The 274,615-nt window shown below is 46.7% G+C and overlaps 5 protein-coding genes and 3 long non-coding RNA genes across 10 annotated transcripts in view; 2 read left to right on the forward strand and 6 right to left on the reverse strand.

The window, feature by feature from the left end:
• Positions 1 to 21,950: 21,950 nt before the first annotated feature.
• On the reverse strand, positions 21,951 to 24,410 carry LOC134759436 (uncharacterized). The gene is made up of 2 exons (XR_010135615.1): positions 23,397 to 24,410; positions 21,951 to 22,856 (listed from the first exon to the last, which is right to left on the reverse strand). It is a non-coding gene; the product is annotated as an uncharacterized LOC134759436 (long non-coding RNA).
• Positions 24,411 to 24,451: 41 nt separating this feature from the next.
• On the forward strand, positions 24,452 to 143,002 carry FLI1 (Fli-1 proto-oncogene, ETS transcription factor). 2 transcript variants are annotated; one of them, XM_009247248.4, is made up of 9 exons: positions 24,452 to 24,989; positions 88,814 to 89,025; positions 98,793 to 98,947; positions 103,427 to 103,630; positions 112,598 to 112,663; positions 135,958 to 136,023; positions 137,771 to 137,830; positions 139,743 to 139,790; positions 141,041 to 143,002. In XM_009247248.4, the coding sequence occupies exons 1-9, from the start codon at positions 24,972 to 24,974 to the stop codon at positions 141,568 to 141,570; spliced, it is 1,359 nt and encodes a 452-aa protein (XP_009245523.2). In that variant the 5' UTR covers positions 24,452 to 24,971; the 3' UTR covers positions 141,571 to 143,002. The 2 variants fall into 2 exon arrangements, with proteins under 2 accessions (XP_009245523.2, XP_024111378.1); XM_024255610.3 differs by lacking the exon at positions 88,814 to 89,025 and having other exon boundaries at positions 24,531 to 24,989.
• Positions 48,119 to 52,926, reverse strand: LOC129048833 (uncharacterized). Its single transcript, XR_008511517.2, has 3 exons — positions 51,945 to 52,926; positions 50,399 to 50,560; positions 48,119 to 49,785 (listed from the first exon to the last, which is right to left on the reverse strand). It is a non-coding gene; the product is annotated as an uncharacterized LOC129048833 (long non-coding RNA).
• On the reverse strand, positions 66,259 to 73,610 carry LOC129048832 (uncharacterized). Its single transcript, XR_008511516.2, has 2 exons — positions 72,203 to 73,610; positions 66,259 to 68,286 (listed from the first exon to the last, which is right to left on the reverse strand). It is a non-coding gene; the product is annotated as an uncharacterized LOC129048832 (long non-coding RNA).
• A 24,297-nt stretch (positions 143,003 to 167,299) lies between the features above and the next one.
• KCNJ1 (potassium inwardly rectifying channel subfamily J member 1) lies at positions 167,300 to 198,270 on the reverse strand. Its single transcript, NM_001132706.1, is given in 2 exon segments — positions 167,300 to 171,237; positions 198,147 to 198,270. A coding segment is annotated over 1 exon segment (1,119 nt). The 5' UTR covers positions 171,217 to 171,237; positions 198,147 to 198,270; the 3' UTR covers positions 167,300 to 170,097.
• Positions 198,271 to 223,013: 24,743 nt separating this feature from the next.
• On the forward strand, positions 223,014 to 250,809 carry KCNJ5 (potassium inwardly rectifying channel subfamily J member 5). Its single transcript, XM_024255270.3, has 3 exons — positions 223,014 to 223,359; positions 244,128 to 245,074; positions 249,249 to 250,809. The coding sequence occupies exons 2-3, from the start codon at positions 244,138 to 244,140 to the stop codon at positions 249,569 to 249,571; spliced, it is 1,260 nt and encodes a 419-aa protein (XP_024111038.1). The 5' UTR covers positions 223,014 to 223,359; positions 244,128 to 244,137; the 3' UTR covers positions 249,572 to 250,809.
• On the reverse strand, positions 235,352 to 237,415 carry LOC129047177 (uncharacterized protein KCNJ5-AS1). Its single transcript, XM_003777923.4, has 3 exons — positions 237,280 to 237,415; positions 236,162 to 236,306; positions 235,352 to 235,508 (listed from the first exon to the last, which is right to left on the reverse strand). Exons 1-3 carry the CDS (start codon positions 237,413 to 237,415, stop codon positions 235,352 to 235,354), a joined length of 438 nt encoding a protein of 145 aa, XP_003777971.3.
• Positions 250,810 to 267,381: 16,572 nt separating the features above from the next.
• TP53AIP1 (tumor protein p53 regulated apoptosis inducing protein 1) overlaps positions 267,382 to 274,615 on the reverse strand; it is a 13,302-nt gene continuing 6,068 nt past the window's right edge. The window contains exons 3-4 of one of the 2 annotated variants that reach the window (XM_009247251.3): positions 274,346 to 274,457; positions 267,382 to 267,695 (exon numbers count right to left, since the gene is read on the reverse strand). In XM_009247251.3, the coding sequence (XP_009245526.1) occupies positions 267,688 to 267,695; positions 274,346 to 274,457 (120 nt within the window). In that variant the 3' untranslated portion in view covers positions 267,382 to 267,687. Of the gene's footprint in view, positions 267,696 to 273,161; positions 273,517 to 274,345; positions 274,458 to 274,615 lie in introns of those variants that run through there. The other variant, XM_054525418.1, reaches the window with a different exon arrangement.

The raw sequence follows: 274,615 nt of genomic DNA on the forward strand, positions 1-274,615 counted from the left end.
TGAGTACACTCAACTGCCTGCCCAGACCCAACACCAAAAGGTAGGAGGGGACAGCTTCAAGAGCCGTGTGAATCTTCCAGGTCCCCATGGGACACCAGGACAGCAGTCCTGCGTGCACCCAGCTTCTGGGCTCCATCCGTCCTCCCTGCGTTCCAGCGCAAGGCCCCAGGTTCTCACCCCACTGGTAGGTCAGTGCTAAAAAAGATTATCACCAAGAGGAAGGGACAGAAGCCTGAGAAGCTGACCACATAGTTCAAATGCGTCAGCTCCATGAAGTTCTACCCAAAGTCTCCCAGATGACTCACTGCCACTACCCCCTTGGACACACCCTCTCTTTCCATCACTGAGTGCAGAACAGTTCAACCAGCTTGTCTATAGCCACAGCCCCTAGAAACTTGGGCACTGATTCAAATCCCCATGAACAAATTCCAAAGTTGGGAAATGGGGCAAAAAACAAACCAAACAAAAAGAAGAGGCCACTTGTTTGTGAGATTTTTCCCAGGCTCACTGTTTCGTGCATGTGAGGACCTGTGCTGGGGGTCTGGGGTCTTCGCCTAGTGAGAGGCCTTAGGTAGGTTGGCCAACAGGAGATGTTGTTGGACAGTCCGAGCAGAGGTTCCTCCTCTGTCCACACATGTGCTCACTGTTAATGCAAGCCCCAGCTTTCTGTTTCTGTTTATTTGTCTGGAGTTGTGTTGTTTTATTAACCAGAAACTTGAAAAGGAGGCTGTCTTTGTTGTGTTGCCATTTGGCAGAAGACTAGAGGTTACAGTAGCAAGTGGAGCCTAAACATTTTTTTTTAATCTCGATGAAAGTTGCTTCCAGATAGAAAAACTATATCCGATTCCCTGTCTGCCATTGAACCTCTGAAGGACTTCCCACACCTTACCTTCAAATAACAGAACCTCTGCCAACAAAAATGGAAAAACATAAATTTTTGCACGTAAAATGAAAAATCAGAGAGTGCAGACAGGCCTGTGTCAACAGGATATTTTTAGACATCAGTGAATTTTTTAAATGAAGTTTTAAGACATTTAAAAGTGTCCTCTGCACATGGGGCTGGGATGTGCTTTTTAGGATCTTTGCGACCCTTAGCTATCTGACCTCATTTTCAGCAGTGCATCAGATCCCCATTTAAAAGACTAGGACCTAGTGTGGTGGCCCACGCCTGTAATCCCAGCAATTCGAGAGGCTGAGGAGGGAGGATTGCTTGAGCCCAAGAGTTCAAGACCAGCCTGGGCAGCATAGCAAGACCCATTCACTTAAAAAAAATTATAAATCAAAAAGACTAGGAAAATAGAGACCAAGATGGGGGAGAATGATGTACATAATCTCTCAGTAATTGGAAAGCAGAGGTGAATATCTAGATGCAACAACTCCCTGATAACCACACCTCTTAGGGCAAAGTCTCTATCATCATTCCTGATTTTATCTCTCAATATTCATTCATTGGCTTTCTTCCTAGAACTTAACCATCACCCCTTTATTGTGCATTTCTTTTGTCTTTCTCGCCACAGCCTGAGTTTCTTATCTCTACACTTAAAGAAAAAAAGAAATTAAGTGCAGAAAGAGCCCTCCTGCAAGGTTCTCAGAAACTCTGTCCTTGGATCTCAGCAGAATGGCTTTAAGATAGAGGGTGACCATGATTGACGGGCTCTGGTGCGGCTCACTTGTCTCCAGCCCTGGCCCTTGTGCCAGGAGAGGAGATGAGTGCAGCAGCTCAATCTTCCCTCTATTTCCCCCAACAGTCACGGGTGGCTAAGTCCCAACAATCAAGTTGTGGCAGTTAGAGGCAGGAAACGGAATCAGAGAAGAGAGACTCAAACTTACCCACCATGGAGAACCCAGTGTGCCTCCAGCTCTTCCAGGTCCCAAAGTCCCTGGCCAGATTTGCACCTGAACAAATCCTCTAGGGCTCAGATGGCCTATTGCTTTTCCCGAACTCCTTTAAGCCTGTGTCTGGATCCCCACTAGCTGGAGCTGCTTAGATACTTTCCAAGGAGCTGTCCTGAGGTTCCTGCATACAGAACTGACACCATAGGATCAAGTTGCGCACAAAATTCTGGCCTGAGAGTCAGGCCATGTGATCCCAGCCTTTCTCCTGACCACATGAAAAACTCAGAAGACAAATTGCTTCACTTTGGTTCTCAGTTTTCACCAACTCTGACATATGCTGGGTCTGAAAGTAGAAGGACAGAGTCCTATGGACCCAGTAAGAGATGCCTTTTGCCAGCACCTAATATTCAACAGTTATTTTCTGTGGCTAGTGCTGCCTTTGATCAAATAGAACATGTTTATGGAAGCTGTAGAGATGACACTAATACTAATACCTACATGGTGAAGATTGGGGGCTCAAGAGAGGCAACTTTTCCTACACTAATACAGGAGTAAGGAGGGAGTGAGAGACTTTTTTAAGTAGCTAAAGAGGATTGTTTATAAACTGGACTAGATGAACTCCTAAGGCCAAACACAATTCACTTTTCAACACGCCACAATGTGTGTGTGCATGCATACCTGTAAGCTGAAAGCTTTCTTGCATTAATAAATAGTTCAAGAATACTATTGGATTATCGTGTAGCCTAGCTTGGTTTAAAAGTGAGTCAGCAATCAATCACTTATACTTTCTGTTTTTCTGATAAATGGTAATTTATGAATACTTCCCTATATGGAGACTAATTTCAATGCAAATAGTTTAGCAGTTTTTTTATTAGACATTTTCCTGGTGATGTTACTACTTTTCAGAATAAGTAGACTTTGGCAACTATAGCTACTAAAAGCTGTAGAATTTAGTATAATCATATTTCACCAATTAAGTAAAAGAGGACATTTAAGGCAAAAATATACTTATTAATAGAGCTAATATTAAGAATTAAGTTCCAGATATGTGCTAAGTGCTTTAATACAGAACATAATTTAATCTTTATTAGAAACCTTCAAGATGGTTGCTATTACCTATTCTTATTTCAATGGTGAGAAAAATACAGCTTGCAAATGTTAAGTAACTGTCCAGGGTCGCAGAGCTCATAAGGAGCAGAACCCTGACAGAAGCTTAGGTCTGTTTGGCCCAAAGCTGGAATCTTCACCACCACACCATATTGCCTCACAAAACAGTTGGTAATGTTAGTTCAATGGAAATTACTGAATCATTCTTTACAGCACTATTAGCCAATCAAGTTTTTGACTCCTTAAGATATGTTCAACTTCCTATAGATCTTTCTTTTTCAAGGAGTCTTCTAGTGAGAAAAAAGGAATGACTAACTTTTTAATAGCAAATGTAATCAAAATATGGGCACAAATAAGTCTCTGTATGTACAGCATTACATGATTTTTCACATCTCACTTTGGAGACATAGTACCCTTAATTTCTTAATAATCCAGAGGAAATTTATGTTACTTTGTACCTCAATACTGAACCATTTATGTTACATTAAATATTGATATTTGCAGCTCATCTTAGCCATTTGTGACAAAGTTAAGCAAAATATCATGACATGATGCATTAATAAATAGCAATGTTGTGCATATAACTTCCTTAAAAGATGCACTCGAGTGTTAATGTTTTTAAATATTATTGAGGTGTCAACTTTTCTCAGTTTTATCTACAGATTCAACACAATCCCAATCACAAGTCCAGCAGGTTTTTTGAGATATTGACAAGGCAATTCTAAAATTTATATGGAAAGACAAAAGTCCTAGAGTAGCTAAAACAATTTTGCAAAAGAACAAAATCAGAGAGCTCGTGCTATCCATTCACACTATGGCTTTGAGATACACTATGAAGTTACCATAATCAAGCACTGTGTTGCTTTTTGAAAAAGGATAAGCATATAGATCAATGGAACAGAGCAGACAATCTATAAGCGGACCCACACAAATGTGGTCAACTGGTTTTTGACAAAGTACAAATGCCACTCAATGGAAAAAAATAGACTTTTTAACAAATCATACTAGAACACTTAGATGTCTGTATGCAAAATAAGCTAAGTAATTAACTAATAAACCACTACATATGCCTCACACCTTATACAAAATCTAATTTAAAACAGATCATAGGCTTAAATATAAAACTTAAAACTAGGCTGGGTGCAGTGGCTCACACCTGTAGTCCCAACACTGAGGCAGGAGGATTTCTTGAGCCCAGGAGTTTAAGACCAGCCTGGGTATCAGGGTGAAACCCTTTCTCTTAGAAAAAAAAAATTAAAACTACCAAATTTCTAGAAGAAAACATAAGAGTATATTTGCATGGCCTTGAGTATGGCAAGGCATTTTTAGATATGAGAGCAAAAGCAAGATTCATAAAATAAAGAAATAAAAATTGTACTTTATCAAAATTCAAAACCTTTATTCTGAGAAAGACACTGTTAAGAAAAGCAGAAGACAAGCCATACATGATGAAAATGTTAGCGAACATAAATCTGATAAAGGATTTGTTTTCAGAGCATATATTTTTATAAAACCCTCAAAACTCAACAATATGAAAAATAAAATACTGGACAAAAGATCTAAACAAGAGACGATACATGAATGACAAGTATACCTGTTAAAAAATGTTCAGCATCATTAGTCATTTAAGGAAATTCTAATTAACACCAAGGGTTGGTAAATATTAAGATTAAGAGCAACTCTGAAATCTGCAGGTGGGAATGCCAAACAGTACAGCCACTTTAGAAAACAATATGGCATTTTTTTGTAGAGTTAAACATTCACTTGCCATAAAACTCAAAAATTCTACTCCTAGGTATTTACCTAAACAAATTCAAAACTTATATATTATCAAAAACCTGTACCTCCAATAGCTTTGTTCATGTTCACCAATTTGGTGAGAAATTGAACAAACAAAATTTGGATAAAATATGATACATCTATGCAGTGGAATACTACTCAGCAATGAAAAGAAACAAGTTATTAATTCACTCACACAACACTAATGAATAATAAATGCATTTTGCTAAGTGAAAGATCAAATCCAGATCCCAAAGGCTACGTATTGTGTGATTCCATTTACATGACTTTATGAAATATATAAAACTATGGGGAAGGAAAACAAAACAGTAGTTACCAGGGGTTGTGGGTGGAGAAAGGGGCAGCACAAAAGAATCTGAGGGATGATGGAGCTGTTGTACAAGATGGTGATGCTACACATTTTTCAAAACCTGTAGAACTGTACACCACGAAAAGTAAATTTTATGATATATAAATATTAAATATATGTAGATATGTGTAAATATTAAAAATAACCTCAATTTCAAGAGAATACAAGATGAAATAAAGACTACAGCAACTGAATCTAACTGTATTGTAGATAGCAAACACTTTGAAGGGTTGATAAAGAAAAGAGATGATCTAAATAACTTTGGAAAACATGTTTTGATCAGATGCTGTAAGGCTGAAAACAAAAAGAACTATGCACAAACATTTGCATTTCTTTCTCCCAGGAGTATAAATTAGCAATTTTGAAACTACAGGTATGAAATGGTTGAACAAATAAGTAAATATATTGTTGATAGTAAGTGCCAGATTTCTCACTCTTGGGGAAATAGATTACAAATAATCAAAGAGGAAATTCTAGAATGAACACTGTGTTATTGGGTTGGTGTTGGAGGTGTCAGCATTAATCCATTTTTAACATATATACAAATTGGTATGTTCTCAATTGTGTCCTCCCAAAATTTATAGGTTGAAGGCCTAATCCCCAGTGTGACTGTGTATTTGGAGTTAGGGCCTTTAAGGAGGTAATTAAGGTTAAATGAGATCTTCAGGGTGGACCTTAATCCAATATGACTGGTCTCCTTATAAGGAGAGGAAGTAATCAAGAAGGCAAGTGCACAGAACAAAGGCCAAGTGAGGACACAAGGGGAAGGCAGCCATTTGAAAGCCAAGGAGAAGGCTTGAAGAGAAACCAAACCAACCGATGCCTTGATCTCGGACATCCGGCCTCCAGAACTGTGAGAAATAAATTTCTCTTGTTTAAGATGCCCAATCTGACATTTTGTTATGGCAATCATAGCCAAGCAAGATACAAACAAACACAAAGATACAGAAAAATCTATGTATATATTTAGGTTAGTATACACACATACATTTCCTTGTGGGTCTGCTGAGGGACCTTAGAAGCAGTGGCACCAATTTAGCAGTGAGGACACCTAACTCCCAAATCTTGGTTCCTAAGTACCATTCTCCATTGAAAGAAACCAGAGATTTTGGGAAAAGCAATTGATTCCATGGCTGGGGCAGGGAAAATACAAGAGGATCCTAGAGTATCTTAAGGCACCAGAAGGTAAGGAAGTGCTAAAGAAAAAAATTGAAAAACATAGTACACATCAAATGGAAGCAGAAGTCAACCTGGAAGAGCTCTCAAAGAGCAAAGTCAGAACATATGAGCAACAAAATATATTATGAGAGGAATGGATTTCAATCCAGAGAATAAAACAAATATCCATGAATGAGTCCATACTGATGTTGATAGATTATTAAATAAATACATAAATAGAGAGAAGGAACAACTCTTCCTTACAAATGAATTCCATTACTGAATGTAAAAGGAATTAGTGCAAGCACTCCTAGCCCACCACAGTAATTATTGCTTAAGGTAAAATCCACCAATGAGTGTTAAAACCAATGAGCAAAAGAGTAAGAAGAAACAGGATATTTGTGTAGCTTCCAAGTATCTCCCCTCAAAATGCTTTTTATTTGCAAGATATCTTCTCCCAACTGCAAAGGAAAAAATAGCAACTTTACAGTGGCCCCTGGCCAGCAGCAGTTTGATGAAGTGATCAAGGTTAACATCATAATACTAAGATCAATGTCATGTACCCTGATATGGTTTGGCTGTGTCCCCACCCAAATCTCCTCTTGAATTGTAGCTCCCACAATTCCCATGTGTCATGAGAGAGACCTGGTGGGAGATAATTGAATTTTAGGGGCAGGTCTTTCTTATGCTGTTCTTATGGTACTGAATAAGTCTCATAAGATGTGATGGTTTTATAGAGGGATTTCCTTGCACAAATTCTCTTGTCTGCCACCATGTAGGATGTGTCTTTTGCCTTCCACCATGGTTGTGAGGCCTCCCCAGCCATGTGGAACTGTGAAGCCATTAAACCTCTTTTTCTTTATAAATTCCCCAGTCTTGGGTATGCCTTTAGCAGCAACATGAAAATGGGCTAATACATACCCCCCATCATGAGTGCTGCACATCACCTCTGCGCTGTTCTGCAAAATATGTAACTTTAATCATGAGAAAACACCAAACAAACCCAAATACCCTATAAGGTATTATCTGGCCAATGCTCTTCAAAAACATCAAGGTCTTGAAAGAGAAGAAATGACTGAGGAACTATCACAGACTGAGGAGACTAAGGACACCTGACAATTAAATGCAGGGATTGGACCTTGGACCAGAATGAAAACCAATGTAGAAAAACTAATGAAATCTGAGTACTATCCAGTTAAATGCATGGTATGAATACTAAATTTCGATCATGGTACCATGGTTATAAAATATGGTAACATTAGGGGAAGCTGGGTGAAGTGTATGCCTGAACTATCTGTCCCGTCTTTGCAACTCTTCCTCCTGAGATGAAAGGAAGAGAAATAACAGGCAAAACTGAATCTTTTAAACTTCGAAAGAAGGAAGAGAGTTATGGAAATCAGTGAATTGGTATTATTAGTGAACAACCCTCACTACCACCTAAAGTGAATGGAAAATGAATCTATTTCATAGGACATGTTGATAGAAACTCAACTAGCAAACATGAGATTAGAAGTTAAACAATGCAAGTGAGCTCTAGCCCGGCCCTGTGGCTCTCCCTGCAAAGTCTGATCAATTACTTAATGTTGCTGGGACTCAGCTTTTTCACATGAGGCTCAGTTTTCACCAAATTAAAGATGGTGATAACACTAATGATGTCCTTTAAGGAAACAACGTATTTAAGCTGCGCCATGGAAAAAGAGGTAATTTCTGTTTGGGATTCTGTTTCTTCGTCTGGAAATTGAGCACAGGTTTCTCTCAGGTCCTGTCTAGTTACATGTGCCTCTAAGTGCTCCATAAAACATATTATATAAATGTTGTAAACCTAGATGACAGGTTGATAGGTGCAGCAAACCACCACAGCACATGTACACCTAGGTAAAAAACCTGTGCATTCTGCACACGTATCCCAGAACTTAAAGTAAAATGATAAATAAATAAATGTTGTAATAGAAGAACAAGATCAGATTTTCTATATTCACTCATATCTTTCTTTGACAAAAGTAAAATGTGAGCTTTTTTATGTCCGTGAGTGGCTTTTCAATAGCACATGTATTAAAACTTAAGTAAAATTTTCTCTAAAGATAAATGTGAGAGGTGGAAGGGGACAATTCCCTTTACAAAAGCAATCTTGATTTATAAAGTTTTTAAAATGCTGAACCATGGTATTTATATAACTGTTTTCCAAATGCAAAAAATGTAACTTGTGATATAACCAATTATTAATTGATGCCACTGATACACTTGATATCAGCTGCATCACTAATGTCAGCTGTGTACCCATGGAACACACATATGGTAAATCTGTATATCTGCATCTGTGTGTGTATACTCAAACAAGTAACTGTGGGCTGGAGGTTATTTTATATGTTAGAATACCATATTAAAAATGTGCCTGGAAAATAACCCACTCTTTAGCTCTGACTCACATCATTGTTGATCTTGGTAGGTGCCACTGTCCTACCCAGCAGTTGCAAGGGAGCTGAAGTGAGAGGGCCTAAACACCAGCAATGTGTTCCCTTCATTCCTGTCCCCACTGGGGCAGGCAGGAAATGCCAGCCTCCTCACAGGAAAGCCTGTTGTGGTGAGATTTCCCGATTTACTTTATAAATGCAAGAAAGACAGATACAGGAGGAGATAAGTGCTCAAGGTTGTGAGTGCTTATCATCTCATGGAGTTCTGGGCCCCACAGTCATGGCCAGTTTCTCTTGTAGGGATGCAGGCCAAAATTCAGTTTGGTTCCAAGTGGAAAGAACTGTGCAACTGAAATATGCCAGTCATCAGACGAAAACCATTCCAAACAACTTGCTGGCTATTCACCCTGAGTGATGTTCTTTCTTTAGCAAATTAAGAGAACTTCACTTTTCACCTTGACTGCACATTGGGCTTACCTGGTGCTGGGGTTGTAAAAAAGATTGGGGTGTCTTGTTCCCTAAGCTAATAGCTGAAGTCATGATACCCACTTGACTCTTGCCTCTGTTGACTTGTGACATTTTCAGTGGGAACACTCTTCCCTGGCTCTGATGTTTTACTACTGATGACACTGAAGTAAAACATTTAGTGGAATGAAAAGGATAAGGAACCCAAAAGTACAAGACAATCAAGCGAGTGGCAAGCTGAGAGAAAAAAGGACATGTTGAATTAGCTCAATTTTTAATCAAGCACGCTCTAGGAGCTACCCAGGCCAACTCATTCTCTGGTCAGAGCTTGGGGAGGGGAGTGGTAAGGGTTGGTGAAGGAGAACACTATTTCTTCAGGGTCCACTTCACTCTACCCCTCCTCTTCTAGTCAATTTCTGTAAAATAGAACCCGTGATAATTATCACCTAAAGAAGCAGCATCAGGATGTATATAGACAGGGAAATATAATTTCCTACTCTTTCTATCTCCACATTACCAATCACTTTGAAGCAATGAAAATTTCAGAGTCAAATACTCAGCTCGTCTGTGTGTCCAATCTTTTAAAAAGAGAAAATAGGATTTGGATAAATATTTATGCCCCTCTTTCCCTCCACCAAAAATCTAGGAGAAACTTTAGTTCACAAAATCTGATTTTAAAACACACTAAGAAAATAAAAACATGCACTTTATGTTTGATCTCTTATCTAGGGAAGCCAGGTTCCCTCAGAGGGACTCTCAAGGCTGTGAGTCCCCAGTGTTTATTGTGTTTAGTGGGCCACATTGTTTTGTGTTCAGCTGTGAAATGCATTGAAGTACTACTGAGTGGTCATGCTGTCTCTCTGGGACCCCACTGTCCCCTGTCTGTCAAAGTTGAGGGTAACAATAACAATAATCAAACATCAGACATCAGACCAATATTTAATCAGGCAAGTATTTATGTAGCATCTTTTCTCTAGAATTTAGAAGCACTTGACCAAACACATCTCAGTTCTCCAAAGACTGTCCTTAAGCACTAGTGCACTAGCATTAGGGATATCATGTATACCTTCTCATTCAACTATCTCCTCACACTTCACCCCACACCTACCAGCCCCTTTAAGAAATATACCTAAAACCTTTATGTCAAATGTAATTGGCATTGGTGCAGCTTGACTTTTACAAGTTCCCTTTCTTTCTTTCTTTTTCTTTCTTTCTTTCCTTCTTCTTTCTTTCTTTCTTTCCTTCTTTCTTTCTTTCCTACTTTCTTTTCTTCTTTCTTTCTTTCTTCTTTCTCTCTCTCTCTCTTTCTTTTTTAAATTAAGGTCAGAAAGAAAGGAAGAGGAAAAAGATAATGGCGTCTATGCTCTGGTTAACACTGTTCTCTATTAACCTCAGTGGCTACAGTATGTTTTGTATTTCTGTGGCACTTTTCTCAATGGTGTCCCAAAGGATTTGGGGTTTTTTCCAACTAACACAATCATCTTCCACCTCAAAGTCTCAATAGATAGACCAGTTGTCCCACTTATGCAATAATGTTTTGGATCCTTTAAAGTTGCTGATTTATTTCCCGTCAAACTGTAATGTCATGCTTTTTCTACAAGGAGTCCCAAACTTTATGCTTTCTTTTAATTGCGCTCTCTTTCCTCCTTTTCAGGGTTGAGTAAGGCCAGATTGATAAAGAAAAGATAGCAATCTTTGCAAATCTTTGCCTTCTCATCAATAGCAAAGTGATATTACTCAGGTCCTTTTCACTCCCCTTTCCCCAGGACACATGAATGAATGACTGATTCCATCAGAAAAAGCATTCCACTCTTTAGAATCATACTGAAATTATTGCAAAGGATGAATTCCATAGTTTTTAAACAGGAGCAGCAATGGAGAATATTTTCCAATAACCTGAAAAAATATATAACCATAGATGAAACTAGTAACGTGCTCCTTAGAATTATGTAATTTTAAGCTAGAATAGGCCTCAGAGATTATGTAATAAAATATAATAAATTAATTGATGTTTATGAAGAGATGAACTTGAGAAGAAAAATTTGCTAAGGGAGTTGGAGGGATGAATATACAGTACATAAAAGCTTTGGTCTTAGAACTCCTCTTTGCTTTAATGCATAATCTTACTTGTCCTCCAATAACCTGAGCTCTGCATCCTCAATCCTAGGGCACATTACATATACTTGATTTATGAATGGGAGGAGGGTAAATCTGTTTGTTTGGGGGAGAACCTTTCTGCTATACCGGTATGAATGGCAGATCCCTCGCCCCAGCAGCCCCTCTTTTGCCCCTCCTGCTACCCATCCAAGGATTTTCTTCTACACCTGGGATATGTATGAGTGTGCCTCTTTCTCTCTCTCTCTCTCTCCCTCTGTGTGTGTGTGTGTGTGTGTGTGTGTGTGTGTGTGTGTGTTGGTACATGATGGGAATCGAAGGTCACACACATCCTGGAATCCAAAGCGACCCCTGTCTGATCATTCTTTCTATGGTCCTTGCTCTGGGTTACTGCCTCTATTTCCTGAACTTATCTCGCTCACTAGATTTCCCACCCCTTCTCTCTCTCTGAAATGCCTGGGAGCTCAATCTAGGTTTGCAGCCTGTCAAGGGCTACAAGAGGATGCAGATAATGAGAGATAAGGAGGGTGAGTCCCTGTTGGCTACCCTTTAAAATCTGAAATTGCTTGTTTGAAGCACAGGAAGTGGCTTTCTGCCTTCACCATCATTAAAAGCAAAAAGAATAGAAAATCCACAAAGGAGGCAGAAACTCAGGGTGGTTTTGAACTTTATGCGGAGTGGAAAGAACCATAAAGACAGGAGCACTGCTTTGCTTTATACACAAAGCCACACATGGCAAAGCAAAACAAACAAAACAAAACACATCGTGGGTTCATAATAGATACTGATCATCAGAGTAGGTTCTAGAAGGGTTGAGTGAAAAGAGTCACCATTGTTTATTCCCTTTTACTTACTTGGAGAAACCAAATCATGGCAAAATATTATTCCTCAGTTGTATTGGTTTACTAGAGCTGCCATACAGAGTACCACAGATTTCGTGGCTGGAGCCTCAGAAATTGATCTCCTCGCCGTTCTGGAGGCTGAAAGTCCATGACGAAGTTATCAGCAAGTTGAGGTCTTCTGAGGTCTCCCTTCTTGACTAGTCTGTGGCTGCTTTTGCACTGCGTGCTCACATGGGCTTTCCTCTGTAATCGCATATGTCTGTGACCTAATCTCCTCTTCTTATAAGGACACCAGTCATACTGGATAACGGCCCACCCTATGATCTCATTTTACCTTGTTCACCCCTTCTAAGGCCCTGTCTCCCATCACCATCACATTCTGAAGTATTGGAGCTTAGGGCTTCAACTTGTGAATTTGGAGAAGATAAAATTCAGCTCATAGTGCCAGTCATCAGGAGCAGAACCAAGACTGGAACCCAATGTTCCTAATCCTAGAATATTAATTTGCCTTATGTTCATATCATTTCCCTGGGCTAAATAATCTTACAGAAGTATATCATGTTCAAATTTGAAAGTATCTCATGATGATATAATATAGCCCTCTCATTTGCCAAATAAGGAAGCTAAGTCCTAATTGCCTTGCTCAGAATGATGGAGTGCATGGATGATTCAGAGGGTCACTGTCCAGATATCTTCTCCTGCTCTCCTACTGGAGTGCCCGTCTTGGATTCCAATCTCTTGCTACTGTAACCTCCACACCAGAGTCTCTTGCTACCCAGGCTCTGCATTGCAAATCTATGGCCCAGGGAAGCAGCTTGGTATAAGCTGGCAAGAGAGCATAACTGTGGGGCAAGAAACCCCTCCCCACCCCATTCTCCCTTTGGAGGGGTAAGTTGGCTTTAATGAGTCCTCCCTGCCCCCAGCTGCCTCTCTCTTGCTCCTGCTTCATGGCAGCTGTTGCCAATTTCAGCAATTTTCTTCTGGTGAATTTAAGTCTCCAGGTGACAAGGGAGTTGGCCATATCCTCCTGGAAAATAAGATAGCCTGGGTTCTACTCCCACCCCACCCCTGAGCCTGGACTGGGTGGCTAGGGCTCACTTTCCCAGTGGGCATGTCACAACCCTTCCCATCACCACCCCCTGCCACATACACACAGCAGGCTTCCAGGTGTATGCTCATTTCTTAAACCCTATTTGAAAGGGACTTCAGATTCTTCCTTAGTTCATTCTCAGCTCATCTGTTTTCCTAAGACCACCAAGATTTTGATCATTTGCCTAACCCTTGGAATGAGTACCCATTCTGGCTTCTGAAATCACAGGAAGAATGGGAAATAGGACACACACACACACACATGAGTTTCGTACAAAGCCTAGGACACTGGACCCTTCATCTGCGACCATCCCCCAGGGTGCTTGGAAGGGGCATGATCTCTCTGGTTAAACCATTTATGCACAAACGAAGCAGACCCACGAGCACTGATTTTGTGTAACCCTCCCTGCAAAGCAGAAAATGAATCAGTATCACTCAGGTAAAACTTCCCTGTCAGTTTTTCCTTAATAACAATGTGACAGTTTTGTTTTGTTTGTTTTATACTTCTCTTATGAGTTATTGGTTAGACAGAAGGGAGGTAGCTTAATAGTTGTTCCACTTCTCTGCCTAAGGATATCAGTGTGGACATTGGATGTCTAGCTGTGAACCAAACAAGCTCAACTTTTGCTTTCAGGGAGCTTACAAGATATTGGAAGGAGACAAACATTAAACAGATACATCTACAAATAAGGATGCAATAACAACTGTGAAAATGTGAAGAAGGAAGAGCTTCAAATCTAGAAGTGATCTCTTAGAAATCTCTCTCAGGAAAAGAAGGAAGGAAGGAGGGAAGGAAGGAAGGGGGGAAGGAGGGAAGGAAAGGAGGGAAGGAGGGAAGGAGAAAGGGAGGGAGGGAGGGAAGAAGAGGAAAAACTGAGGATGGTGAGATATTCGACAATTTGTTTAGTTCTCACTTTCTCTAATACAGCTGAAGCCTTCATTTTCAAATCTCCAGGTTTCCTAAAGAGAATCTATCTTTAGAGTGCATGACATCAGGGTAGGATGCATTATCTGATATGGGAGCATCTACTGTTTTATTTGCAATTGTTTGGAATAGTATGCTTGTTCCTTTGGGAGGGAAGATGATCTCCCCAAGAATCCCAAGAATAAAAATCTGGGGCAGTGGATCTAGTCCTTCAGGCCCCCTCCCCTCCCCAGGCCCCCTGTCTTGTTTTCCTAAGCAATGGTCAGGAATGTGCGGGGAGGGGGATGGCGGGTAACCCAGCCCTCTGCGCCCAGCCCAGGCAGCCCCAGTCACAGTCCCAGGCTGGCCTTTCACCTCATTGCTCTCCCGGCTGCTCTTATTAAGCAGCAAAATGTTTCAATATGTGGAACTCGGGGGGAGGGATGGGAGAGAAAAATCGGGATATTGTTGAGAAGGAAATAACGAATAACCCTGCAGCCAGTCCTCATACCCCCCACGTGGGGAGATCTGGGTGATAAGTGTGTTTTCTCCTGAAATGGAATCCTAGCAATTGCCTTTTGGTCAGAAATGTCCAGAGCCAATTGGGGAAGGGGGTAGGGGGGGCAGGTACTAAATAAATTTTCTCGAAGGTTCCAGAGCAAAGCAGTCAGGGATCTGGGTACCCAAAAAGGAAGGAAGAGAACGCTTGAGAAACAGAAGCCAACTCAGAGAGGTGCAGGAAGCTGTGGGGTTTGTTTTTGCAAACTGACATACTCCCATCTCCATCCTTACCTGTCACCTCTCCCCTGCCACCATGCCCCCCCCCCCCCCAGGTTAAAAACAACTGTGAACAACTCCCTGTTGCCAGAGATCCACAGAGGAGAGTGAAGGGCGGGGTGCCGCCCACCCCAAAGCACAAGCGACTCAGCAATGCAGGTTCTATTTTGTGGGTAATGGCCCTGGGATTGGGCAGTGGAAAGGGCCCATATGAGCATTGACTCAGAAATCTGAGTCCCATTCAAGTGAAAGATTGAGCAACGTTCCAAATTTTAAGAAAACACAAATTTGACAACCCAGAAACAACTCCTTAACAAGAATGCTTTTAAATGTTTGAGGTTTTTTAAATTAAAACCTCATAATAGGGCTGTTTCTATGGCATTTGCAATCCACTTTGCTCTTATAGATACTGCCCAGAAAAAGTGGATCAAAAAGAGGTGTATTCTTGGTGGTGGTTGGGAGGGTGGGCGCAATAGGACTCAATAAGGGGAAGGAGTAACCCTTACGAAGGAAAAACATAAGGGCTCAAAAAGTAAAAGAGAACTTTACCGATATCAAGTTTGAGGAATGATTACTTGCATATCGATAATTTGGAACTTTCAAAGAATAAATAATCAGCTCAAAGAAGCCTGGGTCTGCATGTCTTCTTTTGGCTTAGCTTAGTTGTATGTCTATATTTATGATATGCGTGCATGATTTCTAGCGTGCTTTAAAGTTTCCTAGTAACAGAGAGTGGTTTCTAGAAAAGCAGCTGGGGGCAAACGGGTGGCTGTCCTATTAAGAACAATTCATCAGACAGCAGTTGGAATATTGATAAGAAAGCGGAAATCAAATTACAAGAAGGGGAAAGAGAAAGGAAGAGGGAGTGGGACCCAGAGAGCTGGCGGGAGGCAGCGAAGGGGAAAGCTGCAGTGCACGCATAGCTCCTGCATAGCGGCTCCTGCAGCCCCCCAGGATGCGCCCGAGCTGAGGCTGCTTGTCTGCAGGCCCTGGAGAGAGAGGCAAACTTTGACTCCAGGCACGCAGCGGGTTTAACTCCTCACTGGCAAGATTCTGGGAGCTCTGGGCACACAGGATAGGCACCAAGAACTAACACATCCTGGAGCTGCCCAGAGTTCCGCTCCTGCGGGCTTAGCAGGAAAGGGTGCGTAAGGTGAGTGCCCACTTGCGTCCGATCCTCTTGGGGCGATGCAGGGTCCGGGCGCCTCAGTGTGTCTCGCTGCTTGTTCTGGTTGCAGTCGGGAAATGCGGGACTTTGGGGTCTCCTCCTTTCTCCCATTTTCTCTGACTTTCTTTTTTTCTCCTTCTTTCCTCTCTGTTTTCTTGTAAATTACACTTCGACTTTCAAAAAACAAATGTAGGGGACCGGTGGGGTCGCTGGGGTGGGGGGAGAGACTGAAGAAAGTGCGCCTGGGCGGAGGCGGCGAAGGGAATCTCTGGGCCCGAGGAATATACCTTGTCCCTGCACTAGTGTTCTCTTGTGGCTTCAGGAGCCAAAAAAAAAAAAAAAAAAAAGCTGGGATTTGTTAGTGGGGAGAAAAGTGCTTTATCAGAAACACATTGGCTGCCAGAGAAGCTGTGAGCTGCCACGTTAAAGATGGTTAGGAGAAGGAAGGAAAGGAAGAGGAGAGATACGGCCGCCAGACTGGGCTAAGTCAGGGAGAGACCCACTCACAGAGGCACCTGGCAACCTAGGGTGGCTTTTGCGCCTTCCAGCCCAAATCATCAGACCTAAGTAAGACGCCACCTCTCCTGCCACTAAAAATGAGGACCTGACAGTCATTGTAACAGTCTGTTCCCAAAAACCTATTTTCTTTTAAAAGAGAGGGGCTCTGGGAAAGGGGCCTTCACAGACCTCCCTAACCTTGCGTTAGTCTTCCTCCGTCGCCGGGGCCCCAGCAGGGAAGAGCAGCGCGGCTGGATGTTGGCAGAGAAAGGGTGGTGAGGGAGTCAAGCAGGTCTGTGTCCTGAGGGGCGAGCGTTGGCAGCTCTGTAAGCTTCTGCTCCTCGGTCTGCAAGAAAGGGGAGTCCTGCCTCCATCCTGGTCGCGTTCTCTCCTCAACACGCGCCAATAACTAGAACATCATGGAGTTCCCAGAACAAACTGCGGGCATCCCCAGTTCGAAACTGCCCAGGCCCTGGGGGAGGCGGCTGTCTGATTTCGGGCAGGGGAGAGTAAAAGGACTGTAGGGAGGAGACCCAATGGTGTGACGTGGCTCTCAATCCTCACCGTCCCCTGGCTGGAAGCCCGGGGACGGGACTGAGGCGTAGGGAGAGTGCTCAATACCCAACCACTCGGACCCTCCCTCGCTGGACTAAGCGGATCTGAGCCTCCCAAACCCCTGCAGTCTCTCCATCTGCATCCCCACTTCATCACCACCATCCCACCATCCCACCATCTCTCCCTCGCTCCACTCGCGGGTAACAGAGGCTTCTCCCTCCCAGGCTGGTTCTTGGGCGTTCCCGACCCTTCCTCAGCAACCCACGATGTTTCAGACAGTCCCCGACACGTCGTCTTACGTCAAGGTAAGACATGGCAGCGTCTTTAAACAGGTGATGACCCCCAGCTTCTACCCCACCCGGGCCTATGGTCCCTTTTCCCTTTCCCGGGAAAAAGGGGTAGGGGTGGAAGTGGGCCCTACTCTCGGCTCGTGGATCTCAAGCTAGGGCGCTCCTGGCCAGATGAGAGTGGCACAGACCCTCGGGAATCCTAGGTTGAGAAGCAACGCTCCTGACGGCTAGTGTTTGGGAAACTGGGAGCAGGAGAGTCTGGCGAAGCCTGTGCGGGAAGACCCAGCAGCTCGCCGCGTCAGGTCCCAATGGGTGGTGTGCTCTGAGCCTCTGGCGCACAGCGTGTTCCCTGCATTAAGCGCGTGAGCGCGCTTGTGTGTGAGCGCGTCTGTGCATGTGTGCATGCGTGCGCCTGTCTGCATGTGGGCGTGTGTATGTGGGGTTGTGTGCAGGTATGCGGGCGCCACGCGCTTCTCCTACAGGTTAGACACGCGCTCAGCCCTCAAGCCCACCTTCTTTGGCCCCGCCCGCCCTTCGGAAGCGCAGATTGCTATATTTGACAGCACATCGAAGGGTTTTTTGTTTTTTTGTTTTCTTTTCCACAACAGTTTCCAAGAATGTAAACAAACTGAAGCTGGGACACCTGGGTTACAAGTTAAATGAAAATCCGCTGGCTGGGTGGGGCGGGGAGTGCGCACCGGGAGGCCCTGCCCATGGGAGGGGCGGCGACTAGGCCCCCTCACGCCGCGCAGCCGCGACCTGACGCCCTCCGAGTAGGGACCCAAAGCTTAGGACCATCTGAGCTAGTCCTAGAGCGGAGGAGGAAGGACTCTCCGCGGTGCTGCAAACACCCGAGTACTTTTCCCAGATTTCTGCCCCGCCCTCCCCATCCTGAAGCCCCGCCTCCAAGTGCTCCCCAGACCCGTCAGTGAGGCCCAGCTGAGCTCCCTCGAGTGTCGGGCAAATGCCAGGGCAGTGCCTGGGCCTGTGTGATAGGGTGCAGACTCTCCGGTCTTGTCCAAGGATTGCCAATTATGCGTCCAACCCTCCTCAGATCTCTCTAAAGGAAAATTTGTCACACGGACGCATCTTCCCACTCATACACCTGAGGTCTGAAGGAGTCACTCGTCATTTCAGGAAGGGAAGGCCTAATCCTAGAGGTTTGGCCCAAAAAGGGGTGTTTCATTGACAATGCCTGAGTGAGTGAGTGAAGGAATGAATGAAATACAGTGTAATTCATGTAGCAATAACCAGTGAATGGATGGATAGCAAATGACTCCCAGGAAGTTACAGAGCATACTTTTAGGTTAGACTAAGGCGCGCACGGATTGGCTGTTCCCAGTTTTCCTGAGAAGTTTAGGAAGACGTAACCCATCGCACTCCCACCACTCGGGGTACCCGAGCCCGGCAAGAGGAGCTCTCACTTCTAGCTCTGCACTGAGGATTGTAAATGGCCTCGGGGCGGGGAGCTGCAGTCTCTCTCCCACTCATAGGAACCCTCGAGTCCATACACACCCCGGGACCCAGGACCTCAGGGATGAGGAGCCCTAGAGGGGCACGTGGGAGCCCCGGAGCCCGACCCAGGCCACCGGTCAGGGACAAAGCAAATCGGTCCAGGATTGCGCAGCGGACCCCCCTGGGGGGCGAGGAGACGGCAGTCTGGGAGCTGTGGGCCGCCAGAGAAGCTGCTCGCTGCAGGAGCTCTTTTCAAGAGGGAAAAATGGATTTTTCAGCAGCCACAAAGTTTGTATTGTTGCACAAAGGGGTGCATTGATGGCGGCGAAAGGTCTGCGTGGCAGGGACAATCTTGGGTCTGTTCCACCGGCTTCCTCCACCGAACATTTGCCAGAGGGGCACAAACAGTCGCAGGCTGCCAAGCCCCTGCCGTTGCCCGGCAGGCACCCGGCTCAGGAGTTGTTGACAAACACCGCGGGCCCAGGCGCCCAGGCCCCATGAGGGAGGAGCCCAGCCTGGCCCCGAGGGGCCAAGGGTGCCCGCTCCACTGGGATCACGATCAGGACAGTGGTCTGGGCTCTGAGGGGTCCCACAGAGAGGTAAAGGAGGTAATTGCCCACACAAGAGCGCTTTAGGTAGGAAAGGGGCAGGGAAGAACAAGGGAAAGGGAGAGAGGGAAGAGGGTGACACTTGGAGACACTGACATGCAGTAGTTGTTGGATAACCGCAACGACGTTAATAGCTACCTCTCAGCTCTTACCTTCGCCAGCCGCTGCTCTAAGCGTTGTGTCTGTATTAGCTCATTTAATATTAACGGCAGTCTAAGGTGGTAGTCCATTCTGCAGGCGAGAAACTGAGGCATTGTGAGGTTAATGTGATGTGAGGGGCAGAGCCAAGATGCATATAGTAATGGCAAAGTTGTGCTGGCTGCCAGGCAAGTTCTAAAGGCTTATTTCGTCTTTACAACAGCCCTTTGAGATAAGTCCTATTATAACCCCATTGTACAGATGAGGACAGTGAGGCACAGGGAGGTTAAGGAACTTGTTCAAGTCCTCAGAGCTAGTAAGTGTAGAGCTAGAATTCAAACCTAGGTGCGCGAGTCCTCAAACTGGAACTTCCGCTCCTGACATTTTAAGGATGGAGGCGTGGAGGGACCAGGAGACCCAGTGCAGTAAACCTGACCCGCACCTGCACGATGCCAGCGCAATGCAAAGCACTTTCTCCTAGCGCGCAGAGCACATCTCTGAAAGCTTCTCGCCCGTCCTTCGCCCAACACCCCCGCAGGACTGGCAGGGTCCTCCTCTTTTTCTCTTTGTGTACCCCCCAGGTTCCTTGCTCTGACTCCTTCACTTATCAGCCTGAGGATTGGGCCCAGGCTGCATTCTGAGGCAGATGCCGTCTTCCGCCTGTCCCCCGGACGAAAGGAGGTTGCTAGCCCCAGAATGTTCACAGCCACGCACCCCTAAGGTGGTCTTGCCGGCGGGTCTCGAAGCTGAGTTTCAAGGCCACGGATCTGTTCTTAGAGTGAATGCTGTTTGGAGCGGCTGGGAGGAGGGGGTCTGATGGAGATTGGAGAAGCTGAACCCACCTTGGCCCCATCCCAACGGCCCCATCTTGGAGCCGCCACTGGGCGAGGGTCCGGACACCTGGCTGGTCTCCACCTCTTGTCAGCCTGCTCTCTCTGGTCAGTATTGGACTCCCTCGCGGTTTCCTCAGCGACGCCGCGTGGTCTGGGGGCTCGGAGACCCTCCTCCTCCCCAGGCCGCCCGCCCCCGGCCCTCCCGCCGCCGCGGCCTCCCACGTAGCCTTCTGAACCCGCTCAGCGCTAAGGCAAGAACCAGCGTGGGGAGCGGGCCGGGCGAGCAGAGGCTCTAAATCTTCCTTCACTCTGTGAGTAGATGAAGTCTGAGAAACAAATTCAAAGCAGGCGCGCCTGCAGAGCCTTCCTGCAGAAATATTCCCCGGCATTCAAGCGCATCCAGGGGCGGCTTGAGCTGCCTTGTTTGGCTAAGGTCAGACGAGACTCGAGTTCTCCAATAAAAATAAATCTCAAATTAATTATGGCCTCGAGCGAGAGGCCAGACACTTGAAGCTGCATTTGTGCAGTCTGGAGTTCTGGCGCTTGCCCGCCCACCCCTCCGGTTTTCTCCCGCCCTCTCCTCCTCGCCCTTTGCCAGCTCGGATACCCGCTGCGGCCGCGCTGGACCAGAGGCGGGTGGGAGGGGAGGACGAAGGACGGAGGGAGACGAGCCGCCCGAGACATTCTGCCAGGCCTGGCATCCTGCGGAGTTTCAAGTGACGGAGCCACCCCTGGGTCTGGTACCCCAGGGACCAGGCTCAGATCGTCAGGTCCGCCCACCCCAAACCCAGTCTGGGGCCGAAGAAGCCCGGGAAGCCCGTGTCTGGAAAGTCTTGACCGGGTCAAAAGGGCTGACATTGAGCGAGCCAAGACACGTTTCGACCCGCCGCTCCCCTCCCGGGGGAAGCAGGACTTCCGCATCTTTGAAAATACTGTCAAGTGCGAATGGTGCGAGGCAAGTCGTCTCACCAGCGTTCCAAATGAAAATGCTCCAAATCCAAATATTTCCTGAGTATTCACGCCCATGTGCACGCTTTCTGTAAGTGACCCCAGACTTGGAAATGTGTGGTGGGCTGTTTTGTTGTTGGGACATTTTTTTTTCTCCAGTTGGTAGCTTTTGTTTTAAATACTGGGAAGAGCTTCCTTGGCTGTGAGCTGCCTCTGACTTGAAAGCCAGCCCCGAGCTGCTGGAAAGTGAGCTGTCGCCGATGGCACTCACACCAGCTCCTGTTCAGCAGCTCTGCCCAGTCTGGGAAAGGGTGAGGCCATTGGAGCCATGGCGAGCCAGGAAAGAGGGTGTGCACAAGTGTGTGGGCAGGGGCAGCCTTCCCCAAGCTAGGCCCAGAGACTGAGGAAAGAGGAAGGAGAGAGGAGAGGAGGGAGAGGAGAGGGAAGGGAAGGTCGGCCCCACTAACACAAGACAGTTTTCATTTGTAGCGGCCCTCACCGCAGGCTCTCTATCAATTTGTCTCAATGCAAACATTCAAAATATTCCCTTTGGCTGCTCGTGAAAACAATGTGAGCTGCCAGGATCAAACCATCTTTCCAGATGTCTGGTGGTAACCACATTAAACAGGGTAGACTTGTTTACTATTGTGCTTGGTTAGGGCGCTTCCCCCATCCCCTTTCAGGATTTAAAAAAGCAGCAGCAGCAGTGGAGTTGAGCATCAAACCCCGAGTTACATAAAAGTGGGGCAAACTGACCCACTGGCATGCCAACACTGGATGGAGGAAATCCAAGATTCCCGCAGAGATCTAGTCAGAGTTAGGTGGGGTCTTCTTTCTGGGTGGAAACCTCTGTGAATGGACAGCAGCTTCTCCCGGGGCGCTGAAAATTGCCAACAACAGTGACACCAGTGCCAGTCTGTAAGTCACAAAGGGGCAGTCGTGCCTGTGTCTATGCATCTAGTGGTGCCTATGCCAGCCTGTCCACTACCCCCCACCCATCTCCAAAACTATGAAATTGCCGTAGCTTTGGAGAAAGAGAAAGTGCTATGGAGTTCCACAGTTAAAAACTAAAGGGCAAGTCTTCAATTTAATCTAGTTCCATATTGAACAATTCCAATCGGGGAGGCAGCTGGTGCTGAAAGGAATTGGGGGACAGTATAGGGATGTTCGGGTGACTACTGATTAATGTAGTGAAGATGATCTGTCACTTGCCAGACCAACAGGAGTTGGAAAGAGAAACCTAGCCATGGTGTCTGCCACAGAGGTACCCTCTAAAGTGCTAGAAGGAGGGTGGGGGGCAGTCGCCACCTGTGGGATGCCATGAACAGCCTCTGCAACTGCCCAGCACCAGGAAGGGGGGCCTCCCAGTGGTGGAGTTGGAGTCCTTTCTGGCTGAAAGAGGAGCAATGTGGCTGGGGTGTGCGGGTTTCTGGTGAGGTCCGGGTGGGAAGCCGTCTCTCCGCATTCTCCTGAAAGCTCTGTTGTAGTTTGAAGGTCGGTAGACACTGGGCTGAAAAGGAAACAATTTGGGGTTTGAAAGGATGTAATTCATTCTTCCTTTCCCGTTAACCTCTTTCCTCTCTGGAAAGCATGTGGAAACGCTGAAGGGAGGAGTGAGAGGGCAGGCAGCCTGCCGCGGGGAGGAAAGGGTTAAGCCTGATTTCTTTTAATTGAACTCCAGAACTGGTGGCCCCAGGCAAAGGGGGGGACTGACCCCGCTAGCGGTAACCAGATGTGGCGGTCCCAGGGGAGCCCCGGAGCAGACCCCTGGATTGAGAAGCAGACAGGAGCAGGGGGGAGTCAGCCCGGCCCCCATTCCACCATCCACCCTACCCCCACCCCCCCCAACACGCACACTGAGTCTCAATTGCTGGCAGGCTGCACCCGCCGCCACTCCAGGTCTGGTCACGTTCAGACCCGTGTCTGTATTCGAACCCAAAATTGGAGCCGAATTGATGAGACTAATTTCTAGAGAGGGAGGGGGAGGGAGGGAGGCGAGTGAGCTCTCGGGCTCAATTGCTCCTGAAGAAATAAAGAATTAATAAGTCACCTTTTTTCGCCTCTGTGGACACCCTTCTGAAATTTTTTCTTCCAATTGACTTGGATCTCCTCTGGATTTTTTTTTCCCTCTTTCCCCCGTCGGACTCTTAAATAAAAGTGAGCAAGTCCAAAGCGTGGTCTGGAGAGCGTGGACAAGGTAACCTGTTTTGGATGTCCGGGAGAAAGGAGTCCGGCCGAAAGGGCCCAGCCCCCCGAGGCTGCTCCAACTGCGGCGCGCGGCGGCCCAGGAGGGAGGCGGGGAGGTCTCCGGTTTGGGCCGGGGAACGCCGGCCTCCAGGCTGGGTAGGGAGGACGGCAAAGAGCGCGGGCCTCCGGGTCTCACCCCGGGAAAAGTCTGGGTCTGCGCTGCGCTGTTGCGTGCTGCGCTCCTGGGACCTGCTGACTGTCCTAAAGGGAATGTCCCGCCGTAGTGTCAGTTCCCTGGGGACCAGGAAGGGCGACTCTTGCCTGGGAGTCAGTGCTTGGGCCGTCGGGTCCGGGTAAGCGCTGGGGGTTTGGCTCGAGAAGATGTGGATAGGTGGCCTAGGACGCCGCGGATCTCCGCCCTCTGCGGGCACCGGGAGCACAGGGTCCAGGCGCGCCGCCCCGAGGGGCCCCTTCTCCTAACAATGCGCCCGGAATGGAGTCCGCGCCCTGACAGCGCGGGTCAGCCCGAAACCGCCCAGAATCCGCTTCGATGAGTGGGTGAGCCGCTCCGGGAGTCTGCCGCGTCTCGGCAGCGGAGGGACTGAGTGGAAAAATTCTTACTGGATGCACTTTTTAATGGTTGGTTTGCCTCGGTTTGCGTCCGAATCTTCCCCGGCAGTAGGCGCTGGGTTACCCGCAGCCCTAGTGAACTCTCCCTCCATACCCCCCCCCACCCCCAAAAAGTTTGTCTCCGGCTGGAAAAAGCATTAATGAACGTATCTGTGGGAAGAAACGGAAAGTGAATGAGTCAGGATGGCCACCTTCGGCCAACCGCCTCAGGAAAAGCAAAGAAGCCAAAGGTCTTTGGCTTTGGATTTTGGGGGAAGGTGATGGGGGGAGGTGCAGACTTCGGGAATCAGGGCGCGGACGCTGGGCGTGGACCCCGTCATTGTTCCCGGCTAGCTCTTATCTCCCAGGAGCAAGTATCCTGTGTGCGCAGCGCATGAATGTGTCTGGGCATCTCCGCGTATATTTATATAGTGTGTGATGCGAAAAGCAGGACCAGCCGAGGGGAGGAAGAGGGGGTGTGGGGGGAGGGAAGACGAGGGAGAGCAGAGGGGAGAGAAGAGAGAGGAGAGCTCGAGGCGAGAGAGAGAGAGAGAGAGAGAGAGATAGGACTTCCTCCCCGATTCGCAAAGTGAAGTCACTTCCCAAAATTAGCTGAAAAAAAAGTTTCATCCGGTTAACTGTCTCTTTCGCTCCGCTACAACAACAAACGTGCACAGGGGAGTGAGGGCAGGGCGCTCGCAGGGGGCACGCAGGGAGGGCCCAGGGCGCCAGGGAGGCCGCGCCGGGCTAATCCGAAGGGGCTGCGAGGTCAGGCTGTAACCGGGTCAATGTGTGGAATATTGGGGGGCTCGGCTGCAGACTTGGCCAAATGGACGGGACTATTAAGGTAAGCGGCGGGGCAATGGGCGCGGGCGGCGGGGACCGGCCGGGGAGGCGAAGCGGCGGGCGGGTAGGTGCGGGGCCCGCGTCCCGGAAGACGTGGCCGCTCTCTTTTCCTTCCGCGCCCCTGCTTCGCGCCGGCTCCTCCGGCGCTCGGGTGGCGAGTCCTACTCGCGGGCCAGTCGACCAGGCGCCGCACTGAGGGCGACCTCTCCCGAAATCCCTGCCCCAAAGTGGAGCCCGGCCCCCTCCCACCTCGCTGCCCGCCGGGCTGCAGGAGGGGACGGCGGGAAACCTGGGGACCCCGGGTGCCGACTGGAGTTAAGGGCGAGAGACCTCGGGGTCCACCACTCCCACCGGCACCCGGGGCTCCCTGGCCCCAGCGCTGGGCACTGGGCTTCCTCTCGGCAGAGGCCGAACACGGCGGGGGCGGGGGCTGCAGTCGCCCCGGCTAGGGTCCCTGCCTGGTGGGCCCTGGGGTGGGTAAGTGGCCTCGTCGCAGGAGGGTAGGGGTGCAAGTGAGTGTGTCGGGGGATCTATCTGAGCGGGCTCCTCCAGATGGAAGCCCCTGTTTACATGTCAGCGCTTTCCCTTCCTCTCGGCACTGAGTCGCCCGGCTCTCGGCGCTGGAGAGCCGCCGGCTCCGCGGGACTCCTGGGCCGGCCTCGCCGCCTCTCCGGCGGGGAACCTTCCCCAGCCCCCGTCCGCGCAGATCCCTAGGGCCCCGCGCCCCCGCCCTTCGCGCCTAGGCGTGCGCCAGCTCCAGGACCAGGGCTCCTGGAGCTGTCGCCTCCGAGAGGGTCCTGCGTCCTTCGGAGCCGCCCCCGTGGCAGGGGCAGGCTGTGAGCCCGCGCCCAGCGCCCGCCTGGCCATTCCCACCCCAGCCGCCGCCGCCACGCCTGGGTCTAGGTTGCAAAGTGCAACCCAGGCGGAAAGGTGAGGGTTTGGGTTCGCGTCTCACTTCAGAAAAGTTGACTGCTGTCTCTGAAAGGGTTCGCCAACTGGGGCCAGGAGCAGAGAGGAGGGACACCCCCTAACGTGACGGGCCTTAGAGGACCTAGGGGAATGAATGGGACCAGGGGTTAGCTTCGAGGCTGCCGCGCAACACCAAGCGGGAGTTTGTCTGGAAAAACTATTAGGCTGGCGAGGTGGGGACTGGCAGAGCCCGCCATTCCCCAGAACCCGAAGGAATCGACTCCCTGCTCAGGGCTCAGCAAGAGAAGGCTAAGATGTTGGGCTCAGAGAATTCAAGAGATTTTTATCTTCTGGGTGGGGTCGTGGTTTTTATTTTCTAAGTTTTTTTTTAAATGAAAGTTTGAAATATGCTGACTTAGGTAAAAGACACCAACCGAAGGAACTTGCAAATCTGGAGATGAGATAACTGATTGTAATGGGTTAAAGGGAGCCTATAAGAGCCTATAAGAGCCTGGGTTCCTCAAACCCAAAGTGAGTAGGTGAGAAGTAGGTGACAGGGGATTCCTGCAAAGACCCGAGAGTGGGGGTCATTGGGCCATTTTATGCCTGTTTCTCTGCTTCCTGTTGATGTATTCATGCAAGTGTCTCTGTCTTTCTGGGTTTAGTAATGAGATGCTCCCCTCTAGAAAACTCCCTCCCCCCAATCAGAACAGTTACCACTTACTCTGAAGGCCTCTTCTGATCCAGAAGGGTGGTAAGATGGCCTCAGGGTCCTGATGTGGACACCCTAAGGAAAAGTGAAGAAATATCTCCACACTGCTTAAACTCTGCACACAGGCCCTGAGCAAAAGGAGGAAGCTGTGGTCTGTGTACCCAGGATGTGCTAACCTCTTTAGATACACACAGGGATTGGCATGGCAGGCCTCGAGAACAGGCTTAGAGCAGGAACCTGACACTTCAGGCCAAGGATGGGAGTGAAAGTCCTTCCTTTTTATGTGGGTGGTGGGAGCCATGAGCTCCTCCAAACCCTCCCTGTGAGCAACCTGTCATTCACCTAAGTTACCTGGCTAGGCTGAGTCCCCACAGGGCTACCTTCAGTCTCCAAGCATTCTGCAAGATTGAGCCTTTAGTGTATATTTTGGTGTTTAAGTTGTGTGAAAGCCACAGTTTTCTGTTGGCATGTGACCTCTGGATCTTGGGATTTCCAGAGCCTGTTCCCACAATAGTTCAAATACTGTGCTTGGAGAGGGCAGCGGACCAGGAGAGAGGCCAGCATTCTTCTGCTCTCTTGGTGAGAATGAACCATCCATTAAGCCTGTTTGAGATTCATAGTCATCACAAAAATGAAACAGTGGAACTAGGTTACCTCTACAGTAGTATCTTCCCAATCTTCTCAGTGCCTAAAATATGCTCATATGCGTTTACAAGAACACTTGCCTGTATGTGTGCTAAATCCAGCCCTACACTGATCGAGGTTGAAGACACTACAGAGAGAATCTAATTTGTGTACACAAATCCAGGGTGTCCATTTCCAGTTTGAACTGCCTGGAAAAATCAGGTTTGAGTGATTCTAGGATGTGATTTTATGCACCTGTATAGTTCTTCCTCAAATATAAGGCATGTCTATATTTCAAAATACCTGTGGGTCTTGGCACTTAGGTGGTATTTGGTGCAGGAAGCCAAGGAAGTCTGGATTTCTTCACAGAAGCCCTTTATTTTGTGCATAATTTGCACAACTCTATGTGATTACAAAATCCCAATCTTGTTGCCCTCCTTATAAGTCCCTCCGTATTATATTCTCTTCTCTTTTCCAAGAACAGCTCCTGGAAATGCTCTGACCATCACACTGGGAGAAGCAATATTTGCTGGAGCCATGCTACTCTTTTGTCACGGACAGGTTAACTTGCAGTATTAAACAACACCCTACCCACGCCCCTGCTTCCCACACTGATATTATCAGTGTTAAAAAGCACATGATACTGTTTGCTGCTTTAAGAAATGACCTGGTTTCAAAAACTGCATCTTAGTTTTAGGCTGGCTTCAGTTGAATCCAGTTAATTTCATCTATGAATGCCTGACTCAGTGCACATGGTGTGATTACAGATGGGGAGACAGAGAAGACAGACATGGTGAATGAAGGTGGGAAATAGAGAATGAATGGTGGATTTGGAGTCAGAAAGCCTGGGTTCATTCTCAGCTCTGCTACCTAGTAGCTGTGTGCCTTATAGCAAGGCACTTCTTGTATCTGCTTCCTTATCTAGAAAATGGGGCCAAAGCACCTCCTTGCCACAAGGCATAGGAAGAATTTTTAAAGTCTGCTACCTTGGCTGGATACACATTAAATGAACTTCATGTGCCTTACAGCAAGGCACCTCTTGAAGCTATTTCCTTATCTAGAAAATGGGGCCAAAGCACCTCCTTGCCACAAGTCACAGGAATAATGTTTTAAAGTCTGCCACCTTAGCTGGATACACATTAATTGAACTTTACTTTTGGGAATGGGCATACTAGGACAGATTGGTCAGAAAATTAGAACACAGGTCCAAATTTACCATCATGCATATTTCATTAATTCAACAAATATTTATGATGCATCTATTATGTTGCAAGGCTCTGCACTGTGTATTGAGGATAAAACAGGGGTCAAAAACCTCCAGGAATGTAGACTCTAGTGGAGGCAGCTGACACATACAGAGAACAATCTCAATCGAGTGGTGATATATCTTCTGAAGAACAATAACGCAGGTTAGGGAATGCAAAGTAATGAAGCTATGTGGCCAGGATGGTGAGGAAAAGCGTGTCTAACAAAGTCACAGTTGGGCAGAGACACTCTCTCGTCATTAACTCAGAAGAGTGCAGCACCAACCACACAGCCAGTCAACAATGGACAAGCACAGCAGGAAAGAAGGGCCAGGGTTACTGCTGGCTCTGCAAGGCCCTGGAGGGCAGGTTGTCACTGGCAGGGCAGGGAAACATCTGGACAAGGTTTGGAAGAAGTAGCAGAGTGAGGAATACTTGGGAACAGAGGCTTGACTTCTGTCCTCAAGAAGGTGTTGCTGCCTCCCTCTACCACACACACCTTGTAATCTCCATGTCACCTGGATTCACAAGAACTCCAGACAAGATGGTCTCTGTCTATTGATCTGTCCCCGTGACCACACAGAATTGCTCCCCTCAGGTAGTTACCAAGTGGAATCCTGTTTTGTGTGTGAATATTTTCCACCAAAAGGCTTCCTTCCAGTTCCACTGCCATCCAAATTTAAGTTTATAGGTTGGCAACTCTAAAGCTTTAGAGAGTGTTTAGCTTGACTTTCTCACTTTATGGGTGGGGAAACTGAGGTCTAGGTTGTTAAATGAATTGTCCGAGATCATACAGCTAACTACCAACAGAGTCATGGTGAAAGTTCAGGGCTCTGAACCCTTAGGCCAGTGTTCTTTCCACTATACCATGAAAATATCATTTGCTTTTGTTACATTTTTATGAATTATAGAATCATGGAGGCAGTGTGTGTGTGCTTGTGTGTGCATGTGTGTGTGTGTGTGAGAGAGAGAGAGAGACAGAGAGAGAAGTCTTTAAAAGAAAAATCATAAGGAATTTGGCACTTTACACTAAAGACACCTCTGGTATTTAATGAAAAATAAATAAAATTGTATCACCACCATCTTGAATTATTTTTATCCTTAAAGAAAAGAACAAATTCCAAACTTTTGGATAGAATTTTTATACAACTGTTTTCCAAAATAAATCCTTCTTTTCTAGCAGACAAAGTAAACAGTCTCCATTACAAGGAGACAACCAAAAATATAGTAGTTTACTGAAATACCCAAGCCCTTCTACATATCATGGGCAGGTAGACTGAATTCTTATTTCCGCTCCTTTAATAATGGAATATTGGACTATTTAAATAAAATCTATTAGAAGGCATCCTATGGATCCATCAAACTGTGATGTAAGTAGGTCTTGAATAACAATTGCATTAAAAAAGATTTGGGATTTTGATGTCTCTTTCTGTTTGGGGTTAAACAGTTAACTTGGCATTTGTTTAAAAAACAGTTGATTTAAACCAAGCCTCTTTCTAGGTATATAGCATTAGTCTAATGCCAGTACTAAGTTACCCCCAGCCAAAAAAAAGAAAGAAAGAAAAGAGTTGAGAAAATTTTTGTATTGATAGTTTTTTTGTTCTGTACTTAAAACATTCCTTTTAAGTCTATATTTTGCTTGTTGTTTTGTAACGAATTAAGTAGGCTAAAGGACATTGTCTGTTATATACACACAAACACACACCTACACACACAATCTCATAAAACCTTCAACCAGCCACAATAGCTTTTTTCGTAATCTCAGAGTTATGCAGGTGTCTTTTCCTCTGCAGAAGACTACACCCTGTTTCAATTTCTGTTGCTTTAATGATTTCATATCTATAGCGTTCTTCCCATTATGTATTAATTGATCCATGGGATGGTATCATTAAGTGATGTCACTCTTTGTGTATTATAGTTCTGCCACTGACCTGATAGACCCACCATCAGTTGCCTGTGCACTGAGATGTTTCCCCAGAGGCTATGGATAGGGTTATACGTCCCCACACTATCTGCAGGGCCAGTATAGTGCAAATCTGACAAAATTTAGGTAATCTATGGAATAACCCTTTCCTGTGCAAAGCTAGCTGGCCTTATGGGGATTGGTGGTACCTCAGTCTCAGGGGCATCATAAACTGACCAACCATATGAAAGTGATTGCATGTCTGTTAGGCAGGGACTAAACTATGTTCTGTGAAGATAGAACCCCAATGGCAAAAGGGCTCTGCCAGGAGATCTAGCGAGAAGATAAGCCACGTGTGTGTGCCCCGCAGAACGCAGCAAGTGTTACCATAGCCCTGAGAAAAGAAAGGATGATTTGAACTGGAGAGACAGAGAAAGACCTCATGATAATAGTTGTTTATGTAGGCCCTTTCATAAACCTCTTCACAGATCATACAGTCCCTTCACAGATCACTGACCCACACACTCTTGCATCCCATTCTCACAGTAGCCCTATGGGAGATAATACCATGATGTCTCTACTTCATATGGAAGAAGTTAAAGTTCAGAGGAGTGAGGCAACTTGCCCAAGAGTATAACTAACAGGGGACAGAGCTGGGTTTCAAGCCCAGTGTTTCTCATTCTCGATTCCTGCTTTTACTACACACACTGGCCACACTGCCTCTTGGCACTGGTGGATCTAAGCCTGGCCTTGAAAGATAGGTAGGTCTTGCACAGGAAACTATGGTAAAGGGCTTTCTGGGAGAGTGGAAGGGTACTTTGGGGAGGAAAGTATACAGGTGATGAAGAGGATGGGACTGGAAAGACTGAATGGAACTAGACTACAGAGGACCTTACATACTATAACAAAGAATTTGGGGGTGAGTATGGTGGCTCATGCCTGTAATCTGAGTTCTTTGGGAGATGGAGATGGGTGGATCACTTCAGCCCAGGAGTTCAAGACCAGACTGGGCAACATGGAGAAACCCTGTCTCTACAAAAAATACAAAAATTAGCTGGGCATGGTGGCACTCACCTGTAGTCCCAGCTACTCAGGAGGCTGAGGTGCGAGGATCACCTGAGCCCGGGGAGGTCAAGGCTGCAATCAGCCATGAGCGCCACTGTATTCCACCCTAGATGACAAAGTGAATACCTGCCTCAAAATAATAATAATAATAATAATAGCCTGGGTCTTGTAACATGTATAGAAAGGAGGAATGAAAACTTGTGACTAGAGGGATGATCTACATAGCTGTACAAGTCTCTTAGAAAAAATCCTTCCCACCCTCTGCTCCTTAGGAAATGAAGATGGGAGTGGCTCCATCACTTATCAGAGGCCACACAAGAAATGAGCAGCAGTCAGGATTAGACAACCAGAGATAGATTCAGGCAACCAGCAGTGCTGTCTTCTGTCTTCAAAGACACCTGTTGATTAAATATGGCATAGGGGGAGGGAGGAGAAACTCTATTTCACCAGATGACATAAAACTGTGATTATCCTTCTCATCCCTTCCTTCCCAGGGGATTTCACCATGAGCAATCTTTTCAATTGGGCCTTCTATCCTGGGCTACAATTTTAGTTCCTTTTGAGAATGAGTCAGCAGATAGTGCTTGAGAGGAGACAAAAGAAAAAAAAAATGTCTCTCTAAAACTCAAATCAAATTTCTGTGGGCCTTCAGACAAGTCTGACATTTTTCCATGAGTTGGCTGGGCCCCTGGTCTCAGTTAGGAATACTGACACTTCACCCCAGCAAACCAAAAACGCAGAGACTCATCACCGTCATTCCAAGTAGGATCAGAGATAGAGTGTTCAGATGCATTTTCAGATAATTCAGATCAACTTTACAGTAACTTCAAAATTGCTCATCCCTACAAAAATGAACCAAATGCTAACATATTTAAGAGATTTGCCATCTTTGGGAAACAATGTGTCTGCCATTTAGTTTAAGATCAAAATCTCAGAGTATGAGAATTTTTCAAATCACCTCAAAGGGAAAGCAGACTTGAACACTGAAATGCTTTCCCAAGAGCAAGCCCCATTTACCCAGCCAGTGCTATGTGTCCAAGGCAATGAAAGATCTTATGTCACATCTCAGTGCACACATGCAAGAGGCCGGAATTACAGGTGCCATGGGAGCTTTAACCTTGAATTTCTAGACATTGTGTGGGTTTCACATGTCTACTGGAATCTAACACTCCAGTAGCAGAGTTGTTAGGTCTGAAAATATGGGTATTCATTGATGTTATGGGAAAGGAATCGGAGAGTGAGCAATTCTGCAGTACCATTCATGTAGCAAAAGTGTGAAAACAAACAGGTTAATATTAGAAAATTACTCTGCTCGTGAGTTGTTTTAAGTTACTGCTGTTACAGTCTATGGAAAAGCATATGTTTCCATTGAAATTCTCATGTCTACAGAGTCATTTTGTCTTTAGACATTTATGACTGGATTCATACTCATTCATGTATTCAATATTCATTCATGTATTCATTCACCCAAATGTTGAATAATATTACCAGGCACCAATCTCAACAGAGCATTCATGTAAATGAACAAGAATAAGATTTCTATGCTATTTCTTCCAGACTTTGAGAGAGTAGAGATTTCTCTTCTTTCTGATTTTCAGCTCTGAGTATTGGAAATTCCAACAGAAGCAATACTCATTGGAGAAATCTTTATTTGTGGCTTATGATCATAAGGATGGTTAGACACATTTTCTTAAAGGTAACAACCAGTTTATATTCTCCATTGCCCCTTCACCCTTGGTGATATAATCTACTGTAAGGATATTTTTGGAAGGCCAAGGCTTCAGCCAAGGATATTTCTTCTTCTGATTCTCTCTTTCTCAGCTTTAGTTCCTCTATTTATATATTAACATGGGGCCAGGCACGGTGGCTCACACCTGTAATCCCAGCATTTTGGGAGGCCAAGGCGGGTGGATCACCTGAGGTCAGGAGTTCAAGACCAGCCTGGCCAATATGGTGAAACCCTGTCTTTACTAAAAGTACAAAAATTAGCTGGTCATGCTGGCACATGCTTGTAGTCCCAGCTACTTGGGAGGCTGAGGCAGAAGAATTGCTGGAACATAGGAGGTGGAGGTTGCAGTAAGCCAAGATCGTGCCTCTGCACTTCAGCCTGGGCAACAGGGTGAGATTCTGTCTCAAAGAGAAAAAAAAAAAAAACATGGAGAAAAATACTCTAGGTAAGGTGAAAACTGAATGAGAAACTGAGAAAGAATATTTATCATACATAAAGCATAAATGTCCTATTATACAAAGACTACTTACAAATCAATAAGACACACCACTTAACAGAAAATAGGCAAAAATGCTATGAATAGACAACATTAGAAAGAAAATACAAATGGGCAATAAATATATGAAAAGAATTTCAAGCACATGCATAAAGACATTCAAATAAAAATCATAAAATTCCAATGTTTATGACCTAGGAGGACAGCAGAGACTAAAACAGCTTAATGTCTCATGTTGGAAAGAGTAAAGGAAATGTCACTGTCTTATCCTCTTGGTAGGAGTATGACTTGGTATAATCTTTCCACAGAGCAACATCTATTTGAGAAGTTAAATATTTATACAAACTTGATAATGCCAATTCTACAGCTATGTTCACTCAGATATATGTACAATATGTTTATTGTAGCATTGTTTGTTACAGCAAAAGTTGGAAATAATCTAAATGTCCATCAGTAGGGGACTAGATAAACAAAGGAGGAAAGATTCATATAAGAAAATGCCATGCAACTACAAAATGGGATAAAATCAATTGTCGTATACACTAATTTAGAAAATTCTCCAATGTATATTATTACATGGAAAAAAGCAAAAAGTTCCAAAATATTGGGCCGGGCACGGTGGCTTACTCCTGTAATCCTAGCACTTTGGGAGGCCAAGGCTAGCAGATTATGAGGTCAAGAGATCGAGACCATCCTGGCCAACATGGCGAAACTCTGCCTCTACTAAAAATACAAAAATTAGCTGGGCGTGGTGGCGCATGCCTGTAGTTCCAGTACTGGGGAGGCTGAGGCAGGAGAATCGCTTGAACCCAGGAGGCAGAAGTTGTGGTGAGCCAAGGTCGCAACACTACACTCCAGCCTGGGTGACAGAGCGAGACTCCGTCTCAAAAAAAAAAAAAGCAAAGAGAGACACAAAAACAGACTTGTAAAAAGGTGAATGGGCACCAAGATTTTATCCTGAATGTGCTGGTCCCGGTGACTTTAAGATTCTAAATTGAGGTAAATACAGGGAGAAATTGGCTGGCCTAGGATCCAGAGACCTGAGTTCCAGCCCCAGCTCTATCCCAAACTAGCTATGGGATGTTAGGCAAGTCACTTCACTTCCTCATCATTCATGTTAAAGGTCTTCTCATATATAAAATGAAGGTATGATTTCAAAATTTCCTTTCAGCTCTCATGTTCATTTGACTCTGATCCTAGACAGGCTTTAAAACATTTCTTATTTGGGGGTGTGGATGATAGAACCTCACGTGGATGTTCTATCTGATCCTGTGTGGCTCTTCTCCCATAATCTCAGGGCTACATTTCATACTGTGGAGTGACCCTCAAGGCCAGGTGAAGGCAGGGGCTCTCAGCAGGTGCTTGGTGAGTTTCTCTGAGCTGGTTGTTTTTATTGCCAAGTGACACTGGAACTGTGCTAATCCCTTTTTGTTAATGCAAACTAAGAATAGGGCCTGACGCCACTCTGGGGTCTTAGATTCTTTTCCAAAATTTGGTCTCATTTAAAATCCAAAACACTCTTTGGCTCCAAGCGTCTTTCCCTGGCCTTTAAAAAAATCCTGTTTAATTGAAAGGAAATTGAATTTGTCTGGTTTTGATTCATTTACACTTAGCTCTTCTAAAAACAATAATTTGATGTCCAAGAAGAATTTTGAGTCTCTTAATGGGTTTTCTGGAAGGCTTTTTTTCTTCTTGTTAAAACAGGAAGTGGTGTTCTATGGGCAAACACAGTCAACCCCAGAAGGCCCCAATTCAGTTTGAAACTGTATCACCCACCATTTTGCATGGGTCCTCATGACCCCAAGCTAAGGCCTTTCTTTCCCTAATACTCACCTAAGAGAAAGAGATGCTCATCTTTTATCAGAAGGGGAATAAAAATGAGGAAGAACAATCATAGTTATAAAGAGAATAAGTTATCTATCCAGCTCAAGGTGCCAATATCTATTCAAACCTTTAAGACATGTACTTGATCCCTGTAACAACCCTGTGATGCATGTAATATTTCCATTTTGAAGAGGTTGGGTAAGTTACTCATGGTCATACAGGTAGAAAATAGAAAAGCAATGATTTGAACCTAATCCTGTTTACTTCCAAATTCCATAAAGCTTAGCCACTCTGATACATCACCAGATTGATACATACATCTCCATATAGTTTAGGCTACAAGCCCATCTATGGGGACCATGTAGGTTTTGTTACTATTTGTTTTATCTCTTTGTCTAAGTGACCACTATCCACAGTCTGCACTGGTCAGATTCATGAAACTGCTCAATTTTTCACCACTCTTTATTCAAGAAGGCCTATTTCCCAGGTAAGAAAGCCTGCCTGGCTTTGTTAGCAGGTGCACTGGTGTGAAACTGACAGGTTCTGTTTTTACATAATGATCCAATGAGTTGATTTTTAAATGTTTTATAGCTCAATAGAGAATGGCATATTCTTTGACCTGCCAAGGCTTCCTCATCTACCCTTGTACCTTTGTTCTTTCTTCCTTTCTTGCTCGAAATCTTGCTCTCTTCTTCATTCTATTCCACTCATATACACACAAAACTATACACAATTTTTTAAAAAAAATAACAGATTCAGGAGGTTATATAAAACACAAAGAAGGGAATGTTTTGCAAGGTTAAAAGGAAATCATTGAGTAGGGCTGACTTCAGGCTCCAGTTTCTCTTGAATAGCCTTTCTTGTTATTTCAAGGCTGATTGACTTATAACTGCATCCAAAGCTGCCTCACACCAGTTCCTTTTATCAGACCAAGTGAGACTTCCTGTGGACTGGCCCAGCTTCCTGATATATTTCCTTTTTCCTTTGGCAGAACAAAGAAAACCATAGCTCCAAGGATCCTTGGGAGCAAACACAATTTAGCCCTGAAGAACCTATTATTTTAAAATTTTCATTCTCAATGCGTAGGGCCAAGCGCCTGCCTTTGCTTTTTTTTTCCCACAGCATTCTGTGTAATGTCCCGATGAATCCTATGTGCAATTACCAGGGGTCGATGAACTACTTGAATTCATCCTAGTTGTAGTTTGATTTTATTCAAAGTAGGAAAATTAAGCCATTTTCAGTGCACAAGCACCCCCACCTCATACATGCATACACCTTCAAGAGGGATGTGGAACACCTCTCTACATAGGGTTTAACCTTTTGTTACCTGAGCTCAACACAACAGGCGTGCAAGAAATCCCCCTTGTCTAGAGATTTCAACCTATCTGTTTTTGCAGTTCTGACTCTAGAAACATGCATATAGGAAAAGAAGCTTCAAGGTGTATCCAAAGGATCATCAAAGTCAGTTGAAGAAGAAATTCCAGAAATTGAGTTGAGATCGCTGCTTTTCTCTTTTGCCTGGAGTGTCTCCCACATCACTCCTTACAATGTGGCCTCACTATCCACTCTACACATTACTACTGAAAGACCTTTAGGCATGACCCAGGGTAACAAGGGAGCACTGTTAAGAAAGCTGCTTGTTTCTCTGTCATATCTCCCAAAGCACCTATCACACATTGCCAACTTAGGACAGCCACCTCCCCAGTAGTCTCGGAAAGAAAGAGGCCATTGACGGAGAGATAACTGAGGCTTCAAGATGTAGTGTGTCAAAAGATGGGAACTAGGCAAGAGCCCCTGGAAACAGAACTCAAGTATTCATGCCCCCAAACACCATGCTCTACAGTGAGGGTGTTTTCTGGAGCAAAGACATCAAGGCTCATTTAACCCACAGGGACTCATGCTTCTTTGTTCACTGGTCCTATTTTCTGACCATTGTCATAATATTCCTGGGTGATTGAAGAGGGCACTTTCCATGGGAACCACATGGGTAAGTGAGTAATCATGTAGCCACCCAAATTTTACTAAAGTATATTTTTCTCTTTAAAAGGATTGCTGATTTGGAAGAGGGTAAACAACAAAACAAATGTAGCTCTTCTGGCAAGAGGCATTTCTTAGGGCTAATTCAACATGGTTAATTCATAATGATTTTTCCTAACCCAATCCTCATTGTTATCATGTCTAGTTGAAAATGGATTTAAAGAATACTCACAAAGAAGAAAATAACTCAGAAACTATGTGACATGAGGAGACTGTGAGGGGGTTATGGGCACGGTTGGTGTGCTCTGCTTCGTATAACCTGCTTGGGCGATAGCAAAGGCAAGGGGTTAAAATGACTGCCCCACACTATGAGCTTGGGATCTTTCTTTTCCCAGCACAGTACTCTGTCAATAGCCTTGTACCCAGGTTCATGCCCAGTCAGGAATCCTGAAGAAAAGATTCATACATTATCTCAAGCAACTTCCCCTGCCCTGATAACACTGCCTGTAGAGAACCATGCTAACCTGCCCTTCGACTTCTCCATAATGAGAACACATTGGTCAAAGGCCACAAGTCTTCTTTCTCAAATACAGTCTTTGGTGCAACATAGGACTTCCCTAGAGGTGAGGGACTTGAAAGCCACCTGTACTTTTTGCACTTTTCTGGAAAGGAGAGGGAGAAAGAGCAGGTGACTTTTCTAGAAATGTCATTTCAGGAAACCAGCATGTGGAGACTTCCCAGGGTGCCTTGGGGAAGGCATCCAGCCCTGTGGCTGTGCTGCTCTGGGCTTCTAAGCCATTCCTTCTGGAGACTGTGGGTCTCTATAAACGTACTGAGTCTGAAGTGTGCTAAAGGAATTACCATGGCTCCCCCTCCCTGCCTTCTTGGAGTTTGCCCCCTGAGTTTTGTAGACAAGCCATGATGGGGCAGTAGGACTGGGTTTAGAGCTCATCAGAATTATTTATTTCTTCCTATCAGTTTGGACAGGGTATGACCCAGACTCTTCTCTGCCCAGAGCACCTTTTTAAAAAATTTAAAACCCTGTGTGTATTTCATGGGAAATTTCACACGCCTGTTTCTGATTCACTTCCAATTAAAGGCTCAAAACACTGGTTTTGTAAGAGCTCTTTGATGATTCAGATTCTTGTTGGTTCATCTTTTCTTTCTCTCCTAAATGTCCATAGAAGCTTAATAAATGTTGTTCAGACATTTGCATGCTTAACTGTTGAAAATAATTGGAAACAGGAAAGAATGTTTTGTTAGTGTGCACAGTACAAGCACACTTACAAGGGAAGGAGAGACACAGCCTCAGTGAAGGGAAACTCCTGGGAAAATAGGGGTATCCTTGAAGGTGGGTGCCTTGGTCTCCCCATCACTAGGCATGGGGGAGGAGGCTTTCAGCTCAGAGCTACTGAAAAGGGAGAGGAGCGTTACATGAGACACAAGAATCCTTTTTACTGTGGTCAGTTACCATCAACAAGCAGTCAGTTGCGTGGTCAGTCTCATCCAAGATGGAACAGGTGGACTGGCATTTTCCATATGCTAACACTACTTTTAACTCCCTTCTGATTGGAAGGAGTTCGTTGTCTGCTATTAGAGCAAGCCTCATTCTCCACCTCCTTTAAAAACTTTGATGGCGAAGTTGTCTGGGTGCACCTGTGCATAGCTCCCCTGAGAGAGTTTTATATATCGGTCCCTCTAAAGTGCTAATGTGGGCACCAGCTTGGGTGGTCCGAGTTCTGTACCTGGTTTTGCCTTAGGCTGGCTTGGTGACATTGGGCAAGTTACTCTCCCTTTCTCAGGGGGTCCATTTACCCAAAAGGATTAAGGCTTCTTAATGATCCTCTTCTTCCATGGATTTGGTAAAAATCTGGAGTAGTGAGTTGCTTTGAGTTTCTTCAAGAAAAGCGTGAATTAATTACTACACTTTGACTAACTCCTGGGTGGCTCATTAGATGGCTTTCTTGTTGCCAATGTAACAAGACTGCTGTAAACCATGCAGCATTTCAGATTCCGAGCCTTATTTGGACTTTTTACTAAAGAAAGAGCATTCGCCCTGTCTCTTTATTTGTCAGGCAAAGTTCAGTCAGCCAATATTCAGTTAGCCAAAGTTACCAAATGTGACTTCATGCCCACGCGATGTAAATATAATGTGTGAATGCTGTGTGCTGTAAGGTGCTTCTTGCCTAAGAAAGGTGAGACAAAACCTTAGGAAGGCTGGCAGTAAACCTCTGGAGTATTTTGCCAGATTACTGTGACAATGGCAGAATGATTTTGTGAAAGCTACATGCAGTCTGAAGTTTGAAAATCTAGGTTCAGACCCACTTATTAATTGTGTGGTCTTGGGTCAGATAATAACTTCTCTAATCTCCTTTCCTACCTGTAAAATAATAGTAGTACTGGTAGTAATAATACGTAACATTAATTTTTCTACCAACCTTACTAATAATAAGAATCAAAAGTAGTATGGAAGTAAAAGCACTTTGTAATTGTAAAGTGCTGTGCAAATGCTAGTTGTTATTATCTTAGTTATTATTCTCATTCAAGTCGATGCATGAATATAACAGATAATAAACGTAACTTAAATCTGTTGGGTTGCTTTTTTCTGGCCTTAGTGATTTCAAAGACTTGCTTGCATGTGGTTAAATTCATCAGTTAGTGACTTATTCATATCTCTTTGCCCATGTAGACACCATCCCCTACAAATGCACAAGTACAGATCAAACATCCCATATTCCTCCTTTCCCTCCCACGTATCCGGCCATTGTTCTACTTGTGAAACTCCCATCCCAATCAATGGGGGGTTTACGTAAAAACCGATGGCAGGATATGAGTGTGGCTTCAGGAATTCCAGGCTTATGCTGCTGATAAAGAGAGTTGTGTCAAACAGAAAACACCAGAGAATCAAATTCTCCTGTCCAACCTATGCTACAGCACTCCCTTGTGAATAGTTTTAAAACATCCATCTGGCTGACCAAATACCTATGGCTGCCTCCACCCATACATCTACCTCTTCTATTATCTTCCACCAAATACCTATGGCTGCCTCCACCCATACATCTACCTCTTCTATTATCTTCCCCATGTCCTTGTGGTAATACAGTAGAGAACCAGGCTAGAAGTAGGTTAATTCAGAGGGAGATACCAGTAGAACTGAGCTCCCCTGATTAAGGGATGTGAATTTAATTGGGTCGTGACAGTCTGTATTAAGTGTAAATGCTACTAATAGGTTTAACTGACTTTGGTGTGAGTGAAGGGACAACAGAACAAAAGAAGTAATTTGCCTTGAAGATGATCCTCTTTTAGTGTTGAAGTCACAAGTGATGGAGGCCCTTCTTTCGCTTAACGAGGCCAAGAAAGCTGGGTTGGTCTTTATTCTCATCAGGCATCATCAATATTTTAGGAAAGCTCGTATTGCTGTCTTTCACAGTACACTGCACAACCAAGTATGATTATGTGACCAGAAGTGAAGGGAAGGAGAACATTTGCCCACATTATACCCACACTGAAGTAGCTCAAAAATGAAGAGATGAAGAAAGGAAAATGGGGTTGACCATTTCCATTTAAGTGCTCATTCAGACATTTAGTATTAAAATGATGAACTTCTTTTACAATCTTTTTATTGAATGCGTTGAACCAGGTATTAGGGTTTTATTCTTGGCCAACAGAATTGGGATTTCAAAGTTCATGAGGCCGAACACTGAATGCTCAGACACTAGTCTGTAGTTCCTAGGGACCACAATCCAGCTAAGATCAGCCCTACTGCTTTTTCTCCATGACAACAAATCACCACCAAGACCAAGATGCTGTATTGAAAGAGCATGCTGTGTTTTTCCACACTAACACCACAGAGTGAAGGTAAAGAGATTAGAGAGCATCTCAAATTTACATTTCAAATTATGAAGAACATCTGACACAATGAAAGCAAATGCAGCCTAGCAGAAAATTTATTTGTCTATCTTTATGATGTTGGATTGTATAAAGGGTTTGGACAAACTCATTGTCCTACCACCTTAACCATGTAAAAAAATATAATCTCTTCAGCTACTAAGTTTCTGATTTTGCATTTGATTTGGGAGCAATAGTATTTTATTGGGCAATACAAGGCTCCAAAATCTCTCTTTTGAAGATATTCATGTGTAGGAAACTCTGTAACAGATATAGCTCTTGCACAATTTTTAGGAGAAGAGATTTGGGAAACTTTATCAGTTTTTCTCAACCTTTTTAACTCTATCTTAAAGTCCAAGGAAAGTGAAAGATTAAGAAAAATTTCTTTATCAGGGCTGTCCAACAGAACTTTCTGCAAACATGGAAATGTCCTGCACTGTTCACTATGGTAGCCACTGTACTCTCTATTTGAGTGGCTATTGAATATTTGAAATATGGCTAGAGGAAGGAAATGTAAAATTGTGTTCTTTTTTCATTAAGTCAATTAAATTTAATTAGTTGATTAATCTAATTAATTAAATATGGTTAGAAGCTACCATAGTGGGCAGTGCAAGTCTGTATCATTCAAGTTGAAAACATCATCTTGAAATCTGAATTCAGTCAGAGGGGCATATTTACATGGATTATTTTGATCTGAGTCAGCAATGTGTTGTCCACATGGAGACTAACACTTCCATTTATTCTTATGACTAACATTAAAGCAAAATAAAATGAAAAGTGAATGTTCAGCATTATCATGTTGGCCTGGGGCTGGAGCTAAGTTTTCTATCCCATCTCCTGGCTTCATCATCAATTCTCTGCTGACCTTTAAGAATGTAATACTTTATTTCCCTTTTATCAAATGAGGGCATTTGGAATTTATCAAAAGGATATTCACGAATCATGATTGAATGTTTATTGGGCTTATCAAAGAAAGTTATGGGCTTTGCCCTATACCTTTTCATTGAAAAATAATCTTGGCCAAAAAGAATCCCTATTATACATAATGGCGATTTCAATTTCTCCATTTGCAAAATACTGGCATTGTACTTGCTTATTTTTAAGGTCATTTTTAGCTCTAATGCTTTATGCCACCACGAAAATATGATTTCCTATTACGTAGTGCTCCATACTATTAACAGATGGTTTGCTTTTCTAGTTCCCAGATCCCTATAACCATTTGTAATATTTCTTCTTAAGTATAAATGTGAACAAAGCAACTTTAATTTAGCAAATAACCAGCTAAAGTGGTAGTCTTTGTCTTTTTTTAAAAAAATTTTATTTTAAAACTTACTAGTTAGACTGGTAGTCTTTGAAACCCAATTTCTCTCCAATGAGTATTCCCTAGGTTTGTATTCAACACAGTTTGGTGGTTTGTCCTCTCCAAATCTCACGTTGAAGTATGATTTGCAGTGTTGGAGGTGGGGTCTGGGGGGAGGTGATTAGATCATGGGGACAGATCCCTGGTGAAGGAATTAGTGTCATCTCTGGGTGAGAAGTGAGTTCTGGCTCAGTTAGCTCGCCTGAGATCTGGTTGTTAAAAGAGTCTGGGACCTCCTCCTTCTCTCTCTAGCTCCTGCTCTTGCTATGCGACACGCTGGCTCCCCATTCACTTTCCACCACAATTGTATGCTTTCTGAGGCCTCATCAGAAGGAGATGCTGGCACCATGCTTTCTGTACAGCCTGCAGAACCATGAGCAACATGAGCCAAATAAACCTCTTTTCTTTATAAATTACCTAGCCTCAGATATTCTGTTATAGCTACACAAAATGGATTAAGCTAGTGCTGTTCTGTGGTACACTGTATTAGTCTGTTTCCACATTGCTGGTAAAGATATACCCGAGATGGGGCAATTTATAAAAGAAAGAAAGAGGTTTATTGGACTTACAGTTCCACATGGCTAGGGAGGCCTCACAATCATGGCGGAAGGCAAGGAGGAGCAAGTCACACCTTACATGGATGGCAGCAGGCAAAAAGAGAGCTTGTTTAAAAACCATCAGATCTCATGAAACCCATTCACTGTCATGAGAACAGCACAGGAAAGACCCACCCCCATAATTCAATCATCTCCCACCAGGTCCCTCCTGCAACACGTGGGAGTTATGGGAGCTACAAGATGAGATTTGGGTGGGGACATAGAGCCAAAACATATCATACACTTTCCAAAGATCTATATCCTTGATATCCCTGAGACATGAACCAATTTCTCTCTACCCTTCATACTTCTCACCCATGGATAATAGAAATATATGGCATGCTACACCTCCTGTGGTTTTAGAATTACTGTGAGGAATAAATACCCCAGTCTTTCTCATGGGGAGATCTGACCTCATTACTGAGGTCTCGCTAATGAGCAGACCTATAGCAGCTTTTTCTTTGGAAGTCTTCAGGTACACATCCTTGTGAAGGTCCATCCTGTGTCCGTCACTGAATGGCATAAATTTGTGAAGTGAACTGTTTAAAACAAAGATGGGCTGACTCCTCTCAGAAAATGAGGCCATGTTCCTAGAGGTCCAACTCTATGTAATGGTCTTAGGGGTGATGAAGCACTGTAGTCCTGCTTCTCACTCATACCTGCCCTCCAGAAAGGATAAAATTGTAAATGTCCAATTAGAGTCTTTATTAGTCTCTTCCTAACTATGCAGAATTTATCAATAGTTTGACAGTTCTGCAGCTCATGCATTTTCAGAAAAATCCCTCTTCAGTTTAAAACATTCCACCATTGTTTTTTGTTGTTGTTTTTTCAGATTGCATTGGGAAGAAGGTAAGGAGTATGTATAGAATACAATTCTGTGAACAAAGTGAGTTACTTGCTCCTTGAGGGCAGAAACTCTGGCCATTTGTCCTCAAGTCCTCAGTGCCTGACACGTATCCATGTATTAATTGAGCAGCTTCTATGTGCCAGTTGCTGGAGTACAGCAGTAAAGCAGAAAAGTATGGTTCCTCCTTGGACAGAGGTAATAGTCAAGGCAAAAAAAAACAGGTATTGAGCTTGTTGTTATAAGTGCAAAGGGTTCTACGAAAGGGGAAGTATGGGGTGCCTTGGGAGGGCATAACATGGGGACCTAACCTAGTCTCGGAGGTCAAAGTCTTCCTTAAGGAAGTGACATTTAGGCCGAACCCTGAAAGATAAGCCTCGGAGTCAGTATGAAAGAGAACAGGCCTTTCAATAAGTCTTTGCTGGATGAGTGAATGGGAAATGGCCACCCGGGGCATTGCTAAATTAAGTACCTTGAGCTTAGTCATCCTAACCATAGTCCCCCCAGGCATTATCTGTGTGGCCATAAGCCATTTTCTTAGCCACTCTCTTCTTCAGTAAAGGCAAGTAGAGTGTAATGAAGAATATTGTAAGAGGACAATTACCTTAGAAGGCATTATCAGACTAATGTTTTACTGAGTGCATAGAGTACATATGTATAGGTTAATATGCCTTTACTATGCAATGCATCCAGAAATTTCAAAGTCAAGAAGATTCTAGGAGGCTGAATTCCACCTTTAGAAATCTCAGCCTATGAAAGCTCTGGGTTTCAACTTGATATAACTCTTCACTGGCCAGGAAAAAAAAAAAAATAAAGGCAACTCTTTGGCAAATAGAGCTCTGGAAGATGCGCTGGCTGGCGCTGACATAAACTGCTGTCCTGATCTCCATCAAAGACGTGGGCCTTCTCATGCTGCAGTTTCCTCAACTGCAGAACAGGGAGATTCTTCCAATTATAATTTTACCTCGAAGTGATGTTGTAATAAAGATGGCGGTAAAAGCATTTTGCAAGATCAAAAAAAGAAACACCTACTAAACAGGCATGCTATCTATATCTGGTGTTTGTTAGAATTTCTGAGGAAACCCTCTGATCTAAGATTCTAGAGAGTCTACAGAGTTTGATAACTGGGATTGGCTTTTAAGATCTTTTCTGGAATGGCTGTTCCCTTTACCTCATTATTACTTTAAACAACTTTGGCAGGAGATATCAGTAATGCCAATAACAATAATGACGATGATGATGATGATGATGATGGTTACTGAGTAGTTACTGATCAGCCCAGCACTGTGCTAAACACTTGAAGGATTTTTTTTTTTTTTTTTTTTTTTTTTTTGTGTGTGTGTGTGTGACAGAGTCTCGCTCTGTTGCCAGGCTGGAGTGCAGTGGTGTAATCTCAGCTCACAGCAACCTCCGCCTCCCAGGTTCAAGCAATTCTCCTGCCTCAGCCTTCCGTGTAGCTGGGACTACAGGCACGCACCACCACGCCCAGCTAATTTTTGTATTTTTAGTAGAGACGGGGTTTCACCATGTTGGCCAGAATGGTCTCGATCTCTTGACCTCGTCATCCGCCAGCCTCAGCCTCCCAAAGTGCTAGGATGACAGGGGTGAGCTACCGCACCCGGCCCTTGAAGGCATTTTAGCACTTGACTTCCACCACAGCCCCAAGGAATCCATCTATCATGACTCGCACGCACCCAGTGAGAAGAACCAAGACATATGAAACTCAAGTGACTTGCCAAAAGTTGTGCAGCTAGCAGGTTCTGTCTGATACCAAAGACTTTACTCACTGCATATGTGAAATATTTTGAGATTTTCAGAATAAGAGCTCAGGGTTGCTAAGTGATTAAACATATACAATTAATTATTCCTGCCCTGGAAGACAAGAGTGTTACCATTAGCAGAAGTTTATTTTTGCAATTCCTCTGGCCTTCTGGTGTTCCCACATGCCTCCAACCCTCTTCCTAACTGTATTGCTTGCCTGTTGTTTAAAGAAAACAAAAATTTATTTTCAAACTTGTCCAAATAGAAATGAATTGCATTAAAAATAGTGAAAGCCACAGTGAAGGACTGAAAAAGTTGAGGAGTCAATGACATTTGCAGAGCCCCTGCTGTGCAAGTTCTATGGGACTACCAGGACCGAGGCTATGTTTTATTAATAAGATCTCAATGTGTAAGGGTCATTTTATTATCTCCGTATCCCCCGTCCCACCTCGTTTAGTTGGATGATCTAGAGAGAAAACAGCATTTCTACCTTCTTGCAATGGAAACAATAGACTTTGCTTGTGCCACTTTTATTTTCCCACTGGGGAATCTGAGAGATGACCTGATTGAATTCCACCCATAAAGGTCATGCTTTGAATTCAAGGCAGAGGAAAAAAAATGAAGAAAACATTTTGCAATGATACCCCACGAGTCCTGAGCATGCTGGGGCCTCTCCTGGTTGCATTGTGGTCTGCTGATAAGGATAACATTGATGACAAGCGGAACATTTCCAGGACAAAGGAAATTCCCTGTTGTGTTGTTTAAAGGAAGCCACCATCCACTAAGGAGAGCAAGGTTTGTGATGTAGGCACAGATTTCCTTGCAGGAGAGGCAGGGAGAGCTGCCAAGCTGCTTGTGAGTATGCCTGTCCCTAATTTCATCTGGGGAAGCATTTGCGTGGTTAGAAGTCAATAAGGGGTCATGGCAGTTTATGGCATTGGTAGGGTTAGGAGCCAGACTGTTAGAAATGGAGGCACATTGGCTGGGGGAGTAAAGAGGCTGATTCATACAATGCAGCCCATTTAGGAATCATAGCAAAAGCACCAGGAGATTTAGAGAAGTTGATCTGGTTTTGAGTTTAAATTCTGGACCTCCTTCTCTCCCCACCCCCTCCAAGCCAAAATGTCAGAAAAGGGCCTGGTTTCCCTTTATGGAGTGCAAAATAAACAGATCCTCAGCAGCAGGAGAGGGGCCCAGTTCCCCAGCCCATAATGCCAGAGCTGGGGGTGGGGGTGCTGTGGGGAAAAGCAGTTATTCTTCTGTCTGGTTAGTATTTGGCATTGACTTTCATTTTCTCCAACCTCTGTTTTCTAGAAGCCTGCCTGTACGGGAAGTACAGGAATAAAGAGAAGCTGATCGTGGGGGTTTTCTTGCCAGACTTCAAAGGAGGTGGATTTTGGATTTTTGATAGTTTGGAGAGTTAGTTCCAAAAGTAAAAGCTGCTTTGGGGACTTGAACCTAGACACTGGGATCTTAGCCGTGTGCCCATCAGAGCCGCTGCTCTGCTCCTGATGGAATGGAGTGCTCTGGGCTTCCCACTCTCCTCTCCCAGTCCAGGAGGGCTGGAGCTCTGGGCATCTCAGGGTCAGCTGCGGTGAGCCTGGCCACAGGGCTCTGAATTCCTTCTGGGCTTTGCTTGGTTTGAGTGGGTGTGACCGCGAGTTTACTCTGGAGAAAACTGAGACAAAGAGTCTAAATTGGGCAGGATCTTGAATCTAATGACTTGTTTACAGACCCTGTACTTTTTCCAGTGCAGGAAGGAGGAAGAAGGCAGGGCACGCTCGTCACTGTGGGCATGGGCACATCGCTGTTTTCATCCTAAGGAGGTAGGACAGCTTCAGAAAGCAGCAGGGCATCTGCCTGGCAGCCAGCAGGCAAAGTGGCATGCTGTGTAATTTTCCAAGGTAGGGAGGAAGCAGTGGCGGCTTCTGCTTAGTCCTACCGGCTTGGCTTCCGGGGCACACGCTGCTCTGGGGAGAGTGCCTGACCCTGCCACATGAAAGGTCTTGCTTCCTCCCACTTCAGCTTCGAGCGATGGGGAGATTACCCTCCTCACGCCTGCTCCAAGTGCATCACAACCCAGAGCACCCAGCCAAGAATGCACACCTGTGACGGGGCTAAGGAGGCCTCACTGGACCTGTGTAAGGAGAGAGGAGATTCCCGGGAGGACCTCACTGATAGAAAAGCACACGCATGATGGTTTTGCTATTGTGTGACATTTATTTCATAATTGCTACCTGTAAGAAATTCCTTGAAAACGAAATAGTATATGGCAAGATTTAAGGACTTGCTCTTCCAGATTCTGGAGGTCCTTCTGGAGCCCAGGGATGCTGTTCCTAAGGCATGTACATGCTGACGGTCTACCCGCAAGGGCAGTTTGGGACTGCAGGGCAGGCAGGAAGTGTCTTTCTTTGTGTGCATGACAGGCGGTTTATAAACATCTCCTTTACTTCCCTTGCCAACCCACGAGTATATATTGCAATTACCACATTCTGAGGAGGAAACTGAGGCTCAGAGAAGTTAAATCATTCACTCAAGGCCACACATCTGCTGAATGTGTCATGCTACATCCACTTTGCACCTAGTTTGAACAGGTTTACAAAGCAAGAGAGTAACCCCTGCATGCCTGGGTGCCTGAAATGGAAAAGGGGTGGCTCTAAGATGTGGTCTACTACCTCTCCTGGACTGTTGCAGTTGGGTGTGGCTGATTTGAAATTGTGCTTCAAAAGAATGAGTTCTAGTCCCTGAATAGAGGAGCTCACACCACAATGCACTGTAGATCTTTGTGATCCAGAATTCCTCCAGATGTTCCCATAAGGATCTCTAAGGTGTTGCTGGGGATGGTACATGTATAGGGAGTGTTCCCTGGGAGCCTCTGAGCCCTCCTGGCAGAGAAGCCTCATAGATAATGGCATCCCCAGAAAACTCTACACTTGGAATGGGACCCAAATTAAATATAGCACCAGCAACACTAACTGAGCCACTACCTGGAATATGCCAAGATACAGCAACTAACACTTTATGTTTGTCATTTGCAAACCCTATCATGTCCGTTACTCCATTCAAATGCTGAGAAGTAAGCAGGGCAGCTATTATGATTCAAAAAAGAGGCCACATCTTTGTGGATTTGGGTTCTAATCCCAGCTCCTGCCATCATTAGATGTGTGTGGTCTGAGCAAATCCTTCCACTTCTCCTAACCTTAGTTTCCTCATCTGCAACATGAGAAACTTGCTTTCCAAAGTGCCTCAAGCTATAGGAGTGGGGATACGGGAATGAGTCTCCCCAGCATTCAGAGGCTCCCCCAAAGCTGGCAGCCCAAGGCAGACCACTGAGTGCCACTGCCTTCCCCTCCCCTCTGCTGGCTGGATACTGACCAATGGAGAAACCAGGACTGGGGTGGGAAGGAGTAGGTGGTAAGATTCTTTTTCACTTGTTTCCTGCACCTGGAGACAACAGCAAGACCATTATTTGGATGAGTTATTGTTTAGAGTTTTGTTTGTTTTGGTTTGGGTTTTTTTAACTTTATGAAAAGAAACGCCTATTTTTCAAATTTCAATTGTTCTTTTCTACTGCCTGTCCAAGCTCACTACTTTTCAAGTGGCCAATCCTTGGGTAAATCTTAGTGAATAGCAGTCGACAGTTATTTATCTGTGCCCCATGCTGGAGGTGCAGACTCGGTGAGACCAGCAGAGCAGCTGAGGTTAGACTCAGTGGAAAATCCAGAAGTGCAGATGTGGATCCAAATTGGGCTGAAAAAATCTCATGAGATCAGGCTTTCTTGGACTTCCTGCTTTTAGCCTAAGCACTATGTTCAACATAAACGAACTTTCGGTATTTTGAAACTTCCGTTTCTGATCTCAGAACCTGGAAGTAAAGAGCTGTTGTGAACATTTCCACAAATTTTTTCATGGTTATTCTGGAGGCAGAGTTGAACCCTGTAATTACGGAGCTTTGGGACTCACTACACCCACAGTGGCCTGCCTGGATTGCAGTATGGGAGAGGGGAAGGCATTTTGGTGAAGAGTCCAGGCTTTGGAGACAGGCAGGACCCTGTTCAAATTCTAGCTCTGCCATTTCCGGCCATGTGACTGGACCTGTCAGAGTCTCAGTTTCCTCATCAGTTAGATAAAAAACAAAAAAACCAAACAAACAAACAAAAAAAAAACAGTTCGTAACATTGTGAGGACAAAATGGTCTGCATGTGTGTGTACTCTTTCTCCCCTTTCCCCGTGTGTGTGTGTGTGTGTGTGTGTGTGTGTAAAATCTGTAATATTTATTTACTTATAGCTTGAATAAGTTCCCCTGGGAGTCTCAGGCTGCCTGCCTCTGATAGATGTGACATTGTGAAGTTGCTGAAATCCACCTAATTAGCTGTCAAACAGTGCATTACACAAAGACAGCGAGGGCTCTGCATTCAGTCTAAGCTCTATAGGACTGGCACGATCTCTGGTGGACTTGAAGGACAACGGAGACTTACAGCAAATTTTGGGAGCTGAATTACATTCATCCCCTCTGCTCATGTTTCTGGAGCCTCACTTGCTTTCCTGGGACAAGCAAGGGCAAGGCGCTGGGCAGGTCAGTGCTGTGAGAAAGCAAGGTGCTCCAGTGGCATGGGGTCACCGACTGAAATGGACAAGAGCTATGCAGGGCAAGGAAAAAGGGAGGAGAGGGAGTCAGTGCCAGGGGAGACAAGGGACATGGAAATCCCACCCAAGACTGCTGAGAAACAGCACTAAGTTAGTAAGCCCATCCTGCAGGTGCTACTACTTCTTCTCTGTTTCTTGGCTTACTTTTTTTAAAAAACTCATTACATGCATCAAGTTTTTTAAAATAATGATTTCAAAAGTGTCACTTCATCCTTGTATAAAATTTAAAACGTATAGAAAATTTCAAAATAAGAATGTAAAAGCACCCATAGTCTCACAATACAGAAAGCAGCCGATTCATACTTTGGTGCCCTTCCTTCCGGTCTTTATAATGCAAATATATAGACATATATGTATTATTTTATCTAGCCAGAATCATATTGCTTTGTAACCTCCTTTTATTCTCTTTATATTAAATTACGGCCATGTTCCTGTATCATTAAATATTACACTATATCACTACTTCTGATGGAAATACAGCAAACCACTAAACACAGAAGTCAAGTCCTGGGCTCTGGAATAGTATATATTATTTTAGTTATGCCCAGCTTCTGGACCTGGGATGGCATTTTGTAACAGAGGCAGCCTTATCTCTTTTGTATTTTCATAAAATCTTCAGTATAGGCTCTAAAAAGGAGCCCACGTGAAATGCTGAAAAGACGATGTTTAAAAAGTCACAAAGTCCCCCTAGAGTCATAAAACCAGAAACACTGGGGGGTGGGGAGGCCAAGCCGGGCCTTTGCTCACCTCCTTGTGCCTCTTAATGCAGCCCAGATGGAAGCCCGTCCAAGAGCGCATTGCAGGCAAGCCCAGAGCCTGATCTGATAGCACAAAGACACCCACAACTCTGAATTTCCTGCTACTAGGAGGCCTCTTTTTGCATAGGCTGTTTGATTTACACATATGTGGAAAGCAGCCACTAATAATAGAAGGGTTGCCTCTTTTCTTCCGTTGTCAGACTCCGCGGGCCCTGCTCAGCGACTCCCGCGTCGCCAAGCAGCTGCCTGCCACTCTTTCTGCCCCTCACAGCAACAGGGTCAGCCGGGCTCCTTGTAAGAAAGAGGCCAGGCCCTCTGCGCCTTCTCTGTGTGTGGCGGAGGTGGGGAAGGTGCTTTCTGAGGGCTCTTTGTCTGGCGAGCAAGCTGGACCTCTGTGCAACAGAAGCCGCCTCTGGCCACCCCCGGCCCTTCCCCCTCCACCAAGTCAAGTTCTGCACAGCCAGTGTTTTCTCCTCCAGCCCCAGCTAACCTGAGCTCACTCAACTAACCCAGAGAAGCTTCTGGAGAATCTGTCCTTGCCAACTAGGGGCTGGCAAGTTTGTGAGAGAGAATTAATTCTCTGTGAGCCCCTTAAGACTAGTAACTATGTGCAGCTCACCCCTGTAGGATGCACCACAGAGAGCAGGAATGGTCAAGCCCTTCAGGGATGCCTTCTTCTGCTGCCTTGATTCACGTGGTGCCATCCATTCAATCATTCATTCATTCCGCCAGCCTGTACTTGGCACCTCCTATTCTCGGCATGGTGTAGAATATAGGGATGGAATGGAGGCGAAGACAGACGAGGTCCCTGCTGTCATAGAAGAAACAAAGAATAAAAAGAGAAGAAACTAGAATTGAAGAGTCTGTGGTGGGGATTGCAAGGGAGATGCCTGTCAAGTTATAAAAGAGCCCTAATACTTTTTTGCTTTATGTTTGAAATTGTGACCCTGTCCTTAGCCTATTCCCAACCAGCCTCAAGCATGGTTCAGTCTCACAGTCCAGCTGCTGAGCTGTAGAGAGACCATCTCTTTATACAAGATCAATTATGGGCGCAAGAGCATGCCTGGCTCAAGCACACAGACCCACAGACCCTTGTGGTCAGGGAGTTCCTACATGAACCCAAACCTTTGGGGGCTGGGATGTTTACTCTTGGCACGCTGGGATTTCCTGTTTCTAAGAAAATGGGCCTAGATGCTCAGCTACATTAACCAAACAACATGTTGACACAAATGAATCTGAAGCTTGCCAGCTCCAGGATCTCTAGAAGGTCAGGTTTGGGAATGAAGGCATTTGGGTGACTTTCCAAACTCTGAATCCCAAGCTCAATGACTCAGTCCAGGTATTAATTTGAGGGATCTGCTTCCCTCCTCTTCCTGCCTAAGAAGGCCCCACTAAGTGGCTAGAGTCAGAGGCTCCCTGGTCATCCTGAGTAGTGGGAATGTTTCTCCTCTCTGTCTGCAGCTGGTCAGAGATGGAGGCAGCCCAGGTAGTATGGTAGGATGCTCCAAAAGACCCACCCCGCAGAAGCCTCCATCACGTTTCCGTCTGCCTGAAATCCTCGACATGAGTTCACTCCTTTGAACGTCCAGGAGGTTCACGTAAAAATGTAAAAGTTACCCCTGACATGACTTAACCATATGACATTTGACACATGACTATATGACATTTACTATATGGGCTGAGCCTAGCAAAGTCCTGGGAATATGGAAAACCTGAAACATTTTGACAGGGTATGGAGGAGAGGAGGGGGAGAAACCAGAGGAAAAGCTGACAAGGTCAAGGGATGCTTCTCAGAGAAGGGTGAAGGGCAGGAGGGGGATGTTCAGGCGAGGAGCAGAGCAGCCTGGAGATGCCAGTTTGGTGATGATGGACACCTTGGCTGCTTAGCCAGAGATGGCCCTCACAATGCCATTCCTGCTGTGCCCACCGCCCACAGTGCCAGCAAACACTGCAGGATTTGCTTGCTCAGACTTCAGGCAATGCAGCTTTGTCGGCTGGGGAGGATCTTACCATTTTTAACCTGTGTTTGAACCAAGAGATTTGCGTGACCTCCACAGGAAAGTTCAACTATCTTCCAAAAACGTATAAATTATCAAAGATGTATTCTATAACAAAAATGACAGTCCTTGAGATGTGGTGGATTAATATCGCTAGATCAGGAGCTACTCAGATGAGGTAAAGTCCCTTTGGGAAAGCGCAGAGCCTGGGGAATGAAGGATGGAGGCCAGTGTGCAGAAAGGCCATGCGGAAACACCTCGTGCAGTCATTCTCCTATCGAGCGCTGGGAACCGCGGGGTGGGGGAGAATCCAAACAATCGGGAGGAAAAATATCCCTGTCCTAGCTGTTCAGGCTGCTGTAATGGAGTCCCATAACTGGGTGGCTTATCAACAGTGAATGCTTATCTCTCAGGATTCTGGAGGCCAGGAGTCTGAGATCAGAGTGCCAGCATGATCGGGTTCTAGTGAGGGCTGTCTTCCTCACTGTGTATCTGCGTGGTAGAAAGAGGGCAAGCTAGCTCTCTCAGGTCCCTTTTATTAAGGGTACTAATCCCACTCTGAAGGCTCCACCTCCATGATCAAATCACCCCCTGAAGATCCCACCTCCTATACCATCACATTGTCCATTAGGATTTAATGTATGAGTCTGGGGAGGGATACAAACACTCACTCCATAACAACATGACAGCTGGCACCATGGCACAATTAAAGAGAAGAGAGGAGCAAGTGGGAGCTCAGGCAGTGTAGGTGGGATGGAAGCTCCCTGTGGGCTTGGACTCATGTAGGAGGGCTTCATGGAGGAGGTACACTGTGGTGCAGGAAGGCCCATCTCCATGGGTGTCTATGTCTCCAGGTGATGAGTCAATGTCTTTGCAAACATCAGAAACCCAAGAAGCATGGTGAGCAGGAACACTATGGGTAATCTTAGGAAATTTGTGCACAAGGACGGAGACATTCCAGAAAAAGAAATAAAAGAGATGCATTCCTATTGCCATATACGTGCTGAGCCCCATGAAGCAGTGATGCATGGGAAAGAAAGGGGAAGAAGGAGGATAAGTATAGGAAAACCCTGCTTGAGATTCCAAAAGTAGATCAATGGAACCCATTTGTTCTTTCATTGATGTAATCATCCTTTATTGAGTACCTACTATCCTGGGCAGTGTGCAAAATTGAGAATGCAATTATGCATAAGACATGGTCCCTGTCTTTGATGAATTTAAGATCCTTTGAAGGAAAGAGGTGTAAATGAACACTCACACTAAAAACAAGTGTTTTCATGGTGCTAGGTGCAAAACATCTCAAAAACCCAACCGCGGGAGCAACCAGCTCTACTGGAAAGACCCAACAGAGTCAGGAACAGATTTATAGAGGAGGAGGAACAATGGAGTTGATTTTTTCTTTTTTTTGAGATGGAGTTTCGCTCTTGTTGCTCAGGCTGGAATGTAGTGGTGCCATCTTGGCTCACTGTAACCTCCGCCTCCCAGGTTCAAGCAATTCTCCTGCCTCAGCCTCCTGAGTAGCTGGGATTACAGGTGCCCGCCACCACGCCAGGCTAAGTTGTTTGTATTTTTAGTAGAGACGGGGTTTCACCATGTTGGGCAGGCTGGTCTTGAACTCCTTACCTCAGGTGATCCACCCGCCTTCGCCTCCCAAAGTGCTGGGATTACAGGCATGAGCCACCGTGCCCGGCCTGGAGTTGATTTTGAACATGACTCAGAATTTACCAGACAGGATATTCCAGGGAGAGGGACCAGCACGGAAAGGGTGTGAGCACGGGATGGTGTCAGGCCAGTGAGAGTGCCACTGATATGGGGCAGCAGGTGAGGAGGCAGGACACAGGTGAGGCCTGACCCCGGAAAGCCTATTGTGCCAGGCTATAGGGAATTTGGGTTTTCTGTTGTCAATGACGGGAAAATCAGTGCAGGTTTCCAGAAGAGGATGTGACAACTAACATTGTGTTCAATTGAGTTAAATAAGCACTTATAGAGTGCCTACCACATGCAGAACACTCGCTGAGTCGAGTATGGATGATACAAAGAAAAATCTATCCCAGGCCCTCCTGCTTACACTGCCTGAGCCTCATGGGACCCCAAATAAGTTTGGTAAGGAATGAGTGGGGAGAAAGGGTAAGGAGAAACAAGAGCACACATCGTCTTGATATAGGATCGAAATGGGTGCATGGTTCGAGGAGAGGCACAAAGGTTTATGGAGGTAGAGATTCCCAATGTCCCAGATTTGTTTCTGCACTCTCAGGTCAAAGCAGGCCTTATTTAGGAGGCCCAGTCATTCCTCATTTCCCTTCCTTGGTAATATCACTACGATTCTCTCTCCGCCCACCCGCCAAAGTGTTTGATGAAGCCTGCAGAGAATGATGGGGTTCAGTAAGAATGCCAGCAAAGACACAGCATAAAAGCCACCCAGAATGGGGCTGACAGCGTGGCCTCTTGATAGTCCCCCATGCTCTGTCCAGGGGGAGGATGCTAGGCTGAGACTCTAGGTGTTCTCTTGGTTTAGATAAAAACTATAATTGACCACCACAAGTGCCAGTGGATGTGTGAGGGTGAGGGGAGAGCTGAAGATGAGTAGTTTGTTCTGATTTCAGTTTATTTTGGGCTCTTCTAACCTCAAGTCTGTGTTCAGCTAAAGATATATGGCTGCATAGGCAAAGGGACCCGTTAGGTGAGCCTGAAGGTAATTCTTGCATAATTCTCAGAAACTCAATCAGGGTCTTCCTGTATCTCCTGCTTCCTCCCCTTTCCCCTGCCTCCAACCTACACATGTTAGTGCATCCACATGCACACACATTCAAGCAGGACATAAGGCAGCTGGCCAGTCCGCTTCAGATCATAACCAAAAGTCTTGGCCCCTCACCACTCACCTGTCAGCCTCAGGCAGCCAGGGACCCAGCATGGGAGGCACACTTCTTGAGAACTACCCTGATGCCCAAATGCCCACAAATGCCCACAAACCCTTAAATGTGTCTAGGAACCTTTCACCAACTGAAGCCTGACTGCAAGATAAAGCAAGGACCTTTGGAATGTAATAAATGATTTCTAAAAAGACATCTCATCATCCTTTCTTTCATTCTCTCTCTCTCTCTCTCTCTCTCTCTGTGTGTGTGTGTGTGTGTGTGTGTGTGTGTGAGTTGCCTCAGGGCTGGTGGTTTCAAAACTAGCAGCTGCAAACTTATGAAGGGAAAAAAAAACCCAAACCACAAAACCCCGTCTTGTGAAAACTGTGTGCCAGTCTAAAAGTGGCAGTCCGTGCAGGAGAAAAAGCCTGTTAACGTTCAGGGCAGAAGCAGGCAGTGTGAGATCACAGCTGGCTCTTGACAGTGAGGAGGAATTCGAATGTGTCCTAGGCATGGGGAGAGTAGGGGACAAGGACAAGGCAGAATAGAAGCAGGAGGGGACTGAGGAGTCCAAATCCTGGCTGGCCAGGGGAGGTCTCTCTGGAATGGCTCCCTGCTTCAGCTGAGCTCTCTGAAAAATTCAGCTTCCCAGATGCAAATCAGACCAGCTGCTACTATCACATCACTGAGTCTTCTTCCAGAACCCCCAAGGTCCGGTCTCCCCTCTCCATCCACTCAGAAGCTTCTGAAGCATGACTGGCAGACATAAATCTCCCCCAACCACTGGCTCAGCCCCCCTGCCCTCCCCTGAAGCTGACACCCACCCATGCTCCCCTGTGTAGGCTCACCTTTCAGAACACTCCCGATTACACATTAAGACGCTGCCCCAACCCAGCCCCAGACTCCTACTCCATGGCTAGTTTCAACCTACAACTCAATCCAGGGGTGCAGGGGGCTGGGGGTGCAACCGGGAAGCCCAAGGGAAGACCCACTTGGAAAGAATAAGGGTGCTGCCTGGCCCCAACACTGGACAGAGGAAATCCTCAGGTGTCATCAAAGGTGAAGACTGGAGAAGGAGGGACACTAACCAGCCTGGCTATTTCTCCTGCCACCCTCCCACCCCCCTACCCCCACCCCCGCCTAAGCTCCACACCAATGGCCTCTGGCCAGAACAAAGTGGATACTTGAGTCACTTGGCTAGATAGTTGGGCGGCGCCCTCTTTTATATAGGAAGGGCAGGCCATCCATAGGCCCACAGACAGAGACAGGGAGGCCAAGCCCCAGAGACCACAGTGGAACAAGTGTCTTGGGGTGCTTTGCCCATAGGTGCAGCTTAATGAAGGACAGCCAGACGACACGGATGTAAAAACGGGGCAGCAGAAATCTAGTGTGAATATTATAAGTATTTGAGGAGAAGCAAAGTTAGTGAAGTGATCAAAACGGAATGGGGTTAATGACAGAACACTTCAAGGAGGAAGTTAAGTTCTGAGTAGAGTTTGAAGGAGGGGAGGGACAACGGCTGGGGCAGAGGGGGGAAGAGGAAGTGTGTTCTGCAGGGGAGGGTGCTGTGTCTTTGGGAAGGGCAATACTGATTGCATGGTGGCCCTGGGAGCTGTGCCACTCTTGAAGGTCCTGCCTGGAGTTAATATTTGGATATATTTTCAAAGAGGGAGAATCCTCTTCTGTATTAGTAATAGGCATGTCTGTAGTTGATAGAATGTAGATTTTGGAAGGAGCACACTTCGGAATCAGATCTGAGTTGAGATCTTAGCTCTGCCACTTATAAGCTGGGTAATCTCCCAAGCCTCACCTTCCTGAACTATAAAATGAGGAAATTATTTCATAAGGCTATGGTGAGAATGAAACGAGATAACTTACGCAAAGTCCTTAGTTCCGTACCTGGCAAACAGTAGCTCCTAAATCAATAATGGCTAGTATTATGTATATACTTTATAGCTTATGGGTTAGAAAAGCAGCCACAGCAAGCCCCTTTAAGTCCTCTAGAGGAAGAGTGTAAGGAGTTGGGTGGTCTAGAGGCTGATCTCAGCAAGTCAGGCCCTGTTTCAACCTTTCTGTGAGATGCAGGCAGCCAGGACCTGGATAGAGCCCAAGGGCCAGGTCTAGAGTAGTGGTTGCGGAAAGTGCTGATGTATCAGCTTCAAAGGCTGACTTGCTGCAGCCCAAGGCCTTGGTACACAGATTTGAGTGCCATCTGATTGAGAAGCAGGTACATTCAGCCACATGTGTTCATAAACGCGTAACAACTGGCTCTCCAGGTTTGTGTAATTTGCACTTATTTCATGATGCCCAGCTTCAAGCTCCCACTGGGCACACAGTTGAGAAGAGATGCATGCAACTGGCTCTCAGGAACCTCATGAGCCAGTTCCAGCACACCACTGCATCCAGCCACCCTGTCCCACAGCCACGGCCCATCTCAGAGCAAAAGAGGCACCTGTCCTCTACGTCTGGCCTAGCTTTGTCTAAGTGGAGAGGTAAGGAGTTAAACCGGAGAGAACACCAGGCATTCCTGCTCTCTTCTCTGTCCCACACCGGCCAGAAGTAAAGCTTCCCTCCCTGACCCACTTCCCCTCAGGCCAGTTCCATACTGACTAGCAAGTTCATTTTCCTCACAAGCTGAAACAAAACAAAACACAAAACATGGCCCTCTCCCTTGGGCCTTCAGCAGAGTAGCTCTGCTTTAAGAGGAATCACAGGGTGCAGCCCCAAATGCCATGGAGTCTCATAGTGCAACAGGCCGGGGGCTGACGCTGTCTCCACCAAGCTCACCATGCAGGTGGAGCGGCCAGGACATGGGCATGCCTTGGCCTAGGCAGTGCACTTCTGGATTCCCTTTGGGAGGCAGCAGGGAGGCTATGGCTTCATCCCTAATGAACTATCTGGCAGAGGCTATCACAGAATCATGGGACACTAGAGCCAAAAAGAGCTTAGTAATCACCTGTGTGTCCCTTTGCTGCACAATGAGGGTGCTGCGGCAGAGGCCGCACCTCTTAGCTGTGTCGCCTCTGGAGCTGGACCGCCCTCTCTGGCCTGCTGCTGGTGGTGCTCCTGTGTGTTGACGCTTGGACACTTTTTGAACAACATTTCTTCCATAATTGCAGTGGCCCCTGTGAGTAAAAGCTCCCTCAGGCAGGTTCTGTGCCTTCTCTTGTCCATTTTCCTTGGGCACCCCGTATGCCCTGAGCGTCCTTGTGACCAGAGCCACTCCTGTTTTGCAGTAAGGGAAGCCATCCAAGGAGCAGAGTCAAGGCAAACGTTCCAGTGCGTTCTGTATTGGGATTCTTCCCTTCAGGCACAGAAATTCTCATTTGCACTCCCCATTTGCCCTGGTGGGCATCCCAGCTGTACCTGAGTATCAGGTAAACCTGCCTTGGCTACATCAAGTCCAGGGATATGATGAACCATCTAGAACTAACCACATTCAATTAGTCCCCTAGCCAAGGGTGGGGTGAAGGAAATGAGAGGAACCTACAACTTTTTGCAACCTCTACTCCAACCACCAGAGACACACCCTTCTGCCTGATGTTCTTTGATTCAAGGAGTTGACAACCACTTTGGGTCTACACAGATATGACACAGCCACCCGTGTCTGCCTCGGTTTAGAAAGAGCTGGCTGAGCTCCTGCGTGAATCCTAAAGACAGGATGGTCACTTGAGTTTCAGCTGCAGGGAGTCTTCTGCTAGGCACCTCTGCTTTGTAACCGGGTGTGTATGAGGGCAACACAAAGGACTCCCAGCCCGGCTCCGCCAAGAGACTTTGTTGTGCTCCATGGTTCAAAGAAAAAAGGTAGGGGGAGAGATTAATGGAGCAAGAGGAGGCAAGCTTATTATATTTATCAACCATGTTCGCATTTCAGGTGCCCTGATTTATCTCACAGGTGGGAGGGAAGAACTGCTGGCAACCCTTCTCTCAGGGCTGTGAGTTTTGGAACAGGATTTCCTCTGCAAGTTGTCAAAGATCAGATAAAAGTCTTAATCTCAGGCACACACAGCCACAGGCTTTGGCCTCTGCCACTGTGTGTTCAGCTTTCAGTGATGAGACTGAACAATGGTTGGCGATGCTCTGCATTTAAAGAGGTGGGAAAGGGAAAAGAAAAGGATCAGAGTGGAGGTATGTGAGGCATATGGCGCTGCCCGTGGGAAACATGAGTGCACCAAGCAGGCTCCAGAATGAACTCAGGACTTAGGACAACTGAGGTCTCCTTTTGCTCCCTTTGGTGTCCTCGTACCAGGCGTCATGTACACTAAATGAATGCACATACCTGTCACCTTTTTTAAAAGGATGGCAACCAGATCATTCACCTCTCCTTCCCCATACCAAGAGCCCGGTTCTTGGGAACCAGGCTGGAAGAGCGTGTCCCGGGTACTGGCTGGTGGGACTGTGGCGATGGGAAGCATCTTGACCTTGTTCTCCAGAATGTTTTTTGCTAAAGAGATGCTTATTTTTTCAAAATGCATTCTATAACTTTAATGCCTTTTCAGAATAGAAGAACTGCAAATTTTAGGCACCACGTTGATTATGTGGCACTGTGTTAGGGAGTGCTCTGAAGAAACTATGTTGATCTGGCACTTGACCTTGAAACATTTCTAATATCAGAACACAAAGTTCATTCATGTTGCCAGAGCTAGTCAACTGAGTTAGCACTGCAAGTTTCAGGAAACAGAAAAGTCGAAAATCTTGAAATCTGGATTCTTTCCATTCTCAAGTCCCACTCTGATTTGTATATTATTAGCACCTTGACTATGCCTACCTCGTATTGTGCATTTGTTAAGTGTGTACTGTGTTAAAAACTTTACTTATATTCTCTCATTCCATCCTCACAACCCTATTTTACAGATGAAAACTGGAATCTCAAAGAGGTTTCCTAATTGGCCGAGGTCACCCAGCCTGCGTGTGTAGACCACACATTTACGGTCACCTTTGTGGATCAGCATCTCAGTAGCTGCGCTGCTCATCCTATTCATTTCTGTGCTTACTCAATAGGGAGAAGAGCTGGGTATGGAGCAAATCGGTGCTACTCAAGTCAGGCCCAGTATCAAGAACATGCATTCTATTCTAGAATGCTGATAAATACACTGGCAGTCCCAGAAAGTTGCTTCCAAAACAGTAAAGAAGGGCTCTGGAACAGAGACATATTTTCATTTCTTTTTGAAGGTTTCCCTTTGAGAACAAAGGTGGTCTGTGGTGCTGGGCCCTTCAAGCCCTGACACCCACTCCTTTTGTCTCTGCCTCTTGGGATCTTGGGGGAGCTACACCAAGGGCTGCATGATGGATACACCTGAAGGGATGTATTTATTTGCCAGGGAAATGTATTAGGGAGAAACAAAGACTAATTAATGATTTTCAGGAGAAACTCAATCTATGGAATGAATGGTTTTCCCAATGGGCTGGATTTAGAGGCTCACAGAAATCCTGCATGCTTCCATTGCCATTTCCCATCCTTTCTTAGCCTTTGCTGAATGTGTCCAGAAATCTTTTGCAAAAGAAAAGGCACCAGTCTGTTTGCCTTGAAAATGAAGAAACCAAAAAGTGTAACATCCTTCTTCCTTCTCAGGTGGAGTAGTTAACTTTACAAGTGCTTTGAGAGGTCCTGAGGAAAAGGCACATGCCATCACGTCCTCTCCCAGTGAAAAAGTTCATAATAATCTGTGCAAAACAGCACCTTTGGATAAGTTCAATGTGGCTATATATAGACGCTTGGCCGTTTCCTGTTGCTCTTGCAGCTTGCACAGGTTTGAAGGTAGGGTGAGGCTGTGACCATAAGCCACATGGTGACATGTACATTAGCCATGCCCTCTGCTTCCTGTGCTGCTTATGACCTGGGCTGGACTAACCCCAGCACTGCTAAGAGGCAGGGAGCCCTTAGGACCTAAATGTGGGGGGGTTGGTGAGTTTGCTCTCATCTTCTCTGAGCACAGGTTGCCTGGCTACAGATAGATGGTGCAAAACACACCAGCGAGCCAGTGTGCTTGTCTAACGGTCTGCTTGTGTAACTTTTGCACCACAAAACAAGAGGTCAAGTATGAAAGGGTGGTTAACAAATTGAGCAGCCCTTTTTTTTTTCTGTTAAAGGGGCCGTGTCAGAAAAAAACAAAAAACAAAACAAAACAAAAAAACAAAAAACAAATAAACAAAAAACTTTCCTGAGTGAACTTGCATGAAAAATCATTTGGCAAAACCCAAAGTTCATAGCCATGTGCTGAAAAGCCATCATGCTAGAAATAGTCATCATGATTTGACCTCAGAACTCTCTCTTATTTTAAGATTTCAAAATGCGTAAGTAGATTGGGCGCAGTGGCTCACGCCTGTAATCCCAGCACTTTGGGAGGCGGAGGCGGGCAAATCACTTGAAGTCAGGAGTTCGAGCTCACCCTGGCCAACGTGGCAAAACCTTGTCTCTAATAAAAATACAAAAATTAGCTGAGTGTGGTGGCAAACGCCTGTAATTCCAGCTACTTGGGAGGCTGAGGCAGGAGAATCGCTTCAAACTGGGAGGCAGAGGTTGCAGTGAGCTGAGATCGTGCCACTGCCACTGTGCTCCAGCCTGGTGGATAGAGCAAGACTCCATCTCAAAAAAAAAAAAAAAAAGAAAAAGAAAAGAAAAGAAACAAAAATTGCTTAACTAGACATGTCATGCAATTTTGGAGAAGAGATGTGTGGCAAATGTGACTCCAGCTTTACTAAACAGTGAAATAAATTAAGGCACCAAAATGTGCTGAGCCTTGTCTAAAAACCTATAGCAGAAGAGACCAGAAAAAAATTCACTGGTTCCCTTCTTTCTCCATCCATTCAGCCAATCAGGACCAGATTATTCTCCAGCTCTCTTCCTCCCTTCTCATCTAGGACATCTAAGGTACAACCGTGCATCTTAAAAAAGCTTTTCAGGAAATTCTGATGGGCAGACAGAACCAACGTGAGTCTCTGTCATTTTGACTCTCATGTTCTATATGGGCTGCTAAATAAAAACTTTGAAAGTCTTTCATGTGACAAATAGTTTTGGAGTGTATACTCTCTGCCAGGCATTGTGCTAAGTCCTTGGGGACACAGGTGAACAAAACAGATGAAGACCCTGCCTCCATTGAGTGTAGTCCAATGGAAGAGTGACACGAATCACACTTTTGCATAGGTGTATATCTAATTATAAATGTGGTAGGTGTTATGAAGAAAAACTAGAGTGCTCTGAGAAAGACGTTAAGGCCAGATAGATACAAGCCTGGGATTGGAGAAGTCAAGGAAAGCCCCACTTTTTTACATGACATTGACACAAAAATAATTAAGATGAGAGGAACATGCTTCGTTGCTTCCAACACATAACCAAAGCAAGTTATGATTCTAAAAAAACAACTAGTTACCAAAAAAAAGAAAAAAGTAAATGATCTCTTGGGCTTGACATGCCCTTGTTTTGCCCAGAGATGCACACTTCCTTTTACAATTGTTTGGGAGGTTTGTGGCAGAGAAAGAGAGGAAAAATCAGATCTCGAGAAGTAGAGTCCTTCAGTGACTTGCAATAGTGGCTGTTACTAAAGCATCTCATTGCTTCTCAAATGTGTCCAAGGGATGCTCAAAGTTGCTTTCTCAAAACAGGATTCTGTGTTCAACTGAGTGTGGGAAATTAAAAGGAACTTAAACAAGTTTCTTTGCATCAGGACTTATCAGAGCCTTGAATATGCTAATGGAGATCCTGAAGCTCCAAGGGAAAGGGCGGCACAATGCAGTCTGCAGCATTTTCCAATCAAATTTGATTGCAAGAGGTTTTTTTTCACTGAGTACCTAACTCAGTGGCTCTGAAACTTACATCTGCACAAAATTCCCTTGGGGAGTGTAAAGAATGCTGATTCCTCGGCTCTGGCTCCAGAGATTCTAATTCACTGGATCTGGAATGGTCCCGGGAATCTTCATTTTTAACAACACTTCAAGTGATTTTGAGGCAGCAAGTCCAGGATCCACACTATAAGAAAAACTAGTAGGATTAGTGTCCTGCTGGTGTCCCGGAAGTATCTCAGTAGCTCTACACACTTCCGCCATTCAAGCTTTCTCGGCTTCCCCTCACTCTTTAGAACCTGGCTAATGCTGAGTGAACACAGTCAAGTTAGTGGGCCAGAGTAGATAAAAATAATGGAAATATGCAAAGTGAGTCACAGACAGCAAATCCAACCATTGCCTAGAATTTGTTGGGTGTCACAGGTCAAGTTACAAAGACCACATTCGCCATTTGGACTCAGTTGGCAGGAATATCATGCATGTGTGATATAAGATGCTGTGCACTGAAAGTCCCTGAAGCTGTGCAAATACTGGATCCAGCAGAAGTTTTCTCTGTTGTGCCCATCTGCCTTTGTCTAATTAGCCAAGGGTCACTTTGGCTGCCTCCCTTCCTTTCACATGGAACAAAGGTACCCAGAGAGGCACATGTTGATGCATTCATATGCAAAGAATTTCTTGTCTTTCTCTCTCTCTCTCTCTCTCAAGTCATTGCTCAGTGAGGAGTCAGCTCCCACATGCTCCTCCTATCTGGGCTGCAATCAGCACAGTGAGGAGAGAGCGACAGAGCACATGATTATGACCGGGGCTTGCTGCTGAGCTGCAGGGGTTCAGATTACTGCTACCTGTGCAATGGCAGCTTCCCCAGAGCGCCCAGGGGCTCCGAGGCCACAGACAGAAAATACCTTTGCTACCACGTGCTGAAAAATATCCCCAAAACCATTTGCCAAAGATTTGACTTGGTTAAAAGCGAGGTAGAGAGGGGTGGTTAAAGAGGGGAAGCTATAGAAAGGAAAATGCGAGAAAAAGATGTTTTGCATATTAAACAGCCCTGCTTTGTCCTCCAATTCAGCCAAAACGTTTAGAGGAGGCTGCGCTGTCCATGTCCACACGGCTCTGAACGTGCCTCATCTGGTCTTGGAAGCTAAGCAGGATCAGGCTTAGTACTCAGACGGAAGAAGGCTATTCTCGTGCATGTGCAGAGACCAAGATCATAGGGAAAAGCATGTCTAAGGTTGGGTTTTGTGTACAAATACTGTATAGGAACATAATTCAACCTGTTTAAAAGGGGAGGATGATTGTGGCTGAAACTACGGTGGGAGGAAGGAACATGTTACATTTCTTCAAAGATAACTGCAGATCGAATGCCTTCATCCTTGTGACCCGCGCTGCCTGCACTGTGGTGTGTTTTGCTTGGTTTGCACCAATGCCCTGGCTGGCGGTCACTTGCTCTTGGTGGCCAGTTTCATTTCCTGGTTTTGAGAAAATGTCAGGGAGGCCTGTTGCTTGGGCATACTGTCACTGAGGGAAGTGTGCAGTTTTAAAATGTCAAAGCCAGCAGGCTCATGTCCAGTGCATGCCATCAATCAGCAAATGTCCCTGGACCCCTAATGAGCCCACTGCAAGTTCAAACGGTAAATAACGAACAGATAAAGATCTTGCCCTAAAATCGCCTACCATCTAACCAAAGGGGCAAGATCAAAAGGGAAAGAAAAATAGTATCAATATGGAAAAATAAATGTACTCATTGCTGTAGTGTTTGTGGGCAAAGAATGCAGCTGAGAAAGTGCAGCCTCGTGGAAAGGGCCCCACGGAAGGGAGTCCAGAGGGTTGGGCTCACACTCTTCCCCTTCTCGCTTTGTGACCACGAATGTAGTGCTTCAGAACCTTTGTTTCTTCATCAGCAAAGTGGGGGAGGGGAATAATCCTGCCTTCTTCTCCAGTTTATTAGAGTAATTAAATAAGATTATAGATGTGGGAAGGCTCCTATTAAGATCAGTGTCTTAAACTATAAAATAATCCACAATTTTCCTTGTCGTTATTATTACTGATAACAACAATATGAGGGGAAATAAGTCTAGAAAATGCATCATCTGCCAGTTCCTTTAAAAAGAGAGAGAGGCAGAGACGGAGCTGGGTACAAGAATTCAACCAGCCTAGGTTGGTTGGTCTGGCACCTCAGTATATATTTAAAGTCCTGTATAATAACATAGAAGTAATCATGGTTATCATTTATTTGTATTGATGGATTTAAGGTGGACTTTATATTTCTAAGGTTTGGATACATCTAAGAAAATAGTATACTTCCTTAGATACCATTTGATTTTAATTTTCAGAGAGCTGATCGCCAATTTGGGAGAACTTTGTGACTGTATGTTTGGTATAATTCCTTGAGAGATCAATTTGATGATGGAGAAATAATCCTCACATTATCAGATGTCTAGATAAGATAGGAAAGGTAACTTTATCACAGCTGTGTGACCCATGACGGCCTAGGTAGCTGAGTGAACCAGGAGTCTGAATTTGGAAACTAAGTTGTAAAGTTCTTATGAACTTCCTAGGGCTTCCTGAGCCTCCCCTCACCTTTAGATGCCAAGTCCCTTTGCAAATTCATATCATTCCTGCAAACAGAAAACAGTATTTAGAATAATAAGATGTTTTTCAAATTTTCCTTCAAGGGTCCTATGAGCTGGCCTGATAAATTGTTTAACTTTGAAGGGAACTTTGAACAAATAGGACAAGACAATTGAAACACCTATCTAGAATTAGGACATGGTTGATCCCAAAGTTCTTAAATACTGAAATCTCCTTGTGGTATGCAGAGGCCAAATTGATCATCTTTAGGCAGAGATTCCTTAGGCATAATCGATGAGGCTATCCATCTAGCGTAACACTGAGACTTTCTTGTGTAAACCCCTCACGCCCACTAAACAGGAAATGCAAGCTACTAGAGCTGAACATTCAACCACCCCCTAAGTCCCCACCCTCCACCCCCGCCCAGCATAAGAACATTATTCTTTGCTTTCCTTTCTGAAGAGCTGTAGACATTCATTCATATATGCAGAGCAATCAGACATCACTAGACAAAGAACACCTGGTAATAATTCTCACATTTTGGAATCTTAAGAAACTTCCAATGAAAGGGGTGATATGAGTAGGTAAGCCACAGCTTTTGGCGGTAGCATGAGCCCTCTGGCTTCTGAAACCCTAGAAGCCATAGATAAGATACACTCTTGTAGCAGGCTTGTCACACTTGAAATTCTAACTGGTAGCTTGATATCCTGAGTTGGTTTCTCACTTGAGCAACTTTGGTTGAGAATGTAGGAACCTGGAAAGATTTCTTGAGACATGCTCATTTTAGACACACCCAGAAACATGCCAGGTACAGATGACAATTTCCACTATAGGTAAAACATCTCAAAACAGAAGCCTAGGCTGACAGGGGACCAATAAATGCATTGTTTATTGGTTTCCCAAGGCAAATGCTCAGCAAATTCTGTATATATAGTCAACAGAAAATTTTGTTCAGATTCTAGAAAAGATAGCTGCTGTTTTGTCTATGTGTGTACTTTCTGCTATAGTAGTATTTGCATAAGTTAAATATTTTCAGTGCAATTTTTATTAGTTTTCAAAATGCACTTTTGTGGGTATCTGTGTGTATGCAGGTGTGTGGGGAGAACCATGAACATGACAAAGACCCCTTGTCACTGAGGGCAGAGCCTGACTCAGCATCCCAATACAGCCCCTGGTTTGCGTTCATCCCAAAGGAAGCACATTCTAACAACCAAACAACCATGCCAAGCCTCCGACCACAAACCCAACCAAACATTTTCAAAAAGATGTATATATTTCTGTGAAAGAATATGGATATCTTTCAGTGCTCAAGAGGCAGTTTTCTGCAGTAGATCTAACTCAAGTGGATAGGGACTTCTGAAAGCCCTTTTTCAAACTGAGTTTGTTGAATCCAGCTAGCTACATGGAAGGGATGGCAGGGCTCAGTGGGAGCAGGACACAGTAGGGGAGGCCAGGGTGCAAGCTCATCCACTCCCTCATCTGTAAAATGGGCTAATTCTCTGACCACCTCACCGCACTATTGTCAGGCCTCCTTCACTGGGAGCTGAAAAAGACAAACGCTGAAGCAGAAAGTAGGGTTTTTACAAACAAGGCTTGAATGATAGACACATATGGGGCATGCCTCTCCCACCACAGCCCCCACCATACCAGAACACGAGCTCTGTGCAACATGGTCCTCCTCTCTAATGTCTATGAGTTCTAGAACTTGAACGAATCTTTGTCAAGAATGTAGTCCAGCTCTGTCTCCAAACCATGAACTCATCTGTGAACAAGACATTTATATTTTCCTTTATCTTTAAAAATTGATTTCAAATAAAATAAATAATCCAGGAATGTATTCTGTAGAAAATTTAAATAGAGATCGAGTAAAAGCCCTCTTGCCTCAGGGTACCCCACAGTCTCACTTCCCATCCTAGAAATGGCCATCCAGGGCTTATTGAGGTGCCTAAGATAGCTCATGTGAATGATGTCACCGTTAGTCTTAGGAAATGTTCTTTTGGGCTCAGTTCCAGTTACTTTTGTTGTGAGGTTCTTGTGGAAGATTCACTTTCTATCTACCTGCAGATGAATGCTTGGAGCTTATGATATATAACATCGAGGGCTTGCTTGGCAGTCAGAAGTAGGATTGCTTAATCAAAACCTGTGTGGAAATAGCCTGTTATCTCTACGGACTTAAATGGTCATCAGCAGTTCCCCAAATTCAAGACTCCCACATCAACATCATTGAGTTCTGAAGCTGGAAGGGATCAACATCACCAGGTTCTACCATTGTTTGAGCCTTAACAAGTCATGGCAAGGTTTTACCTTAATATTGTCATTATTACAGTACAGTTTTAGAAGAATGAGTTTATAGGGGAGCAAACATTCTCCATGCTCCCCTTAACATCACCCTGCTCTCCTGACTTAAGTGCCATCCACCTTATTTTATAGAAGAAAATACTGAAACTCAAGACCCGCTACCTGGGCAGGGGTGGAGCAGAGACCAGAACCCTGGACCTCTGGCTCCGTGCTCTTTCTACTCTATACTCCATCTTCCACATCTGCTTTTTGCTAATATCCCATAGCTAAGAAATAAGATACAAACAATGCCTTGAAATACGAGACAACCAAGGCCTCACCTTTCTCTCATTACTCAAATGATGCAAAGCCCAAAGCCCTCTCCACCTGACTTCATCCACTACCGCCCGAGCTCTCCAAATGCTTTCAGGTGGGACACCCAAGTTCAAGGCCACTTTGATTCCTGGTTATCTTCTAGCTGCTAAGCCTCTGCATTGTATAGAGTGAACAGAGCCCAGCTTTACAGCCAGAAAGATTTGGCTTTTACTCCTGGCACCCCACTTCAAGCTGTGTGACACTGGACAAATCACATATCCTAGCTCAGGTGCAGTTTCTTTACCTGTGAACCGTCTGTCCCACCTACCTTAAAGAGTTGCCACGAGGGCCAGACAATGCAATGACTAAGAGCACTTGGAAAGGAGAATGCTGGATGCAGATGTTGTCGTTATTAGTGTCCAGCCCATCCTTTTTATGTGCAGCTCTGTGAAGACATCTTCCTTTGATGTTAGACCCAAAAAAGCCAAGCAAAGCAAAGACCCAGGGCTACATTTCTGCTCTGGAGTCTCTTGTATGACAGTATCTATGTTGGGCTTTTCAGTGTGTAAACCAAAACAAAACAAAAAAGAAGAAAAATCAGCAGCAAATAGTGCTTGATTTTGCATTTTCCCTTCTGTTTTCTGATTGGAGTCTGTATGGCTTATGAGTGCAGAGAGAACCTCAAAAGATCGTGTTTGCTGCAGATAAGCACTGAACTCGATGTTTATCAGCACTTATCTCCTGCAAACTCATTCTCTGGAGGCTTCAAAGGCTGAAGGAGATCTCTTAGCCTTGCTCTGAGGAGACAGGCAGGCACTCCTCACTGGGGCTTCAGCTGCAGGTGTGGCCCAAGAACACTTGCTCCATCCTTAGGAACATGGTTCTCTTGCTCTTCCCCATGCAAAAAAAGGAAGCAGCAGGTTTACCGAAGGTTTGGGGATGAGCTGCGGGGTAGAGTGAGCAGGAGAAGAAAACAAGTATTTTAAAACAAGCCCAGAAAGGCTGAGAAAGTAGGTAGAGAGGGAAAGGGAAAGGCACACTGCTTATGCTCCTGCTGCCCCCACCCCTCAACCCCCCTGCCCCACCCATCTCAGTCTTTAATCTGCCAAACAAGCCCATGAGCCTTCAAAAGGCGTTTTAATTCCCTTCATCTGCTCCCAGCTCACCTTCCCTACCTCCTTTGGGTCTGCCCACTACTCTCCATTCCCAAGGATTGTTGGCTGAGGGTGGGAGAGTGGGACAGTGGGAGGGAGGGAGGCAGTGGTGGGGGTAGGGGGAGCCAGCATTTTATTAGGCTGTTGAATTTGATTTATGAGGGGGGAAAAATCCTTCTTGCTTGCCACACAGGTTATTCTCAAAGTGAAAACTCTATGTTACTTCGAAAAAAAAATGGTGAAAGTGCCTACAGTTATGAATGGAGCTCTTTGTTACCTTCCAGATCGACAAGACAGACTGTTTGGTTCATGTCTGTGCACCAGCAAAGGAGTGTGGGGGCCTGGGAGACAGATGTGGCCTTAATTGCATGGAAATATTAGAAGATCGTTAAGCCATTTTGACAGGATTTTCCTCTAGCTGTGGGAGCAAAGGGCCACGTCTGAGCCGCATCAGGCCTGGCCAGAGCCACTGGCGAGGCCTCTCATCCCCACGTGTGAGGGACACATGGGCCTTGGTTCATGTGCCCTAATATTGGTAGGGAATAGATGTCTCCTTGTCACCAACTTCCACCCCACATCTCCGCCCCATAAGTGCAGAAAGCAATCTCCCAAGAAACCCTAAGGCCTGTAGCAGGAGTTGGAAGAGAAGCTACCTAGTGAAATAAATATTTGGGAATGTATACGCACATGTACATGGACAGAGAGAGATCAGACCATCTCCAACCTGAAAGGTGCACTCTATAAGGCTCTCCAGGGACCCACATGGGCCTGAACGAGGAAATGTTGTCACGACAAATTATGGTGTCTAAAGACAAAACCTTTTCTATCTATTCACTTCTTCCCTTTCAAAGTAACATTTGGTTACGGAAGTCATGACCCATGAGAGTCCTGTAATTAAGTCAGAGAAATCCTTAAACACTGTTGGCTCGCCAAAGAACAAGACCCCATAAGTATGGTCAACCTCGTTTCTCCTAGGCTGGGCTAATCATGGTTCCAATATACTTTTAGCTCCCCACTTCTTCCTCCACTTGCCCTGGTTCATTTTCTGCATGCTCAGAGAATGCAAATATTTTCACATTAGCTTAAATTAAAAATAATTAGGAGGGTTAGTCTGCTGGGAGGGAGGGAGAAGCCCCGCCCAAACTACAGTTCAGTAATCCCTTTGGGTTATGAGAACAACGTTTTAGATCAGCTCTTCCTCACTTAGATCAGACAATGTTAGCAGTCAGACCAGGAGTAGATTAGTATTATAGGGTCCTCCCTTCAGAGGGGTACACCTCTACAGCTCAGAGGCCACTTCTTAGAGTTGGGGTGGTGAGTGGTTCCTTAGATGATGTTTGGGCCTCAGTCTGGTGCCAGTGGGGATGGGGACTAGGTGAACAGAAAGGAAGGCTGGTGGAGAGATGAGGAAGGAGAGAAGGTGCAGCCACAGAGATCCTGTTTTCATGCCAACGTTGTTGTTAACCCAAAGGGAAAAAGGGACGAGCTCCCAGGCACGTTGGCATGCCAGCATCCCCAGGCTGGGTTTGACATTTAAGGAGCACCAGCAATGAGTTGAGGGGCTAAAGGCCTACAGTCTGCAAGCTCTGGCTTAAAATACAGTCACTCAGCCAGGCATGGTGGCTCATGCTTGTAATCCCAGCACTTTGGGAGGCTGAGGCAGGTGGGTCACTTGAGGTCAGGAGTTGGAGACCAGGCTGGCCAACATAACGAAACCCTGTCTCTACAAAAATACAAAAATTAGCCAGGTCATGGGTGCCTGTAATCCCAGCTACTCGGGAGGCTGAGGCAGGAGAATCGCTTGAACCCGGGAGGCAGAGGTTGCATTGAACTGAGATCGTACCAGTGCACTCTAGCCTGGGCAGCAGAGTGAGGCTCCATCTCAAAAGTAATAAATAAATAAATAAAATAAGACACAGTCATTCTGCCTACCGTGCCTCTTCAGGCTGGAGCCCCCAGCCAGTCCGGATGCAGGGGCATCTTACTGTGGACTCTCTCTCCCGCCTTTCCAGAGGACTCCAGATCTAATGGTTGTTTCAGGGCCCTGCAGTGAAGGCCACAACAAAGGAGAAAGTGCCGCAGTCAAACCTTTGTGTCCCCCTCTCCTTCTTGCTGTGTGCTCTGCAGAGGAGGGGATAAGATGAGCATCAGATGAGCATCTGAGGTCCTGGCTGGCTCTCTGTGACCAGAAAGTCCCTGAGCCAATGAAGTGTTAATGCCTTTGCCCCTCTCCCCCATTCCTGCTCAGTTCACAGCTTTTCTGTCCTCTGAAATCCCTTCCTTGGTAGCCAGTTGCACCACCTCTTTACTTCAAGTTCTGCTACCTTCTCCTGAGGCAATGGCTCCCTTGCTTGGTTGGTTTCTGGGATGCTGCGTGGAGGAGGCTGGGGAAGCTTGTGCCCGGACTGTCTCGGGAGCTCACAGTGACGTCGACAATGCACTGCTTCCATTTGTAAATGCCACGTGCTTTCCAGAATGCTTTTGAGGACCTTATTCTTATTTCATCTAAGCTTCAAACATACCATCGTTCCCACCATATTTAATTCAGACTCTTTTCTCCTTTCCTGTTGTCACTTCCCCACCTGTGTGCACAGCCTGTGTTTACACAGCAGGTTTGCCGCAGCTACTCACTTGTCCAGGGTTACCATGCATATTCCCATAATAATCTGCATTTCACCTATTTAGCTCACTGTAGAAACTTAGCCAGTTCCATGGAGGAAAAGTCCCACAATTCTCCTAATCTCATAGTCATCAACAACGCCATTAAAATGATGGCATCATTTTTCCATAGACGTATTCCTGGCTTTTATCACAGTGCCCGGCACATAGAAGATATCCAATAAATATTTGCTAATGAATGCTAATGAATGAATGCATCAGTGAATGAGTGTTCTTTTGTGTGACAAATCTGTTTCATGGCCCCATTGTGAGACAAGACATGTTAAAGAAATATCCAGAGTGACCTTTGCATGTTTTGAGGAGCACATAGTCTGGTCACCAAACACAAGTGTCCACAGCCTGGGCTCTCCAAGACAGTAACCACTCATAACATGTGGCTTTTTAAATTCAAATGAACTAAAGTTGACTAAAATTAAGAATTCAGTTCCTCAGTCACACCAGACACATTTCAAGTCCTCAATAGCCTCACAAGGCGAGTTGCTTCTGCATTGCACGGTGCAGATTTTACAACAGTGCCAGCATCACAGTCATCTCCCCTGGACCAAATCAGAGAATTCAACTTCTTTCTATGGAAATGAATAAGAAGTTTAGGTAAAGGTTTTTGTTTCCTGATCCTGATTTTATTTTAAGATTGATGCTGACGAGTATGCATTTGTTGGTTTTACGCAGAATCGTCAGCACGTTTTACAGGCCATTCAGGCTGACGTTATACCTGAGAGCGTTTCTGGTTCATGATTAAAAGAAGCAAGAGGACCACAAGGTTCCCCATGGACATTTTGCTCTCACAGTTTCCCAAGAGAGAAAGGTTTGAGAAGGTTGGTTTCACTGGCTTCATTGACTTTGGGTTTCTCATGAACATCACCAACCTATAATGAACATGGGAGATCTCAATCACACAGAAAACCAAGTGGAAATAGCAGTGCAAGAACTCTGAGCCATCTGGACATGGTGGCTCACGCCTGTAATCCTATCACTTTGGGAGGCCAAGGCAGGAGGACCGCCTGGAGCAAGGAGTTCAAGGCCAGCCTAGGCAACATAGTAAGACCCTGTATCTACAAAAAATAAAGAATAAATAAATAAATTAGCTGGGCATGGTGGTGTGCGCCTGTAGTCTCGGCTACTTGATACTTAGGAGGCTGAGGTAGGAGGATTCCTTGGGCCCAAAAGTTTGAGGCTGCAGTGAGCCATGATCATGCCACTGCACTTCAGCCTGGGCAACATGGCAAGACCATGTCTCTGAAAAAAACAGAACTTGACAACTTGGCAGGCTTTGACAATGAATCCTGATGAAAATGGAACTGAACAGGACAAAGGAGCTCAGAAATTTTTGAGGCGGTTTGGGACATCGCAGGGCATGTCCACCTGGTAGGTTAATTATCCATTTCCCACAAGTTTTTATAATGTGGAGATTGAGCCTCCCTGCCCTGAAGACACATGTTCTTGAGACAGACAGACAGGCATGGCTCTGTTGGGCAAGGTTGGCACCTCCAGAAGCTTCTAAGAATAGAACACTAACTGCCCCTTATGGAGTAACTAAACGAGTCCCAAGCCCCTAGGAACTGTCCGTGGGTTTTAGCTGGGTTTTCTGCTCAGCTAACTTTACTGAGCTTGACAAAGAAAACATCTCCATGTAAACCCAATGAAATGTTTTCTTTGGAGGACCACGGCAGGACTTGTTCACAAAATATCTACTTTTCCTGTAGATGGATGCCGGGAGACAGGAGACCCCTGTGCTGGACTGTCCAGGCTTAGCACTCCAGTCAAGCAGGATGTAGGCCAGCCCTGTGAGTGACTGTCTCCAGAGTAGCTGCCAATGGAGGGACCAGCTGTGCACCAGAGAGAGAGTCTGAGCTCTGTGATGAGAGGATGCTCGGCTCCTCGTGTAGAGACCAGGCTGTCCTCAGTTCCCCTGATTCCCTTTAGAAGGGAGAGCAAAGATGACAACCAATGGGCCCATGAAGCTCATGAACACTGAGTTATCTGAGCTTACTCATAGACAGGGTGGCCATATAATGCATCATCTAAAGCGGGATAATTTTGAGTGGGATAAGCATTTCCTGGAACAACAGCATAAAGCGGAACTGTTCCAGGCAAAGGGGCTGTAGAATCACTCCACTAATAGATTTTAGGGTTGAAGCCCTGGAAGGGATCTTACGGATCATCTAGCTCAGTCCTTTTATGTAATAGGTAAAGAAATAAGCCCAGACAGACAAAGTGCCTTTTCTGTACTATAATTTGTGAATTATAATAAGATGATTACATTTAGGGAGGGCTTACTATGTGATAGGCATGAGTTAGAACACTATTATTATTGCTATTTTACCAAAAAGGAAACTGAGGCATGGAGAGATTAAAGAACTTGTCCAAGGTCACAAGACTGGCAAGTGGTAGATGCAGAATTCAGATCCTGACAGTCTGGCTCTGCGGGTAATATGTCAAAGATGACAGACTGTATCTCTCACAAACCAGCAGAGTGGAGAACCCCCTCAACCCTCACATCAAAACCCTGTGGGTGCTGTCATTGTGCCCATTTTATGGATAAGGGGAGGACTAATTCACTCAGCTAGTAAGTGGCAACCATGTCTACAGAAAAGCACAAAGAAAATTATCGTGGGGAATTCGCAATCTAATAGGAGAGACAGAACATAAACCTATGAAAAACCACAATGGAAGGCAATGGTTAAATAAATATAAAAGCAACGTGACAAGGCAGTCTAAGATAAAGTGCCAAATTGGTGCCAACAGACTTCAGCAGAATGGAGGTTCTTATGCTGGGCTGGAGTGAGCAGGGAGACTTCCTGAAGGAGGCAGAATTTGAGGTGTTCAACAGTTTGGTGAATGAATGAGATATGATTAGGCAGAGAAGACAGGGAGGCAATTCTATGCAGGTGAAGCTGCATATATATATTAAATGTACATTAAATATGCCTCCAAAGGTTAAGAGTGCAGGCGAGAAAGAGGTGGGGGAGTCTTACATAACAAGAAGAAAAACTATTTGAAATAGGACCTTAAAATGCAGGAGGTTGAGCAAGAAAGAGAAGGCATGGGAGGACGGAGCAGAACAATTGAAGGTGACAGAGGGAAAATGAACAGAGAGCACAAAAGGAAAGGAGGAGCAGAATGAAATAGGGCACAGGAACTGGGCAGAGACGGCCGTGGCTGCCGAGCTCTCCCAGAAAATGGACCTCCCCAGGCCCCACCTCCCTCCATCACTCCCATCCACAAGGTTTCTGCCACATGTCGCTGCAACAATATGGTAACCATATGCCCCGGGCCACAAAAGAACTAAACACCTTGGACAGAGCAGTTCACCCAGATGTGCTAGTTGGAAATACTGCACCCTCAGGACCTGCTTCCCGACCTGATGGGCCTGAGGTCACCAAGCATGGCTCCTCAGCCGTGAATCACGGAAAAGCAGCAGCCATTAAGAGCTGGAAAACGGATTCAGGGTCTCCCCCGTCTCCATGCCCTGAGAGGAAACGAAATAAAATGGATGCACGCCTCATCTGTGCGTCGAGTTGAAGCGGCATTCTTTTCTGGCTGCTGCCAGTCACACAAAGCGTCCCGGCTTATGTGCATGAGGCAGGACATCCTTGCTTTGCGAGGCTGATTTTGCGTTCGTCCCCCTGCCAGGCTGCTCTCTGGGTGTTGCTGGAAGGGAGTGAAGCCCCCCCCCCCATATGCATGTTTCCTCGTGGGCTTCCTGTGATTGTGAGGGCCCCGGTTGCCATGGCAACTGCCACGTGAGGAAATTGTCGGATAAGATCATAGCTTCTAGGAATAGGACCTCAAGTGGTTGTTTGGGGAAAGTGGTCAGTGGCTTCATGTTTAAATTTGAACAAGAAACAGTCACTGGGTGTGGCTGCTTTAAAAAAAAAATTAGACAAGCCTAGGGGGGAAGGCTTCATCAAAATTACTCAAAGCACAAAGATAGAAGGGGTAGTCTGGCTGGTGTGGAGGTGTGGGCGGGGAGGGAGGGTCTGCATTTCCCATCGGTCGCTGAGGTTTTATTTAACATAATTCATTGCACACCTCTTAGGTGCCAGGAAGTGTGCAAGCAACTGGGGATGAAAACTGGGAATCACATTGATGAGGTTCCTCTCTTCAGGGTGCCTAACTAGAATTTGTCCTTGAGAAAAAGAACAGGAGAGTTCCCATGACCCCAGGAATCGAAGAGACACCCAAGGGCACATGCCATCCACACTCCTTCCTCCCCACAAGGCTTAGAAAAACTGCAGAACCCGCAGCCTCCACCCCTGGTGGACAAGCCTCTGTTTCCCTTGTGGGAGCCCATCCTTTAGGATCTGAATGTTCTGACTCCTACCTTCCCTTTGTCACGCAGAGTCCTCTCTTGTCCCTGCAGACCCAGATTGAGATCCTCTTGGTCTAGCTGCCAGGTCAGACCCATAAAGACCAGGCCTCAAGGGACATTCTCAGAAGCCTCTTTCTCAAGCAATAGGAAAGCTCCGGAACTCCATCCTGGCTCCCAGGCTACTATTTCATCCCTGCAGTGGGTGAAATTCACTCCACGAGGAAGCCCTGCAGTCACTCCCCACGGAGGCTCTTCTTCCAAACTTTCAGCTCTCGGTGGTCAGGGAAGTCTGACCATTTATCATCATTAGAAAGCATGAAACTTTCAGTAGAGGATGGTTAAAAATGTCCAGGAGCTGGGAGATTAAGTAACTTGCCTGAAGTTGCACAGCCAACAAAGCTCCACATTGACCCAGCTGGTGGCCAGTGCCTTTTGTTAGAACAGATTTAAAGCAGCTGTCCGTGAAGGGAAGCCAGCAGTGCGGTGATTTGCTGCCTTTTGACCCCATCTGCAGCCAGGATGGCCAGGGCTCCTCTGCAGGAGGAGGCTGCTCCCAGTGTGGTCCAGATCTTCACCCATCCTCAGGCGGCACCATCGCTGGGATCAGAAAACCATTCTCCAGGTCAGGGACAACATTCACATCATGACAATCTGTAAGGTGCGGGCTGCAGGACAGCAGCCCCTTGTCTCGGAGCAGGGTTCTGGAGGAGACACAGTGCCCATCACCTGCCCTTTCTTTGTCCCAGAGCAGAGGAGGGAAATGACTAATCTTAGCATAGCAACACTTTATCCACCTGTGTGGCTGTGCTGCAGTGTTTTTCATGACGGGTACAGCCACTCCAGTGAAATCTGGTGGAATAGAGTCCCAGGGAAAAGTATGTGGGACAGCACTTGTGCTGGTGCATCCAGGTGGCCTTCCCAGAAGCAGCCCTCCCTTCAGACTCTCCCATGCCATCTGGGTTTTGTCGTGGTGGTTGCTGGTTCCATTTTTATCACCCCACCTTTGCTCCAGTGAGGCCTGTATTTAATACTTCCCACCCATCAGACTAGGTGAGAGAATACTGGCTCCGTCTTACAGAAGAGAACATCTAAGCTGCCTAATGGTAGTAAGTCTCAACATCTCAGTCTGGCTTTGCCCTGTCCCTTTGATACTGTGGGACCTACTTTAATGGTCAGGCCACCCCCTACTTTATTCTCTGAGAGGAGCTTCGTCCCGGACGGTCAAGTGTGAAGAATTACACCCAGTAGAGCATTGCCGACCCTTTTGTGGTTCCCACTGCCATCTAGAAAAAGCCACTGGACAGTGGACAGACCCAGTGTAAAGAAACAGAAAGTAAAACACACTGTAAAATGTTCTCTTCATGGGGTTCAGATGAATGTTCTGTCTCCCATCCTGTGAGTTTCCATATTCAGCACTTTTTGCTTTTCAGCAGTAAAAGCATTCTCTGTGGGAGGAGAATTTAACTTTGATCTTTAGAGATGCCCTTTAAATGTGGTTATGGTCAAAAAAGTGACTGTGAACACTCAAAGTCAACAGGCAAAGGTAAATACCACGGGAGACCTGGAGCAGCACTGAACGGGAGGCCTGTGAGGCACAGAAGGCCATGGCTCTGGATTCTGTTACAGGGCACAGTCCCGGGAGGATGCAGAGATCCTCTTCTCCATGCTCACTTAGGCTCATACCCTTCATTTGTAAAACGCCATTAAATAAAGTACTTTCGTCTGCAAATAATTGCAATTGCATCTTCTAGGAATTCTTTCTCTGGGTCATCCACTGCTGAGCCCCCTCCCCAGGAAGTGGAATTTTAAGTGAAAGGGGAAAGGCACTTGGGAGGGGGAATGAGGGAATGATGTTCAACAAGACTCCTTGAAAAGTCAGCCAGGGGCCAGGCGTGGTGGCTCACATCTGTAATCCCAGCACTTTGGGAGGCTGAGGCGGGTGGGTCACCTGAGGTCAGGAGTTCGAGACCAGCCTGACCAACATGGTGAAACCCTGTCTCTACTAATTAGGTGGGCGTGGTGGTGGGCACCTGTAATCCCAGCCACTCAGGAGGCTAAGGCAGGAGAATTGCTGACCCTAGGAGGCAGAGGTTGCGGTGAGCTGAGACCACGCCTCTGCACTCCAGCCTGGGAGACAAGAGTGAAACTCTGTCTCAAAAAAAAAAAAAGAAAAGAAAGAAAAGAAGTCAGCCAGGCACTCTGAGGCTCTGTGGCAGATTTGGCTGTGTGCTACGGCCTAAAATTGGAGACGGCAAAGTGGAAACGGCTTAGGGGAAGAGTAGAAGCTTTGCAGTCAGGCCAGCAGCATGGAGACTCAGGAGGTGAGGCGCCAGAGGCAAGGAGCAAACCTCTTTAAGTCTCAATTTTCTTTTCAATAATATGAGGATCCTAACTCATATTTTAAAAGGTTAAATGAGGTGATGATAGTAAAAGTTCCTTGGAGACTTCATGTCATCAAATAATACATGTTCTATTTGATCGTTATTTAAAAATGTGGTCCTTGTTTGGTTTTTGTCTGTTGTTTATTTTGTTTTTGTTGTTTGGAGATAATTCCACTATGTGTCTATCAGAGGACTTAGACTTTAATGCAGAGATCGATTTCCCCCTCACTGTGTGAACCTAGAAAGGTTATGCTTTATGCCTCAGTTTCCCCACCTGGACAGTCATGGTGCTGATTCCTGCCAGCCAGTGTCAATAACCACAGTGAAAGGATACTCAGACAGTCACCTCTACAGCTTTTGAATATGGGTTTTCGGTTGCTGAGTAAAATGCTCGGAGATGTTCCGGTTCCTATGGCTACATAAGAAATTACCCTGAAACCTAGTGGCATAAACCAACCATTAGGCTCATGAGTTTTGTTATCCTTCACTGAAGGCTTGTCACTCTCAAGTCTGGAGGTTGATGCTGTGGTTGGCTGTGGCCTCGGTTCCTCTCCTGCGGGCCTCTCCATACGGTTTCTCAGCTTGGGCTAATTTGAGCTTCCTCACAGCATGGTGGCGATTTCCACGGACTAGAGGCCCAAGACAGAACAAGAAGCAGGTGGAAGTCATAATACCTTTATCACTTTGTCCCGGAAGTCATGCAAGGCCATTTCTTGAGGCAATCATAAAGTTCCATCTGAGTTCAAGGGGGAAGAAAATAAGCTCTGCCTTTTGATGGGAAGAGAGAGGCAAAGATCAGAAATATTCTGATGGTCATTTTGAGAAAACGACTGTGCCTCACGCAAAGGAGTTTTCAGTTAATGCTTGATGACTGACTAATGTTTCCCACCTTCTTCCTTATCCAACTTTCCATAAAATTTACCTCCTCTTCCCTTCTCCCTCCCTGCCCTTTATGCAGTGGAAATAAGGAGCAAGAAATGCCCACATGTAGAGAGGAGAGAGAAGCAAAAGGCTTGGCCTTGCTAACAGCGGCTACCTGCTCTTGGCACTTCAGATGAGACTTGGAGTGACCCCAACCCAGGCTGATCACCCCCACTGCTGCAGAGCCTGCTGGTTTCCCAATGCAGAGAACACAGAGGGCTTTGCACCTAAGTATCTTGTTCGCATTTCGTATTCTCTCTGACTGGCAAGAGAAGGGACTTCGTGTCATTATGCAAATAACGTAATAAAAAGCCAAAACTAGTGTGCTCCCTGTGGTGACCCTGGGTAACGGATATGCCAGAGATTAGCGTTCCAGAGCCCTGCACTGGGAGCGGCTGAGTGGGCCCACTGAGCAGGGTAGCCACAGGGAACTTGGTCGGGTTGCTTTTGACATTCCTTTCACCGGCCACCTCCAGCCAAGCTGGTCAGCCCCAGACAGCTGTCCTTAGGAGATTCAGGGCAGGACAGAGGGAAAGGAATGGGAAGGACACAATGGGACATTGGTGCTTCTCAGGCCCCATGTCTTGGGTCATTCTGTGTTAGAAACTCAGCCTACGTGTAAGGAAGAACAGAGAGAAAGGGTCTCCCATTCACGTCCACTTCTGGCATTTTTCCTCCTCTAACTCCACTGGACTCATAACTGTGAAATATTTGTTCCTTCCCACACATACGATAATGGCAGAAATTTCTGTTATGTCTTCCCGAATGAAATGGGGGAGATCCTCAAGCCACCCTCTTCCTCTTTCCTTGCCCCTCTGGAGGCTTTTCCACCTCGGCCTTAGCTAGACTGTTTGAAGATGCAATTGTTTGCTCGTCATTCATATCGGCCAGGCCATTGTGCGGCCGTGCTCTGACCACATCCCCATCACTCAACTGATGTGCACATGAAAAGTAACATTTGACTTAATCTAAGGAAAACAAATGTTGGAAGACACATTTGAGAGTATAAAAAGAAAAGATGCGTATAGGCACATATATGTGACAAATTCCAAAAAAAGTGAAGTTTTTAAGTTTGTGAATGCACAGATGTACCCATGCCATTCTTCTGATATTCACTGAGTATGTGGTGTACGAACAACAGTATAAATAGGTGCTAGCCACCTACCATTTTCATTGTCTCACAACAGATGCCTCCTCTGATTCACAGGGCTATTCAGGCTATGTAACAGAGCCTTATCTATGCCACCTAGAGGCCTGGACTCAGAAACCAGAGACAGGCAGAGGGCTGAGCCTGCAATGGAACGACACCCATGATTTTAAAGGAAGAGTGGACACGCAGATTAGTGAAATCGGCTCTGTTCTCTAGGAGCCCATGGGATTTGCATTTCAGGCTCTATCATCACCAAATCTACTTATTAGTAATTTAGGCAACTAATCTTTTAAACAATCAACATGTGGAGAAGTAGTTATCGCTCTGGCTTTATCTGAGCTCCCTCTTGACCCATCTCCAACCCAATGGTTCTCACGCCATTTCTCAGCATTGGCCTTCGTTAAAATGTTTTTTAACTTTTTTTTTTTTTTTTTTTTTTTTGAGACACTGTCTTACTCTGTTGCCCAGGATGGATGGTACGATCATGGCTTACTGCAGCCTCCACCTGCTGGGCTCAGGTGATCCTCTCACCTCAGTTTTCCAAGTAGCTAGGGCCACAGACACACCACCACACCTGTTTTTTTTATTTTTATTTTTATTTATTTATTTTTTTTGAGATGGAGTCTCACTCTGTCACCCAGGCTGAAGTGCAGTGGCGTGATCTCGGCTCACTGCAAGCTCCGCCTCCCAGGTTCATGCCATTCTCCCACCTCAGCCTCCCAAGTAGCTGGGACTACAGGTGCCTGCCACCACACCTGGTTAATTTTTTGTATTTTTTAGTAAAGACAGGGTTTCACCATGTTAGCCAGGATGGTCTTGATCTCCTGACCTCATGATCCACCCGCCTCAGCCTCCCAAAGTGCTAGGATTACAGGCGTGAATTTTTTTTTTTTTTTTTTTTTTTTTTTTTTTTGTAGAGAAAGAGTTATGCCGTGTTACCTAGGCTGGTCTTGAATGCCTGGGCTCAAGCATTCCACTGGGTTCAGCCTCCCAAAGTGCTGGGATTATGGGCATGAGCCATTGTGCCCAGCTTTTTAAACAATTATTTTCTTTTTTTCTTTTGAGACAGAGGCTCACTCTGTTGCCCAAGCCAGAGTGCAGTGCCGCTATCTGGGCTCACAGCAAGCTCCGCCTCCTGGGTTCAATCGATTCTCCTGCCTCAGCCTCCTGAGTAGCTGGGATTATAGGCACCCACCACCACACCTGGCTAAGTTTTGTATTTTTAGTAGAAACAGGGTTTCATCATGTTGGCCAGGCTGTTCTCAACCTCCTGGCCTCAGATGATCTTCCCGCCTCAGCCTCCCAAAATGCTGGGATTACAGGCATGAGCCACCATGCCTGGCCACATTTTTAAGTATTTACTTTGTCCCAAGAACTTCAGGTGCTTGATTTAGGTACTTTACTCATATTATCTCATTTTATCTTTATCCAGAATTACCAGGTTAGGTACTGATATTATCCCCAACCTACAGATGAGGAAATGAAGTTCTTGGAAATTGTACTAGTTGCGTAATGAGCAGCAGATGAAGCTTGGATAGAAACTCAAATCTCTCTGACTCAAGATTTATGCTCTAAGTTACAATAAACACCGGAGTTACACTTAAAGAGCTTATAGTCTAATTGAGAGGACAGAAAATTCACAAGAAAGAACCTGTGAAGAGTAGTGGTTATGTGCTTAGGCTGTAGACTTGAATTTGGATCCCACATCACACTAACTTTCTGTGTGACTGAGCAAGTTATTTCACTTTTCTGAATATCCATTTTCTCATCTGAAAAAATAGAGTACGTCCCTCATAGAATTGCCAGGAGGATTAAATTAGGTTACTCATGTAAACAGTGTTTTGTATTTAATAAGTGCTGTGATTATTACTACTTTTATCTGTTTTCTGTAACGATGACAGAGGGTGTATTATATCATGTACTAAAGGCACCTTGCCCAAACTGGAGGAGAAAAAGCATCCTACCGGTTCAAGTGCATTACTGATAGCATACCCCAGCTGGATCCAGGACCAGGAGGGGGTCGTGGAAAGGAAGCATTTCTATTGGCAAATGTGAGTGATCTGCTGTAGCTCAGATGCCACCCCAAGCAGCTTGCCTTGCCAGAGGTCTCTGGTAAAGGGGCATCATTGGGTACAAACGTGCTGGGGCACTTCCTTGACTGGAACAAGGGACTGTATGCCACCCTGTGGATCTAGGACTCAGTGGCTCTGGACCCACAGACCCAGCCTTTCCAGCATTCTGCAAAGGAAAGTGCTTCTCAGAAGCCAATGACTAAGCCAGCCCGGGGGTTCCTTTTACAGTGATAATTGTTGGGTCGAGAAGGAACCCCAGAGCTGAGCCCCACATAGGGCTAGGAGCCCAGGCCTCTTGTCTTTCTCACTTGGAAGTCAATTTTACATAGCATGGTCTAAAGCCTCCTGGACCCCACAAGTCTTTTAAATAATAACTAACTTCTCTTCCCTTGAATAAAATAATCAGCAACAATAAGAGAAGCAAAGTCATTAGAAACGGAAGGAATGTAGTCCCTCTGAGGATGGCTGGTGAATTTGCATGCTGGTGTTCTTTCTACACCCAGCCTATCACCTCAGTTAAGTACTTATTGATGATTTATCGGTGGAAAGTTCTTGAACGCTAGCAACATGCTCATTTCTGTAAAGAGCTTTAAGTACAAGAAAGAGTTTTAAGTTTAAACTTTTAAAAGTTTTAAGAGTTTAAGTAAAGAGCTTTATAAGACACACATGAAATAGCAACAGCTCCTCATGTGTAACAAGCTGCAAATAAGTGAAATTTCGGCCAGCTCAGCAGCTCCTCGCCTGCAGACAGCAGCAGCCACATCAAGTTGCCCAGACTCATTCCTCTTGTTTGCCTTCTCCGTCCCTACTCTGGTCTTCCCAGAGCAATTTGGAGAAGGCTTCCTACTGCCAGTGGCATCATAAAAATGACAGTGTACTTGCCAAGGGCATGATCTTGGGGTGCTCCTAAAGCTATTGAACTGCAAAAGGGGGTGCCATTTATTTGCAGAAGCGGCAAGAATGCTCTCCTTCCCAACTCTGCTCTTTCACTTGGGTCTCAAATCAGCTTGTTTGGGGCCTTATCTCCCCAAATCTTTTATTCCATTTAGTGACCCTCACCTCCCTTCCCTTTCCCATATTGCCTTTTCAAATTCAGCCCAGTGAGCCAGACAGGGAACTCTTCTCCTTCATCTTCTCTCTCTTCACAGCCCCCACGATCTATCTCTTCTTTTCTCTACATTGTAATGGAAAAAAAGCTTTTTGTCTAGCCGTGATTGCAAATAGAAGGGGGATGTGTGTGTGTGCACACATGCACACCCAAAGCGGTATTCTCACGAGCTGTTAACAGCTGAAAGGTGTCATAGGTCATCATCAGAAAGGTTTCATGGAAACAGGAAGCTCTCAGGAAGATCTCACTTACCTTACACAATGGCAAAGATAATTGTGCATCAGGGTGAAAGAGTAAAGAAAGGTTACTTGCAGCAAAAGGAACCACAAAATTAAGACACAGAAGCATACCTGAGTAGGGCTTGTCTAGTGGAGCAGTGAGAATAGTTAGAATTGGACAGAAGTTGCAGCAAGAGGAAGTTGTGCGATGTAAGGGTGGCAGGTGGGACAAAGATGAGCTTTGGAAGACAAGTGGCTGAGAAGAGATTTGCTGTGGTCCATCTCTAGGGAGCTCTCTGAGGTTTTTGAGCAGATTGTGGCAGGATGACAGCTGTATTTACAACTTGCAAGGGAGCTGGATCCAGCCAGGGAGCACACGAGGTGTACTGAATGAGGGAAGAGCATGTCAGTGGGTCGTCAGGGAGGGAAGAGTCTCAGAGAGAAATGCCCAGACTGGACAGAAGTGTGAGGCATTCCCAGTGAACCAGGATGCTCTCCTCCTACAACGTTGCCACTTGATTGGAGTTTCCTTGATTGTGAACTACATTCTTAAGGAAACTTCTATTCCAAAATGAGTTCAAACTGGTTTTGTGCCCTTTCTACACCTACACTCTATCTCATCACTTGTTTTTTCTAGCTGTGTACCACTTACTTCCTTAAGAAGTCTCTCCCAGGTCTGCCTCCAGAACCGCTGGCTTTGTGTTCTCTGTGTATTCTCTTTGCTGTGAGTCTTGATGTTGCCGTCTGCATGTGCCCTTGGTCAGGACAATCCTGAGTTCACTGTTGCCTGGTCCACCCTCCTTGGGATAATGATGGGAGGAACTTTTTGCCCATCTATGGAGCATCACTGTGCCCAGCCCTGCCTCCCGGGCTTCTTTGCCTCTGAGATTCCATCATCTTCTCCCCCAACCTAGAAGAGGGAAGGGAAAGAAATTATTTCACTGGGAACTCCAAGGTTCATGAATGATAAACTAAGAACGTAAGCCATTCTCTACAGCGGAAGATGCTACCTGATTTCTGAAATGTCGTCTCTTTTTGTAGCAGGACTGTGGTGCATATTCTTCACTCTTATCACCAAAAGACACTTGGGGTCACAGGTGGTAATGTGTCCTCTGCTTCCAGTGTGGAACTCAAGGAATTTCATGGAGTCAGGGACAGCTGTCTGAAAGGTTGCAATGTCACCCTTTTCAGCTCAGAACCATAATTCCTTGAGCCCAGATAACAGTTCAAAATTTAGGATACGAAGCCAAAGCTGATCTCTAGCTGAAATCACGAGTGGATATAATAACCAAGAAACAAATGGTTCTGACAAGTACAGCTTTACTCTGAGCATGACTCAAGGGCATCTGGTAGAAAATGAAGAACGATCCCAGCAGATGTTAGGTCTAGGGAGATCCCCTTGGTTAGGGGATGTAAGTGTTTTAATATTGTGTGGGCAACTCTGCTTTGAATGTATGTTTGGATGCACCTACACCATCCAAAGACTTCTGGTGCAAAAGCAGGACTCCTAGAATATATTCCAGTATTTTTTTCCCTGATCCCAGCTGAAAACAGCCATAGAAGAGCCTCCATTTTTGAATTATGGCTGTCTGTCTGCTAGGGTGGAGAATGGCCCTGGGAGACAAGAGACAGCTCATGGAGCAGGTTGTAATTCTACAGGCATATGAAGAGCATTCATTCTGAAGAAGACATTCAATTCAGGAATGTGAATTACACAAGGAAGGTAGACAAATCCCAGCTTTAACAAGTGCCGTTCACCTATCACTACATTTTCAAGTAAAGGTGGTGTATCCATTTGCTAGGGTTTCCATAACAACATACCAGGGCTGGGTGGCTTAAGCAAAAGAAATTTATTTTCTCAGAGTTCTGGAGACTGGAAGTCCAAGATCAGCGTGCCAGCAGGGTTGGTTTTCCTCAGAGGCCTCTCTCCTTGGCTTGCCAATGACTGCTGTGTCCTCACATGGCAGCCCCTCTGTGCACACACTCCCCTGGGAGCTCTCTGTGTCCAAATTCCTTCTTCTTATAAGAACACCAGTCATATTGGACTAGAGCCCACCCTATCAGCCTCATTTCACCTTACCTCCTTAAAGGTCATATCACCAAATACACTCACATTCTGAGTACTGCGGGTAAGGGCTTCAGCATATGAATTTTGTGAGGACACAAGGCAGCCCCTAACAGGTGGCCTAAGAGAATCTTTTTTTGAATGCTAATAATCACGATACCTAACATGTTCTGAGCATGACTCACTATGTGCCAGAGACTGTTCTAAGTACTTTGTATGTATTATCACATCTATTATCACAATTATGGATTACATAATTATTGATTATGTAGATTATAGATCAATTATAGATGACTACCATCTTCTCTGAAGACTTACTTTGGTGTAATTATGTGACTGTAGTGAACACTATGCCCTGGTCCCTGACCTTGGATGCCTGTGATTCGATGAGACGTGGAATAATGGGAGATTCTTACCCTCACGTTTTGATTAGTAGCAGATCTCCGGAATGTGCAAAATTTTTTAGTTGTTGTTGTTGTTGTTTTGAGACTGTCGCCCAGGCTGACTGCAATGGCATGATCACGGCTCACTGCAGCCTCTACTTCCGGGGCTCAAGTGATCCTCCCATCTCAGCCTCCCAAGTAGCTGGGCACATGCCACCATGTCTAGCTAATTTTTTCTTTCTTTCTTTCTTTTTTTTTTTTTTTTTTGTAGAAACGGAGTTTTGCCACATTGCCCAGGCTAGTCTAGAACTCCTGGACTCAATAGATTCTCCCACCTCAGCCTCCCAAAATGCTGGGATTACAGGCATGAGCCACCATGCCTGGCCAAGGCTTCTTTTCTTAATCCATGATCTCCCAAAGTCACACCCAAGTCAGTGATGGGATAATATGAGTGGGAGGACCCAACAACCTCTTTCAGAGGGTCTTGCCCTGACTGGCACTTCATGTGTCTGAGATTCCTCTTTTGTCCTTTGGCTGGCTGAGTCATCAATATTGAGATCTATAGGATGCACCAGCACCTCCTGGAGGGCCCTCAGCAAACCACTGAGCATTTCTTACAAGCTACACCCCCACACCAGATCTTCTCACTTAATCCACCTATCAACTCTCTGCTAAAACTATTTTTATCCCTGTTACAAATAAGGAAACTGAAATTGGCCTGGCCACAGCCATGGGCCCCACCCTTCCCTTGTGTGACCTTGAGCAGCACACCTAGCCTCTCTGGGTGGATCTCACTGGCCTTGCCTGGAAAATAAATGCTGAATCTCATCTCCCCCTCATTGCTGATGAATCCACTCAGCTTGTAAGAGGCATTTCTGCTTATGCCTGGAAAAATCTAGCATTCACACACCACCACAATACTATATTCCATGCCAAGTCACCACTATTCTTGGCCTCCCTATCCCCACTCTCCTTTTTGGGGGTCCCAGACTACAGAACCAATAAATGAACCCACTTTCATGATTTCTCCATCCCCACTCCACTGCCCAAAGTCCCTCCTCACCCAGGTAACCTGCAAACACCCATCTGGTTTGCATAAGGGCAAACCTGCCCCCTGGAGTGTGAGTCAAACAGGAACTTCCAGACAAGCTGTCCTGGGGCAGCCCTGGGCCACCTTGCCAGCTCAAAGCAAGAGTGTCACTTGCTTCGGTGAAGAGTGACACTGGGCTTTCTGTCTCTTCTCTGGCCCTGCAGGAGGCTCTGTCGGTGGTGAGCGACGACCAGTCCCTCTTTGACTCAGCGTACGGAGCGGCGGCCCATCTCCCCAAGGCCGACATGACTGCCTCGGGGAGTCCTGACTACGGGCAGCCCCACAAGATCAACCCCCTCCCACCGCAGCAGGAGTGGCTCAATCAGCCAGTGAGGGTCAATGTCAAGCGGGAATATGACCACGTGAATGGGTCCAGGTAAGCTCGCCAGGCCTGTGCAGGACTGGGGGAAGGCACAAAGTCACCAGATCTGCAGCAAGTGGCTTCTGGCACTGAAGGTTTTTGCAGCAGATGGGGCTCTGGAGCTGGGCCAGGAAGCCTGTGTCAGTCCCTAGAGAGCTAAGACAGAGAGGGCCACAGACTGAAGATGGGGTGAAGTAGGGCTAGGAAGCCCCCCTGGCTCTCTGGGGCCCATGAAGCCCTCAGAGGCCAGGTAGGAGTCAGGCCCCAAGCGCCTATGCAGACACTCATGAACACTTATTTCTTGTTAATCCCAGGCCCAGGTTCAGTCCTCTTGGGGACGGCTTAGCAATAAGCTACTCTTCCCTGTCCCGTTGGAGATACTTAACCCTTCTGGGTGGGTCTCAGCAGAGCAAAAGTGACCAAACCATTCTTTAGTAAGAGTGGAGAAGGGATGAGGAAGGTGTCTACCTTCCTGTGGGAGCTCATTGTGTCTGGGAGGGGGCAGGCACCTGGAAGGTGCGCATGAAGGAGGTACAGTACTGGGTTGGTTCAGGCTTTGCTTGTAGAAATGGAGACAGGAGGGTCCAAGGAGAGAAAATCACACAGTCATGGAAGAGGACAGTAGACAGTCGGCCTCAGTTTCATGTCCTGCCTCTGCCCCTTGGGCAAGTCATCGAAACCCCTCAGAGCACCAGCTTTCTCCTTTCTCAAACAGGACTGGGATATTCACTTCCTCACGGCTCCTTACTCTAGCGTTACTCTGATGCCACAGGGAAAGGACCCGGGATGGTGCCTGAGACGCGTTAGGAAAGTGCTCTATAGTGACAGTGATTGTTATGAGCAAAGACTTGAAAGACAGAGAACATCAGTCTCATTCACAAAATATCAGATAATCTACTGGGCCAAAGGCACAAAGAGATGAAAATAAAAAGAGAGGGCCCTGAACGGCAGGCTGAAAACATGTGCCATTTATTCCACAGCCAGAGGCTGACTTTGAGCACAGATGTGACATTTAACCCAGAGGCTGACTTTGAGCACAGACGTGACATTTAACCTCATCAGAGCAGTGACTTAAGACTAGCGAGCTGACAGTCCTTAGGCACAGAGGGTAGGATAGGAGAGTCAGAAAGACAAGTGAAGAAGTTAGTAAAATATCCCACATAGGAAATAATGAAGTTCTGAACTAAGTGATGGTAGTGATTACGGAAACTGAAAAGGACAGATACATAAGGGCGATAGCAAAGAGATGATTAACAGGGCTTAGGTGAGTAAAGTGTGAATGAAGGGGGTACATGACAGGAAAGAATCAAAGGCGACTAAAGCCTGCACATTTTAAAAGCTGTTGCTGTGAGCGGCCACAGAAAGGTGGCACAGGAAATGCTTTAGGATGGGATGTCAATGTTCTCTTTGAGATTCCTTGTGAGCAATCGGTAGAACATCCAGATAAAAATGTCTACTAGGCTTTGGGAACTGAAGCTCAGATAATCTTTCAGGCCTGGAATTTAGGTTTGGGCATCATCTCTAAGGAGTTTGAACTGTGGAAGTGGATGAGGTCACTGAGGAAAGCAGCCTGGATTGAAGAGAGAGAAGGGAATGAGCATGGTTGGGAGGGAGAACTCCTCCAGAGCAGCCGGTGGCCCCAGACCTGCCTGTGGGAACTCCCAGCCCTACCATATTTCAACCCCACTAACCAAAACCAGCGACTGGGATCTCAGCCACCTTTCCAGATCGTAGGATTTCAGGAAGGCTCAAAGGTTCTGAGCCTGCAGCCCCTCAGATGAATCTCTCTCCAGAGGTAATTCTGATGGTGCCGGAGCTCCTAAAAGTCGAAGGACATGATGTGTTGAACATTTTCCCATATTATCTTACCACTTGTTCCTCACCACTATACTATGAAGTAGTTACTGTAACTTCACTGTTACCCAGGAAGGCAAGTGGGACTTTCAGGGGAGAGTGCTTTGTCTAAGGATTTAGAGGAGGCAAAGCTGGAGCCTGAACCCAGGCGTTTGGTTCCAGCCCCACGTGCCATCCATTAGGCACCTTTCTGCTCCCTCTGCTTGTGTGTCACGCTTTTGCACCACCATCTCATTCCTGCCAATGCCCACCTGGTGGGGAGGCCTATTCTACGATGCCTCCTAAATGGGGCCCTTCCCCAAGGAGCTCCCAATGCTTGTTGAAGACCCAGATCCCACTGGTGGATATTTCTTTTTTTTTTTTCTTTTTTTCTTTTTTTTTTTTTTTTGAGATGGAGTCTCAGTCTGTTGCCCAGGCTGGAGTGCAATGGTACAGTCTTGGCTCACCTCCACCTCCCAGGTTCAAGCAATTCTCTTGCCTCAGCCTCCTGAGTATCTGGGATTACAAGCACATGGCACCACACCTGGCAAATTTTTGTATTTTTAGTAGAGACGGCGTTTTACTATGTTGGCCTGGCTGGTCTTCAACTCCTGACCTCGTGATCTGCCTGCCTCGGCCTCCCAAAGTGCTGGGATTACAGGCGTGAGCCACCGCACCCAACTTTGTTGGAGATTCTCTGGCCTGTTGTAACCAGAATCTGCCTACGCCTTACCTCCATTGCCCCTGCCTGGTGCAAGCCAGCAGCACCTCTCCTAGGCTTCTGCGGGGGCATCCTGCTCTCCCCACTTCCTCCTGGCTTCCTGAAGTCTATTCTCCCGACAGCAAGCAGCCAGAGCCATGCTTTCCTCATTTGTAACCCTCTTGCTCAAAACTCTTCAATGGCTTATGACAAAATGCAAAGCCTTTAGTGTGGCCCCACCATCCCTCCGACGTCCTCTCTACTGCCGCCTCCATCCCACTTCTTCCCTCCGCACCAGCCTCATAAGACTCTAGCTGCTGCTCCTAGACCCCCAGGCACCCTCCTGCCTCAGAATCTCTTCCCCTGGGCTCCTTCATTCTGGAACATTCCTACTCCATCTAGTCATATGACTCTCTCCCTCACGAGTTTTGGGTTTCTCTACCTGAACCTCACCTTTTCAGAGGCCTCCCCTGGCCACCTGATCGAAACCAGCGCCTCCTCACTCTTTACCCTGCTTAGAGTGTCTGTCCTAGTTCTTATCACCTCCCTCACTGACATGTGGGCAGGGTCTGAAACGGTAGGTGCTCAATAAATTGTCGTCAAATAAATAACTGAATGAACACATGGCTGAGCAGACTCAAAAGAGAAGGTGCTTGTTTAAGGTTAGGACGCAGACCCAAGTCTGCCGACTCAGCCCCTTCAATGCTGAGCCTGCGTTGATGCATGGGCTTCTGAGTTCCATCTTCATGCTCAATGGAGACCCATGGGTATTTGTGTCTCTGGTGGGAAGGAAGTATGCTGTTCACCACTCCCTCCCCTGCTCCCAGAGAATCCTCAAGCACTCCAGGATACTGATCCTGGGCAAAGAGGGTCCCCCAAGGAAACTGATTTTCGGAACCCACTTGCCAGCTCATACCTGGCTCCAGTCACACCAAAAGCCAGCTGGAGAGGGCCCTTGTGAATATTCCAGTGAACAGACAGGATATTTACCTGGCTTTGGCTGCACAGAGCAGCAGCCTCTGCTTTTGAGTTGCTTGTCTTGACCCAGACCATCAGCAGGTAACAAAGTAGGTTCAGAAAGATTGATATCTTCTCACCCACCCTGGGCAAGCAGAGACAATCCTGTGGACTCTCAGAGCCAAGCAGCTTAGGCACAGCTATTGCCAGCACCCCACAAATATTCCCTAAGGGCTCACATGTAAGCTGGACTAGTGGCTAGCAGGAAGCAAGGAGTTTTAGAAAAATGTCATTGCTTACAGTGGAACCATGTCAGACCCTATCATTTAATTATGCCAAAAGCAATGACAGAATGAAATAAATGCCAGGCTCTCTAAATCTCTCATCCTGAACACTGTGCTTCTCATATCCTCTGCGTATTATTGATAATGACGGTTTGTTACTTGCATATGATTTGATTGTTTGTAGTGGTCTAATTCGCCATAACACAAAAAGATAGGAGAGGATGTTGTAATGATTCTGAACTTCAGATGAGAAAACCAAGGCAAGGTATACAATTTGAGATTGCTTGGCTCATGGGCTAGACCTGTGCTGTTCAATGCAGCAGCCACTAGCCACAGGTTGCTACTGAGCACTTGAAATACGGTTAGTTGAAAATTGAAATGTGCTCTAAATATAAACCACATACTGGATTTAGAAGACTTCCTATGGAAAAAGTGTAAAATATCTCATTGATTATTGATTATGCTGAAATGATCATCTTTTGGCTATATTGAGTTAACATATTAATATACTTTAATATATTATTAAAATTCATTTCATCATTTTGTTTTCTTTTAAAAATCTGGCTACTAGTAAATTTAAAATTATGTAGCTCAGCCGGGCGTGGTGGCTCACGCCTGTAATCCCAGCACTTTGGGAGGCCGAGGTGGGCAGATCACCTGAGGTCGGGAATTCAAGACCAGCCTGGCCGACATGGTGAAACCCTGTCTCTACTGAAAATACAAAATTAGCCGGGCATGGTGGCGCGTGCCTGTAATCCCCCCTACTCGGGAGGCTGAGGCAGGAAAATTGCTTGAACCCGGGAGATGGAGGTTTCCATGAGCCGAGATCGTGCCACTGGACTCCAGCTTGGGCAAAAAGAGTGAAACACCATCTCAAAAAAAAAAAAAATTATGTAGCTCGCACATGTGGTTCCTGTTCTACTTCTATTGGACAGTGCTGGGCCACGGTGGTCTGGACTGTTCTGTGATTCACAGTGTATTTTTTCTGCATTCCTTGACAGCATGGGCTTCTGAGTTATATCTTCATGCTCACTAGAGACCCATTGACATTTGTGTCTCTGGTGGGAAGGAGGTGTGCAGTGCACCTGAAGCTACCATGCCCACTTGCTTTTCACCCCAGTAGCAAACCCTTTGGCCCAGGGGCAAAGGGTCAACTGCAGAGACTGAGGTCTGAGGATCTCAGAGACAGGGTGGCTTGCCCACATTGAGAGAGTTTTGTGCTCTCTTTCTTCATGTCTTCCTGTTGTGGTTGACTCTGTTAGGCTGGGTTGCCTTGAAACAGCATGGCCCATAGGTTCTGTGTCGCATGTAGACTTCAGCAACTTGATCCAAACTGTGGTCTGCAAATAACTGTCAGCTGCATCCTGTCTCAACCACAGGGATTGGGGAAAACATCCCGTGAAGAAAAGAATATCAGTTTATAGAGGGAAATGCAAGACTTGCCTTGTGAGCCTGGCGTTCAGGACCGGAGTTCAGAGCTAACCTGCCTTGACACTCCCTGGCTTGGCCCCAGGATCTGGATGCCCTGGACACCTAGAGACTCACATTCCACACAGAGAAGGATCAGTTCCTGTTCCCTGGAACTTGTGCCTCTCTCGCTGTGAGGCCCCTTTCTAAACTCCTGTGAGGCATACACAGGATCCTGGAAAAGTTAGCAGCATCTACTGTGTATGGGGATGAAAACAGCTAGTGGATTAGGGTGATGGGTGGATTATCATGGATAGTGGATTATCATGGGTAATGCTTTTTCTTTTCTTGGAATTTGCTTTTAAGTTATTGCATCTCCTTTTCAAAAACAAAAAAGTCACATCTATGTCCTACAGACATCCTAAAGGCAATACAGATTGTTTAATTTTTGCACAGAACGCATACTACGCAAGAGTCACACGCCGTGGGTCCTAATGCAACCATGTGACTTGGGTAGCCCTCGAGGCCTCACTTTGGTCGTGTGAACATCAGGTATCCTTTGACAGTGAGCCTGGGCTCAGATGTGCAGGTCTGATGATATACCCAAGTTCAGATGCTCTAAGTTGACTAGGAAGGTAGAGAAGATCTTTGTATAGCCTAAAGAGGTAATCTTCAGGAGAAATCTTTGAAATCTCCCTTCATCCAAACATCCAAGATTTCACACCTTGTTTTAAATTGCCTAACAGATTGCAAAGCTTTTTTGGAAACCAGTAGCAGTGTTCACAGAACACACACAAACAGAACTCGAGGAGTAAAGAGCTATGTCCAGTGGTGGAAATGAAGGACAAGGGCTACCCTACCCTCGGCAGCTTTGCTGTGGCCTCTGTTGGCCTGAGATGGAGATGTGCTGAGTTATTACACTCTTGGGGCCACCGCCACCTCCCTGCTCTATTGTGGCAGCCCCAGGCTCTCTTGTCACCTGTCCCAGTGCTATCAGCTGCCAGTGGGCCCCAGCCCCATGCTAGCTGTAAGTGCAGGTCTTAATACAAATTAGCAGCAGTGCAGGCAAGCTGAATGGCAAAATCTCGTCCCGCACTCCCCCTCCCTCTTGTTTTCATCAAGCCCTCTTCACAGGCGCCAGCTGCCTCATTAAAGAGCAGCCTTTTATGCTGGGCTTCACCTGTACCCACCCTGAGCGGCAGCCGTGGAGCCCCATGGCCACACGCAGGGCTTGCGCTGGCTGCAGGAGGCACGGTGCTTGGGAGCTGCAAGAATGGAGGGAGGTCTGGCAGGCGAGCGGGCAAGGTATGGCTTTACCTTCTTTCTCTCCCTGAGCAGTGGGAGGAGGGCCAGCTGGGCAAGCGTGGGGAATCAGGATGGTGCCAGCCCTTCTCCCTAAGGACACCCGCCTGCAGGTCCTAGTGCAGAAGCCTGGGACCGAGGACAGGGCCATTTTCCAGAGGAGACTCACCCTGGCGGGCGAGCGGCCAAACCGATCACCTGTCCAGTTGGAGAGCAGGTGTGTGCACAGGGCCGGGGGAGGGAGAGAGGAGGAGGGAAGCGGAACTGGGAGAACTTCTGTGGGTCAGTGAATGAGGGGGTTCTGCCCAGGGAATGCGTGGCCATGGCCACCCCAGCAAGAGAGCCCCCTCCTCCTCTGCGTCCACTTTCCGTTCGTCTAGGTGCCCGTGGCTCCTCTCCTTACAAGGTCATGTGTTAGGCAGGTTTGGGGAAATGTTTCTTTCAGCTTTTCACATTTATTTTCCTCCATCCCTGGCACCTGGGACCAGCCCTGCCACCTGTGCCTACAGTACATGACCATAACCATAAAGGCTCACTACATTTCAGTGAGTTCTGAGGTGCTGACTTCTCTGCACAGCAAGAGGTCAGTTTTTAACTCAGAAATCCCCAGGGGCCTGGCTGATGTGGAAAAGAATTTTTCCAAAAATCGTCTCCCCACCGTCCACAAAGGGTAGGAGCCCGGGGAGTGTGCCCTCCTGTCCCACCATCCTGCCCCCTGCTGTAGTTCTCCTTTCCGAGAGACCCCTGCCCATGCCCTGTGCCCTCTTGCTCTGGGGGTCCTCCAAGGGAAGAGCGTGCAGTGTGGAGCCCACCTCTCCCACAGAGGCCGCCTGCCAATGAAAACCTTGCTCACTTGGTTGCAGGCCAACTTAATCCTTCGAACTTCTGCAGCACTTGGACTGTTTCACAACTGACAAGGATGCAGGGAAAGGCTGCCAGACCATGTGCGTGAGTGTGTGTGTATGCGTGTGTGTAATGTGTATGCATGTGTGTGCAATGTGTATGCGTGTGTGTGCATGTATTGAATGTGTGTGCAGATGAAGTGCACATGCATGTGTGTGCATGCTCTCTGTGTTGAAATGTGTGCTTCCATGTGGGTGAAGTATGTGTGTTCCGTGTTGGAATGTGTACAGTGCATGTCTGTGCATGTGTGTTGAAGTGTGTGCACGCATGTGAGTATGCATGTGTGTGCACATGTGTTCTCTGTTGAAGTGTGTGCATGCATGTGGGTGAAGTATTGTGCACATGTGTTCTGTGTTGGAGTGTGTGTGCACGTGTGCATGCATATGTGTGAGTGTGTGCCTGCAGTTAGCCCCAGGGCGGATGAGGGGACCCGGTGCACTCGGGCCGGAGCTCAGCTCAGACTCAGGCACCAGGATCTGACTGGGACTGCTTTATCTCAGGCCAGGTCCTTCTGCAGCAGAAGCCAAAGGGCCAAACGCTGGTGAAAAGCCCTGATGTGCTACTGCCTCCCCTCCACTGCCATGGGGACGTTAAACCTTCAGCAATCGGGGACTCTGTCGGTTGGTTTTTGGTTCTCTGCCTGGAAAAACAGTAGGCGAATAGTAAAACCTTAAATTCTAACATGTGTGAGTTATACATCTTATTTTCATTTTCAGCCCATGTTTCCCTCTGTAAGACATCAGGAAAAAATTACCGTCTGACTTCTAATATCTCAGTGGAGCATTTATCTCCCAGCTATGATAAGTGATCTTCAATATTTTTTTCCTTTCAGATTAAGAAACAAATTCATTTAATTTTCTTTATTGAATGTGCTCAGGCCTCCCCGCCCTGCCTGGGTCTCAGGAAGCCCTGGGCTGATCTCCCTTCTCCTGGGTTAGTGACTGCCGTCCCTGCTTGTGGGATGGGTGGGTCCCTATCTGGCACGGCCCTGCTCCTCAAGGCCTCGCTGTGGTCCGTTCCTGCCCCTGGCAGGGGATGGAGGACAGTGGCCAGGCCTTTGGAACGTCCGGAGAGGTTATGCAGCCTAGAGTTGGAAGGCTGTAATCTGAACCTTATCTGAACTCCTTGGTCTGAAGGCCTGGTTTGGAGCTCTTGAGAGAACTGGCTGTCTCCCAGGCTGCCAGAACCAATGCTTCCTGCTCAGTATAATGGCAGCTACAGCTTCTCCTTGGCCTTCCCATCGTCTCCTTTGGTCCTGCTGCTGCTGCTGGAGTGGCTGAGCAGCGGGCACTGGGTGTGACAGGGTGGCACCTCCCCCAAGTATGCTGGAGGTGCGTGATGCTGGGCTGGAGGGCATGCAGAGTGTGTTTGCCAGCCTGCTTCAAGGCGCCAGGTGGCCCTGGGTGGGACTTCACCCCTCCAGACAGCTGCCCAATCACCAGTGCTGCAAAATACCAGGTGCTGATGAAGTTCTGTAGTTCTAGGCTAAGTTGGATGATCTGCTTTCTCTCTTGCGAATGTCCATACTGCGTCCACAGTGAGCTTGGGGCCAGAGATGCAAAATGCCACCGGGCCAGCACCTCTCCATCAGGTGGAAGTTCCTGGATTCCATTCCTTCTCCAAGTAGCAACCAGCTCTTTTGCATGTGTGCTTGATAGTGAAGCTCAACACAGAAGACCCGAGTCCTGTTTCCACCTTGACTATCTGTGTGACTGAGCCAGGCAGCCCCTGTCTCGATTTCATTAATCATGAAAAGGAGATAGTAACCCTTGCTGTGCCTATCTTGGGGGCTTATTGGGAAATTCGAATACAACAGTGCATGAGAAATGCATTAAACTTATATATGTGCAATAGAAATAACTCACTGAGAAAGCATTTCCTGCCCATCTCCTATGTAAGAATACTAGGGTTAAACAAAGAAAGTGATGACCATCCCCTCAAGAACTCAGCAGTCAGGGGGCGCAGGCCAAGCTAAGAATCAGACAGTGTGACAAGTCCTTATAACCAAGGCGGGCACCAAGTGCTGGGGGACTGTGGGGAAGGCGTGTCTGGGAGCATGGACTAGGTTGCCTGGCAGTGAGGCTAAAAATGTAAGCTGTAGTCAGACAGGGAGGGCTGCGATGCCACACAAAGAAGCTCAGACCTTGGTCTGAGGGCACTAAGGCGCTGCCAGAAGTTTTTACGTACTGTAATTATAGGATTGGGCTGGGATTTGAAGAAAACTCTGGTGGCAGCATGGAGGATAGAAAGAGGGCATCATCGTCATCATGACACCAAGTGCGGCTGGGCAATGGCTCCATGGTTGTCATCGGAGCCCTGGGCTCATGATTCAGAGGCTGGGGCGAGCTGCCCTGTCAGTGCTGACCGCCTCTGGGCTTTGTCTCTTCTCACTTTAGGGAGTCTCCGGTGGACTGCAGCGTTAGCAAATGCAGCAAGCTGGTGGGCGGAGGCGAGTCCAACCCCATGAACTACAACAGCTATATGGACGAGAAGAATGGCCCCCCTCCTCCTAACATGACAACCAACGAGAGGAGAGTCATCGTCCCCGCAGGTAATTCGAGAACCAGGCTGCCTGGGCGCCATTCACTTCCCCACTCTCTGGGGGGGCAGGGAGCATCTAAACCTTTATCCGATACTCTATTCCCTGTGGAATTGCAAAATGGAGAAAGCTGCATGCCAGCCGGGAGTGGTGGCTTATGCCTGTAATCCCAGCACTTTGAGAAGCTGAGACGGGTGAATCACTTGTCAGGAGTTCAAGACCAGCCTAGCCAACATGGTGAAACCTCATCTCTACCAAAAAAAAAAAAAACAAAAATTAGCCAGGTGTGATAGTGGATGCTTATAATCCCAGCTACTCAGGGGGCTGAAGCAAGAGACTAGCTTTAACCGGGAAGGCGGAGGTTGCAGGGAGCCAAGATCACACAACTGCACTCCAGCCTGGGTGATGGAATGAGACTCTGTCTCAAAAAAAAAAAAAAAAAAAAAAAAGCTGCACATTTTACCTTACTTCCTAGCAGCCCTTTAAGGCAGTATCCCAGATGTCACCTGATGTGTGGGTGCTAGAAGCCCCACCCTTAAACAGACCACATCACAGTCTCTACATCAATGGCCTGGTCCTCAAGGACGGGCTGCTCAGAGAGCAGAGACAAGGCCGCCTCCACCCAAAAGGAATCCCGTGAGCTCTGGATGTGGGCATCCCTGCCTGTGAGGAGGAGGGCAGCTGCAGAGGCCAGTCCTTCCCTCCAGGCTTGTACTTCCCGGCATCTACCAGGTTCCACCTTTCCAAAATTACAGCCAGCTCTTTCAGTTTTAAAATAGAAAGAACTATATTTAACTAATGGAGCGCCTTAACTTGTGTGCCACAAGTTATGTCATTAGGTAAAAATAGCCTCTTTTTCCTAGGTATTGGTGCTGTTGGTCCCAGAAAATAAAATCATTGTTCAGTCCTTCAGTCCATTGGCTGGACACTCCACCCCAGCTAGCACCAGCAAGCTCAGCTGCCTGCACAAGAAGGGTGTTTAAAAACCGCCATGTGTAGAACTGGTGCCAGGTAGAAGGGGCAAGGATGTCCAAATCTTAAGCAAAGTGGATTACAGGGCAGGGATTAAACCTGATCTTACCAAAATAACTTTACCAGAGAGGCAAAACTCCTTCCATTTGTAAAAGCATAAATGTAGTTGCCTCTGAAGTCAAAAGGTTAGACATCTCTTTGAGGTAGTCCGAAGGCATCTGCTTGTAGGTCTAAAGGCAGAAATTTTAAGGGCTGCCTCCTGCCTTGGCCAGTGGTGTTTGTTTTCCCTGGGAAGCTGCATCTCACCATATCCCTGGATTACAGCTGCCTCCCTGTGCTCTGGGCCAAATTCAAGAAGGTGTGAGCAAGAGTGAGGCAGGAGAGGGGTGGGGCTTGTAGGAATTTCTCTGTACCCTTTAGGACTTAGAAACGACTCCTAAAGCAATTCTAAGTTTGCTCTTCCACAAGCATCTGACCTAACAAAGGAAGAGGAAGAATCGCTTCCATTTATTGAGTGCTTTCTAGGTGCCAGGCACCACGTACATTGCTTTATCTCCATGGCATTACTCAAAACACCTGTCACAGGAGACCAGCTAGTAATGTTTAGCCCAGGTGTATCGTCTCCCTCCTCACTGAAAGCAGACAATGAAACCGTATTAGAACTGACAGGTGGGAATCTCTTTGTACACCCCAAAGCAAAGCTGAGCCTCACTGGGTCTTCACTCAAATGGTTTCAAACTCCCCTGCTTCAGCCAAACAGCTCCCAGCCTGGGAGGGAAGGCTTGCGGGACTGAAGGGTTTGGGGATCTGAGATTGTCTTTGAACCAACCTTTGACACCATCTCAGTTTGGTCGTCATTTTGGGGAAGGAATCTGGGAAATGGGCAGAAGTGGCCGGACTGCTATGTCGACCCTCCAAACCTTCTTCGATCAGTGTTGAAATGCTTTCAAAAGGAATAGCAAAACATCAGGCTTGGCTGAGCCAAATTACCTATAGCACTGATGGTGAAAATAAAACAAATTCATGTCAAGTGATTTTCAAAGCACTTCGTGTAATGCATTCTCAGGCTATGGACTTACTTCATTATTTTAGCTCCAGCTAGATCTTTTAGATCCTCACACATTTTGGCTTCCTCCAGGCTGGGCTGTGGGTATGAGGGGAAGTCTCATTTGGGCAAGTCCACAAATCAAGGCAATAAAATATTAGTGGAATAACGGATTGAATTTATGGGGATTTAAAGACAAGTATAAATGTGGGCCCTAGTTAATCACTAGCTCCATGTTCAGATGGGAAGAAACTAGGACGAAATCATCCAGAAAATGCATTAGGAAGAGTTTAGCATGATCCAGAGTTGAAGATTTATAATTCATTGTGCTGTAGAGGGAGAGAAATAATATTGTTGCAGAGCCCAAAGCAAGGGAGGAAATAATAAAATAAATAAAATATATGGTGTAAAATTGAATTTGAGGCCTTGGATACTAAAAGTGAGGAACTGGGAGAAGCGAAGAATGAAATAATATGCTACATAATCCAACTCCCCCTAGGATATGTTTCTCTAGAATTCTGAAAAGGTACAAAATTATTTCCATTTGCCAATGATCCATGCCTAATTGCTTCTGGAGAGTAAAAGAGCAAGAAATGTATCTGAGAGAGAGAGAGGGATACATACTTGTACAACAACACTTTAGAGGAGCTCCGCTTTTGGGCATCAGAGCAGTGTAACTCACAGGTGAGGTAAAGCAGGATGGTGAGAAGAGGAAAGGGGCTTTGGGGGAACCCACCTCTTCAGCTTAGTGAAGTCCTGTAATGGTTTCTATTGGAACGCCAGCCCAGATACTTACCAGCGATGGGGCTTTGGGCAAAGGACTTAACCTTTTAAGACTCCATTTTGCATCTGTAAAATGGGGATATTAAAAGATTTCCTTGGTAAGTAAAAATAGGGCTCGCGGAGCAGGTGGCACATAACACCCACCATCTGAGCCGTCACTGCTCATAGGGCATTAGGTTGTTGGAATGACATTCAGCAGCAGGCTGTGACCTATGAACCCAAACTCTCCTAACTCCTCCCCTTTGCCAGCTCCTCCACCTTCAGCACAACACAGCAGCCACTCTCGTGCATGGGCAGGGCCTGGGCACTTTGCAAAGCAGACTCAGGCCCTGCCACCCAGATTCTCACACATAAAAAGCAAGGTGGGATGGAGAGTCCAAGGGCAGTTGGCGGATGCTTGTGTAAAAGTGCTGGGAAACTTGCCTCTGGCTGCCCAGCTGTGAAGTGTGAGCCTTACTTCTTTCCCCACATCCACTCCTAGTCATTCAATCCTGGTTCCCAGCTTTACCGGCAGCCTTCACAGATGCTGTAGAATGAGAGGGTGAGTTGGTTGAGGGGTAGCACAGATATTCCTGCCTAATAAATATGTTCAATCAAACGGCTCATTAGAAGCCGGAGGCTAATGGCTGACTTACAATAAAATGCCGAGTCTCTCCTCCTCCAGGAAGTCTTCCTTGCCTCTCCAAATTTTCACTATTCCCCTCCACTTATGAGTCCTCGAACCACCGCCACACAATCCATTGCTTAGTAGTGGTGTGCTTGCCTACCTGTTTCATGGGAATGAGTAGTTCTTGAAGGCAAGCGTCATGTAATTTTCTTCTATGATAAGGATATTTAAGGTGTTTATTGGACCCACTAACAACTGGTTGCCAAGTGAAGAGATGGGCTTCAGACTGTGATAAGTGATAAAAGAGTTCTGCCTACTGTGGAACCTGCTGGAACTCATCACTTGTGCTGAAAGTGCAACATCCCCACCACACACACACACACACACACACTGAGAAGGAGAAGGAGGTATGAGTGTCCTACCATAGAGATGGCCTCAGTGGTTAACTTACCTGTGTTCACTCAAGAGCTAAAAGTTTCTCCCCAACACCATCTCTCATCTTTGGGTATTTAAATATCTAAATAACGTTTTGGGGATGCGCTGGTAGAAATTTCTACACAGCTGTGCTCAAAAGGAGAAAATCTAGTTTGGGTTTCTGTTCAAGACTAACACCATTGGGTTTTTCAACTGCACAGATGGAATTGCAGTAAAAGTCTCTCTGTTTCTTTTCTATAGCCATCTGAGGGATCCGTGCTCTTTCATGAAATCATTAATATTCTTAAAATACAGATGGTTCCCCTTTCCAGAGACATTGGTCCTGGGGTCTGTGAAATTGTGTTTATTTTCATTTTGATGCCACCATTTCTCAGGCAAAGGTTCCAACTGCTCTCCAAAACTTTAAAGAGTGCTCTGTCAGGATACGTAGCGAGGCAGCTAAGCACCTCCCTGGAGTGCTAAGTGGTTCAGGCAGCGCCAGATGCCATGGAGCCAGATGAGTGTTCTAGGGGAACCATCTGGAAGGGAGCTTTCCCAGAGAGAGAGAGAAGGGAAAGAAAGAGGGACAAGGGGTGAGGGAGGCTGCCTAGGCTCTCAGGGAGCCTCTACCTTCCTGCCGTCCTTGCTAACAACGTCTTCTCCTCTGCAGACCCCACACTGTGGACACAGGACCATGTGAGGCAATGGCTGGAGTGGGCCATAAAAGAGTACAGCTTGATGGAGATCGACACATCCTTTTTCCAGAACATGGATGGCAAGGAACTGTGTAAAATGAACAAGGAGGACTTCCTCCGCGCCACCACCCTCTACAACACGGAAGTGCTGTTGTCACACCTCAGTTACCTCAGGGAAAGTAAGTGCCGCCCAAGCACCCAGGGCTGGGAGAAAGCTGGGCATGGAGCCAACCCAGGGAGAGGAAGTCAGTGCTGCCCGTTCATGTTGGGCAGATGCCGCCGGAGCAGCATCGTGGGGCCTGTAGTGTTGCCGAGGTCACGTGGGCTCCTACAGACCCTGTGAGGGGCAGACCCAATCCTGAAGTGTCAAAGGAAGTAAAACGAGAAATGGAGAAAAATAGAGAGCTGGAGGGGTCTGGCAAAGGCTGGTTACACTCTTCCCATGAGACCGCCTTTCCAGAAACTATTCCAATTTGAAAATAGATAGAGATGGATGGTGCCCTGGCTGGTGTTTTCCTAAGTGATTATTTAAAATTCCTCCAGGAAACTCTAGATTCAAGGCTTTTGGATTTAAGGTGTTGAAAATAATTTACATATTAGCTTCCTCTTAATCTTGGGATACTCTGGCACACCCTAACCCCATTTGACAGGGCTGCTATCTGCACACTTCCTTGGTAAAGAAGAGCAGCCAAAGGCGCAGGTGTGTTAGGATCTATTGGAGGCTTTCTTCCGGTACAGCCAAGAAAAGGAAAAGAGCTTTGGAAAGGGCAAGCTTAAGAAAGAAAGCAGGCAGTTGTCCAACAGATTTATCTAGTATGAGGTACTCTAGCACCAAGCGCCCATCAGTCTGATATGAATTTCATTTGATATGAAATATACACAGAGCAGAAGAACAGAATTATTTTAGTCCCACTGGTAACCTCAGCCTTAACTCTCTGCTGGAAATCCAGACTAGGTGGTATATCAATGCTACCCCTAAGTATGGAAGGATTGTCCTGGGGCCTGAAAAGATGGTGCTAGGATCACAGGAACACAGGTATGGGCTCACACTATGTAAAAGCGTTCTAGCAGCCCTGTGCAAAGACAGGGCAGCCTTGAGATGCTATTTGTTGTGAATGGCCAAGGCAGCTGGGAGTCTTGCAGGAGTTTAGCTTTGGGCAGGGGCTTGATGATTTTAAGCCCCCTTCGCAAGTTGAGATCCTTAGACAGCACCCCTGGGACCTGCTTTTTCTGGACTGGCTGGCTCTGGGTTGGTGAGCTCTGTTTGCTCTCCATCGTTCGGTGGACCTTTAACTCTCCATCTTTGGAATCCACCATCCCTTCAGCGACAGTGTTCCTCATGGGGCAGGGGCAACACGTGCTGGCTGGAGAAATGAAAAATCAAAAAAATGGCTTTGGAAGTTTCCACTGGTGCCTCTGTGCTCTCTGGTCACCTTTCCGAGGCGTCTGGTAACTAGTGCGAGAAAGTAGATGATGCAGTATTTGTTAGCTCCGGAGCAATTACCTCATGTCTGAGTCTTGCTGCAACATGAGGTCAGCCCAAGAAACAATTTCAAAAAAGGGGACAATTTTCCACCCAGTTTTTCAGACCTTTGGATAATTAACATTTTCTAATTCATATTTTCAGCTTTTAACTGTCTGTGGAATTTTAAAAAATAAGGACCTTTGAACAGAGTCCTGCAGTGATCTAGGCAGGCCAGGGTGGGTGTGTGGAGGTTAGCATGAGAAGGAGAGACCAGCAAAGCAACCTGATTCCAGCAGGAGTTTGCAGGAACCCTAAGCCCTTTCCTTCATTTGCCAGTAGAGAAGACAACAGTAGCATAGACAGCACGCTCTGAACTGTTAGTTAAAGGGCCCAGTGCTTTGAGACTCTTTGGTGGATGCCCTTGTTGGGAGAATGTTCAAGGCATTCTCTCCATGTGGGGAAAGCCCATTCATGCCATATGACCCCGGGGCCCTAACCAGTCCATAAACAGCCCAAGGCCCCCTAGTACTTCCTGCCACCGAACAATGGGAACACAGATGCTGAAGTGAGACAAATGCCTGAGAAGGTGGTCACTGGTCACCAGTAGAGAGACCTTCTATTGGAGAAGGGCAGATAACAAGGTTGAAGTGGAGGTGCAGAGGATGGCATTTTGGGGGGTATAGCATGGCAAGAAAAAATGAATTGCTTCTTTCTTTTTAAGAATATTTATAGACAGAAAATGCCCCCAAATCAATAAAAATATTAGGTTTCCCAAAAGGGACTTATTAGTGGAGCATATTTCCAGAGCGGAGAGGAGGTGGAATCCAGCTTGTATACCGAAGACATTTGAAAATGCAGGGCAGATATCCAGAGTTGAGGATGGTGGCTAACAGTAGTACATCCACAAGATGGGAAGTAGTTGTTCTGCCATTAAAATGATTACTGGGAAACACCATGAGAAGTGCTTAGGATACAATGTTGGGTGGAAAAGCTCATTATAAAGTGGTCTGTGCACTGATAGAAAAACCATGTCTGCCTGCGAAAGCAAAATTTAAAATAATCGTGTTAAATTAAAAAAAAAAAAACCTTGCCCCAACATAGTATTGAAATATCCTTTTGAGGAGCCTAGACTTAAAATGATCCACTGTCAGGGAGAAGGCTTTTAGATTCATGCTGCTTTTTAATTGGTGTCTACCTTGGGGTTCCAGCCTTGGGGACCCTCTAGTGTGAGGTGGTGGCTGGCTGCTAAGTGCCTGCAGGAGGCCATGGGCTGGCAATGGTGTCTGCTCTGTTTCTGCTCTGGATTGCTGGGAACTCCCCCGTGACAACCAGCACTTTAAACCCTTTTAAAGCCTTCAAACACTTTATTGTTTTTCCAGACTGTCTTCCAGTGGATGTTTTGTGCTTAGGAGGAAGGCCAGTGCTTGCGGAGAGTTTGAGGCGATGAGTCAAGGCAAGGGGAGAGGGTGCTGATTCTTTGTGCTTTATCATCTTGTCCTTTTGTTGGAGAGGAAGGTGGGGCTCAGATATTTCCACTTTAGCGAGAGATGGATGGAAAATAGCTGAGATCCTTCACTCCAGTGGAGGAAGTACTGCAGGGTGAAGGAAAGTTGATAGAGCAGAATCGGGGACCTGAGCCTGTGGCTGGTTGGAAGTCAGGAGGGTCCAAGTTGGTGGCACTTCTCTGATCTAATCTTTCTGGGCTTTAGTAGAAAGTCTAGAAAAAGGAAAACCTCATAGGATAAGAAGCTTTGGCATCAAATTTACACTTTCACAAAAGGTGCTTGACTATTTATTCTGGTGGTCTGGGAGGGGAGCTAGACTTTTACATTTTAAATGCAAATGTATTTTCCAGGGTGGAGAAGAAATAGCAGTTCTCTATGCCCCTACAGACCCTGTCTGATGGCCAGGCATGCTAGGGAGGTGCTTGTTCTTCACACCTGGGCATGTCAGCTGTGCCAGAGGAGCTGTGTCACATGCCACACAGGCGCCCACCCCTCCCCCACCACCGCCACAGGAAATGCAAGGAGGACTGTGATGGCTGGGGTGGCCACGGCCCTTGGGGTCATTCCCATGAGTCCTGGGAAACTCCAGAGTTTACACCTGTCAATCCCAGCACTTTGGGAGGCCGAGGCGGGTGGATCACCTGAGGCCAGAAGTTGGAGACCAGCCTGGCCAATGTGGTGAAACCCCGTCTCTACTAAACATACAAAAATGAGCCAGGCGTGGTGGTGGGCGCCTGTAATCCCAGCTACTTGGGAGGCTGAGGCAGGAGAATCGCTTGAATCCGGGATGGAGAGGCTGCAGTGTGCTGAGATCGCACCACTGCACTCTGGCCTGGGCGACAGAGGGAGGCTCTGTCTTCAAAAGAAAAAAGGTTGCCCCCTTGTGGACAACTATCTACAACACCCATTTTGAAGCTGAAACCACCGAGGCCCAGACAGCTTCAGAAATTGGTTCAAAGGCGTCCAGCTGGTTGAGAGCACCTGGTATCTAAGACTCGGGCCTCTGGAGTCCCAGTCCCTGGCCTCGCGTTGCCGACGTTCCCCCGGCCCTGGAGACAGCAAGCCAGCCTGCGCCACACAGGCAAGGCCGCCTCACTCCCGGCTTTCCACGTGGACAGCCCGGCCACTTCCCCCACGGCATTTTCTGTTGCCATTTGTACCAAGAGATAAATGCTTTCCAAAAACTTTCCTGTGGCCTCCTGGAAGGAGGCCGATTAAGCCAAACCTATCACCACGCTAACTTTGTCCTTCTCTGGGCCTGACTGTCGGCCCCACCAGTATCTCTCCCAGACACACCCCGTGTGGCCGAGGAGCCTTCGCAGCAGCTGCTGCGGGAACGAGATTTGTCCCTTCTCAGGCCAAGGCGGGGATGGACCTCGAAGAAACGGAGGGCGCCGGGCTGGCAGTTCAGGGCCGCTGCGGGGAGTTTGCGCATGTCTGGGAGCCCCGAGGCCCCCGGGGAGGCGGGGAGGCAGGGAGAAAAAGAGCCTTTTTTAAATTTTACAAACAAGTTGGTTTTGTATGTCAATCTGGGTCTGACCTGGAAAAAAAACACTAAGAAACTGCGTCCTCAAACAGTGGCTGCTCAAAAGAATGAAATATACTGCGCGACCGGGAGACCACAGAAAAGGTGCCTATCTTGACTCCCATTTTTAATTTAAACTTTAATGGAAAACACATTTTGCGTTTTGTGGTCTTTCCACCTGCAGCCTCAGATGATCGGGCAGAGGTTTTGGGTCTGGGCAATTAAGCTAGTGCAATCTTATCACTTCCAGGCCTGGGTTTGACCGGTGAAGGAGAACAGAATGCCAGCTGAACAAAAGGCCGGGTTTCCCTGGACTCAGTAGTCAGCCAGGATTGTTGTTTAAAGAGCCCAGAGCCTTACACCCTCCCGCTCCTGCACACTCAGCCAGAGCTGTTGATATAGCAGTGCAGCCCAGAGAAAGGAGAGACCTGGATTCAATAGGCTGGCTGTGAGGGGGCACTGGTGAATTCTATGGTCACAGTGAGGCAGGAGACAAAGGCTTTGGCTGGGACTTTTGTGTCCGCTGGCCCAGGTGTCCCCGATGAAAAGCAGGTTAGGTTGAGGGAATGTGAAGCAGCAGAAACCGTGATTGTTGGGGTTCTACCCCACACCTGCAAAGCCTCACACTGCTCACTCCCCTCTCCTTTCAGATCCAGGTACTGTCTCTAGCAGCAGATGGATTCAAGCATGGAATGGAAAATGATCTTTTCCCCAGGCTTGCACTTTGGGAAGGCCATTCTGTTCTCAGCAGGAGCTACTTTATGCTTTTTAGAGCAAAAATGCCCCAATAAATAGATATATGTATATGCATACACACCCATATACAAATATATACATACAAAACACATACAGAAACTAACAAATAACCAAGTAGGCAAATCTTATACTTCAATTTGAACTGAAGTATAACACAGAGAGAAGTGCAAAAATCATTAAATGCGCTACTTGAGGCATTATCATGATGTGAATCCACCCACTCGCATAAGCACCTCCCAGGCCAAGGAGTAGAATTTCAGCCCCCTGTACCCTCTCTCCACCCCACAACCGCTTCCTCCACAAAACTAACCACCACCCTGCCTCCCAACCCCATAGGTGAGTTTTGCCTGTTTCTACGATTTAGCCTGGAGGCGGTGGGGTCTGCCAGATTGAGGACAGGTTTTGTGGATAGACCAGGATGGGGCTCCTGCCTCCTGCACTCTCTGGCTGTGTGATCCTAGGAAAATGATATGACTCTGCTGAATGTTGCTCCTTTCATCTGTAAAAAGGAAGAAGGGAACGCTGGCTCTGCGTGGCTTATGCAAGGATTAAGTGAGAGAAAAGATGGAAAGCGTCTGGCACACCGTGCATATTCAGGGAGCACTGCGTCCCCCCCCCCCCCCCTTCATCATGGCCTGTTTACCCTGATGTGCTGGTATCAGGAAGGAGGGGGAGCTCAGCAGCACAGGCCTGTGGCAGGGTCAGGCCAGAAAGAGCCTCAAGGCAGGAGAAAGCAGTCCAAAGCCACAGAGAGGGAGGCCGGACTCCAGGAGGACCTGCCTGCATCAGAACAAGTTCCTTAAGAAAACAGAGCCTGGGGAACTGATGAGGTAGAAATCGGAGAAGAGGAGGGAATCTGGGTCCCTTGGGAGAGAGGCCAGATGCCCCCAACTAGCCCCTCCTCGGGGAAGGCAGCATCTCCTTCTAGGAGTGAAACTTGAACCAAGGACGGTCTTTAGGGCAAAATCCTTTTCCTAGGTTGCCATGAAATATGCATTTCATGCAAGCTTTGGAGAGGTCAAATGACCCTTTCTCTCGACTTTCTGGGAGTTTCCTGTGGAATTCATGTGTGCCCAAAGAAGAACTTTCACCAACGAGGAAATTTAATAAATGTGGTTTATCTAAGGTTCGTGCTTTTGGCTACATCTGCACTAATGACTCACACAGTTTGCTCCTCAGAGACCATCATTTTTCTTTATTTGCTCCAGCAGTGAGGTTTCAGCCTGAGGGAGAGAACATTAGGAACAGAGAGGCAAGCATTCTTGGTCCTGCTTCTGGGATTTTTTTGTATTCCCTCCGAACGTTTGGTTCCATTTCTTCACTTCCTTCCAGTCGTGCCGGATTATTTCTTATTGCAGCAGAACCCATTCATAACTTTAATCAGAGGACAAGACTAATGCTCAGTAAATGCATGTATAAAGAGAGCTATTGTATGTAATTGTGACATTTGTGGGAGAAAGGATGTAAAAATAGTAACGATCAGAGCTAGCATTTTTGGAACACTTATGAGCCAAGGTCCATTCTGAGCACATTACATGCATTATTTGATTTAATCTTCACAATGCCATTGAGTGGTATTAGCCCATTTTACAGATGAGAAACCGGTGGCAAAGAGATGAGGGAAATCAGTGGAGGGCACAAAGCTAGTCAGTGATGAGGCAGGTCTAATTTTAAACTCTCATTTGCTTAATAAACATACAGTCGTGCTTTGCTTCATGATGGGGATAGTTCATCTTCATGTGAATACCACAAAATATACTTACACAAACCCACATGGCGTAGCCTACTACACACTGAGGCTGTATGCTACAGCCTGTGGCTCCTAGCTTACTAAGCTATATAGCGTGTTATTGTACTGAATATAGTAGACAACTGTAGCACAATGGCAAGTATTTGTGCATCTAAACATTTAAAAGATACAGTAAAAATACACTATTACCGCTGTCATATATGTGGTCTATCTTTGCCCAAAACATCATTTTTTGGTGCGTGACTGTTAACAGGAACTTGTCCCAGCCTGACTTTGTCATTGATATTCTTGAACATGGAATAACCAAATGTAGCTGGCTCTTGGATGTTACATTCATGTGACTGTCTCATTTCTAAAATGGCATCCACATAGCCATACTTTGGCATACAGCGGGCTCAATACCACCCCTGTCATCCCCCTCCTTGTTTTCTTCTGGAGCTGCTGCAGAGCTAGAACTAACAGTCACGTTCTAGGCAATTGGACAATTCTTATAAAATGCTCTTCCTCGGCCGGGCACGGTGGCTCACGCCTGTAATCCCAGCACTTTGGGATGCCAAGGCAGGCAGATCACCTGAGACCAGCCTGACCAACTTGGAGAAACCCTGTCCCTACTAAAAATACAAAATTAGCCGAGCATGGTGGCGCAAATCTGTAATCCCAGCTACTGGGGAAGCAGAGGCAGGAGAATCACTTGAATCCGCGAGACGAAGTTTGCGGTGAACTGAGATTGCACCATTGCACTCCAGCCTGGACAACAAGAGCGAAACTCTGTTTCAAAAAAATAAATAAATAAATTCTCTTCCTCATCGTCTGGCTTGGGTAGTGCACACATTTTCTCTGAGGCACACAACCAAACGCCCACAGCTGGGTGAGGCGGCAGCTCCATTTCTGCATCCCTTCCATGACTGGAGACTAAAAATAGGAGTGTGTCTGACAGCCCATTCCCACCCCTGGCACCCAGGCCAGTCCACTCGGCCACAGGGAGCAGGGAAAAGGGTTGTTTAGAAGAATTTTCTTAGCCTCAAATACATGTGTTGAGCTTATGGTATGTTTTGTAAAAGCAGATCCCAGCCCTCGTTGCAAGGGCTCTTTAAGATTTCCTTAGGAGAATCTCAAAGAGAATGGCAAAAATGCATTAAGTTTCACAAAATACAACCTTGAATTCACTTTAAACAAAGGAAAAAATCTAGTTTTAGGAAAGAAGGGAGAATGTGTTTTACATGTAACAACAACAACAAATTGTTTTTTCAAAGGGCTGGGTACAGAAGAGGTATGCATTGAAGTTTAATTTTAAAAGATTGGATATCAGCATTCTGAGATTACAGAAAATTCAGTGCGTGACTCCTCAGGTTCAGTGCGTGCTCTTAGACATAGGTGAAGGGAAGCAAAAGTTCCTATTGGAATACTACCACTCACCTCCTTCCCAACTCCCATTGCCTCCTCCACCAGTAACATACCTGAGCACCTTACCCTCACCTGTGAAAGGACCCATATGTACATAAACCCAGAGGATACCACAGCAGGAAGGAGTGATACTGGCTTCTCCTCCAGGCCATGGCAAACTACAAGCTGCAGGCCAAATCTGGCCAAAAGTGGCCCATGGACAAAACAAAACAAAAACTAAGAAGACTGTGCAACAGAGACTGTAGTTAGCCTATAAAGCCAAAATATTTACTATCTCCTTTTGATAAAAGAAGTCTGCCAACCTCTGCTCTAGTTCAAGAAAAAAAAAATCAAAATCTAGACATGTCAAGTCACTCACCAACTGTCACATGGTGAGTTAATAACAACTGGAACAGACCCAGGTTTACTGATTCTCAATGCTGTGTTCCTGTCATGATTATGGCACAGGTCACAGCGTTTCAGAACTATGAATATGGCAGCTTAGGGGGTGTGGTGTTTGTTTCCCCAGAGAGCATTTCATTCCAAAGTATTCTGTCTCTTTACTCCATAAAACTATTACAGGCCTGTATGATTGTCTCCAACCAAATGGACTCCATTCGCTTTTCCTTTCTTTCTAGGAGTCCTCTGTCCCTCTTCCCCTCTCCCCATCTCTTTCCCTTTCTACTCCCTCCTCATGTCATCTCCTACTCTTGATTTCAGAAGAACATTTTGGTTATAACTTGTTTATGTTTTGCCTCTCAGGTTCACTGCTGGCCTATAATACAACCTCCCATACAGACCAATCCTCACGACTGAGTGTCAAAGAAGGTAAGTTTGTTCTTTTGTGCACTTAAAATTTTCTTCTGTACCAGACATGACAGTCCCATGCTGTTAAAGTTGTTGCAGAAAACCAGCTTGCTTGTTCCACTAAACTTTTCCTAGCATACAAAGACAAGCCAAAGATTTTCACCACTTGTGCTACCAGTTGCAAAAATACAATAAAGAAAGTTTTACAGTATCTTGTAATAATATCACAAAGATACAACTTGAAGTTGTCACTCCATGCAGGAAAACATGTTACTTTTAGAAAAAAATGAATGCTGCTTACTTTCAAAGTTGAAAGTTGGGAGTTTTCTCTGATGAAAAAATGAAATGAAGAGTTCAAGGATTCCAGCATGTCTACCTTTAAAGGTTTTTTCCCTAAGAAATTTTAGCAGCCGGTCATGGTGGCCCACACCTGTAATCCCAGCACTTTGCCGGGCTGAAGTGGGTGGATCACTTGGGGTCAGGAGTCTGAAGCCCAGCCTGGCCAACATGGCAAAACCCCCATCTCAGCTAAAAATACAAAAATTAGCCAGGCGTGGTGGCAGGTACCTGTAATCCCAGCTACTCAAGAGGCTGAGACATGAGAATCGCTTGAACCCAGGAAGCAGAGGCTGCGATGAGCCGAGTTCGCACCACTGCACTCCAGCCTGGGCGACAGAGCGAGACTCTGTCTCAAAAAAAATTTTAGTGATGTCAATTCATTTTTAAAGTGGTGGCTTAAGGGTTTGGTCTGGTTTGGTTTGGTTTTGTTGAGAAAGAAAACTGCCTTAGCAAATGACTTTTGCCAGTGAAGATTTTAGTACACGTCACGATAGCATTCCTCAGCGTCTTTATGAAACATCATGAGGAGTGGTTCAGATACTGTTAGATTTCAGGTATTGAAACAAGTGAATAATTCATAGTACCTGGTTTAAAGGAGAAAAAAATGTGAACAAATAATTATTAGGAACCAGAGAGAGACTGGAAAAAATATTTGTGTGGCATAGCACAAAGATGACAAAGAGGAGGGGACTTTTGAATAGGAGCTTGAAGAATAATAAGAGTGTGGCAGGCACTCTGTCCTCCTTGGCTCACTCTCCGTCCCCAGCTTTTCTTTAACTCACCCTCCCCAAAATATATAAGAAAGGCAGAAGCTCTCAGGATCAGTTACATATAGCACAGCACTGCAAAACCTTTCAGAGAAGCAAAGGCTCTTCTAAGGGAAGGACCATTTGGCCCAAAATCTGCATGGGGTATGAAGGAAACAGAGACCAAAAGACACTAGCTGGGTGTCTTGCCCAAGGTTACAACTTTGATCACACAGCACTTTGTGTTTCCTGTTAACAATTTATAATTTAATAATGACTAGAACATTTAGCAGAAGAATTATACAACATAATGAATCCGCTTTTAAACATTTGTGTTTTTCATTTGTTTCCTTCTCTCCTATCCCACCCTGAGCCAGTCCTGTTTCTGCCACTGTTTTTCCTTTCCAAATCAGATTTCTTGAGTTTTGTCATAAACACTGAATTTCTATGGATTCATTCTACATTGTGAGTCACATTTCACTTGATGACCTATTTTAATATGCTGTTGCAAATGTCTGTAAGAGAGAAAATACATTTTAGTGGCAAACGCATCAGATTGAAGGTCAGGGCACCTTTGGCTTCCTGTGAGAAAATCACTTCAGGCCCTGAACCTCAGTTTCCTACAGAATGAAAGAGAGGAACTCTGTCAGCAAGAGGCCAGCCCTGACTCTGGAGCTCTTGGCCTCTAAGGAGATGACAGGAGCGCTCACATTGCGAGGGCTCAAGAGCCACTGTCCTTTGATATGTTTTACATGCTGAGTTTTATTTCATTTGTGGATAGGGATCCACTTTTTGGAAGGAAGGAAAAAAGAAGGGGAAAAATGACTAGAGGGAGAGAGAGAAAGGGAAGGAAGGGAAGGGAAGGAAGATAGGGAGGGAGGAAAGCAAGGCTATAAGGAAGGAAGGGAAGGAAGGAGGAAGGGAGGGATGGGAGGAACCCTAACCTCTGAACTGCTGAATTCGGATTTTTTAAGTTTCTCCAACACTTCAGGCTACAACCTGCTACCAACATCAGAATTAGCCAGTGAGGCTCTGAAGCAGAGCTAATGAAATATTTTCTGACATTGGGCTTCAGATATAGGGTTTAGTTTAGAAACTGGTTTAGCCAAGTTGAAATGTGTTGCTAACCATCTCCTCCTCCTCCTCCTCCTCCTGTTTTATTGTTCAGCCGTGTCCTCTACCTGCCATACACATTTCCTTCCCTTGGCCCTTTTGTGTTTAGGGAGGACATTTGTAACACTGCTGGCTCATTCAGGCTTATTGCAGGAGCAGCTCCGTCTTGCTGGGTAGCAACCCCTCTTCTGAAGTGAATTAACTGTAGTATCCAGGCAAACACATGCTGCCAGGACCTCATTCAGGTGGTGCCGGCATTTATCTCCCAACATCGGGCCTGGCCTCTAGAGACGATTAAGCCTGTGCTTTGCAGGTGCATCTTTTGTCCCCAGTAAAGCTCTCTACTTGAGCTGTCTTGCTCCTCTATGCCTTCCCCTTGTGAGGTGGTCTGAATCTGTCTGAACGACCCATCAAGCCACAAAACGAAGTACATTAGCAAGACAAAGCTAACCAAGCCCTCCCTCTATCCCTCCCTGCCTCCTCCCCACCTCTCACTGGCTCTCCTGCTCTGCTCTAATCACTATCTATTAGCTATTAGAAGACATCAGGCAACCTTGGCTCCATCTTCTTTGAATAAGACACACACAGCCCCAAACAAACCCAGAGTTCATCAAGAGCACCAGAGCTGCGTGTGTGTGTGTGTCTGTGTGTGAGTGCACACTGGTGCAGTCCACAAAGGGCAGGTGCTGGCATCAAGCACAAAGCAAGGAAGTTGAGGAGATGCTGTCTATTAATGTGTCTTCAAAGCACTTATCAAACTAGAATGGCGTTTTGCTTTAAAATTGTATAATCACCCTTCCAGCTTGTCTCTTGAAAATGGCTGCAATCTCTAGGGGTTATTTGTGCCCAGAAAGTAAGAGTAGATTTTAAAAATTAATTTAGAACAATCTTTAAGCCCCTTTAAATTAAATATTCTATGGACATGGATTGGATCCAGCTAGAGCAGTTATGCTCTACCTTTAGTTTATCAAGGCTAAGGCACTTAAAAAAATAAACTAGGATAAAAGCTATTGTTATCCATTTACAATAGCAGCCACAACTGTCATCTATAAAGGGTTTTGAAATATATCAGACACCTTCACATGCTTTGCTTTGGAGCCTTGCACTGGGTCTTTGAAGTAGATATTATTATCTCTGTTTTACAGACAAAGAAAGTGGGGTTCAGCACTATTAAGTGACTCACTGAAGGGTACACAGCTACTAGATGGCAGAGCAAGGACTCAAACCGGGTTGGAGGATTAGACTAGAACCCCCTCACTTTCTGACAAATACAACCTTTCTCTTCCAGCTGCGTTTCTGCAAAAGCAATACTTAGCCTAAATGTAACTTGGGCAAAGATGTGAATGTTTTGCATTACTTGATTTCTGTCCATGCAGTTTTCCCACTATCAGCTCCATCTTCATCCCTAAACTCTTCTCTCTTTCCAAAGACGAACCAATACACAACTTATGCTTGGCATCAGCCCTTAGTTCCGACAGCACAGAGAATCACCTGGAGATCTTTCAAAATGCTGACTCTAGGACAAACATTGCATGATTGCACTCATAGGAGGTAACTGTCAAGTTTATAGAGCCAGAAGGTAGATGGTGGTTACCAGGAGTGGCAAGGAGTGGAAATAGGGAGTTAGTGTTTAATGGGTAAGAGTTTCCATTTGGGAAGATGAGAAGGTTCCGGAGCTGGATGGTGGTAATCATTGCACAGCATTGTGAATGTACTTAATGCCACTAAATTGTACACTTAAAATGGTTAAAATGGTAAATTTTATGTTACATATTTTACTAAAATTTTGTAAATGCAAAAATTAAAATAAAAATATACTGATGCCCAAGTGCCAATAAATGATGCATTAATTCAGAATCTCCAAGGGTGACTCCTGGGCATTGGAAGTGTTTTAGAGCTCTCTGGGTTATTCCTATAAGCCAAGCTGCAGCCAAGCTAGAGAAGCCTGCTTTATAGAACAGAGACAAACTAGAGAGAAATGAGGCCCATGTTAGAGCTACTCCACATTTTCTTGGAGACACACTGGGCAGTTGTCTGGACCCAGATTGTCCTAGAAAAGGAATAGCAGGCCCTATTGGTATATTGATAAAGGTATAGGTAAGTGAAGAGACTGTACGATCTTGATTACTTTTTTGTCATTGTCATTGATGACTGATTTTATTGATGCATGATATTACTGATTTTGACAACTGTACATTAGTACATCTCAGAAATTTCTTTCTGACATATCCTCATTCAGTCCTTTAAAAAGTAGATATGGTGTTGGTAACGTGATTTTATCGAAAGGACACTGGGGTTGCAGAAGTTAAGTAGCCTTTTCAAGTATATAAGAGTCCTGGAGCCAGGGCTACTGACTTTCCACACCTTGTTCTCTCCAGTCGTCCAGGCTGCAGATGTGCGTGTGTCTGCCCTGGTCCCAGGTCAGAACTTTACTTTGTTTTTCTGGGCAAACCCTGCCGGAGGCCTTCCCAGCGCACTCAGCTGGCCCAGCAGCATGCAAGAATCAGCACATCTCCTCCTCAGAGCTTCTTTGCATGCCTGAGCCCTCATTTCCTTAGTTCCTCATGCTGAATCTGTTTAAATACCTCTGACTTTCCAAAAGACAGAGGATATTGAGTTCCTTGTTTATTAACTCCTGGAACTCATCAACCGGCCAAGGGTCTGTGGAGCATTGAGCTTCTAGCCCCAGCCTGGAGGCTTTCAGGACTGCCATTGAACGCGGAAACCGAAAACCGCAGCCCCACTGCAGGCGGAATGGCCATCTCCAGCCGTTGCCTTGGCTAATGGATAAAAAGTCTGTCGGCTTGCATGCTAAGTATGGAAAAGAGAGGGGAGAAACTACCTTTCTGTGTCCCTTAGAGTGAAATGCCTGGCTGGTGCTGAAGCCCATGTTAACGAGAAGCTGGCTTCTCTCCAGGAAAGTCCTAGGTGGCAGGAGCCGTGCACGTGGTAACAACAGCATTTTGGCAGCCCGGTAGGGTTTGCCAAGCACATTCCTATCCATTATCCCGTTTGTGCCCTCTGGTGCCATCACTATGAGATGAGAAGGCTGGTAGTATTATTATCCCCCTTCTGTAGATAATGAAAACAAGGCACAGAGAGATTTCAGGGTTCCTTAGAGGGCACCCAGGTCGTGAAGCAGAACGAGACTCAAGTCCGGGCCTTTGGTGTGTTCTGTCCTTCCTCTAGGCTGCTTCTGGAATCATTATCTCAGCATACTTGATTCAAGCATCTGACGACATCTTAAGGATTCTTTAATACTCTCAGTTTACCTAAGGTGGGCATTGGTCTCCTATTTCAGCATTATAGCATACTGATTAAAAACTTGGGCTCTGGACTCAAAGACTGTGACCTGGACAAGGTGCTTACATTTTTCTGTGTCAGTTTCCTCATGTATAAATGAGGTTAATTGTAGTGCCCCTTCAGGGATGATGTAAAACTCATAAATCAGCACAATGTCTGACACACCAATAAGTGCTCAATAAAAGTTATAATAAGGATAGTAAATTGTTATTCTAATTTATTATAGTAAAAAGTATCATAGTAATTAACATTATTATTGAAAGCTAATTACAATTTTTTTTTTTTTTTTTTTGAGATGGAGTCTCGCTCTGTCGCCCAGACTGGAGTGTAGTGGAACTATCTCGGCTCACTGCAACCTCCGCCTCCTGGGTTCAGGCGATTCTCCTGCCTTAGCCTCCTGAGTAACTGGGACTGCAGGCGCCCGCCACCATGCCCAGCTGATTTTTTTTTGTATTTTTAGTAGAGACGGGGTTTCACCATGTTAGCCAGGATGGTCTCGACCTCCTGACCTAATGATCCACCCGCCTTGGCCTCCTAATTACAGTATCCCAGCCGCTACTTACAATATTTTTGAGGGTTTACCAGATGTTAACACCGTACCAAGGGTTGTGAAGGATACTATACATAGATAGCCAAGCTGCTTTAAAACTTATTAGGGGGCCGGGCACGGTGGCTCACGCCTGTAATCCCTGCACTTTGGGAGGCCAAGGTGGGCAGATCACCTGAGGTCAGAAGTTCGAGACCAGCTTGGCCAACATGGTGAAACCCCGTCTCTACTAAAAATAAAAAAATTATCAGGTGTGGTGGCATGTGCCTGTAGTCCCAGCTACCCGGGAGGCTGAGGCAGGAGAATTGCTTGAACCCAGGAGGCGGAGGTTGCAGTGAGCCAAGATCACACCACTGCACTCCAGCCTGGGTGACAGAGCGAGACTCTGTCTCAAAAAATAAAGCAAAAAAACAACTATTTAGGGAGACACACCTATGAAATACGAAGGAAATATAAAACTGCATGTAATCAAAATACTACAATGCATGCTACACACAAGAAATTTTCTGAGTGTAATGAAGAGATGGAAAATCATTAATGCTCAAGCTGAACATCTTCTCCAAATCCCTTATAGAACAGAAGAGATCTGAGGCCAGAGAAGGTATGGACCCAGCCACGGTCGCACAGGGAGTGAAGACAAATATATACATTTATTCCTATGTAGGCAGATATTATAGATACATGGTACCTTAGTCAGGAATAGACCTAAATTCTGTGATTCATGCTCTCCTCCATTCATTCATTCATTTCTTTCTTATGGAGAATCTTCTCTGCATAGAATACCAGGCTAAGCCCTGAAACTATGGTGAACACAGAACACTACCTACCCTCAAGCAGGTTCTAGTCAAACAGAGAGACAGACAGCTAAGTAAGTAAGGGACCACTGTGCTTTGGAGTGAGGGCAATTCACATATATTACCACATCTTTCAATTTTCCCCTGCATTTAGCTCCTGTATGGATGTCCCTTATGATTTGAGAGGTCGTAGTAAAAGATGGAGGCCTCCAGCAAGATGCAGCATGGCAGGGCTGGAAATAGATATTGAAGCAAAGGGAAGGAGGAAGGCACCAAGGAAACCAGCGTGTTTGCTGGGGTGGATGTGTGAGTTTTCAAGTTGGGTTTTGGAGACAGGAGCCCAGGTGAGCCCTTGCAGGAATAACTGAGGCCTGGGTGTTTGATGTGGGTTTCAGGAAGACAGCCTGGGGTAGAACCTGTGCACCATGGCTTCCTGGAACCTGGGAAACTGGGTGCAGTTAGATGTTTCATTGTGAGACAGGAAGCTCAGAGAAGGAGCTGAGAGCCAGGGACTTGTGTCAAAATCATTGGGCTAGGGAGGGCAGAGTAGGTGGGCATGGAGCTGAAATAAGATTGACCATGAATTCATGATTGTTAAAGCAGGGTGATGGGGCCTCAGGGTTCATTAGACTTTCCTCTCTACTTTTATATATCTTAGAAATTTTCCATAACTCAAAAAATGCCTCAAGACATCTCTGCCTTATTTCTCTGGGCGAACAGGTTCCCGAGTACAGCATCTTTGTCCCTTGTAATATGCACTGCCTGTGTCAGGCTGATGCGCTCCCGGATGCAGTACTTGGGAAGGCGGGCATTTGGCAGCCTTGTATGTGTGTCTGTGCGGGAGGGCATGAGCCGGTGCTCAGTGTGGAGGTGGGCTGTGTGTGTGTTGCCTTGTAGGGTGCAACATATGGGGGCTAGGTCTGGAACATGTGTACTCGAAGGAAAAGGCCTGTAATACTGTGAGGTAATCTCCTGTTATTTTTAGGGAGTAAATAACATCTCTCATGCAGCAGGTTGTGTGGCCCCACAGGCTCCATCTACGTCAGCTCACACATACTTCAAATTGGAGGGTATCGCGGCCTCACAGGAGAGCCTGTGAAGAACATTGTCATTGTATGTTCTTCCTTTATGATGAAATGTGCCTAAGCCATTCTTAGCAAAAGCAGGGATGACTGCTGGATGTGTGTGTGTGTGCGTGTGCATGTGTGTGTGTGTGTGTGTGTGTGCGCGCTGTTTCTGTGGTCCAAAGGCAAGATTTATGATTATGGGATAGACAGTAGCTTGCGCTATTTTATTTTTTAAAAACTGTTTTCCTTTGAAATTCCTGAGTTAATGTTCTGTCTGCTTTCTATCTGACCCTCTTCGGAGAGTTGCATTTTTTTTTTTCACGAGAGAGAGATTAAGAGAGAGAGAGACAGAGAGAGAGAGAGAGAACGAGGGTGACAGAGAGAAACAGAGATCGGGGGAGGAGGGAGAGCGAGAGAACGGGAAACAAAGACTCGTTGTCTCTAAGCTGGAGCAGGCAGGAAACCCCAATCCCTCGGGAATTTAGCCAGCCCGCCCTGTCCTGGAGTCAGACTCCAGCTCTCTGAATTCAATTTGACAGCTTGTCTGGGACACTTTCTAAGTAACCATTATCCTTCCTTTCTCTAAGTAAAAGGACTGTTATTTCTTTTCGTGGGTGTGCTGTGTGAACTGCTATTGCACACGTGTGGCTCACACAGTGACTAGGACACACTTTCCTCAAATTATTGGAAACAGTTAGCCCGTTTCCTAAGACAAGTGTAAATTTGTTCCAGGATAATAAGGCAAAAGACTGAGTATCAGTCCACTGCCTTATTAGAGGTGGGCCTATTCCATCAGAGGAGGAATTTTGTGTATGTAGGTTTTACTTCTTTGAGGATTCTTTTGAAATAGACACAAACAACAATATCTTCCAATGATCATTCTCCCCAGTTTCTGTGTTAATTGATGGATTATTTTAATGAAACGCATCACCATACATCCCACTGTGGAGGGAACTCAGATGTCCTCAAAGCTACCAGAGGTTGTGCAGGCCACGGGCACAACTAGGGGTGACCACCTAGAGTTCAAAGGAGCCTGTCTTCTGCCTGGGAACAGGGCCATCCTGGGGTTTCTTTTAATTACTCAGACCCAGTTGAGTCACCACCATAACCTGAGGGACTGTGAGGTGATCACCTGCCCTTCAGTGTTTTCCTATTGGAAGATCATCCAGATTCAGCTCTGTGGGACTGCTAGAGACAAGTTGCAGAACTGTCTGGATCCCCCTGGAGCGTAGAGGTGTGATAGTTTTGCTCAGTAATACAGCTTTGCCCATTTAGGTTCTGACCCAAAGACCTGTCCTTCAAACATGACTTGGTTCCTGTCTACTCTATCTTCAACCACACTTTGGAATAATGTTTCCCCATTCTCCCTTTGCCAGGTATACCTTTCATCCATCTCAGTCCCCACCCCCAATCCATATTCTAGGAAACCACACTCACCCTTTAGGGCCATGGTCAGATCAGACAGCCTCGACCTCATTACGGTCTTGTCCACCCTTCCCCAGGATGCTTTGCTTATACCCACTGTTTTACCAATACAGCATTCAATAGATTCTAGCCCAGCAGTCTTCTGTCTTGTGAGATGGGAAGCGTCTTGAAGGTAGGGACTATTGGATGGACGGATGAAAATAATAGGCAAAGTACCTTAGAATGTTCCCCAGCAGTCTGGTGTAGAACTAACCCTTTGAGATGTTTCTACAAGGTGGATGTTTTGGCTCTATCCACTGCAGCTGCTGGTGTGGCATTGCCTTTCCTCCCTACCCTGCCCTAAATTTCCATTGCATGGGACCCCAGGGTGGTTCCTTGGAAGCTGTGATCAGTCCCATCCCTGAGCAAGGAGGGAAGACTGATAAAGAGCAGATTTCAATCACAAGATGATGGCACCAGAGCCCCTTCTTGGCCCAACCACCACAGGATCCTGCTGTCAACTGGACTCCACAGGCCCTTCAGGTCTCTGCCCATCAGGAGGAGGCTGAGGACACGCCAAGCCGAGGAAAGGTGACACTGCAGGGAGAATGTACCTTCTGCTCAATTCCACCTTCCTTTCTTAACTTATGCCCCAGACAGACAGGTGCCAACATTTGTTAAGCACCTACTATGTGCCAAGAAATTTCCTATTCACTTCACATTTATCCTTCATAAAACCTTGTTAAGTTGGCACTATGATTATTCCCATTTTACCTGAATCACAGGTATGATTTTAAGCCTGAATCACAAAGCTAGTATGAAACAGAAACAGAAGAGAGCCTGTTCCTGTAGTCCCCTCCCCACCTAGGCAATGGCAAGGGCTCCAAAATGACCCTTTCCTACTCCATCTACCACCCCCATCATGCATTTCCCCCAGATAGCTGATGTTGTCTAGTTGCTAAGATATATTCATCTATTGACTCCTGCTACCATCTAAAAAATCAGGAGCCTGACCCAATGCAATCAATCTCATTTGCATTTCAAGAAGCAATCTAGCAATTTAGAATTTTAGAAATTCCACTATAAAGAGGTTGTTTGCCAGGTGGAATGGAGCGGTGGTAATGGAGCTGCAAAGTATTTAAAAGAAACATGCTTTGTCCATGCTCATCAGTCAAATTCTTTCTTTCTATCCATCTCTGGAGAGAGAGGGAGAGGAAGCTTCTTCCATGCCACATGGAGACAAATGGGCTTCAGACATCTTCTAGTGAAAGGCCAACGTATAGGAAGCATCATTTGTGGTGGTTTCACAGATTTTTTTTCATTGTTATGCTTTATAATTTATATAATTATACACATATCCTTTTGTGTTTAATACTACATTTAAGAGGATAAAGAAAAAAGAGATTTAGAAAAGAAAGTATTATATTGAGTAACACTCTATCAATAAGAATTTCAATAAACTGAATTTAAGAAACCATCCAGGCACAGTGGCTCACACCTGTAATCCCAGCACTTTGGAAACCCAAGGTGAGAGGATCACTGGAGCCCAGGAGTTCAAGATCAGCCCTGGCAACACAACTAGACCCCATATGTATAAAAAATAAACAAAAGTAGCCAGGTGTAGTGGTGTGTTCCTATAGTCCCAGCTACTCCAGAGGCTCAGGTGGGAGTATTGCTCGAGCCCGGGAGATCGAGGCTGCCATGAGCCAAGATTGCACCACTGCACTCCAGCCTGGGCAACAGAACAAGACCTTGTTCTCAAAAACCGCAAAATAAGAGTGGGGGTGGATAAATTCAATAAATTTAATAAATTTGTTATTTGAGGGAAATAAAGTTTCCCTCAAATAATTTCATGGGTCTATCAGTTTCATGGGTAATCCTCTGCCTCTGTAAGCTTCATAAACCCTTGGTTCCCAAGGAGAAGAAGGAAGAGATGTCAAAATCAACTTAAAGCATCTTAAAGACACGTCCAGGATGCTCCAGCTGCCCCACCCTGCCCCATGTCCCTCCATAAATTCACCTGTGCCCTTGGTAGATGAAGCAATGAGGAGAACGTTGGAGATGAACACTTGTGTTCTTAGAATAATCTCCTTCCATTGCTCTGGAATGTCCCACCCCTGCACTGCCCCAGTATTGAGGGCCAGGGCTTCATCCCAGTGCTTAACTGGAGAAGAAAGGCATCTTCCTGCCACTACAGAGTTCGCCTCTTCTCACCCCTGTGCCAGAAGGCTCCAGGCCAGGCACTGCTCCTGGCTACTCAGAAGTTCCCACTTTGCCCTTTCTGCCTTCCCTGGGCTGTCTTTGGTCTTTCTGCTTATCAGAGCTGCCCTTAAATGCACCCTGAATAAATCAAGACCCTCGTAGGCGCCCATATGCTCTGCACCATTAATGATGGTGACAATGAATGCATGAGCCCTGCTACATTTTAGTAAAGGTGACATTAGGTAAACCTCCAACTGGGGCAGGGAACTGGTGCCAGGCTGTGGGACTGTTGCTGGGGGTCTCCAGAGCACCCTCCCCACTCGTTTTCATTGGACTCAGCCCAACAATGACTCCTCCTGCACTTCCAAGGAGGGGTTTTCATGACCCTGAGTGCTTGGCAGGGTAGATTTCCACTACAGTTCTCAGTGGCAGTTCACATCCACTGGGTGGGCCGTTTGGGTTTTGCATGTCTTCTAATTTATCTGCAGACTCTGAGATGTTACTGTTTTAGGCCTACCATCTCTACCAAGTTTCACCTTGACACTGCACACTCATCCCACTCCAGACGACAGAGCGAGGACTCCGGATGCAGTTGGCCTTGCTTGATGCAGCTTCATTGCCATTGCTTGGTTCGCAATAGAAGTTAAAAGTGATCCCCGTTGGCTGTTTAGAGGAGAAGGGTCCCAAAATACTTTGGGGAAAAAAAAGGACAGGCCCATAATTCTCTACTGGGGGCCACCTCAGTACAGAGTGTTCCAAATGTGTTGATTCTGCCTAATATACTGATTTAGAAATTCCACCACATGGAGGTTATTTGAGGCGATTGGTAGCTGGAGGGTATTTAAAAGAAACTTGTTTAACCAAATTCTCATCAACCAAATTCTTTCTTTCATCTATCTGGAGAGAGAGAGACAGACAGAGAAGCTTCTTTTGTGCCAGACAGAGATCTATGAGCTTAGGGCATCTTCTAGTGAAAGGCCAATGTATAGGAAACATCATTTGTTATTTTAATATAAAAACCTTTCTAATCCCTTTTTATAGATTTAATAACTCTCTCTCTTCAGAAGCCGTTATCTAAGATAATAAAGAGCATATTTCTCATGATATATCCTTGTTGGAGAAAAAGTCTTTGAGGAGGAAATATGGAGGCTAGAAACACTATCCAGGATGTGAGTGGGCTTTTTCTTTCTTGTCTCAGGGATCTGTAAGATGGAGAAGTTTAACATGGGTCAGGTGTGGTGGCTCACGCCTGTAATCCCAAAACTTTGGGAGGTTGAGGCGGAAAGATCACTTAAACTCATGAGTTCAAGATCAGCCTAGGAAACATGGGGAGAGTCAATCTCTACAACAAATAAAAAAATTACCCAGGCATGGTGGCATGGGCCTGTGGTCCCAACTATTTGGGAGGCTTAGGCACAAGAATTGCTTGAGCCTGGGAGGTCAAAGCTGCAGTGAGCCAAGATTGTGCCACTTCACTCCAGCCTGAGCGACAGAATGAGGCCCTGTCTCAAAATAAAACTTTTGAAAAGAGGCTTAACATGCCTCTTTGATAAAGTTTAAGTTCTTGTATTTGGCATATTCTAAAGAAAAGATGGTAAAATTAAGTGGGACAATTATTTTATCTGTCAAAATCCAACACACTCTTCAAAACCCGATTGAAGTCCTATCTGCCTCGAGATACGTTTTTCTTCCTCCTTAAGACTATAGTCTCCTCTCGGAGCCTCACCTCATTCACAGGCTATTTATGGACCTAATTACAGATTACCTTGTGGTCTTTAATTGTGAGTTTTCTCCTGGCTCTTTTCTTCCAGCCCTGTAGATATTCAGTAAATACCATTGAATATTTACTCAATCCTGCTCCAATAAAGGAAGAACCAGAAGAAATTAGCTTTGGTTGACACAAGAAAAATTAACTTCTTATGTCTCATGAACTAAACTCTGAAAAAGAGTATCAGCTAGAGTTCTATAGGATGCTTTAGAATATAGAAAGCATTTTTTTTTTTTTTTTTTTTTTGAGACAGAGTCTTGCCCTCTCGCCTAGGCTGAAGTGCAGTGACGCTCACTGCAAGCTCCGCCTCCCGGGTTCACACCATTCTCCTGCCTCAGCCTCCCAAGTAGCTGGGACTACAGGCACCCACCACCACGCCGAACTAATTTTTTGTATTTTTAGTAGAGACAGGGTTTCACCATGTTAGTCAGGATGGTCTTGATCTCCTGACCTCGTGATCCACCTGCCTCGGCCTCTCAAAGTGCTGGGATTACAGGCGTGAGCCACCACGCCCGGCCCTAGAAAGCATTTTCATATGCATGATCTCATTTATTCTCAAAAGATCCCTGTGAGGATCCAGTGTGCTATTTGCTTTTCCAAACTCTTAAATTTAGGAATAATCATACCACTCTCTCCTGCCCCTGCCAAGTATCTACCTTTTCCAGAGAGGTTCACTAAGAGGTTCAGAGAGTTTAAGTCATTTGCCTCAGACCACACAGCTCATAACTGACAGAGATGAGAGGCAAAGCAAGGAGTGCTGACCCCCCAGCCCAGAGTTCTTTCCTTTGCAATGAGCCATTTCCCTATTTGGAATGGATTCATGAGAAATTATGGAATTTCTTCCCATGAAGATCTTTAAGAGCCCTTAGTAACACCACAAACAGTCCTATGCTTGATAAGTTTTAGGTATCACTCTTCCAAAGAGATGAAAATCATTCTTGGTATCATTTTGAAAAATCTTTGAGCTTAATAAGTCTTTGGCCTTTTGGGCCTGTCTGCAAAATAATTATCAGCCCTGCCCAATATACTAAAGGAGGTTAGAGATAGAAAGTTTTTTGCTATGAGTCATAATTTCAATTTCTATTAAAATTCTTACATGGCCACATATGCTTCCTCTCAGGCTTTGGGCCTCTGGGCCTGTGCTAATTTGCATGTCTGGTTTAGATAATGTCTGAGGTCCTTCCAGTCTGAAAGGAGCCTCTGATTCTGTGATATAATAAGTGAGATCACATTCCACCTTCCAAGACTTGATGGTTCTTTTTCTTTTAACTACTGTACTCTGTCTGATGTGTGGATGCACAGCTCAGGGACTGAAGTGTTTCCTGCTCACCTGCCAGGCCACAAAAGAAGGAGTGCTCTTGGCCAGGTGTGGTGGCTCACGCCTGTAATCCCAGTACTTTGGGAGGCCGAGGTGAGCAGATCACCTGAGGTCAGGTGTTCAAGACCAGCCTGGCCAACATGGTTAAACCCCGTCTCTACTAAAAATATAAAAATTAGCCAGGCACGGTGGCAGGCACCTATAATACCAGCTACTCAGGAGGCTGAGGCAGAAGAATTGCTTGAACCCGGGAGACGGAAGTTGCAGTGAGCTGAGATTGCGCCATCGCACTCCAGCCTGGGGGACAAGAGCAAGACTTCGTCTCAAAACAAAACAAACAAACAAAAAGAAGTAGTGCTCCTTCAGCATGAACTCACCTGTCCACTTCTGCTACACTGACCCCAGAGACTTGTCCTTTCCTGCAAAGCACTTCAGACATAGGTCAAAAGGCAAATCATGGGAAGTGTCGGGATTTTACGTTTCTTGATTTGAATGGCCATTCTAATTCAATGTGAATCCAAGACCACAGACTTGACAATCACCTGATTCAAAATATGCGAAAAGTACTTGAGTCTTTAAAATATGGGGTTCCTCTTACCTTTTACTATTACTCTCCCAAACATCAAAGAGATGCTGTCAAGTTTCTTAGCTAACTTTGCTATCCTACAACATAAAGCAACTCTCACTCATAAAAAACTAATTAAAAGGAATTGGCTTTCCAGAGGGACTTTAAGACCAATGTCGGGCAATCTGTCACTTTTCAAAATAAAATTATGGAACTATGTAGAGCTCTATTTTCATAATGTTAGGTCAAGTCTTTGCTCAAATTATATATTTTCAGAGAAGCCCTCCCATCCCTGCACTGCCTACTTCCCTCCCCTGGTTTTCTCTTCTTCATAGCATTCATCGCCTTCTAATATACAATGTAATTTACTATTTGTCTTGAATGTCAGCTCCACAGAGGAAGGACGTTTGTCTAGCAATTGTCGTATTCTCAGCACGTAAAAGTGTCTGGCAAGATAGTAGACATTCAGTAAAACTTTGTTGAATGAATGTGTGGTGGGACATAAGGCATCAATTAAATCCAATAAGTTGGTGATGGCGAGGGGCAAGAATGAGTTTTTGAGAGAAACAAAGGTGATTAAGATACAACCCCTCTTCCTAAAGATGATCACTTAGCGAGGGACACAAGTGTACAAAGAATTACACTCAAAGGCTAAGCAGGATACGGGCAGTAGACACAAGACAACTTACCCGCGAGCCTTGATCTGCAGAACTTTGAAAGCAAAGGACACACAAGCTGAATGTTACACAGACCCAAGAGTGTATCCCCTATGGCCAAGGAGAAGGGCAACCTCGCTGTGAACATCGCAACCTATGAGGGTCGGAGCAGGGCAGAGGGGGTTGCGTATAAACTGCCTCTCATTTATCCTCAAGCCTGATTACCTAAGTGAACTGTTATGTTTTCTTCTTCCTACCTGGAATCCTCTTAAACCAGAGGCAGATTTGACCTAAGAAGTATGCAATTTAGTTGCGTCTACATGGCCCAATATGGAAGGAAGTTTTGGCAAACACCCAGTTAATCTAGTCAGTATGAATTGCTTCTCCACATGAGGCTGGCTCAAAAATCCCACTTTGAGGCCTTATCAAAATAAATAGGTCATTTAGACATCTGTGTCACTTAGACACAGAGCCTGTGGGAGAAATGAAATAGAAGAAGGGTCCAGGCTCAGCAGGGAGCCTCACGTGGCCATGGCAAGGCTGTGCCCAGAGAATGTGCCACTTCACTCTCCACGCTTTTCATATTTAAAAGTCAGCCATTTCTTCCAAGCCTTTTTCTCGTAGGTCTTTTTTTCCCTTTGCCCATCTAATATCTTCAACAGTACCTCCATTATGCTCCACGCAGCAGGGTCGGCTCCAAGGCAGAGGGGCTGTTGGATTCCAGGACAAGATCCTTGAGCAAAGGAAACCTGATCCAGGATGTTTTTTCCCTGTGAGTTCCAAGTTTGGGGAAAGCGTTCCCTGGATATTTTCCTCCTTCCAAGGTCTCAGTGGATGCCAAGCTCCTCTGTTGCTCTTTGGGATGTAAGATGCCGCTGAAGTGAAGGTTTAATAGCCCCTCTAGAATGGTGGGATGTAGTGAGGACTTGGTCCTGAGCTTCAAGGCCAGGTGGGCAGTGACGCTGGCACCTGACAGTGGGGGAGGAAGGAGGATGCTGGGTAATGCCTGGGCCTAACAGCCAGGCAGACCACCCGTAGCCATCAGCCCTCTCTGTCTTCTGGGGTGGGGTTTCTCAAACCAGGGTCCAGGAGAATAATCCACCTCTTCTTTTAAAAGAAAGCCATGATTTATTTTATTTTATTTATTTTTATTTTTATTTTTTTGCTTTGGAGACAGGATCTCACTTTGTCACCCAGGCTGGAGTGCAATGGTGTAATCGTAGCTCACTGCAGCCTTGAACTCCTGGCCTCAAGTGTTTCTCCCACCTTGGCGTCCCAGAGTGCTGGGATTACAGCCCTGAGCCACCACACCCAGCCTGAGAGCCAAGCTTTATTTAAATTTGCTAATCACTGTTCCGGGAGCACATGAATCAAACTGTCCTTCATCCTTTATATCCCTCGGGCTTCTCTTCCTTTTCAAGACCTTCCTCAATGGGCTTGGTAACCTCATCTCACCAAGATAAGCATGGTAGAGGGACAAGCAGGATGGAATAGACTCCATGTATATGGTGTGTATTTTTAAAATCACCATTTATCACATGCTTATTTAATCCTCATAGCAACCGTAGAAAGCACCTGTTATTAATGCTTTTCAGAGAAGCAGAACTGGAGGTTCAAAGCAGCTGAGCAACATGACCAAGGTCACTCCACAAGGCCAATGGCAGAGCTGGGATTTGAATCCCAGGTTAACTGATTTGAACTCCCATCTCCTAACTGCCAAAATAATCCCCAGGCCCACCAGAGAGAAAGGATACCTTCGTGATGACATCCTAAGCCCTGCGTCTACTTTGCCTCAGGGCGGGGCTGAGGGCGGGGACTCCGGCAGAGACTGCAGCAGACGAGAAGCTGGTCCTGAGCTGCGGATTGGGAAGGTTCGGGCAGCGCAGCAGGTCTCACAGGTGAAGCACAGGATGAAGGAACGCTTAGAGGAGAGCAGCTTCTGCAGGGTTGGTGGCTGGGAGAGGCTGCTCCTCCCCAAAGACTGGACCTATTAGAAGCACAGGACCTCCGACGGAGATGTGGTTTTAGAGGATCACCTAGTCCAGCCCTCTACCAGTACATGTCATAATCTGTCGGACAGCCCAACAACAAAGACCACCGCTCACCTGCAGGTTCTTCCCTGTTGGAGTCTGGGAGTGAATCTTCCTCCTCATGGGCGTGGCTCTCTTGGGAAGTTGAGGGTTTTGGGTCTCAGGGCTACCACTGATTTGAGCATTTCTCCTGTGCATCCTCACTCTTTCAAGAAAGGAGGTCTGGATCTGGCTACCAAATCCCCCTGCTCTGCTGGGAGCATGAGCAGCCTTGCCCATTGCTCGGCTGAAAGGTCTGCATTCAGAAGCCAGGCTTTCCAAGGATAAACAGGGTTAGGTGCTGCCAGCCTTCTCCGCAGCAACCAAAATTCAATGAGAAGTTTCAGGGAAAATTCACCTTTTTCCACCCAGTCATTGAGAGCAAGGTTTTATGACACAGGGGATGAAGAGAGAGGCTTTTGTGGGCTGATGTCGCTGTGTTGCTGGCCTCTGGTCAGGTCACAAGGTGGAGTGCTGCATGCTGGCGGGGACGTTTGGGCTTTCAGACAGCTGAGGCATCAGAGCAGAAGGAAATATCTTCCCAGAGATGTTTGGCCATATTTCTAGGACCAGGTTAAAAGCTTCACACAGAAGCTGAGTTAACATTAGTATGTCTATGAGAGGGTCATGTCCAGAAACAGCTTTCGCCTTCCAACAGAGACTTTGCAGAAAAAAATCTCCATGCTCATATTTCTCTACCCCAGGAGGCTCTCCTGGAATCTAAGAGGCCATTTAGTGTCAAATTCAGCCCCACTAAGCATCACATAATGGTGATACTGTTAAGGACATCATATATGTGAGGCTGAATTATCCACAATGGCTGGCAATGTCTTCATCCTCCAGACTGAGGCTCTGGCCTCTTTGCTTTGGCAAGAGTTGATCTCAGGACTGCCTGAAACCAGAAACTCCAGGCAAAGCTCTTTGGGTCACTCTTCTGAAAAGGAATCACAATAATAAGATCTGTTATCTTGGTACTCTGTAAAGCCAAGGTGTCAGCCTTCACAACAGTGAAAAGTTAGTTTGTCAGAACCGGGGTGTGATTGTCTGCTGATTAAGCCATCTGCCACCATGGAAACGGACCAAGATCATCAGCTGGTGCACTGGTGCCGACGGCCACATTTTTACACACTGGGCCTTTGGCTGCCACCTCAAGTTTGTCTTTCCAGAAGTCAGTTCTCGGGAGGCAGACTCCAGGCACCACATTCAAGAGGGCCTCCATGCACACTCAGGCTTCTTCTCATAGCAGGCACACCCTGCCTGAGCCCCACTCCATGCGCTGACGGAGAGTCGGGGCAGGAGCTCTCATGCAGCCAGGTGTTGGGCTCTGTAAGGGGGTTTGTGGGGGGATGTGAGCCACTGGGTCAACTCCCTGGTCCAGGCTTCTGCATTCAGGTTATAGACATATCTCTGTGTGTATGTTGGGGACTAGAGATGACCACACTGCTAAATTTTTCTTGAGTGACTTTTAGTAGGAAAAAAATATGAACCCTCACTTCAACAATGACATTGTTTAAAACACATAAAATGCATACCACTTCACCAAGCAGCATTCAGGCCTTGACTTCCCTGTGGGAACAACTTTTTAGCCTATGCCTCATAAATAGGTGGATTGTGGTCCACTCAGAGGGGACACAGGAGTGATGTAGTCTGTACCCCTCAACACCCCAGATGGAAATCTTATGCCCGGAGGCTTAATTTCGTGAAGAAGTCAGGGTGGGAGCACTGGGTTCTCTTCAGTGAGTGATATCATGAACAATAAGAAGAATTGTGTGTACGTAGCAAGTACAAGAAAATATTGGCCAAGTTTATTCATTCAACAAATACTTACGGTCTACTAACTGTGTGTGGGGCCCTGTTCTAAGTGCTTGGATATATCAGAGAACACAACAGAGATCCCTACTCTTATGGACCTGATGTTCAGGAGGGAGGGAGATAGGAACCATAAATGACAAATACAAATTAATTACTGATTAAATTATGTGATAAGTGGAAATGGAAGAGCAGAGGAAGGAGGATGAGGGAGTTGTGGGGAGGAGGGAAATAATGTGGATTTGGGAGGCTGCCCAACATGTTTCTGGGTCTGAATATTTTTGGTCTGTGATACAAATCATATTCTTCATTGCTAACATCCACTGAGGCCACCTCTGTGCTGGGCACTATGCTGGGTGTTTACTTGGGTATCTCATTGACTCTGCAAGGCTGGCCTGGTTCTTCATACCCCTAGGGCAGAATGCAAGACTTTAGTTCTTGGCCTTCTACATCTTCATGCTTTTTCTTTGGAGCAGAAATTGCTCTGAAAATGCTGGGTTTAACTTAAATCTTACATTGACCAGATGTCTCCTCGAGCCCCAGAGCCTACGGAGTGCTTTTGTTAAACCCCAGAGCCAATGGGCTCAGGCTGTCCTTTGTGCAGCCAGGTACCAGTGGGAAGATTTTCCGTGCAAATACTTGGGAATGAAAAAAGAAATGAGAGGGAGGCCTGTGGTCTTTGCTACTCTGACTCCACAGGCTGCTGGGATGGACATTGGATGAAGACACCAGCTTAGGGCATGGCCTGTTGCTATTTATGACTCTGTTACTTCACAGTGAGAGCACAGCTCAGGCTGACTGCTGGGTGGCCTCTGTGTTTCTGTCACTTCCTTTTTCACCTATGTGAGGACTGTAGCATTGACTGAGACTTCCAAAGTCCTGTTAGCCAGGCTTCTGCCATCAGATGGGCCTGTGGGCACATTGCCCCATAAAACTCTGCCTCCTTCCTAAGGCCCTGGGGCATCACAGAAAGATGGGCCTGCCAAGCCACTGCTCCGATAAGGCATGCCTTTAACCAGGCTCCATCACTCAGAGCTACAGGAAAATCCCACGGACATCTGCCCTCTGTTGGTGACAGGGAATCCCATCATGCATTCAGATTTTCACATGCCTGCTCTGTCCCTGGAACTAGAATAAGAGAATAGGGAGAAAAGCCGATAAGAAGTCAACGATAACTATAGCCATGGCCATAATTTGGGCTCCAAAAGAGATAATTCTGAGTGGTTACCAGATAGCTTTCAGAGAGGGTTGAAGCCTTCAGTAGACTAATGATTGAGTAGAAAAAAATGTTTAGAAAACTTGACACAGATTTTATCCATGCAGTAAGTCAGAAGTCAAGTCAGAAGTTCAGATGACCTGTACGATTCCTGGAATTTAGTGTTTTTGTTTGAATGTGTCACTTCTCTTCTACTTTCTGTTTTGCTCCCACTAGAATTATCTCCTTCCCCCAGGCCCTCGGATCCACCCCACATACCACCACAAGCTCATTCTTCACCACACCCTGTTTTCTAGTATGGCTGCATGCGCAAAACCTCCATTAGTTCCCACCTGCAACGCCAAAGTCCCAGAGTTTGCTGAGCTACCATCAGCGAGACCTTGAACATGCCTCGGCCCTCTCTCCTCTCCCTCCACATTGCTCTACTTCAGTGGTACAGCTTCTCCCATGGCTGTCTCTAGACCTCACCTTGACATCTCACCACCCACCTCTGCCTTGTTCCTGCCTGATGCATTCTCCCCTCTCCAAAGAGTCACCCGGCCCTAATTCCACTCACCTCTCCATCAACCTCCAGGAGCCCTTTATGTGTCCTCCACGCCTTAGGCACATGACCCGTGTTTCCTCACAATCACAGTTACCCTCTCATACTCACATGCAAGGACGAGGAACTTGTTTCCTATTACTTCACACCCGCTCCCTGGCCATGCACACAATACAGTGCAGAAGTTGGTCCCAAATCTATTACCAGAGGCCTAAGCAGCAGCCTCCTCCTGCTCAAAGAAAAATGTTCTGCCGCTGCTGACATTGCACTTTCTCTGCAAGACATCTCAGAAAATGCCCATCAGAGCCTTCCACCTCATTCCAAGCTTGCAAGCAAGCTGGTCTTTCATTTGTCTTGTTTGTTTTTAAGCAAGAAGAATCCCTTTAGAGGAGGAATTAGGAAAGAAAAAAAAGTCAAATAAAAACAAAAACAGAAGGAGTGGAGCTTTGTCTCTCTCTTTTGTCCCCTGCCTTGCCCTTCCTCCCTATCCCATCCCCCTCACTTTCTCTGTTGCTTTTCATGCCAGTTGCTAAAGACTGTAATTTTAAAACTGAACTGGCTTTTCCAGAGCCTTGAGGAATGTGCATCTGCACGTGGATTTTTCCACAAAAAAATTGTCCGTGTCTTTTGGATCTTCTTAGCCAGAAACAATGAGGCCAGGCACTCAGAGTCCATCCGTCTTCCCAACTCTTATTCTAATTTGTTTGAGAGGCTCAGAAGGGGCTGAAGGGCGTGGTTGTCTTTCACCCTGTCAGACTCTGTTGTTTGGTGAGGTTTGTGCTCCATTTGTCCGGATGGTTTTTATGGTTTCTTTGTTGTTCATGGAATAACTTTGAAGGTCATAATTCTGTATCCTCAAGCTCCTCTGCTATTCCTGCTCAATGTCTCAATGGGACTCATACCACGAGAAAGGGAAGGAAGAAGTTTCCAGCTAGTTAGTTAAGCAATTTCTCAACATGTTTGTGGAAGCATGTGGAATCTTTCAAGAAAGAAGTTATGATCACAAAAGTTCAGATTTGAGGAGTATTCTCCAAGACAATCGAGAAGCAAGCCCTTAGTCATGCCCAGGTGGGGAGCAGGTCTCTATCCACTCATTTCCTGATCCAGCCCCTTTCCCAGCCACATTTCTGGCCTCTTCCCTTTCTCTGCAGTCATCAGCCCAGCCCTCTCCACTATCAACAGAAAAGCCTGAGACCCCTCAGAGAGCCTGGAATGTGCTCCCACCGCTGTGATGTCGTCCCACATCATCCATGTGCTGAAATCAGGGGCTGGAGTTGGCCCCCAGGAATGTCACGGCCATGGGCTTTGAGACACTCTTCTTATGGGCCTTTCACCCAATCCAGACCTTGCCTGCTCTTCAGAGCTGCTTGAAGGATTTTGCTACAGAACTATGGACATTTAAAAAATGTCTAACCTTGTGTCAGTTTATATTTGTAGAAAGCTTCATAAGGTGCTTTTCCATATGTTATCTCATTTGATCATTTCCACAACCCCATAAGGTAGATAAAACATAAATTTTTATTTCCATATTAAAGAAAATTGAAGCCCAGAGGAGACTTTTGATTCATCCCAGGCTTCACAACAAATAGTGTCAGGGAGAGAACTTGAACCAATCCTCTGACTTCACATTCAGGGTTCTTCCCATTACTTTGGCTCCCAGATAAGACTACAGTCTTCTCAAAGTCAGAGTGTTAATGTTCCAACCCCAGGGGGTGAGTACATTTCCAGAATTTAGGGATGCTTTAAAAGCCATTGCTGAATTGAATTTTATTTCTCCTGATCACTACAGATAATGCTCATGCAACTTTTCTGAGAAGCAGGCGATGCTAATGTGCCCCTATTTGTTATTGTTCATTAGACCCTTCTTATGACTCAGTCAGAAGAGGAGCATGGGGCAATAACATGAATTCTGGCCTCAACAAAAGTAAGTAAATGTTTTATAGTTCTTTGGAGGAAAGCATGTTTCTGAGGACGGGGTTGGAGAACAGGATCATGAGATACAGGAGAGCAGCAAGCATTTGTTTCCCTGCTTTTTGAGTAGACATCAAAATTATTTGCCAATTTAGGGCCTTTCCATGATACCAGTCCTTGAAAGACGACATGGGATTTTCGTTTAGATTTTTGAGTTTTGTTTCATTGCACTTGGTTTTAGAACATTGGAAGTTTGAAGGTTTTCTTGAGACAAGGTTCTGTACCAATGAATGGTCACTGTCACTGGGTTTGGCTTCTGTTATTTAAACCAAGATAATGACTCTCTATAACTTTGCTCCCATAACTGTTGAGGCTAAGTCATACCAATTTCCCCATCCCCCTTGATACTGAGTAGACTTCCTCATATCATCATCTCACCACTTGGTGAAGAAATTGATGTCTCAGAACCCTGCCATCTCCTCAACAGGTTATCTTCTGTCCCTGATAAGGAGATGCCGGGGGGTCTGGGACATCAGTTTTTCCACCAAGTGGTAAGAAGATGATATGTCGAAGTCTACCCAATATCTCCCAATAAGAGAATAAGGGGAAAGAATGACTCATGAACTCCTGTACCAGAAATCAATCTTGCCATGCCTAGGAAGCAAAATATGAAGCACATGAACAGGTGGTAAAGGGAATTCTTTCAAGAAAGAGGTTGGGGTTACAAATTAATGCACAAACAATAACTGAGACCCCTTCCAATTATGTGTATTAATTATTTACTTACTCTGCACATGACATTTGGCAATATAAGATTCACAAAGATGAATCAGATATGCACTGGTCCCATAAATGGAAGAGAGAAATCACACACACGCAGAACTCCTTTCATCTGGTTGGTATCAAGGAAGGCTTTGTGGACCTGGTAGCACTTGAGTTAGCTCTGGAAGGAGAGGCAGGATTTGGACCTGTGGCGATATGGGCTGGGGAAGACATCAGCTTGGCATGTCTGACAGTCAGTGAGGATCTCAGGTTCCTGGAGTTTAGGATGTGTGATGCAGAAGAGGTTTGGAAAGGTAAGAAACAGAATTGTAAATGATGCTATGAAGATAGGCTTTAGTTCTTTAGGCAATGAAGAGTCACTAAGGTTTTGAACAGTGACGCTTATGGTGGGTTGTGGGGAGACAGAAGAGTAATGAGGACACTAGTCAGACTAAGCCACAAACCATGCAAGAAGCAATACAGATCTGCGATGCAGAAGTGATCGTGGGAATGGAAAGGGTGTGTGAGAGATACCAAGGCGGAAACTCACAAGACAGGGACACCAGAAAGCAGCTATCTTTGCTCAGATGTCACTTTCTCAGTAAGGACTTCTCTAACTTTCCAATTTGAAAATGAAATCCACAGCCTCAGTACCATCAGTGATGCTATACTGTTGGTTTACTTTTTAAAAATTTGAAAATGAAAAGGTGACATTTAAGCAAAGACAAAATTTTAAGAATTTAAAAATGCATTTATTATTGTCTCTCCCATTGGAATGCAAGTTCTACCATGAACTGCTTGTTCATTCCTGAATCTCCAGCCTGGAGAACAGCGCCAGCACATAGTAGATTCTAGGTAAATGTTTCTAAAATAAGATGAATAAATGAGTCAGTGGAGAGTGGGTGAAGGAATGAGTGAGAAAGCACATCTGTCAAGACGTCTCGCTCCCCTCGGGGAGCTGGGTCCTACTCACTGCATTTCTTTCCCTCCTGCCACAGGTCCTCCCCTTGGAGGGGCACAAACAATCAGTAAGAATACAGAGCAACGGCCCCAGCCAGGTACCTGCTCAGGATATGTAATCTCTCCTTTGCTTCCTGCACGGTTGTTGATTCCACATGGTCAACTGATGGAGGGTTTAAACAATATACCACATATGTTCTCTCTTATTTCTTTCAAAGAGGGTCTATCTTTGACCCTAATAGTCCTGTGAATGAAGTAACAGGTACTGAAATCAAGTGGAGACTTGTTAAATATGAAAGGTGAAAGGAACTTGAAGATGAACTATTCCAATGCTTTATTTTGTTAAATAAAGAAACTGACGCCCAGGGAGGTGAAGTGACTTGCTAAAAACCATACAGCTGGTTAATGAAAGAAATAGGGCTATAATCCCAGATCCCCCAAATTCCTGTCCAAGCCTTTTATGCTTCACCAAACCTTACTTTCAGAAATATCCCCATCCTGTGATGGGTCAGCTTAACAATTAAGGCAGAGGAACTTTTAAAGCCATGGACCTGGAGACTCCGTATTGGGGAGGAACTTGGAGATTTCTGGGTCTATCCTACCCTTACCTCTACCTTACTTGTGCTTGTGGTAAAACAGGGCGTTGACTCTCTAGCTGGGCTCAGTTCCACTATCTGACCCAAAGTCTGCCTCCTGGAATTTCCACTCAAGCTTTGCCTTCTGGAGAAGCCTTCCTCCTGCTTTCTCCGAAATCCTTTGCATATCTGAAGACAGCTGCTGTGCCCAAGCCCCAGCTCCTCTCTCTATCTTTTTATGTGATGCAGCTGAGATGAAGTTCTGAACAAGTCATTTGCTTTGGGGTAGGCGAACATTGTTCCCCAACTCCACAGAAGGCAGAGCAAGAGAAAATCAATCGACATTTCACCTGGAAGGTTAAGAAAAAATTTGCTGACTGTGGATCATAAGTCAGATGTAGCGAGTTTTAAAGACTGTCCAACAACAACAAAATTATGCATTAGGCATCACCTGCCGAAAATAGTTATCATATTAATGGTGTGGATGAGAAAAGATGGTCTCAATGGGCTTAAGGACTTTTGAAGTTAATTTATGGTTCTAAGTAGAAACCTAAAAATCATATCGATATTTTTAAAATTCCAATTATAGTAGAAAACATAGCAAAACTGTACAAAATACATGACAATTTTGCCAAGTCGAGACCCAGCTCTCTACCATGATTTCCTCAACTAACAAAAAAGGAGATAAACCTCTCACCTAAACCAATATTGCAAAGACTTTTTATGGCTAAATAAACACATACGTTTTGAGTAAAGTGCGATTTTAAGAATAGTCATTCTATAGCTAAAATATACACTCTGGTTTGTGCTGGCATTTCTGGCTTGTGTGACGTTTCAAATCACAGAGTGTTATACTAGAAGAAAACTGAGGAATCCAGTAGCCCAACCCACTCATTTGGCAGATGAGAAAACTGATTCCCAGAAATTGTCCAACAAGTTATTTGTTTATCACATAGCTGGGGCTAAAACCCAGGCTGCTTGGTTTCTAGGCATGTGTTTTTCATGCTACATTTAAAAAAAACAGATTAATAATGTTGTATTAGGTAGAGCTATTAAAGACCAGTAACCATGAGGCCTGCTTTAAGCTCATGGAGTCAGCTGTCGGTTGTATCATTGAATATTATCCAGTTCCTTTCCAAATGATTTCTTTGTTTTGCTTTGGGTAATGACAACATTATCTGCATATTTTAGATGCCAAATAAGAAAAAGTAATCCTGTTCCTATTCTTTGTTGTTTCTGTAATTATTGAGATGAAGACCACAAATGTCATCAAGATCTTTGAGATCTGCAAATAAAAGCAGTAAAGTTTTCTGAAATCAGTCTTTCCTGTGATCTTGAAATAAAAGTATAAACCCTTATGGTTTTCTTATGGTTGGTACAGTTGTCATATTTTTAATAACACTGAACCAAATTTCCTTTTTTTTTATTTCCTTAGATCCGTATCAGATCCTGGGCCCGACCAGCAGTCGCCTAGCCAACCCTGGTGAGTTTACCTTGGCCTGCAAGCCTTTTTTGCCAGAATGTTTCGTAGCTTTGTGAAATCACAGAGACTTCTGTCCTAAGTCCAGACACCTAAGTGGGGAGTAACATGCACCTCTTTCCTTGAAATGTTCAATGTCTGTTTCTGGAGCATGTGAACAAAAGGTCAGGGTTTATTATGAGGTGTCAAGCTTCGTTAGCTGAGGATGCTTCCAGGAATAAACACATCAGCACTGCACATGTGCACTTAGGTGTAGATAAGTAATAAGTGGCACAGGTAGGCGTTTCAATTGGAGAAAATGAGGAAGAAAGAAAAGAAGACAACTCCACTCAGCTCTCAGTTGTCTCCCGCATGCAAGGCACAAGTTAATAAGTATTCCAAAGTGTTTTATTTGTGGTTTTAGAAAGTGTTGCCAAGTTATCTGGCCTTATAAAAGAGATGTGCCCCAGAAAAGTTGCAGATATAGTCAATTTGACCTTGTACTTTAAAGATTTAGTATCAAAAATAACTCTCAAGAGGGTCCTTCTAAACCAAGTCCATCGAGATTGGGAGCTAGCAGGCCCTTGCCGTAGTGTGGCCCACTCACCTTCCCGTCCCAGGGACTCTGCCTACCCATTCCCTAGTGCCCGGACATTCCTGCCAGAGGAGAAAGAAGCCACCCAGCATATTCTGGGTATTTTTCTCTCTGCACAAGTTCTCTGTAGAACTTAGAGCTGCAAGCCAAGCTCTAGGACCTGCCAAGGGCCAATCCAGGTCCTGTCCATCCAAAAGCTAAAGCTCATGGTGCAGCTTCTCCCAATGACTCCCACAGTCATGCCTTGCCCCTGACTCTTTATTGCTGACAGAGAATTCCCTGGGGGCCTGACCACTAATTAGAGATCAGACAGTGATTCAGGCCTTTCTAGATGAAGAGATTCAAAAGCCTTGCCAAAGAGGTTGAGGGGGGATGTGGCTCGCCCAAGATCACACAGCTAGTTCTGGGCAGAGTTTGCACCTCACTTCCCACATTCCTTTTACCAGGCCTTGGGGCAAAGCATCTTAGGATCTAACCTCACTTATTGTACCCATCTCCAAGGCAAGCAGAAAGGCAAATCAACAATGACATAAGAAGGGCTTGTCAAGTCGATCCCAATGTCAAAGGAAACAAAAGATTTCTTTAAAAGGATGAGAAGCTCCCTGCATTTAGGGAACTGGGTTCTGCCTTCTCTGGGCTGAGGTGTTCTGTTCTCTCCCGTTTGCCTCACGGCCTGCAGGAAGCGGGCAGATCCAGCTGTGGCAATTCCTCCTGGAGCTGCTCTCCGACAGCGCCAACGCCAGCTGTATCACCTGGGAGGGGACCAACGGGGAGTTCAAAATGACGGACCCCGATGAGGTGGCCAGGCGCTGGGGCGAGCGGAAAAGCAAGCCCAACATGAATTACGACAAGCTGAGCCGGGCCCTCCGATATTACTATGATAAAAACATTATGACCAAAGTGCACGGCAAAAGATATGCCTACAAATTTGACTTCCACGGCATTGCCCAGGCTCTGCAGCCACATCCGACCGAGTCGTCCATGTACAAGTACCCTTCTGACATCTCCTACATGCCTTCTTACCATGCCCACCAGCAGAAGGTGAACTTTGTCCCTCCCCATCCATCCTCCATGCCTGTCACTTCCTCCAGCTTCTTTGGCGCCGCATCACAATACTGGACCTCCCCCACGGGGGGAATCTACCCCAACCCCAATGTCCCCCGCCATCCTAACACCCACGTGCCTTCACACTTAGGCAGCTACTACTAGAAGCTTACTCATCGGTGGCCTTCTAGCTGAAGCCCATCCTGCACACTTACTGGATGCTTTGGACTCAACAGGACATATGTGGCCTTGAAGAGAAGACAAAACTGGATGTTCTTTCTTGTTGGATAGAACCTTTGTATTTGTTCTTTAAAAACATTTTTTTTTAATGTTGGTAACTTTTGCTTCCTCTACCTGAACAAAGAGATGAATAATTCCATGGGCCAGTATGTCAGTTTGAATTCTCAGTCTCCTAGCATCTTGTGAGTTGCGTATTAAGATTACTGGAATGGTTATGTCATGGTTCTGAGAAAGAAGCTGTACATTTTCTTTATGTTTTTATGACCAAAGCAGTTTCTTATCAGTACACGGGTCTCATTATGGGGTTCAGTATGACACAGAATCATGGACTTAACCAGTCATGTTCTGGTTTGAGATTTAGTGAAAATAGAGGTGGGAAGCTTATAATCTAGTTTTAGGAGGACCAAATTCAGTGGATGGCAACTGGAACATTGATTGTAAGGCCAGTGAAGTTTTCACCCAACTGGAATTTGATGGAAAGAAGGTTTGTGTGTTTAAGACACCAAGGGCATTGCAGAATCCCTCTCAGTGGACAGTATACACTCAGCTGACCACTCTCTCTAGAAATAGTCAAGATATGAACTAAGAAATTTTAATGCAAATACATACATTCCTGAAAGACGGGGAATTAAATAACTAATTTTTTTTTTAATGATGACAGTAGTCCCAGAACTTGGAAAAGTTGTAGGGATTTCTAAACTCAAGCAGATTCGCAAGCGCTGTGCGCTTGTCAGACCATCAGACCAGGGTCAACCAATCAGAAGGCAACTTACTGTATAAATTATGCAGAGTTATTTTCCTATATCTCACAGTATTAAAAATAAATAATTAAAAATTAAGAATAAATAAACGAGTTGACCTCGGTCACAAAAGCAGTTTTACTATCAAATCAATCGCTGTTATTTTTTTTAATGTAATTTGTACATCTTTTATCATCTGTACATTTGGGCTGTTTGTATGTTTTTATAGCTGGTTTTTAAAAAGCATAATATGACTATAGCTGAAAAGGAAACAGGGCTGTTTAAGTCACTGACTTACGAGAAAGCAAAGCACTGGTACAGTTATTTAACAGGCATACACAAGCAAGGAAAGATAATCCATTTAGATCTTTAATGCTTTGGAAATGTGTGTAACAGTACTGCAATAATCACAGCTCTGGGAAAAACAACGAAACTTTCCCTTGTGGAGAGGAGGGATTTTCCTGCTCTATATATGCAACATATTTTTAGACATTAAAATATATATAATTTTGCAGGTAATTGTTGACTTTTTTAACTATATTAAGTGTTAAGCTGACAACTGTCAATGAAGACCATGTTGTAAAATAATTTGACTAAATAAATGGTTCCTTCTCTCAGCGCTGAGGACAATTTTCTTATTTACCGCCCCCATTAGGTCAAAGGGTTTTCCCTGGGGAACTTTCCTATTTACTTCTTGCACTATCAAGAATTTTTCAAATGTACATACTGCAGTACAGCAGAAGGTAAAAAAAATCAGTGTGGTTTTTCATTGTTGTTGATGATGTTTGTAGTGTTTTTTTGTGTGTGTTATTTAAATTTTCCTCCAGCCTAAAAGGGCTTTATAAAACAGCAGCTAAGGCCATGGATAAACCCATATGTAAGGACTGGAGCAAAGCGAGCTGGTCTATCCAGACTTGTCTGTGAGATTTAGCTCTGCAGCCTCCCCCGGGCACTTCAGACCCAGATGGCCACCTTCTGCTACTCCAGCAGGGAATAAGCGCCCTGCTTCCTTCAGGTCTCAGACCAGGATTTTATGGCTCGTGCAGATTTTTAAGGTCGTTTTTCTTCCCAAGGAAGAAACTTGCCTCCAATTGCTTCACTGTTAGGTAGCTTGTTTTCATTTTCTCTATTTTACAATGAAAAGAGTGAGACCTGGGAAGTCCTTGATTTGCAAGGAATTAGACTCACAGCATTGGTAACCCTAGAACCTTCTTAGGGTAACACTAAGTACCTTCTAGACAACATGTCCACCTAAATGAAATGGGATGTGTTTCAGAACATTTGTCTCCAGTTTTTTTTTTAATCTTGCACCCTGCCATTTAAAAAGATGTGTAAAGCACATATTCTCAACATATGCACATTGATTTATAAATCATATATACAAACTGTTACATTATTCTTCATATTAGAAAACAAATACAAAATAGAACACTTTAAATGGTGTTATAAAAATAAATTGAAACTGAAATTCTACTGTTTTCCTCCTATTTTCTCTATATTGAATATCCTCTGCTATTAACTCTCAAAACAAAGAAGATGATCTTTAGTGAAAAAAGTGTGTATGCATGTACTGGGTTTCTAGTGACTTCCAAGAAAGGAGAAAATTAAAACTTGGTATTAGTGGCCCAAGCATAGAAAGAGGAATGATGAGGGCCAGGTATGTTTAAGAACCAACTAGCTGAATTCTTTTGCAGATCTCCATCTTAGCCACGCAATTTCCCCATCAATTTTGAAATCTGCAAAGTATTCATTAGGGAAAATGGAGGCATATATTTCTGAGTGCTGTAAGAAGATGCTCAGCCCATTAGTTCATTCTTTTAAAGGTTTTCTTTATGTGTCCTACTCAAACACTGGCTCAGGCTCATCTTCTCTACAGAGTCATAGAGCTTTAGCCAAATCTCGCCCCCTGAATATGTTCCACAGTGATTTGTCCTATGCCTCAGAAGCTGGCTCACTGGCTGACAGGACTGAGGCACCATTTTCTCCTCATAAGCATTTGTACAGAGGGAGGACTGGCATTTAGTCCCCTGCAATGCCCAGATTGAAAGTTTGCTAGCTGGCTCCAGGGCATGCAGCAGACTAGTCACAGAGGACAAACAGAATCTTTGCCCCCCTGGCTGCTAGTCCAGTCTTTTCCCTACTGGATCATTCTGTGCCTGTGCCATGAGGTTTCTGCCATCTAACAAACAGTGCCAGCCAAGCAAAGCGGGCATGCAGGCCTGCAAGTGGTTCTCATGCAAGCTGTTCCTCCCCACAGTTTGGGACACTGGCCAACAGTCCTTTAGCAGGACGTCGTCTTAGTCCATTTGGTCTGCTATAACAAACTACCATAGACTGAGTGGCTCATAAAAACAGAACTTTATTTCTCACAGTTCTGGAGGCTGGGAAGTCCAAGATCAAGGTGCCAGCAGATTCAGTGTCTGGTGAGGGCCCGTGCCTTGGTTTATAGAGGGAAACTTCTCACTGTGTGCTGACATGGTGGAAGGGGCAAGGGAGTGCTCTGGGGTCTCTTTCATAAGGGCATTAATCCCACTCTTGAGGGCTCCACCCTCAGGCCCTAATCACCTCCAAATACCTTCACATTGGGGATTAGGTTTCAGCATATGAATTTGGGAGAAGGAACAGACACAGTCAGTCTATAGCAGAGGTCATCTTTCTTCAGTGTCGAAAAATGTTGTTGAGTCCCACACAAAGGAAGTTCTATTTATTTTATTTATTTTATTTTATTTTATTTTATTTTATTTTATTTTATTTTATTTGTGGAGATAGGGTATCTCTATATTGCCCAGGCAGGTCTCAAACTCCTGGCTTCAAGCAATGCTTCCACCTCAACCTCCCAAAGTGTTGGGATTACTGACTTGAGCCACCACGCCATGCCTATTTTCAATATCTGTTATTTTAAAACATTTTTAATAGTCAACGGCCACTAAAAAATGTAATGACACTTAAAAAGATTGTTATTTTACTTAACCAATATCATCTTCATGCAAGTAAGCAATGAAAATGGGAAATGGGAAATGGATTAAGAGGTTCTCAGATAAGGTTTGCTAGTTTAGACCAAATGAGATCAGGAGGTTCTAGAACACAAGGGAGGAAAGGAGCGTCTGTCCACCCCAAGCCAAGGTACTGCCAACCCAAGGCAATGCTTAGTGGAGAAATAAAAAACTGAACAAAATGCAGTACTTTCTGTGAGAGGTGGTTTCAGTGGACTTGGTTTCTTACCGTATTTCCTCTAATATCTGTTCATTACAAGCATCATGTAAACCTGTTGCCTTAAAAACTCTTGAAAAGGTGTTCTTTGGGAGAATGTGCTTGGGGGAAGCAACTCTTAAGCATGGCTCGCTGCTGCCCAGCCCCGCTCCCACACCTCTCTCAGAAGTTCCTCCACCATCAACAGCACCACTGGGCTTGTGTCCAGAAGGCCCTCAAGGCCCTCAGGAGGTCGAGGTAAGAGGATGCTTTGTATCAATGGGGGCAGGGATGGGAGAGGTAATAAGAACCGGGATGGGAGCCAGGGGAGTGACTGGGTTCTGGTGAGCATACAGAAGCTTTGCTGTTATTCAGGAAGGAATGCAGGTTTTGCAGAAAGCACATTGGGCATTTCATCACGTAGAAAGCTACTGAAACTGACACTACACGCCTTCAGCCAGGGAGTCCCGCTAAGGGATTGTGAAAGGCCAGCTGATTCCAAAACTACAAATCCCAGTCTCCCTCGAGGGATGGACACTTGTGAGAGGAAGTGGGTTAGCCAGTCAAACCTCCAGGGTTTCAGCCAGTTGAGAAAGGATAGGGAGGGAAGTTTTAAAAGGAATGTGGGCCCACAAGCCTGGGGTCTGTCTCTCTCTCTCAGTCTGATGCGGCCTCCTGTCTAATTGTTTCAGTCTGTCCGAGCTGGTAAATCCCTAAGCACATAGTCAATTTACACTCAGCTTAAAAGCTCTAGAGGGAGACAGGAAAAATTTCCAGTGAGACCACTCACTCACCTACAACTGCTGGATTAACCTTCTGCATTTTAACCGAGTTAACTCATATGTTTTCTTAGTGGGAGGAAAGAGGCAATTTGAGTAGACAAATGAAAATGAATATAATGGCCAGAAACCCTGGGTTCAAATGCTGGCCCTTCCACCTACTGGGTAACTTGTCTTCATCGATGAACTAGGACCTGAGTTATATCTCCTGCATGAGTTTCTGTGAGGCATTGGACGACAGTGTGGAAAACCCATTGTAGACTGCTGTACAGGAGGTTTATGGATAATCATCGTTATCTGCTAGTATTGGCTAGTGTTTTGCAAGAACATTCATTAAGTCCTTGGTAACTGGTGGGCACCCTCTTTGGGGAGTTCAGTGCAGGGTCATTTTTGTTTTGTGGTCAGAAAGGCATTTTCCAAATGGGTGCAAAATAGGAATAAGTTGGGTTTTCCAGAGAGCCTTTGCATATTCCCCATCCACGGCCCTCCCAGTGCCCCACTTGGGCTTTTGCCCTTCCTTAGCTCTATGTGGGCACCTACAGCCAGGGGGAGCGTGTGGCCAAGCTGCAGGATGTTGCAAATAAAATGAGATTTTATAAAGGAATGCTAAAAATGTGCTTTGACAGAAATGTTGGATGGGATTTTTCAATCGGCTAAGAAATAGAGGTTGGAAGCTGGGATTTTATGCCCAGCAAGCTCGGAGCTTAATTTTTCCATCTATAAAATGAGGATGATTTAATAACTGTACAAGGGTATCACTGGAGTTAAGTAAGATAATGTACATAAAAATGCTCTGTATGTTGAAAAGAACTAGGAAACTGCAAGATTTCCTAGGTATTATTGCCAAGGTCTTACTATCTTCATTGAGAGGCAACTCCTCTTTACGTTCAAAACTCTGTACAGGTCTCTGTTCCTCTCTGATCTAAGATAGAGTAAAGCCACACCTATTCTATTCTATTCTATTCTATTCTATTCTATTCTATTCTATTCTATTCTATTCTATATTGTGAATATACATTGTGATTTTTTTTAAAAAAAACTGTAAAATCTTGAAATAGTCACAAACTTCCAGAAAAGTTAGAACAGTACGACGAACAATTTTTAGTGAATCATTTAAGAGAAAGTTGCCAACCATGCTTTATCAACCCCAAACGCTTAAGTGTATATTTCATTTAAACAACAACCTTTTCCTACGTAGTCCAGTATAATCAAGAGAATCGAATAACTAATGCAAGCGGATTACTCCTATGTAATCCCGAGGCACCATGCACTGTTGGCTGATTGTCACCACTGCTGTCTTTTGGAGCAAAAGGTTCCCATTTCAAATCACTGATAGTGTATAGCTGACATCTACCATTAGTCTCCCTTGGTCTTTCAGATCTGTGACAATTTTGAATATGACAGGTCAGGTATTCTGTAGAATGTTCCCCAATTTGGGATTGCTGGTATGTCTTCGTGATTAGATTGAGCCGAGGCTTTTCTGAGAGGACCATAGCAGAAGTCATGCTGCCTTCCTCTCCTGTATTCCATTGCATGGTGCATCATTTCAATGTACCCCATTATTGATGAAGTTCACTCTTTGTTTAAGGCTGTGTCTCCCAGGCTTCTCCTTTGGAAAGTTATTCCTTTACCTTTTGTAATTAATGAGTATTTTGCAGAGGTTTACTTTGAAAATATGTAAATATCCCATTCAACATCAACTTTCAATGTATTCATTCATTTATTTATATCTCTAAGACTCATGGCTCTCTATTTTATTGAGTGGATATGATCTGTTCTTTAATGATTACATTGTCCCAATGGAAGGACATTCACGCTGGCTTCTGTCTCCTTTGACATGTTCCCATCAGTCTTTAAGTGCTTCCTTACTTTCTCACACAACTTATTTTGGAGTTTGTGCCCCAGCCCCAGAATTAGTCATCTCCCCATGGATTCCTAGTTCTTTTTAGTGGAAAATGCTATTTAGAACCCAATACCTGGGGGATAGATGTGCCAATTGCTAATGGGGTGTCCCTGCTCCCAGGCTCACTCAGTGTACAGAGCCAGGCAATAGACGTAGATACATACCTACACATACATTATATATGTATGTATGTGTCTATATGCACTCACGTATATACATACATATACAGTCATGCCTTGCTTAATAATGGGGATACATTCTGGAAAATGTGTCTTTAGGTGATTTTATGGTTGTGAATATCATAGAGTGTACTTCACACACCTAGATGGAACAGCCTATGACACACCTAGGCTACATGGTAGAGCCTATTGCTCCAAGGCTACAAACATGCACAGCATGTTACTCTACTGAATACTGTAGGCGACTGTAACACAATGGGAAGTATTTGTGTATCTAAACATGGAAAATGTATAGTAAAAATATGAGGATAAAAGATAAAAAATGGTACACCTGTATAGGGCACTTACCATGAATGGAGCTTGCAGGACTGCAAATTAATCTGGGTGAGTCAGTGAGTGAGTGGTGAGTGAACGTGAAGGCCTAGGACATAACTGCACACCACTGCAGCCTCTGTCAACATTGTACACTCAGGCTACGCTAAATCTACAAAACCTTTTTCTTTCTTCAATAATAAATTAACCTTAGCTTACTGTCGTTCTTTATAAAGTTCTAAATTTTTTAACTCTTTTACTCTTTTGTAATAACATTTAACTTAAAACACAAACACATTGTACAGTATAAAAATATTTTCTTCATAAGCTTATTCTATACACTCTTTTTATTTAAAAAAATATTTCATTTTACTCCTTGAAATTTTTGTTAGAAACGAAGACATGAATTCATATTTAGCCTATAAACTGCCTGAGGCTGTTTTACAGTTAACTTTTTAAACATATAAGTAGACATTATCTACATCTATCTAAAATCTATCATCCTAAAATAATGATAAAAATCTATCATTCTAAAGTAATGATACATAAACAGTAACATAGTTGTTTACTACCATTATCAAGAATTACGTACTCTACACCTGCTAGACTTTCATAGACTGGCAGGGAAGTAGGTTTGTTCACATCAGCATCACCACAGACATGAATATTGCATTGCCCTTCCACAGGGCATGAGCACCAATGTCACTGGGTGACGGGAATTCTTCACCTCCATTATAGTCTTGTGGCACCACCATTGCATATGGGGTCTTTCACGGACCTAAACATCGTTATGCAGTGCATGACTGTATATGCTTATACATTTATATCTATATTTATTTCTGCTATCTATATGACTATGCAAATACATTTATTTGTGTATTTATTTCTACTATCTATCTATATTGAAACCCTGAGTTCACTCAGAAGCATTCATTTCTAATCCAACACTGGATGGTGATTCCCCTTTTGTGTCTTAATTCCCTTATTTGACAGTGAAAAGAATGGTTTCCATTAGACATCCTATGAGCCCTTCCTTGTCAATCCTTCTGCATGCACCCAGTCTTCCATCTCTGCTGCACTCCTCACCTCCATGCAATGTGTTCATCTCGCTGCATTGGCCCTAAACTCCCATCCAGGCCACCCCGCTGCATGGGCACCCTCCTCACCCCACCCCAGGCAGTGCCTCTGTGTGGATGTTGTTCTCGCCCTGTTCAAGCTCTGAAGCCCCAACCCAGGCAACCCCTCCACAGGCAAACCCTCCTCAACCGGCTGTAGCCCTGACAGCCAGCACAGGCTGCACGCCCTGCGTCCCATGCTCTCTTTACTCCACTTGGGCACTAACACTTCCCAACAGGACGCGCCACACGGATGTCCTTCTCACCCTGTTCAGGCTCTGATATCGCTACCCCCTGACACCTGCCTTGCTCTGCTGCACGCATGGTTCCTGGAGTCAAGACTTCAGTGGGAGGGGGAGGAAGAGGGAAGGAAGGGGAAGGAAGAAGGGAAGATGCGTGCTTACATGTTTACAACAGCACATATCTCATTGAGTGTGTGCATGTGTTGACCATGCATGGCAAAAACGGACCACGCGATCCATTAAATTGTGGTTTTGGCTGCTTCCGTATTCACACACACACACACACGTGCACCCACACACACACCCTTGTGCCTTTTGAGATGCAGAATCTGGCAAGCAGTTAGAGAAAGGAGAGAAAGAGATGAAGGAGTAGTTAACCAGAGAGGCTAACAAGATAGGAAGGAACGAGACAAGACAAGTAAAGAAAATGAAATGTTAAAATCTTGTTTTAGGTGTGCAGGGGAGAAATTGGAAGGGGAAGGGGAACAGAGTGTGGCTGGTAAGGATGAAAAAGCAATGTTCTGGGTTATAATGTTAATGTTTTTGATAGAGGCTGGGGTGAAGAATGCATGGCCTTTTAATTATTTTTGGTTGTTGGGTTCTGTCAAGAGAGAGTAATACAAGACCCCAGGATCTGTTTGTATCTGAAGTCTGTGTCCTCCATTAGACAATAAGGGAATGAAGGGCAGAAACTTTGTCTAACTCCTTCTTTATAAGCCAGTGCCTGGCTTCTAGAAAGATCCAGAACATGTCTATTTGTCAAACTGCACCTGCTGGACAAAAAGTGTCCAAACCCAATACAGCTGCCCAGCAATTCTGAGGGAAACGTGAGCTGTCTGGTCTGCTCAGTTACTGTTAATTCCAGAAATACACAGAGAAAATAAAAATCATGGAAGATGCAATTAAAGTATGGAGCTAGACCACTGTTAAAACTTGCCAGCAATTTTTACCAAGCCAGCCTTTGATGTTAATTGATTTCCCCAGAAGATGCAGTATCTCTTTCCCCACTGATGATTATATTGCCCAGAGCCCCTGGCTTTCAGAAATGTTTAATCAAGCATTGCATATATTCAAGCAATACTTTCCAGACACCTCAGCTTTTCTTGACAGCGTCACCTTCCTTCGCTCTTCCTTTGTCTCTTTTAGGAACATCAAATCATCCAGTGATTTTCTGCGTAACTCAAAGTTTTGTCATTTAGAAAAAAATCATAACAGAACAGATAACCATTAGGAAACCAATTTGCATCAGACATCCATTTGAGAAGTTTAAAATGTGGGGAATGCAAACTCTACCCATAGGGACTTAGTCTGTAGGGAAGAAATATGAACTTGCCACTGATTTCTGAATAGCAAAATTAATTCAGTTATAGCTAGATCTGCCTTCATAAGGATATTTCTGATGCTTCTCAGCCTGTTCCTTTTATACTGAATATTTACAAACTTCAGTAATCACCTGATCAGAATCCAAGACATAAAACTCAAATGAATCCAATTTTTCAAGTGGCTTCAACTCAGCAACCAAATCATAGGGTTGCCATTTGTGCTCAAAGCCAACACTGCAAGGTTTTGGGTAGATGAGAATGAAGAGGGAGAAGGGGAGAAAAGAAGCTCTTTCCTGCCGGGCGCAGTGGCTCACGCCTGGAATCCCAGCACTTTGGTAGGCTGAGGCAGGTGGATCACCTAAGGTCAGGAGTTCAAGATCAGCCTGGCCAACATGGTGAAACCCCGTCTCTACTGAAAATACAAAAATTAGCTGAGCATGGTGGTGCAAGCCTGTAATCCCAGCTATTCAGGAGATTCAGGAGGTAAAGGCAGGAGGATCGCTTGAACCCGGGAGGTGGAGGTTGCTGTGAACCAAGATGCCACCATTGCATGCCAGCCTGGGCGAAAGAGTGAAACTTGGTCTCAAAAAAAAAAACAAAATAAAATAAAATAAAAAACAAAGATGTTTCCATCCCCACAAAGAGCTATGTCACCAGAGACACAGGCATCCCCTATGATGTCCTGCTCATTTAGGAAACCCATATTCCTAGAAGATCAAAGCCCATTACCTCTGAGGAAGTTTGATTAATTCTGGGAGGGATATTATGGGTATTTGTGGAGTTTCCAGAAAACTCAAAAGAGCCATAAAAATCATATTTACATACAACATTCACCTAGGTTAAATTTCTTTGCAAGAAGTGTCTAATTCTCAAGAGATCAGCTATTCAGCTTGTTGAGAGCTAATTACAAATGGTCCCTTAGCTTTGCTCAGTCAACTGGCCAAAAGGCAACGGAGAGGAAATTGGAGTTAAGACAACTGCAGTCGGTCCCTGGAGGGAGCCTATTCTACTGCCAGCATTCTGGCTAATCAGAATGGATACAGATGGACAAGTATCCTTTATGCATGAGGGCCTGCTGATTTTCCTGGGCGAGAATATGATAGAAAGTCGGGGGGCTGATGCTGGGTTTCCAGGAAATCAGCTTAATGATATTAATGCAAAAATATAGTTCAGTAAGAGATGTAGCATCTCTAGGTGAAAATCGTCTCTCACTAAATCCTCAACCATTCTGATCTCTGAGAAAATAGAAAGATTGGCCTAACCATGGAATTTCCTGGTCTTGGTGGATTTACAACTGAAGCTTCAGCAGATGACCCGAGTCATAACTGCTGGCTGCACAGCAAATTCAATTATCCCAAATTCCAACACATCACCCCTCTTCCTGCCCCTCACCCCTTTCTTATCACAATCTTTTCTGGGCCATCAACCCCCACGGGGTTGTCTGAGCCCAAGTTTAATTTCTCTGCAAGCTCTGAGCTAAGAATCGATGCTGAAGACGTCTCATCAAGGAAGAAAGCCACATTCTTGATGAAGAGCAGTGACATAATTTCAGACCCAGCCTGGCCTAACCAGTACAAAGAGTAAGTAAATCAATCCTGTCCCCTTTTTTCTAGCCATCTCCAAGGACAAAGAAAACAGCATTAGGATACACAAAGTAATTTTTCTAACAGCATGGAGGCCCTTACTGTTAATGAAGGAAACTTTTGAAACAATTTTATCTGCTGAGGTTTTAATCACCATAATGCATACCACATACCTGTCATTGGTCTCCCTGCTCTCAACCTGGCCACATATGGTCAGAGAACATCCCTTCATTATTTAGAGTGGCTTCATAGAAGATGGCTCCTTTGAGTTGACAGGCATTCATGCAGGCTTCCTGGAATACTGGGAATTTACTGTCAAACAGTCACGGCAATGAGGGAGACAGGAACCTCAGGAGAACAGGAACTCTTGGAGGGAAAGCCTCCTGGCGCTGGAACAAAAAAGCTACCAGTGTCCAAAAGGGCAGGTGTTCCTGGGTTCCCATGACTAAGGTCCCTTCTCACAGCTTGCCACTGGTCGTTCGTCTCACTACCATCTTGCCTCAATCTCTCCGTATTTCCCAGTTAAAACGTTTGAGCAGGAAGATCTGGTTTGCCTAGATGGTTACTGTCAGTGAGGTACCCTAATGGGCCAGCCTAGGCCACCCCTATGGCCAAAATCAGGACAGCACCAAGTGCGAGGCCACCCAGGACAGCATCTCCCCAGAGTGGCCCCACTGTCCAGGACTTACTGGTATCCATGCTTCACCCAGAAATCTTATATTATGTTATGGAAAGTAAGCAAATGTCATCTTAGAGAAGGATGCTACATCGCCACTGGGCCTAGGCTGAAATGTGGCGTTTAGGAACTAACACTGAGTGCTATCGATTTTCATTTAACCCTTGTAACAGCCCAGTGAGGCGGGTGTTGCTCATCCCAGTTCATAGTTAAGGATTCTGAGGTTCTGAAAGGACACTAGCAGGTGGACTTGGACCCTGGCCTGCCAGCTCCACCCCTGAGTTGTTTGGCACTAGCAGCACCTTCTGACTCTTGGCCTTTTCTGCCTGCTCCACGGGAGACAGACCACCCCGGCAGAGAGCTGCCTCCACCACAGAGCTGAAGCACAAAACCCTTCACAGTTTCCAAGGCCTTTCTTTCCTGTAACATTCGTCACTGTCCATCGTACCCACTGGCTTAATGTTTGTCTCTCTCCACTGGAAGGAGGCTCCACGAGGGCACCGCTCTGGTTTTCTTCCCTGGTGATCCCAGCACCTAGAAGGACGCCGGCCCGCTGCCTGTGCTCAGATACGTTCTCAAATGAACAGCTCTCCTGTGACAAGCACACGTTCGGTCCCCACTTTACAAGTAAGGGACACGGCCTCTCAGCAACTCCGGGCCTCGGGGGCTAGGGCAGTCTAAGGTGCCTCATCCCGCAATGGAGCCCGCGTATGACAACGTAGAAGCTCTCTGGGAGGAAAAAGGAAGCGGTTGGGGAGTTTCTAGAAGTCTACCTCTGCAGAAACATTTGGCCAACCAAAGAAAGGTTTTCGATTTGTTTTATTTTGAGAAAGGTTCCTGGAAGACCCCCCCACCCCCACCCCACTCCACCCCACCCAGGGCGGAGACGTCCACCTGGCAGCGCCTCGGCCCAGCTCCGGCCTGACCACCCAGGTTCATCTCCCCCTGCCCGCCGCCTCCCACCCCCCGCCAGGCCCCTCCTCCAGCCGTCTGTGAATCCAGCCCATTTAAAATTCCCTTTGAAAAGACCTCTGTTTGGGTGAGGGCCGATTATCTGAAAATAGGTGTTATTGATTACAACCAAGTGGTCTTTGTGGAAAGGGGTCCACTTGAACCAAAATAAATATTTGCCATTACAAAGAACAAGCCAGTCCCTGTGGCGGGCGGGGGCGTCCTCGGCCCTCTCTGGCCCCCTCGGCCCGGGAGCTACGCGAGCGCGGATTGTGTTTCCCCGGCGAGGACAGGGACGCGCGCGGGCGGGGCGCAGGGGCCTGGTGGCTCCGACGCCGGAGGCTTGCGGCCCAGGGCCGGCTGCAGGCTTGAAGCCTGCTCGGGGCTTGGGATTGTATTTTCTTTGGCTTTCTGGCGCGCTCCTTATTATTTATTTCTTTTCCCTCTGTTTTATTTTTATTTTCAAGTTGCCGGCCAGGCTGGATGCCGTCCATTCACCCCGCTGCCTTGGAGCGCTGCGCGCAGACAGCCGGAGCCTGCTCCGGCTCAGCCCCGGGGGTGGGGGGCAGCCCAGGGCGCGGGGGGCGGGGTACGCGGGTAGCAGCTCAAGGGTGAGGGGCAGCCGAGAGCGCGCGGGGCGGGGTACTCCGGGAGCAGCTCCGGGTGGGGGGCAGCCTTCGGCACAGGGAGGTGGGGGGAACTCAGCGGGCAGCTATGGGTGGAGGTGGCCGAGGGCGCTGGGGGCCGGGGGATACAGGGGGCAGCTCGGGAGCAGCCCGGTGGGGGTGGCCGAGGGCGCGGGGAGCAGCTTAGGGGTTGGGGGCATCCTTGGGCGAGGGGAGGTGGGGGGACGCAGGGGGCAGGTGACGCAGGGGGCAGGTCGGGTGGGGTGGCCGAGGGCGCTGGGGGCCGGGGGATACAGGGGGCAGCTCGGGAGCAGCCCGGTGGGGGTGGCCGAGGGCGCGGGGAGCAGCTTAGGGGTTGGGGGCATCCTTGGGCGAGGGGAGGTGGGGGGACGCAGGGGGCAGGTGACGCAGGGGGCAGGTTGGGTGGGGGTGGCCGAGGGCGCTGGGGGCCGGGGGATACAGGGGGCAGCTCGGGAGCAGCCCGGTGGGGGTGGCCGAGGGCGCGGGGAGCAGCTTGGGGGTTCGGGGCAGCCTTGGGCGAGGGGAGGTGGGGGGACGCAGGGGGCAGCTCGGGTAGGGGTGGCCGAGGGCGCTGGGAGCCACAGGGGGCGGAGGGCTGGGGAGAACAGGGGCACCGCGGGGTTGGAGGGAGGACGCCAGGCTGTGCGCCTGCCTGGCTGGAGCGACAGGAATCCATCTTGGCTGTGGGTCCCTCGGCGGTCCAGGGATCTCGTGACCCGGCAGTAACAATTTGGTTTTCCTGAAAAGATGATGGTAATTCGGTGTCAGACCTGGGGGTAGGAAGCAGCTGAAACTTGGACCCCCACTGGAGTCCCCCTTCTTCCATTCTTTTCTCAAACGCTCTCCCTGCTTTGTGCCCAGGGGGAGCACAGACCTTCCCCTCGAGGGTGCTCGTGGGCGGCATCCCAAGGGAGCCGGAGCCTCTGAGAGGTCTCCACCTGCCCCTGGAGATCCCACCCTCACCTCTCTGGAGCCGCTGGTGGATGGCGGAGTGGCGGGGGGATCTATGGAGAGGGAGGGAATCCCCTTCTCTGTTAGTGTGGAGACCAGAGGCTTTGGGGAGCCACTGTGCCCCCGCCCCCGGCCAGAGTGGATTGTCCAGGGCCCAGTGTGGAGGGCTAGAGACTGAGAAGGAGGGAGCAGGAAGGCCTAATTCCGGTGGCTCTAGAAGACAGACAGGAAAAGCTGGGGTCAGAAAGAAGGGAGAGGGGGAAACCGAAAGAATGTAGAGTAAAGCATTCCTGCCAAGTGCGGATCACCGGAGAGCTGAGCAGCTGCGCTGATGGAGTGGGAGAGGGATGGAGAAAGAACTACAGCTACCAGGACCATGTGTCACACACAGGACCCGGCTTCCCCTGCTGGGCTACAAATCACAAACTCCTTCCTAAACCCAGCTTCTTCTTACATGGCTGAAGAAGGCATTCCTGGTGTTTTTGGCTTTCTGGCGCGTTCGTTATTATTTATTTCTTTTCCTTCCGTTCTATTATTTCCCTCTCTGCCTCTGTCTCTCTTTGGCAACTATTTCCCTCCTCCCCAAATCCTGGCAAGAGCTACCATCAGCCCAGTGTGCATGGGCAGCATGCCCCAGGCCAGCCCCTTAGAGCCAGGATGACTTTCCAACAAGAAGGGACCCCAGGGCATGGAAGGACCCTGGCATGGAAGGAGGAGAAAGGACTCCTCTCCGTGGAGGCTTCAACTTCCCCCTGGGAAGTCACTTCCGGTAGGAAAACCTGGCTGCCTTACCCCTGTTTCCTCCAAGCCACAGCTAATGAGGAATAGTTACCCACATCCCATCCCAGTGTGAGGTCCGCCTAAGCCTGGGAAGTGGGAAGTGTCCTGTCAAGGTGGAAACTTCTCAGCAGCCTCAGCAGGCAGAGCAGGGCCTAGGGTTTCAAGGAAGAGATGGCTCTGCAGAAGATGATTGCTCTTTGCAGCTCAGTTCTGGCAGTCCCTGCACCAACCTATGAACACATTGGGTGGCAACCAAAAGCAGGTATTTTTAGAGCTAAAAATGACCTTTAGGGGCATGTAATCCACCGGTTCCACCACTTGTTGTAAAACCAGAGTCCAGCTAGATGTGCTGGCTTACACCTGGAATCCTAATGCTTTGGGAGGCTGAGGCAGGAAGATCACTTGTGGCAGGTGTTCAAGGCTGCAATGAATTATGATCATGCCACAGTGCATGTCAGCCTGGGCTATGGAGCAAGAGGCCCACTCAAAGAAGCACCAAAAAACCAGAAAACAAAACAAAATAACAGAGACCGATGTCCAGGTCTTTGGAAACCCCTAGAGCACCAGAAAATCCTGACTCCAGAGGTCTGCAGAGGGGCCCAGGGATTCTGTTTTCATAACATACGCTCTCAGGTGACTGTATCCACTGCTAGGCCGGACGGATATCCCCTGCTAGCCCTGAAAGATACCCTCAGTGGTGAGCTGGTAAATGTTAGCAGCTGGCCCCTGAGGGGGGGCAAACGTGGGTGATACAGTTTGGCTGTGTCCCCACCCAAATCTCATCTTGAATTGTAGTTCCCATAATCCCCACGTATTGTGGGAGGGACCTGGTAGGAGGTAATCGAATCATGGGGACGGTTACCCTCATGCTGTTCTATGATAGTGAATGAGTTCTCACGAGATCTGATGGTTTTACAAGGAGCTTTTCCCCCTTGGCTTGGCACTTCTTCTTGCTGCCACCCTGTGAAGAAGAACATGTTTGCTTCCCCTTCTGCCATGATTGTAAGTTTCCTGAGGCCTCCCCAGCCATGTTGAACTGTGAGTCAACTAAACCTCTTTCCTTTGTAAATTACTCAGTCTTGGGTATGTCTTTATTAGCATCATGAGAACAGACCAATACAGTAGGCCCTGAGTGATCACATTTGCCGATTCCCAAGACATAAGCTTTCCGCCACCACTGATGTCAGGGTGCCAGCATGACACTGAATCCAGAGCTAGGAAAAGATGCACCCATCAGCTCTTTACAGGAATGCTCCCACCCACTAGGGGCCACAAAACTGAAGTGACAGCTCCTTGAGGACAGAGCCAGGAGAGGATTCTGGATCCAGGGGCCTGCCCCACCACACTGCACTGCTTCCTAGTTAGTGACTGCTCTCTTGTTTAGCAGAAATCATGACCAAGTAGTTCAGGGATGGCCCTGGTCAAAGGCAGGGCCAGAATGAAATCAGGAAGCTGAACAAGAAACAAAAGCACAGTTGGTCTTTCCTTCCTCTTCACTTTGCAACAGAGGCCTCAAGAGTGTGGGTGACGGGGTAGAAGGAGAGAGCCTGACTGCCCATGCTTGTGTTCTGCGAGGGGAAAGTGGAAAAGGCATGAGAATGATTCTGGCAAGTGGACATAGAGTATTGGCAAAACTCAGAGGCCACAGAGAAGGCATTCTTGCCAGCTGGCCTGAGCCGATTCCACTCAGGGCCTTGAGGTACGGTGGCAGTGCTGTAATGGGTGTGGAGAAATGGGTGTGGAGAGCAGGGTCAACTTGAGAGAAACGGGACAAAGAGAAGACTGTGCTTTACTTTTTTGTGTTTCATGCAGAGCCTACCATAAGAAAACACCAGAAATTGAGTTCACATGAAAACTAGTTAAAAAACAAAAGCTAAGATCCTGCTGAGCTTGGATGTTCGGAGGTGGCTGCTATTTGGAAACTCCCCTTGCACGGAGTCAGGTGGCTCATTGTTCAGGCTGCCGTCTGTTTCTTCCTCACCTACAGCTCCAGTTCGTGGAGTTGTAGGATGATAGGCTTCATTTTAGGGATGAGAGAACCAGAGACCCAGAAAGGTAACATCTTCTACCCAGACTGCACTGCTATTTATTGGAATTCAAATTTACCAGACCTAATCCAGGCCTAGAATTTCATCTAGCTCTACTACAATGTCTTCTCAATTACCTTTTGTCAAAAATTATGATAAAAGAAATGTATTGTCATGATAGAAAATCTGTAAAATTCGGAATATTAGAAATATTAGAAGTATTTGAAACCCCGGGTCTAGTGGAAGTGACTCACAGCATGATCCGGTCAGCTTTGTGTGGGAGCATACTGGTCATACTGGTCATCTGAGTTGTGGGTTTCTCATTTGTCCTAGCAGAGGATATCTGTGGGGCCTAGCAGTGGATACAGTCACCTGAGAGCACATGTTATGAAAACAGAATCCCCGGGCCCCTCTGCAGACCTCTGGAGTCAGGATTTTCTGGTGCCCTGGGGGTTTTCAAAGGTCTGGACATCGGTCTGTGTTATTTGATGACCAGTATGCTCCCACCCAAAGCTGATCGGATCATGCTGTGAGTCACTTCCACGAGAGCCGGGGTTCTCAGGAGTCAGCATTCTCAGTCACCAGGAGAGCTTAGGAAAATTCCTGTGACAATCCTAATGCCCAGATTGTCCCCCTACAGCCATTAAGGCAGACTCAAAGGGTTGAGGAGTGGCAAGCAGCAGTAGTTTCTGAGGCTCTCGGATGATGCCAATGTGTGTCCAAGATTGAAGGCCACTGGCCTAGAATATTCTCCACCCAAGTCTGCATGACTGGCTCCTTCTTCCTATGGCTTGGCCCTTGGTGGCTGCTCCTCCCCTCACCACTCGGTTTGAGGAAACACCCTCCCTGTGAGTTGTTCTCCACGTCATCACACTTGTGTATTTTCTTGTATCGCTATTTGAATTTTTTTTTTTTTTGACATAGAGTCTGGCTCTGTCACCCAGGCTGGAGTGCAGTGGTGTGATCACAGCTCACTGCAGCCCCCACCTCCTAGACTCAGGTGATTCTCTCACCCCAGCCTCTTGAGTAGCTGGGACTGCAAGTGTGCACCACCATGCCTGGCTAATTTTTGTACTGTTTGTAGAGATGGGTTTTCACCATGTTGCCCAGGCTGGTCTCAAACTTTTGGGCTCAAGTGATCCGCCCACCTCAGTCTCTCAAGCAGCTAGGACTACAGGCATGTGCTACCTTGCAAGACTATTTTTTCCATTTTTTTGTAGAGATGGAGTCTCGCTATGTTGCCAGGCTGGTCTCAAACTCCTGGGCTCAAGTGATCCTCCTACCTGGGCCTCCCAAAGTGCTTGGATTATAGGCATGAGCCACCGCACCCAGCCTGTTTGAAATTATTTTAAATGTATGCATGCATTGCTTATTTTCTGTCTCCCTCCTCTAGGAAGTCAGTCCATGAAGGTGGGCCCTGGACTGCCTTCATTGTTCTATCCCAGGGGCCTCAGCAGGCCCCAGTGCCGCAGGCTGTCAAAACACATTTGATGAGTGAATGATAGAGTGAGTGAATAAGTGAAAGAATGCATTTATGTTTACTTCTGAGTCTTTTTGGGTACACGTATATACAAATATATATGCAACAAAATTCTACATTTTAAAAAACATTTCACACTTAAAACCTTTTTTAGCTAAAAAAATGTTTATAATTTCTGGTACACACTTCTTTCATTTGATGTTTTGAGGACATTGTCTAAAATCATTCCTTATTTTTAAGATGTGGTGTATGGAGTGTTGTGCTCTCACATCCTGAACTTTGGACACGTTTCCTCTTCCTGGACTCCCCTCCACCCATTGTTTGACTAACTCTTCCTTTTGCTTCACATTTCACCTCCATGCCTTTTTCTCAGAGAAGCTCTCTCTCCTCGGTGCCTCACACTAGGTGAGGATGCCTTGTGCCAGTTCTCTCCTCTGACATTGGTGTGCCTGTCAGCTGCCCCAAGAATATGAGCTCCATGGAGCTCCTAGTGTATTTTGTTTTCTAAATGTGTCTGTAGGACATTGCTCAGTGACCAAATATTTGTTAAAAATAGCAGGCTGGGCGCGGTGGCTCACGCCTGTAATCCCAGCACTTTAGGAGACCGAGGCGGATGGATCACGAGGTCAGGAGTTTGAGACCAGCCTGACCAACATGGTGAAACCCCGTCTCTACTAAAAATGCAAAAAATTAGCCGAGAGTGTTGGCGCATGCCTGTAATCCCAGCTACTCAGGAGGCTGAGGCAGGAGAATCGCTTGAACCCGGGAGGTGGAGGTTGCAGTGAGCTGAGATCGCGTCACTGCACTCCAGCCTGGGCAACAAGAGGGAGATTCCATCTCAAAAAAAAAAAAAAAAAAACAGCATAGCATTTCACACTGCATTAACTGATTTCCCTGTCGTAGTACACTTAGGCTTTTCACCCCTACACATAATCCTGCAACAAACATGCCTTTATGTGAATTCATCTATTAGGTGTCTGTGGTAAAAATAATCCCTTAACAAGGAATATGATTTTGTGGTTAATTCTGTGTCATGTGTTCTACTAATTGATCTTCTCAACAGCCACATGGGGTTGGTTTCATTATCATCAGCTTACAAATGAGAAACCCACAACTCAGAGAGGGTAAGTGAGTTACCAAATTCATATGAAAGCAACTGAAAAAGAATTTGGACTCAGGCCTCCAGGAGTCAGGAGCTGGCCTGTTCCTGGGGAAGCCTGTGAATTTTGACCCAGACTAACCTGTGCTTTCAAAAGTGCCTGTTCTGCTATCTACAGTTTTTACTGGGATTAAATGAGTAGATACTTATAAAGCACTTAAAATAATGTCTGCTCATAATAAACTCTGTATAAATGTTGAATATATAGATACATAGCAGCTCTGCCCTGACTAGCCGTGTATGGACCATGAGCATGCATCTTAACCTCTCTGGGCCTCAGACTTCTCATCTGTAAAATGGGAGTCATGGTATTATTTCAGCTTTATTGTCAGGAAAATGTAAAGCACATGGAATCTCATAGACTCTGACACATGGTAACAACTTCCTCTTCGAGCCAGTCTAATCTCTCTAGAATGATAAACTTCTATATTTAAATCACAATTTCAATTTTTTTATGTCTTTCACGGTCACTTTATCACCCCAGCAATGACTAGAAGGCCCAATATTTTATATATCTCTGTTAAATATTCTAAGCATTATTAAGAGCTTTCTGGGTATAGCCAAGCCCTCTTAACCATCAGAGGCGGACTACTTTTCAACCAGGTCAGTTTCACTTTTGCGATCTGGAAGTGTATGGCGCCACCTGCTGGCCAAAGCACACCTCGCCAACAAAGTGCAGGTTAGTTCAGGATTGCCCATTCTAGTAGGATTCCCTCCTCGACCCCTACCCTCCCCTGTCTTCACTCCCACCCAGGGGGATATCTGAAGCATAGGATGGGTCAGACTCTTTCTGAAGCTCATTAAGACACATTATTCCTCTTGAACAGGCCCCCCCTGCAGAAACGTAGGGGCCCTAAGTTTCTCCACTTGTGAAATAACAGGATAGGGTCAGGCTTTGCCTAGGTCCCTCTCACCTCTAAGCTTCTAGGAGTCTGTGAGCTCACCTCGGAGGCAGGCACAGGGAGGAAGGTGAGCTACTGTGTCTCAGGTTAAAATCAAGCCTGGAAATGGAAAGCAAGTCCAGGAATGTAGGCTGGGAAAAGATGAGGCCCAGGACAGAGGGAACGAGGGCACAGCAGAGGACCCCCGCTCATCAGCCAGACCCACCCTGCCTTGGCCTTGCCCATCATCGCCAGAATAATCATCATCGCTCAAACTACCGTTTATTGGGAGCCCATATCAGACACAGTGTTAGGTTCTTTACATAGCATTTTGTTAAATATTATTTCGTACTATTATCTGTACACTATCCCTTTAAGGTAGGTATTATTGTTGTTCTCAACTGGAAAAAAGACTCAGAAAGGCCAAGAACTTGTTCAAGCTAAACACAGCCAATAAGTGGGAAATCTGGGATTTGACCCAAATCCGTCTGTCTTCAAAGCCCCTGAACTTTGCACCTTATTTCTTGCCTTCATCCCTTCTCCTTCCTTGCCTACTTTTTTCTTTCATGCTTCATCAGACTGTGTTTTTCAGAGGCTATCACAGGTTCAGGTTGCATCTGGCCATTGATGTGGGGAACTGAGATAACCATAGGGATAATTATGGTCTCTACTTGCCATTTTTAGCTCAACTAAAAACAACTTTGCTGGTGGCCTCAACAGCCCACTCATTAGTGATTGCTTACTTTCACTTTGTTGGTGTAGATGAAGGTGCCTCCGTGTCCTCCCTTCCAGTGAGGGCTTCCCAGCTTCCTCAGATGCTAAGTGCAACTGTAGATACACGTGGCCTCTGTGTTCCCAAAAGAAGCAGTGCAAGGGTGCAGTGCTTTCTCCATTCCCAGACTCACCTGCCTTTCTGGTCCTGGCTACCACCTTCCAGGTGCATTTTCCTTCAGGAACAGTGACCGCCAGGCACGAAGTTTGTGGGTGGCTCCAGGAAAGGGGAGAGGCGCAGGAAAGAACGCTGGGCTAACTAGCAGGCAGGCACCCTGGCTTCTGACCCCCGCTTCCCCACTTCACAGCTACATGACCTGGGCAAGTCATATGGTCTCTGAGACTCAGTTTCCCCTCCTGAAAAATGGAAATGACAACACTTTGTCTGCCTCCCTCAAAAGTTAGTTTCTGCCTCTAATTCTCTAATCCGTCCCTCATGCCAACACAAGAGATATAGTCCCAAAATACTTGTGTAATCATCCCATGCCCCCTCAAAGACTCTGGTGGTTTGACTGATCAAGCCAGGACTCAAACTCAAGTCGGCATGGCACCAAACCTCTGCCTCTTTGGACCGTTCCTTCCACGTGGCCGTGCTGTGGCCATGTAAAACTGCATGGCACTTCCCAGAGCCCCCAGGCACATTCACGCTCCTGTGGCTGTTCGTCTGGAACATGTGCCCACCTGGTCACACACCTCTCTACCCTTCACCTTTCCCTCTGTCAAGTCGTAGCCACACTTCGAACCTAGATCGACTGCCTTCTCCTCCTAGAAGCCTTCCCCTGCCTCCTTCAAGCACTTTTTTCATACTTAGTTTGTAGCCTTTATTCATTTCATTAATTTACTTCATTTCAATTTTAATATACTTGAGCACAAAATTTTCCTCACAATGCTGAGCTCCATGACCCTAACCCCAAAGGGTCAGAGGATTCTAATCAAAAGGGGGTTATCCAGAACGCTCTGGGAATTGAATCCCCCCTCTCCAGCCAAGCCCCCACCCCATGTACTGGAGTGGGATGTCTCTCTTGAGGATACTTCGTCTGACTTTCTACCCAGCCAAAATTCCAAGGAGATTTGATCCTCAAAGAGCTGTTAGTCTTGGGCAGACTGTCTCCCATTGGGAGCCCAGCTTATTCCCCAGCAGGGTAGGCAGAATCAGCCCTAGAGTCACTCTGCAAAGAGAGGGAAGCTTTCAGGAATGCAAAACAGAAAAAGCCACCATCTCTCAGGCTCAAAACCACACAGCAGGGGCCTCTGGAGCAAGATCCCAGCAACTGCTGCAAGAGCACCCACGAAGGTGAGGGAGGGTGTCCCAGAGATGTTGGTATTATCCGCACTTATCCCTACATAGTGATCTGCAGAACATTCTATTAGGTGAAGAAAACCCTGCAGAACGGTGTTTCTAGAGTGTTACCTTTTGTGTAAGAATGGAGCAGCATGTAAACACTAACATGTCACATATGCATTGCTTACATCTTTCACAAAGAAACCGCCACAGGATACAACATAATAAAGATGCTTTTACCCTTTATAGAATGGGAAGAAATACAGTGGAGGGTACAGGAGCGGAAGCATGTTTTCTAAACCCTGTGCTGTGGTTTTGAAATTATATAAATTCCTTGCATAATTCATAAAAGAAATGGTGAAATCAAAAAAGGAAAACAATAAACAGACTTTAACGATTGGAAATAAATGGAAACAAATGAACCTATATCCAGTTGGTACCTGATCACACGGAGAAAAGAACTACTTCAAGTGACTTTAACACTGTGTTGATTGTACATTGCTATATAAAGAATATCTATAGGATGGATGATTTAAAAATGTTTAATCCCAAATACTTTTAAGACTGTAATCAATAATCTTATTGTTAGCAGCGGAGTCAATATTGTTTTTGTTGAAACTATTGTAAGTACATGGCATAAGACAATAAAAAGGCTCTCCCCGACATCAGCAGTTTTCCAATTTAACTCTCGTCCTCTGAACTTGTTGGAGCTCCTGGATCTTTTCTGCAGTAGGCAGGACCCTTGCTTCCTCTTTTTTGCATCCCCAGTGCCTGGCTCACAGTAAACCCAAAATAAGCATCTCTTAAATTGAAGGCAAACCCAAAGCACCAGGATTCTACTCAAATCCCCCCAACTCATAGCTTAATCCAGCTGAGACGGACCCCTGCAGGCACTGTTCTTGTCCCCCAGGCCTCCACTGGTCTCCATCAGGCCCTGGCCTGGGCTCTGCTTTCTTTGCCTTGAAGCATCAGGCGCAGGGTCTGCTCCGGGACCAGTGTCCTCCCCTTCATTCCTCACCTTCAAACCCATTGCTCCCACCTCGTGTTGCCATATCCACAGCCATTTACTTTCAACAGATGGATTTTAACATCCATTATTTCATTGAATTCCCTCCTTAACTCTATTACAAAACTCCATTCTACAAATAAAGAAACTGGGGCTTAACGAAGTTAAGTCATTTTTCCAGGCCCCTTGACAAATGACTGGTCGATGACATAGGTCAGTCAAAAGTTCATTGGACAGATGTGGGTTTGAATCCACTACTAGCTATGTAGACCTTGAGCAAATCATTCATTGGTTTATTTTATTCATTATAACCATGTATGGATTGTGTGAGGAACTCTGTTGGTGCTAGGAATACAGAGGTGAGTAGAGAACACAGGGGCTGTTCTCCAGGGAGAACTGAGGCTCCACTTCCCATGTCAAAATGGAAATAATATCTGCCTCTACATCAAAGACTGAAATATAAATATATGTGTGTGTGTGTGTGTGTATACATACACATATGCACACACATAGTTTTTTATTATATATATAATTAGTATATATATTTAGTGTTTGTGTATATTTAGAGAGAGAAGTATGTATATTAGTATTAGGAAGATACTTTGCACCAACGGGCTAATCAAATCTTCAGGACACCCATGATACTTCCATATACTGACCTGGTGGATGACCTAGAGATCATGGGAAAAGACTGCCTTTTCCTAGAACCTGCAATTCCAGAGGTGTTCGTTCAGCACTGGCCAGGGCTCTGTCTTGTACTGAGCAATGAGTGGTTTCTCCCAAAGTATAAGACACATCCCAAGAGCATGCGCCAGTCATCCGTGGGTTTCCGGGAAATGTGTGATGGCCCTGGGGAATCTCCTCAGAGGGTGGTCCCTCCTAGGATGTCGACGAGGGATTTTAAACTCATGGGCTTTCAAGGCAAACTGCCCAGGGTTTGCATGCCAGCCCTGCCATTTTCCAGGTAGTGTCTCTGGACACCTTCCTTACCTTAGCTGCTTCAAGTGAAATAAAGGTATAATCATAGTCTTGACCTCATAGGATTGCTGGAAAAATTAAATGAGGGACTGTATATAAAATGCTGTAAACAGAACCTCGGACATGGTAACAACGTAGTAAATAACTCCTAGTAAATAACTTTCTTCTGCCACTGCACAAGCCCTGGGGTTTCCCACTTGTCTGAAGGGTACCGATGTCTTCCAGAACACCCAAGCAGTCAAGAGTGCGCTGGGTAGAGACGCACCCCAGCTCCTGGCCCCTGCAGCCGGTGGTGCAAATCTCCCTCTCCAAGGGGCTCAGCTCCAAGGAGTCCAGCTGGGTGCATCTGGCTGGGGAGATTAAATTATTTTTGAATTCCTAACTGAATGTTCTTTTAATGGAAACTTAATGACAGGCATTGAAATAGATTTCCTCCATAACCCCTCCTCCCACTCCCCCCACCCCCCACGGCTCTGCCTTGCGCAGTTCCCGATAACCTTTATTCCCTGCCCCTGGACTTTTATCTCCCCAATGACAAACAGCCCTTGCCGGACAGAAAGAGGAAATTCCAGTCATTGTTCTCAAACTTCTGGCTTCCAAAATAAAATGTTCTATCTCCACTGTCAAGCTTTGATTGACACACACTTCCTGTAATGGCAGGCAACAACGGCCCAGGGGCGGGGCCGGGTTCATTTGCATTCTTTCCATCAGAAGCTGTCCTAACGTTTGTTCTAGACAGGGAAAGATCCCTGTGCTATTCACAGAAGCATCCTGTTGAGGACCCATATTCCATTTCATGAAAAATCCCCAAGGAAGACACTTCCTCAACCATCTCTGCAATCCGCCCAGGGAGTTCTTCTGGAAGGTCCAGTTGCACATCCCCTTAGTGATGGACACAGAAGGACAGTCACCGACTAGCCCATGTCTTAGATTTGGCAACACAGAAAGGATATTTCCCTTCTACCTTTTCTCTCTTAAGAAATATATAATTTTTAAACATTTAGTGCTTTCCATTAAGGACAACCTCCCAAATCTTAACTCTTAAATATTAGAGCTTAAGCCAACCTAAGTCCAGGAAGATTCAACCAGGATCAAACGCTCTTAGTCAAAATCCCCATAGCAACAGAGATGAACTGGGCAATTCAAAGAGAATCAGTCTCAAGGAAAATTTTGAATATAATAATGCATCATGGGATGCAGTTTTTCATGAAGGAAATTAGAACTGTTGACGTGCTTTTAAAATCAGCAAATAGAATAATCCTGCATCTGTAGCAAATAGCAGTACTAACGCAGTCAGATCCCACTGGGCAAAATGTTACTGCATTGTAATAAAAAGGCTGCCTTTAGCAGTGTTGTTAACCTACAAGCAGTTTGGCCTTCTGAGGCTATTTTTCATTTCTCTTTACTACTTGAGCACCCATTCCCTTGTTACCCCCTTTCTTAAAATGCACAGGAGTTTTATGCGCTTTGGGGTTCCAGCCACTCCTTAAACCTATCAAAAGTTACCTGTTCCAGGCCTCATTTCCTAGGGGCTTAATTGGATGTACCTGTGCTAATGGTTGCTAGAGGGTCAATGGGAATTTCCATTAAAAAAGAGACTCCAGGTGCAGAGTGTCTTGATCCTAGCAAAGGGATATTTAGAAGCAGATGGGCTTCCACCAAATAACCCAGAAGTAAATACCAATCAGAAAGATGTATGTTGTTCACCTCCCTAAACAATCAAAGGGAATGGATTGCTTATGACCATCTCACTTCCAGCCATCTACATGCACGCTGCCAGCCAGCAGGAGAATACACCAGGAGGAGTGCATGCTGATGGGAACAAGTGTCAACACAGTTTCCCTCCAGTTTATGAAGGGGCTACATCATGACAGTGGGCGAGCAGAGAATTCCAGCTCTCTCAAGCTTGTGATACCTGATTTCTTTTTCCTGTCAGCACATTAAATTGTGGTGCCAAAGCACTCACAGGCACAGAGTGAGAGTTCCACATGGGCCAGCTATGGCCACTGTTATGGCCACTGACAAGGTGTGCAACCCTAAAACCATCAGACTTCCCACTGTTCTTAGTCAGAAGGATCAGAGTGGTGCATGGATCTGTACAAATACAGCCCAGGCATGGAAAAACATAAGCCATCCCTCCCAACAACTGTGGGCAGCTGCCGTTTTATGTGCCAAGACTCACACTGGAGAGGCGTGATGGAGCTGTACCGGAAGGGGTGTGTCTGCGGCCAGGGTCATTTCCTCCTGAGGACTCCAGACAACAAATGTGTCCTATCTGCTTCCTCTCCACTCCTCCCGCCCCTTCCAGGAGACGGTCCTCTCTGCAAGAGGATTTTCACCTGGAATCTGACTCAGTTAATGCACAGTAATAATAATAATCAAAGTGCATGCACAGTTTCAGAAATTTACTATATTAATCAACACACTGAAAACATTTTGATTCCTAAGCAGCTTTGAGTACCAGTTTTTTTCCAGGACACATTCAGAATGATGCAGGTGGGAATCTGAAGAAGAATTTCACAGTAAAACCTTCCCCTCAAGGTCGATCCTTCCATAAGCTGGTCCCTTTTAGGAAGATGGGCTCTCGGGGAAAGAAAGACATAGTAACATTCTGACTGTGGGGCTCCATCCCATTCCTCTCTCTTTCCCACTTCTTCTTTAGAAATAGCATTCCAGTACAAACTCTAGGTGGAGGAACACATGAAACTGTTTCTTCTCAGGTGCATTAATGACACATTCCCTTCTCTACTGACTTTGCACCTTCCAACTCCTCGTTGCTGTCTTGGAAGAGCAGGAAATGCTCTTTATAAACAGATTTATAGCCCTTTAAGCCATCCAATACAGAATGAAAGAAATATCATCACCACTTTTTAACTAGAGCATTCTGTTTTGCAGGAAGGTATCATCAAGATTCTAGTGTGCAGATTTAGCCTCTGTCTAAATGTACCACATGAGAAGGTTAGAGCCTCAAGTTGTTCTTTGTGTAAGCGTTTTCTTATTGTCATTGATTGGTTGGTTCATCTCCGCAAACTAGGAGACAACTTTTCCATGAGTAACAGTCCACATTAAAAGTGGAGTCGTTCTTATCAGTAGAATCAAAATGAGATTATTATTGTCCCCTGATCCTTTCTAAAGTTCATAACTTCTTTAAGGAAACTTTAAAAAATATTTTGTTTGGCCTGTTCATGAAACTTTTGATAATTTTGTCTGCTCCAATCCACCTTATATGAGCTCAAATAATCATATTTAAGATTTCAAGAGAGCACCTATGGCTTCCATATGCCAGTTTCATATAAATGCATTGCACGTTCTAATACAGTAGCCTTGTAGAGATGCATGTCTTGTGGGATCCCAGTTGCGGGGCTCAGGGGTCTTTGTGCTGGTAGACTTTGAAGGCTCTCATCCTACTTTCGTACCCCTAAATTGTTGACTGCTTCATAATGCTTATAGCCACTAGGAACTTTAGAGACTTTGCTTTACTCCTGTTGAAAAGCCACTGTTACATTTTGGTGTCATCTGTTTCATTGACTTCTGACAAGATGAAGTTGGGGTTGTCATAGCCTCTCTTCATCCTGGCTCTAGCATCTTTCTCATTATAAAGGCACATGGCACAGTGAGGGGTCTCCACTTCCACTGTCTTGCTAAAGTTATGGAAATCCACTCGGTATTTCCCTTCTTTTGTCTTGGATACTATGGGAGCAAAACGGTAGCCCCAAAGCACCTCCTCTGGGACATAGGATGTCCGGACTTGGCAGGTAGCACTGGTGGACTCCACTGTGCCATCTAAAAACACCACTAATTCAAAGTCCTGCTGGAGAAGGGTCTCCGCTGCCATGTGGAAGAAAGGGCTGTTGTGATCAATGACATGGTAAATTGTCAGTGGGGAGATGAAGAATAAATTTTCATTCCCAGCATCAACTACAAAGTTGATATTGATCTGGTCCAAAATAATGGTCTCTCCTTCAGGAGTGACTGTGGTCTTCAGAAGCTTTCCATAAATGTGACTGCCAATAAGAAGGCTCTTCCTGAGATTAGCCACTCGGATTAGGAGGCAAAGCTTCCCTCCCCGTTTGCTGATCACTGCGTTCTTGCTGAATGTAATGGTCTTGGCACGTTTTTTGGGCCTGGAGATCTTGGCTAAGATGGCCCCACACATGAAAGAATTGATTATAACTCCAAGTATAGACTGAAAGATAAGCAGAAAAATGGCAGTGGCACACTGTTCTGTCACACACCTGAATCCATATCCAATGGTCACTTGAGTCTCCAGAGAAAACAGAAAAGCTGAGGTCAAGCCATTAATATTCTCCACACAGGGAGTGTGATTGGCAGAAGGATGGAACTCCGGGAGGTCTTTGTGAATGTACGCTACTGCATACCACAGGAGACCAAAGAAAAACCAACTCCCCAAGAAGGCTGTGATGAAAACGGTCATTTTGTATCTCCATTTGAGGTCAAGTACCGTTGTCCAGATGTCCACAAAGAATATAAACCTTGACTGTGCTTCCACATTGCCAAATTCTATGTTGCACCTTCCATCTTTGGAGACTAGCCTTGTTCTTTGCCGAGAATGACCAAAAAAGCGAGTGACGACCCATTTCCGAAGATGTTTGAGCATACTTTCTGTCAACACCCTGATCTGAAAACATATCAAAGAAAAACAAAAAAGGATTATGTTTATAGCAATAGTGAACTAGGTGACTCACATAAAAGACCTAACTACGAAAAGATCATTCAAAATTATCTGGGTTACTAATCATTTGGCAAGCTGACAAGTTTATTCTGGATACCACAATGCTATTTCTGATAGAAACTTTCCACTGGAAGACCATGTTACTCGAACATAAAGAGGCAAAATAATTACAGAGAGCTAGAAATGAAGACAAACTGAGTGATTATATATTCAAGTGTTTTCTGACCTCAACTGGTCTCACACAACCTTAAATATGTTTGTAATAACCAATTATGACCTGTATTTTTATTTATTGAATATTACTTAAATCACCTTCTCATAAGTTTAGCCTTAAGCAATAATTTCTGAGAAATCACAAACTTGAAGCATTATATATGTTTTTGAGATATAGAAAAATAAATAACTGGTCAATAAAACACTCATCAATATACTACCTAAATCATCTATGTACTTCTATTGATACTCATATATCAAGAAAAATCCTAATTCAGTTCTGTTCTCTCATTTATCAAATGAGAAAACTGAGATTCAGAAAATTTAAATAACTTGTCCAAATTCATGTACCTAGCCAGTGGCAGGATGACAACTAGAATATAGGGCTCCCTGCCTCCAGTCTAGGGGAGCTTCTACCACTCCGTGTCTCAATTATCAAATGTTATATTCTAAAGTCACACTTCCCTAAAATATTTTTAGACAAGTATTGGTCATATTTCTTTTTGTTAAATGCTCAACACTATTTAGAACAGAGCTCAGATCCAACCAGATGGTCTCACAGGGCTTCTCCATAAATCTACAAGCCTGTTCCTACTTTCTCCCCATGGTTTCCCAAGATTCCCAAAAGAAATAGTATGAGAGCCACCATCAACACATCTAACACTTCCTTCCCTCCAGAGCTGGAGGACTGGGGAGCACTGATTTAAATAATACTCCATAAAGACAGACCATACTTTATTCATTCCTATATCCCAATTGCTAGCACAGTTGATGAGTGCCTACTGTTTATTCAGTAAACGTAAATGAAATAATTCAGTGAATGAATTACATTTTTCAAAATCCTATTTGCTCAATTGATTTTTTATAGATGACATTACTGTGACTTTCATTTTACAGCAAAATAGCAAAGGGCCTGTCCCATAAACAGCCAACAGTGGTGAAACCCAAAGTCATAAACGCTAGATTACCTCCTCCCCTACGCCCAAGAATATCAAGGTGTGCCCACCCTGGTCCACAATGTCTTCAGGGTATTTTTCATTAAATGCAAATATGTTTTTAAAATAGATTTCAAAATCCCCCTTGAAAAATGTGTTTATTTGTAAGAACTAGGAAGCGAAACCAACCGAGTGATACATTTTAAATAATAGTGATATCCCACAGTGTCTTGTTCAAGGCCTTAACCCAGCTGAAAACACAAGAAGCCAACACCAAGTCGAAGCGGTGACAAGAAAACCACAGCTGTGGTGATTTGAAATGTTGAGGGCAGGTTCTAAAGACATAAAAAAAGAAAATGCTGCCAAGAGAATAAACAGCAGTGCACATAGTCAGAGGGCCCTCCTCTCATCCCACACTGCCCTTATTGACCTCAAGTCCCCAACGAGGATTAGGGGATGGTGCATGTGAGGTACAGAGGAGGAAATGGTCTTCTCCTTGCCTCGCACACACATCCTTTGCCCTGGTCCACACTCATGTAGACTGACCTCTCTCCCAGGTGCATTCAGGGTCGCACTGTTTACCCAGCTCTCCAGAGAGTGACTCTCAGCTCAAATAGTAAATTCTAAAACCAACATATATCAATTGAATCCACATTCTCTTTGTCATACATTATAATTCCAGAGATGGCTCCTAACACACCAACTTCTGAGTTTTTTCCCCAGCACCCTGCTCCTCTAGCCTCCCTTAAATTCATTTTACTTTTAAAGGTAAAGAAGATTTCTGTAGAGTGAAGAAGTACCCCCCTGATTGATCACTTGAATAACGTTGAGTTTCCATGACTTCATTAATAATGAAACATTATCTGCCTGGCTTTCCAGAGAGGTGATTTCCCCAGCCTCCACTTACCAACATCTCAAACACATTCTGACTGGAAGCATTCATGGCTGGAAAAAGCAAGGAAGTGGTGCTGGTTGTTGGTCTTTCTATGCAGACTGATTTCTTTTAGACTCAGCCTAATTTATTGTAGGCGACAGTCAGTGGACTGACACTAATTTGTGTAAACTTGGAAACACTTAATTTGATAGTGGAGTCCTGTGATTTAAACCAAGGCAATTGGTTGTTCTCAGACCAGGCCCCAAGCTGAATATGTATTTTTTCTTTCCAACATCACATGGCTTGAATACCAACATGCTAAGACATGACAAGCCATCAGCTAAGGTCTCTGGGCAGCAGGCGTGGATTGGGTTCCAGCATTGCCTTCCTCTCCTTGGCCATGCTCTATTGCTCACTTGTTTCTCCTAAAAGTTGTGCCTAATAACTACTGGCCGGAAACAGTTACTTATCATGAATCTCCCAGCCTATTCTCTGAAACCCACTGAAATACTGAGTTTTCCAAGTGTTCACAAAGATGCAGGTGAACATACAGACATAGATAAGTACATATTTACAAGACAAAAGTAAGATCACACCAGGAAGAAACAAAATACCATGTTAATCTCTCTATACAACAGCTATGTAAGAAAGAGACTTAAAAGAAGTCTTTATCGTTGGAAGTCTTTATTATTCTGGAAAACCTGGCATTTACTGAAGGTGTTTTTTACATGCACTGGGTTAGCCAATGCTATTGATTTATTTGTTCAGAGTGAGAGGGATTATTCGTAGAGAATGCAATGATACAGGATAAATTCATCCACTAACCAAACCTGTCATTCACATGGCAGACCTATTACTGCACAGATCCTACTTTTTTCAGATAATGGCATTTAATTTAACCACAGGTGGAGCCAATATGTATTTTATGAACTCTCAGGTGATTAGAGATTGTCCCTGGTGTCTGGGTTATATAATATGCTCAGTTTTTAGGTTCCTTTCTATCGAAATCAGTAAATCTTAATAGCAAGCAAAGGGCTGCACATTAGCTAATATTTACCAAGGTATTTTTAGTGGCTTGGCAAAACAAGTGGATTACATTACTGCCACTTTTTCTTTAGTGCCTCAGCGTTTTGTTCTATAAACAATCCATTCTCAGAAAATAGACATTTTGTGCACTTCCCAAACACTGATTGTATGCTTATTCTGTAGGATTTCAAAGACAAATAGAACTCTTCCTGTTCTCAAGGAGTTCATAGTCTAATGGGGAAGTGAACTAAGGAAATCAACCACAACTGAGCATGGTTGGTATAATGCCAAAAAGAATAACTTTTTAAAAAGATCCCCATCAGCTGGGGATCCACCCTTTCTTTGCAAACATACTTCAACTAGCAGAAAACTCTTTGCATTTATGTATACATTAATTTATTTATCAATCATTATTCAATGATGATATGTTGATACCCAATGTTGACTGTGTGTGCTGACCATTGTGCTAGACATCAGAGAAGCAATGGACTCCATCCTTGTTATCGTGCAACTCCCATTTCAGCAGAGAGGGTGGTGCAAATGAGTCAATAAACTATGAAATGACCAGTGATAAATGCCAGGATATGAAACAGTGGGAGCACTCCGGGGAGCACCTATTTTGATGAGCAGAACCGTAACCCTGAGGCCAAGCCCTGAAGATGAGTTAGAGTCACATGTAGTAGAAACTCTACAAATATTTGCTGAATGATGATAAATAAATTAATCAATGGGTATATAAAAGCAATGAGCTTACTGTCACTTATATCACTTAGTATCTGGTGGCTCCCAGTCTAATGGAGATGTCTTGTGTGTGCACTACTAACCACACTACAGTGTCATCTTCTATGTGACCCAGGCAGGGGCAACCGAGGAAAGAAAATGTGGAGGAGATGAAAGAAGTTCCAAGTAAGCAAATAATGGAGCATAGAAAGCCTCAGTGAGACACTGGGCTGCAAAGGCAAGCTAGGGCCAACGCACTCTGCACTTGGTGTACCATTTGACATCTTTTTTCATAGAACTAAAGGAGAAACTGTTATAAAGAACATTCTTCTAGTTGTGCTTCAGAGAAAACTCATTAAAATTCTAAATAAGTTGGAAGTCTCCTCCATTTAACAGCCCTTCAAATTCTTGAAAATAAACATATTTTCTTCCTGAATTTCCTTTTCTCCATAAAAATATGTGCTTCATTTGTATGCAACGTCTACTTTAATCAGTATGTGTTCATTTTAAGGGAGGGACCAACAGTTTGTGGTCCTTACTGAATCTGATGAACCCAGGTGCAGAAGCTCTTCTTCCATAGACATCCACTTGAGAACAATTCGTTAAGAATTTGGGATTTCTTACAGCACTTACCACCCCAGCCTGCTCAGCAGTCAAACAGCCACTATGTCAAAGAGGGGAAAGGGAAAATAGGCATGGCTGTTACTGCTTCTGATTTAGAATTAGAAGTCTATTATTCCTCTACAGAAATGGAAAAAAAAAAAAAAAAAAAAAAAAAAAAACGCTTATTGCAGTCTGCCTTTCAGCCAAATCTCTCATAGCTCATACACATCCTTAGGTAACTTTAGGACATTTCTGAGAGTCAGGATTTCAGGTTAGAGGTAGGAAATACGAGCTATGTGGCCTGACAGGAGAAGTCAGATGATTTTCTCTAGTCCCTTTCTAACCGTGATGGAGAAGAAATTCATTTCTATGAAAAAACTACTGCTTTGCCAACAGTCGATTGAATCCGGAAACATTTCTTGAGGATTTTCCATTGCAATGATTGAATGGGATTATGGGGCACAGCCTCTTCCTTCTTAATCAATATAATTAAACAAACACATTATTTATTGAGCATCTACTATATACCAGGTGCTATGCTAGGAAACAATGCAAGGTAACAGTCCCTGCTCTCAAGTTGTTCACAAATAAGTAATTCAAGAATTGTAATGTGGCAGGTTTGCTGCCTTGAAAAGATTGAGGACAGGATGTTAAGGCAGCCCCAAAAAGGAGACTCAGAAGGTTGGGTGGGAGTTGGGCTTGTATTCTTACTCAGCTTTGCTAAGGAAAGAAAACAACTGCATCTAACTGCTGCTGTAGAGGACTTCCTGTTTTCTATGAAAATCATCTCAAGCTATTGGAGGATCACCACCCTGCTGGATCTGCAAAGGTTCAGAGCCCCAAGAAGCAGTAAACCATCTAGCTCCACAGACTACACTTATCACATCCAGAACCTCTAGTGGACTGAGAGTGGCATTTCCCTTCTGTTCAGTAATGCCAGAGAAGTTATCTCTGATGTCTTTACCACTATCAGGCAGCTCACACGGGAACAGCATGGGCTCTTTTTAGATAGAACTTGGCAAGGCTGGTAGAAACCATCTTTCCTGGCCTCATGGGCATAGAAGAGGGCATCTGAGCTTCAGGACTCTTCCAGGCTAGACTTGGGAATGCACTTCAGAAATACCCTACTTTTTTGTAGGGTGACCATACTCCTGGGTCCCCACTGCTGTGAACCACAGTGTGTCTGTATCCAAGGTGCGAGTGCAGCAAGGGCCTTCCTAGGTGCCTCCCTCCTCCCAGAGAAGAGAGCTTGGGGAAAAAGGGCTGGAGCATCACAAGGTCTGATGGTGTTGGTACTCTCAGGAGACACACCATGCTCTGTAGGCGTCTCTGGGCCAGCCAGCCAGAGTATCACTTTCTGAATAACTTGGCCTTTTGTGCACAGGGGATCAGGAGAAGATAGGAGATCCTGGACAGGAATGTTCCCAGAAGAGGTAACAGCTAGGGGCAGCATGGCAGAGTGGAAGGGCTTCTAGCTCAGGTTAGCACGGACATCGATTTGAACCCTATCTCTGCCACCCAACAGTCAGGTGACCTGAGCAAACCACTGACCTTTGCTGAGCCTCAGTTTCCTCACCTGTGAAATGGCTATAATATACTCTCAAACATTGTTGTTTGATTTAAATGCAATAGCATAGGTAAAGTTCCTAGAAAATAGCAATTATGCAACAAATAGCTACAATTATTATAACTGGTTCACAAATTTCAAACTAGCATGGCAGTTTAACCAGGGGTCACTGGTCCAGGCCAATCGGGGTCTGCCACACAGAGCAAAATGGGCCATATTGGAGACTACAGCCAACGGAGGAAAAGGCTTCGTGAGAGTGATGAAGGCTCTGACAACATATCTGGTCTATCAACTATGCTAGCTTCAGAGCCCATTCTCCCAGTGTGCAACAGAAGATCTGGAAAATACAAACATGTTTTATAAAGGTTTTCTCTATAATCAGGGCAAAAGCCTTGTCTTGGAGAGGTGGGAACAGGATAGAGGGAGAGAATTATCCTTGGCAAGGCTGAACAGAGCCACGGTACCGAGGCTTGATGCTGTTCTTCTTTCACCCTAGACGTTAACTAGGATTGGATCTGTGGAAAAGCATGCCTCTGGAAAGTGACCTCATAGTACCGGCGAGGTCTTGGTTCTCCTGGCACATGAGGCTGGGTCTTGCTCCTGTTAAGCACAAGCAATCTCACAGATCATCAGCCTCAGACCAGGCCACTCAGATCATGATGGATTGGGATAAAACAAGGCCACTCTGTAATCATGTCTGAACACCAACAAAACACAAACATTGTCCAAGCCACAAAATGGCCAAATATCCCCCCATCCTGGCTATGATGAGTGTCTGCTGTTTCTTTCCCCAGAACAGCTTTAGCCTCATGTCAGTCTTCTCACCTAGATAATGAGAATTATCAACATATTCGATCATAGAATCATCACTACTCCCTAACAGCCCCTAATCCAGAACAAAGCATTGCTTCCTTAAGCCTCCCCCGCCACATCACCTGAAACATGCCTAGATCCTACGCAAGTCCTTTCCAAAACCCTCTCAGTGAGATGTCCCATGATTGCTTATGGTGCAGTTCTCCATAGCTGCAAAAAGTCCAGCTTGCTCAAATACAGGATACTATTGGTGCTTTCTGACTAGAGGGCACTGACCATGGAAGACCCTAAGAGCACAGGAAATAAGTATAACTATAACACAACAAAACCACTTTACAAGCCCATTGGTGAGAACCAGTTCCATTCCATGGCTTCCACAAGTCTTACATGCCTATGTGCAATTGGTACATATGTTTGTTTCTGTATGAAGAAGTGAAGAATCAAGGATATAGCCAAGTTAAATAGAAAAAGCCATTAAAATGAGTTAAAAATTTCAGGTTCGGCTTTTAAATTCTATCTAGCTAACTTGTTTCCCAAAGCCATTGGTTGTCCTAAGATAACTCACCACAAAAACCTATACTTCTTCTTGGCACCTTGATTGGGTCCCAGTGGGAAGCACTGGAAGCTGTGATGTCCCCACCACTGGGAGCTAGTGAAGCCTGAACCCAGGCAAGGTGTTTGTGATGTCTTACCAGTCTTTGGTGGCAGCCCGCATTTGCTGTAGTCAGAAATCAATGCTTTGGAAGGTGGATGCTTATCCTGTATGTATTTTCTTTTTCATTTCTTTTCTTTCGTTTCTTCTTTATTTATTTATTTTTGAGACAGGGTCGCACTCTGTCATCCAGATTGGAGTGCAGTGGTGCAACCATGGCTCACTGCGTCCTTGACCCCCTGGGCTCAAGTGATCCTCCTGCCTCAGCCTCAAAGTACCTGAGACCAGCCGGGCGCGGTGGCTCGTGCCTGTAATCCCAGCACTTTGGGAGGCCAAGGCGGGTGGATCACGAGGTCAGGAGATTGAGACCATCCTGGTTAACACGGTGAAACCCCATCTCTACTAAAAATACAAAAAATTAGCCAGGCGTGGTGGCGGGCGCTGTAGTCCCAGCTACTCCGGAAGCTGAGGCAGGAGAATGGTGCAAACCTGGGAGGCGGAGCTTGCAGTGACCCGAGATCACGCCAGAGCACTCCAGCCTGGGTGACAGAGCAAGACTCCGTCTTAAAAAAAAAAAAAAAAGGACCTGAGACCACAGGTGTGCACCACCATACCCAGCTGATTTTGTTGTTGTTATTGTTTTTGTAGAGACGGAGTCTTACTATGTTTCCCAGGCTGGTCTTGAACTCCTGGCCTCAAGCAATCCTCCTCCCTCGGCCTCCCAAACTGCTGAGATTACGGGTGTGAGCCACCATGCCTGGCCGCTGTATTTCCAATATTGTTTCCTGTTGTTCTTCATAATAGTTTCTTAAGATAGTTCAGAAATGCTAGCATGTCTCAGCTATATGAAGAAAGACCAAAAGAAGCACTTGGTCCCTGCCTTGTTCAGAGTTTTAAAGAGAGAGCAGCACATCCTCAGGGACTGTGAGGAACAGTGACAAGGAGCTGGAGCACCCTAGGGGACAGGAGAAACTCACTGCCACACAATGGGAGCTACTTGGCTATACTAGAGATTTTCTAAGAATTTTTCTCTTCTAAACTTCAGAGAGTACTGCACTTTAAGGGAAAGTGTTGCTTTATTGGATGTAAGTGGGTTGAGCCAGGGTTGAGAAGGTAAACCAAGGTAAAAGTGGAAGTGCAAAGCACAGATGAATGAAGAAAAAGGCTGGGGCTGATAACAGTCTCCAGAGAGTGTGGAATGGCCATTGAAGCAGCCAGAGAGGGCTTCTGTAGTCTGCTGCCGGTTGCTGGAGACACACGCTGCGGCAGTCTCAGTGAACAGCGCCCCCTGGAGCACGATGCCAGCGGTGCCCCTCTGGAGTAGTGGCATTCTGGGCCCCCAAAGGCCTGTAGTGTCATCCCAGGCACGGATGTAAAATCTCTTAAAGGTGTTGTTGGATTTAAACTCATAGTAACTCTAGGAGGCTGGGAACTGAGGCTCAGAGAAGTTAAGTAACTTATCCAAGGTCACAAAGCAGAAAGCCCAAAGAGCAAAGATTAGAAGAATCGAGATCTTCCCAACTGACAAGTCTTTGCTTTTAAGCCCTAAAGCATATGTAACACAGTTGGTAAACAATGTAGAGGGAAAGTAAATATTTATTCAGCATCAACTTACTCTGCACCAGGAATGGTTTTCTATACATTTCCTTGCTTTGCGTGAGTGATCACATAAGAAGGTGACAGCTAGCAAGGGTCCAAACCTTTTTAGATAGTGAGCATAAAACGATCAGGAGGGGACAGTTTTCTGGGGTTTTGCAGCATCTACAAAAGCACTACAAGAGGAGGAAGGAGAGGGCTCGATGGAGAGGGCAGCAGGTACCCTGCGTTGGATGTGAGGGTGTGTGTTGGAGGAGAAGGCCCACAGGCCCTGATGTCATGAGAGGGGCCTGGTAGAGCCAGGCAGAGTTTAGAAATGGTTATGATAGCAACAGAATTAAGAAGCAGCCATGAGAGCAGCTGAAGATACACTGTCCAGCATCATGCTTTTTTTAGGAAGCTTCTGTGGATTGTCCTGGCATAAGCAAACGACCTGAGGTTGTGGGAGTGCCATTTTACATTTAGGGACATCTGTAGGCCTCTACAGGGTGTTGTTACTTCTTCTATAGGCAGAAGTTTGGTGTGATGACAATGGTTCCTGTGGGAAGAAGAGGCAACCCCCCCAACCCCTCCTGCCCACCCACCAACCCACCACCTGGTGGATAAGGAAAACCTGCCAGTGACGATGAGCCAGCCCCATACACTCACTGCTCTAGCAGAGGGCAAAGCTCTTGACCTTGGAGTCAGTACTGAGGTCATGTCCAGGAAGCAGACTGGGGATACAAAGGCAAAAGGATACATCAGAGGCCCCCCCGCCTCCAACCATAGAGGCTGGAGCAGGTCGTTTAACCTCTCTGGGCCTGCATCACCTGCTATTTCCTTGGCTGGAAACCCTTGGCGCTCTACTCTTCCCCAGGCCACCCCCACCCCCTTGCCAACTTCTTGACCTCAAGTTAAATGTCATTTCTCAGAAAGACATTTAAATGTTAGTTTCTCAAAGAAGGAGGAAGATACCCCTCCCCATTTAAATCAAGTTTCCTCTCCTTGCAATATTTGACAGTATGCTTTCCTTTCATTTGTGCTATGAACAGTAATTTTAACTGATACATTTACTTTTGTGCTGTCTCCTCCACTGCCATGTCCCCAGTCCCTGCCTGCCCCAGCACAGGCAGAGAACAGAGGCTCAACAGGTATCTGTCAAGGAAATAAACAGATATAGGAAGGTGTAAATGACTCAAAGTGCTTGATTTTTGAAAGTGGCTGTGGAGAGGGCAATGCCAGCCTAACACCACTCTCTGATGCTGGTGGTGGGACTCAGTACTTGCAGAATGTGAAAGGGCAAATGATTAAGTCCCACAGCCTTTGCCTAAGAGGATCTGCATAACCAAATGCTTACCTAGCTTTCTTGTAGCCTGGGGTGTCCAATAGTTGCTTACTGAAAATCAAGCCACTCACCTCTGTCAGAAGAGGTTCAGGAGATGATTTTCAAACCTTCATGTATAAGTAGACCTTGGGGTGACCAGCAAGAGCTGCTTGGTTTGGGATTCCACCTGTGGGGCTCAGAACTTGTCACACTGTCTCTGTCAGGGCCCAGGGTGGGGATGAAGGCACAGTAGAGAAGAAACCTGGTAAAATCCAACACACATGGCTACTGTCTGGAGACAGAGGACAGGCCCACACAGAAGCCAGGGTGAAACTTCAGTCAGTTTGGACCAGGAACACACAGGACCCTCCACATCAGCAAAGGTAGAAAGGTCAGCTCGGGCTCCGGTGGACTCAACTTTAACCCAAGTTCTCAAACCTCTACCACACACTCAGGCCACACCTCCCTAACTAGTCCATTCTCGTTTCTAGTGAATTTAGGATTGAAAATTAAATTAACACAATGATCCACAGTCTTTCCTATTCTCATGGTCTTTTTATTCTTATTACTATTAAAAAGAACACTGCTGCATTGAAAATACCATTGTACACATGTAGATATATAATTCCGTATTGAAATCACTGTATACTCTCAAAAGATGTATGTAGACAGAAATTGTGTATGATGAATCATATTACATATGCATTAGGATATTAGATATTTATACGAACCCTATAGTGGATTATTTTATAAAGTGAAGAATAATTTTTGCAAATCAAATAATCATTCTTCCACTTGTTTATCCTGTATGTGTGTTGAGGAGGAGATGGTTGTTCTAAAAACCGGATACTTCTGTAATGAAACTGTTCTTAAGTCTCATATTCAGCCGCCCACCTCAAATGGCACCAGAGTTTAATGAAGGAATTTCAGTGTTTATTAAAAAGTTGTAGCTATTATGTGTGCAGAGATCCTGTTATTAGTCTGACCCTTCTGGTTCTCTGTGGTTTGGTTTGGTATTAAATCAACTCAGTCTTTCCAGACCAGAAAGGAATGGATTCCATGTGGACGAGAGGCCTGAACATGCTTTACCGAGTGTCTGCAACAAGAAAGTGCACTTTGTTTTAAAGAAAATATATAGGATGCCCAACCTTGACAATTTATAAAATGGAAAAAATTCAACTAATGTCTTGAGTATGGACACTCGGGGACTAGTATTCATTATGTTGCATGAGGCAAAGAAGGCTGGTGTAGGCCAGCTTCCACAGACATGCAAGATCTAAGGCACAGAGCACCAGGTGCTTGGGTTTGGAGTGGGATCTGGATGCCTTCTAGGCCCACACCTTAGTATGTTTGAAGTTTCTCTGTCCCAGTCCCAACAAGTGGCCTATGGGGTAAGATTTAAGAAGTAGGTTTCTAGTGTTTGAATCTGAAATCAGTCACTTACTAGCTCTAACATTGGGTACTCAGTGTGTCAATTTCCTCATCTGAAAAATGGGGGCTTTTATATCTATCTTACAGATGGATGGAAAGAGCTTAGACCACACTTGGACATAGAACATGATCAAGCTATTAATACGTTGAGTCATACTACGTGCAACTCCAGTTTCTCCTTCAAGCTCCCGCCATGCATTGAATGAAAGGAGGCAATCTTGTCCCTATCTGTGAGGCCTTTAATCCTGGGCTGCTCTTGCTACTGTGCAGGCTGCAATAGCATCTTGCTTCTCAGAAAGGAGGTGAGAAGAGCCAGGCTCTAGGGTAGTGGATTAGTGGAAGAGCCAGCATTTCTGTTGACTCCGTTGCTATGCCCCACGGGTATCATTGACCCTCAAAGGGTCAATGATTACCAGTTTCGGCTTGGGTTCTGCCAAGCCATCAGAGTTACATTAATGGGGCGGCACGTCATCACCCACCCTCCCATGTCCAAGTGCTTTCTGGGAAAGCCCTGGAGCCAGAGGGAGCAGAGCCAGCAGCTTCGGTGACCCTTTGTTCCATGCCATAGAGCTGCCCTTGAGCAAATGCTGGAGTCTTCTCACTGGGGCTCTTCTTGCTGGCATTTAGCATGCCCCCATCCTCATTACCAGGCAGAGCCCACCCAGGAGCCCTCTCAGAACAGGACACTGCCCGGGAGACTTCCCAGCTGCGTCCTCCAGCAAATGTCTTGAACTGCTGTTGACCAATCCTCGTGTCTGCCTCTGAAACAAGGAGGACAAGCGGGAAGGGGGACATCCCCCTAGACCTTAGAGCCATGCCAAGGCAGGCAAGCTCAGGGCCCTCACTGAGACCCACCTCCCAGGAGAGGCCGGTGGTGCCTACAAAAGGCCTGCTGACGCACTTTCTCTCATTCCTTTCCTTGTTTCTTTTCACTCAGTGGTGTGTATAATGACCTGGAAAAGGTAAAATTAAATTCCACTTTATTTCCACTTATTTGCCGTTCTATCAAAAGAAGCGTTTCAGTCTCAAAGACGTTCCTTAACCTCTCTGAGCTGCAATTTTCCATACTATATTGATGATTCTAGTGCCTTTGTTGTTATGGGGATTCAGTGAGAAATACACATATCCACATAAAAATGAGTATGTGAATAGCAGCATTATTCATAATAGCCAAACAGTGGAAGCTTTTGAAACAGTTCATGTCCATCAGCTGATGAATCAATAAATAAAATGTGACATATCCATACAGTGGAATATTATTCAGCTCTAAAAAGGAATAAAGTACTGGTAGATGCTACAACATGGATGGACCTGGAAAACATTTGGCCAGTGAAAGAGGCCAGAGATCGTATGATTCCATGTAGATGAGATGTTAGAATAGGCAAATCTACAGAGAAAGAGAGTTAGACTGATGGCTGCCAGGGGCTGGGGAAGAGGCAGATGGGGAGTTACCGCTAATGGGCACCAGGTTCTTTTAGGGGTGATGAAAATGTTCTGATATTGATTGTAATGATGGCTGTGCAACTCTGTGAATACACTGAAAACCACCTCTTACACACTTCAGATGAGTGGGTTTTATTTTATGAGAATTATATTGCAATAAAGCTGGGATAGAAAAAACACACATGTAAAGTGCCTGTCACACAGTACAGTCTTGACCCACTTCCCCTCGACTCTCACCCCACTTCCCCATGCCTTTAGGCCCTTGTTGGAACCTCAGCTGAACTCGGCACCTGCCTTCTCTAGCAAGTGGCTACTGTGATCCTGAAGGCATCACCATCAAAATGATTTTCTTTGCCACAAGAGCTTGGAGTACAGAAAGTATTATTCTGCTCACCCTCACTGCTAAACAGAACCCCTGCTAGTGTGGGAGATGTCTCTTCTCCCAGGGTCTACAGGAGAAGCTCTTCCCTGCTGCTGCCCAGGTGTGTTTGGGTGAAGCAGTCCAGGCTGGGCCGTGGGCCCTCATACCCACCCACCCACCCATCCACCTGCACCTGGGCTCCACGGGTCTGAGAACGGTGTTTGGTTATGATCCTGGGTTAGCAGCTCCAGGGTGAAGTCCCTCACATCTCCCAGTGCCAGAGGGCAGGTCTGTGGGATGGGAGGAAGTTCACAGCGTCCCTCCTACTGCACCAGCCAAGCAAGAGCTCCGTCTCTCGGCTCTCCTGGGAGCTCGATTTCTTTTCTCCCTCTTTCTCCTTCTTTCAGCACATCTTTTGTTTGAATGTTTTTGAGCATTTTGTTCCTTGCCCATAGCCCTTGTGTTACTGGAGTCAGCAGTGCAGATGTTTCCATTCCTATTTGAGCCAGCCCCTCCAGAGACTCAGCATGACCTCACAGACAAGCCAGAGCCCCACGGGCCCATTCAAAACCCCTTCTTGCCCCACATTTCCCCTGTGCCACTACTTCCCTCTGCTCCCCACCCCACACCACACACACCAAGGAGAGAGAAGGATGGAACGTGACTGGGATGGGGAACTTGCTGTTTTCTTGGGTGACAACAGGGCACAGAGTTGTGTGGAGTCCACATTCAAGGACTCACGGGAGAATGAGAGAAACCTCCCACTGTGCGTGTCCAGAGGCTGGGCCCTTTCTCAAAGGCAGGGCTGGATGTTCCTTGCGTACTTCCTGCATAAGAGCCACTATCAAGAGCTACAAAGAATGTCCCCAACCACCACCTCCCAACATCCTAATCTGGATTAGCACAAATCGTAATGATCTGTTTGATGACACATCTGCAGGACCAAACCTATATCTTCTTAAATATCATAGATGCATGATGGGTTTGGGGAAAGAAACTGAAGCCCCTGGTGTGCTATGAGTACTAATCCTATGAAAAGAAACGAGGTGGTCTAGCTGGAGCACACGTGCAGGCTCCCCACTGAGTCTGTGGCCTTGAAACACATGTCTGGAGTCAGGCTTGAATTCCAGCTCTGCAGCTTACTGGTGCATGACCCAGCAGCTCACCTGGGGATTTTATAGCGCTAATTTCTCAATGTAATCGATTAAGCCTGGAAAACAAACAAAAAATAGTTGCTAAGAAACGTAAGGGACAATAAAAACCCTGGAGCTCATTGTGAGCTGTTTATGGTTTTTCTTTCTTTTTCTTTTCTTTTTTGTTGTTTTGGACATGCTGTCTTCCTGATTGGCTTTTCTTACCCTCCCACATTTCCAATAATTATACCCATTTTCAGTGATGGGTTTATTCTTTTTCCCCAACATCATTTGAGTCCTGACCTTTCCCTGCTTGCCAACGTCCCCTGAGCTTCACTGGAGCAGATGGAGAAAAGAGGATAGAAGGAAGCCCTCCAGGAATTGTGATGAGATTGACAACTGGGCTTAGTACTAACCAAAATGCTGGCTCCCTGGCACCCAGAGGGTGTGAGGTCCAAGCTGTGATCAGCATTAAGATTGAAGACATTATTGCAAAGAGCCAGAAAATGAGGTTGGCAAAGCAAAGATGGGGCTCCACAGGTGCCTTGAAAGTAGTGAAGGGATAGGCTATAAGGCAGTGTAGAGCTGGGCTTAAATGCCACCTCTTCCACTTGTTATCAGAGTGAGTTATTCTGCTTCTCTAAACCTGAACGTTCTCCTCCATGAACATGGAAATAAGGAAATCTGTTTCCCAATGCTGAGATAGGATTAAGTGTGGGAAGGCCCAGTAGAGGATCTGGTATGGGGAAAGCCACAATAAATGCCAGGTTCCTTCCTTGTTTAGCAGGGCTGAGGGGCTCTGATGAAGAGATCAGGACTGGGACAGCTAAAGGCTGAGTTGGCGCTTGGGGAAATCAGTTTTAACTCCCAGGTCTGGATTTGGGCAGGCAGCTCTCACCTGCCAGACCCAAAGACGGTACCACTGTGCCTATGTGAGCTGCAGAGGAAATGCAGGAAAGATGCATAGTCCTGCTCGGGGCTCTTGCCAGGTCTTGGGAAGTCTTCTTTCTCCCTCCCCTCATCCCCTCCTGGAGCCTCTTAAAGAAGGCTCTCCCACCAGAACTTCCGGGCAGGAAAAGACAGCAGGCTCTGAGCTGCTTTCAGGGGGCCTGTCAGAAGCATCTTTGTGTACATGAGGCCCAGAGGGAGAAGACTGTTTATCCGGCTGCTAGGGACAAATTAATGAAGTGGTGAAAGGCTGTGGATCAGAGAGAAAAAGATTGCCCATGAAACGATGAGATTAGGTTAGACAAGAAGGATGCAATTGTGCCAGACCAACTGAATTTCCTCTGAGGTTAGCATGACCAGCCTTCCAGACCAGGAGACAGCCAGGGCACAGGGCTTGGTGATGGACGCCTGGCGTGATCCTTTCTCTGAAAGCTCTTGGCCGGGGTTGCAGGTACCATGGCCACCAGGCTGGGGTGAGAGGTGCATGTGCACCCTCAGAGTGCGGGGCAGAGAGAGGACCACAGAAGAGGGAGAAGGGGAGGGGCAGCTCCACATGTGACGTACGCTGGGACAGCACATCTGGGCATAGGCATCTTCGACTGAAATTCCTACTCTAAAAAAATGTCCTAGCACCATCTTCTTCTCCTTCTTAGCACTGAATACAACTGATTTTATATTGATTTTGTTCAATTCAGATCATCCTCAGCTCTGCCAATGGCACACCCACCCCTGAGTCAAGCGAAACCTTGATTCACCCTTAATTCTTTTCTTCCTCTCACCCTCACATGCAATCCATCAGCAAATCTTGTCTGCTCTTTCTACAGAATATAGTCAGGACCTGTTGTCCTCTTCTCTTCATGTCCTCTGCTGCCAGGCCACCATAATTCCTCGGTTGGGCTACAAACCTCACCTGCTCCTTGACCTGTCCACCATCTCTTTCTCCTCCTTACACTAGAGTCCACACCATCAGAGTGAGGAAGGAGTCCTGAAAATCAGATCATGCCGCTGCCTTGCTGAGACCTCTCTCAGCTTCCCCTTGTTTTGATGACCTCAAGGCCCCGTATAGCCAGGACTCTGCCACACTCCACAGCCCAAAGTCATCCCCTCTGTCACCTAGCTCACTATGTTCCCACCCCCTCTGCTCTGCAAGCGTGCGGCGCAGCTCCTGCCCTGGGCTTCGGCACCTACTGCTTCCTCCTTCAGGGCTGCTCTGCTCTAGGTCTTCCCATGTCTGGCTGCTCCATGTCACTAGGGACCTAGCTCCATCACCTCCTTCTTCGAGAGCCTTTTAGCATCCAATCTAAGGTAGCACCCACTGCTCCAGTGGGAACTCCATCCTGTCTTGGCTTCTTTCCATCTCTTATCAAGAGTGGCTGTCAGGTTGGTTTTTTATTTCCCTGCTGGTGATGCGTTCACTTATTGTCGATCTCCCCTCTACAGAACGCACCCTCCAGGACAGCAGCCCGTCTTGCCTTCCTCTGAATACCCAGCATGTGGACCCACAGTAGAGACTCTAGAAATCTTTCCTGACCAAGGTCAGTGCCCTCCCCTGGGCTGGGAGTGCCACAAGTGCAGGGACCTATCAGCTGCATCCCTATGTTATACCCAACACTGCTCACTGGGCCTCAGGGCTCTCTCCAAATAGAGAAGGCCAGGGGAGAGAGAAGCTATTTTTTTCTCTAAGTTGTAGCTGAGCTAGTTTTTCACTTGCTCACTGAACTAATGACCAAGCAAACCTCCAGGGATGGTGTGGACACTGCATATGGTGGATTCATAAGTGCCAATGCTGACAGGCGGCAGGGACTAGTGCCTGTGCATTGGCTCAGGATGCACCTGGGAGCATTGTCCCCCGCTTGTCTTTTTAAGTTAAGCTTAGATTTTCTACAGTGAGTAATAGCACATAGATCTCATGTATTTTGAACTCAATATTGTGCCTGAAAACATACATAAAAATGTGTTTCTGGGTATTCATTTACATTTTTAAAAACTATCTAATTTTCGCATTTATTGGCTTAATAAATGGTTTAAAAGTTTTAAAAAGTGCAAGAGCAGCTAAACCCTGTGCAAGAGCTTGGAGAAACTGAAGAAAATGTAGATAAAATAGAGTGGGCAAAGGGAATTCGAGAAGCTCCACGATGGTGAGAGATGGGGAGGGATGGGGGGGGATGGGGAGGGATGGTGAGGGAAGACGAGGGATGGGGAGGGATGGCGAGGGATGGGGAGAGATGAGAAGAGATGCAGAGGCAAAGAACACTGGCAAGTAAGAGCAGCTAAGAATGAAGAGACAAGGAAATGCATGCTACAGACCAAGCAGAAGTGCCCAGAGAAAAACATCCACTCCTTAAGGAGGTTCGCAACACAGCCGTGAACCCTACCATGAAAAACAGGCAAGAACAGTTAAATGTCAACTCTGCACCACCATATTTGATTGACGATTAACAACTGTTCAAATGGCACATGCCTCCGTGGCAACAGCTAGGGTTTGTTGAAGGAGTGAATGGAGGAATGAATGAAAAATGGGAAGGGCACATACTTTTCAGAGTTATTTGAAGGTGAAGGAAGACAAGATGTATAAAAGAGGCTAGCCAATAATAAATGTTCCACAATGTTTTCTTGAAACTAGTTCAGTCGGGTTAATTTTCCTTCTCATCCATGGACCAGAAATCACTGACATTAACAGATCTTACTGTGTCCCAGGCAGTCTCCAGGGGTAAACTCAGTAGTTTACTGAGTGTCTATGTCACTCTATGACGTAGAGAGCATTATTACTCCCAGTGTCTAGAGGAGGAGACCAAATACCAGAGAGGCTAAGTGATTGATCCAAGTTCACAGAGCTAGAAGATTAGAATTTAGTCTACTATAGGACTCAGTGGGTAGCTATATGTCTACGTTGGGTTTAATTATTGGAAGAAACTCATTAAAACTCATCCTTTCCCATATGACTTTCTTTGGCACAGACCTGAAAGGTGGTAGTGTATTTGCTACCAGACCCCCATCCCACCAGGCAGGTCACCCCTCTTATGTGATTGAAGGCACATAAGGGGTTGATTTCACTCTACAGGATTGGGGTTAAATGGTTAGTCCCTTCTAGGCATGGAATTACCACAGGGGAAAAGGAACAGACACTTGTTGAATCTCTGTCATGTACCAGCAACAGTGGCAGGGGCTTGTCAGAAATTATTTCATTCAATCTCACAGCGACCCCATGAAGTAGGTCTAATTTTCTCTATTTGACAAGGAAGGGAACTGAGGTTTAGAGAATTTAAAAAACTCACATGAGGCAGAACTGGGGTAGGAACGCAGCTCTTTTTGAGACAGGGTCTTGCTCTGTTGCCCAGGCTGGAGTTCAGTGGCACAATCATAGCTCACTGCAGCCTCTACCTCCCCAGCTCACGGGATCCTCCCACCTCAGCCTCCTGAGTAGGTGGGACCACAGGCAAGTGCCCCACTGCGGGCTAGTGTATTGATTGTAGAGATGAGGTCTCACTAGGTTATCCAGGCTGGCCTTGAACTCCTGGCCTCAAGCAATTCTCCTGTCTCAGCCTCCCAAAGTGCTGGGATTACAGGCCCGAGCCACTGCTCCCCGCCAGAACCCAGGTCTTAACCTGATGTCTCCACCCCAAGTTCCCTAAAGATCTGGCCCAGAAGATGAGTGAATTCTGATGTCTAAGGCAGGAGGGAAAAGGAAGGAAGGTCTGGGGGAAAGGCTGGCCCTCCCTCCTCACCTCCCTTCCCTGCGTGCCCTCTCCTGGCTCGCCCTCCCTTCTGCGTCTGTCAGGGCATCTGTAGTGGGAGCTGCCTGTGCTGGGCACTGGGGTACGGCCTTCACAAGACCCAGGGAAGTGGGGGAGCTGGGCAGGAAATTAAAAGGAGCCAAATAAACAGAGTAATTATAGATTGTGATAAGGACTTAGGAAGAAACAGTAACTAGAAGTGACCTTGAAAAGTACCCGTAAGTAGGCACTGGTGCTGCAGACGGCGCGGGCAGCAACGCGCAGGGGAGAGAGGAGGCGCGGCAAGGCCCACAACTCGCCTCCGCCGGGCCTCCCGCTTACCAGCAGCAGCAGCGCCCCCTGGCGCCTGCCAAGGGCACTGCGCAGAGAGCTCGGCATTGATTTCAGAAGGGCGCCCGAAAGGACACCGGCCTGGCCCCAGGCGGGGCAAGAGCCAGGCCTCGGATTTCTCATCTGTCAGATGACAAGGATGCTATCTACTTCCCAGGGCCATCGTACAGATTAAATGATGCAGTGCTTGGGAGAATCCGTATGGATGAGCGACGCTATAGAAACATGACTTGGATTTATGGCAAGAGGGACTTCAGTGAGACATGAAGAACTGTTGACTAGAGAGGCCGGCAGGACACTGTGGCAGGTTTCCAGTGAAGAATTCCATACTGACAATGTAAAAGAGAGGCAATGACCGTCTGACATAAGTGCGTGACACTGCATAGGTTTCACTGTGTGAAATGCATACATGAGTTCTTGTAGAAATGAATTGATTTTTTTAAGAAGTGACTTAAGGGAAGGCAGACGTGACTTAGGGAACTCAGGTAGTCTCTGTGCCGTCACTAAGTCAGGGATTCCAGAAGATTCTCTCTGAAGAACAGTCACCAACTGGATTATTGAAAATTAGCCCACTGCCACCTCACAGGTGGGCCTTGTAACCCACATCGGCTGGACCAAGGGGTCTGGAGACGCAATAGCCTGGAAACAGAGTGACCCCAAGGGGCAGGTGGGATGCAAGCACAGAGGAAACAAGAAAATGCTGAAGGAAGCTGCTCAGAAAAGTGGAGGCCAGGTGGCTCCGAAACCCAGGTGTGACCACAGAGGAAAGTGCCCTGAAGGCCAGAGACCCAGCTCCAATCACCAGCTATGTGACACAGGCACGCCCAGCCCCTTTCCTGATTTTCAGAATTTCCCTGTCTGGGAGATGAAGATCATGTCGCCGGGGCCCGCCTGTAATACTTCAAAAAACATAAAAACACTCTATGCACCATGTAGAGGATTATTTTTGTGAACTCCAGGGCAGGGAGCGTCAACAGCTCAGAGGCAGCACTGGCATCTGCCTCAAGTGTCCTGCCTTCTCTCCATCCCCAGGCACACGCAGGGCCCACGAATGCCCAGCATCTGCTCTCCAGTCACTGGTGAAATATGGGTGGCATTCACTGTGTCTGCATTTGGAAATTAGCCCACCTGTGGTCTGGCTGTTGGCGTCCCTGGGGCTCCCTAACCCACACAGCTAAGCAGGCAAAGACAGAAACTCTGGTGCCGCCAGCTTCCGCACGCGGCGCTTTCCTGCGGTGGGGTGCTGACTGAGCAACTGAAGCAGGGCTGCAGCATTCACTGGCAGCTGAGACCCAGGATTGGGGGCCCTAGTGGGGCTGGGATCAACGGGGATGGTACCGTGGAGGGGCATGAGCTGGGACATTTAGAACAGAAAGAGAAACATGCCGAGTGAGGAGGCAAGATGTGAGCAGCAGGGCTAGCGGGTATCCCTGGGACCTCAGACAGAAAGGAAGCTGCAAGGGAGCTTGTACCCAGTGATCACAGGCTCATTTATGGGATAGACCCAGGCAACCTGAAGGAAGGCAGAATCAGAGCGATAGCCAGAGGTGACTGTCATCAGAAACATACCTCTGCTCCCGAGAGCCACTGCAGAGCGGGATAACTGGGGCTCCCCTCCCTGGTGCAAGCTCAGGAGTGAGGGCCTTGTGATAAGATTTCCAAAAACACCAGCCTCATGCCCTGCCTGTCGGTAAGCGACCACCGGAACCTCTCCCAGAAAGATAGATGCAGGCTCCGTGTCTGTAGAAGTTTGTGTCCATTTCCCGCTGAAATGGACTCCTGCCTCTCCACACCCCCCAAAACCCAAGCTTCTTCCTGACCTCCAACCCACATCCTAACGGGTGAGGTTGAAGTCTAATTTCCTCTGGCCTTCAGTGAGGATGAGAAAACCAGCCCCTTCATAGATGAGAAAGCAGTTTCAGCCCCCAGCTCTCGGCCGTGCTTCTCCAGGGGCTGCCTATTCCCAGCTTCAGGTCCCAGTGGCTGTGATCCGCCGCGTGGGAAGGAATTTGCCTGCTGTGCGCTGGGTGCCTGGGTCGCCCGCTCACCTTGCTGCAGTGCCATCCTCCTGCTCTCTCCCCACCCCTTTCCCCACTGCCACAAGACACTTAAGGGGCAACTTTGTAGAAATCCAAATCTGTAAACTCCACAGGCTGGGAAACACCCAGCCAAAGGAGCAGGTGTATCAGTAAGAAGGGGAAGAAACTCCGAGTGCGGCACGGGGTTTTCTCCACTCTCTGGCAGCCTCTGTCCCCAGCAGACCTCACCCTGCCTCTTTAGTGGTGACCATTGCCCAGGCTGGGTGTGAATTCTCATGCACAATGGATTCATGCAGGACTAGGAGTGAAGAGACCCATGCTGGAAAGGACTCTCAGACCTGGTCCTGGGGAGCGCTCTGGGGGACTCCTGGCTCCCCTTTTCCACTCCCTCTGAGGGGATGGAGTATTGGGAGAGGAAACAGCCCTCTCTCCTACCGCCCCCTCCATCCCCCGCGGGGCTGCCCTAGAAGCAGACTGGGTCGGGGAGCCTGGTTGGTAGGTTAGAACGTGCTCATGCTCTGCCAGTTCGCTGATGTGTCATGCAGCCACTCTTGTACCTGCCATCCCTACTCATCCTCTCACGGGAACCGGAGCTTCTGCAGCATAGGGACTGTGTCATCACACTTCACTGAGGCCAGCACAGCGGGGGCTTCCCAGAGGTCTTCTAAGGTGACCTTAGCCCATGCTTGTGGTTTATCTCTGAACCCAATTCAAGCTCCCCATACTCTGTGCATAATTCATCAGCGGTCTAAAACTTCCCTTAACAGCACCCAAATACCCTGATCCCCAAAACGGTCACATGCACTTTCCAGCATGAGACCGGGATTACCCTTATCTCTCTGAACATCTCATCACTGGACTCGGACTCCAAGGGGCCACACACTTCACAGAGTCTTCTCCTGTGAAAAGACCCACAACAGTTATTCACAGTTGCTGAGTTCTGCTGAGCTCCTCAAGGACAAATGGTAGATCTGGATAAAGCCAGAAAGCTCCTGAGAATTTAATCAAGGGCAATGAACCATGAGACTTCCCCTACGGGTAGTCACCTGAGAGAGCTTGGGCTGTTTTAACTCTGCAAAGACGGTATTAACCTGTTGCTTTCAACTGTGTTGGGTTGCATATTTAAATCTGCTCCCTGGGGATATGGTGACACACTGGTAGACCCCAATAAATACAATTCCTGAATCCCAGCCAAGAAACACTGGTGTGTGTGCAACTGGAGGAGAGGGAGGGGCAGGGACATTGGGAAATTCTAAATAAATGGAAAAATCTGGCTTGTATTTCTCAGATTATTCAAAAAGAATCTTCTCTTAGAAGCATCGGTGAGTCACATGCATCTAACCAGAATGCAAAGTTTACAAAGCATGGTAATGGCAGAACACAGCACAGGGCAGATACACACATGCAGAGACGGATTCTTGTTGCATACTGGGGAACCGATTTTGAAAAATAACAACAGGCTTCTTCTGAGAGAGGAAATTATTTATCCAAAACAGTGCTGGGAAAATTCAGATTTACATTTTTCCTAGGGCCTTTGAGTTGCGTATTCCTGCAATGAGTGAGCTGGATTTGATGAGGCTTTACAATGATTGTTCAAAATTAGTGTTTCAATGCTCTGGTTTTAAATGGAATGATTTTGGGTTGGGTTTTATATTTGACAGCTAAGGACCTTAATAACAGTTTTTGAGAAGCAACTCCTTAGGGCAGAACATCTTTGGATCCTCAATAGTTTTGAAGTGACCTGTTCTCTGCACTATTTTTGGTTTCTTTCTGCTATTTTTCTAAAAAGAATCCAGGAGTTTCATGTGTAAGGGCATCATTCTTTTTTCTGTTTGCTCACAGATTCGGACAAGGCAATGGCAAGAAAAGCTGACACTCTGCACATCCTTCACAATCTTCTGCAAGGATGGCTTAGAATCATCCTGCCTGGAGGAAGGAACAACCTTTGACCTTAAGGTAACTTAAGGTTTGACCTTAAGGTTTATTGTTGACTTTTCTTTTTCTTTTTTCTTTTTCTCTCTCTTTTTTTTTTTTTTTTTTTTTTTTGAGACAAAGTCTCACTCTATCACCCAGGCTGGAGGAGTGCAGTGGCACGATCTCAGCTCACTGCAACCTCCGCCTCCTGGGTTCAAGCGATTCTCATGCCTCAGCCCCCTGAGTAGCTGGGACTACAGGTGTGTGCCACCATGCCTGGCTAATTTTCAAATTTTTAGTAGAGATGAGGTTTTTCCATGTTGGCCAGGCTGGTCTTGAACTCTTGACCTCAGATGAGCCTCAGCCGCCCAAAGCGCTGGGATTACAGGTGTAAGCCACTGCACCAGGCCTATTGTTGACTTTTCTAGGGGTCTATCTTTTATATGTCTCTACACTAATTTTTTTCTTCAGCATTTTTTTGAAGTTGTTTGTTTTTGTTCTGTTTTCTTTTTCCAATTTCTGCACACCCTGCTTGTTCATGATGATTTCTGAACCACATAATCAAGCCAGCCACTTTTTGCTATTTCACAGCAGTACTAATACTATTCCTGAACCATATATATTTCAGGAGACAGAGCAGATTGGGAAGGCCTAGGCCCTTTTCTGTATACTTTTGGCTTGAGCCTAGGTCATCACAGTCTTGAATATGGGAGGGTGAGTGGAAGGAAAAGGGTCTGTGCCATTCAAAGTGTGCTCTTTTTGTGGACTTTGGGAGTCTCTGGCTCCTGTTTCAGAGCTCCACTTCATCCTCGCCTGTCCCCATCACTCTCTGCAGCTGATCAGCCACCAGACTTTGTGTCTTCTGCCTCTTGGTAATCTCCTCCCTGATTACCCAGCCGTGGTCTTACCCTACTCTAGTCCACCTTGCACTTTGCAGGTAGAGCAACCCTTCCACAATGTAAATAAGATCTCACCCCGGTTCTCACCACCTTCCGGGCACTGCGCAAGTTCTTCAGCATCACATACTAGGTCCTTCATCGTGGCACCCTGCAGCTTCCCTCACCCCTCCCCTGGCCACCCACCCTCAGCCACACCAGCCTGGTATTCCCTGTGTAAGCCATGCTCTCTCTCATGCTTGCATATTTTTGTAAATGCCATTTCCTTGTTCTAGAATGTTCTTCCCCCTGCCTCCAGTAGGCCCCTTCCTTCCCACCCAGCTTGTTTAGGATCATGCTTCCATGAGGTATTCTGTAGGAAAAGTATGATGTACTTTCCTGTGCAGGCAGCGATGATACTATGAGCTATATTTCTGTGTCACAGTCCCCACTCATCAGGTATGTCTCCCACTAGCATGTGAGAGCCTGTTTCCAAGCACATATCCCCTAGCCCAAGTACCTGCCCTCCAGAGCAAAGCATTTCCCAAGCCATTCAGTGGTTTCCCAGGACCTAGCATCCAAAACACAATGAGTTCTCATTACAAGCTTGTTGAAAGGCAAAGGAAGAAAAAAACCTGTATGTATAATAATAATAGTCATGAGAAAGACAAGACTGAAGAGAAGAAAGACAATAGTCATCACTGGCATCTTAAATTGTGGAGCCAAGGGGAGGAACATTTGGGTCACCCTCAGGATCAAACTGCCAAGCCAGAAGCAATTCCACTGAGAGGGCACCAGGAAGCCTTCAATGCATGGAAACCCTGGAGCAAGTAAAAGGCAAAGCATGTGAGTCACAGCTGAATCCCTGGACAATCACTGAGCTGTGACAAGGTGCAGGGTAGACTTGTAACCTAGCACAGAAAAACACATTACTGAGGAAAGGAAAGGAACGTGAATGGGGAATTTTGAGTCTTAGCTCTTCACAGAAAAGCATGCTTGGCAATTACAAACTTCTTATATTAAAAAAAATCAGGCAAACCAAAAGTCATTAAAGCATTAAAGATTAAGACCCACTCGCAAGGAATTCACATACTCTGCTTCTTTGCAAGGGCAGTCTAGCACCTACACTGACTTGGTGCACCTCCTTACACAGAAGAAATCCACCTTCATGACTTGAGTATAAAAAAATGCTTTTCTGATGGCCCATACATTCCCAGATATCTCTACCCCATCATGCTCTTAAAAGCTGAAGCTGACTTAGTGAGAATCCATTTACACTAAACAGTGTAGAGTAAGACAACACAAGCCAAGCCCATGACTGAAGGGAGCCCACAAAGACTGGGCAGCTCCTCCAATGTAACCAAAGATTCAACCAAAGATTCTAACTGCCCTCCAGTCCCAGGGCTACAGAATGGCCCAGGGAAGGCAGCGTGCAGCTCGCAGCTAATAATCCAGGTACAACCAGCAGACCAAAAGCATCCAGTGAGGGGCTCTGCCAAGTCCCTGTCCATAATAGATCCTTAGCACAATCACTATGTTTTGCTCCATTTTGTAAGCCCAGCTAAAAGGAGAAAAATTCAATCATTTTTCCTAAAGGTTGCTGGTTGCAAAAGACCAACTCCTTTTAAGTTGTCTACGCACCAAATCTATAAGATACAGATATTGGGAGAAGGGGCTCCATACCTGTTCAGAGCAGAGATAAACAGTTGGCATTGACTGGTATAGAGCAATTGTCACAACAGTCATTAGGGAGCTGAACAAACGTTGAGAAATCCAAATGTATTAATTCAGAATGGTGCAAAATTCCTATAAAGTCCTACATCAGAAAATGGAAGAAAGACATCTGGGTGAAGGTACTCAAAATGTCTTGCTAACTCTTGCCTTTTCCTGATACATGTTTTCCATAATAGACCCCACTAGCACCTTGATCCTCTACCTTAAAGATGGAAATGGCTTGGCAGAGGTTGTGTTACTAGGCAGAGGTTGTGTTACTATTGTGTGCTACAATAGAAAGGATGCCACCAGAGATGAAAACCCTACACACATCTCTGCCACCAAAAGAAGACTTTGGAATCAGGCATGATGCAACCAAAGATTCTTACTGCCCTCCAGCCCCAGGGCTGCGGAGTGGCCCAGGGAAGGCAAGATGTAGCACACAGCTAATAATCCACATGCAACCAGCACATCAAAAGCATCCAGTGTGTGAGTTAAAACCGTGCTTCTATCTATCCCCCCAGTGGACAGACAAGTCTGCCTAGATTTGAGGTGGGGAAAAGAGGTCTAAATTTTCACAAGAATTAACTTCTTTTTCCTACAAAGAGACAATGAGGTGTTTCTCCTCTTACCTCATGGATTGCTGGAGTAAATGTAGAAACAAAAACTCATTTTCTTGGTCTCCAAGAAAGCAACCAGATTCTCGATGTGAGCAAGTCCTTGCACCTTTGATGCAAGAGTGTGGATGTGCTGGGTGAGGGTACCCGAGGCCCTGTTGATTTTATGAGTCTGTGGGCCAGCTCAGACCGGCTGCCAACTCATCTGTATGCAACAGCTCTCAAAGAACATAGTTTACTTTATAACCGGATCCAACAAGAGTAGGCGTGGCAGTTAAGTGGGTGAGATACCAAAGGTGTTGAGCTACCAAGGCTAACTAAGAAGGATTTGTTTATGGAACCCTGGCTTGGAACCAGAAGGCTGGTATGCTCATGTCGATGGTGTCTAAGTCAAAGGCATGAAGTTGAACACGTGCGCACATGAGGCTGAATGTTACAGGGCAGGGAAGTAGGAGTCCCCAAGGAGCCCCTCACAAGTGTCTCCTGTTCTGTGAATCACTCAGTGGCCCTAGAACAGCAGTCCCCAACCTTTTTGGCACCAGGGACCAGTTTCATGGGAGACATTTTTTCCGTGGACCAGGGAGGTGGTGGGGGAGGATGGTTTCAAGATGATTCAAACACATGACATTTATTGTGAACTTTATTTCTACTGTGTTTATTTATAATAATTACTTTATTTCTATTATATTCTATTATATTCCTTATTTCATTATATTATATTCTAATATATAATGAAATAATATTCTATTCTATTATATAATATTCTATTCTATTCTATATTATTATAGAATGAAATAATGTATATAGGATGAAATAATGAAATATTCTATTCTATTATGGAAGGAAATAATATTCTATTCTATTCTATTCTATGAAATAATATTCTATTATACTCCTTATTTCATTATGTATTATATTTTAATATATAATATAATATAATATAATATAATATATTCTAATATATTATATAATATTTCAAATATATATTATATTACAAATATAATATATTATATTACATTATATTACATTATATTATATTATATTAGAATATATTCTAATATATTATATTATACTAGAATATATTCTAATATATTGTAATATATTAGTATATATTACAATATATTATAATATATTAGGATATATTACAATATATTATATGATATTAGAATATATTACAATATACTATATTATATTATAATATATTAGAATATATTATATATTATATTAGAATATATTAGAATATATTATATTATTATATATTATATTAGAATATATTAGAATATATTATATTATATTATATTAGAATATATTAGAATATATTATATTATAATATATTAGAATATATTAGAATATATTATATTATAATATATTAGAATATATTAGAATATATTATATTAGAATATATTAGAATATATTAGAATATATTATATATTATATTATAATATATTAGAATATATTATAATATAATATAATATAATATTAGAATATATTATAATATAATATAATATAATATTAGAATATATTATATATTATAATATAATATAATATTAGAATATATTATATATTATATTATAATATAATATAATATTAGAATATATTCTTATATTATATTAGAATATAATATAATATTTGAATATATTATATAATATATTCTAATATATACTATATTATATTCTAATATAGTATATATTATATATTAGATTCTAATATATATTAGAATCTAATATATTAGATTCTAATATATAATATATATTGTATATATATTTTATATATAATTATATATATTATATATAATATATAATATATTATATATTTTATATATATTATAATATATATTATATATTATATATAATTATATATAATATATAATATATAATATATTATATATTTTATATATATTATAATATATATTATATATAATATATATATATTTATATATATAATATATATTATATATAATATATAATTATATATTATATATTATATATACATAATATATAATTATATATATTATATAATATATATCATAATATAATTATATATATTATAATATATATCATATAATATATATGATATATATTATCATATAATATATATGATATATTATATTCTAACATATAATGAAATAATTATACAACAGCACCATAATGTAGAATCAGTGGGAGCCCTGAGCTTGTTTTCTTGCAACTAGACAGTCCCTTCTGGGGGTGATGGGAGACAGTGACAGATCATCAGGCATTAGATTCTCACCAGGAGCGCACAACCTAGATCCCTCGAGTACGCAGTTCACAAAAGGGTTCAAGATCCTGTGAGAATGTAATGCCATTGCTGATGTGACAGGAAGCAGAGCTGAGGCAGTAATGTGAGCAATGGGGAGCGGTCATAAATACAGATGAAGTTTTGCCTACCTACCACTCACCCCCTGCTGTGCACCCTGGTTCCTCGCAGGCCACAGACCAGGCGTGGGGACTCCTTCCCTAGAAGGTCAGGCTGACCTGACTTTCTCTTGGCCATTCACCAGCCACCCTGGTCCCGGGGCAATGCAGAGCTTTACATCACAGACTTTGCACTTCACTGGTGGGGTTGAGACCCTGCTCTACCAACTGCAAGTTACCTAGCTTCTCACCTCAGAAGTCTACAGTGGGAAGCTCAAGAGATAGTGTATGTAATACACTTGTCGTTGAATGAACAGGGTTGAAATCCAACCTACTCCGAGTGTCAGCCTTCTGTCTTCCTCCTCAGCCCACCCCCTAGGGCCATCTCCCACTAGGAGACTGAGGGAGAGGGGGTCTTACCCCACACCCCTCCTGAGTTGCTCTCTTCCCACTGTTCCTCACACTTCACAGCTGGTAATCACTCGAAGCATTGATTGGGTTTGCATGAAGCAAGAGTGGGTGACTGTGGGCTGCCACATGCCCCTTCACTGCCTGTCCCCTCCTCCACTCAACACCACACAAGATAGTAGGAGGGATCAACCTCAGCTCAAGAGTCAAAGAGATGAGAAGCATCAGAGCAGCAGTATAGCTTGGAGACCATACACCATGTTGCTGACACCAGTCCCTGGGGCGGGACAGCTGAGTCTCCATGATGCTCAGAGAGGGGATAAAATGGAAACAGACACAAAATTTCATGGAAAAGGCACTTTTGCTTTCAAACATTTGTAAGCATGACCAGTCATTACAGACAAGGAAAAAGAACATAGTAGGTTGCTATGGTCTGAATGTGTCTCACAAAATTTATATATTGAAACATAATCCCCATGAGATAGTTTTAAGAGGCAGGGCCTTTAGGAGGTGATTAAGTCATCAGGGTGGAGCCCTTCCAGATGGGGTTAGGGCCCTTATCAAACGGCTTGAGGGAGGCGGTTCATTCTCTTCTGCTGTGAGGACACAGTGTTTGTCCTCTTTCTGCCTGTCTGCCTTCCACCATGTGATGCAGTTGTCAAGGCCTCAGCAGACACCAAACCTGCCTGTGCCTTGGTCTTGGACTTCCAGCCTCCATAACTCTCTGTGGTTTATCAATTATCCAGCCTCAGATATTTTGTTACAGCAGCCCAGACAGAACAAGACACAGGTGTAAGTGAAGCCACTTGCGGAAGGGTTCCCATGTGAAGTGAGATGGGAGGAGATCCACACTAGGGAGCTACAACACGGCGAGGGAAAGAGCAACAGGTGGGGAGTCCACGCTCCTGCTAAATCTGGCTTTCCCCCTTCACACGTAGCCTCCTGTGGGCACGCCTGTCCCTGCTGCTGCTTGCCGTCCTTGGGTTCACCCCCTCTGTCCACAGGCTCTCCCTTCTGCATCCCTCACTGTGTGGCCCTCTACCTACCTTTGCAGGCCTCCCAATCCCCCCAGTGGGATATTCCCAAGCCCCAGGTTCACCCAACCCTACCTCTGAGCAGGCCTGGGTGCGGAGGCCAGGAGAACACGCCCTGCAGCCCACGAAACACAGGGAGAGGAAGTGTCCAAGGCCAAAGGGGCTGCACTCTGAAGGGACTGAGCACAGGAGGACATGAAGGGAGGCTGTCCCCGGGAGAGGTGGGCTCCTCTGAGGGTGCCTTTGGCTGGAGCACTCTCGCATGGCCATGGAATCTTCCTTAGACTCCATGGCAGTCTAGGATGAATCCTCCCAACCTGCTCTCCCTCCTCCCCTCAGGGTCTGCCCTGAGTCCTGGTCTGAAAACTCCTCAGACAGGCTCCCTCTGACTTTCCTCACCTGAGCATCTCCCTCAACAAAATCTTGGCATTTTTAATCCCCTCTTGGCATCTGCTTCTCAGAGGCCCTGGACTGGTGCATGAGGCTCTTCAGATGGGATGTGAATTGTCAGAGAGCTTGGCAGGAGGCCCTTTGGAGTCCCACAGAACAACTCAGGAAAGGGGGCTTCCCTGACCCAATGTCCAGTGTGGAGGCCCTAGCGGGTAGGCATTCTGAGCTTCCCCACCTGTGTGGGCTGAAGGCATGTCTTTGACTCTTGTGATCCAGCAGACAGCTGTGGAAATACAAACACACACAGAGAAACATGTGCCTCCTCCAGGTAAGCATTCATCCTCACAGAATAAACCCCAAACAGGGAGAAGTGTTTTTTAACTACCTCATTCATTTGCAAGGCAGGTACCTTTTGCACAATGGAGCCAGAATGTCTCATTATTATGCACACCAGGGAGTTATCTTACCTTCATCCCCCACTCCTTGCCCTCAATCTTCAAAACTGGGCCCTTTTGGACCTGCTGGGAATGAGAAAGAGGCCTGTTGCTAAGCAACAGGGAGGCCAGGGGATGCATTCTCCCTGTTCCACAAATCCTAGTCTTAAAGCGCAAATGATAGCGTTTGCCCTGATGGAATCCTACACCTTCCAGTACCCCAGCGGGATGCACTCTCAGTCCTTCCTCCTAACCACTGTCTTCACGGAGAAATTCTGCTCCTGCTCTGGCACCTGGCAACTGCTTCACTACCTCTGTAGCCACGAGACAGCCTGAGTCCTCCACAGTGGGACAGTGTGTGACAATGAGGAGACAGCCCAGCTCCTCTTTCCCTGATTCAGTCCGGCCCCTCTGTGCTGTGTAGCCTCACCGGGTTCCCAACACTGATGAGGTTATGTGCCCAGCATTTACTCCTCAGACTGGACCTGGAGCCTCCCGCCTCTGGACCTGAGTGAAGACCAGAGTCAACAGATGGTTTTCTTTCTCTTTCTCTTAAAGAAGTTTGGAACATTTGAAATATATTATCCTATTCATGACAAATATTCCAACAGGAGTCATTCAGATAAACAAAAAGCCTTTCCAGGTGCTTGTCTGATTTAGAGGAAGGCAGCACATTCCCATTCACACAACAGAGGGGCCAGGTGCCTCTGAAAGAAGAGCTGATGTGTGGGGCTGAAAACAGGATCACTGGTTGAAAATGCCTATAGGAAACAGACTCCCCAGGCTAGGGTTTGAGGTTGACTCTGGAGAAACCCAGGAAGGGTGTGGATTTGGGTTCTGCATTACTTAGGGTGGGGGGCGAGGCATGTCCTGGAGAGAGGGGATTGTGTGAAAATCTGCATACAGGATGACTGACCCATGAGCCCCTTCCTCTACTCAGCACCCAGGTGCCTCATCCCAGCCGCATAGGAGGACTCTTTAGGGAAATCCAATGGGCTGAGAGGAAAGACCTCCTAGTACTGATGCCTGAGTGTTCCTCCACCTGGCAGGACCAAATGCAGCCCTCTCCCTCACAGTTTCCGATGAGCTGACTAGTGGCACTTTCTTAAATGACGGGCAGCCAAGGGTCATCAGACATTTGAGGAAAGGCTTTAACATGAAAAAGAAAGGTCAAGGCAAACACAGAAAGGAAACCTGGAGTAAGTAGAGGCCTAGCAGGGGGCAAAACACATGTCTAAAACCCTCACCTTCCTTCAGAGAGAAAAGACGATATTATAGATGTCAAACAAGAAGCTAGAAAAAGAGACTCCAAGAACAAGAAAGAGCACCTGGAAATTTAAATATTAGAGCAGATAAAATGATCTGAAAACAAAGCTAAGAAAATCTCCCAATAGTTTTTGTGAAGGAACAATAATAGGAGAGACAAGATAAGGAAAGGATAGAATCCATGCAGGAGAGTCAGCAATCACAGGATGATAGGAGGTGGCAGCCACAAGCAGGTACCTGGCCAACTTGCAGCTGCAGCTGCTGAGGCCCTCCACAGCCTCTGCTCCAAGCACACACTCTGTGGGCTGCTCCTAGTCACTGAGTGAGGCAGAGCACCAAGGCAGGCCAGTTCTTGGAAGAGGTAGGCTCTCTGATGGGGCTTCAGCTCCGTGATAGCTGTCCCCTACGAGGTGCACCCTCCAACCCTCCCTCCCTCTCTCCTTTGCAGGGGTCAGACTTGCTGCCCCAGCCCCCAGCCTCCCTTAGATTCCTCCCCACACTCTGTCACCACCATCTCCCTTAACAAAATCCTCTCATGTTTCAACCTGTCCTGGCATCTCCTTCCTGGAGGACCCAGACTAGTACTACAAGTTCCAGAAAGAAAGAACTGAAAAAATAGAGGGGAGAAATTATGGAAGAATGATATATATATATTTTTTTAGTTTCTCAGAATGAAAGGCCACAAGATTCCAAATTGAAAGAGCCCACTAAGAACCCCAGACAAAAAATGTAAACCACATCAAGGCAATCTCATGAAACCTCAAAACATTGGAGATAGAGCAAGAGAAATATATTGCACATCAATGATTATGAACAATTGTTCACCAAAAGGGCACTTGAATCCCCAAAGCCAGACAGGATGCTATGAAACACAGTGGAGCATTTTCAAATTGAAATGTTGAGGGAAAATAATTCTATACCTAGCCTAACCCTCAATTAAATGTGCAGGTGGAATAAAGACCATTTCAGGTATACAAGGTTCAAATTACCTCTTCCAGACCATTTCCTAGGAGATGTCTAGAAGATGCATCCACCAAAGAAAGGGAAGAGAACCCCAGATAATGGGACACAGGAAATCCCAAACACAGGGGCTCCCGCACGGGCAAAGAAGCAAAGGGGCTTGCCTGGGTGATGGTGAAGGGCCACTCTGCAGGACATCTGCCCAGCTGGCCCTGAGAATAGCCAGCATGGAGGGGTGGCCACCTCTCAGGAAAATGGGACAGACTGAGTTGCCCATATGTGTTAAGAGGGTGTTTATGGTTCTGAAGGGGATTTTCAGGATGAATCAGTGATAGACATATAGAGAACTATGTAAATAAGAAAAGAAGAACATTGTTAACTCCACTAAATGCAAGCAATTATAAAGGAGAGAAAATGTACTTATAATACCCTAACTTGGTTGAGCTGTGAACAATATTAGAGTTATCAGAATGCAACATTGAGTATTGATCTAATAAAATTTCTGATCTAGCTACATGGGAGTGTAGAGAGGAATATAGAGGGGATAATGTGAACAAGAGCCTTTTTAAACTTTATATGTAGATTACTTTAACAAAAATAAATTTTAAAGGCACAGTCCCTTTTTATCTTTGAATAATTTACAGTGAAATGGGGCAAAACGAAGCAAACACCCTGATGGTGGATCTCTATGCCATGCACTGACCATGGGTCTCCATGCCATTCAGAAGGAGCATCTGATTTGCCCTGAACCACAGTCACTCACCTGAACCACAGCTCATGGAGCCCTGGGAGAGGTAGCCATCCCCCCACACCCCAACACACCCCAAGTAAGAATGGCGCAGTAACTAACGCTGAGTGACTCGGGGGTATCCTCTCCTAGCATCCACTTTTGGGTGGGGGGAAAGGGATGAATCCTCTGCGTACAGCTGTCACCATCATCTGCATTTTGGCATCTTCCCCTATTTTCTCCCACAAGCCCCTCTAAAGATTTGGCTGAGGGCAGAGAACTTTTTTCAGAAATGCAACTCCAAGACTAATGCTCATATTTGGACGGTGTGGTTGTGATTTTTTTCTGGTAGATAGTATTTCTTCTCCTTGACTCCAGCTCCAAGGGAGGGCTGGTCTTGTTCAGTGATGTGGAAAACATGCTTGGCAGCTGCGAGAGTCAGACAGGAAGAGCCAAGCAGTGTCCACTGGCGAGTCTCATTGATACATGACTTCATCACCACAGACTTATGCGTTTTGCAAAACTAGCTCACTGACATGTATTCAAACACAGTAAGACTGAGTTGCCTCTTTGCTTCATGTAGCCACAAATCTACAAGCTGTTTCCCATCCATACATAAGGAATCCCAGGCCACTGCTCTCTACAGATTCTGACCTGTGAATGCCCTTCTTTGATTGAGGAAGGGCAGCCATGCAGATGACACCACTGGCAGCAAGGCACATCATCTTACAGGCCCTCCAGCTCCTAAATGGAACAGGACAGAGGGACTCTGCTGGAAGAGGCTCTTCTACCTTTAAGGCCTGATTTTCTTGAAAGCTCCTGTCTGGTGAAAGAGTGATGGTAAAATCCAAATGTGTTTGCGACAGCGGAGGACTGGATAATCCACTGAGATGACAAGAAGGAAAGAACATTGCTACATACTCTCACAAGGGAAAGGTTTTGAGAAAGCCACATACAAGAGATAAAAATGCTTTCCCTCTGAAACCTCGCCTGCCACTGCAAATGAAAGCATCTCACTCAGTGAGAAATTCCAGGTTGAAGGCCTTTTTTTGAAAAAGAAATCGAATTGAATGCAGGGAAAATTTGGATGATTCTATTTAATTCATCCAAAGCTTTTTGAGGGCCCTACTAAATAAAAGGCAGCATGCTAGGCACTTTAGGAGTTGAAACGATAAATAAAACATGGCCCTTGCCCTTTAAGAATTGAATCTCTTATAGAAGAGAAGACAGTCACAAACATAATAAGGCATAAATGCATAGGAAGGGTTACGAATATACAGAAGTTCCGTCCAGCTGGGAAAACTGGAGAAGCTTCACAGAGAAGGTGCTGTTGGACTGGACACTACAGAAAGATTAAAATTACAGCAGGTGGTCTTGGAAAGTGGGGAGTAGAGGAAGGAGAAGCAGCACGGAGGCCAGAGCGTAAAGGGGAACTAGTCAAGGGGAGAAAGCCTGGCTTAAAAGAAGACGTGCTGGCAGACAAGGCAGAAGGGTAGGTGGGAACAAGATGGCAGGACCTGCTGTGCTGGGGAGGGTGACCTTTCATCCTTCCCTAACTGTGGAGACCCCTCCACACAGGGACTGTGGCCTCCTTCTGGGGCAGGGACCAGCTCTTGGAATGCAGGAGCCAGGGGCCTTTCTGTAGGAGGAAGCTCACCACTTCTCTTTGTTTTTTATTGTCAATCTTGAGGAACTTTGCCATGTTTTCCCCAGAATTTCATATTTACAAACATTGTTTCATATTTTGACATCCCTAGTAGGTTTTTGACAGACACAAAATGTTTCCTTCTCTAGGATATTGTGCAGACACATCCCATAGCCCAAACTTCACACCCAGAGACATACAGCAGGTTATTCACGGAGCCCCGACACTCACACCAGTCAGAAAGGGCATCACACAAGGAAGAGAAGGAGCCAGGAGCCCTCAGGCTTGGCCTCATTCTGCTCTCTGCCAGACTTTCTAGAAAAAGATGCCGTCCCTCTGCAGTGCCCTGAGGCCTGCTTGCCTCTCAGAAATGCTCTGGAGACTAAATAGACTCTAGTCAGTTTCCCTGAAGCAAGCGCTTCATCAATGCTAAGCAGCACGGTATTTTTCCATCTCCCCACCCTTAGAGATGAATAGAGTGCCGACGCCGCAGGCTGTTCCCTTTAGGTAGACCGCGTGGAGCGCCCGCAAGTGGACTCGATAGCGCTGTCCTGGGAACGGAACCTTCCCGGACTGTGCACTTTTAACCCTGCAGGTTCTCAGCTGTCTGCCGTCAGAAGGAAAGCATTCACACTCCAGTTCCCAGGAACTGCAGCCAGGACTCTTGGGTTTCCACCACGGATTCCTCTGCTGAAGGGCTGCTCCGCGGTAGCTTTCCTCCTGAGAAGCACAGGAATGAAAGGCGGTGAGCCCCATAGGTGAAGATGATCATCTGTTCACTCTGCAGTTCACAGAACCTTTGATGTTACTCTATCGTCTGGATCTCTTTTGCCTGTGAGGGAGGCGGAGAGGTATTTAGGCATGAGGCAGCAGAGGTTCAGCAAGAGGTGCTCCTGGAGGGGCTTGAACACCCATCCTAAAGGGGTCCTGGTGTTGTAGGTGGTGAGACCAGGGTCAAGGCTGCACTCAGGCACTAACCCTGTGAACCTGACTGCTCAGTAGTTTCCATAGCTAGGTACCACACCAGCAATCTGAAAAGCCTCGGACCTCCACTCCCCAAGCAGCTGCTTCCTGGAATGAAAAGAAAGGTTCATAGATTCACAAACTCCCTGCATTGGAAGGGAATTTAGAAGTCACCTCTGGCCTGCCCATATTTCCTGTGCTTTCTGCCTCAACAACATCCACCCAAACACTCCGGCCTGCAAGAACCTTCTTCACACCTAGCCCTCGGAGCCCAGCCCTCTGGAGGTGCGCTCCCACCCGCCCCAGTGAAATAGGACCATCACCTCCTTCATTCTAGACATCATGCTCCTATTAATGCCCCTTAGAACTCATAGGGTGATTTGTATTGAGCTAGAAGTGACTTGTTTCATTTACAAGTGCTAAAGAACCCATACGTCGGGAGGCTGAGGCAGGAGAATCACTTGAACCGGGAGGCGGAGGTTGCAGTGACCCAGATGGTGCCATTGCCCTCTAGCTTGGGCAACAGGGCAACAAAAGCGAAACTCCATCTAAAAAAAAAAAGAACCCATATGTCTCCCAGCCTGCGCCTTCATGGCTTGTTGGCAGTTGACTTGCACAAGAGAACACGGATGATAGATAGAGAACCAGGGCTCAGATCCCAGACTCCACCTCCACTGTGCTATGGAAGCATAAATACTAAGCAGATTACAAAGACAAAATACTCTCTCTCAGTCTTCAAACATTCAGGAATTGGGGCAAGGAACTTGGCAAACCTCAAGGAAGACCTAAAATGTCTCCTTCCCAGTGCCCAGGCTTGATGGTGAAATTACAAGGGCAGGTTGGAGAGTGCCTCCTCTTTTTCTTTTTTTTTCCTTTTACATTTCTCTCCTTTTTGACACATTTGGAAAAAAAAAAAACCTGATAAGGTCTACCAAAAAAAATGTGGGCAACTTACTAGAAGTTTAAAGAGTAAATATATAAAAATACATCTCTGGGAAAGGCTGGCGTGTGTATAGGTCGTCTGAGCACTGTGGCAGAGATGGCTGTCTGGTAGGCTGGAGTGATGAATACAAATAGGGCAGGAAGACAGGCCAAGAGCCCCACGGTGGCTTCACCACAGAAATTCTACTTTTCATTCTGAAGATGTGGCCTCACTGCTTTCCTGACCTCTGTCCCCAGCAAGCAGAGGGGAGACAGCGGCCTCCGAAAGCCTTCTCCATGAAGGCTTCCAACCCCCAAGTCAGCGGTCATACCCTCCTCCCCTAACTCTCACACTCTTGCAGGACTTTGTTGCTACTTCTCAGGTTGCTTTTACCCATGATCATGGTTTTCTCCTTTACTGGCTTGAAATCCTAGGAGGAGGGTAGGGACCTCCTCTGAGTCATCGTTGTATCTCCCAAAGATCCTCACACTCCAGGGCTCCCAAGAGTGATGCCTGTCCAAAGAATGAATGTAGGATGACTAAAATTGTGTCTTCCCTTTTCTTTGCCTCACCCAACCTGCTAGTCCAGGATGCCTGTTCCCCTGCAAAGTGTCACCACCCTGACCCAAGAAAGTCTTTTCTAAGAGGTGCCCTCTGGGGTCTCACACGTACTCAAGATCAAGGCATCAGTTGCTCAAGGTGTCAAATCCATAGAGCCCACTGCATCTTCCACAGGGCTGCCAGGACATGCAGGAGGCCTGTACTGTGCCATCTCTGGCAGAGTGAACAGGGGAGGTACTTTTCATTCTGTTTCTGGAGAGACACCAAGACCCACATCTGCAGGGGGTTGGGCTGAGGACAAAGCTGAGTGGCCCCTACACTGTGTGCATAACCCACCGCCTCCGCCTCCTCTCTGAAGACCCAGGGTGTTACCAGGTCATGATGGTCTGGCTGATGATCTTCACTGGGGGCTACAATTCCTCTAGCAGCCAGTAGACTCTGGGAGGACCACCCACCATCCCCTCAGTCGTGCCAGACATGTCAGATTCCCACAGAGCAGGCAGTTCAAGCTGGGACCTCTGACCAGAGAAGCAACCGATGGCGATGGCCCCGCTTCTCACATTCCTCTGTGGAGAGAGGAAATCTGGGCTGGGGAGTTGGCACGGAGTGAGGCCAGAGAACCATGCCGGGGCCCTTTGGCAAGCTAAAGCCAGGGGCTCAAGGGAGATCCTGAACTCTACATTGTGGTCAACACTGGCCTGTGTCTTTCTACATTCCATACTTCAGCATCTCACTTTGGTCCAGATCCTCAGTTGTCTCACACGTGTCCTTGTAACATCTGAAGTCAAAACAAGTAGGTTCCCACATTCTCAGCTGCTCAGCCGCTGTGCTACTGAATGCTGGGAGGAAGTGGGCAGGGGTGGGCAGGTAGCAAATTCCTCTTGCACAGATAGACACTCGGCATGCACCTTTGCCCAGGCTCTGGAAATCATCAGCTTCTGCAAAGACAAAGCAGTGCAGAGACCTTGAAGTCAACGCCCTTCAGCCACATAGATGATGTGACCTGCCCCACTCCTTACCATGCTGTTCAAAGATCCACCCACAGCTGATGCCATGGGACAGTCTTTTTGGCATGCCCAGGGCCTACGGGACCAACTGCAAACCTCAGGCCTCTCCAGAATGTCCTAGAACTTCCAAAGAGCGGGTCTCACTGGCCTTTTGGCCAGGGTCCCTGCACTCTTTCTGAGCCTGCGGTACCTTGGGGGCTATGTCATGAGGATTCCATTCAGGGGAGGGAAACGTGCTTTAGAATAAGGGCCCCACACTTCAGGGTGACAGCCTCAGGGAGCTTGGGTATTAGGAAAAACACTGAACTTGGATCGGCAAATCTGGGCTTGAGGTCCGCCTTTGCTGACCTTGAGTGGTTACATAACCTCTCTGCATATTTGCTTTCTTATTTGAAAAAGGGACAAATTCTATTTGCCATATACAATGTTGTGCGAATGTGCCCTGTAGCTGCTAAATACTATATAAAATATCATTGCTTGCTATTATTATTATGTGTCATACTAAAGTCAAACACAGCCAGGAACGAGGAAGTTCCAGTGTCGGTTCTGAGTCCTCTACCAAGGCACAGCGGAGGCCACGCTGAGCCTTCCCTGGCTGTAATGTTCAGGTAGAGACAGCTGTCTCCAGGGACCCTGGGGGCCACAGGGGCTGTGGAAATGGAGGTGCTGGGTGGCTGGGATGCTCTTTGGTGATCAGACAGCACAGAAGGCCTGGCCTAGGCTTGGGTACTAGGACGCAGGGCTGTACCTGCCCACGGGCAAGAGAATCCCAACAGGGACTCTGTTCTGTAAAGGGCTCTTGACCTTGCTTAGGGGACAGTCACCATAGCGGCCTTTATTGTCTGTGTGGCCCTTCCCACAGCGCTCTGGTGAACGGTATCTTATGAGATCATGTCAGCATGAGAAGGCAGCTGAAGAGGAGGGCGGAGACTGGCCCTGGCCTCCTGGCTCTTGGTCACGTTAATAATCTTCTCCTGTAAACCCCTTTAAAAAAATACAAAACTGTGTTTAATCCTACAGAAAAACCTAAGTGTTTGTTGTGCTGCTCTCCCTGGCTTTCACGGGCGGACTGCAGCCTCCTCTGAACTACAGTCTCACACAGGGAAGGGCTCCAGCCTGCGGGAGGTGGTGCTGCTGGATAAAAGAGCTGAGGCCCCTCTGGTGATGTCCACAGCCACGAGGATCAGGCGGGGTCAGGGGCCTGGGGGCACCAGAAAGGGGAGGGTGGTATGGAGTGGGAGGGTGGGGGCAGGTAGGGGGATTGGGGACAGCAGCTCCCTCACTAAAGCCTCTGCTCAATTGGGTGGTCATGTACCCTGGCCCCCAGAGTGGGCCACCTCTGGCCAGGCTGCCTCTTCCCTAGATGCAGCGGGAAAGTCCAGTGCCCAAGCTCTTGGCCTGCCCTGGTGCCTTGGAGCAAAAATGACATGGGGCACTTTCATGCCCAATTCCTATTCCGCATGCCCAACTGTGCTGCCCATGCCCACCTGTGCCACCCACACCCCAGTCCTGCCTTGTCCTTCCTGGCTCAGTAAGCAGAAGCCATGCCCTGCAAATCCTAACAGAGGAAGAAGATCCCACCCTGGCTACTCCCCACCCCCACAGCTTTGGGGCTTGGCTTCTTTTTTTCAAAAGGGCACAGGGGCTAAAGACTGCCAGGTTCTCTGGGGAAAGGGATTCTCTGGGAACAACTGTCCAGTACGTGTTTCCTGATGCTACTGTGAAGTGAGGCAGGGTGGTCTTTTTCTGTGACCCTTAGAGCTCATCAGGCCCTTCATGCAATTCTTCAATTCCCCCAGCAGGTGTGTCCACCAAGAGACAGATGTGGGGTGACCCTTGGAGGGGTCACCTCCAAGTCCCTCACTAGACTTGGAGCCTGCATCTAGTGAGGGACAGTGTCCCCTGACCCAGTAAGATCTGTCTTTGCCAGAGTGTCAGGGGGACGGCTTGATCAGCTGGAGGCAGGTGGGGGAGTCTGACCCCATCTAGAAAAAGTCTAATTCCTTTGTGTCTTCCCCCAATGTGACCTGATGTACATGAAGGAAAAAAAGGCCTCAGCAGGGCTATGAATCAGGCACTTTCCAGGAAGGGTAAGCCTCATTCAGCAGGCTCCCACAGTCCAGTCCAGTGAACATGCCCTTACTTCTTGTTCAGGAGCCATGAACAATGGCCACAAGGCATCTACAATTCATGCCCTTGTTGGATTCCAGACTCACCCAGCCATGCTTCAATCAAGATTTGGCTTCCTGTCCAGCCCCCCTGTAGGGAGAGATGTGCTGATCGTGCCATCTTGTGTATTTTGGCTCCCAGCACAGTCACACAGCTAATTAACAAATTCACATTCTCATCTAGATATCAGGAGGCTGAACTTCAGTCGGTGGAGATGGGTGTTCTCTGGAGATGGCTGTGCTGGAAATTAGGTGCCTAAACTTGCAAGAGCACCTTGGCAAATAGTCTAAGCTACATCACCTTCTGGGGTCTCTTGGAAGACAGATGACCTTCATGGAGACACCCAACCATCACCATTAGCCGTGTCCCCTTGAGATTTAAGCTTGTATAGCTATTTATTTATCTGATACCACACAAAATACATATCCCTATGGGGGCAGGAAACACAGCCTTATTCATCAGTGCACATCAGAATCTACCGGAGAGCCTACTGCATAGGAGAAGGTCAAGAATGTTTACAGAAAGGGTGATTAAAAATGAATGAATGACTTCAGCATAAAGACGGCAAGTTAAAGAAATGCTTCTACTTTTGTTCCCATCCAAAATCCCAATAAAACAACAGCTTTTTTAAAAAAGCATAAACCCTGAAGGGTGAGAAGAACTGGAGAGGAAACAATAGCAACTTTCTTGAAACCCAGAAAGCGATGCATTCTACACTTGTGCAAGAAAAAAATCAAACCAGGAACCAGCACAATGGACACTTCAAACTCCCAAAAGGTTTAGATGTCTATGACCCTGTCTACCCCTGGAAGTGGGGGGGTGAAGGAAGCAGCCAAAAGAAGGGGGGATGGGTTGAGGGTCCACTCAGGAAGCACCCTAGTTAGACCTCTTGTTCTCCTCCCTGACTCTGCCCAGACAAGAGACTTCTCCCAGCCCTTCCTGGCAGAAGCCTGGAGATTTGTTCTCTAGAAAGTGGAAAACAAAGGGTCTCTTGACTGAAAAACACACAGAACCATTAAGGATGGGCTTATCATACCCCCGCAAAGGATGACTAAGTAAACATATCCATACTAGATGTCAAGACTCCCAGCCCTCTCCTCCAACTTGGTTTCAGACGGCTGGTGGTCAGGACTCAGCCCTCTAAGCAGGAGATTGAAAGAGCTCTTCCTGAGGAATCTGACTTTCCCGCAAGCAAAATCTGATACCAAGTGTTCCTGTAATAAAATGGCCTGCCAGAGCACCCTCCAGGGAACCCGACAGATGTCAAGTTCACAGGCCCAGAGCCTCCTCTTGCCAGGTTACCAGGCATCTGAGGAAAGACAGAGCGAAAACACAAGCATGAAAAGGCATCTTGGAGGCAACAGAGTCTGTGCAGGGAGAAGAACGCTTTAAATAAAGAGGATAATCCAAAAATCCTTCAGGGAATAGAAAAAAGGGGAGCCCTTGGAAATTAAAATATGATAGAAAAATAAAAACCTTAATGGAAGGGTTGATAGAAAGATAAAAATCTTAATGAAAGAGTTGATAGAAAAATAAAAATCTTAATGGAAGGTTTGAAAGAAAAAAGTTGAGGAGATCTACCAGTACATACTGCAAAAATACAAAGAGACGAAAGTAGAGAAAAAAGATGAGGAAATGAGAGATTTCTGAGATCTGACACCTAAGTGAGAGGAATTCCAGGAGAGAACAGAGAAAATAGGAAGGAGGAAATCCTCAAAGAAGCATCGCAAGAAACTCACCCAGAAGGAAAGGCAATGATTAAAAGGGCTACCCAGTGTTCCGTAGAGTGGATGAAAACAGTCCCACACCAAGGCACATCGTTGTGAAATTTCACACCACTACTCATTAAGAGAAGATCCGGCTAGTTTCCAGAAAGGAAAAAGAGGACCTGCAAAAGGATCAGGAATGAAACTTGCTTCGTGCTTCTAACAATATAATTGAAATGTGGAAGAAGAAGAAATCCCTCTAACATTCTGAAGAAAAATAATTTCCCATTTAGAATTCTACACCTGCCCAAGTTGTCAATTGAATAGAATAGAGATATTCTCAGATATGCAGAATCTCAAAATTGTACCTTGCACACTCTCTTTCCTAGGAAGCAATGGTAGGACGTGTTCTTCCTAAAAAGTAAGAGAGTGAACCAAGAAAGAAAAATGCATGGGATTCAGGAAACAGGGGATGCAATATGGGAGTGAGGCAAAGGAAACAGAGATGCCAGGAAGCCAGCTGTGCGCTAGACAGAGAGGGCAACCAGGCCAGACCAAAGGGAGCAGAAGGCGCCAGGGAGATTTCTCCAGATGGAATCAGTAGGACTTCTGGTGCATCTGGACATCTTGAGAGGAGATTGAAACGGTAGGTGGAAATTTTTGCATTGAAATTGGTGATGAGGCCGGGCATGGTGGCTCACGCCTGTAATCTCAGCACTTTGGGAAGCCGAAGCAGGCAAATCACTTGAGGTCAGGAGTTCGAGACCAGCCTGGCCAACATGGCCAAACCCTGTCTCTATCCAAGCTACAAAAATTAACCAGGTGTGGTGGCGCGTAACGCACACCTGTAATGTCAGCTATTCGGGAAGCTGAGACAGAAGAATTGCCTGAACCCAGGAGGCAGAGGTTGCAGTGAGCCAAGATCGCACCATCGCACTCCAGCCTGGGTGACAGAGCGAGACTCCATCCCCCCAAAAAAGAAAAAAGAAATTGGCAATGAAAGCAAACACAACTACACAAACCAAACCAAGACAATTAATTAGTCCCTCCAGAGAAGAAAAAAAGTTGTGCAGGAAAGACAAAGCAATCTGGTTTGCTGCATGGATCAGCTACATACAAACAGAACTTTATAGACATAAAAATATTAAAACTGAGTATTCATCCAACCGAAATTGTGACAAAGCTCCCTTGCTGGACAAGAAATGGGAAGTATGTGAGCACGTGGTGGGTTCAGGGGAGGAAAGGGAGCCACATTTCCATCTTCAGTGGTAGAAAGTTCATAGGTCATCTCTGAAGATGGAAGCATCTAGAAGTATTACTAGAAGGGTGTCATTTAGAGACAAAAACCAAGGGGAAAAAATAGCCAAAAGAAATGAAAGTGATGACCTCTGGAGATTGGACGATGGTCAAAGAGGAAACCCAACTGCTTTTGTTTCAAATTATTTAGAAGAATGTGATGCTTCAAATATATTACTTTCATATATTACTTTTTTTTTTTTTTTTTTTGACACGGAGTCTCTCTCTGTTGCCCAGGCTGGAGTGCAGTGGCGCGGTCTCGGCTCACTGCAACCTCGACCTCCCGGGTTCTAGCGATTCTCCTGCCTCAGCCTCCCGAGTAGCTGAGACTACAGGCATGTGCCACTACGCCCAGCTATTTTGTGTATTTTTAGTAGAGACAGGGTTGGTTGGCCAGGATGGTCTCGATCTCTTGACCGCGTGATCCGCCCGCCTCGACCTCCCAAAGTGCTGGGATTACAGGAGTGAGCCACCACGCCCGGCCAATATATTACCTTAATAAAACAAAAAGTAAAGATCAAAATAAGTAAATACGTGTATTCTACCTAGTGCGAAATCTCTTTCAAACACTAGATGGTGCTGTTGCACCCCTTGTGGAAACCGCACCCGGGCAGGGCAGGTGCTTGCTGGTCAGCATGTCTATGGAGTTTTCCACAAAACAGAATTACGTGAGTTGTTATGAAAAAAGTTAGGACTGAATGGGAAGAAAAACATCATTTGCCCCTAGCGGTGCAATAACTGGAAGCTCAGCGCTGGGCACCAAGCTGAGTCCTGGGGCTAAGTGCTGTGCCCTCTAGAAACAGATGTCGACTCGATAAAGTCAACGGTGTGGCCAGCTGTGGCAAATGCCTCTCTCAGGCACCTGGGCCTGGACTCAAGAGTGAGAGGAAATTCAGGAACGGAAAGCTTGTTTCAGGGAAGCTGAAGCTACCATTGGTGCTCCCTATGGTCAGAATTCAATGACATTCAAGGAACAGTGAATTTGGGATCATCCAATGACAAGTGGGAAGCTTATGTACTGGGAGAAGTCAAGGCATCAACATGAATATCAGGCCACTTTCCCGGAGAGCGTGTCTGTTTTGAGTTTTGAGATGAATAGGAGGCCTCTTTAACACATCCTGCAAAGTCACTAATGACAGCTTGATGGCCTGGTCAATGATTAGGGGGTTTTTTCCCCCATTGGCCCTATTTTCCATGACTTTTCTGGATCTGTGCTTACCTATTTCAGACCTCTGCAGTGTTGCACACACGCTTCATGAGCTAAATACTATGAAAGAAATATTCTATTAACGAGGGACTCTGACACACTGGCCACTCAGTTTTCTTGCCACTCTTCCTTTCCAGGTCATTCTGCCACCCCAGCCTTGCTGACCCCCAGCCATTCTGATCACTCCTCTATCTCCCATCCTGTATCCTCCTCCCTCTGTCCCAGATCTGAGCATAGTTCCCAGCTCTTGCCTGGTCTCCTTCTCTCTCCACCCTCCTCAAGATATCTAAATTATTTCTCAGAGTTTCAGTCTTCTCACCTCTGTGGATGACATTCCAAAATCTCCACCCCATCCTCAACTCCCTCCTCATCTCCAGACATCCGTTCCTGCCTCTTCTCAGACAACTCCACTTAGGCAATTCACCAACCTTCAGTTAGACACGCATGCAGCAGGTCTAGAATCAAAATCAGCAGCTCTCCCATCCCAGTCAGATGACTGGGTATGGGTACTAGCTACTGGTGACTGGGTATGGGTAGTAGGTACTACTACTAATTTTCTCGTTCCTGACATCAGGCATGCACACATTCAATAAACATTTACTTGGGTTTTAAAAAACAGGGTTTACACCCTTAAGGAACTTGTAGATTGCAGGTAGAGGAGAGAGACAGGTCACAGAACCCCCAACACATGTGATCGGAGCTCTATCAGAGGGAAGTGGAGGGGTCAAGGTGTCCACAGAGGAGGGGATCTCAGTGCCCCTGGAGATTCAGGGGAGTTTAGCCCAGCTCAGCTCCAAGCCATCCAGTTTCATTCCTCTTCCCCTTTGGGCTCCTGTTGACCCTTCCTCAGCCACATCTTCTACATCATGCTCTTCCAAGCCCCAGTGTGCATAGGAGTCACTTGGAGATCTTGTTAAAAGGCAAATTCTCTTTGAGCAGGTGGAGGGTGGAGCCTGAGATTCCGCATTTCATACATGATCCCGGGGGTGGCACTGTTGCCGCCAGACTGTGCAACCCACTACCCATCCCAAGGCTCTTTCTTCCTTTGCCTTGTGGCAGTCTTATCACCTCAGGCCAGCACCAGGGCCCAGCCCACGAATGCTCTCCTTGCCTCTAATCTTAGACTGTGCAATGCCGTAGCCACCAGCCATAGTGCCTACTTAAATGCAAATTAATTAAAATTTAAAATTCCCTTTCCTATTCACAGTAGCCACATTTTACATATGCAGTAGCCACAATGCCACGTTATACAGAAAAGATATTAAGCACTTTCTTCATTGCAAAAGTTCTGTTGGGTGGCACTGCACAATAATCTCAGCTCCACCTAAACTAACCACAAACTGACTACCAGCCTCACCACACTGTCAGCTCCTTGAAGACAAGTTCTGTATTTGTCTTGTCATTTTTCTCTAACTACAGAACCTACCCCATATCCTTTCTTTCATTTGACAAATATTTATTTATCATCTCCTATGTAGCAGATGCTGTGCTTAGCACTGGGAGCAAGTGGCACCCAGAGGTGAACAAGACAAACATGGTCCTTGTCATTGCAGAGGTCACAAAATATGTGCTCCATAAGTCTTCATTGAAAAGAATAAATGAATGAATCATACACAGACAACCCCCAGGGAAATCTTCACAATGATTTTCATAATTCTTCCCAACTCAGAAATTCTTAATACTTGCTTTCAATCTGCAGAAGAAAATCCAGATGCCACAGCCTGGGATATGAGGCCCTTCTGAGAGGCAGAGATGCGTGGTCAATGTCTTCATTTGTTAGGGCTGCCATAACAAAACACCACCGACTGGGTGGCTCAAATAGAAATTGATTTCCCACAGCCCTGGAAGTTAGGAGTCCAAGATCAAGGTTGTCAACAAAGTTGGTTTCTCCTGAGGCCTCTCTGCTTGGCTTGGAGACAGCTGCCTTCTCCTAGTGTCCTCAAGGTCGTTCCTCTTCTTATAAGGATACCAGTCAGATTGGATTAGGACTCACCCTAATGGTCTTAGTTTAATTAATTCTTTTCTTTTTTTTTTTTTTTTTTTGAGATGGACTCTCACTCTGTCGCACAGGCTGGAGTGCAGTGGCATGATCTTGGCTCACTGCAACCTCCGCCTCCCAGGTTCAAGCGATTCTCCTTCCTCAGACTCCCGAGTAGCTGGGTCTACAGGCGTGCCCGGCTAATTTTGTATTTTTAGTAGAGACAGAGTTTCCCCACGTTGGCCAGTCTGATCTCGAACTCCTGACCTCAGGTGATCCACCCACCTCGGCCTCCCAAAGTATGAGATTATGGGCATGAGCCACCACACCTGGCCCCTTAGTTTAATTTAATCACCCCTTTAAAGGCCCTGTCTCCAAATACAGTCACATTGGGAAGCACTGGGAATCAGGCCTTCGACATCTGAATTTGGGAGAGACACCGTTCATCTCATAACAATTAGAAATATGATCTTGGAAACTAACAAAACTGGGTTCTGATAGCAGGTCTGAAATTCCTGCCGGTGTGAGGGGACTTGACTTGTCTGAGCCTGTTTTCTCTCCGGAGAAAGGTGCTAAAGCTACCTCCCTCCCGAGGCTGTCGAGAAAATTACAAGCAATTACTTACATGAAGCACCCAGCAGAGCTCAGCACATAGTAGGCAGGGGGTTAATTACAGCCACTGGCATCACCACTTTACCGCCCAGATCCCCCAGCAGCAACCCTTCCCTTTCTTGTGGTCCCTGAACACCCTGAGCCTTGCCTGCCCCAGCCTTGATTTCCAGCCCGGCTCCTTGACTCCTCTCCCTCTCATCACATTCAAACCTTAGTCTTCCTTCCCTAAGTCCTTCAGACCTTCCTTCTCTGCGTAGCCTTGCTGTCAGAAGTCAGTCCCAGCTCCTCTTCTCCAAGCTGTGTTAGCATTCCTGTCAATTCCACACCAGCTCCCAATTAACACCTAGGAATTAAAATCCCATGCTGTTAATTTGTCTGCTGACTTCCCCCCACCCGCAGATATGCCACCTTCCCTGTTAGATGCGAGACATTTGAGATCAAAGCCCACCATTATACCTTTTGGTCTCTCTCATAGCACCTATCAAAGTGTCTCATAGTAGGTCTTTGTCAACCAAGAGAGTTTGTGGACATAAAAATACTTACATACAGTCAATATTCGCTAACTGAGTAGGTGTAGGTGTAGGGGTGTGTGTGTGTGTTTGTGTATGTGTCTGTTTAGCATTTCAAAAGCCATGGGAAAGAGAAACACCAAACTCAGGTGGCTGGTTCTCTCCTGAGGGTAATCCCACGTGGACTTGGCAGTGTTGGCAATGCCTGGTTTTGTTTTTTTAAACTGGGTGGCAGCTACAGTATTATGTTAAATATTGCAAAATAATATGTCCTTACTCGATAGATATCTGCTGTTTATGGATGTATGAAGAATTCTCCTGACATGAGAGAAAATGCTTAAAATATTTGTTTTAGAAGCTACTTAGTTAGGATTTCAGAGTATAACTCAACAAACTCCTTTAATTAATATTTTATCTAAAAGGAAATATTTATGAGACATTACCAGGCTCATAAATGCAAATATAACTTCTATAAATAGGAGAGAAAATAATTTTCTGCAAGTCTTATATTCTAAAGAGAACATCTTTAATTGTGAACCCATCTCCTGCTCGATGAAAGAAGGTAAGAGAAGCAGATAAAGGGAACAGAAGAGGTGGGGCTATACTCTAATTAACAGTGATAATACATACACATTTTCTGTTGCTTTCAAGCACCACCTCATCAATTTTCAGACAATGAAAGACACACTTAGCACCTTGTACCGCTCCCTGAGTAGTTCTTTTATTGCATTTCTATCCTCAGATGCTGTCTGTGCTCTTTGAGAGGCTTGGGCCTCTCAAAGCTCCTCCAAGTTTGCAACAATCGCTCAGGACCAGAATCCCCAAATTTCTCATTTTTCAGTTCTCGGGTGAGACCTGGACACAAATTTTTCTGTCTCCTGACCCAAGGTCCCATCACTGAGAGAATCTTTGCAAAACAGTATTTCCCAGAGCACCCTATATTTTGCTTTAAAGTCAGTCCAACTCCCCCTACCCCCACCCCGTAATGGCAAAAGGAATATCATGGTCTTTATACCTAATCCAAAAGCAACTGCTGCCCCAGGACAGAGCCCCTCCTCGGGGCTCAGCAGATGATTATAATGTGTGTTATCTGGACCTGAGGACTGCACAGTCAAAGCCTCTCCCAAGAACTAGGCAATTAGGGAATTAAGAACTTTCTCCTCAATAGTGTTAAGCCCTGAGGTCAAACAACATATGGTGCAGTGCATGAGCATCTAGGCAAGCTGAGTCCCCTAAGAGGACACAGAGCTTTCCTGTTAGTCAGGGCCTGTTGCAGGCACATTTAATAATCACCCCCTCTACAGAGAGAAGAGAGGCAACCAGGAGGCCCACTCTGGCTGGACCGCTCTGTGCTCTGTCCCAGGGGAGGGTGCCTGGGCAATGGGCTGTGTGTACGCTGGTCTCCGAGGCAAGAGGACCCCCAGGCCACTATTAGAGACTAAGTTTCCTTAGTCCTTACAGGAGAGGATGGACTTGGGCACCATCCAGTATTAGTGACAAGCATTTTTCTCATTGCAAGGAAATAAACCAGTTTTCTGGTCGTAGACATCATTCACTTAGCACTTGTACTAGGTGCTAGGGGTACCCCACGTTTGACCAAGCTGTGTCTGCCCCTGAGAGAGGGGGCTGGCATGGGGGGTGTTGACCCCAAAAGGCTGGGTAACAGAGAGGGGCCAGAAGGAACACCACCGGGTGAGAAGGGCCACTCTGAGCAGACCGGTCCTCAGAGACACCTGCCGGCCCTCCCCAGACAGCAGCCCTCCCTTTCAGCCTGCCCTGGCAGCTGCCTTTCCTACGGCTTCCACGAATTAAAGAACACACTCTGGTCATCATCTGTCCTCAAGGCAGGTAGGAATCCAAAAGGGAGAGCCGGGAGGTGGCGCGGAGGACGCCGGCTCTGCCCACGCCTGGGCAAGGTTGAGCTCCGTTCCCTCCGGGCTGCTCCGGCCTCCCGTCCGTGCAGGGCGCGTTTCCAGCCATCGCCGCCCAGCCGCCGCCGCCGCACGCCGGGGAGAGATTGTCCGGGGTGAGCAGCGAACCCGAGAACAGCTAGCCTGGGTCCCGACCCTGGACCTACTCGACCAGCAGCTGGCGGATCAGGCTCCCGGACCCTCACTCCACTGCGGGAATCAGAGCCGTCGGGCGGGAGATGCAGCGCCCAGACTGTGGCTCCCCCGCCTTCCCAAAGGAATCCCCCCATCTGCTCCATCCCTCTCGGGAAACGGCGAAATGCTGCCAACCGTCCGCTTAGCGCACCGCGGAGCGACTGAGCAGCCCCGCCGAGGCTCCGAGCCAAGATTTCTGCCCTAATAGTTTCTCCCTTCTTTCTGTCTGCTCCACCGCACCCACTAAATACGCGGCGCTCACACACGGACACGCGTGACACGCAGCGCTCACACACAGGCATGGGATGCTCACACACGCGCGCGCAGGTCTCCGTCCCTGGCGCCCCGCAGCAGGGGTGCAGCCGGGGGCAGGGGGAGCCGGGGGAGGGCGCAGGGGGCCGCGGGGACGCGAGCGGAGGGCTGGATGCCCGCCAGGCTCTCTCTCCTCCTTCCTCTTCCCTCCCAGTCCTGCCGAGCTGACTGCGTCCCCGATCACATGGAGCCCCCGCCCCACCCCAGCCCGCCCCCCGCCCCACCCCAGCCCGCCCCCCGCCGCCAATGCCGGTGGCCCTTCCAGTCGCGTTACTACCCAGAGATTCATTTGTACCAGGGACGGAGGGAGAGAGGAGAGGGAGAAGGCGACACACACACACACACACACACACACACACACACACACACACACTGAGAGAGAAAGAGAGAGAGAGATTGTTCCAGCTGCTCTCGCTAGAGAAAGGGAGTGACCCAAGGGGCCGCGAGTGAAGGGACAGGATGGCTTAGGCACCTCTGCCCACAGGACCCCACGACAGGGAGAGGTTCCAGCTACAGCTCCTCCGTGGGGTCATGGCAGGGACTGGGGAGTCCCCTCAAAAGCCCTGAGCGCCCCCTGCACCGCCGCTAAGGGACACCCCAGAAGTTAGCATCAGTGGGACTCGGAAGCTCCGATCTCAACAAGTAAGTTGTCTTCTTTTCCTCCTCAATTTCTCCCCCAGCTCGCGGGCTCTGGAGGGCAGGACGACACCCTCAGGTGTCCATCGCCTGGGCAGCAGGCTTTCACAGGGAACCTGCTAGACTGGGAGCCAGAGGGGATAAGGAAAAGCTTAGGGCAGGTCCAAGTTTAGGAAATTGGAGATCTCCGTGGCTGCAGGCTGCCCTGGGCATTGGGAGCCCAGCCATAAACACCTTTACTTCTGGCACTAGACCAGGGCTACCTGGGGGTGCCCCAGATCTCCCAGCAGTGGTTTCAGAGGCAACAGTGGCCAGGAGTGGGTGGGGTGGGGAGGACATTTTTCACCTGGTAGGACTCTTCCTTCAAAAAGGAGCAGGGAGGGCCAGGATGGGGGCGGTGCCCCCCTCAGCCTTAGATCCCCAGCCTAGTCTTGCTTTTTCTTTTAAGTGTGGCCAAACTGGAAACACGGCCTTGTGATTTCTGCCCCCGTCGATGCCCAAGTCACTTCCTGCATACCTCCCTATCTCCTTTTAAACAGCTTTCAAACGGTTCAGATAGGCCAGGGGTCAAGGCTGTGAGGACAGAGGATAGGGAACAGAGAAGGCCGGCCTTGTCATTGCTCCCCTTCTCTTCAAGTGAGCGCTTCTCCCTGCAGAGCTGTTGGTCCCCTGGTTTTATCTGTGCCTTGCCTCAAACAGGGCTCTCCTACCCCGGGGGCTGTGGAGAGCCTCAGGTCCGGCCCCCAAAGTTCTAGGACCTACCCTGAACATCAGGGTGAGCAACGCCAGCCCAAAACCTGTTCCAGGAGCCTTTTCGAACACCAGAAGAAGATCAACAGGAACATGCCAAGTATTTTACTCTGTTTCAATCCTTTTAATAAGCTGAGATTATCATCATCCTCATTCTACAGGTGAAAAATTGCAGCCCAGAGAGGCTGTGCAACTTGCCTCAAGTGCACAGCTCATAAAGGGAGATTCTCTCCTATATCTGACTCCAAAACGTGCCTTGTTTTCATCAAAAGCCATATGCTTTATCGGGCTTTCTGGTTCTCAAAGCACTTTTCCATGTGAGGAAAAGGCTAATATTTATGAAACCAAGGTGCCGAGCTAGATACGTTTACATGAGTTCATCTTGACACCAGTCCTGTGGGGCAGAGCTTATTTCTTCTGTTTTATAGATGAGAGTAAGGGTAACAGAGTTCCAGGCACTAAGTGGCAGCAGCATTGATATCTCCAAAACTCTTGTCCTCTGGCTTTAAATCCAGGGTCTTTCCACTAACAAAAGCTAATTCTGAAAGCTGCTCTTGTCTTTCCACATCCCTGCTTTTCCTCAAAGCCAGGTGTAAATTGCATCATCTGGCTGAATGAGGCCCTCAGGCTTCCTGGAATCTGAGGAACGAACAGGGCAGAGCAAATGATGTGGGAGTTAGAAGCCCGTGGTTGGTCTCTGGCATAAAGAGCTTGGTCGGCTTGGCTGGTATTTTAAACTATCTACGGACCCCACCTGAGATGGCACCATTCTGCCTAGAGGCATAAGGCCTTCAGCGGGAGGCCCGGGGCACAGGGTATGTGCTTCTTGGAAGAGCAGCAGCAGGGCTACCATTGAAAGACTGGAAACAACACATAGAGAACTTGCCGGCTCAGGAGGCTGAGGTCAGGGGATTACTTGAGCCCAGGAGCTCAAGATCAACTGGAGCAACATAGCAAGACCCCACCTCAAAAAAAAAAGAAAAAGAAAGGATGGAGAATTTGCCTATACATTCCACAAAGCACAAGGATTGTCCCCAGAACAATATTCTAGACCTACTATCTAGCTCTCCAACAGAAAGGGAACCAGCCACTCAGGCATGGCTGTTTTCTGGCCTCTCCAAAAGCTGCTATAAACTGCCGGCATTACTCACAGGCAGCATTTTTCATTTAAGTAGCCTGCCCGCATTCAACAGAAAATGAATGTGCTCCATCCAGTGAGCAGTTCAGCCAAGGGTGAGGGGGGGTCAAAGCGAACCTGGGCCACATTCACTCTGCCCAGGGCTGTCCCCAAAGCTTAGCTGTCTTCTCTGGGATGAAGTCAGATCTTAGTGGGATTCCCCACCATGGCTTCCCCAGAGTCTGCTGGCATGTCCTGAGCAGTGCAGAGCTCTTTGTCTGTGGGTCCAGCAGAGACACGTGTGTGGCCCTGTCACAGTAGTCCTCAGCCTCGCTGTCCCTGGTGCCAAGCAAAATCCCTTTGGGGCTTTCTGCAAGCACCTGACTGGGTTTCTTGTCCAGGAATTTGGGAGACTCTGAAGGCTGCTCTAGTCATCTGTGATGAAGTAAACCCCCAAGGAGGGAAGAAACGACTAGAATGCCCATTCTCTGTTCCCATTTCTCCTTCAAATGACCTGATTCTTCCTGCCTGCTGTGGGTGAAGCCACAAACGGGTGTCCTGTGCTTTCATGTACTTGAAAACTGCATCCACTTCTGCATTGTTTTTTTTTTTTTCTTGTTCAACAACCATTCATTTGATCACCTATCATGTGCCAGCAATCATTAATTTTTGGAAACGTTGGAATGTGATCGTTGGGGCAGGGTTATGCTTTTTGTTTAGGAGAATGTTAGCAAACACTTGCATTTTCTGAGCCAATACTGATTTGACTATTTAGGCTGGAGGTGGAAGGATGGTGGAGAGAAGGCAGGGGTCAGGAAATCCATAGGTAGTTCAAAGGGGCCATTTTTGGATGAAAATGTTCACTATGTATGAGCTATAGACAGGTCATTGAGGGCTGGCAGTGTTTCCAAGAGCGGATCTGTCATCAGATAACTGTTAAGATAGTCATCAGCCATGAAGGAATCTTTCTGTGTTTTGTTTTTTTTTTTTTTCTAAAGAAAAAAACAAGAAGAATGGGAGTTCCAGTTCAAAAGATTGTAGTGAGGTATTTGAGTAAGAATACCTGAGTGTATTTCTCAAAAAGACTTGTGGAGTGGCTTTCTCTGGAATTGTTTTAAACCAGAGTGGACAGCTTCCACTTCTGACATTCTGCCAGCCAGGGCTGGCGTGAGCGGCTGCCTCTGAAGGCCCTGCCTGTGCAGCAGCAGCTTATCTAGTTCCTCCTACCTTGACATTCTGATAAGGGAGCTATTCTAGTCAACAGGGCCCAGGATGGCGGGAACCCTTGCCAAGAGCCGTGCTAAGTTAAATGGTAGAGCCAAAGCTTTAACATGTGACCCTGGAGATCCTGGCTAGTGCTTAAAATGTTAACTTCCATTATCGTTCCAGGCCAGAGCAAGCTGAGGGCAAAGGTCATGGATCATCTGACCAGTTGGCGGGTGGCAACGGCACTTCCTGGTCACCAAGGATCAATCAATAGAGTGGCCAGATAGTATGGGGGACAGGAAAGGGTGAGGGTGGGGGAGAAATGGAGGGGTTGGGGAGGGAAGGAGAGAGCAAACTTGGAGTCTCATTCTCATCCCCTGTGACTTGGTGGTCCGGGGCTGGGTGTGCTGCTTGCCCTACACCTTCTCCCAGATTTCAGGCACCCGACTTTACAATCAGGGAGGTCCAATGCCATCATCCTACATTATTTCCTGCTGCTCAGAAAGGAAAATGGGAGTGGGGTGCGGTGCAAGAACCCAGAGGACCTCAGATGCTTCCTGGGACCAAACCTATGTCTCCCCCTTAGAGTGCGCCCGCCACCCCCCCAACCCCAGGGATGACTGTACTGCTGAGCACTTGGTGCCTGGAACCCTGGGCAGTGGGAGGTGCTGCTTCTGCTTCAGCAAGGGGGCTGTGCAGCAGTGCCAGCAGAAGCCATGGGTGTCAGGCCCCAGGAACCAGCCCACTGGACATCACAGTATGAAGGCTTCCCCGGCCAAGTCAGGTTGCTTTGTGAAGTGTCCTTCTCCAGAAGAACTCCCTCAAAAATGAGTGGGGAGCTTCAACCACAGGCCTTGTGTAGGCACCTGAGCTAGACAGGCGGATCTTACACACCAGGCCTGCCTGCCCTCTGAGCTCTCAGACCACTGCCTGGGGGCGGCAGAGCTGCCCAGAGAGACTCCAGCATCCATGCTGCGCGCCCTTAGGGAGAGGCACAGGCGTTGCAGGGGCGAAGGAAAGCTGCCCTTATGGAGCAGGGAAGGCTTCTAAGGGGGCTTGAGAAACAGATTTGCTGGTGAAGGGGTAGAAGGAGCCCAGGGAGGGGTTTGGAGAGGAGGGAGCCAAGGCCAGACACAGGGCAGTAGGGAGGGAGGCCTGGGCCTGTGGCTGTCCCAGGGCACCTGCCCCCAGCCCCGACCACCTCTCCTGCATCTCTTTCAATCTCCCCTGACTCCTCCTAAACACTCATGCTTGGTCACATTTTATTTCCTTTCTCTTCCTCTCCCTCTCTCTCTTTCTCATTTTGGTTCTTTTTTCCCCTCCATTTTTGTCTTTTTTCACTCATTCTCTTGATCATAAATGCCGTTTAGTGCATTTATGCTTCTTTAACTCAATCTCCTTATCGACTGCAGTCATTCTTTATTTTTCCACTAAACGCTTTGATTTTGAGATCATTATAGATTCACATGCAGTTTCAGAAATAATGAACAGAGATCTGCCACTCCCTTCATCCAGTTTCTCTCAGTGGCAATATTTTGCAAAACTGTAGTACACTATCAAAACGCATACATAACCGATAAGAAAACAACATTTCCATCACCAGGAGGACCTCTTATGTGGCCCTTTTATAGCCACACCCACTTCCATCCCACCCCACCCTCTCCTTAACCTCTGGCAACCACTGGTCTGTGTTTGTCATCTCAAGAACGTTATGTAAGTAGAATTATGCAGTATGTAATCTTTTGGGATTGGCTTTTTTCACTCAACAAAATTCTCTGGGGATTCATTTAGGGGTGTGCATGTGTGCTTGTTGGGGGGGGGGTGTGTGTGTGTGTGTGGTTTTTTTATTGCTGAGTAGTGGGAATGTACCACAGTGGGAATCGTCCATAGTGGGAAGGTACCATTGCTTGTTTAACCATTCATTTACTGAATGACATCTAGGATTTTTTCACTTTGGGGCTATTATGAATAAAGTTGCTATAAGCATTTGTGTACTGGTTCTTGTGTGAACATAGGTTTATAGGTTTTCGTGTCTCTGGGATAAATGCCCAGAAGTGTAATTGATGGGTCATCTGGTAGTTGTATGTTTAGTTTTTTTTTTTCCAAAGAACTGTCAAGCTGTTTTCCATTGTGACTATGCCACTTTACACTTCCACCAACACTGTATCAGTGATCCAGTTTCTCTGCATCTTTGTCAACATTTGTTATTGTCACTATTTCTTATTTTAGCCATTCTAGTGCTATCTTATTGGGTTTTATTTTGCATTTCCCTGATTGCTAATGCTGTTTACCACTTTTTTTTTTTTTTTTTTTTTTTTGAGACAGAGTCTTACTCTGTCGCTCAGGCTGGAGTGCAGTGGTGCAATCTCGGCTCACTGCAACCTCTGCCTCCTGAGTTCAAGTGATTCTCCGGCCTCAGCCTCCCAAGTAACTGGGACTACAGGTGTGTGCCACCATGCCTGGCTAATTTTTGCATTTTTAGTAGAGACGAGGTTTCACCATGTTTGCCAGGCTGGTCTCAAACTCCTGACTTCAGGTGATCTGCCCACCTCGTCCTCCCAAAATGCTGGGATTACAAGCATGAGCTACCACGCCTGGCCTGTTGACCATCTTTTTATGTGCTTATTTGCCCTCCACATATCCTCCTTAGCAAAATGTCTTCTCATGTCTTTTGCCCATTTTCTAATTTGATTGGCTTTTGTTGTTGTTTCTGTTGAGTTTTGAGAATTTTTAAGTATATATTTTAGATACCAGTCCTTTGTCACTCAGATATGTAATTTACAAATATTTTCTCCTACTTTGTAATTTTACCTTTTCATCTTAACAGAGTCTTTTTCAGAGCAACTGTTTTTAATTTGACGGAAGTTTAATTGATCAGTTTGTCTTCTTATGGATTGTGCTTTTCTTGTCAAGTCTAAGAACTCTTTGCCTGCCCTAGATCTTGAAGAGTGTCTCCCATGTTTTTCTCTAGAAAGTTTTATTGTTTTATATCTAAGTTCATGATCCATTTTGAATTAACTTTGGTATAAAGTCTGAGACTTAGGTCAAGGTTCTTTTTTCTGCCTGAAAATGTGCAATTGCTCCGGCACCCTTTGTTGTAAAGGCTGTCTTTCCTCCACTGAATTCCTTTTGCACTTTTGTCAAAAATAAGTTGGGCATATTTGCAAAGGTCTATTTTTGGGTTCTCTGTTCTGTTCCATCAATCTATGTGTCTATCCTTCTGCCAATACCACATAGTCTGGAGTTTCCTCATAACTGCAGTTATGTAATGAGTCTTGAACTTGTGTAGACTGATTCCTTCCACTTTATTCTTTTCCAAAATTGTTTTATCTATTCTAGTTGCTTTCCCTTTTCACATAAGTTTTAGAATAATTTTATCTATATCTATAAAAAATCTTGTGAGATTTTGATAGAAATTGCATTGAATCTGCATATGAATTCAGAGAGAATCAACGTTTTTACTCTATCGAGTCTTCCAATCCATGAATACAGTATGTTTCTCCATTTATTTGCTATTCTTCAGTTTCTTTCTTTGGCATTTTGTAATTGTTAGCAGTTCTTTTTGCTCCTCCATGAACTAATTGTGTGACCTTGGACATGAGTCTTTCAGACCTTCAGTTCGCTTTCTGTAAAATGTGTCTAATAACACCTACCTTGAAATGCTATGGGAAAGTCCAATAAGTTAGCGCATGAGCAGTGCCCCATGGCAAGCGCCAAGACGCCGTTCCCTTCAGCTGAGTCTCTCATCTGTTCTTTCTTTCCTCCTCCTCAGCTTTCATTCTGATGCCCACATCCACTTACACTTCACTTTGCCTTTCCTTTTTGTCCTTTGCTTTTTTAAATCCTTCTTTCGTTCTCAACTCCTTACTCTAATTTTCCTATTTCTTTCTTCCTTTCTTTCTTTTTTTTCTTTCTTTCTTTCTTTGACAGAGTCTCACTCTGTCACCCAGGCTGGAGTTCAGTGGTGCAATCTCGGCTCACTGCCAATCTCTGCTGTCTGCGATTCTCATACCTTAGCCTCCCGAAGAGCTGGGACTACAGGAATTCAGCACCATGCCCAGCTCTTTTTTTTTTTTTTTTTTTTTTTTTTGTATTTTTAGTAGAGATGGAGTTTCACCATGTTCGCCAGGCTGTTCTCGAACTCCTGACCCCAGGTAATCCGCCTGCCTCGGCCTCCCACAGTTCTGGGATTACAGGCGTGAGCCGCCGCGCCTGGCCTTTTCTATTTCTTTCACTTTGTTTTTCTCGTATTCTCAATGGATTTTTCTGTTTCATTTCTTATCCCATGATATTTGTCTATCTCTTCTTTCTTGGATCTTTTAAGCATTCCATTTTTGTGGAGTTGCTCAGACATTGAGTGTGAGTCAAGGGCCACTCAGCCTGGGTTCAAATCCAGATCAACCGCTTACTAGATTTGGGGCAGTTGACTCACCCTCCTGCACCTTAGTTTTCTCATCTATAAAATGGGGAGAACAGTATCTACCTGGTACCTTTTCTGAAATGATTAAATGAGTTTATACATGTAAAGCATTTGGAATAAAATTGGGTATATGGTACAGCCCCAGTAGGTGACTATAATTACTGGGATCTTACCTGTTATGTCCAATTTCTGTGGCTCTTTCTCACATTTACCTTCCCTCACCATCTCATCCTTTTCACTTGTATATGAATATATTTAAACTCGCATTATCTTGCTTTCAGACTGTCGTCTCTGTGCACTTCTACCTCATATTCCCTAATCATCACTGAAAAATTGGCACCAGCCCAGGAAATCTGTCCCTTGGGTTATAGAGAGGAAACAAGTGGTTTTTCATTTTGATTTAATTATTAATCCCTTTTATTATTTAATGTGGAATACATACACTGTGGGGTTACAATGAAGAAAATGGATTATCACTGTACAGCTCACTTTCAAAGAGATGGCAGGCTTAAAAAGGAAAAGTACCAGACAGACAGAAACAAACGTGGGGAAAAAGCAAAATTAATTAATTTGATTTCCGTGCCCTTTTCATGGCCATGATTTTTCATACATCTTCTGTGAGATCCAGGAGGGTGCATGTGGATTTTGCAAGTAAGCCAAGCTAGGTATTAAAGGGAAGGGGTGTAAGGAGTGGCCAGTGGCCCACAGTGGCTCACCAGGGAGGGCAGAAAAATACTCATCCTGAGCAAATGGGAGCCTGGCAGGTTGGGAAACTCAGTCACAAGCTCACAGGCCTGCTCCATGGGTGCAGTCCTCAATAACGGGCTTCGTCTGTGATGCAAAGTTACTTGAAAGGCACTCACCTATCACTAACCCTTTCGAATCTATATTCCATACCTTGAATCAGGCCTAATATCTGCCCTTTAAAAAATTGCTGAATATATTTAGACTCACTTAGATACACTGGACAGAGGGATATTTTAAATACCATCAAAATGGTCTTTTTGTCTCTGTATTTTCTCCAAAGAATTGAACTCCCCAAGCAAAATGCCAGATCTGCCTGCGCTCCTTTCAGACTAGAATTCTGACTCCCTTTAAAAATCCTTACATGAAACACCATTGAATCCTTCTCTCTCTGCCTTTTTGTGTTTATGGTGACCTCTCAGTATTTTGGTTTCTTTAATGACAAAGTAACCGTGGAATTAGTCCACAGCATTTCTAGGGTACGTGTTTCTCTCCAGATATCAGAAAATAATGCATGAGGTTTTATTACTTCCTTAGACTTGTGGTGGGGAATCCTCCAAGATGGAGTTAAAATGAGCAGCCGATTCTCTCTTGCTCATCTGGGCTACCCGAGGCTCTGCAGGCCCCAAACTCACCTTCTGTTGCCCCATTTGGCACCAACCACCCCCCTTTGTTGTGCAGCCAGAAGTCAGGGCTGCCTGGCAGGCCTATTGCTAAATCTTCCAGTGTTTGTATTACATAAAACTTCACAGTCGGTGTTTCTGTGTCTACAATGCCAGAATCCTGGAAAAGAGTTAACTCAAATTTGTGTGCCTTCTGGCAAGCCCGACTATCCAACTACAAAAGGGGACTAATGTGAGGATTCTCCTGAGCCAATACAGGAGTTGAAAGAGCCCAACAGCAAGGACTTCATGTCTAAAACACCAAAAGCAATGGCAACAAAAGCCAAAATTGACAAATGGGATCTAATTAAACTAAAGAGCTTCTGCACAGCAAAGGAAACTACCATCAGAGTGAACAGGCAACCTACAAAATGGGAGAAAATTTTCGCAACCTACTCATCTGACAAAGGGCTAATATCCAGAATCTACAATGAACTCCAACAAATTTACAAGAAAAAAACAAACAACCCCATCAAAAAGTGGGCAAAGGACATGAACAGACACTTCTCAAAAGAAGACATTTATGCAGCCAAAAAACACATGAAAAAAATGCTCACCATCACTGGCCATCAGAGAAATGCAAATCAAAACCACAATGAGATACCATCTCACACCAGTTAGAATGGCAATCATTAAAAAGTCAGGAAACAATAGGTGCTGGAGAGGATGTGGAGAAATAGGAACACTTTCACACTGTTGGTGGGACTGTAAACTAGTTCAACCCTTGTGGAAGTCAGTGTGGCGATTCCTCAGGGATCTAGAACTAGAAATTCCATTCGACCCAGCCATCCCATTACTGGGTATATACCCAAAGGACTATAAATCATGCTGCTATAAAGACACATGCACACGTATGTTTATTGCCACATTATTCACAATAGCAAAGACTTGGAACCAACCCAAATGTCCAACAATGATAGACTGGATTAAGAAAATGTGGCACATATACACCATGGAATACTATGCAGCCATAAAAAATGATGAGTTCATGTCCTTTGTAGGGACATGGATGAAATTGGAAATCATCATTCTCAGTAAACTATCGCAAGAACAAAAAACCAAACACCGCATATTCTCACTCATAGGTGGGAATTGAACAATGAGAACACATGGACACAGGAAGGGGAACATCACACTTCGGGGACTGTTGTGGGTTGGGGGGAGGGGGGAGGGATAGCATTGGGAGAGATACCTAATGCTAGATGACGAGTTGGTGGGTGCAGCGCACCAGCATGGCACATGTATACATATGTAACTTACCTGCACATTGGGCACATGTACCATAAAACCTAAAGTATAATAATAATAATAATAATAATAATAAAAGAAAAAAAAAGAAACATAAAAAAAAAAAAAAGAAAGAGCCCAACAGAGGTGCAAACTGCCATTACGATTCCATGATAATAATTCCACATACTAGGAATACCAGGATTATTTCAGACCTTATATCTGCTCTTAACCTGTACCAATCCAATCCAGGGGGGCCAAGTACATCACACCAGTATTTGGTAGGACAGAATTTTTCTTGATAAAATGGTGAAGATGTCATGAACATTAGGATTTCCACTAATATTTCCATTTCTTATATAGGAAAGAGATCCAGGGTGGTAACCTGTAGAGTAACATGTAATGTGGAGCATAGGATGTGGCCAGGAGAGTCAGGGTTATGATTCAGAACCAAGATGGCTGAACTCTAATGGGTGTGCAGTAGGAGGGTGGGAAAGTGTGGGCTCTGAAGTCAGGCCGCTGTCAGTTCAAACCCAGGTTCTGCTGCTTGCGAGCCATGTGGTCTCTGGCAAGTTCCCTCCCTGCTCTGAATCTCAGTCTCCTGATCTGAATAATGGACACATTACACTTATTCCACAGTGTTGCTGAGCTGATCAAGTGCATTAACGCATGTAAGGCACCTAGTCCAGAGTAGTGCACGCACACACACACACACACACACACACATACTTCACTTCCAGAGCTGTTCTGCAAAGAAAAACCAAAAGGCAGTACAAGCTGCAGCAGGCAATGAATTGATCACGTGTGTAAAACAAAAACAAAAAGAGTGCAAAGGACATGGAGAAGGCGGCACAGACAGGAAAGATGCTCCCTAAAGAGCTTGCCCAGGTCAGGGTGTCTCCACGCAAAACGAGGGACACTGAGTGACTCTGGGAGCAACCTCAGTCCTGCATCCTCGTCAACACCCTGACTTTGTTCTCAACAATAATCCCACCCATGTGGGGAGCTCTCCTTTGAGGGACAGAGGCCGCCCAGAAAGGAGGCACAGGATGTACTGAGAAGGGGAGACCTGGGCTCCAGTGACAGCTCCCCAGGGATGGTGGGTCTGAGCAAGGCCGATGCAGCGGAGCCCCTCACCCACCTGAGATGCCTCGTCCGCCTTCCTAGCAGCTCCCTTCTGCAGAGCGCTTAACAGCTTGGCAATCAGAGAACGCTGTGTGCACGGACAGCTCCGCGGGGATGAAGTGTCCCATCTGACACAGACTGTTCTGAGATCCACACTGTCCCTGCCTGGCTCTGCGTTTCACTGAAAGCCCCTTACCTTGATTCTAGCCCTCAGCCCCCATGCACAGCCACCGGCGACTCTAGCCACCCTGGATAGTAAAGGCGCCCTTTCTGGGGCATTCTGCTTCGAGAAGAGGTGGAAGAGCTGTGCATGCCTGGAGCCCCTGGGAGCCCATGACAGCCAGGAGCATCCTGGGCATAAAAATCAGCACCTGTGGCCTCATTCCACTCATCTCGCACAGCTCTGCAGTCCCTCACCGCTGGTAATCAGCATCCATTATATCGGCGCCAGGAACCAGCTCAGGAGGCCACCTGATCCGCCCTCCTGTCCCTCCAGCCCCCTCTGAAAGGACTCATAGCACTTGCGGTCAGAAATCTCTCCCCATTGAGACCATTTTTACTGTTGGTGAACTGGAGGACTATCGCATTGCCCAAGACGCTGTTCTCTGCAGCAGGTTTGCACAGGGTGCCAGTTAAGGAGGAGAAGGCAGCGAGGAACCCCACACTTTAAGGAACAGGGATGTCATAGCAGCCGTCTGCATGGGGAAGGGGGCTGGGGAGCACAGGGCTATTGGCAAGGAGACAGGGCTAGTTAGGACCACGGGAACCAGGCTGATGAGCACTGAGGGGGCAGCCCAGGCGGCCCTCTCTACTATCATGGGCCTTGCAGATTGAGTTCTCCTCTTCCTGCCGGGCCTCCTGCCTTTGTTGTCCTGAGGACTGACAGGTAGTGTTTGTGGCAGACCTGTTAATGCAAACAGGGAGGCTCTGAGAGGAATTTAGTGGCACTACCACAACTCTTAACAGCACTCTCAGCCTAACTCACAACGCAGCCCAACATGTCCATGGGCAGAAAAGGCCTCTCTCCGACTCCCTAGCCCAGAAATACAAACCGGCAGCTGACAGACTGAATCTGACTCACACATAGATTCTCTATGGTTTGCTCACTTTTTCTAAAATTGTTGAATTAGTGGTCAACATGGAAAAAAAATTTCATCTTCAAAAGTTTAATTTCTGGCTTTTCTAGAAAAAGCAAAGGGAGGATCTTGCAGTACTGGCTCCACGGCATGGCAAGGCAATAACGAACTAGAGCCGAGTAGCGGCTGCCGCTTTAGAACTGCATGTGTGTACAGCTCACCACAGTCCCCACCACCCCCTACCATGTCACCCAAACCCAGGGCAAGTTTTGGTTGCATTTATCATGGGTTTGTATATTTGCTTTTCCTAAAATAAAGAGAATGCAATATTTTAAATGTTTCTCTACATCAAAATATGAAAATGAGGGTCTAAGACATCCGATTTAAATAAAAATAGGAGAAAGAGTACTAATTGCACGTGACCAAGAAGGACGTAGTGTCTGTGTTGGAAGAACCCTATCCGGCAGTTGCACTCACTGACCTCACACAGCCACAGCCGTGGGTGTAGGCGGCAGAGCTCAGCACAGACCCACAGGTTCTGGTTACTATGGCAGGCACATCCTGCCCAGCTGAGAAATTCCAGAGTGAGGAGGTGTTACCCTCACTCCTGGCAGAGGAAGACCTGCCTTAGATGAAGGAGAATCCAGTGAAGGGGTGTTAAGAATGAAATCAGTGGCTGCTAGTTAGTGGTCTTGTTTCTACCACGGGGGCCGTTGTCCAAGCAGACCTTCAGAGAGTGACGGGGCGCTCTTGGTGATGGTGCCAGAACAACAGGTGTTACCTGGGATGCATGGACACCTTATTTCCTTGGAGCAATCGGGGACCTTTGGGGATAAGTACTGTGGTTAAAAAAGCTGAGGAGCAGCTGTTAGATGAATAGGGAGCATGCTGGAGGGGAGCAGGAGGGAGAGGGAGAACACAGCCCTGGCTGGCGGGAAGTGACCCGAGCTGCTGGGCAGCCTGTGCACAGCGGGCCACACAGCAGAAAATCATGAGTTCCTTCCCTGGTGCAGATCAGGCTGGTGTCCATCTGACTCCATCCAGGGCCAGTTTTCTCAGGGCCTGATCCCCCCGGGGGCTCAGAACAACCCCATCACACCCAGAGGGCTCAGGAGGAACAACCTCCCAGGCAGCAGTGGCTGCACTTAGAGCCTTTGGAATCAGACAAAAACTAGTCCGCTGCTTAGTAACTGTGTGGCCTGAAGCAAGCTAGTACATCACTCTGCTTTTGTGACCTGTAAAATGAGGCGACTAAAATGGACTTAATAGATCTGTTTGAGGATTAAATGATACAATGCATGAAAAACACTCAGCACAAAGATGGCACATAACAGGGATTCCATGCCGGAGCTATTATTACTGTTTGCTCCCCTGTTCTCAGGCCCACAAGGCTCTGCCACCTCACCCTGCTCACTGGGTGCCTTCCTCACCAGGACCTTGCTGACCCTTCCTCGCCCGCCCCAGACAAGCCAAATTCGGAACTGCACCCGAGCCTCTCTCTCGCTCTTTACTGCACTGATTTTTTTGCCTGTGTACTCCCCACCAGACCAGGAACTCCTTGTGGACAGAGAACGCATCAAGGGTCCTCAATCTCATTGCCTGTCGGAGTCACCCGGGGCCAGATTCTGGGACTAGGCATCAGCACGTTGTCTAGATCCCAGCTGATGGCAGCGTGCGTCCAGGGCAGAGAGGTCTTGCTACTCAGGTGCGCACTGAGGACCAGCCGCGTCAACATCACTGCGGCTCCTTAGCAAAACCGCGGACTCTGGAAACCCCAGACCTACAGAATCAGAACCTGCATTTTAGCCAGATCCCCAGGAAGGGAAAGCGCGGGAACGAATGCCAGTGAAGTGTGAGTCGACCTCCTTCTACCCCCAGAGCTCAACATAATTCAAACACCCAGTGGGTGTTGAGTGGGGGTTCACTGACTGACTAATTGACTGAGTGAGTGAAGCCCTGTGTCAGCTTCCACTGGGATTTCACACCTACTCCCTCATGCGCTATGAAACAAACAGGCTCAAAAAGTAAACCCGTAAAACATTCAGGAATTCAGCAATAGACACAGACCTAAGTTGATAGAACAAATAGCTGCAAAATGGTGAGGTTTTTAAATGAAATACCTGACGGGTTTTTAAAGATTTATTGCCACCGGGCTCTGTGCCATGAAACCTCCGAGTACACTAGAACATAATTGTGTTTTGTTTTAAGGTTGGTAACTGTGAAAAGCTGGGAAACCAGGACTGGCCCCTGGGAGGATCCTGTCCACCGGTGTGGCTTGGGCACAGTCTCTGGGTGGCTGGGGCCGCTGGCCCGCCCTTCCTCCAGGAAGAGAGACCCGCTGGCGGGGAGTCCCCGGCACTGCCAACGGCCTCCCCACGCCCGTTCCCTGGGGGAGGCCCTCTGTCTCCCCTCCGCAGGCCGTTCCTGGCTCTCACCCTCCCACCCCGCATCCCCCAGCCCCGCCTCCTCCGCAGCCGCGAAGCTGCAGCTGACTAGGGGGCCAAACCCAGGCGGCGAGCATCGCCTTATGCAGCCCCACTGGGGGCTCCGTCCCCTGCGGGGTGAGCGGTATCCCTTGTGTCACCCTCCGAGGCCACGCTAGAGGTTGCGGCGCTCAGGGCTCCCGGTTCCTGCCGCGCTCAGGCTCCCCCGTCCCAGCCTCCCTCCCCATCTCTCTCTCGCAGGCTCCTCTCCCCTGCCGCATCCCCCCTCCCCCGTCCCAACCTCCTCCACTTCTCTCGCAGGATCCGGCCAAGAGATCGCGGGGTGGCGGGAGGTGCGCTCTGGCGACCCTGGAAGTGAGAAGCAGGCTCTGCAGGGCCAGGGATGAAGGTGCAACGGAAAGCCCTGGGACCTGGACCTTAGGCGTGGGAGGGACGAAAGGGAAAGGTCTTAGAAACTTCTTCAGGCGTGGCTTCTGGGGGGCGGGGCGGCAGGAGGAAAGGGGCAGGGGTTCCCTATCGCAGAGACGCTGCAGCGGAGCAGGGCCTCTAGGCGTGCCCTCATCTAGAGCAGCTGCTGCGGAATCCGGAGAGCCTGCAGGACTAGCTGTGCGATTCCGGGCGAGGTTTTTAAACTCTCTCCTGTTTTCCCCTTTTGTAAACTGAAGATAATGTCTCTCTCCCGGGAGTGGGAGCACGATGCTGACACACCGTAGGAACTCGGGACTTGTTGATTCTCCTTCCTCATCCTCAAGTTGTTTGAAGCACTCCTGCCCCTCACCCCCACCCTTCCAGCCCCTTTCCCAGCCCTGCTCCCTGGAGGAAAATCCTAAGAGCTACCTCTCAGGAGAGCTCCTGTAAACCAGGCACTGTACACACACCTTTCATTTCATCTTCGCAGCAACTCTTTTTGGTGAGTACTGTTATCCCCATTTTGCAAATAAAGCAACGGAAGCTTAGAGAAGTAACTTTTCCAAATGTGCCTCAGCTCCAGGCAAAATAGGAACCTAGGTCATCTGATGCCAGAGTCAGCCTTCCTAACTGTTTATGATCCGGCTTCCCTTTCTGTACTGGATTTTCTATTTCTGCCATAACAGATGACCACAGACATACTGGCTGGAAACAACACCCATTTATCAGCTCACGGTTCTGTAGGTCAGAAGTCCAGGCTTGATGCGACTGTGTTCTCTGCTCTGTTCTCACAAGGCCAAAACCAGGGTGTCAGTGAGGCCAGCATTCTCACGTGGAACTCAGGGCCCCCTTCAAGCTCTTGTGGTTCTGGCAGAATTCAGGTCTTTGTGGTTGTAGGACTGAGGTCCTCACTTTTTCGCTGGCTATCATCTGGGGGCTGCTGTCAGCTCCCAGAAGTCACCCATATTCCTTGCCCTGTGGCCCCCTCCATCTTTAAAACCAGCAAAGGAGAACCCCCCTCTGTCTAATTCCTCTAATAATTTAAATCTCTTACTTAGGGAAAAGCCCAATCCCTTCCAAGGGCTTATGATTGGGTCAAGTTCACCCCAGATGAACTTTCTTTCTTCAACTCAGCTCTGCCATACGACATGCCCCAGTCACGGAAGTGAGGATTTCCTGGGGTTCCTCAGGGGGTGTATACCAGGGGGCAGGAATCACGAGGGTGTCTTGGAATTCTGCCTACTTACAAGTGCCTTCTCTGTCCCCAGCATGTATTCTGGTGTTACATTCAAGTGTAACACCTTGAAGGCTTCCTGCTAACCCTAAAGGGCCTTGAGGGTACTGGGGCAGCCTATTCACCAACCAGTTTGGAGCATTTTCCTATGAGTACAGTCATATATATTCCCATAGAAGAGTATACAAATATCTCCATATGAGACATAAGCACGTCCTCCTCCATTCCTCTTCCTCCGACTTCATCCTGTGTTTCAAAGCTCAGAGAGTGGTACATTTTGATCCAGCATATCTTAGAAAGTAGGAAATTGATAAAGATGTTTGTGATCACAGATAGGGAGACTGAGTTTGAGAAAAGACTCCCAGCCCAGTGGTCTCTCCAGGAAGCCCTGCTGACCCCCAAGCAGGGCTCCTATCAAGTTGCTGTGGCCCTGACTCCTGACATTCTAGACCACGCCATGACACCAAGTTTTCCTCCCTGTGGGTGCGTGATGTTTGACATTCTTAATCCAGAGGTCCATCTAAATGGATGTCAGATTCACTAATGCATCATCTGAAATACAACTGCCTTTGATTTTGCCTCTTTTGAGTCTTTCTCCACTTGCGTTTTCCTATCAAAGGGATTAAACCACTTTGCTGGACTTGAAGCTCTGTCTTTTCCAAAAGCTTTCATCATGTCTCAACACAGCTTCCCATTCACAGACACAGGAAAGGATGGAAGAAGAGAAGTAACAGGCTTGATGAGGCTTAATAGGATTTGCTCAAGTCGGTGCCTTTCCCTACGTCCTGCAGAGAGTAGCTAGGATGCTCAGCTTGCCTAGGCCAGCCACAGCATTCCTCCCTGTCTGTCCTCTACAGACAGTTCTGCAAAAACCCTAGCTTCAAAGAGGAAATGCTAGAATATCAACTATGGGAGGGCTGGCTCTGTGTTTATCTTCTTCATTGCTTTATGTCCAGCTCCTAGCACAGGGATTTGGCTATAGTAGTTCCTCAATTAATGTGTGCTTAATGAGTGCATAATTAATAGAACGGATCTCGAGAACCTGATTAAGGAATTTCATCTCCATTGTCCCTGAAAATCCTTTTGACTTCATAGGCACACAACACTGGAAGCCAGGGTTTCAAGGATGGGGATTTTACTTACCCTTAAAAGAAATCTGAACAGTAGAGGCTCCATGCCAGTCAGCTCAATGCTTGACCTGCAAATTGCCCACTGGGCCTTTAGCTATTTGTCTTAGATATTCTCTACCTCTCTTTCTTTATCTTTAAAATGGGGTTAATGGAATATTGCATTAAATTTCAATTTGACGAGAGATTATGAATACATATGTTTATTTTATTTATACTTATGTTTGTAGCATGCATTCTTTCCATGAATCCCTACAATTGGCTCCCAGGGCTGGAGGAGCAGAGAATATTATCTGGGATTTATAGCAGAGTAAACTGAGGCAAAGAAAGTTAAGTTTGTTTTTCTTTGGACCACAAAGTGGGTTTGTTGGACACTGAGTTCGAATCCAAATGTCACCCTGGGTTGAGCAAGGAATGACTTCTGCAGATGATTCCAGTACACAGGAATGCGCCCCAATACCAAGTCAAAAGTGAACCACCCTTTCCTATCTGCCAGAGGCAAAAAGTTTTCCTATCTGGGCTGAAGTCTCCTAGAAAACATTTTCCCATTTCTAGTACAGCACAAAGCCTTCGCCTACAAGAATGTATGCAATATGTTTAAAAATAAAGAAGGAAACAGTGCAGAAAATCAGCAGCAAGCTGTTTCCCCAAAGAGCTGAGCACAGGAGGATGTGAGCTCCCATGTGCCCCGGCCGATGACTCATTCTTGTGCGCACTGTGCCTGCCCTGCCCAACTTCAGTGGCTCAGGGAGTCCACAGCGGCACCCCCATTGGAAGCCTATCTTGGTTCCAACAGCTGGGGTGTCCAGAATACATGAGGCCTCGGGACAGCAGCATTTTCCACCATCTCTGAGCATCTGTGATTGGGTTTTCAGGATGAAGTCTCCCACTTAAGGCAGAGCAAATTCCTGCTCAGGATTCTGCAAAGATAGCCCCAAGCATTTTCCTCCTTGTCTCATTTATCTTTGTTAACTGCCACATGAAGGAGCAGGAAGCAGGTGGCCCTATGCAGAATGGGAAATGGCCAATGGACGTCTGGGACAAAGCCCTTCAGATGACCTTTTGATATGATGTTTTGAAGGTTATCTTGAAATCGCTATAATCACCCAGGCAGCACAGGAAAAGGCCTGCCAGGGTCATCTGACTTCCCAGGACAGCTGGAATCTACCTTGGTTTGCCATTAGGCAGTCAGCTCAGTGGTTGACAGACCTTTTTCCAGGTTGTTCTATTGGGGACACAGCTTCCTGGTCCTGGTGGAACCTGCAGCTGGAGTCACCCTCAGAATGGTGGCAGGGGAATTCCTGCAAGGGACTGCCCAAACCATCCCCAAATGGGGTCAGTTGAGATTCCAAAGAAGAAAGCACCAAGTTCCAAAGCACTTATTAGGGGAACTTACATGTAGAGCGCTGCACTGGTCCTCATGACAGACAGCAAGAAAAGAGATGCTCTGCTTAGGTATGTCTGCAGCAAGGGCTCTGGGTTATGGAGTTATCTGGCCTAAGGTTGGGCTAATTCCTACATGTTTAGCAACATGTTTAATCTTTCAGTATTTCAGGTAACAACCTAAACAGGGTTTCAGTGCCAGGGAATGTTTCCAGGGCTCAGGCCTGCAGGAAAAGACACGCAGCTGGCCAGGTGACAGAGCAGTCTAGGCATTCTGTGTTTCTCGATCAGGACAGATAAGTAAGTGGGGGTTCCTGGGGGACCCTACACCCAGGAAGGAGGGTAACTGCTAATTCAAGGAAGGCTTACTTATAAAGAGGAAGAAGGGTTGAAGGATAGTATCCCTAAGGTGATGTTTCCCAGGGCCAGAAGCTCATAGAACTTTCCGGAAGGAGTAGGTCACCAGCCTTCGCATGAGCCACGGAGCACCAGTGTCTGCTGGCCATTGTGTGGTGAGTGCTGTGGGTCAGCCTTTGGGCTGCAGCCAGATAAACCTAGACCCAAAACCTCACTTGGCCACATGCTACGTGAGCTTCATTCTTCTCTTCTGAAAAATGGGGGGATAAGAATGGTATTTATCTAACCTGTTGTGAGGATTAAATCAGCTAATGGATAAAAATTTCCTAGTGCAGTTCCTGGCTTCTGAGTGCTGAGAAATGTAGTCTGTTATTGTTAATTAAAGAGGTCTTTCCTAACTGCATGTTAAATGGGTTTTGAGGGAACTATCAGACACCTGTATTGCAGGTGTCTGGGTATCTCTTGGAAGTGTGGCAGGTACCCCCACAAACATGTTATGCCCTTTGAAGAGCTTTGGGGCCATTAACATCCTGTCCATTTCAATTGCTTAGAGGACAGGGAATAATGGAATCAAATTTTCTAATGGCAGGCCTACACAGCAATTTGTCATTTTAATAAGTGCTCAGATGGCTGCAGACTTCACACTCAGACGGTAGGGGTGACCAATCGACAAATCAGGCACATGCCACCTTTTCCTTTCTGTCTGCTGCTAAAAGACCTCAAGATAAATGGAGACAGCAAGGAATGAAAGAAACAGCACAGGCTTGGGCCAGACGAGCAGGAATCCAAATATCAGCTCTGCCTGATTTTTGGTGGCCTGGGTGTCACTTAACCTCTTTGGAACCCCATTTTCTTATTTATCCATCCAATTACTCAGTAAGTACTTTTTGAATACATCCATGTGCCAGGCTGTGTTCTAAGTGCTTGGAATATCAGAGAACAAAACAAACACAAACTTATGCCCCTGTGGAGCTTACATTCTGATGGTGGGAGAGAGACTGTTTGAATTAAGCCTGATTCATAAGCAAACAATATAGTGTTTATATAGTGGGGATTCCAATATCTAATGCCAGTGAGTAGCTGTGGAGATAACAAGCCACAATCCACGTGTAATGCATAGGACATAGTAGGCATTTAATAAACTATTCTGATTATTCTTTTTCAATTGCTCCCAGATTTCTCAAACGCTTTAAACACTTAATGTGTAGTTTGCACCTAGATATTGTTCATTTATTCATTCAACAAACAGCTAGCGAGCATCTACTATGTGCTAGACTCTGTACTAGGCACCAGGGATACAAAAGAACCCTATAAGAGAGTGAGGCCCCTGCCCTTGAGGATTTCACACCCCTGCCCTTGAGGATTTCACACCCTGACCCCTGGATAACAGAAGAGAAGCCTGGGAGAGCCCCGGGGTGGGGGTGGCCTTCCATCTTGTGTTCTAGTGAATCAGAACAGCCCACTTCACTGATGGTGTCTTTTTTTAACTCAAAGCATCCCAGCTATGGCTGGCGATTCTAGGAATGCCATGAACCAGGACATGGAGATTGGAGTCACTCCCTGGGACCCCAAGAAGATTCCCAAACAGGCCCGCGATTATGTCCCCGTTGCCACAGACCGTACACGCCTGCTGGCTGAGGGCAAGAAGCCACGCCAGCGCTACATGGAGAAGAGCGGCAAGTGCAACGTGCACCACGGCAACGTCCAGGAGACCTACCGGTACCTGAGTGACCTCTTCACCACCCTGGTCGACCTCAAGTGGCGCTTCAACCTGCTCGTCTTCACCATGGTTTACACCGTCACCTGGCTGTTCTTCGGCTTCATTTGGTGGCTCATTGCTTACATCCGGGGTGACCTGGACCATGTTGGTGACCAAGAGTGGATTCCTTGTGTTGAAAACCTCAGTGGCTTCGTGTCCGCTTTCCTGTTCTCCATTGAAACTGAAACCACCATTGGGTATGGCTTCCGAGTCATCACAGAGAAGTGTCCAGAGGGGATTATACTCCTCTTGGTCCAGGCCATCCTGGGCTCCATCGTCAATGCCTTCATGGTGGGGTGCATGTTTGTCAAGATCAGCCAGCCCAAGAAGAGAGCGGAGACCCTCATGTTTTCCAACAACGCAGTCATCTCCATGCGGGACGAGAAGCTGTGCCTCATGTTCCGGGTGGGCGACCTCCGCAACTCCCACATCGTGGAGGCCTCCATCCGGGCCAAGCTCATCAAGTCCCGGCAGACCAAAGAGGGGGAGTTCATCCCCTTGAACCAGACAGACATCAACGTGGGCTTTGACACAGGTGACGACCGCCTCTTCCTGGTGTCTCCTCTGATCATCTCCCACGAGATCAACGAGAAGAGCCCTTTCTGGGAGATGTCTCAGGCTCAGCTGCATCAGGAAGAGTTTGAAGTCGTGGTCATTCTAGAAGGGATGGTGGAAGCCACAGGTAAGGCGCTTTGTCCTCTTCAGCCACAAATGGCCCTACCTACACTTCAGACTTAGTCCACTGTGACTCCAGAAGATGCAGGTCTGTGCCTGAGAGTCCTGGAGTGGCACAGGCAACATGTTCAATCCCTAAATCGTGGTTTGAGGGGTACTGGTACTCAAGATTGAGTAATAGCAATAGCTAACACTGGCAGGAGCTTCCCAACTTTCAGGCACCGTCCTAAACAATAAACATCTATCATCTGGCCAAATGTCCTCCCACGCCCTATGAGATAGTGGGGTGTTGTTGTTGTTGTTGTTGTTTGTTTTGTTTGTTTGTTTGTTTTTGAGGCAGGGTCTTGCTCTGTCACCCAGGCTAGAGTGCAGTGGCCTGATCTCGGCTCACTGCAACCTCCACCTCCCGGATTCAAGCGATTCTTCTGCCTCAGCCTCTGGAGTAGCTGGGATTACAGGTGCCCGCCATTGCGCCCGGCTAATTTTTGTATTTTTAGTAGAGACGGGGTTTCACCATGTTGGCCAGGTTGGTGTCGAACTCCTGACCTTGTGATCCCCTGCCTCGGCCTCCCAAAGTGCTGGGATTACATGCGTGAGCCACAGTGCCCAGCCGAGATAGTTTTTATTAAGGTACAGATAAAGACACAGGGACACAGGCAGGCTAAATTATTTGCCCAAGAGCAAGCACTTTCGAGTGATAGAGCCAGGATGGAAATTGAGGCAGGGGACCCCAGAGCCAGCACTTGTTTCCAACAGGACAAACTGTCCCTTCTTGGAACAAGTGTTCTACCCATAAGAGCTCGCTGGTCAGATAGCTCTTGTAATCACAGGGCGAAACAAAAGCGAACTGGGTTCTTTACAGTAGACTTCTCGCTGTCCTTACCCACTGAGTCTCATCACTGGGAAAGGAGGGGATGCAGAATTTCCTAAACTCAAAAGGGTTCTCACCAACCCTTTACTTGGAGAGACCTTTGCTGCAGAGGAGGGGCTTTTCTGGTTGGGCCCCCTCTGGAGCAGCCAGCCCTCAGCACTCTTGCAGAAGCTTGGCTTAGTGAACCCAGGGCAGGTGAGGCTCCTTTCACACAAAAAAACAGTGCATCCATGCTGAGGCATCAACATCCATGTATGCCCAAGAAAATGCCCTTTGTGTGGCCAGCATGGCACCTCCCTGCTCAGCTACTGACTCACCGGCAGCTGGTAGCCAAGGACCCACCAATTCCTCAGCCACTCAGCCATGGCAGACCTCGGTGAGGTGGCTCCAGGGATTCCAAGGCCTGGGACTGCCTGAACTCTGGCAGAGGACTCTAGTCCCCACCCCACTCCCAGTAAAACCCCACATCCTGCGTATTTCATTTCTTCCTCGTGCCTTCCTTTCTCTCTCTCTCTCTTTTTTTTTCAACCAGGTACAATAAGCAGCTGGTCAGGCCCTAAGGATGGGTTCTAGAAACTCAGTCATGCTCAGAATGATGCATGTCTATTTTTCTAATTCTTGCAAATGACAGTGTAGGGCTGGCTTCAGTCTCATTTTACAGATGTCGAAGCTGAACCTAAAAAGCATTATGTAGACAGTGAGTGTTCTTATTCAGCTCTTCCACTTACAAATCTGGAGCTTCTCTCACCACTCTGCCCCCCTAAAATACTAGGGGCCTGTCAGAAAGATGGCCAAGCACACCTCCCAGCCCCCAGGAAGCTGGCTGCCGGGCAGGGGACTCAGACCCAGACTCCACAAGCCTTCCCATTTTGAAGTCGGTGGAACCAGGAGAGGGCAATGACAAGCTCCAGGGACTGGTGCCAGAGGGAGCTGCTCGGCCATCTGCTGGGGGCTGGAGCCTGGCAGGCAGCATATGGTGGCAGGCAGGCAGCCCCATGGCCGAGGACAGTCAGGACTCAGGAAGCTTTCCCCCGCAGAGCTAGGGGCTTGCAGGTCACCCTGCCCTTGGCTCCGGGGTCAGAATCAGGACACAGGCTGCATTTCAGGGGAAAAGCTCCACTCTGAAGCCACAAAGAAGGGATTGGGTGAGAGACATGAGGTCAAATCATAGCATGCCTGACCACCCTCCAAGGCCTTCCTCACTCCCCAGCCACCCAGCAGGGAGAGCGCCCATAGGCTCGTAGTGGAGGGAGCCAGTGCTATCGGCCCCGCTACACCCCCAACCACGCCTCTGTCAAAGTCAGGGGCCCACCGTTCACTTGTCCTCACGGTTTGGCCTCCTTCCCCTCCCGCAACCTGGGCTGTGCTTGCTCTGTCCCACAAACTGTAGGGGAGATCCAAGGAGATTGGGCAGGAGACCCTGGCCCACATCTGTCCTGGATGTGGGTGGTTTGGTTGTCAGGCACATGCAGCCAGGTGTGGGCTGGGAATCCATGCCTCAGCTCGAGTAGCACAACTCTGCCGTATCCTGCCTGAGCGGGTTTGAGCAAGCTCCTTACCTTGTCAGCAAAGTGAGGAAAATCAATCTCTTAGGGCTGTTGGGAGGATTCAAGATGAAAAGGAGCTGTGCTGATCACTATACCTGACACCTGGGGAATCCTTTCCAAATGTATTCAGCAATGACAGGGACACAGCAGGATCTCTAGCTACAGGGCAGCCACTGCCACACCCCATAAGGAGCAGGAGGAGCCCAAAGGGGAAAGGTCCTGCCCATACCTTTCCCAAGGCCCTGGGAGCCTGCAGACGTCTGGCATGGTCTAGGCTGCTCAGGGCCCGGTTTGAGCCTCTCTGCCAAGGGTGTGGGGACAACAAGGGTGAGGACTGAAGGGAGAGGCCTGGCCCAGGAAGGCATCACTGAGAGCAGAGAGCAGGCTGTGAGCCCACCTGTGTGGGTGCGCTGGGGCTGAGAAGCAGCCTTGGACCTGGGTCTGCTTTGTATGAGCCCCTCCCAGAGAAAGCCCAAAGTGGGAGCTGGAGATGGTTGCCTTCAGCACACAACCAGCACAGTTAATGCCTTCCTTGGCCAGAAGATTAAATATCAGAAAGCTGCTTTCCTGTGACCCTAAGCACAGAAGCCTCCTCATCCATAAACAAAGCTGCCCTCCTCTCTGGAGAGAAAGCAACACCTAAAAATAGCATAGGCATGGCACGGGCTGAGTAGACAGGGAAACGAGGCATTGGAGCAGCCTCAAATCAAGAAGCCAAGCTCTGTGTGTGCGTCTGCTCCTCTTCCTATGTGTATGTGTGTGTGTATGTGAGTGTGGAGCCCTCTCTCCATATGTGTCTACCCAAAACAATCCCCATATGTTCCAAATGCCTGTCAGCTTCTCTGTGTTCATTCATGCTGAATTTATCTTTGCCCTTTCCTGCCTTTTTTCCTATCTTAATCTTCTAGACCTGAATGCTGTTTTCAGGAACGAAGTCCCTGCCTTCAACTATTCCAACATCTATTCACTCCAATCTCTAGGAAATGACTTTCAGAATCTTGCATGTTGATTTCTAATTTTCTGCCACCACCACGCCTTGAACTCCTCCAGGGCAAGGACTGTGTCTTATTCAGCTTTACATCTCCACTATGCTTAGCACAAAGTAGATGTTCATGAAATGCTTGATGAGTGGTTGGATGGATGAAGGAATGCATGAATGTATGGATGATTGGATGGATGGATGGATGGATAGATGGATGGATGGATGGATGGATGGATGATTGGATGGATGGATGATTAGGTAGATGAGTGGATGGATGGATGGATGAGTGATAGGATAGATGGATAGATAATTGGAAGGATAGATGAATAAATAATTGGGTGGATGGATGGATGATTGGATGGATGGATGGATGGATGGATGGATGGATGATTGGATGGATGGATGGATGGATGGATGATTGGATGGATGGATGGATGGATGGATGGATGGATGGATGGCTATATCTTTGCCCTTTCTGGCCTTTTTTTCCATATCTGGATGGATGGATGGATGGATGGATGGATGGATATATCTTTGCCCTTTCCTGCCTTTTTCTCCATATCTGGATGGATGGATGGATGGATGGATGGATGGATGGATGGATGGATGGATGGATAGATGGATGGTTGGATGGACAGATGATTAGATGGATGGATGGATGGATGGATGGATGGATGGATGGATAGATGGATGGATGGATGGATGGATGGATGAATGGATGAATGGATGGATAGATGGATGGATGATTGCATCATAATGCATGTAACTTCCATTTCTCCAGGCATGACCTGCCAAGCCCGGAGCTCCTACATGGATACAGAGGTGCTCTGGGGCCACCGATTCACACCAGTCCTCACCTTGGAAAAGGGCTTCTATGAGGTGGACTACAACACCTTCCACGATACCTATGAGACCAACACACCCAGCTGCTGTGCCAAGGAGCTGGCAGAAATGAAGCGGGAAGGCCGGCTCCTCCAGTACCTCCCCAGCCCCCCACTGCTGGGGGGCTGTGCTGAGGCAGGGCTGGATGCAGAGGCTGAGCAGAATGAAGAAGATGAGCCCAAGGGGCTGGGTGGGTCCAGGGAGGCCAGGGGCTTGGTGTGAGGGGTGCAGCCTACTTAAGACCTCCTGTCACTGGCTTCAGTGAACACAGACACTGCAGAGCCTGGGACCAGGGGAGGGGAATAGTTGAGTGTGCTGTTTGGGGTCTCAGAAGCCATCAAGGCTGTGGGGAGGAACCATAAACCCAGCCCTCACAGCTCCCAGCACAGGGCCTCCCTGAGCCAGTGGCATCCTGCCTGGACCCCCCCATGGCAGTGCTGCCTCTTGTGGGTGCTGGCTAAGGGCCAGGCCAGGATGAGTTTCCCCATGGTGAGTGTTACCGGGTGGCATCTGTTCTCCCCACGCCCTGGGTCACTTCCTTTTTTGGGTCTCACAGACCCCTCCAGGGGCTGACACCTAGAGAGAACCATCACCTTGTCCCCTCATTCCTTCCACCCTGAGGCTTGCTGTGGATTCAGAGAGGAGTCTTACCTGATGGGAGCTCAAACCTCTAGTCTGGGATGAGCTCACAGAGCCCTCATGGGTTAAGATCCATCCATATCACATAGGCAATTCCTTTTAAATCAGATAGCAACGACCCATTACTGAGAGCTACAGAGCGTACAGCCCTTGGTGTTCTCTGCTGTTATCTGCCAAATGTGTGTGTTTTTCCTCTGCTGTGTTCTGTGTGTCCAATGTAGCCTATTGGAGAATCGGTCTCATTAGAGTGACTCTTAGAAGGTGGCCTGGGATTAGACAGCCCCTCTGAGCACATGCATAGTGGCATCAGGAGCTTCCTGGCCTCCTCCCAATCACACTGTACCCTGCACCTCCCACCGAGGGGGAACCCCAGCTGCTGGGGATTTTCTAGTGCTTTTTGGCCCAAGAATCTCAGAGTGCTTCTAATCATCACAGTAGTTTTTGTGTTTTGTTTTGTTTTGTTTTTTTCACAATCTCAGCAAGCCTGTGGTGTGACCTGGGGAGAAAGCTGAGTGTCAGGGGACACGATGAGCCAGTTGGCCCTGAAACAGGAATGGGGCAAAGTGAAAGGAGAGCCAGGAGCATTTAAAAATCAGCATCTGGGCCAGGCAAGGTGGCTCACACCTGTGATCCCAGCATTTTGGGAGTCCGAGGCGGGCGGATCCTGAGGTCAGGAGATCGAGACCATCCTGGCTAACACGGTGAAACCTCATCTCTACTGAAAATACAAAAAATTAGCTGGGCATGGTGACAGGTGCCTGTAGTCCCAGCTACTCGGGAGGCTGAGGCAGGAGAATGGCATGAACCCGGGAGGCGGAGGTTGCAGTGAGCCGAGATCATGCCACTGCACTCCAGCCTGGGGGACAGAGCGAGACTCCGTCTCAAAAAAAAAAAAAAAAAAAAAAAATCAGCATCTGCCCCAGTTGTGGCTGAGACACTCTGACCTCAGGGCTCAGCACCTTTGCCATCAAGGCAGATGATGGGATATGAAGCGAAAGTGACAGGTGACTGCAGTGGCACCTCCACCATCAAGTTCAGCCTGGGCCAAGCTCCCAGCCCAGTGCTGAAAAGCCCCTGGGCCTCCCTCCACAGGCAGAGTTACAACCAGGAGGGCTGGGCAGGGAGAGCAGGGAGGATGCCTGGGGAAGGCGAAGGGAGTGGCTGCCCCTCCCAGGCTGGAAACAACAGGGCAAGCGGGGTCAGCAGGAGAATTCGGGGGCAGGATGAGTGTTAAGAGAAAAAGAGTAGAGAAGAGCCTGAAAATCAGCAACTTCCAGGGCTTTTCTGATCTGGAGGCCCAAGAGCAAGGGTGGAGCGGGGCAGATTGTCAGGTCCCGAAATGTGTGTTGACACACACAGGCTTCGGGTTAGCTGGCCTGACATGGAGAGAGAGTGCCAATGTTCCCAGGCCACAGAATCACGGAGGCCTCACCCACAGTTTTCACAGCTCTCAACTGGCCTTTGAGCATGGAAGCCTCTTCCTGCCCTGGATGTGGCGCTTCTTCCTGGGAGAGGAGCAGAGCTACAGAGAGGCAGGAAGTTGAGGCAGAGCAAAGGGAAGGCTTCGGAGCTCAGGCCCAATTCATCTCAGATGCGTTTTCTAGGCCTGGAGCTGGAAGGAAGAGGAGTGGGGCAGCCTGGGACAGGAACTGCCTCTGTGGGCTGCCCACTCCCAGGGAGGGGCTCCGTAAGCTTTGCTCCTGGGCTGGATCTTGAGAGGTGGGCAGGGTGCCACGGCCAAATGAGGTCTTCCCACCAGTGGCAGGGCATGGAGTTGTGGTCCCAGGCCTTGGAGGGAATGGGGAATGGGCTGGCACCCGGCTCAGGGGAAGTGGAAGCAGACAGTGCCCCAGCAGGGGAGCTGCATGCCCCCAGGAGTCTCAGACAGACAGCCCATCACTAAGGCTGGGTGCCTTTCGGTGGAGCTACAACTGGAACCCTCCAGCTGAGGCCAGCACTCACCAAGGGCTCCCTGGACCCCAGGGTTACTAACAGCAAAACCATTCCACACCCCCTTGCCGGATCTAAGCCTGTCTTAGGACCAGTCAGTGCCCCCAGGTTAGAGCCCATGGGGGTCAACTAAGCGAAGGAGGGAAGGTGAAGGCAAAGCTGGCCTTGCACCTGGACAGCGGCCTGGCTCCTCCCCACACCTGCCTTCATTTATGACTCTGAAACATCCCCCACCTGACCAAGGGAGCCACTCTCCAGTTCTCTCACTCCACCAGGGCCCTCTGTGTGCCAGGACCAGGTCACATCTCTCAGCCAAGTCTAGAAGCTCTGGGTAGAGGAGAGGAAGCGTGCAGAGGGTCCTCTGCCAAAGCTCCCTGCCTGGCCCGAGCCCGGTCATACTGGAATTAGTGCAACACCGCCCCAGTGTGCCTCCTCTGCCTTCTACCATGCCAATTTAAAAGCAAGAAGCCTCCCCCTTCACATCCTGAGGAAATCCCCTTCCTGGTGACCAGTTGATGCAATGAAAGTTTGAAAAGTTCTTCATTTTCTAGAAGTTCTTGAATAAACATGGACTTACTAAATGCAGAGTCTGATGATGGACAGAGTTTCAAGGGGTCACTTTCAAAACATTTAATTAATTTATTTATGTAGAGACAGGGTCTCGCTCTGTCACCCAGGCTGGAGTGCAGTGGTACAACCTCAGCTCACTGCAACCTCTGCCACCTCCCAGGTTCAAGCGATTCTCATGCTTCAACCTCCTGAGTAGCTGGGATTACAGGCACGAGCCACCGCGCCCGGCCATTTTCAAAACACTGCTCCTGCATACAAACCAGTCAGAGACCACAGCCCTTGGTTCTGTGATGGCCCTGAGCCCATGCCATCACATCTGTTGGACCCCAGAGAGCTGAGCCGTGCTTTAAGATGAGGTCATGCAGTCATGCACTGGTCATTCCCACAGTCTTGAGTATCTCCAAAATCCCAAAGTGATATTTCACTTTCAGACCCTGAAAGTTTGGAGAGCTGGTTTCTTGCCTTAATTTAAGCTCTCCAAGAATGTCCCCTGTAGGGAGAAGCCTCCAGGAACTCAGAAGAGAACTCGTTCCCACTCGTTTTCCTTGCTCCACCAATCTGACCCCTGACAGATGTCAACACTGCCTGAAGGATCCTGTCCCCAGGCCAGGTCAGAATGGGCACTGCCCGTGACTCTCCCCTTCAGACTCCCCTCCCACCGGCCTCCTGTGTAGTCAGAGAACCCACTGCCCATCGCCTCCTACTGCTGCTTTGAGGTTGAGGTCCTGGCTTGAGCAGTTACCTCACTGGAGAAGAGGAGCCCCTGCTATCTGGGGTGCACTGTCCCCGCTCGTGATCTATAACAGTGGGGCACTTTTTCACATGCCTTATCTCATGGCTTGCTTCCAGCCCCCATCAATCCTGTGCCTCATGTGAGGTGAGCCCCAGAGAAACTTAAATTGCTTGTACTGAAGTTGCCAAAAACCAAAAGTTGCCCATTGTCATTTTTAAGACGGTGCCCTGAACACACCTCTGCCCGTGCACCATGGAGCATGTGTTAGGTGCCTGCCGTGGGTCAGGCACTTGATTCTCAAAACACTGCCGAGAAGCTCTTACCAACGTGACAGTTGAGGCTCAGAGAGGTTCATGAGCTTGCTCAAGGCCACGGGTAGTAATAAGAGGCATGGCCTTGGTGCCAAGCGCCTCCCAAACAAACAGCCGGGGCCGTGATCCTGCCTAAACTCTCGCGTCCACGGCACCACGCTGGGCCCAGGCAACAGAGATAAGGAGAGCCCTGGCTCTTGGGATGGCGTTGCGCCGATTCACGTGCTGTGCCGCGGAGCCCCGGCTTCCATCCATGATGTGCCCCTGTGGCGGGATAATTGGGAAACCACCTTTTTCTGATTCTCAGAGAACTAATGAGCTGCAAAAAGAGATTAGACAGGGAAAAATTGCTTTCGGGGAGAAGCCACTTACTCGGCTCGCCTTGGTGTTTGCTAACAACATCTCCTTAAACTGCTGTCAAATCTTTTTCTCCTTGTGTAGGATTCATCAATCTTCGTATGAAAAAGAACACCACAGCACTGGTAAAAATTCACACAATAAAATCAACTTGACCTTGCAGAACTCGTTCTCATTTTAAACAGACGGCCACTAGTTGCCCGTTTAAACTCACTGCCAGTTGTGGAAACCTTGTCCTTCTTGGTTTTATTAGCCTAACAATGTAGTATCAACATCTAGACTGGTTTCCAGGTGGGAGAATGGGCAAAGGTGGGGAGGAGAGAGCTGGATAGGGGCAGCTGCACCAGGTGTTTGCAGGCAGAGCTGGCGGCAGATGCGGAAGGTATGGGCAGCATGGGTTCTCACGTTAAGTCATTCATGCCACCCCCAAATAACTTCTGTACATTCTTTAATGTCAAATATTCAGAACCCACATTACCTATGTAACGAGTAACTTTAAAAATATCTACTTTAGGGGCCCTTGGACTAGCATTCTGCTGTCAGGGCATACATTTGCAAAAGGATCATTCTTCCTGAACAGTGGGAAAGGGGCAGAGGAGTCTGTGATATCTAGTGTTGGCAAAGGATCTCAGGATCTTTCGAGAGAAGTCCCAAAGTTTCTGTTGAAAATGTCATTAGCAGTAGAGGATGTAAAATTGGCTTCTCTTCTTCTCTGGTCACCCAATGGCAATATTGAAGAGCCGAGATTTACTGAAAATCCCTTTAGGTACACCATCCCGAAAGGATAGAGTGGCTCACCAGGGCTCTGATTCAAAATGAGAAGCAGTATTTCCAGTTGGGAAAGGCAGCACAGCTCTGATGTGTGTGGGGGCATCTCCCACATCTGGTCCCATGGCCCTCCCACAGTAACCAGGCATCAGCAAATCTGTGCGTGGGACTTGGGCCAAAAGCACGTGCTGAGCCTCAAAATCAGCCATGAGCAAAACTACCTGATGACTCTGAGGGTGAATTGCCTTCAGGGTGGGAAAGACCCATGCGAAGGCCAGGAGCTCTGGGGATGGCCCTTGCCTGGGGGTTGCACTACAATTACTGTTCGGTGTCAGAATGGAGACATGAGGTCAGGAGAAACGATGAATCTGTGAATTTGCACATTTGTCAGTCAAGCTTGGATTGCAATTTGAGGAAGGAGAACTACACACATAATCTAATAAAAGCAACAATCTGAATGTTACCCTTAGAAAACCCACTCGGGCCCGGCCGGGCGCAGTGGCTCATGCCTATAATCCCAGCATTTTGGGAGGCCGGGGTGGGCGGATCACAAGGTCAGGAGATCGAGACCATCCTGGCTAACACGGTGAAACCCCGTCGCTACTAATAATACAAAAAAAAAATCAGCCGGGCGTAGTGGCGGGCACCTGTAGTCCCAGCTACTCAGGAGGCTGAGGCAGGAGAATGCTGTGAACCCGGGAGGTGGAGCTTGCAGTTAGCCGAGATCACGTCACTGCACTCCAGCCTGGATGACAGAGCGAGTCTCTGTCTCAAGAAAAGAAAAAATGAAGAGAAAACCCACCCAGGCCCAGAAGATGCGCTCTGCTGGTTCCAGTCAGAAGACCAACGCCAACACATGCACAGCAGATGTCTCCTTAGGCCTTGTTAGATCCCAGCAATAAAGTGTGCTGACTTTCTTATGGTAACTACATGTCTAGGAAGGAGTTTTGAAAACAGAAACATTGCTGACTTTTTCTCTAAGTGAGTATTTACGTTGACTCAGAAGCTGCTATTCAAATAACCTTGGCTCACTTGGTGGAGGCAAAAATCCTAAATCCCAGAGGAGAAATTACTGAGAATTGGGCACATTAACATATACTTTGAGCTTCATTTTTCTACCAAGTAAGCAAAAGTGTAAGTGGAGCGATCCTCAGCTGCGCTGGGTGAGGCTGCAGCAGTGAGCGAGGACAAGGTGACGTGTAGGTTCACTGAGAACTCGTGTGTGTGCGCCCACTGGATGCCACATTCCAAATCACCTCTTTTTTTTTTTTTTTTTTTTGAGACAGAGTTTTGCTCTGTTGCTCAGGCTGGAGTGCAATGGCACAATCTCAGCTCACTGCAACCCCCGCCTCCTAAGTTCAAGCGATTCTCCTGCCTCAGCCTCCCGAGTAGCTGGGATTATAGGTGCCCGCCACCATGTCCAGCTAATTTTTTGTATTTTTAGTAGAGATAGGGTTTCCTCATGTTGGCCAGGCTGGTCTTGAGCTCCTGACCACAGGTGATCCACCCACCTTGGCCTCCCAAAGTGCTGGGATTAGAGGCGTGAGCTACCACGCCCAGCCCCCAAATCACCTCTTAAATAAACATGCTCGTGGAAGAGACTGCAGCCAGCCCTGTGTGATCTGAAGCATCCAGGCAGTAACTATTTCCTCACCTCACTGTGTAGTTACCCGGGGAAGTGGGAAGGCATGACCACTCAGGAATGCACCCACCTTCTCTCTCCTTACAGAGGAGAGCCCGCTTGTTCTGGTTCATGGAAACAGCTAAGAAAGGGGGAAAAGCATTTACTGAACCCAGACTGTGCCCTGATGGTTGAAAATGTGGCTGTTTAATCTCCTGGTGTCTTTCCCATTCAGTAAATGCACTGGGAGAGGCTTCACACTCCTCCTCTTCAGATGAAGCACCCCATGGACACACCCTGTCTTCAAATATTAGATAAAATCTTGCAGGGAAGCTGCTCCTGTTTAGGTCTCCCAGAACCCCACAGCAGCAGCAGTACCCGGACATTAGTCCAGGAGCTGATCATCCTGATCATTCCCTTTGGAATCGGTGGAGCTTTGCAGGGCATTCCAACAACCATCTCGTTGTGATAAGGGATTAAAATGACATCTCAGAAGACACAGAGCCAACTCCACACAACGTCCAAAGGGTCTCTGACTTCTCATTACTTCAATTTTCCCACACATCCATTATTCAGCAAATATTTAGTGAGCACCTACTATGTGCCCAGAGCAGGAACAGGCACCACACACTCAGTGGTGATAAGACTGCCTTAGTCCATTGGGGCTGCATTACAAAAATACCTTAGAGTGGGTAATTTATAAAGAACAGAGACTTCCTGCTCACAGATCTGAAGGCTGGGAAGTCCAAGATCAAGATCAGGCTGCCGGCAGATCGGGTGTCTGGTGAGGGCCTGTTCCTCACAGACAGTGCCTTACACATGTCCTCACTTGGTGGAAGGGGCCAACAGGCTCCCTGAAGCCTCTTTCATAAGGGCACTCATCCATCATGAGGATCCTCTCCCACGATTTCATCACTGCCCAAAGGCCCCGCCTCCTAATGTCATTACCTAGGGGGTTAGGTTTCAGCAAAGGAATTTTAAGGGGACATAAATATTTAGACCATAGCAGCGACAATATGATCTCTTGCCCTCATGACATTTTCTGTCTGGTGGGGAGGGGGAGAGACAGAGACAGAAAAAATACACAAATCAAAGAATTACAGTTCGCAATAAGGGCTGTGAGGGAAACTAACAGGGGGCTGAGGTCAGGAATAGCACGGCTGCCCTTGGGGAGGTCACAGGGACTGAGGCTCTGAGGGGGGCCTGGAAGCTGGGCCTTGAAACAGGAGCAGGAATGAGCTCCTCCGGCAAGGGCTCTGGGGGATCAGCCGTGTGTAAAGGTCCTGGGGTGGAAGGTGCAGCTGTATCCAAAGAACTGAAAAAAGCCCAGGGAAGCAGCAGCCTTGGGGAAGGGGAGCGGGGAGTCAGCCCACGCCTGGCTGGGAGCTAGGGCTGAATTCAGATCTCATGCCAAGTTCAGGGGAAAGCACACCAGGGGGCTTATCCGGGGTGACCCGCTGTGAGTCCAACCTGAGATGGTGTGACCCTTCCTTTCTCCTGTAGGTCACGGGTCATCAGCCACATTGGGGCATGGTCTGACAGCTCTATCTGGCTGTCCTTAACCCTGTCCTTTAAGGTCTAAAAGCCACAGGTCAATCTAAGTTCTTTTCATAAATATTTCCAAGTTGTAAACCCAGGAGTATTTCTGAGCCATCCTGGACAAATCCCTCCTAAGTATTATTGCACATGCCGTCTGTGTCAGAAGCTGGTCAGACTGTTCGAGGACCCTTCCCAGGGTCAGGGTCCACGGCCCATATCACTTGCTCCATTTCTTGCCTTCCTGCACCTGGGGAATGAGCGCAGCCACCCGCCTACATGGGGTGCCAGGCGGCATGCAGACTCCTTACCAACGTGGAGAAGGCTTCCAGCTCACAGCCCTGATCTTGAGAGCTGCTTCCACATCCATTTCAAATAGGCAGCATCTGAAAGAGAAAACCAGTCTCTTTTCAAGGCCCTGAAAGTGTTCATCTTAAAAGGGAAATTGCATTTCGCAAAGCACTGCTCATGCATGTGACATTTGTACATCTGGAAAACTGGGATTGCTTTATGTGGCGCCCAGTGAAATTCAGCTCCCCCTCTGCCTTCCATCCTCTCCCTTTCATGCTCCTCTTCCCAGCTCCAATCCTGGACTCCCGGGGCCCCAGCCTCTGCCTGCAGCCCTCCTACCTTCTATGCATAATGCCCCATTTCCCAGCCATGTTAACCATCCTCCTCTGTGTATGAAAATCAGATTGTGGCCGGGTGCAGTGTCTCACGCCTGTAATCCCAGCACTTTGGGAGGCCGAGGCGGGCAGATCATGAGGTCAGGAGATCGAGACCATCCTGACCAACATGGTGAAACTCCGTCTCTACTAAAATACAAAAAATTAGCCAGGCATGGTGGCACACGCCTGTAGTCCCAGCTACTCGGAAGGCTGAGGCAGGGGAATCACTTGAACCTGGAAGGTGGAGGTTGCAGTGAGCCGAGATCGCGCCACTGCACTCCTGGATGACAGAACAAGACTCTATCTCAAAAAAAAAAAAAAAAGAAAGAAAATAAATCAGATTGTTCCTTTAAAAAAAACAAAAACCGGCCAACAGACAAAACCCTTTCAGGGTAGAGAGATTTGGGAGTTGATTCTTTTCATATAGAATGAGGGTGTTCCTAGACGCCTTTCCAGGCCATCTTTTTAGGCTAGATGTACACTCAGCAAACATTTGCCAAGCCCCTTCTGTGTCCCGAGCACCCCGCCAGGACCTGGGGAAACAAAGCTGACTCAGTCCCTGCCCTTTGGGAGCCTGCAGCCGAGTTGGAAGGAGGGTTCTGCCCTGATTGCTCTGATTCATTGCATAGAATAATTTTTGTTTGTTTAAAAACATCATTCTATTTTATAAAGACAAATGTCCACTTTGTTGGACGAGAACCAAGAACCAGGTTCTTGGACAAGAGGCAAGAAGTGGGTAAAAACACATGGACACATTCATTAAAAAAAAAAATAGTGAAAGAAGAGACTAAACACGCAGGTGTTGTCAACAAAAGCAATGATTTGCCATCAAATCAGCATTTATGATTTACACGTTTAAAATCTGCCATCAAAAGACAGTGCCAATTCCAGGCAAAACCTTCATCCTCTCTGCAGCTAGGGCTTGCAAAGCGCGCGCTGTGGGAGACTTCCCCTGAATCTCGGGAACCAGCCGTGCCCAGCACCCTGCCTGGGGCCTTCCTCGCCCACTGTGCGCAGAGGCCTGTCTGCGGAGAGCTACTCTGGATCTCCTGAGGGTTTCCACTGGGCTCCTCCAGGCTACAGCACAGGCATTCCTCTTTCTTAGGTTACAGTGAACACAGTTCCCAAGATTTCTTTCATGCTCCAAGTTTTAAAAAAAGAAACAGAAATGAAAAGGAATCGTGGCCCTTCATCCTCCAACCTGAGAGAGGCCCCTGTGAAGCTGAGAGAAACCCCTGCGGACCTGAAAGTCACCTGCCATCCTGCTCCCGTGCCCTCTGCCCCACCCTGCTGGCCCCCTGCACCCTCTTAGCCACATTCCTGCCAGAGGCCAGCAGGGGACTGCACTTGCCAACTGGCCACACGGGACAGTGGCTCCAAAGGGGCACGAGATGGCATGCGGGGGCCAGCTGGGTGAGAAGTGATGGCCACTTGGACTGAGGAGGCAGTGGAGCTACAGATATGTAGATGGATTTGACAGTTTAAGGGCAATAATTCACAGAACGATCGGATGCAGGCAAAGGGGAGCGTTAGGGAGGAGCCCAGGCCTCTGGCTTGCAGAAGCAAATGGACGGAGGCTGCACAATCCCTGAGCCCAGCTGCACTGGAGTAGAATCTAATTTAGAGGAGTTGGAAGGAGAATTGCGTGAGTTTGGCTTTGAGCCAAGCCCCTGCATTTGCATGTTTGCATCTGAGAACCCTCAAAAGCCAGTATTTGCATATACCTAGACCTCTGAAGACAGAACAGTGAAAGTCCTAAGTTTGGGAGTCATCAGGCTGTAAGTGGGACCTGAAGCTGAGTTGCTAGCTAAGATTGTCCTCGAAGGAAGCAGAGCATGGACAGAGAGGCGGGCTGGGACTGACGCTTCAGGGGCTCACTCACTGAATGGACAGAGGCTGGAGAGGAGGATGCCTCTGTCCATTCAAATGTTCTGTCCATTTTCTTCTGCAAGCCAGAGGCCCGGGTTCCTCCCTCACACTCCCCTCTGCCTCAATCCGATCGTTCTGCGAATTATTGGTTTTAAACTCTCAAATCCCCACGGCCCCGGACTTCAAGCACTCTCTGGGTGTTAACCAGCAAGACCCTCCCAGAGCCCAGCACAACTACTGCTTCCATGGTCCCTGTGATTCTGGGGGATGCTGAGCAAGGAGCCCACGGAAGGGTCATCAGTGGGGAACATGCCAGGGCCAGGCCCGAGGCTGCGCTGGTTTATGCGCCTCCTGAGCAGAGCAGCCCTCACCATCCCCACCGCAACCCATCTGCTCCTCGCAGGCCCACCATCACCGAGGACGGCCAAAGGACCTCTCCCGCAGCCCTGGGCCTCACTGACCCCGCTTTCCTCCCCTCTGAGTGCGGCCATGTCGCTTGCTGGCTTGCTCGTCACAGGATCTGGGCTGCTCCGACTTCCTCCTAATTAGCTCTTTTCATGTTGTAGCTTTGCAATTTCCCTTGATTTCCACTGCCCATTTAAATGCCTTATTTTCATTTTTGAAGCATTCCTTTAAACTTCCTGTCACTGCGTTGGTTTCTATTGTGATGTCTGACAGGTAGCTGGCTTAAAAGAGTGAATTTCCATATTCTCCTTACAGATTTGCATTTTCCCATCAACTGGAGAAAAGACAGTTGAATCAATGAAATAGCTGGTGGGCAGAAAGGTGCGTGGAAGGAAACAACTGGCTCCTTTTGCAATATGAGATCTCAGGGAGGAAAATCTCAGAAGCCAGCTGTGGGGGAAGAACTTCGTAGTTAATATAAACTTTGATTCCTACATCACTGCCACCCAATGCACCCCATAGCCCTTAATTTGTGTTTGCCTCTGCCTAGGATAGCCGATTCTGGAAGATAATTCATAAGCAGCTTTGGCTGTAGTTTCAGTGACATGTCCCATGTGGTTCCACTTCATCTTATTTGCTACAGGACAGTCTGTGCATCTGATGAGTCAGTGCCTATCACTTCCAGGTGCCCCTCCCTCCTTACCCTGCCTTTCTCAAGAAAGCTTTAAGTTTCTTTAGCAAAACCCTTCAGCCAGGTTTCACAGACATGTCTGGCAGACTGTGACATTTTCACTCACACATCTACAACACACACACAAAGACACACCCCCTCCAAGATTCATAGCAATACATTCATAATTCTCTAGCTCACTTCTTTCTTACTGACCTTCGAGTGGATTACAATCACCTTTGCCTTATTCACTAATTTACAATTAGAGTAATACATGGAAAACCATACACATTATATTAATAATCTACCCTTGCATAAGCCTATCACCATCATCTTCAAACACCACCCAGATGGAGAGCCGCAAGCATTTTCAGCTGCACTTCAAGTAGTGTCCACGTCATCTTGGAAGAAAAGAGCCTTTTTTTTTTTTTTTTTTTTGAGACAGAGTCTCACTCTGTCACCCAGGCTGGAGTGCAGTGGTGAGATCTCAGCTCACTGCAACCTCCGACTCCCGGGTTTCAAGCGACTCTCCTGCCTCAGCCTCCCGAGTAGCTGGGATTACAGGCACCCACCACCACACCCAGCTAATTTTTGAATTTTTAGTAGACACGGGGTTTCACCATGTTGACCAGGTGGTCTCGAGCTCCTGACCTCAAGTGATCCCCCTGCCTCAGCCTCCCAAAGTGCTGGGATTACAGGCGTGAGCCACCGTGCCCGGCCAAAAAGGGCTTTTCAATCTGACAGACCCAGATTCAACCTCTGAGTCTGTGTACAGCACAGTGGTAACTACCTCGTGGACTATTACAGAATTAAATAAGATTTCCTGGGCTCGGCCTTACTCAAAGTGGCATCGCTGTAAACATTAACACCTCTCCCCCTTTAAATCGGGGCCATGTGTAGAGAGAGGCTGCATCTCTTCCACCCTCGTCCTCCTTTGTGTCACTGTCCCAGTGTTTTCCTCATCATCCTTGGCTTTCCAAGAACCTGTTGGTCCAAGCTGGCCAGGCATCTTCTCCAGCACCACTCAGCTGTGCTCTTGTTGATGTTGCTCTGAGAGGGACTTTCCCCTGAGGGGAGCCCCCCGACACTCTCCCAGGACACTCCCTCCTCCTCCTTGTTTACAACTCACCCAGCCTGATCCTGCATTGATTTGCTGAGTGTGTACTAAACACCTGGCCGCCCTGTGCCCAGCACTGCCACACCAGGTCCTGGCTCAGGGGCTTCTGGTAGGCACCCGAGTCAGAGTCAGCCATGCAGCCCACATGCTCCGTGCAGGATGCTGGGCCAAGGGCCCATCCTGGCTAACGAGGCTCAGCTCCCCTCTGACCCTGTACATGAGAGATCGGATGCGCGCCCTTTCTAGAAAAGCAAGCTCCCCCTGCCCCCTTGGCATGTGAGGTTTGTTGGTGGGGGAGGGATCCTGCTTTCACATGGGGGAGGGACCCACCAGAACCTCTAGAAATGGGATTCTCTGCCTACTTGCATGGGCACCCAGTAGAGCCACTGCTCATGAAGCAGGCGGCTGCTTTGCGGTGACGAATACACTTCAGATCTGAGGGAGACATGTGGAATTAGTCACAGTGGAAGGCTATAGCACATTCATCTACAGCAGAAGCGCCCCCAGAGAAATCATTTGTCAGGTCATATAGCAAAACAATGACCTCAGCCCCCAGGGCGCTGCAGCCTGTGAGCAGCCTGGCATCTGTCCTGAGAGCTGAGCAGACTCTCGGAGGGGCAGCTGCCCTGGCACCTGAAGCACTTCCTGAGGAGAGCGAGGAACTAGAGAGTGCATTCGGAGGTCAAATTTGGAATTGGCTGTCTAGATAATTCCCTCCCCCGCTCCCCACTCCCCGCTCCCATCCCTTCTTCTCCCCACCCTCCCTGGAGGTACAAGGAGAAAACTGCCACTGAGAAGGAGGCCAGGGGTTAGGGAGGCCTAGGGTTAAGGAGGCTGGGGTTAGGGAGACCAAGGGTCAGGGAGGCCAGGGGTTAGGGAGGCCGGGGTTAGGGAGGCTGGGGTTAGGGAGGCTGGGGTTAGGGAGGCTGGGGTTAGGGAGGCCGGGGGTAAGGAGGCTGGGGTTTAGGGAGGCTGGGGTTAGGGAGGCCGGGGTTAGGGAGGCTGGGGTTAGGGAGGCCAGGGTTTAGGGAGGCAGGGATTATGGAGGCAGGGATTAGGGAGGGCAGGGGTTCAGGATGGCAGGGGTTGTAAACCTGACACTCCCTGCTCCCTCCCCAGCCCAGCCAGGCGTTCCTGTCTCTGCCTCTCCTTCCTGTTCTGCTCTCCTTGTCATATGGAGTGGATTTTCTCTCCCCTCCCTCAACCTCTATGTATGTGTTGGACATTGGGTTTTGCCTTTGCTCTGGACTGAATGTTTGTGTCCCCCAACCCCAAATTCCCACGTTGAAACCCTAACCCCAGTGTGATGGGATTTGGAGGTGGGGCCTTTGGGAAGGGATTAGCCTTAGATGAGGTCAGGAGGTTGGGGCCTGGGAGTGGGATTAGTGCCTTGGGGAAAAGAGGAAGAGGCGGGGCACAGTGGCTCATGCCTGTCATCCCAGCACTTTGGGAGGCTGAGGTGGGCAAATTACTGGAGCTCAGAAGTTCAAGGCCAGCCTGGGCAACATAGCAAAACCCCATCTCTACAAAAAATACAAAAATTAGCCTGGTGTGCTGGCACACACCTGTAGTCCCAGCTACTCGGGAGGCTGAGGCAGGAGAATCACTTGAGTCCAGGAGGTCCTGGCACCCCAGTCTGGGTGACAGAGTGGGACTCTGTCTCAAAAAAAAAGAACCAAGAAGAGAGAGAACACTCTTCTCTCTTTGCTTCATGTGAGGATACAAGGAGACGGTGGGCTTCTGCAAACCAGGACGTGAACCTTCACGAGATATCAGATCTGCTGGCACCTTCATCATGGACTTCTCAGCCTCCAGAGCTGCGAGAAATAAATGTTTATTGTTGAAGCCACTCCATCTATGGTGTTCTATGATACAGCCCAAGCTGACTAAGGCAACTTCCAAGGACAGGCAGTAGAGCATTCCTGGGGACTTATGGCCAACCCCTGTGTTCTCCAGACACACATGATCTTCCTCCATGTCCCCACCTGTCGAGTTATTTATAGCCTGCGGGGTTGACAGCTGCTCCTCCTCCTGCCCCTGCAGTATCCACAGAAGATCCCCTGTGCGTAACCACATCTCAGTAGAGGCCACCACACTGCATCCATTTCATTGCCTTAATAGGGGTGCTAACTCCTGGGAGTAGAGTTGCCAGATTTAACAAATAAAAATACAGGCTTCCCAGCTCCGTTGAAATTTCAGATGATCAATGAGTAATGTTAGAACATAAGTGTGTCCCATGTAGTTCTGGGGACATACTTATACTGAAAAGTTTTCTGTTGTTTACCTGAAATTCAACTGAATTCGGTGTACTGTATCTTTATTTGCTGAATCTGGGACCTATGCCCACTTCAGCCCATCTGATCACTAGGAGGGAGCAGTTTGACAGTTTATGCCCTTAGGCTGTCCCCGCGAGGGGGAAATGATACGATAAATTGATCAGCACATTAGAGTGTTAATCACTCAAAAGGTTCTGGCTTGTGAGGCAGAGCAGCAGTCACAGAGCCTGAGCCCGGAGGGGTGACTGTCTATCTCACACTCGGTTTCCTCACCCCTGCAATGCAGGCATTTAACCAGATGACCCCTTAACACCCTTCACTGCTGACATCTGGAGCCTCCTTGTGGAGCTGTTGTCAGAGTTTGGAATGTGTGAGTGTGACCTAGAGAGAGAACGCTGGGTGCAGACGTGAAGATCCAGTATGTCTGATGTGGGCCCAGGAGTCTGCATTTAAACATGCATCCTGACCGGGCGTGGTGGCTCACACCTGTAATCCCAGCACTTTGGAGTTTGAGAACAGCCTGGCCAACATGGTGAAACATCGTCTCTACTAAAAAAAGTAAAAAATTAGCCGGGCGTGGTGGTGCATGCCTGTAGTCCCAGCTACTCGGGAGGCTGAGGCAGGAGAATGGCTTAAACCCAGGAGGCGGAGGCTGCAGTGAACTGAGATGGTGCCACTGCACTCCAGCCTGGGCGACAGAGGGAGACGCCACCTCAAAAAAAAAAAAAAAAAAAAAAAAAAAAATGCGTCCTCTGCCATTCAGATGTTGATGATCTGAAAAGGACAGTTTGGGATACGCTGGTCTTGCATTTATCCTCCTCTGCAGGGTGTGCGTGTGTGTGGGTCCATGAGGGCTGCTTCATTTTTAAAACAGGCCCCCAGGGTGAAAATGCAACCTAACCCTAGTGAAAGGCTGTCAGGAATCATTGTGAGGCCACCCATGCTCGGAGCTTCCCCAGGTCCCTCCAACTTCCTTGTTCACTCACCTGTCACCATCTGTGGACCCGGGTGGGGGCTTCCTGCCCTACCACAAGGACAGGGCAGCCCAACAAGCATCTGCACAGAATGTGGCTGCAGAAGTGAAAACTCAGCTCTGTCCCCGAACAGACAGGTAGGCACAACACGGTAGTCTGGCCCTGGGTACAGAGCCATCTTTGAGGTAGGGAGGTAGGGTGTGGGCTGCAGCCACACTGGGGGGCCTGGATTCTTGGAAATGATCATGGATACTGATGTGAGCAGAGGGAATTGAGGGAGACCAGCTTGAGCTCACAGAGCTCTGCAATTTCCCCCCCACATAGATGGCCTCAGGCTGCCATTGCAGATGTGTCCTGCACTTCTCACTGCCATCTGGAGTCAAGCCGGCATCTCCAGGTTTTGGCACTGTCCCACCTGCAGCCAAGACTCCAAGTGCACTTTAACTTCTACTGCTATCAAGAACCTGGTCTTGCCCACTGCCGGCCCACTCTCCAAGGCTACATGGGTCAGAGATTAAGCACATGTGTCTTGGAGCTGGCTAACCCAGAAGCAAGCCTTGGATCTACAGCTTGCTCAGTGACCTCATGCCCTTTACCTAACCTCCTTTGCAAAATACAGATAATGGTCTCCCTTCATGACAGACCCAGCCCCAAGGAATGCCATGAGCTGACAGCCTCCAGTGACAGGGGCCTGCACATCAAGGCCGTGTGCTTCCCAGGCAGAGCCCAGCTGATGATGACTGCTGTGGTGGGCTCCTCTATGGGCAGTCTTGGGCTGGAGCCCCTGCACCACTCACCAAAAGTTTTCTGAGCAGCCTGCAGTCTGAGGATCTTCCTGCCTGACCCTCCCTCTTCCTCCCTCTCCTTTCGTAGGTGTCAGGCCTGCATCGTGACCTGAGGCTCCCTCTGCCTACTTCTGCTTAGTTCCCCATTTTGTTCACAGGCATTACCCCTGTAAATCTCTGGCACGTCTAACGACATCTTGGCATATTCTTCCCGAGGACCCAGCTGATGAATCATCCCATCTCAGGGCCCCATCCTCCCCTATCAGAGCCCTGCTGTTAGCATGGGGAGTTAGCTGGGGCTCTGCATTCAGCCTCTGGTAGCTCCACCACACATGTGATCAACTCCAGACCTCATTTTCAGTACAGCCTGTCCTCTGTCAGTAGCAGATGAGAGTCATTTTAAATACTGCTATGGAGACCTGTGGCCTCAAAGCGAGCCCTGAGTTGATAGTTGTGGGCTTAAGCCCATCCTTCTCTCTCCATGGGGTTCCTACTGCAATGAGCCAAACCAGCCCACTTCATGGCCACGACCATCCCCGCTGCCTCCATGCCTTTTGGTTGCCAGGGCTGCTGCATGAGCCAGTGTGTCCTTTTACACCTGGACCTCATCTCAAGCTACCACAGGCTTAGTAAGATCTCACCACCCTGCACACCACCAGCCAAAGGGTGTTCAGCAAGTGATCCCAGTTCAGAATTTCATCTTCAGGGGCTACTCCGCAGGGCTGCTTCTGGTATCACCTTTCTTAGTTTAGGTTTCCCCGAGGTCAGAGACCGAGACAAGGCCCTGGGTGCACATCATTTATCTGGAAGGTGAATCTAGAAGGCACAAGGGAGGAAGTGCAGAGAGAAACACACAGGGAAGGGAGAAAGCCAGTGCAGGTTGTGGCATCCAATGTGGGCGATTGAGGTCATGCCCACTGGGGATCCTCAGAAGTGTCATGTAGAATATGGCTCAGCCGCAGCCCACCCAGGGAAGCTGGGGGATTTACACACCAATGCTTTTCCTCCATTGGTTAAGGGTTACCCTGGGGGCTTTCAACTCCCAGAATTTCAGGATGAGGCAGCTCTGCACACAGGCCAGGCAAGCTCTTACTGCACTGAAAAACACAAAACAAAACCAAGTTATCAATGCCGGGGCTTGTGGTAGGAACGTGTCAGCAGGAATGACTGTCCACTGCAGCTGGGGGACATCCAGCAGGGGCCCGGGGCTTGCTGGTTGGCATCAGCAGCATCTGCTATAGATAATCAAACCCGCACTTCTCAAACCACCACTTATGTCCCTGGAAGTGCGTACTGGGAGTGCCCCCCAGGCCCGCCACGGCCATGAGACAATGCTTGGAGCATACCTTTCCTTGCACAGTTTTGTGGGGATGCATCATTTTTATTTTTTAGCAAGTGGATATTATAGATTGGAATGCAAACTTCATAAGAATTTTTTTTCAGCTTTTATTTCAGATTTGGGGATACACGTGCAGGTTTGTTAGTTGAGTATATTGCGTGATGCTGAGGTTTGGTATACGAGTGATCTTGTCACCCAAGCAGGGAGTATAGTACCCAATAGAGAGTGTTTCAATCCTCACCTTCCCCCTTCCCTCCCCCCTCTAGTGTCCCCAGGGTCTATCGTTGCCATCTGCATGTCCACATGTACCCAATGTTTAGTTCCCACTCATTACTGAGAACATCCAGTATTTGTTTTTGTTGTTGTTGTTGTTCTTGTTTGAGATGGAATCTCGCTCTGTCGCCCAGGCTGGAGTGCAGTGATATAATCTCCACTCACTGCAACCTCAGACTCCTGGGTTCAAGTGATTCTCATGTCTCAGCCTCCCTAGTAGCTGGGATTACAGGTGCCCGCCACCACACCTGGCTAATTTTTTGTATTTTTAGTGGAAACGGGATTTCACCATGTTGGCCAGGCTGGTCTTGAACTCCTGACCTCAAGTGATCCACCTGCCTTGGCCTCCCACAGTGCTGGGATTACAGGCATGAGCCACCACGCCCGGCCCCAGTATTTGGTTTTCTGTCTCTGCATTAATTGTTAATTTGCCTAGAAGTTAACCTCCAGCTGCATTCGCCTGGCTGCTGAAGACATGATTTCATTCTTTTTTATAACTCTGTAGTATTCCATGGTGTATATTTACTGCATTTTCTTTATCCAATCCACTATCGATGGGCATCTGGGCTGATTCCATGTCTTCACTATTGTAAATAGTGCTGTAGGGAACATGTGAGTGCAGGTGTGTTATTTTTTAGGGGATCGTTACCCAGTAATAGGATTGCTGGGTGGAATGGTAGTTCTGTTTTTAGTTATTTAAGAAATCCCCAAAATGCTTTCCACAGTGGCTGAACTCATTTACATTCCCACCAACAGTGCGTAAGTGTGCCCTTCTCCCTGCAGCCTTGCCAGCATCTATGATTTTTTTAAAAAACTTTTTAATAATAGCCACTCTGACTGGTGACTTCACAGGACTTTAAAAAGGAAATGTGAAACTTCAGAAAAACCTCATTCTCGACACTGGCTGCTTTGCCTGCCCTCCTAGCCCCTCTTCATTCCAGTGGAAGAGATTGACAAGAGGAGCTGTGGATCATTTGAAGCCACCCAAGATATTCAAGCAAGAAAGAGCAACAACCAGATACGCAGTGTAGGGGAGAGGCTGGCAGCAGAGAGAGGTTGGGACCTTCAGCAGACTCACTGGGGACCCAGAGTGTGCAACACATACTCTAGGGCACAGAAGTGACAGCAGGCAAACTGAAGGCCTCATTCTGGGGACCAGGGAAGGCAAGCAAAAAGCCATCCTGCAATTAGTGTTGCATTCAGACTTTGAGATCTGCTCTGAGCAGAGTGCCGTGAAGGAATATGCAGCAGGAGAGTGAGAACTAGTGCAGGACCTAGCAGGCACTAACCAATTCCTCCAGGAAGTGACCCTGGATTTGAGCTCTGAAGGGTGAGCAGGAATGACTTAGGTAAAGATAAGGAAGAAGGGCCTCCTAGACATAGGGAACAGCATATGCAAAAGCCAGGAACACAGAAGGAGCCTGGGATGTTGGAGGAAGAGACAGGCAAGGGCCTGAGTACAGGGAGTGGAGCTGGTCTGCAGCTAAAAGAGGCCACTGGCGGGTTATAAGTGGGGGCGCTATGTAATGAGACCTGCAATTTTGAAAAGATCAGTTTGGCTGTGGTGTGGAGAGTGATATGAGGAGGGTAGGAGCAGCAGTGGGGAAGTGGGTTAGGGAGCGAATATGTTAGTCCAGGCAGGAGAGGCTCGCAGCTCAGACCAGGGGAGCAGAAGTAAATCAGTAGATACAAAAGGAAGTGGGCTGCTGCTGGCCATGTTTAAGAGTAGAACTGACAGATACTGACCAGAGGCAGCCAAATGTCTAGGCAGATAGGGGCAGGTCCCCGGTGAAACCCCACATCCAAGCTGAAGACAGTCCTGAGTAAAACCTCAGACCGGAGTGAGAACTTCTGTTCCTGTTTGCCCACCCCTCCCCTATTCTGAGCCCATAAAAGCCCTGGACCCAGACACACAGGGACTTCCTCCACCTCCCCCACCTCCCCCACCTCCCAGCATCCCCTCTCCACCAAAAGCCATCTCTTCACTCAGTAAAACTCCCTGCCTTGCTCACTCTTCAATTGGCTCATTCTTCTTGGATGCTAGACAAGATCTTGGGAACTAGTGCACAAGCCAAACTCTGCCCAGGCAGGCTGAGTGGGTGGGCCATCTCCTGCAGCAGGTAGCATGGTTGAGTGAGGCCCAGGTGGGGTGTCACTGGCTGGAGGTCCCCAGCTTGCAAAGTGACCAAGAAAAAAATCCTGCATCAACAGGGCCAGTGAGGGATGGGAGAAGGGGACTGAGGAGGGTGAGGGATGTCAAGATTGGCATTCTCATTTGGGGCCTGAACAAAGGATAAATGATGATCACATTTGCTAGGAAAATACTGGAGAAAGATCGTGCTTGAAAAAAAGTTGAGTTCCATTTTTTCTGTGTTGAATGTTATCTTAGTCCATTTTCTGTTGCTTATAACAGAGTACCTGAAACTGGGTAATTTAGAAAGAAAAGGAATTTATTTTTATGAAGGGCTGAGGAGTCCAAGGTTGAGGGGCTGCACCTAGTGAGGGTCTTCTTCCTGGCAGGGAGTCTGCAGAGTCCTGAGGCAGCACAAGCCATCCCATGAGAACCTATTCATCCACTAACTCATTCATCTGTGAATCCATTAATCCACAAATGGATTAATCCATTCATGAAGGTAGGACCCTCATGACCCAATCACCCCTTAAAGGCCTTATCTCTCAGTTCTTCCATGTTGAGGATTATGGCTCAGCGTTGAGTTTTGAGGGGGACAAACATCCAAAGCATAGTGGATGTGAACCCTCTGTGATGCATCCAAGGAAGCTACTGGCCTGGGACAGAAGCCCAAGGAGGAGTAGGAAAGCACAAGGGCAGGAGACAAACTAATGGAACCAGGTGTCCAGGCCACCAAAGACCAAGGGAGGAGCACTTCCAGGATGTCAGGAGGAGTGTCGTACACTGCCGAGAGGGGGACTGCAAGGGGGACAGTGCCCCTTAGCAAAAGCTCTTGTCAGGGTGTGGGCACAGAAGCCAGTGCAGAGGAGCTGAGGGTGCACGAGGCAAGAGGATTGAGAGGAGGTGCATATGATTTGATTCTTGGAATATTGGCCGTGATGTGGAGGTGAGAACCAGGGCAGCAGGTGTCTGCAGGGAAAGGGGGTGGGCAGAGGTGATTCTGGAGTTTCAGATTGTGAGCTCATGTTTTAAGATGCAAGACACTGAAGCATGTCTAAGTGTGGATGGGAAACGTCTGCTGGAGAAGAGGAAGCAGAAGATGCCAACGGTAAAGAGATTACCCAGGGCATGAGGCCAGGGTAGGTGGGAGTGGGGACGCAGAGCCCGAGGCAGGATGAGGCGGAGAACCCCTCTCCATGGGGTGCTCCACTCTTCCCTGCTTTCCTGCTACCTGTTCTGCCCCCTTCTCTCTGCCTTTTGGAAAATCCTCTTTGTCTTCCACTCCCCAGATGAAGTCACACCCCCTTCGTTCTTCATACCCAACCCACACTGCTCCCTCTTCCCACTAAATGCTTGTGGTCTCCCTCAGTGGACTCATTGTTCACACCAGGTAATCACTGCTGTCTTCTCAAAACGCCGAAGTCCTCAGCCACCTGGTGGCCCGGCGGTCCAGGTGGTGCTTCCTCCTTCTGTGGTGCCCTCAGCACCTGGCTAAGTCCTGACGGAGAGATCTACATGGGAAGTGGTGACAGAGGAGACCCCGTGGCTTCCCTGTGTCATAGGGACTTCAGCCTTGAATGAACGCTCAGAGAGCGACAGATGTCCCACTGCCAAGATCCATGTTTCTCATGAGGATGAGGGCAGAAGGACTGAGCCTCAGCCACTGGCCACTAAGGAAAGCACAAGACAAGTGCAGGGTGGTGGGCCCAGGAGCACAGTGGGCGTGGACCGCACCCCACCCCTATCCTGTGTGCAGCCTCTCATCAAACGTGTCAGACTGAGAAATGCAGGCACCAATCTTAGAAGCCATTAGGAGGTGCTAAGAGCAGATGGGGTGCGAACACCACAGGGCACTCATGCCCACCCTGAGCAGGCGTTCATCAGCTGCTCAGTAAAAAAAAAAAAAAAAAAAAAAAAATTGCAGGGAAGAGAATTGGCAGGTGGGAGAGAAATAACCAGCTCGGGGCAGCTCAGAGGCATCCTGGGAGTCAGTGCCCAGGCAATGTGGAGCACAGGTGGTTCCCACCTTCAGATGGCTTGTGAATCACACCTGCCTCTGGAATCTTGGGGAGCGTTAGCATAGTTAGAACAGTGTCTGAAATAGAGCAAACATAAGTGTTAAATATAATAATAAAACAATAGCAACAGTAGCTATTATTATCCTTCCAAAGCAAGAGTTGCAGACAGATAAACCTGGGTTTGACCAGCGTATTGGCTTCCCAGAGTTATCTTTGAATAAGTCATTTACACTCTGATTGTTTTAATCTGAAAAAGGAAGACACTCTTACTTTAGGACAGAGTTGCTGGGGAGATAACAGAAGATACTACGGTAGAGTGGACAGAGCCCCTAGGACATCAAGGGGGAGCGGGAGCAGCCTCTCCTAGGGATGAAGGGTCTTCAGCAAACACACACCTTCGCTCCAGGAACCCTCCCATAGACACAGTGATGGCTGATTTTATGTTGACTTGCCTTGATCGCGGTGTCCAGATATTCAGTCTAACACTGTTCTGGATGTTTCTGTGATTGTGTTTTTTGGATGAGATAAACATTAGATCAGCAGTTTTAGTGAAATAGGTTGGTCTCTGTAATGCAGGAAGGCCTCATCCAAGCAGCTGAAGACAATGAAGGCCTGAAGAGAATGAAGGACTCAGCTCCCCCAACAGGGAGAAAGTCCCCAGCAGATGGCCTCAGAGTGAAGAGCAGCGCCGGCTTCCTCCTGGGTCTGTGGCCTCCCAGCCCGCCCTGCAGACTTTGGATTAGCCAGCCTCCACAATTCCTTAGGCTCAATCTCTCTATATACGCACACCGTATTGGTTCTGTTTCTCTGGAGGGCCTTGACTGCTATGGATATAAAGCTCCCTCTGTCAGAAGGATGCAAAATGAGGCAACCTAGCCACCCAACTGGCCCGGTGGTCAAGGGGGGAAATGAGGTGGCTGCTAGTCAGCGCTGGAGCCATTTCTCGACGGTGCTTTTTGTTTGTTTGTTTGTTTTTGTTTTGAGATGGAGTCTCTCTCTGTCGCCCAGGCTGGAGTGCAGTGGCGTGATCTCGGCTCACTGCAAGCTCAACAGTGCTTTTTTCTGATCATAGCTGAGCTCACATGCTGACTCCAGTGGCCTGTCTCTAAGCACTATGACTCCAGGAAGGAAAGGCTTGGAGAGACCTAGACCAAGGCCTCAGTGGGGAGGGAGAGAATTTCCTCTTTGCAAAACGTATGGAGTCCTTGTTATTTACCAAATGTCATGTTACACACCAGGGATAAAAAACAACAATAATGAATTTCAGTGAATCTAAAACACAATCCATTGTAAGGCACACCATTGTTCTATCTCCCAAGACAGGAAAAAAACATCTTTAGATTTCATAGATATCAAATGGGCAAAAAAAAAAATGTATCTCAGAATAAACAAAATATGCTAATGATAGCAGTAAGATATCTAGGACATACTATGTACAGGTGCTGTTCTTAGCATTTCACATATATCATTTTACCCACACAGTGAATCTGTGAGATGGAATCTATTATCGTTCTATTTTATAGACACGTACACTGAGACTCAGGCAGGCCAGTTGTCCTGCCCATGTACACACAGCTCCTAAGTGGTAGAGTCAGGATTTGAACCCAGACCCCGCAACCTGGCTCCATGCTCTCAACAGCTTTGCAGAAACTAACATTGGAATAGAAGATTGCTCCTTCCAAATCTGTCCTATTGTCCAGCATCCTATGGCCCATTCCAGAAAGTTCAGTGGGTGTCAATCAGCTTGGCTGTAGTGACCACTCTTAAGTGTACCATTACCTTTTATTTTAATTTGAGAAATTAAATAAAATACATCCACAGCAGTTTACAACTCTGCCACGATGTCATTTTGTCAGATGGCAAATTTTGGGAGAGGCTCAAACTCAAAAAACCCCATGTCGTTACCTGGATTTATCGAGAGGACATCAAATCATTTAATTCTATCACAGCCCACACCCATGAATTCACTAAGTAATTATCACACACCTGTCAGGCACCAGACAGTTGCTGAGGACCAAGATCCAGACGAAACTGACGGAGCTTCTATTCCCCGGCACCCTCCGTGAACTTGGGCACCCAAAACTAAGAGACCCGAAACCTGAAAGGAAATGGAAGCAGGCGGTGAGGCCCTGCAGCGCCGCCTCTTGGATGGTTTATTCTTCTCTGGCAGGTTTTCCCCTAGGTATTCATGGCATCCGGGGGCATTTCACCTCAGCAAAGTGATGACGCTGCCACTCAGGTTCCCATGGAAACCAA

The sequence above is a fragment of the Pongo abelii genome, chromosome 9 (genome assembly GCF_028885655.2).
Source record: "Pongo abelii isolate AG06213 chromosome 9, NHGRI_mPonAbe1-v2.0_pri, whole genome shotgun sequence".
Lineage (NCBI taxonomy): Eukaryota > Metazoa > Chordata > Mammalia > Primates > Hominidae > Pongo > Pongo abelii.

Bases quoted from the DNA above. Each gene is read 5' to 3' on its own strand.
- KCNJ5 (XM_024255270.3), top strand. From the start codon at position 244,138: ATGGCTGGCGATTCTAGGAATGCCATGAACCAGGACATGGAGATTGGA. The intron at 245,075-249,248 runs GTAAGGCGCTTT...CCATTTCTCCAG, and splicing joins AGGGATGGTGGAAGCCACAG to GCATGACCTGCCAAGCCCGG.
- LOC129047177 (XM_003777923.4), bottom strand. From the start codon at position 237,415: ATGTTGACGCGGCTGGTCCTCAGTGCGCACCTGAGTAGCAAGACCTCT. The intron at 236,307-237,279 runs GCAATGAGATTG...CCTTCATCTAAG, and splicing joins GCCCCGGGTGACTCCGACAG to GCAGGTCTTCCTCTGCCAGG. The intron at 235,509-236,161 runs GTCAGTGAGTGC...TTGCATTAACAG, and splicing joins CACGGCTGTGGCTGTGTGAG to GTCTGCCACAAACACTACCT.
- FLI1 (XM_009247248.4), top strand. The intron at 89,026-98,792 runs GTAAGCTCGCCA...TTCTCACTTTAG, and splicing joins GACCACGTGAATGGGTCCAG to GGAGTCTCCGGTGGACTGCA. The intron at 136,024-137,770 runs GTAAGTAAATGT...CTCCTGCCACAG, and splicing joins GAATTCTGGCCTCAACAAAA to GTCCTCCCCTTGGAGGGGCA.